Raw genomic sequence first — 288,358 nt, 5'->3', positions numbered from 1 at the left:
TGACACCTCTGACATGATGCCCAGCTCAGGAAAAGGGAATATTGTAAGTCGTCAGGCTTCGATAACCTCAGGCTAGAATATGAGGATGCCATAATGACACGACACCCTCAAGGACGACGGGGAGCCAGAGGATATGTGGCTTACCTCCAAGTTCCCCACACACAAAAACACAAGAGCAGATACGATCGATACCAAATGGAGCTCGGAGCTAAAAATACGTGCGGCCGGGCGGCCGGGCGGCCGCGAGGTGAAACATGAGCGCTGGAAATTAGAAAGGGGACAACAATAAAGGTAGCATTTAGTGATCTGACAGCGCCGGCTCACGTTACTGACAAACCGGGGCTCCATTTACATCTTGACATCCACATGCAGCACATGAAAGCGCTCCATGCACCACTGAAATAAGAAACTCAAATTTCCTTACTAATAATAATACCGTGTCAGATGAAACGAACTGGCACACATAGACTGTTATTATGAATCTGCTGTTATAATGAGTACTTTATGAGACTGTGAAATGTCTGATGCTGTAACGCTAACAAACATACTTGCAATAGACTCCGAGTTTACTTAGAAAAATGAATTCAAATCCGTCTATTTAAATGTAATTGGAGAAGTAAATCTGTCTCAGCTTTGCAAGGATTTCATAAAAAATAAGCTTCCCTCATTAATGTGGAACCATCTCTTATATCTCGTGTGCTGTCACACATTTATTACTAAAATAGTCTAGATGAGTGTCATATTAGAGCAAGCAGATTGAATTTCGATCTGCTATTACACCTCAGCCAATACATAGAATAATAACATCAATCGATGCACATTGGACCTTGGACATTGGACACATTGTTCTACATAGGGCTGTCAATCAATTCAATTATTTAATCAGGATTAACTGCATGATTGTCCATAGTTAATCACGATTAATCGCACATTTTTTCTGTTCAAAATGTACTTTAAAGGGAGAATTGTCAAGTATTTAACACTCTTATCAACATGGGGCTGGTCAAATATGCTGCTTTATGCAAATGTATGTATATATTTATTATTGTAAATCAATTAACAACACAAAACAATGACAGATATTGTCCAGAAACCCTCACAGGTACTGCATTTAGCATAAAACAATATGCTCTAATCATAACATGGCAAACTGCAGCCCAACAGGCAACAACAGCTGTCAGTGTGTCAGTGTGCTGACTTGACTATGACTTGCCCCAAACTGCATGTGATTATCATATAGTGGGCATGTCTGTAAAGGGGAGACTCGTGGGTACCCATAGAACCCATTTACATTCACTGATCTGGAGGTCAGAGGTCAAGGGACCTCTTTGAAAATGGACATGACATTTTTTCCCCGACAAAATGTAGCTTAAGTTTGGAGCGTTATTTAGCCTCCTTCACTACAAGCTTGTATGACATGGTTGGTACCACGTGATTCATCAGGTTTTGTAGTTTCATATGATACCAGTATCTTCACTCTAGCTTTAAAACCTTTGAGCCCGCTACAACCAAACAAATGTGCTTTAACGCGTTATTATGCCGTTAACTTTGACAGCTCTAGCTCTACAGCTTTATTTGTCACCTTATTAATATTGGATTGCTGACATTGTTCAGTGTGGCTTTTTCTTGCTTATGATTATTCCCAGATGGATCAGTCGTCAGTGACACTGGTTTCCATCGAATTATTTAAAATAATGGTATTTAGTGCAAACTGAGATCTGCTCTAATGAGTACATTTTGAGTCCCGTCTTAAGTTGATGAAGTAGTTGTTTCCTAAAATGTTTCCTTAAAAAGACACAATTCCTTTTTCAGACACAATCCTGCGAGCTTGAACTCAACTTTACTCAGTCATGCTGTTTTCCATCAATGATGCTGTCCACCCGCTCTTTTATTCCTCCGGTCCCTGCAGAGTATTGCCTTCAGCTCATCCAGGCTGCTGCAGCCATGTGTTGTTACCCTCCAGTTTGCAGGATGGAGTGGTCCCTTCTGCACTTCATCCTGGACTGCTGCTCATCCCAGACTCATAAACCCGGAGCACAGAGCTGCTGAGGGAGGTTCATTCCCAGACAATCCCTCTGCTCCACCTTAAAGCCCGGTCCTCTCAGGCACTAACTTCATCCTTCCTTTGGGGGGTTACCTGATGAGCTATAACTCCATAAAATGGTATTTTCTTTCTACTGGCTCCGCTAGAGTACAAATCACTGGGTTCAAATTTGATGCAGTGTGGATCGATATAGCACCGACACAAGGTCACACAGTACCAATGGGTTGTTTTGACCCTGTGTTAGTGTTGGAACACTTATAACACTCGTGTTAGACTAACCTGCAACATAATATTGAGGTGTTTTGCTAATATTCTCACCTCAAATAAATTCTGCACCAAAGCTTATCAACGATTGGTCTAACTTCCCATTCATATCTGTTAACAGTGGGGGTTTTTTAACATCCTGATAGAAAACACACAAATAAACAAACAACAAGGTGAAAACATTGACTTTTTTCGGACACTTTTTAACTTTTTCGGATATTTTCAGACTTTTTTTGATATTTTTTCGGACTTTTTTCAGACTTTGTTTCGGGCATTTTTTGGATATTTTCCAGACATTTTTTTTTTACTTTTTTTCGGACATTTTTCAGACATTTTGGGGACTTTTTCTGACTTTTTGTTTTGTTTTTTTGGACTTTTTTCTGACTTTTTTATTTTTTTATTTTTTTTCAACATTTTTCTGACTTTTTTCTGACTTTTTCCGGACACTTTTTTGTTTAGACATTTATGGATATTTTTCTGGCCTTTTTTTACTTTTTTTTCTGACATTTTTCAGACTTATTTTTTTCCGACATTTTTCTGACTTTTTTCTGACTTTTTTGGATATTTTTCAGACTATTTTCGAACTTTTTTCAGTCTTTTTTGTTTTGTTTTTTCTGACTTTTTTCTGACTTTTTTTAATATATATTTTTCTGACTTTTTTTTCGGACATTTTTCAGACTTTTTCTGACTTTTCTTTCGACAAAAAATTTCCGGCACTTCTTGACTTTTTTTCCGACATTTGTTTAGACATTTATGGATTTCTTTCGGACTTTTTTCGGACTTTTTAAAATATATTTTTCTGAAATTTTTTGACATTTTTTCTGACATTTTTCAGATATTTTACAGACTTTTTTTTTAACTTTTTAAAATATATTTTTCTGAAATTTTTTGACTTTTTTTCTGACATTTTTCAGATATTTTACAGACTTTTTTTTTTAACTTTTTTAAATATATTTTTTGACATTTTTTTCGGACATTTTTCTGACATTTTTGGATTTTTTCTGACTTTTTTTGTTTTGTTTTTTTGGAAATTTTTCTGACTTTTTTAAATATATTTTTCGGACACTTTTTGACCTTTTTCCGACATTTGTTTAGACATTTATGGATATTTTTCGGACTTTTTTCGGACTTTTTTGGAAATATTTGGAAAAAAAAATTTTGTGACATTTCTTGACTTTGATTCTTTGATTTTTCAGACATTTTGGCAAAAACAAATCCATTAAGTTCTTCGGGGAAGTAATGAAAGAAAAAAGTAAAAAAGTCATTGTGTGTGTTCGTCATCATGAACGACCCCTGATCCACCAACAACGCATTAGCCAGGTTTCCATCCACACGTTTTAATTGCTAATTCTCCAGTTGGACACCTTTTAAACCAGAGGAAGAAAAGGACACAACCTGTTTCCTAATCTGCACTTTGTTGCATTTTGCTTTTATTATTGTTTTTTTTAAACACCAACTTTTCCCCCTCAGCCAATGAGGAAAATCTTTCTCTGTTATTTTTTTGCAAAATCTTTAGCATTTACACTGTTCTCATGCACAAATGTGCATAATACAGGTGGATGGAAATGCAACCTAATGTTCATCTCAGTTGAAGGGTTTCTGTTATATACTGTACATAAAACAGTGCCAGCATAATCCTGCAAAAAACTGTAATTGCAATGTCAGATTTGAGTAAAGAAATCTAAAATTTCCATCTCAATTTGAAGATAAGTTACCAATTAATTTGCACAAATAATGTTCTTTTCTGAGTGGCATTAGCTTTTGATAGTCACGGCCTGTAAACATACTGTGAAATATGAAAGAAAAACAACTTTTAAATTAATCAAGTTGAAGAGACATCGCTGTTGGAGACGCACCACGGTCTGATTTGCATTCTGGTGAAAGGAAGAGACTGTCGGTAACACTTACGGTTGCCTCGGTTACGGCCACGGGATTCATGTTACCTTGTGGAGGGTCACATCAAACAAATATGTTTCCATAGTGCTTACATTTTCATCAGTTGAATGGTTGGGATGAACGTCACAGACATGCTTCACTCTCTCAGCAACAGGCTTGAGCAGAAATAATTCATCCAGATCCTGATTGAAGAAATCCTCATTCTCTGTCAGATTTGTCTTCATGTTTCTCGTGGTGCTAAAGATTTTAGGGATTTAAAAGCTACATATTTTACAGCGCTGTCTCTGAAGGACAACATCCTCCCCAGTGTTCTTTTGTTAAAAGAGCCACCAAATGTCAACCTACATTTCCAACAGCTGCCTTTGAGCCAATTCAATTCATCTCTTTATACAAACACAAACGCCAAATGATGGAAGTGTGAGCCGATGAAAGCGATGTTTGATGACGTTCAACACCAACGCCGCGGCGTCCTTGGGAGGGAGGATACTTGGGAGTCCAAAATAATCTGCCCTGTGGTGTAGCATCATGGCTTCCCAATGTCATTCATCCTGGAGATTATTTCATTTACCGCCTCGGCCCGGCCGGATCACTTATTACATCACAGTCCACCTTGTCTCCAAGGACACGCTAACGACCCCATTAAAAATGGATGAGAAATCCGGCGGTGTGTCGCTGCTGCTGCTGCCAGCTCCCAAGTGTGTTTCATTACTCCGTGTGCACGTGTGCGCCCGCATGAGTATTTCCATTGCCCTGCAAGATACACAAAGTGACTTCCACACCGGTGCTTACAGACATTATTACACTTTTCTATCATCTCTGCACTAGAAAATGTATCTTCTATTTACTTTGTTCGCTCAGTGAGTGAACAGCAGCAGCGTCAACAACCTCTGTGCCGAGCAATGATGATGTGGCTGTAGCACATTGTACTGTGACGAGGCCTGCGTCATCACGATGGCAAATTAAAAAACCTACATTAAGTGTATAAAGGACAAATGGCAACCCTCCAATCGACAAGGCTGCAAATGTCAATTTAGTCTATCAATACATAGTTATTCAGGGCCATTTCAACAGAAAAATAAAAAATGGGACATTTTTCTGACTTTTGTTTAAACTTTTTTCTGACTTTTTTTTCTGACATTTTCCGATATTGTTCTGACTTTTTTTCAGAATTTTTTTGGCTATTTTTCAGACTTTTTTTGGATTTTTTTTTTACTTTTTTTGGACATTTTTTGATATTTTTTGATATTTTCAGACATTTTTGGGATATTTTCCGGACATTTTGTGACTTTTTTAAAAATATTTTTCAGACTTTTTTTGGACATTTTTCAGACTTTTTTTCTGACATTTTTTGGATATTTTCCGGATATTTTTTTATTTTTTTTCGGAAATTTTTTGAACACTTTTTTTTTGGATATTTTCAGACATTTTTGGGATATTTTCTGGACATTTTGTGACTTTTTTTAAAAAAAATTTCAGAATTTTTTTTGGATATTTTTCAGACTTTTTGGGGATATTTTCTGGATATTTTCCGGATATTTTTTTCGGAAATGTTTTTGACACTTTTTGACTTTTTTCGGAAAAAATTTCGGATATTTTTCAGACTTTTTTTTTTATATTTTCAGACATTTTTTGGATATTTTCCGGACATTTTGTGACTTTTTAAAAAATATTTTTCAGACTTTTTTTGGATATTTTTCAGACTTTTTTTGACTTTTTTTTCGGACAAATTTAAAATAAACCTACAGTGAGTGTATGAAAGAGAAATGGCTACCCTCCAATCCATAAGGCTGTACACCTCAACATAGTCTATTAACGCGTAGTTATTCAGTGCCGTTTCCTCCACATACTGTATAAAGGTTGTGTGACAGGACAGCATGGTCACGGCACAGAAGCAGAAAGGGAGATGGTCCAACATGGCCGGTGGATGTGAGTGAAACGCTGAGTCATTGTTGTCCCCCAGCCAGGAATTGTGAACATATAATCAATACCTCAGGGCACTGGAGGCATCAGACAGCACACTGCAATCGGAGGCCATTTTCTTGCTTTGTTAAAGTGCCAACAAGGCACGGCACCTGAGGAGTGTTTTCAATTGTGACCCCGCTGTGCCACAGTTTCTCAAGCGGTGCCGCTGCCATGCACTTCTTGTTTTGGTCGATGTGAAAGAGGAAAGAGGCAGAAAAAAGTATTCTGGCAATTTGGTGTTGCAGCATCATCTTTTACAAACCATGTAATCAAAATGTAAACTGAGGGAATGAGTCATTTTTCATTAGCACAGCCTGTCTAATGATGTGGCATTTTTGGGGGGTTTGGATGCTGTTCTGATTACATTGGACTGCCATGGCCTCATAACAAGCTCAAAGGAAGATTTAATCAACACGTCTGGTTACATAAACCACAGAGACGTTGTGCAGAAACACCGAATAGTAAATGAGGTTGTGCTTGCATAAGCAGCCAAAAATCCTTTCTCCTCTCCCTGTAATGAACACAGGCATTCACCATCTTCAATGACACCGGTCCTTTCAGTTGAATTCTGGTCATCATGTCGTCATGCTTCTATTCAGGCAAATGCATTGTAGAGAGACTCCCACTCAAATCAGCTAGCGCTGTACACACTGTGTTTTTCAATGTCACAGAGAAGAGCTCCTGTCACACAATCAAATAGATATATAACATGAAAATACAATACAGATGTTAAAACCCTCGGGTGACATCACTGAATTAATTTATGATGGGGCATTATTCAATCATTTTTCAGATATATTTTTAATTCTTTTTCAGACACTTGTCAGACATTTTTTAGACTTTTTTTCAGACATTTGTTGGACATTTTTCAGACATTTTTCAGATATTTTTCTTTTTTTTATATATATATTTTCTGGACATTTTTGACTTTTTCGGACATATTTTGGATATTTTCCAGCCATTTTTTAAATATTTTCCCGAAATTTTTCGGACACTTTTTAATATTTTTGGGACATTTTTTTAATATTTTTCGGATTTTTTGGGACTTTTTTTTAAATATTTTTCTCAAGCGTTTTTTCTGTGGACAGAATTCCTTCATTTGTTAACACAAGGCTTTTATTCTGAAATATGAGCAGTCACTGCTGTGGAACATGCAGTGACTTAGAGAGCTCCATGAATCGATTAAGTATGGGGTTTAAATCAACACTTCCTGCTTTCATTTCGAAAGCGTTTTTTCTGTAGACAGAATTCCTTCATTTGTAATCACAAGGCTTTTATTCTGAAATATGTGCCGGACAGTGTTCTAGAACATAGAGGGACTTGGAGAACTCCATGATTGAATATAGTACGGAGTTTTAATTGTGGACTATTATTTACAAATTACTACACGTTTCTTAACCTTTCTCGGTCTAAAATAAATATAAATTATATTTATAATGAAATGAAATGGCCATTAAAAGGCAAACCTATGTAGAAAGAAAGGGCTGACAGCAGCAGCTGCAGCTGCAGCAGCAGAAATGCAGCAGACAAGCAGCTGAAATGCAGCTGATGTGAACACCCGACGCGTGAATCACGCAGCCGCAACGCGCTCCTGACGTTCCTGGTGTGTCCGAGGCATCACCCTTACTCTTATCTTTTAATGGTTAGTAATGACTGATAACAAAGAAGATGACCCATGTTAAGGAAACACCAAATCAGCCTCATTCTTAATGCCAGTTATCTCCGGTCTTCTTCTAAGTGCACATTTTAACGGTGAACTGGTGCAGGCACAAATCAAGGACACGTCTGTATCTGTGCTGGGAGGCATTTTAGGAAGTGACCCTCCGCCACACATCCTGTCTACTGAAATATTCTGTGTGTGGAGGATAGAGCCGAAGCTCAGGCCTACGCTGTGTTTGTATAAGGAGGAAAAAGCCGCCGGCCTCCACATTCACACAATAGAGTCTTTGAATTCATGAAAACACCTCAGACAGGGTGGGACCTGTTTTTATTACTGAAGTTATGTAGCTTCGATTTCCATCCTCACAACCTGATTAGGAGCTGCACTCGTTATATTTAGCCGGCGTCTGACAGAGTCAAACTTTTTATTCCTATATAAATAATTGGATGACACAAGCGTTCTCATTTCCATAAATTAAGGCACAGAGCTCTACGAGACTCCTCGCCACTCAGTCAGCGTTGGAGCATTTTCAAGCAATGTTGTGGTCCAATTAATGTGGGGCTGCGCACAGTGCTGCTACTGGAAGCCCTGAGGCGCCAATCTGAATGATATCTTAGCTTATTTCTCAAACACAGTCTGTCTGCCTGTCTGTCTGTCTGTCTGTCTGTCTGTCTGTCTGTGCTTCTTTCTGACCAGCCAGACTACAGCCTGCAGCTGCTCTGCTCTTCTGCAGTCAGTTGATGAGTTCTTGTACTCTCTAACACTCGTATCCTGGGACTTGACTAAATAATCAAAGGCTACAGCAACACATTTCACTCTGGTCTGAAAATGTTGGTGATAAAATGACTCCTCTGGCAGCATTTCTCCTACATTTGGAAATGTCCAATTACCCCGGCCTGCTCATATCACAGCTAACTCCACTGTGGGCCTGAGGAGGCTCACGTGCCTCCTCAAAATACTGAGGGAGTCGCCAGACAATGGTTAGTTTTACCAGATAGGTGGAGACGGCATCAGCATCAGAGCCTCAAAACAATATACACCAATCAGCCATAACATTATGACCACCTGCCTAATATTGAGTAGGTCCCCCTTTTGTCGCAAAAACAGCCCTGACCCGTCGAGGCATGGACTCCACTAGACCTCTGAAGGTCTGCTGTGGTATCTGGCACCAAGCCGTCAGTAGCAGATCCTTTAAGTCCTGTAAGTTGCGAGGTGGGGCCTCTGTGGATCGGACTTGTTTGTCCAGCTCATCCCACAGATGCTCCATTGGATTGAGATCTGGAGAATTTGGAGGCCGAGTCAACACCTCCAACTCGTTGCCGTCCGCATTATGTAAAAGAAAATTCATCAGAACGGGCCACCTTCTTCCATCGCTCCGTGGTCTAGTTCTGATGCTCATAGGCGCTTTTGGCGGTGGACACGGGTCAACATGGGCAAACTGACCAGTCTGCGGCTACGCAGCCCCATACGCAACAAACTGCTCCTCACTGTGTGTTCTGAGTCCTTTCTATCGGAACCAGCATTAACTTTTTCAGCAGTTTGAGCTCCGGTAGCTCTTCTATTGGATCAGACAACACGGGCCAGCCTTCGCTCCCCATGTGCATCAATGAGCCTCGGGTCTGACCCTGTCGCCGGTTCACCGGTTTTCCTTCCTTGGACCACTTTTGGTGGTTCAAGGAAGGAACCAGGAACATCCCACAAGAGCTTTAGTTCTGGAGATGCTCTGACCCGGTCGTTTAGCCAGCACTATTTGGCCCTTGTTGTCAAAGTCTTTCACATCCTTACGCTGGCCCATTTTTTCTGCTTCCAACACAAAGTTCAAAGTTCAAAATGTTCACTTGCTGTCTAATATATCCCCCCACACACACACACTGCCAGGTGCCATGGTAACAAGATAATCCATGTTATTCACTTCACCTGTCAGTGGTCTTCATGTTATGGCTGATCATTGTATATTGACGTTCAAGTGACAAAGCCCTCTAGTGGCCGTCGTAATTATGACAAGAGCATCGCGTCAGATCAGAAAACGCATCTAGAACGACACGTTCTGTAGTGCATGGACCAACTTTGTTTTCTAATTTGGAGGACTTGTCGGGAGAACCAAACTTACTGTGTGCATGCAAAAACAGTTACATGCAGCAACTAGGACATTGGTGAATGTTTTGCACCAATGCAAAGCATTGCATCGCTAACCAAATGTGCCGAGTCACTTAAAGTATCTTGATGGGATCAGACTGTGAAATTCAACGTAAGCAGGATTGACTGTACGGATCAAAGGTACGTCCATCAGCCTCCAAAGTTTTTGTTCCCCACTGAAGTCCTGTGAGGTATTTATTATCCCGCTCTGTCCTTTTCTTGGATTGTATCTGCTCCAGCAGAGTGCACCTAAGTATCATTGATTGATGTAGTGGTTACTGTGCGAGGGTGCTGGCATTTCTGCTGAGACGACGAAGTGTAAAGCGTTACCTTTGCAGCTGAATTAAAACAAACCTGAATACCGACGTGCTGCAAATGTTCTGCAGGTTCTATTTAGGCTAATGATACAAAAAAAACTTGCTGTTGATGAAGTGTGATTGCATTGCTCAGAATTACGCAATAGCCTGAAAGGTAGAAGAAAAAAAACACAATTTGCAAAATGTATAATGTGTCGTCGTGTATATTCTGAGTGTGTGCTCAGCAATCTCAGTTATTGCATGAATTGGTAATGTCACCGCTGTCACCCTCGCTCAGTGATTTACAGTTTCAGCATTAAGAGAGGTGTCAACACCAAAAACAAATGGTCCAGGAGTTAATATGCTGGCGTGCACTACATACGAGCTGTATTTTCAAGGACAAAGTGTTCTGCATGCATTAAAACCCCTTTTTATAATGGCAGAATGTCTCTCAGACAGTGAGCGCAGTGGGGAGAAGTTCAGAGTTATAATTGAAACCCCCGAAGCAGTCACAAGATTGTACCAAAGGGTGACTTTTGATAAGGGATGTGAAGGAAGAGCAGGTGGCGAAAGCAAACAGAAAGTTATTTCTACATTTCGACACCTTCTGTTTGAGCATACGTGTGCAGTAGTCGGGCAGACGAACACACCCACATTTGATTTGCAGTCAAGCACACACACTCTGAGATCTCTCCTTGTCTTGACTCCGGCTGCAGTTCCTTTGGCAGTAACAAAGGTTGAGGAGTGTTAATGTTTCACTCACTCTGCCAGTCCATCTGCCAAGTTCCTAAAAATGCACTGTAGGGCCTCCTGGAGAGAAAAAAACTGCTTGTGCAAACACAACCTCTCTCTCTCCCTCCCCTCTTTTCCTTCCTGACACTTTCAATAACTGTCCCTCATGTAGCTGCAATATGTACTTTTGCTGCCTCATTTTCCTCCTGCTTTCCCCTCTTTGCTGTGTCAACACAGCTAACGCAAAAACACACATCAGCTCGATTGAAGCCTGATTCCGCGACTACTTTCATACACTAATGCTCCAATCAAAAGCATTTTTACAGATTCGTGGAGAAAGTCCTTCTTAAACGTGGCAGCATTCAACACATCCAATGACTTATACGTGGTGAGACGGGGCCAAGCTGAGTTCCTCTCAGGCCTCAGGCTTGTTCCGCCCAGCCCACCTGAGTCCCTCTGGGTCTGTTGCCGGGTAGAAGCACATCTCCACCCCTCGCCGCGATTGGTGGATGCCGTCTCGTCGGTGGGCCCGCCTCTTGGAACGCTGGTGTCCTCTCTGAGCACAGCCTGCCTGTCACACAAACCCTAACAACTGCTCCGCCGCCAGGTATTTGTGATCTGCTTGGCTGCTAAAGTTAGATGACACGTAGTTAGGTAATCTGATCCAACATCTGTCAGTTAACTCAACTAAATATCAAACCGACTCTGTAGAAGTAAACAGTTCTCTTCCCTTCTGCTCCATCTCTCTCTCCTCCCGTAGACTGTATATAAAGATTTATATTTAAAGATATAAAAGATTTGTATTCTTTATATGCAGTCTATTGTTCCTCCTCTGAGGACACACACTTGTATTTAGCCAGCTACACAGACAACGTGACCCTCACACTAAAAGGCATCTGACAGTGAGGGAGTGAACACGGTGTTGTCAGGGGAGTTAATCATCCATGGCCTCTCAGATATCTCTCAATATGTTCGTTTAGCTTTTGCTCCCTCAGGGCTCTCTCACGGAGAGAGGAGGCAGTGTGGTTGGACGGTTAATTTTGACTTTCTACATCATCTCCCCCTCTCCTCCTCCCTTGCCTGCTATATGGAATAAAGATTAATAAGATTGACAAAATTAAAATGATGACTAACGATGTAGTGACACACACACTCAGACGAAAGTGAAAGTCTGACATTGGTATTGTGGCGGAGGATAGATTTTAACGCGTGTCACTATTGACGCCTTCCATTACTGGTGATTAAGTGAAGGAGACTAATCCAGCGTGAGAAATGTTGTACCAGCTGCCACAAACCAAACCGGGCTCGTCCTCAGCTGCCGAGCGAACTCGGTTGGTACAGAAACGACAGAGTGGCTGCTGGGATGTTGAGGAGTCAAAGACTTACGCTGAAGGAGACGGTGATCGCAAACTTGAATTGTGAAAAAAAAGGTATATACGGGGATATCCAGGTTTCTTATACAGGGATTAAGATGTCTTCAGATTCTTTACTTAAAGTGGCAGTAGGCGAGATTGGAGCAAATATGATTAAAGAAAGTTATTTTTATAAAACGGTCATATCGTGACAGTAGTGCATGAGACAGGTAACCTGAAAAAAAATCATGTGCCTCTCTGTCCTGCGGTGTCCTCCGGTGTCCTCCGGTGTCCTCCGGTGCTCCTAACGGCATCTGTAAGATTTCACAGTTTTGGAAAGGGAAGAGTGAACAGAGGGATACTCAGTTTATTTGCAATCTGCAACCACACCACTAGATGTCGCCTAATCCTACACGCTGTACCTTTAAGGGTAAATAACTGCATCATGTTTTATAAGCTCCTCATTTATTGTGCACGTAAAATCTTAATCAGAAACGAAAGCTGTCAGATAAATGTGGTGAAAAGCACAATACTTCTCTCTGAAATGTACTGAAGTAGAAGTATAGAAGTAGCATAAACAAGAAAAGTAGTACTTCAAAATTACAATTAAAAAGACTGACACAAATGCATTCGTTTATTACAATGACACATTCAGCATATTGGTTATTTACAGAGAGCGTAGCCGGTGTAGTTTCTTCCGAAATAACTCGACTGCCATTTCTGATCTCTGGAGAGTAATCAGTGTCAGGCGAGAATTACTATGCATGCTCGGGGGCATGGTCATGTGTGTATGCTGCTTTGATATGTTAATAAACGGAGAGGAAACAGCCGCTCATGAGAGCAACGCCGACCTTTAAATAAACCTTTCCATAGCAGGAAAAAAAAGCACAAGTGTAACTAATTACATCAGCGACGGCTCTGTTCCGCTTTGGTGCTAGTATCCTCCGCCATGACCCGGCGTGTACAATACGGCTCTGGCACTTGCACAGCTAATTGGAATGCGGGCGTTATTAATGGTATTAGTTACAGCACCGGTGTTTGACGGCTCAAAATGTGTATTACTCGACAAAAAACTCTGAGATGTGGGCGGTGATTCCCGGCCTATTCTACTGCTCTGATGTTCACCATCAGCAGTACGAGGCTTTTTGACCTGGCGTGCACCCAGGTGTGAGATTGCATAATGTAATCCTCCCTCAAACTGCACTTCTACTGCTGTTGCTTCTTTCAGAGAGACACATTTCTGTGAAAGAGGAGATGTTCCTGTTGTAAATCTTGTCCTCTTCTCAGCTTATGCCATCTGTCCCCCCCATCTCACCTCAAATACTCTTTCTTTCATCCTAATCCCTCGTTCTCTATTTCTAATTAGTTGGCCTGACTATCCCGGCAATCTGCGTCGTATCGCAGACGGAAAACGGAGGCTGTATGTTTTTTCTAATCTCTTAAAAATCAGGGCAGTGTTGATTCAAACAACTGATAATCATGTTACATCATAAATGGATGCACCTCGTCTTCCACGTAAAACCTCTTCCCACAAATAGAAATGTAATCATTTTTTGGAACAAATGCTTTATTAGTTGGATAACCTCTCCGACGCTTTTATTGCTTTTTTTGCTTTTTGTTTTTCCTGTTGGTGTTGCCCCTCCAGGATGCAGTTTGTTTACTGACTATGTTTAATACATGCTGGCTCAGGTCAGCACAGAACATGACTTTTAACTCCACGTCTAAAAGCAAAAAGGACGAACACTGAATGGAAAGTGACAGTGCTATCTTTGTTTGTCCTCAGGGAGGTTTTTGTATCAGGAGACAGAAAAACAGGGACAGGCCCCCCCACATACCGTCCAGTCTCTTTTAGAAAAACAAACGTCTTCATCTCCAGCAGGTAAGCTTTCAATCCTCATATAGTTGTTAGATGTATTTGTTTCATGCATTAACACATTGTTAAAGTCCTGAGAACAAATTGTGGATACACTTCATGAACGCAGCAGCTCTGTGAATACTGAATCTGAAAATCAAACATTTGAAATAACATGCAGGGAGGGAAGCCTGATCTGACAAACACACAGTGAGGGAGAAGCTGTTTGGAACACATGTTGTCACAAAGGATGAATTAAATAACACTCACATCTCAGCATATTCTGCACAGTGCATGTGTACATGTTGTTTAGCCTTTAAACCTAAAAATCCCACATAGTCCCAGCACTGTGTGTCAAGTTGTTCTAGTCATAAATCAGGAATAAACACAAATTAATTAATTAACTAAATACATTGTAAAAGTGTATAAGGGCTTTAAACATGATGATAGAAGTATATGATGGTCATCCCCATGCTCTATTATGTCTCATAAGTTGTTGCAGCAGTTTTTGGGTTGATACCATTTGTTACACAGATTTGGTGCGAAATTTAACAATTTTTTTATCACTGGAGAATTGATAAAAATGATCAATAATCCCTCCAAAATACCACATTAAGACACCAAGACCATGAGGAACACCATAGAAAAAGCCATGCTGGGATTTGGGATCAAAACCTTTTGATATTTTGGAGATTTCTGCAAGAATTGCATTTTTTCGGTGATTGGATGGCGAGCACTTCTGTTGTGTAAAACTGCTCAGAAATCCCCTTATTGTCAATCTAGCTAGGAAAGCCATCCATCCTCTGAATGCTCTAGGTCTCTAGTTTGATCCATCCATCCATCCTCTGAATGCTCTAGGTCTCTAGTTTGATCCATCCATCCTCTGAATGCTCTAGGTCTCTAGTTTGATCCATCCATCCTCTGAATGCTCTAGGTCTCTAGTTTGATCCATCCATCCTCTGAATGCTCTAGGTCTCTAGTTTGATCCATCCATCCTCTGAATGCTCTAGGTCTCTAGTTTGATCCATCCATCCTCTGAATGCTCTAGGTCTCTACTTTGATCCATCCATCATCTAAATGCTCTAGGTCTCTAGTTTGATCCATCCATCCTCTGAATGCTCTAGGTCTCTTGTTTGATCCATCCATCCTCTGAATGCTCTAGGTCTCTAGTTTGATCCATCCATCCTCTGAATGCTCTAGGTCTCTAGTTTGTGTCTGTAAAGTTTCATGAGGCTGTGATTATCCTAGAGGTCAACACAGGTCATTCTATACTGAGGTCAAGTTTTAAAAAAATGGTCTCACTACAATGAAATGTCTCCTATGGGGACTAACATCATCACACATGAATACAGTTGGGCTCATTGGATCCACAAGAGTCTCAGCTTTACAGTGAGACCCAATTTATGTAATTCAAGACTGTTTAGGGACCCCAGAATGCAGAAATATTCAAATACACCATTTTAGAATAGGAGAAAATAACACATTTATACTGCATTCAAAAAAACTGTTTTGCCCGAAACTGCATGTGATTATCATAAAGTGGGCATGTCTGTAAAGGGGAGACTCGTGGGTACCCATAAAACCCATTTTCATTCCCATATCTTGAGGTCAGAGGTCAAGGGACCCCTTTGAAAATGGCTAGGCCAGTTTTTTTCTCGCCAAAATTTAGCCCAACTTTGGAGCGTTATTTAACCTCCTTCCTAACAAGCTCACATGACATGGTTGGTACCAATGGATTCATTAGGTTTTGTAGTTTTATATGATGCCACATTCAGCTCTAAAACTGAACCTGGTACAGCCTCTGAAAGACAGTAAAGTCGGTGATCCCACGGGTCAATGGGGAACTAACAGTGACGTAAGAGAAAGTTGGAATTAACTATGTGAGCTTTTTAAATGACTCGTCTGTGACACTCTTTAACGGTAATCAAATGTTAATCTTGTCATGTTTACATTAGCAGTCTTGGTATAGATAAAATCCTCATCATTTTACCTTTATGTAAATAACAGCAAGTGCCCCGGTTGGCTAAAACAAGTCCATGTAAGTAGAAGTTGTTCCCTGCTGAGACGCGTTCTGCCTCCCTCCTTCTTAATGGGCATGCTTCCAAAGGGCACTGCATCACTTGGCATTGCATGGTCTTTCCTGTTAACTAACACACACACACACACACACACACACACACACACACACACACACACACACAGAGAAAGAGGCTGCCAGAGTCCTGTAGCGAGGGTTGACAGTGCGAAAGAGGGAGGAGCTGCACCGCCAGGTTGTTCACAATTGGCAGCGAGTTATCCGCCGGCCTTCCTCACCACCTCCTCCCAGCATGACAACCTGGTAAATAAACTCCCCTGGAAAACGACCTTCCTACAAGCACTAAGTGTAACCCCTTATATGAAGTATGATCACTGTAACCTGGAAGAGATCTTGTGCAAGAAAGGGTTAATAATGCAAACGGGAGTCGACAGATATTACGTGCGTGGGTGTGTGTCAGCATGACATCACATAGATGTCCTTCCAGAGATTGCAGCTGATCCCAACAAGAGGAAAGGAGAGGAGAGGGGAGGGGAGGGGACAGTGGACGGTGGTAGACCAGACTAAATACCTTCATGTTTAATGTAAACTGTGCATTACATTGTAAAGCGTTTGATCTTTGGACGACAGCATTCAGAATTGGCTGTGACATCCCTCTCATGTTTTATTCATCGTGGCGCACGCCGTTGCTTTATTAGATGAGACAAGGGAGCGTGTTGTAACAAGGAACTCTTAAATCATCTGAGCACTTCGCTATGAGAAACAGCTGCCCTTTCTTCTGATGGTAGCTCTTTAAGATTAGGAACAAATCAAATTTAAGAGCGTAATGAGGGGAAAAAGGACAAGCGTGGGAAAACATCAGGTGATTTCTAAGCCGTCCAAACGCAAAGCAAGGTCAAAGATCTGGAAAAATCCACGTGATTTTCCAGGGCGGCTCCGGGAAGGGGTCACCGCTGTCTTATCGCAGGTCGGAGCAGACTGCACCGCTGTGCCGTGACCGCAGGAGTACACTTTGGCTTCTCCTCTCTCTCTCTCCCTCCCTCCCTCCCTCCATCCATCTCTCTTTCCCTCCCTCCCTCTATCGCTTGACCACCTGGCACCAGACAGCGTGCTCCCTTTCCATCTGCTCTTATTCTCAAGCTGAGGAAACGCTGGGGGACCAGATGGATGGATGAAGGGGTTGGAAAAATAGGAGAAGGAAAAGTAAACAGTTGGGTCAGCAGCGAAAGCAGCTGAGTATCTTTTATCAGCTTTAGATTAACAGAAAGCCTGAGCGCTACATGTGATAAAAAAAATCAGTTATTAACTTTTGTGCTGAGGGAGGGGAGAAATAATCATCTCCAGGTTGTCATTTGTATTGCAACAGCATTGCTCTTTATGTCCAAATGAGACCGACCTGAATACCATTATAATTAATGTTATTAGAGAATCTCCTGCATACATGAGAGAATGTCAAAAGCGCATGTTGGAAGTGTGCAGTCACAGCCCGCCAACATATCGATCGCCCGTGGCTTTTTATATTGATTCAGATTAAAGCACCGTTCCTATCTGAATGCCATCTGTCATTTTTTTTTTATGATTCAATCTACGAAAGTGGCTTTTCATTTTAATATGTCGAAGGTCTCGACCGGCATGTTTTTGCGTCGCCCGGCTTAATGAAGTGGATAGATAGAGCGTGTTGATGGGTTACTGCGTTGCTGTGATTGAAAATCATATATATAAGCTCAACGTAAGACATGCGATCAATTTGTGTTTTTGTGTGTTTGTATTATGTTTCATCTCATCTCATCTCATCTCATCTCATCTCATCTTCAACCTCTTATCCGGGGTCAGGTCACGGGGGCAACAGCTCCAACAGGGGACCCCAAACTCCCCTTTCCTGGGCCACATTAACCAGCTCAGTCCCAGCTCAGTCCCAGGCCAGTGTGGAGATATAATCTCTCCACCTAGTCCTGGATCTTCCCCTTGGCCTCCTCCCAGCTGGTCGTGCCTGGAACACCTCCATAGGATGCCCGAAGCACCTCAGCTGGCTCCTTTCAACGCAAAGGAGTAGCGGCTGTACTCCGAGTCCCTCACGGATGACTGAGCTTCTCACCCTATCTCTAAGGGAGACGCCAGCCACCCTCCTGAGGAAACCCATTCAGGCTGCTTGTACCGCGATCTCGTTCTTTGGGTCATGAACCCAGCCCTCACGACCATAGGTGAGAGTAGGAACGAAGACTGACCGGTAGATCGAGAGTTCTGTCTTTCGGCTCAGCTCTCTTTTCATCACAACGGTGCGGTAAAGCGAATGCAATACCACCCCCACCCCCCCGCTGCTCCGATTCTCCGGCCAATCTCACGTTCCATAGTCCCCTCACTCGCAAACAAGACCCCGAGGTACTGGGTAGTGCAGTACAAGAAGCTGAACTAACGACCTTTTGAAGGGCGCAACAATTGTTTGCTGTAATCATTCAGTGTGTGTCAATCAAATGGCAATTTTTGATCTCCGAGACACAACCTGGCAGTTTAATATCTCAATTAATATGTGGAGTTCAAGAGATCTGAGCAGGAACACTGCGCTGCGGTGGTTTTCTTGCCCCTCGCTTTCATATTCCCCCAGCAGCCATAGAAATGTAAATCAGTTTAGTTGTAAATACATACACAGGCCGCAACATCAAGGGGGGGTTTATAATTCACATCTTTGAATGGATTGTCAGCGGTTCAATTTGCCACGTTTTGTAGGGTGATCAAAAGATAACAAGATCCGTGGAGGAAAAAGAGCCTTTCCAACTTTGTTTTTGCATAATGAATTGATTTAGTGCAGCTTGTTGTTTGGCTTCACCTATACAAGCCTCGGTGGTGGCGTAGCGCTCTAATTGAGTGCAGAGGATAGACGGCAGGTCAGGCCATTTGAGCTTACTGCTGAGGACACGCATGCACTGGCTACAATTCAGATGAAGCTCATATATTATCCCCATCAAAGTCTCACGAATCTGTATGCTACCTTCTCTTCAGTATTGTTGCTGTTGTATTGGTGCTCCAGCAATTCATAAAGGCAGAAGTGACTCCTCTTGCCTCCTGCCTCTTTGGTCTCTAGATTGTCTGGTGAAGTTTTCTATTTCTAGTTTTGCAAAGCCAGATGTGACGGTGCATCTTCTTATTGTCATGATCATTGATGGGGAAGAAATGCAAAGCTAACAAATCTATATGCAGAGGCTTTGTAATGTTTGAACTTGATTTAAGTTTCCTTGTTCTCATCCACATTTAAGCCAAAACAATAAAGTTGTCCCATGACATATATACAGTATGCTGTATGCAATTAATCGTGATCAATTGCAAATGAATTGCACATTTTTTATCTGTTCAAAATGAACCTTAAAGGGAGATTTGTAGAGTATTTAATCCTCTTATCAACATGGGAGTGGGCAAATATGCTGCTTTATGCAAATGTATGTATATATTTATTATTGGAAATCAACTAAACAACACAAATCAATGACTGATATTGTCCAGAAACCCTCACAGGTACTGCATTTAGCATTAAACAATATATACATAACATGCAGCCCAACAGGCAACAACAGCTGTCAGTGTGTCAGTGTGCTGACTTGACTATGACTTGCCCCAAACTGCATGTGATTATCATAAACACATTATTATTGCGTTAACTTTGACAGCCCTATAGATGAGCAAAATCAAGTGTTTTAAAGGAGCAGTGTGTAGGATCTGGCGGAAACCGGCAGTGAGGTTGCAGCTTCTTCCGTGTGTCAAGCATGAAGGATTGGTATTGCGAAAACGCGAAAGTCCCTCTCTAGAGCCAGCATAGAGTGTGTTTGTGTATGTGGGAAGTGAGTGGTGAAGCAAGAGAGAGAGGGCGGCATCGACGGTAGCAACTAAAGTTATCAACTCCGTCCCAAGCAGGAAAAGTTAACAGTGTTTGGTTTGTCCGTTCTGGGCTACTGTAGAACACAGTGGTGCAACATGACAGACTCAGGGAGTGGGTCCTGTTCACTATGTAGACATAAACGGCTCATTCTAAGATAGCAAAAACACAATGATTCTTATTTTCAGGAGATTATACACTAAAGAAAACATACTTATTAATATTATATTCCATTTCTACCATTAAATCCCCCTAAATGTTACACACTGGTCCTTTAATGTGTGTGTGAGTGTGTTATCTTTGTTTTGTTTTATTGGTTTGTTTGCTTTGGTCTTCGTGACATCGTTGGTGATATGCGGTCATCGCTGTGGTGCTCTGGGCAGCATCTCCCAGTGATCGCTTGGCAACAGTGTTACCACGGCGTTGTTTTGATTCACTGAACTGACAGCAGCTCCCCGAACCCCCAAACAAACAGCGTGCATTGTTTTACCGAGGCTGATAACACCACAATAAATAATGGAACACCGAAACACTGCAGAATAAAGTAATACCTGCACAGTCCAAATAAATCAAAAACATTTGTGCTTGAGAACAGTTTTATTACCTATAGTTTACAGTTTTAGTGGCTAAAACCAAATCTCACTTCAACTGATAATAGCATTATATCGGCTCATCGCAGTAATTCTCAACCATGGTTATTTAAATCAGGGACAGGAGAACTACTAGGTGGAAACTATGCTAAACTCAACTCAATTTAAAAAAGAGAAATTGTGATTTTATTTTATAGAATATATATCCATATTTGTTGAGGGAAATAAACAAACAAATAGGATTCAATTGGTGTGCTGCTGATCTAGTTATTTAAGCAGCAGCTGCCCATCAACCAGTCAGTTCTTACCACATGTTGCAGTTGACTGTGTGAAAACTACCTAGTTAGCAAACGAGCAGTTTAAATGCTAGTCTATAGCCTAAATGTAATTAGTTAAAATGTTAAGTCATAAATGAACAGTTGAAATGGTTAAAAGTAAGTTGAAATCAAAAGTGCTGAAATAGTAAGCTACAGTAAAAGCAGAGGTGTGGACTTGACATGACTTGGACTTGAGTCAGACTCGAGTCCCAAATTTGATTTTAACTTTAAACTCGAAAAATAACTGCAACTCGATTTGGACTTTAACACCAATGACTTGTGACTTTGTTTAAAAATACTTGATATCTTACCCCAAAGATGAAATAGTGTGTTATTTATTTATCTAGTCTGGTTTCTAGTGTTGGTTGTCTTTATTATTATTATTTTTATTATTATTTTATTTTTTTTAAAAATTTTTATTATTATTATTTTTTTTATTTTATGATTGTTGTTTTTTTTTTGGGGGGGGGGTTATGGGGTTGGTATGTTTGTGAGTCTGTCTGTAGATGTTATTTTTTTTGTTTGTGATGAAAATAAATTTACAAAAAAATAGTGTGTTATTTAAAAAGTATGCAACGAATCAATGTACTTCCCTTCACTTCCTGACTGAACCCAGCAAATCGACAGTAATATCCCCAGATCTTTTTTTTTTTATGATTAAGTTCAGTCGCACTTGTTTTAACAAATAAATATTATTTATCTTATTTTTTTGTAAATTTAATATATTATTACTCGGGTGTTAAAATGTCATTACATTTGGTGAAGAGCGCATTATGATTATATAAAGTTTAGGGCTTGTCAGTCTTGACTTGGGACTTTATTGCAGAGACTTATGACTTGCAAAACAATGACTTGTTCCCACCTCTAGCTAAACGTAAGGGATAAACAGTTGAAATAGTTTGCTAAAAACAATGGGTAAACGGTTGAATGGGTGCATCATCTGATAGGGCTGAGGGTAGCCTATCAGACAATAAAGGTTGGGGCCCACTGGTATACAGCTGGAGTGCTTTCTTGCAGACTAAAAGATTTGAGTAAATTATTGCCAGAAGATGAAAAACGAGCGTCAGAAGGGAAGCAGATGGGGATTGGAAGAAGCATCCAAAAACCAGAAAGCTGTTGCTTTATCAATTAGAGCTTTCATCATCAGTCAAATCAAACACACATGCAGGAGCCTGTTTTAGTTAATTTCACAGTCAGTAAGAGGATGCTGGAGAAGAAGCATTGGACCCTTTCCTAAATAACCCTCAAGACGACTGATCCTGGGGTGACTTAATAAATGATTTCCCTATGACTCTCCTGTAGCATTTAAGCGATTGTCACAGTGACATAATACGTCATCATCTGCAAACAAATCATGGTAAAACTAATATTTTTTTTGCTATTGTAAATTACAGTAGGAGCTAAAAGCAGATGCAACACGGAGAACTAACTGGCTTTCCAAGTGCTCAACGTCGGTGACAGAAAACTGAAATTGCGTCATGGAGCTACAGTACATCACTTAAATAGGATTTCTCATTTATGAAGTTATACGTGTCTAGATTCAATTATAATTCTATGAAGTATAAGATCATTAGGGGGGTCTAAAGTCGCTATATGTTTAATCCCTATACGGTTTTACCACCCATAAACTCCGATAGGAACCTGATGGGATGGCTATAGGAGAGAGCCAGTGGACATATATTACACTCCCTATGTTCTCTGCACTCCGACTCTGATTCATATTAGTGCCATAAAGCACAGGGCCGGGGCACTTTTAGACAGCGGTGGTATAAATCCAGCAGAACAGAGCTGATGAAAAAAAAAAAAATGACTCAAACACAATCCATTTCTAAACACTGTGCTCCTAACAGGTTCCTTTTCTGTTGTTTATCTCTGAGCTACAACAGCGAGTAAAGTTTCAGGCGCTGCTCGTTGTTGTCTGTAACAGTAAATATAGAGTACATGCAGCCGGGGTAGAGTCTGATGACACAAAGCATGGTGACCTTCATGGTATTAAGGCGTGTCCATCCAATCTTTCAGAGGCCGTCATAAAGCACACGCTGCTCTGACACCTCAGGGTGCGAGGTGTAGGGGGCGAGAGTTATGATGTGCTGTAAAAAGACATGACTGACTGTACACTGAGCGGTGTGTTTATGTTCTATTACACACAGGCTTCACCCTCAGTGCTCTATAGTCTCCAGCCACTGACGACGACACATCTGCGTGGGCTGAAATTTACACTGAGATGGACACACTCGACCGATCCTGAGGCCATTTCTACCCACTGCTGCTTTAACGCGATGACAACACGTTAACGCAAATTTGTTTTATCACAACTTGCGATTTTTAGGTTGTAGTGAGCTCAGTTTTAAAGCTATGAGTGAAGATACTGTCACGCTACACTTCACGCTAAATGTTGGCGAGGAAAATCCAGATCAGTGAATGTAAATGGGTTCTATGGGTAGCCACGAGTCTCCCCTTCACAGACATGCCCACTTTATGATAATCACATGCAGTTTGGGGCAAGTCATAGTCAAGTCAGCACACTGACACACTGACAGCTGTTGTTGTCTGTTGGGCTGCAGTTTGCCATGTTATGATTGGAGCATATTGTTTTATGCTAAATGCAGTACCTGTGAGGGTTTCTGGACAATATCTGTCATTGTTTTGTGTTGTTAATTGATTTACAATAATAAATATATACATACATTTCCATTAAAGCAGCATATTTGCCCACTCCCATGTTGACTAAGGTACATTTTGAACGGATAAAAAATGTGAGATTAATTTGCGTTAACTACTTTTAATCATTTGACAGCCCTATAGTTGCAGTTTATCAGAATAAGACACTCATTAGCATCCAATTATTCAAAATAATGGCCCCTGTGCATCTACCTCTTTCATTATTGTCATATCTTAGTACACCTGTTTTTGCAGTATCTCCAGCAGTAATGTACGACGAGCCATTTCTTAAGTCAAACATGTTTGAGGGAGAATAAAAGAGGACCTACTTTCTCTGTCAAGATATCTAACAAATGTTTACCCAGTAAAAGCCAGTCAAATTTTAATCAGTTCTGCTAATGTTTGCACTCCGCTCAGCGTCAGTCAGACGGCATAAAACGACCCGTGTTCAGATTGGAGGGGGGGGGACGTCAGCAAAGTGGTGAAACCTGAGATCAGATATAGCATCACATACATTATTAGTTTGTTAATATAGTATTTTTTCTCAGCCTCAAATGTGGCCTATTTGGAAATCCATGTAGCTCTGTTTCTGAATGTTGCTGAATATCAATAATGCATGAATGTTTCCGGGCACTGTGTTCTCCCAAAGACAGACATAATATGATTCGTTTTTTGTTTTTTTTAAGTCCTGCTTTGCTTTTCACCTTCAGTATTCCTATATATTTCCTCCTGGCTATTTAGGGCATGAAGTTACACACAAGGAGAAAGGTGTGGGCTTATTCTGGATCAGTGCTGAGTTTCTTAAGCACCAGTAAACATGCAGAATTACAGCTAAAATGGGCTGAATTAAGAGTGCGACCCGGTCGTGGCATTTACTGATGCGGTGAACAGCCTCCCCCTCATGTTTTCCTTGTCAACACGGTGCATATAACTGCAGACAGTCTGCAGGAGAGAAAATAAGTCAACGGGGCTGCAGAAGCAAATGTTCTTTATGGTGATTAATCCACAGTCAAAATGTCAAATGGGTACAGTATTTTTCTGCGGATGGTTGACTTTTTGCAGCATTTGTTTTTCACACTTGGAATGGCGTTTCACAAATTTGTTCATTGCTGCTAAAATGATCCCGAGCATTATTTTCCCGTCACCGCTCTGAACTGTAAAAGATGTCCTCACAGATTAAACTGTGATAAAGAGGAACAGAGAGAGAGAGAGTGTTACTCAGTCAAAGTGTGTCCCGTTCTCCTTCTGCATTCCTCAACTTCACTTCCGTGGCGTGAATATTTGCTTTCTTTGAGAGCCAAGGCAGGGAAATAAAAGGAAATGAGAAGAGGATGAGGAGTGAAGGGGATAACAGGAAAAAAGAGAATCTACTGTGTGCATGAGAAAGAGATCTGTTGAGGGAAATAACAACGGAAATCAGAAAGGTATGATGCTGAAGAGAGGGGATTGGGCCGAAGGGAAAAAGAAAGATAGAAGCCAAGAGAGCTGTCAGAGAGAAAGTCACCACTCTCTCTGCTGTTGATTATCTCTTGAGCACCCTGCCACGCTGCTAATCTGAGCACGGATGGAGCTTAGTTAGTCGTTAATAGCTCTGCTGACGCCTCCCAGTGTGTAGCGACCCGGCACGCTCGCAGGTCAAACTATCGGCCAACAACCGGCATCGCTGTCCTCACAAATTAACTTGTTATTATATGAGCAATAATATTTCTGCAATCATGCCTGACCTGCAATCTTCTGCAGCAGTAGGGGGTGGACATTGCACTGGTTGAATATGAATTATAGAGAGTGAATGAGTTAGAGACAGAGCAAAGCTAGCAGGAGATATATACCCGTCTCCATAGTAAACTTTTTCTTCTGTTTTTTTTTTTTTTTACTCCCTCCCATCCTCTTCCACTCGCTGTCATTTCAATTCAGGTCATATCTCATATCCATGCACAGCCTCACAAGTAGAAGCAGACAGATTTTTGCCTAAAGGTGCCTCCCGTTAAAACTTTTACAGCATTTCATGTTTCGCAAAAATTCGCTGGACATGAATTGATAAAGCTGCGGGCGGCGAATGTTGTGGGGTTGAATCACGTGCGCTTCTGATTTGAATGAATTTCTGCAGGGTTCATTAGGATGGTGCTCATTTCGGCTGCTCTGTGACCTACACACCCGAACCCTTCATGAATTTTAACACCCCTTTTGCGTATCAGAAATATTGACGAGGGAGAGTCGATAGAGAATGAAAGATGTATGGACAGTGAGGCGCAGCGCCCTCGTATCAGGTGCAGAATGACAGGATTCAATTAGGACCAGCATGTTTCTCAAGTTGGGAGGTGATCATCGAAGGTCAGACGCTGTTAAGATTTCTTCGATCCCGATGGACGTGAGCGCCGCTGCGTAATGATTTTCTTACTGCTGGTATTGATATTCAGTACCGGTTCATCAAGAGAGAGACTATTCAGTTTGTAGGATCATATTTTGTGCAGCCTGAAACTGGAGCCTTTTTAATGCAAGAGGCCACCAAATTCATGTACTTTGGCAAAAATAAAACAAAACATGATGTTCACTGTGAAGCAACGTTCGAATATATGCAAGGTGCCTCTCAGGAATGTAAACCATTAAGCAAAAATCTAAATTGCCGTGGTATCCTAGTTAGCATTATGTAAAATAATTCATAATAAATGAGGTGAAATGTGCCAGAACAGGCTCGCTCTAAGTGGGAGGAATGCTTGTCTGCAAAAAACAAGCATTGTGAAAGACAATATGACCTCAGTGAGTCCAACCACTGCCTATACAGAACACCGCCTATACATTATTAATATACAGCACTGCTGTGTGTCTTTATGCACAGGCAGAGGAAACAATTACAGCAGGGCAATGTTGTCGATACTAATCCAGTCGATGTTGTTCCTAGCCCCAAGTTCTCTGTTACACTTTCTATAAGCTCACACTAATTGAACAACTTTCTCTCCCACCCGTTCCTTTACACCTCGTAGCCTACACACACTGAAATAACTCCTTATTCTCCTCCTATAAGCTCGAGCGCCTAGCTGACCTCAATCCCCTCCCACTGTGGGTCACCGTCCTGCCCGGCAGAGCAAGCTCTCTGGCTGTCACACGAAGCACCGATCCGGCATGTTCTTAACCCCCACAGCTAGCTGCTTCCCATGGCCCGGAGCGATTAGCCTCGCTATTCATACCCAACCAAAGCTACTCTCTCAAGCTCCCTGTCTCCTCAGCCGCTCTCCTCAAGGATGCGACTGGTCAAACACTCTGGACAGCAGATCCACCTCGGCTCAGCAGCTGATTAACACGGTTCTGTCTGAAGAGTGTTTGTGTGCGAGTGTCGTCCCTACGCATGTGCACATGTGCAACATAACGGAAATCAAGAGTCAGTGTCCACCCAGCATGCACACAGAGAGGAGGGCTGTAGTGGACAAGTCTTTTTCTCTTAGGAAGGTTCCTAACGGAGTGAAATGACCCGGAAGTATCTCAGTATCTCAAGTTTGAATCCTCTAAACATTAAAGGCAGGGTTGACGATGTTCTCCAGTATTCACTATTTGTTATATTGGTTGAAATGGTCTTTACACCCCGACAGCAATCCATCACTGATGAGCTCTGAAAAAGGACCGTAAAAGAACCGTCATCTGTAGCTGCTGTAATCCTGTAAAAACGTCTACCAATCACTGCCTCGCGGTCCGCTTGGAAAGAACCAATCAGACGCCTCCCTGCTCGCACTCTACCCTTGGCGTGCACCGGCCTGAACTCAAAGTGCGTCGCCGCCACACGTTTCCTGGAGAATGGAAGAGTAAACTCAGCCCTGCAGTAGCACTGCCGCGGTTACTGGTCATGAGGTAGCGTTGTTGAGTTGAGGTCCTCTCTCCGCTCTGTGTTGGTGAAGTAGTTACGATGCGGCGGTGCTACTGCATGTGTGTGTCTTTCTTATCTCCTTTAGCAGAGGATACACTGGAGCATCCTTTACCAAAGGAAAGGAGATAATACCGCCCCAAAATTCCTTGCGGCCGCAACATTTAAAGCGAATCACCATTCTACTGTTTATGAAAACAAACAAGATGCTTATCATGCATATTATTTTCATACTGTCATATACTAATTGGGATTCATGTTGATAAATAATAAAAAATCAAAACAAGAATAACAAAGAAAATGAACAGTAAACATATAGCAAACAAATCAAATCAACATAAATAAATATTATGTTCCAAAAAGAGTAGGAAGAAATTTACATTTAATGGTTCTACTCTTTCACCAGAACTCAAAACATAACTCAATATTCATCATAGAAACGTTTGTGGTAGCCTGTAGGTTATTCCTTTAAGGTAGTTTATTTCAAATCCATCCTTGGTAATGAAGTGATATTTTTCGGTGGTTGTCCACGTAAGGTCAGATAATCCTTTGTTAAAGTGTTCCAGCAGCAGAAGGACCTGCGGTATCTCTCTTTCAGCAGTCTGTCACTGAAGGAGATATTTAAGAACGCACAGGGGGGAAGCAGCACCTTTTGTAGTCCATCTTCAGAACATCGTAGTTTCACCACGGCAGAATAACACCCGCCGCCGTCGCATCATAATTACGGAGTCTAGTGAAGTGCAGTCTGATTCTCTGAACACCACGGTTACCTTTTCCTAAGTCCTTCTGAATTCATCTTTCCTTGACCTCATGACGTTTCCCATCAAGGTCAATGAAAAGTTGTTAGGAAAAGACATTAAGACGCAGTTGTTTGACTTTTCGACCGCAGCCTGGATATAAACTCTCAGCAACATCACACTTTGACTTTCCTGCACTTTCCCAATGAGTGAGGTGTTTCACTCCATTTCTTCAACAAACACTTCCACCCACAGATCTGGTATTTAAAATTCAGATAGCTCAACATCCCTCTCTCTCTCCCCTTCTTGATACTTTACAGCATCAGCCGCTGCCTGAGTGTGAGCAGTCTTTTACCATGGGAATTAATTAAGACGGTCTAAATGTAGACTACAGAGGGCTTTAAAACATACAGAACTGGCAAAGAGGCATGGATGAGTTTGGAAGTATGTGAGTATATTCAAAGACACTCAGACTTAGAAAAAACAGAGTGGGAAGTAAATAGAATTTCCTCAGGTGTTTAACAAAATCCATTTTTTTCATAAATGTTTTTTAACATTATTAAGCTCATTCAAAGGTCCCGATCACCAACAGACAATGAAAGAGATAGAAAAACAGACGGATGGGGACCAGTGGTGGAAAGTAACTAAGTACACTAAGTACAGTTACTGAGGTACTTGTTGTGCTTAACTTGAGTGTATTTATTTTATGATACTTTCTACTTTGTCTCCACTACATTCGGAGGGAAATGTTGTACTTTTTAAAGGGATAGTTTGGGTGTTTTGAAGTGGGGTTGTATGAGGTTCTTATCCATAGTAGGAGTATTACCTACAGTAGGTGTATTACCTACAGTATGTGTATTACCTACAGTAGGAGTATTACCTGCAGTAGGTGTATTACCTACAGTAGGTGTATTACCTACAGTAGATGACAGTCGGCGCGCCCCCAGCATCAAGTTACAGACAAGAGCACCGACACCATATCAAAGCAATACAGTGCTGTAGATGGGGACGGCAGAAAAAACTATTTTAGCCACCTAAAAGAAAGGCTCACCTAAAAGAAATTAATATCAGTTTAAGTGAACGCTATATTCAGAATATTTTCACCTTTCACCTTTCATCTTGCCGTCAGACGGGGAACTGAAAGTTAAACCTATTTATAATCTCTGCAAAGCCAGCAGGCTCAGATGACAAAAACAGTATAGATGTTTCACTTTCAGTTCAGGTTGCCATTAGAAAATATTGTAAATATAGCGTACACTTAAATGGATATAAACTTTTTTTAGGTGAGTCTTTCTTTTAGGTGTCTAAAATATGTTTTGCTGCCGGCTCCGTCCACAGCAGAGTATTGCCTTGCTCCGGTGTCGGCGCTCCTGTCTGTACCTCATACAACCCCACTTTAAAACACCCAAACTATCTCTTTAACCCCAGTACCTTTTTCTGAGAGCTGAAGTTTTTACATTAAAAACAAAGCCTATAAAATACAAGGCATTGTTAAAGATAAAACCAGTGGTTGCCTTTTTGGCTTCTGACCATTTACAAAAAAAAAATAACTGTCTAGTTGGAGCCTCTTTTCATGTTTCAGATGTCTATGAGTTGTTCCTCCAAAAAGAGAGAGCAAAGATTAAAGAACATTCTGAAAAATCAATACAAATTAATATAGCAAAACTTTAATTTTTCCTATTCTCATGGTACTTCAGATTTATCTTGTGACTCTTAGAAGGGGCCTGAACCCTTGGTTGGGAGCCACTGCAGTACTAAAACAGAAAATGCTCCTTACACACTATTGCATTGGTATTAACAATCTAATAATGCCGTATACAGTAGGTTATAATCATATTATTTAGAGTATAGGATCACTGTATTGGTACTAAAGGATCTGAGTATTGATGTCCTGTATCTGTATTGGTACTTCTTCACTCATTGTCGGGAACATTGATGATCGTGAGGTTTGAGAGAAAGAGTTGTCAAAAATGCTCCGTTTGTTTCTTAGCTGGCTTCACAGGAAATCTTTTCTTTCCATAACAAAACAAGTTTGTACAACCACGTAGTGATAAGGCCTACGGCGGTGGTAGAGACAAGCATAGTGACATAACCAGCCTGCGGTGATCGCCTAGAAACAGATCCAAGCACACACACACACAGGTCTCCACACAACGTCGGCCTACGTAAAGGTCGCGCCTCATCCCTTGATTGATAATGTGATATCAGCTTTGATATCATCACGCCGGTTCTCAATCAAGGTGGCATTCATTGAGCCAGAAACTGAAGCACTATAATGCACCAAACCAATCCTGTGAAGTCCAAGAGAAAAGTGCTGTTCTAAAACTAAAAAATCCCTGGTTCAGCATTGTGAGGAGCAGTCACATTCGAAGCTCAGAAAAGGTTAGAAATGTGTGAATGGTGCCCACATTCCTAGAGAGGTAGAATATCCCTCAGGGTTGGCAGTGTCCCCTACACCTCAGTGCACAAGGAGTTTCACAAACACTGGCATTCTCACACCCAACCAGCTTCTCCTTCACTAAAAGGGCATTGTGCTGAACAGCATGCCGGCAGGACACAGGAGGAATGGGCAAACAGCTGAAACTCCTACAGAGAGAAATGAGGGACAAAACACTGCGATGTCTCCACCGTAAAACAAAACAGTCACGTAAAAGGAGGCCAGTGAAAGCCACCATTTGAAATACTTAAAGGGGACATATCATGCTTATTTTTCAGGTTCATAAAAACATGTTTACATGCTTTAGTGAAACGACACACACGAGACTGAGCGTGATTGACGGGCATCGTGTTGATTAACGTTAGCAACATTAGCAGCTAAAAACACAATATCACTATATATATCTCACATGCTCAGCAGTAATGTTAGCTCACCAAACAAAGGTCCCTCCGTGAATCAAAGGCCCGGTTGATGTCGACGGATACACTCAATTATAAATCTACTCTTTAGCAGTGCCATGAACTTTTGTACAGACAGTCATAGTCCCCAGAGTGTGACTTTTCCTCTAGCACCACCATGAGGTTGACATTTGTGTTTTTTTAATTTTAACTATTGGATGGATTGCCACAGATTTTGGTCTTCCCCTTTAGGATTAATCAGAATAACTTTGACTTGTCATATGTCAGCACACATATGGACACACATAGTGGTGACCTACTGGTCATTTAAAGCTACTTAAAACTTGGTTTCACATCTTAAATTCTATATATTCAAGGCAAAATAAGCAAAAGTTAAAGTTAAGAAAATAAATAATTCCATAGGTATTATTATTCATCCGACGTCGGCTTCACTAGATATGACTTTCATTTTTTTTTTGTGCTTCAGTGGTGTTTGTGTTGGAGTCTGAGTTGTTTGTGGGAACTGGTCGTTTGTTGCCGTTAGCGGACTCTATTTCTAACCGAACATCAGCTGTCGTTGCACACTGAAGGCATTCCTGAGCGCGCATGACATAACATCCGTTGGATTTTCCCCGGAAAAAAACAGCCCACATTCTCCACATTAAAAGCAGTCTACAGGCTGATCGAGGAAACCCACATTAGATTAGGTTACAACCTGTTCACACATTGGCAATGAAAAACAATTTAAAAATGTTTATATGTGTAAAAACATACTGTCCCTTTAAGACTCGAAAAAAGCCCAGTCTGCTCTGATTGGCTTGCGAGAAAAATATGGTGCACTTTCGCACCGGGAGGGTGAAAAGAGAAGATGTCACGTGCATCATCGTCATCAACACATGTGCACTAAAATCTGGTAGGCCCAAATTGAGCCAATAGCAACGCACAACCACAGCTCCAGTTACACTGCACATGTGTCTTACCCCATAGCTCAAGACCGTGTCCCAGCCTCTTTCAATACGCCTTGCCTTTGCAAAGGTATTTCTCAAGCCGTGGGTTATATATGCTAATGAGCCTGCATGTGACATAGGAAGGGGAGCCACATCTGACTGGCTTGTTGAATCACATGTTATCTGATCTAGACAACCCACAAAAAGAACTGACTGGGTCGTCTCATTTCACAGTTTGTAGGTTGGTAGACACTCCAGATACCCAAATATATGTGCACAAGCACTGAAAAATTTAGTTTTTCATGATATGTCCCCTTTAAGGTTTGTAATATGGTTATGAAAATGAGATTTGATCAGACTAAATAGATGTTAGAAGCATCATAATCTGTGATAACCTCCCATTTTGATTCTGAATCTGACTATTCTCAGCTCCAAACACCCTAACACCAGATCTGACACCGTAATGTATTGATTTCCAATCTATCATCAATCCGTTCCTCGCAATCCTATTATGTTCACTCTCCACCCTCGTAAAAGTCCAAGGTACTATGTCACATAAAAATAGGGGATGCCGGCGCGCTCTGAACTGCTGTTCTCCCCTTTGGCCAAGATGTACCAGTTCTTCACCTCAACCTGTCATGAAAGAGAATGATGCTCCTGCGAGGCGTCCCAGAGGTCAGGCAGCTGTGTTCCACCACTGCATCCCCAACCTTGGCAGATACATTAGTAAATGTAATTCCCCTCTGCCCTGCTGTATGTCTTTTAGTTGTGCAGTTGTGTGTGCAGCGTCCAGTAAAAGCCAAGAAGCCGTCGTTACTTGAAGCTGTATTTCATATGTGCCAGAGAGAGAAAGAGGCAGAGATTCATTTAGTTTGACATGTTTGAAATACAGGTTCACATCCCTGAAGGGGAAGGTTTATAAATTGGAGTTTCAGCGAGATTGTATCTCGAAATTACAGCTCTGAAGATGTACTTGGTCTTGCAAAAGTTGTATGTAAAAGAAAACAAACTTGGAGGTGTTTTTTTTGGGAAACTGAATGTCAAAGAACGTCAACAACAGATATGAAAAAAATATTTGTGCTTTGATGAGAGGTGTAAAAGATAGAGGAAGGGGAAGACTGAAAACAACTCCCACAGTGAAGGAGAAAATGACCAAAAAGAAAGCTGGGGAGATAGGCAGGAGGTGGTGCAGGAGTACACTGTGAGTGAATACTTCAGGCCACGAGCTGACAGGTGCCAGAAACGTGTCACAAGATGATTTATTTCACAAGAGGAGGCAGTATCGCTGACCTACTTTCCAGCTCTTTTCATAACTATTTAAAGATAATGATCTCAAGGAGTGGTTATATGAATCATTTTTACATCATCAGTTAAGTTTTCATCCCCATCCACTGTGTTAAATGTTACTATTGTGACTTCTCGAGGAAATTCTTGTAGCATGGCAACACTTGTAGAAGTCCTTCACCGCTGAGCAGGACGTGACGCAAATAACAACACAAACACATCCAGCCTGATCTGTCAGTGTGCTACAACTTCCTGGGTGTGTGCAAGTGTGTGTGCTTGTTTCCATAAATGTAAATGCATCCGTGATGTATTTCCTATTTATGTGAGGATATGAAAAGAACGTCTTGGGGTGTTAGGAAAGATTAGAAAAGTTGCACATGAAGAAAAAAATGCATTCATGAAAGTATATTTATATGCATGTGTGCATTTCTAACTCGCCGATAAAACTCTACACTGGCCGTATCAACGCTCACCTTTCACCTCTCTACGTTTTTCTGTGCTTCATTTGAAATTGCTTCCACCCACATCAACTGTCTATTTCTCTCTCTCTCTCTTTCAGACACACACACTTGGATATACCCTGACACTTCATGTTACTATTGCTGGATGGAGGTTGTCATGGGAACACATCTTTGACAGTTTCCTCTGCTCACTCGCAGCGAAAAAACACAGAAACTCACTCAGGAGGCAGAGGAAGTGCAGGCGTTAGCAGGACGTAAAAGGGGCAACAAGAATCATCAGGAGGCATCAGTGAGGGACAGTTGAATGCATCCATACGGTGGCTAGGTGTATATTTTAGACTGTTGTCAAATTATCATCGTCAGTTACCGCCTACAGAGTTTCAATTTACCTGATTTCATAGATCCCTGAATGAAAACAACAACGTCATATGCACTTTTCAAATGACATGCTTCAGTAGTTTTATGGTTTATGGTGTATCGTAAATGTAGCTGGAGTCAGGAGCTGGATAACTTAACTCAACAAAGACTGGAAACTTGTGGAAACAGCTTGTCTGGCTTTGTCCAAAGGTAGCATATTATTTCTATCTATTTCTTTTGCTGGGACCAGTTGCCAGGCAACCAGAGGAGACTCCTGGAAGTTGCTGGTGTTGGCCAAGAAAAAGTCTGGCACCAAAACCCCTCGTGAAACGATGAATTGTGTGAATTAAACAAACAAGATATAACATGCTAATTAACGAGCTTTAGAGGTCCTGGTAAGCATATTTTGTTAACTTCGGACAGAGCCAGGCTAGCTGTTTCCCCCTGTTTCCAGTCTTTGTGATGAGCAACGCTAGTCAGCTGCTTTTCCAAAAATGTCAAACTATTCCTTTAAGTTTGAAAAAGAAATCAAAATGTTAACGCTCCAACTCTAAGTCTATTTTTATAGTTTCATTGGTTTGATGAAAAACTAGGTTCATAAAAGGTTGTTTGAACTTGCAGAGTTCTCGTCCAACAGTGTGTACCAATGGTGTAATCTACATACGTGTTTACATTCATGATCGACTTTGCTGAGTTGTACTGCGAAGTGAGAATGCCGGATCGCCCCAGCACCAGAGACATGTGGTGCTCTTACAGATAATGAATTGCAGACTCAGTCTCTCTGCTCCCATCTGTCTGGTTGTCTGTCTCCCTGTCAGAGATTTAGGACTCTGTCTCAACATTAAGCCTGCCACTACCCCCAAAAAGATGCTCAATAATCACATCATGAGTGCAACAGAAAAACATTTGCATGCATGTGTGTGGTCATAGTCATAGTATAGTATGTTGAAAGATTATATGAAAAAAGTCATTGTATAGTATGTCGAAAAATTTAATGGAAAAAGTCAAAGTAAAGTATGTCATACATTTTTTGGAAAAAAAGTCATTGTATAGTATGTCGAAAGATTTAATGAAAAATAGGCATAGTATAGCCTGTTGAAAAAAATTATAAAAAATAGTCATGGTATAGCATGTCGAAAAATTATATGAAAAAAAGTCATAGTTTAGTATGTCGAAAAATTATATGAAAAAAAGTCATAATATAGTATGTTGAAAAATTTCATGAAAAAAAGTCATAATATATTAAGTCGAAAAATTTCATGAAAAAAGTCATAATATATTATGTCGAAAAATGTTATGAAAAAAAAGTCATAGTTTAGTATGTCGAAAAATTATATGAAAAAAAGTCATAATATATTATGTCGAAGAATTTCATGAAAAATAGGCGTAGTATAGCCTGTTGAAAAAAATTATACAAAATAGTCATGGTATAGCATGTCGAAAAATGTTATGAAAAAAAGTCATAGTTTAGTATGTCAAAAAATTATATGAAAGAAAGTAATAATATATTATGTCGAAAATTTCATGAAAAAAAGTCATAATATATTATGTCGAAAAATGTTATGAAAAAAAAGTCATAGTTTAGTATGTCGAAAAATTATATGAAAAAAAGTCATATTATAGTATGTTGAAAAATTAGATGAAAAAAAGTAATAATATATTATGTCGAAAAATTTCATGAAAAATAGGCATAGTATAGCCTGTTGAAAAAAATTATAAAAAATAGTCATGGTATAGCATGTCGAAAAATTTTATGAAAAAAAGTCATAATATATTATGTCGAAAAATTTCATGAAAAAAAGTCATAGTTTAGTATGTTGAAAAATTATATGAAAAAAAGTCATATTGTAGTATGTTGAAAAATTCTATGAAAAAAAGTCATAATATATTATGTTGAAAAATTTCATGAAAAAAAGTCATGGTATAGCATGTCGAAAAATTCTATGAAAAAAAGTCATAGTTTAGTATGTCGAAAAATTATATGAAAAAAAGTCATATTGTAGTATGTTGAAAAATTATATGAAAAAAAAGTCATAATATATTATGTCGAAAAATTTCATGAAAAATAGGCATAGTATAGCTTGTTGAAAAAAAATATAAAAAATAGTCATAGTATAGCATGTCGAAAAATGTCATGAAAAATAGTCATATTACTGTATGTCGAAAAATTATATGAAAAAAAGTCATATTATAGTATGTTGAAAAATTATATGAAAAAAAGTCATAATATATTATGTCGAAAAATTTTATGAAAAAAAAGTCATAGTTTAGTATGTCGAAAAATTATATGAAAAAAAATCATATTATAGTATGTTGAAAAATTATATGAAAAAAAGTCATAATATATTATGTCGAAAAATTTCATGAAAAAAGTCATAATATATTATGTCGAAAAATGTTATGAAAAAAAAGTCATAGTTTAGTATGTCGAAAAATTTCATGAAAAATAGGCGTAGTATAGCCTGTTGAAAAAAATTATAAAAAATAGTCATGGTATAGCATGTCGAAAAATTATATGAAAAAAAGTAATAATATATTATGTCGAAAATTTCATGAAAAAAAGTCATATTATAGTATGTCAAAAAATTTCATGAAAAATAGGCGTAGTATAGCCTGTTGAAAAAAATTATAAAAAATAGTCATGGTATAGCATGTCGAAAAATTCATGAAAAAAAGTCATGATATATTATGTCGAAAAATTTTATGAAAAAAGTCATATTATAGTATAATTTGAAAAATTATAGGAAAAAAGTCATAATATATTATGTCGAAAAATTTTATGAAAAAAGTCATATTATAGTATAATTTGAAAAATTATAGGAAAAAAGTCATAATATATTATGTCGAAAAATTTTATGAAAAAAAAGTCATAGTTTAGTATGTCAAAAAATTATATGAAAAAAAGTCATAATATATTATGTCGAAAAATTTCATGAAAAAAGTCATATTATAGTATGTTGAAAAATTATAGGAAAAAAAGTCATAATATATTATGTCGAAAAATTATATGAAAAAAGTCATAATGTATTATGTCGAAAAATGTCATGAAAAAAAGTCATAATATATTATGTTGAAAAATTTTATGAAAAAAGTCATAGTTTAGTATGTCGAAAAATTATATGAAAAAAGTCATAATGTATTATGTCGAAAAATGTCATGAAAAAAAGTCATAATATATTATGTTGAAAAATTTTATGAAAAAAGTCAGTTTAGTATGTCGAAAAATTATATGAAAAAAGTCATAATGTATTATGTCGAAAAATGTCATGAAAAAAAGTCATAATATATTATGTCGAAAAATTTTATGAAAAAAAAGTCATAATATATTATGTCGAAAAATTTCGTGAAAAAAGTCATAATATATTATGTCGAAAAATTTTATGAAAAAAAGTCATAATATATTATCTTGAAAAATTATATGAAAAAAAGTCATAATATATTATGTCGAAAAATTTCATGAAAAAAAGTCATAATATATTATGTCGAAAAATTTCATGAAAAAAGTCATAATATATCATGTCGAAAAATTATATGAAAAAAAAGTCATATATTATTTCGAAAAATTTCATGAAAAATAGGCGTAGTATAGCCTGTTGAAAAAAATTATAAAAAATAGTCATGGTATAGCATGTCGAAAAATTATATGAAAAATAGTCATGGTATAGCATGTCGAAAATTTCATGAAAAAAAGTCATAAAATATGTCGAAAAATTTTATGAAAAAGTCAGTTTAGTATGTCGAAAAATTATATGAAAAAAAGTCATATTATAGTATGTTGAAAAATTATATGAAAAAATGCCATAATATATTATGTCGAAAAATTTCATGAAAAAAAGTCATAATATATTATGTCGAAAAATTTCATGAAAAAAGTCATAGTATAGTATTTCGAAAAATTTGTCGAAAAAAAGTCATAGTAAAATATGTCGAAAAATTTCCTGAAAAAATTCATAGTAAAGTATGTCGAAACATTTCATGAAAAAAAAAGTACTAGTATAGCATGTTGAAAGATTTTATGAAAAAAAGTCATAGTATAGTGTCGAAAAATTATATGAAAAAAAGTCATAGTATAGTGTGTCGAAAAATTTCATGAAAAATAGTCACAGTATAGTATGTCGAAAAATTTTATGAAAAAAAGGTCATAGTTTAGTATGTCGAAAAACTATATGAAAAAAAGTCATAATATAGTATGTCGAAAAAAATTCATGAGAAATAGGCATAGTATAGTATGTTGAAGAATTTCATGAAAAAAAGTCACCGTATAGTATGTCGAAAAATTTCATGAAAAAAAGTCATAATATATTATGTTGAAAAATTTCATGGAATAAAGACATAATATATCATGTCGAAACATTTCATGAAAAAAAGTACTAGTATAGCATGTTGAAAGATTTTATGAAAAAAGTCATAGTAAAGTATGTCGAAAAATTCCATGAAAAAAAGACATTGTATAGTATGTCGAAAAATTCCATGAAAAAAAGAATTGTTGAATAATAAGTCATACTATAGTATTTCAAAAAACTTATTTTCATCACTTTTTTCGACATGCTATTCTATGACTTTTTTCAACATACTATACTTTGACTTTTTTGTACTCTTTTTTTTAACATGCTATATAATTACTTGTGAAATAGCTCAGTGTGGTAGTTAACTGGTTAGAATACTGGAGGTTGTGTGTTCAACCCTTATGGGACACACTGAGTTTTGAGGTCTTAATGAAGAAGTCAAATACAAAAACAAACAATACATCAGTGTACCCGTTCAGATAGCTCAGTGGTAGATATCTGGTTGGAATACTGGAGGCCGGAGTTCGATCCTTATGTGGTACAGACCATTTTCAGGTCTAACTTCTAATGACGAAGTCAAATATACCAAGAGAACAGTCCCGAGTGCGTGTAGCATTGGTGGCTTGGTTGCTAAGTTCCCGGTTCTGGCTGCGGCAAAGTGGGGTTCGATCCCCACCCTTACATCGATGCTTGGTGCCCGACAGTGGAGTGAGACGAGCGTCTCCTCCCAGGGTTTACCAGAGATACAACTGGGGGGTTATGCAAATTATACTGACTTGTTACAAATTATACAATATATATATATATATATATATATATATATATATTGTTACAAATTATACAATATATATATATATATATATATATATATATATATTGTTACAAATTATACAATATATATATATATATATATATTGTTACAAATTATACAATATATATATATATATATATATATATTGTTACAAATTATACAATATATATATATATATATTGTATAATTTGTAACAAGTCAGTATAATTTGCATAACCCCCCAGTTGTATCTCTGGTAAACCCTGGGAGGAGACGCTCGTCTCACTCCACTGTCGGGCACCAAGCATATATATATATATATATATATATATATATATATATATATATAACCCAAACCCCGACCTGTGACCTATGACTTTTTTATCATGAAATCTTTAGACATACCATGACGTTTTTTCATTTTGAATAATGTTCATAATAAAGTAATTTTCGATACATTTTGAGGTAAATATTGGGGTAATTTGGCAGTAAATCCAAAGAAATTTTAAATAGGTTTCTTGCTAATTATCACCTAATTACCATGAAATTAGCAGACCTGTAAAATGAAGTGTTACCAAAAAACTATATATTTTATGTTACAAATATGAAAAACAAAAAAAAATGCCCTTTCACCCAGAGTTAATAGCTTAACACACACACACACACACACACACACACACACACACACACACACACACACACACACACACACACACACAAAGGAGAAATTAGGCTGTTCTGTTCAGTCCCAAATGAAAGAAAATGAATGGCAGTATAAACAAGGATAAAAACAACACAACGAAATGACAAGGAAAGCCTGACTATACATCAATTACACACACAGAACCTGCACAAAGAAAGATGTCATTTGCTTTTGATGATAGAAAATGTCAATATTTCCCCGTGCCTCTCCCCAGGGGTCTTCATAAGAGCGTGACATGGGAGGGCCCATGGGAAAGGTCAATACGGCTCAGAGCCCCGGTGGATTCTCATCAGATACAACACAGAGGGATCAAAAGCTAGGATGTAGCCCACCAGTGAGACCTCGCAGTGGGGCATCAAGGAGGTCGGATCCCGGAGAGGTGGAGGAGATGGATGATGAGGAGAGACGACAGGGAGATGGGAAAAAAGGGAGGCAAATGGAGCGTTCAGACGGAGGGTGAAAATATGAGAAAAATAAAGTGTGTTTTGAACATTAAAGCATGTAAACATGTTCTAGTATAAACCCCAAATACAAGAATGCACCTGAAAAAAAAGCCTAATAGGTCCTCTTTAATATCATGGTAACTTCACATTAGAGTTGTTGGTTGGGTGGATTTTGTCATCTTTGGACAGCGCTAGACTAACGTCCCCCCTGTTTCCAGTCTTTGTGCTAAGCTAAGCTAAGCTAACAGACTCATGAATGTAGCGTCACGTTTATCGTAATAAATATGAGTGAATATGAGTACTATATTTCATGGCAATCCATCCAGTAATTGTTGAGTCATTTTAGTTTAGAGCAAAGTGGTAGACCGACCGACCGACCGACCGACCAACAATGATCCTTTAGAGCCGTATATGCCACTAGCATGGCTAAAAATACATAGAAGAACAAAGTCTTGTGGAACCGAGGTGAACGAAAAGAAGAAGGGCAGGGCTAATACATTACTAAATCCTTCACAGAGTAACATACAAATCCGGTTCCCAAGCAAATCAAAGTGAATTTCAAAGTCTGTTTGCTTTCCATTTGGTTAAGAATTAATAGTCCTAGGTTGGACTCAGTGTTCCCTCAAATTTACTTGTCAGAAAAAAAACACAATGATGATGCAATCTTTTTTATTCTCATTAATGTTTGGTAAATTAACAAGTGCATCGTTCATGCAGCATTTAGGGATGAAAATCACTTGATTTTTGTGAATCATGAGGCAGGCACAGCCTTATTAACCAAGACTGTCTCACTAGAAGCAGCGACTTAGCTCTCTTGTTTACATGCGTGCATGATTACAGAAAGCTGAATCGCAGAAGTAGGATGATTGTCAGAAAGAGTACCGAGTGGCTGACAGCTTAAAGTGCCTCTTCAGACAGAAAAAAACCCCACTGCCAGCCCTGGCCGTGAATCATTAAATTCAAAAGAGAAAAAGGAGAGTGACTCATGAGACTAAAATCCTCCAGTTGCTGCTGCCTGCATGCAAAAAAACACAATAGTGCAAAAAGAAATGACAGAGAGAAAGAGGGAGGAGGAGAACAGCAGTACGTCTACGTCATCGATGAAAGAGTAACCGGACCCTTGGGGTGGAGGGGATAAATAAAGGAGCGAGGAGCTGCTTGTGGCCGCCTGTCATGCTCTGCTGGGCAGTGATGTCACTCACAAACACAAACACACACAGAGAGTATATCAAGAACTGCACACACATGCTGCAGATGCTTAATTATTAAACACGCCAGATACATATTTATCCACACACTCGCACGTGATTCTTCATCGATATCTATGTGGTCAATAATTCATAGTGCGCTCGCAATGCAGCTTTCACATAAACTGGATATCCTAAGGGAAACTCAAACTGCCCCCATATATGTTTTTGTTCTTCTCCTGCATTTGTTATCCACAAAGTTACAAACGCTGTGAAAAATAAGCTTTTCTAACATTTAGTCAGCACATAGAGAGAGAGAGAGAAAGAGAGAGAGAGAGAGAGAGAGAGAGAGGGCAGCAGGGTGGATAGAAGATTCACATTTCCTCCTATTCCGCAAACACGATTAAACTGCACACTTGTGTACTTCAAAAGCTCTACCTAAATATAGGAAAGGAGGCGAGAGAGAGAGACGGAGAGACGACGAGGATCTAACTGGTTTGCACCCATATATAACCTCTGCCTCACTGCTAGCCAGCACATGGTGTCACACTAAACTGTGTCCCCACTTTCAACCCTGCGTGGTTCAGTCCCCTCAGCACTTCAGACATTTGCTATAAATAGGCAGGCACACACACACACACACACACACACCACAGCCCCTCCAGCCCTATTTGCCTGTCTACTTGTATTTTTCAGCTTTTCCAGCATCACCTGCAGGCTAGTGATGCGTTGGTGGCGTGCACGATGGCACGCTCTAAGAAATGCCGTGTTGCTTTGCTGTATTGGCTCAGAAAATGCTTAGCCCGGCCCATCACGGTGAAATACTGCGCACCTCCACGGGAGGCCAAGGGCACTCTCACCGGGGCCGAGAGAGGCTTTTAAATCACATGCTATCACAGGTGCACATGCACACGCACACACGCACACACACACACAGAGAAAGACAGAAGCAAACACATATGGACAACTCTTCTGGTCTCTTCTAAAAGGACAGCTCCTAGCATCCAGGACACTGTGGCTCAGTATTAGAGTTAGCAGCCATTTCTAACTCCCTTTCAGTCCACATATTAAACATTATTAACGCCTGATATGATGTCCTGGATTAACCCTCTGAGGCCCACAATAGACCCGTTTCTGTCTTTTTTAGGTGGATACAGGGGGTGTTTTGGGGGAGAAAGCAGGTCAACAGTAGATGTCACATAGAAGTGGTGTACATCATGTCTATCCCCATGCTCTATTATGTCTCATATGTTGTTGCAGCAATTTCTGGGTTGATACCATTTGTTACACAGATTTGGTGCTAAATTTAACCATTTTTTACCACTGGAGAATTGATAAAAATGATCAATAATCCCTCCAAAATACCACATTAAGACACCAAGACCTTGAGGAACACCATAGAAAAAGCCATGCTGTGATTTGGGATCAAACACTTTTGACATTTTGGAGATTACTGCAAGAATTGCATTTTTGAAAATGGCCATGATCAACTTTGGAGCGTTATTTAGCCTTAACATAATACTACGACATAATTGGTACCAATGGATTTTCTAGTTTCATGATATCTGTGTCTTCATTCTAGCCCTAAAACTGAACCTACTAGAGCCTCTGAAAGGCAGTAAAGTAAGTCTGGGATCGCGGGTCTCAGCGGGTTAAGAACCAATGCGATTATGCAACATGCAATATGAGAGTCAGTCCCAGGGAACGAGGCCGGTGTTGTCAGTTGACTCATTTGGAATGAACAGAAGAAGATCCTGTAGGTAAAATGACAAAAGTGTCACGATGGCTTAACAGATGAAACAAGAGCAGTGGTACCAACAAGCACTCAAAATCCAGGCAGATGTCACAGAGCCCTGACAATTAGTGCACACAGAGGTCTGATAGAAACCCCAAAGCACTGACTGCTAATATTTATTTCAATATTTGAGTACTCGTACCGTCTCTCTCCACAAGCCCTGAGAAAATCATGCTTTGGAATCTGGGAATTAAAACGTAAAAATATAAAAACTACTCCCTCACGCACACGGAAAAGTGTGCTGATGCAGACACACATGCACACCTGTTCTTGTTTACCAAGCCTTTCAGCTGCACTACCTGCATCACCACTGACATATGTTTCACTCCAGTGTCATCTGGTGGGCTTCTCCTCTTCCCTCTTCCCTCTCGGTTTTTCTAGATTTGGATTTCTCACCTTCCTCCTTTTGCTGTCATCCAGCCCCTCTTCACCACTAGCTAAGAAGCCAACAAGACTCTAATTTTGAAGCGTCTCCTAAATAAATCAACACACCGCTCCACCGCTATGTTGACATACCACAGGCATCCTCATGAAAGCTTCCATAAGGATGCATTACATGGTGTTATGAAGCTGTTAAACAGAATAGAAAGTGTCTTGTTCTCTTCCTTTCTTCCTTGATATCACAGCGTGATCACATTATTGATCTGGCAGCCTGTTTTGCACGTCACTGCTGTGTACCAGAACAGCAAAAAACACAAGCACGCTTCATCAAACGAAGGAAGAACACAAAAGGGAGCTCCTAGCTTCAAGTGAAGAACGGATTTGCTGGAATCACGATAACTAACAGAGAGCAAAGCGGCTGGCCGATTAGACTGTTGTCAGGCTATTAAATAGGCGTTATCAGTTGCTATAAGCCCCATAGATGTGGGTCAGTAGGGGCCTACTACACCCACTAGTAGGATTTATCTTCTATTCACATGGTAGATCATTGAAAGAAGGTATAAAAGAACACGACAGCGACCTCTAGCGACCGTAGTATCTATGACGGGAAGCAGAAGTCAGGCGCTGTAGTATAGACACTGTTAAACTCCATATGGGGGTGGAGATTGGGGACGATGGATGGGACACAAAACACAGGACTTTGACCCAGGAGACCGTAGTTTGCATCCCGTGTGAGTTATTATTTTCTTTAATTTTTATTATATTTATTTGTATAGTTATTTTAACACAAAACATGTTTCTTCCTAAACTTAACTTAGTGTTTATTGTTGCCTAAACCTAAAGAAGTTGTAGTTTTGTCGCCTAAACCTAAAGAAGTTGTAGTTTTATTGCCTAAACCTAAAGAAGTTGTAGTTTTATTGTCTAAACCTAAAGAAGTTGTAGTTTTGTTGCCTAAACCTAAAGAAGTTGTAGTTTTATTGCCTAAACCTAAAGAAGTTGTAGTTTTGTTGCCTAAACCTAAAGAAGTTGTAGTTTTATTGCCTAAACTTAAAGAAGTTGTAGTTTTGTTGCCTAAACCTAAAGAAGTTGTAGTTTTGTTGCCTAAACCTAAATAAGTTGTAGTTTTATTGCCTAAACCTAAAGAAGTTGTAGTTTTGTCGCCTAAACCTAAAGAAGTTGTAGTTTTATTGCCTAAACTTAAAGAAGTTGTAGTTTTATTGCCTAAACCTAAAGAAGTTGTAGTTTTATTGCCTAAACCTAAAGAAGTTGTAGTTTTATTGCCTAAACCTAAAGAAGTTGTAGTTTTATTGCCTAAACTTAAAGAAGTTGTAGTTTTATTGCCTAAACCTAAAGAAGTTGTAGTTTTATTGCCTAAACTTAAAGAAGTTGTAGTTTTATTTCCTAAACCTAAAGAAGTTGTAGTTTTATTGCCTAAACCTAAAGAAGTTGTAGTTTTGCTGCCTAAACTTAAAGAAGTTGTAGTTTTATTGCCCACATCTATGATGCTTATAGCGACTGATAACACTAATTCAATGGCCTGGTAACAGTCGAATGGGGTGAATCGTCTTTCATAAGATTTGACCTTTGACGGGGGATTGACTTGCAGTGAAGCAGAGAAGGACAGAGAGACACAGAGAAGGCACCAGGAGATGGTATGTAACAGTTGAACTCTGCCTCCACATATTGGGTTTCTTTTACTGCCATCTACGTATATCCCAGCAAAGCTCCACACTAAACAGTGAGCCTAGTGAGCGCAACACAGCAACCTAAACCTCCCGTTCTTTCCCTGCTGGATGAAGGTAAATCATCCATCAGAGTTGAAATCCCTCTGTCTTCTAAACTGTGGGATTCTGTCTTTGAATCAGAGGAAAGCAACATCGGCCTTGCAGCTCCTGTTCAAAACGAACATCTGTAAGTGAAAGTACATTTTGTCCCCATCCGCTGGATACAGCTCTGACACAGGAAGTTGGGCTCAGTTCCTCTTTTCCAGCATCCCTGCTATAATGCAGCACAATCCTGGCCATGTTACAGTCTCAAGAATCCCCCGTCTGGGCTACAACACACTCCCGTGACGTCAGACAGCTCTTTGTATGTGTGTGTGCAGGCCTCGCCGTCAGCCCCCGCATGGCTTACGACAACGAGTAGGAGGAGGAGGAGTGGATGATGTGGGACGGAGGGACAAAAGAGAGAGAGAGACGGAGGTGGGAGGTGGGCTTTACGCTGTGATGTAATTTCATGGAAACTGTTATGTGCAGTGATGCTGCATCCTACAGAAACACTGAGCAGCACGTCCTCCTACTGGCTGAGGAAAAGATCACATGAACACAACACCAATGTTTGGGTTGCCACCTTAAATTTAGCAGCAGTGTTTCCTCATCCTGAGCATCAACGTGCTTGTTGTTCTTTGAGCAAATGATATAAGCTATACTGGAGCCTGAGGATATAATTTGAACATATAGTTATACAAATTCTCCGATGTTCTCCGACCTAAAAGCCAAAGTTTGCATGAGCTGGAAGCAGGATGATGGAAAAATAAAGCTGGGTCTTCAATGAAGCCTCTGACATTATACAAAAAGCATCATATCTTTAATTACCAAAGATGAAAGTCATATTTGAATGTGACCACTGTGGGACTGAGAGGACACCTCAGCCTATTTTGGAAAATAGACATAGAGCACCATCTGGTGGCAATAAGGTTAAATTATTTATGGTTTTAAAATTGTAAGCATTAAATTGTCACTCTTTGGTTGGTAAACTTGAATATCTAAATTGAGTATTTGTCATTTTGACCTTGTTAATGGATGCAGTAAGTAATGGGAGGTATTTCAGTTACTGCATCATAGAAATATTTCTGCAGACGAGCACCTGAGATACAGTAAAGTGATGTATGCATGTAGTTACAGACGCTGCAGTGAATAAAGCATCATGATTACATGTCATCAGCGTACTGTAGGATTATATTTTTTGTCAATTAAAGGACCTTAAAACTTGGCTTCAGATCTTCAAGTATTTATTTATAATATTTAATATTCCGAATTAAATAGGCAACAACCAAAGTTGCAAAAAACGTCTTTTAAAGAGTTTAAAGAGGACCTATTATGCTTTTGTGCTTTTTCCCTTTCCTCTAGTTTGTTATATACGCCAAAGGGAGTTACCCTCCCCCACGGAAACACTGCTCCTGAACTGCCTGAAATGCCTCGCTTCAAGTCCCTCCTTTTCTTCCGTAACGTGGTGATGTCACCAAGTAACACATTTGTTATATATATATATATATATATATTTTGTATTGAACAAAGGTTTTATCTAATCTTTTATACTGTATGTTATGTGTGATTGCACCATCAATGTGACCATTAACCAAGAAGTCCTAAACATTGAGTATTTTATCTTTTTTTTTGGAGGATGCAATGTTTTCAAATGGAAAGTGCTTTTAGTTTTGTATGATGCAATATGCATTCTCTGTACAGCTGTCTGAATTTTAACACTTACCATATAACTCTTCTATGGATTTTCCTGCACAGGGGACTGCTGATGAAATGCAGCTATGCAGCTTACTCCGGGACATTCAATGACCAAACAAATAAATAAATAGATAAGGGTGAAAAGAGGCGCTGCGCACAGCCGGTATGACAAAAGTGTGTTTTGAATATTAAAGCATGTAAACATGTTCTAGTACAGCTATTCTCAATCAATGGAGTGGGCCTCGGAGCGCCATCCAGGGGGCCGCGGAGGTACTTCAAATGGTTATATTAATATCTTCTAAATCTGACAGCCGCTATTCTGTCTTTCAGAGGTTGTAGCGGGCTCAGTTTTAAAGCTATAGTTAAGATACTGGTATCATGTGAAACTAGAAAACCTAAGAAATCCATTAATAACCATGTCTGCTAGCTTGTCGGGAAAAGCTTGAAAATAACGCTCCAAAGTTACGCAAAATTTTGGTAAAGAAAAACTGGCATTGCCATTTTTCAAAGGGCTCCCTTGACCTCTGACCTCAATATATGTGAATGAAAATGGGTTCTATGCGTACCCACGAGTCTCCCCTTTACAGACATAACGTTCTCGGATGCAGTGACACAAAATGGAATGTTTTTTAACTAAAAAGTGATGTTGGAGACAACCCTGCTCTAGTAGACTCCACAGCGTGTGGTGAGGAGATATGACCCTGAATACTTTGGATTCATAATGGCAGGCAGTGATGGTTGAGGATAAACTGAATATGTATGTGGGTCATTACACCTGACGGTGGCATAACACATGTTTATAGCCCAGTTTGTCATTTATTTGCGAAGGTTGTCCTCGGAAATTAGAAGTGGGCCTCAAGATACAAAAGGTTGAGAACTCCTCTAGTGGAAACCTACACTCACCGGCCACTTTATTAGGCACACCAGTCCAATTGCTTGTTAACACAAATAGCTAATCAGCCAATCACATGGCAGCAACTCAATGCATTACGTCATCTAGAGGTGGTGAAGAAAGGGGATTTAAGTGACTTTGAACGTGGCATGGTTGTTGGTGCCAGACGGGCTGGTCTGAGTATTAAACTGCTGATCTACTGGGATTTTCACGCACAACCATCTCTAGGGTTTACAGAGAATGGTCCCAACAAGAGAACAGATCCAGTGAGCGGCAGTTGTGTGGACGAAAATGCCTTGTTGATGTCAGAGGTCAGAGGAGAATGGGCAGAGTGGTTGGAGATGATAGAAAGGCAACAGTAACTCAAATAACCACTCGTTACAACCAAGGTATGCAGAATACCATCTCTGAACGCACAACACGTCCAACCTTGAAGCAGATGAAGACCACCCGGTACTAGCAAGGTGTACCTAATAAAGTGGCCGGTGAGTGTATATCCTCTTTAATACTCACATGACATCATCTTTTCCCAGTGGTGCCCCGCCCACTTCAAACCTGTGAAAATAGCACTGAAAAGAACAAACAACCAAAACTGTTCCAATGTTGTCAGAACATATTGAGTTCATGTAGGACCTCATTACTCACAGCAACAAGCTGAGTGAGAGAAACAGGCATCCAGATCCTTTAAATGCCACATCTTTCAGCGGGACAATGAGACACATGAAAAACAGAAACGTCTCCATGAAACTGAGTTTAATAAGATTGTTAAAAATAAGGCTATAATGTTGTTTTAGCAAACACTGACCAGGAGGAACCACCGACCAGAGGAGCCCAGAGCAACAGGTAAATGTGACCAGTCTCTGGGGTATTACAGATGGACACACAGTGAGCACACATACACACACACAATGACAAATGTGCGTTCAAACTCCTACATGTACACATACTGTACACACACATCAACACGCACACACACACACATAGACATCCACCCCACCCAAAACGGTGGCAATAAACAGAGATTTAGCTGAAAACATAGCAGTCCTCTTTAAAAAAAACATGCATAGCTTAGTACATGAATGTGTTGTTCATAAACCATTGTTGTTATTACTGTTTGCACACTTTGATCACATGGTTTGTCAAAAATTCCATAACATGATAACATTAATTCCTTTTATTTGATCATTATTAACAATCACGTAAACTCATCGGACTATTTTGTTGACAATAGCCTCCCCTTTATATTTTTGTAGAAAGTTACATTCTGAACCGCGATAGGCTCGATAACAAAGGAAATAAATACTGGAATGGCAAAAACATAGTAGAAAGTTACTATTTTGAAATGGACTGATGACCAATCTTGGCCCAACTTTTCAGATATAAAAACAAATTAAAAACACCTGCTTAATGTTGGTATCCTGCTAGTCATCAAGATATTCAATAAAAGTGTCTCACGCATGAATACAAAAACAAACAACGCCCCAAAAAAAACAAAAAAAAAGACAATAATTGCCTACCTGGCCTCCAAATGTATTTGTAACTACAAAACAAGAAATAATGAAGCCATCAGGAAAGACTCCCTTTAGTGCCGTGTGCACGTCCGTTAGAAGGTGCCACACAAAAAATGTTATTTTAAGTCAGATTCAAGCTTCTCAACAAGACGACGCCCTGAAAACACACATGTATACCCTCAAAATTATTAGACTCACGACACGTTTTAAGTTGGAAAAGGAAGGAAAATAATGAAATAGTCAGTTTCACGGTGCTTCTTCTTTCGTCCTTTGGTTACCGGGGCGACGCCTCGCTACAAATATCTCTACATTTTGTTCCATTCACACCACATAGTCAGCCGATTAGACTGTTGTCAGGCTATTAAATAGGCGTTAACAGTCACCATAAGCACCATCGATGTGTAGGTTTTATCATCTATTCACATGGTAGATCGCCGAAAGAAGGTATAAAAGAACACGACAGTGATCTCTAGCGGCCGTAGTAATTATGACAGGAGCTGATGTGGCAGTCAGGCGCTGTAGTATAGACAGAGTTAAACTCAGGGGTGATGGATGGGACACAAAACACAGGGTTTTCACCAAGGAGACCTGAGTTTGCATCTCATGTTAAACCAACAATGTGTAGCTGTCTTTGTGGTCGTAGTTATTTTAATCCAAAACACAATGCTTTTCCTTAAACGTAACTGTGTTTTTTGCCTAAACCTAAAGAAGTTGAAGTTTTATTGCCAAACCTAACTGTTTTTTTTCTTTTTACTAAACCTAAAGAAGTTGTAGTTTTGTTGCCTAAACCTAAAGAAGTTGTAGTTTTGTTGCCCAAACCTAAAGAAGTTGTAGTTTTATTGCCTAAACCCAAAGAAGTTGTAGTTTTATTGCCTAAACCTAACTCGTTATTTTTACTAAACCTAAAGAAGTTGTAGATTTGTTGCCCAAACCTAAAGAAGTTGTAGTGTTATTGCCTAAACCCAAAGAAGTTGTAGTTTTATTGCCTAAACCCAAAGAAGTTGTAGTTTTATTGCCTAAACCCAAAGAAGTTGTAGTTTTATTGCCTAAACCTAACTCGTTATTTTTACTAAACCTAAAGAAGTTGTAGATTTGTTGCCCAAACCTAAAGAAGTTGTAGTGTTATTGCCTAAACCCAAAGAAGTTGTAGTTTTATTGCCTAAACCCAAAGAAGTTGTAGTTTTATTGCCTAAACCCAAAGAAGTTGTAGTTTTATTGCCTAAACCTAACTCGTTATTTTTACTAAACCTACTGAAGTTGTAGTTTTATTGTCTAAACCTAAAGAAGTTGTAGTTTTGTTGCCTAAACCTAAAAAAGTTGCAGTTTTATTGCCTAAACCTAACTGTTTTTTTTTTTTTACAAAACCTAATGAAGTTGTAGTTTTGTTGCCTAAACCTAAAGGAGTCTTTTTGTTTGTATTCAAAACGTATGTGTTGAACGTAATGTTAGAACGTGTTGCTTTTTAAGTTTCATTTTCACTTTTAAAACGTAGTAGGCATAGTAGGCCCCTAATGACCCACATCTATGGTGCTTATAACGACTGACAACGCCTCTTTAATGGCTTGATAACAGTCGGGGCGACATACTAGTCATGTGTACGTCACTACACTACGGGTGTTCTTCCAAACTTCAAGCGACTAACATCTAACATTTTAAAGTGCCAATGAGCTGAAGCAAACAGGAAGCACTGAGCTGATGGCACAGGCAGATTTTCCTCAGACGATGGTTTAGCTTTAAAACGTCCGAGCAGGCTCACACTCACACACACACACACACACACACACACACACACACACACACACACACACACACACACACACACACACACACACACACACACACACACACACACACACACACACACACACACACACACACACACACACACACTTGGACGAGGAGACAGGATTTCCCCATGCAGGCTAACGCTAACCTACAGTACAGTAAGCTGGTTCTTCTATTCAGTAGCCGAGACATTATTCATGTCGCAAAAACATAAACCTGTGGCAAACAGGGCTCGGTGTCATTCAATAATATTTGTGTTTTATACAACTTTTGCTGAATAAAAGCACATTTAATTTACCACTGGTACGTGCAAGCTGTTTTTCTAAAAACCAGACCATATGGGAGAGTGATTAGCCTCAGATAACACGCTCAAAGAATTGAACCTTTTTGAAATTTGGACTAGTAGGGAACATATTTTGAGACCCAGCCCGAATGGGTAAGATACTGCTCAGTGAATGCACACACACACCTGACGCTCACACATGTACAGCCATGTGGTTTACAAATGTAAAAGTCTTATGCGTGTTTAATATAAAATATACTTCAGTTCAACTTTCTGCTCCCTTTTTTTAATGACTTACTTCTTCAAGTGCTTTTCCCTTTTTATCTTTCACGTCCACTAAACCACCAACAACTTCCACACATTACCTGATCAAACTGTGCCCACAACCTTAGTTACGTTGCCCTTTTTCCCAGCGTGCAACCAGCTTTTCCAACATGCAACCCAGCGGAAAGGGGAACACTTGGACCCTGGACGTATTCTTTAAGTTAACATAATCCTTACCTAATTCAAAATTCATAAAGAATAAACTGTACAAAACATGGACTAAAAATAATTGTTGTTTTTTTACAAAGTAGTCAACTATTCAGGCATTAAGAACAATCAGTAATATCAAATTAAAAACTTGGAGGAGGACATGCGGGGGGGTTTGGTGGGTGGCCCACGAGTTGGACGAGACAGTCTGTGATTTTTTTTTTCTTTTGTTTTCAATCATGAGAGGTCGTGACCTGCCAGACGACGAGGTGGCTCTGCTCGGCCTTGGTAGGCGGTGACTGCTGGCTGGCTGTTGGCTCTGATAAACCGTCCAACTCACCGCCTTCATCACCTGAGGAGGAGGACGATGAGTCAAAACAAACAGCGTACCAGGTGTGGAGACCGTGGAGACATCGGGCACCAGTTTAAACAACTTCTCTATACGATATTCAGAGCATTAATATAACAGCAAACAACTACCTGCTGATGTGAAGATATAGAGGAGTAATGTCTACCTGAGCAGAGAATGAAGTCACTCTCCCTCTGTATGGGAGCTTCTCTGTGTTTTGTTTACGTAGCCAGACCGGCTGCGCATGCTTTTAGTGTTCGTGCATGTGAGCGTGCCCCACTAGCTCGCTCACGGCCGCCGCTCTGCAATGCTCTGCACTGCTCTGCACTGCTCTGCAATGCTCTGCACTGCTCTGCACTGCTCTGCACTGCTCTCATACGGCGCTTACAGCTGATAACGCCACTGATAATGACGACATTGTCGCATAAGCGTAGCGCTCTTAGCACCGTTAGCGCTCTTAGCGTCGTCGGCTCAGCATGTTGAGAGCCGTGTGGAGGCAATTGACCTTTTCATTGTGTTGCTAAGGCAACAACTTTGGTCCAAGTTTACTTCCTGTCAGCTACTGCATTAACAAACATTGCAACAGGAAATGCAAAGGCGCCCATTTAGAATGTTTATGTTGTCAAGTTTGAATAGGTTTAAAGATATGCTCTGAATTTCAAATTAGTATAGTAAACATATAAACACAATATTTTGCATTTCACTACAGGGAAAAATAAATGCTACTTGTTGGCTCCACCTAAGGTAAAACACTTTGTAATACATCTGTGTTTTGTTAAAGGTGCCAGTGGTGTGACATACTCACCCATTCTGAAGTCGATGTAGCCTTCACCTCCACTCATGACTAGGTGGGTTTTGGGCTCAGAGTTTGCTGAGTCAGAGGATTCAGATGGAGGGTCATCAGAGCCTGAATCTGCGCTGCCTGGAGGGGGCATCGCCTGACCTGAGGCAAAAAGTCAAACGGCCGAGTCTCAACATTTTTTTTTTCAAATTCTGCTGCAGGAGGGCTGACTAAAACCAAAAGGAGAGCACACATTACGCCTATTTTAAAGTCTTTACACTGGTTACCTGTAAGTTTTCGTTTTGATTTTAAAATTCTTTTATTAATTTATAAGGCACTACATGACCTTGCACCAGACTACCTTCAGAAATGCCCCTCCGATCCTCCGGTTCTTCTCTTTTAGTTGTTCCACAAAGCAGAAAAAAAATATTTGGTGATGCTGCTTTCAGCGGCTGGAACAACCTTCCAGAGGACCTAAAACCCCATTTATTTAGTCTGGCTTTAATGTAGTGTTTTATAATTTTATGTTTTTTATTGTTACACTTATTTTATTTATCATCATCATTATAGTGTTTTTTTTACTCCATTTTATTTAATCAACATTTTATTGCTGATCATTATTATCTCTTTTATTCTATTTTATTAAAATTGTATTATTTTAATACAATCTGCTTATTTTGTGTAGTTTCATACTTTTTATTTATTTATTTTTATTTCCTGGTATTTTATTTATCTTTTATTATCTTAAATACCCATCTCTTATTGCTTTCTTATTCAGTGAACTTTTATCTTAGTTGTTTTGGTGTGCATTAGTCTCTAAATCCATTTTTAACACTATATTTTTGTCAATCTTCTCAATTGCATTTGACTTGTTTGAAAGGTGCTCTATAAATAAAGTTTGATTGATTGATTTATTTTCGATCAAAACAAAATCACAAAATTGTGCATAATAATGCATAAATGCTGGGCTGCAACTAACAATTGTCTTCATTATCAATAAATATGCAGATTATTTTCTTGAATAATTGTTTAGTCTATGAAATGTCAAAAAGTAGTAAAAAAAAAAACACTCGCCAAGGTCTTTAAATGTCTTGTTTTGTCTGACCAACAGTACAAAACTCAAATATATTGTATTTAAAACAATATAAAACGCAGGAAATGGTCACATTTGAAACGTTGCAACCGACGCATCTTTGGCTTTGTTTTGCTTGAAAAATGACAAAACAATTAATTATTAAAATAGTTTCTGATAATTTTTTTTTTTTTTTAAATATATTATTGCAGCTCTACATAAATGCCACAAATATATATGGTGGCACTGCCTATTGGTTTGTGATAGCTTATACATTTGACCCATACACGTGGCTGGCTATCTTCATTGGTTAATGGTTATTAATGTGGCAGCATTTGTCACCGTTTCTGCCACTTGATTCTAAAGCTGTGGCTTACCTGGCACGGTGACAAAAAACTTGACGGCATCTCGATGTCCGTGGAAACACAGCTGGGCGTGGGCCATGGAGCAGTATGGCACAAAGCTGCCCTGCACGGAGCCGTCTGAACCGTCATCACCGTAAACCCGGACAGCGCTGCCGGGCCGATTTGGCACTATTCCGGTTGTCTTGTTGGCTGCAGAATCAGAAAGACATTAATATAAAAGCTATTGACGTCACAATATGCATATCATCTGGGTTCTGCACCAGAAGGCCGGCGGCGGGCGAAGGGAGCTCTGCGAAAGACAAAAAGGTGAGACGATCACATCTCAGTCTCCGACAAAAGGTTGAGAGAAAGAACTGTATCAAAGATCATCAGTGTTAACGGCTCACTGAGCCACAAGACAAAGCAGGTTATGAGCAGAGGCGGCCTTCAGTCTTTCAGACAGACAGCAGAGAGGTCTGTGAGTTCATGTCTGTTTGCTCTCATTGTTGTTGAAAGCATAAACAAAGTGAGACACACATGCAAAAGGAGAGATCGATGCTTCGGACCACCGATTAGGAGAGAAGTTAGAAGTTAAACAAAAAGAGGACCTACAGTAGCTCTGCAACACTTTCTCACATATTCACACTCACATGTCAGGAGCAAGGTCAAGATGGAAAACAAGAAGCGAGTGATGCACAGAATAGAAAAAAAGGAAGAATATGGAGACGTGCGAGCTACACAGTGACACAGTGAGACCTGTATCCATGGCAACCCGGTTGTCTTTTATTCAACGAGTAGCGTCTGGTTGGAAACAATTGCTGCATTGTCTGAAGGTGCTTTGAGAGAAATCTAGGACGTAAATACACAGCGAGATGCAGAGAGGATGTCTGGCAGCCAGGATTTAAAGAGAGGTTAAAAAGGTTTGGTTTGAACATCATGCCAAAGTGAGCATTTATTTTAAAGGAATAGTTCCTCATTCGGGGAAATATGCATATTTGCTTTCTTGTTAAGAGTTTATATGGTATATATCGAGTTTATTTAATCCGTACACATACTAAAGCGTAACAAAACAACAAGTTGTGGTTTTACAGGGGTGGGGGTTATGTGCCGGACTACTTCTTTGTTGGGCGCAGTGACTTCCTGGAGTCTCTGCTGGTTCAGAAAGCTTCATATATATCATAAAGATATAAAGACTGGTCCTAATCTTCTCATCTAACTCGGTGAGAAAGTGTATTTTTTTCTAAAATGTGACTTATTTCTTTAAGCCACACACAATTCATTCATGAAAATGATGGGTTTTGTTTCAAAACATCCAAGAAAAACATAATTTGGAAGAGCAAAGTCCAGTCAGAAATGTGCTTTTCAGTAAAAACACGTTCCTATATGAACACTTATGCTGTTACACAGCCTCATGAAAACAAAAGGGAATGTCAGGAGACTGTTGTACTGTATGGGAGGGGGGGTGTGTGCGATACCTTCAGACAGCGGGATGGAGATGATGACGCCGTTTCCTGTCCCCACCCAGAGTCGGCTGCAGGACACCACCAGAGCCGTGATTCTCACAAAGGAGAAGCCCAGTTTACCGGTACCTGCAACACACACAACACACACTTGTTTGATGTTTTCAATCCATGTGCAAAAGATCAGGAGGAGTTCAGGATCTACCTGAAATATACAGATGCTGCACTCAAAATAACTCAAAACAACAAAACAATGGTCAGATGACCGTCAGAAGAGATTTCTGAGAGAAATGACTAGTCGGTAGTTCAGAGAAGAGGACGGTTACCCAGCATCTTGCTGACGTAGGGCTCGATGTCCACATCTTGGAGGTGCTGGTAGGTGTGGGCGTGAAACAAGCGTAGAGTTGAATCCAGTCGGATGGACACCCAGATACCGTCTCCGACCCAGGCCAGCTGCCGCACCTGACTCTCCTTGCGAGGGTGAGCGTCGAACGACTTCTGCTCAGACACGACAGATTGAGATGATGCGACTTTAGAATCTTGTATGGTTATGCAATAACTAAATATAGTGACAGCTGTACCTCTATCCTCATGGCCTTTGGCTGGATGACGTAGATCTTGTTCCTGTAGCCGCACCACACCTTGTCATGGACGACTGTCATACAGCGGATAGAGTGGTGAGGCCGGCCCAGGTCCAACAGGTGGTAGTTGGTTAAATCCCACTGACCGTCTGTTCGGGAGAAACAAACAGACTTGAGAAACGATGATCTTTGTGGCATAAGACGGCCATTAGAGGTTTTTGCAAAAAAGCGCTAACACACAGACTCACCGATGCTTCTGTGGAAAATTGCTAAAGTCCCATCAGCCAACGCTACCAGCACTCTCCCTTTAACGTGCCTGGAACAAGAGATGAACACACTCTCTTTACACATTTATTCCTGTAGGTATAAATCTATATTTGGTGTGTGCGTGTGTGTGTGTGTGTGTGTGTGTGTGTGTGTGTGTGTGTGTGTGTGTGTGTGTGTGTGTGTGTGTCCGTGAATAACGACACAACAGACTTTGTACTCACACTATGCTGAGGATGGAGTCTTTCAGCTTGATGGCGTGGAGACACTTCCTCCATCGAGCCACAGACGAGTGCACGTACAGACTAGAGAGACAGAAACAGAGAGAAGAAGGAAGGCTGGTCAGAGTGCAGCACTGTCTCATGATGAGTGGATCAATTAGCTCATAATGAAAGTTGTGTGATAAAATAAACGGACAAAAACAATCATTATTGGATTGGTTTGATCTTTACATAATAAAAAAAGGACAGTAAATGCTCATGCCAGCTCTTATAGTTTGCTGCTGCTGCCCTCTAGTGGCTGTCGCCCTGCTCACCATCCATTCTGAGCTCCGAGCCACATGGTGGGGTGAGCGCTGCTCATCCTCAGGACCTCCCCGTCAGATGGGTCCGAGTCTTCTGGGAAGAGAGCCTCGCCATCGTGTCCGCAGCCCCTGGATCACAGGAGGTAGAAGATTTACAGCTTTTTCCAAATACACCCTTCGTACAAAACACACTGATAAGTGCATTAAATATAATTAATATATCAATGGTTTTCTTATTTTGTAAGGCCTTCCAGGGAAAGAAACACTACACATACTTGTTTAGTTTGTTTAACAGTTGACTATCCACGGTTTCTATGGTTCAGACACATCGGCTCTTTTTAGAAGCTAAAATGTTGATATGTTGAAAAAGAAAAACTTTGTTTTATGTATTAGGTGTAGTCTGAAGTTATGTCAAACAGCATTATTAGGCTATCTTGGCTCAATTGTTGATCCCATAGATATCCAGGAATTGAGCAAAACTAAGCCAGTAAACTAAGAAGCGGTGAAGGAGCACCTTCCTCCAAGCTTTGTTAGTCTCAGACTCTGAAAAGCCCGGATCTAGAGCACCACTGCTCACCTCTGTGCGTCAGCAGAAGGGGAGTCGGTGGGTCCGACCCCCAGCGGGTCGGTGAACACGTGCTCCGTGTACATTCCTGGCTGGTTTTGATCCGCTCCCTGGTCCTCCTCTCCTTCTTCGCCCACGCCGGCGTTAGCCTCCGTTGCTTCTGTCGCCTCTTCCGCCGTAGGGACGCCGTCTTCTGCTGGACTGGTCTCTCTGGACAGCTCGACTGTGGGCATCGAGGAGAGTTAATGAGAGGGTGAATGAACGATACAGGAAGGTTTGGGTGGATAACCGGTATGATAAAGATACAGCCTAGTGGTTGTTGTAGTTAGATGTAGCTAGTGAACCCCGCTGTGTTTGATGCTAGCAGTAAAACAAATAAAACATTGTATTCAGCAGAGAACTACTGCACCTGAGCTCGAGATGCCGCTGTGCTCAGCCGGCTGGTCGGTGATGCCTGCGCCGGCCGTCTGGGGGACGGCGGTGGTCCCCTCTGCTGCCATGGCGCCATCGCTGCCCGCTGAGCCCACGCTGGCCACGCTGCCGGCCAGAGACACCCCGTCACCTTGGCCAGCCTCCGGGTCTTGGGGTACCTCCTCACCTGCCAAATAATCAGTCTCCAACACACCTGTAAAAACAAAACCTGTCAAAACTCAGTGCTGATTGAGTAGAAAAGAACTTATGCAGTCATGGAGGACAAAAGCAAAGAACCGACCTGGAACGCTGGCTATGCAGACGACGTGGGTGTTGCAGGCGTAGAAGCTGTCGAGCAGGTCCGAGGGCTGACTGGCGTCCAGCACCATGACCTTGGTAGAGGAGTGGGTGCTGGTGCACACCCACACCCTGCTGGACGTCTCGTCCTGAACGACCAGCTCCTTCTCCGGCTCCCCTTTCTCCTGATCCTTACGGACAAACACTAAATCAGCAAACAGCCTCCACAGAATTTAAACCAAAGTTTGAAACCAAACGTTCTGGATTTACAGAGTGAGATACCTCCTCCTTGGATCACTTACCTTACTCTCTTGCTCCAACTGGTCCAGGCTACTCTGAGAACCCTTCGTCTGCTTCGTGACCTCCGGTAGTGTCCTCCCCCCAGACAGGTTGACCCCTGCAGCGCACCACAGCTGAGCGAACACAGAGAAACTTTAAAGAAATGTACAACAAGGCACACGGTATGCTGCTTTTGTCTAGTTCAGGGGTCAGCGACCTTTACTATGAAAAGAGACATTTTAGGCAAAAAAAAAATAATCTGTCTGGAGCCGCAAAACATGTGATCATTGTGATGAAGGTAACACAGTTTATAGTCTAAGTATATAGTATATAAGTCTGATGCAGTGAGGGCCAAAGGGACAATGTACTACGGAGTATTAGGGCCACACTGAGGGAAAACACATCTGAGATTTACACAATAAAGTCAGAATATTATGAGAAAAAAAAGTTGTAATATTACAAGAAAAAAGTCATAACTTTACAAGAAAAAAAGTCGGAATATTACGAGAATAAAGTCATAACTTTACGAGAAAAAAAATAAATAACACGTAAAATTACTACTTCGTAATATTATGAATTTATTCTCATAATATTATGACTTTATTCTCGAAATCTCCGATTTATTTTTTTTCCTCAATGTGGCCCTGATACTCGTCGTACCGTCGTGCCATAGACCTACAATAATGATAAATAAAAATGAAAATGTAAACAAAGAACAGTTTTTTAAAAACCACAGGGAGCCACTGGAGAGGGCTAAAGAGCTGCAGGTTGCTGACCCCTGGTCTAAGTGTTATCTGGTTGTTGACTCACGTACCTTCATAGAAGCATCTTTCTGATCCAGAGGTCTCAAGTATACTGGCACAGGTAAGTTCATTTTATTCTCCACCTGTCCACCATTTGCCACCTGTCGGGGTAGAACCAACACATGCAAAGGACACAGGCTTTTAAAACAGATGTACTGTACACCCACATTTAGACAAAAAAGCAACATAATCAATACATCTGTCCGTAACTATGTATTCTGCACGCAGCTACCATCTGCAGGAGTGATAGGGTCGACAGAAAACATCTTGGAGTTGTGAAAAATCCTTCGGAAGGCCGACATCAATTTAAATTGGCCGTTGCAAAACATGGAAATTGCCCCTGCTAGCAAAGCTACTGGGCATATGCTTGATTTCAATGCTTAATGTGCTGCTTTGTGTGACAAATTATGTGTTTTTAATTAACATGTTTTACAGATACTAGGTTAAAAAAAATAACCATCCATTTCTATTTCTTCTTCAGCTCTTATATATTTGACTTTAGTCTGTATCTAACTGTGAAGCAGGAGAATTGAAGGGGAGAGACGTGAAGCGTGAGCTGAGCTCGGTCTCTGAATCATAACTCAATATAACTGAAATCTAAACACACAGACATCATACACATGGTTTTTAGATTCAGCATGACTCACACTTCCTAACATCGGGAATTATGAGTCACTTCCTTGTTTGCAATTGTCTCGATTTTGTCGTCTGAGGGCGGTCCCACAGTGGAAGACTTTGAAAACACCCATGTGCACCTACAGTATGTCTGTGTGCAATGCATAAGTAAATAAGTAAGTAAATTACATTTTCTTCAATGAACATGAACAGAGAGCTCATAAAGGCACAGAAGAAAGAAATGAGTAAATGAAACTGCATTCTGTCACTGGTACCTCGATGTAATCTACTGAGGTTGAGCTCCATCTGCTGGACAATCTAAATAAATGTTGTCTTTACAAGAGCGAGGCAAAGTTAACTGAACCAAACCAAAAACACACAGTCTGGATCATTATCACTGAGCTACAGCCATATGTCCTCCTACTCCTCCCTCTATTCAATCCTTCATCTCCTACCTTGTATTTGCTGGGCAGGCTCCAGCCGTGTGCAGTGACTCGTCCATCCTCCTTCTGCATGTGGGCCTTCACCTGTCTGTACTGGGCTCGCTTCTGCTCTTTACGCGACGGCGAGCTGCACTGATCCTTCCTACAAGACGAGCAAAGAGAGAGAAACGTCATCAGCTTAAATATACGTTATATATACATGCACATTACAGCAGGATGTTTACTGACTTAACTCAACTGTGCAGTGATTTGTGCAATAACTGTGCAATACCCTGGCATTAATACTGAATTTATACTTTACATTTCAATAAATATTATTATTTAATTCATATCTATACTATAATTACACACTTAACAGATCCCACTTCTCAGCATTATGTATTTATTTATTTGCACTCTGGTTATAGGTTATATATTGTATGTCTTTAATGCACATAACATATTCTCATTTGTATTATTTACTTATATTACTCTACATATATTGCGTTATATATTGTAGCATTATGTACATAATTTATATGTTACTTACTCTCTTTAATTCTATATTCTTATATTTCTTTATGTTTTTATAAGAGCAACTGTAACGTCCCAATTTCCCCCTCAGGGGATCAATAAAGTATTTCTGATTCTGAAAATAATATTCCCTCATAAATCTTGGGAATGAGTCACGATGGACATCAAACCCAAATTGCTCGCAATGCAATGTTTATTGTATTCTAGGAAAATAATTAAAATTGAATTATTAAATGTAATCATTGATAATAGGCATATGTTTCTAGGGTTTTTGGGATTTGTATCAATATCCGTTTAACATTTTGAGCCTTTTTCTGAATTTCCCTCAACACGTCCACCTCGATAAAACACACCAAGTCACTCGGCTACGTTACTCACTCTTCATTGAGGAAGTCGAAGGTCTTGGACTTCTCCGTGGGGAACTGGGAGAAGGTGCTGCTCCTCTTCACCATGCCGCCGGGGGCGTTGTACTTGATGTTGGACTGGGACTCCACCTTCTTCATAGTGGGGGAACTGGCGGAGGAGCTAAACAGTCTGCTGAAGCTGCAGGTGGCAAAGTTACAGAAAGCCAAGAGGAGAAACAGAGCAGACAGGAGAGAGCAGGGAAAAAGCAAGGTAAGGAAGGGGGGTCACCAACCAACCAAAACAACCAAGGAACGGACACCCACATTCACGTAAAGCATGCTGGGAGTCGTGGAACAGCTGACTGTGGATGTATTGAACATCAACACTTTTTAAGCACTAAACAAATTGTGTCTTTAGCACCAAGCATCTAAGTGTCAAGTTAGATGGTTTTACACTTACTGTATGTATAGGTCAGGGGTCAGCAACCTTTACTATCAAACAATCTGTCTGGAGCCGCAAAACATGTGATCATTGTGATGAAGGTAACACAGTTTATAGTCTAAGTATATAGTATATAAGTCTAATGCAGTGAGGGCCAAAGAGACAATGTACTACGAAGTATTAGGGCCACATTGAGGGAAAAAACATCTGAGATTTCCAGAATAAAGTCAGAATATTACGAGAAAAAAATGAAATAGCACGTAAAATTTGTACTTTATAATATTATGACTTTATTCTGGAAATCTCAGATTGATTTTCTTTCCTCAATGTGGCCCTAATACTCCGTCATACCGTCGTACCATAGACCTACAACAATGATAAATAAAAATGAAAATGTAAACAAAAAAACAGTTATTGATTTCCACTAATGTTTTTAAAAGCTCCACAGGGAGCCACTGGAGAGGAGCTAAAGAGCCGCATGTGGCTCCGGAGCCGCAGGTTGCTGACCCCTGGTTTAGGTTAACCATTTAGCAAATGTAAATAAAAGGTAGAATAAACAGATTAAAAACTTCACAGTTCCAGAAAGGCAAATTAAATATCTTAATGTCTAATTCATTATTTCAAAATAATGTTCCAATCATACTCAACTACACAATGCAGAAAAAAGATGGGGAAAACATTGTTAGAATATATAAACATATTGAGTTAAATTCACAGCAGACTGAACACTGATTTATGAGTTATCATGTCCCACCGCTGACTGGAGGTATTAGCTTATGCATGTTTGTCAATATTTTCTTGATATGTACTTAAATAAGCCGTATAAAACAAAGAGAACATATCTACTAAATCTATTATAATAAAAGATTAGGGCTGTTCTCGACCAAAGAAATTACTTTTTGTCGACTATTCGATCAGTCGATTTAATCAACTGATCTGTAAATCTGAGTTTCTCCACAAAGAATCACACAAAAGCACCACTTTAAATCTGCTGTTTACCAGAGATGTGCTCATAAGTTAGATAGAGTTAGAAATAAGTCATTCAGCACAACAAAAAAAAGCATAAAAAACGAGTAACTGACTAAAGAAATCTTAGTCGGCGAAGACCAAAAGGACCGATTAGTCGACTAATGGACTAAGAGGGGACAGTCCTAAAAGAGAAAGCATCCTGATCTGTAGGTATAACCTCACTTAAGACAGAACATGTACATGTATTTAGGCTGCGGGGGGGAACTCGGTCCCTCTTTAGCTCCTTTAAGCAAACAGAGTTGGAAAACATAAAAAACGGCACACAGCAGGCAGGAGACAGGAGACAAGGAGACAAGGAGTCAAGGAGAGTTCATGTCTGAGCAGTTAGTGATAACAACATTTGATGCACTGCACGGAGAGAGAGAGAGAGAGAGTAAAGAGTGATGGATAAAGACACATCAGAGTTTGGATCCGTTTGTAATGGAGGAGCAGTTCTGTGTCAACGGAGGGAAAGAGAGAGAGGTTTGGCTGGGTGGAGGTTTATTAAACCATCTTTACCTAATGCTGCCAATTCAACCGCACATCCCAGGAGAAGAGGAGAAAACATGTATTTGAATAGTTGAGAGAAAACGTCACAGGAGGAGTTGACCTCTACAGAGAGCATAAGTCCCGCCCCTTCAGGTGGAACCCAGGGGACCTTATCTCAGAACAAATATGAACATCAGTCAACGGAGACAAATATTCTTTTGATCCTGTTTGAATCACACAGAGGATGTTTGTCCATTTAAGTCAAGAAAGTCTCAGTTTGTCGTAGTATCATTTAGTTTAGTGTGAAACCGCTCAGCGAACTACATCTCTCGTCTCGGACAGTATATGTCACCAATGCTGGCGAGCTCGCTAACGTATTTATGTTCCACGCACAAATGCAGGGGTCAGAAACCTGCGGCTCTTCAGCTCCTCTCCAGTGGCTCCCTGTGGATCTTTAAAACAATTAGTGGAAATGAATAACTGTTTTTTGATACGTTTCAATTTTTATTTATCATTGTTGTAGGTCTATGGTACGACGGAGTATTAGGGCCACATTGAGGGAAAAAAATAAATCTGAGATTTCGAGAATAAAGTCATAAAATTATAAAGTAGTAATTTAACGTGTTATTTAATTTTTTTTTTCGTAAAGTTATGACTTTTTTCTCATAATATTCTGACTTTATTGTGTAAATCTCAGATGTTTTTTCCCTCAATGTGGCCCTAATACTCCGTAGTACATTGTCTCTTTGGCCCTCACTGCATTAGACTTATATACTATATACTTAGACTATAAACTGTGTTACCTTCATCACAATGATCACATGTTTTGCAGCTCCAGACAGATTTCTTTTTTTTCTCTTTTGCCTAAAATGTCTCTTTTGATAGTAAAGGTTGCCGACCCCTGGTCTAATGAACCGTTATCGGACCTGATGTGTTTTATCCAGAGACTCCTGGTCTTTTTATCAGCCGGGAAGAGAAAGAAGGATCAGATAGTTGTTGCTGTGTGTGAGTTCATCCCAGTAGGAAACACATCGTAGCTTCAGAGAGAGAGACGTCACTTACACACTTCTGTGTGTCGTCTTTCTAATGACGTATTTTCAGTCTGATACTTCAACAGTTTTACAACAAACTGAGACTTTCTCGACTTGCAAAATTGTCTTTTAAATTGACAAACATCATCTGTGTGATTCATGGAGGAATTCAAACTACAAAAAAATATTTGTCTCTCTCCGTTGACTACCATTCATATGTTTTTCCGAAAATAAGGTCCAATGGTGATCCACCGGAAGGGGCGGGACTTAGGCTCTCTATAGGCTGTTCAAATCAACGCCCTGACAAAGGTAGTTAAAAAAAGAACGGAACAGTAAATTGAGGACTTACAACTGCCAGATGCTGGATTTCTTCTTCTCTGTGAGTGTTGGGTTTTCTCTCGAGGCCCTAAAGACGACAAGATGACATCATGTTACCTGTTGTCAGTTTGAAGACACACACGGGTTGAGGATGTCCTTCTGCCTTTTACACATAAAGATGAAATCCCTTGTTTAGTTGTTATGTCATTAATGTATTCCGTCTGTTTTGTGGAAGTCGTTTCGACAGCAGCAACACCATCTAACTCATAAAAATATCATGTTACACGGTCATTGCGTCGTTTTAAACAGTGATGTTTTCACCGGTGGGTAAAGTTATAGGTTTCAGCTTTAAGTTAAGAAAACAATCACAGAACAATCAGACACTGGGATTAAGTTAGTATGAGTTAGACTTTACCACTGTCTGGTACGATTAGTGACAACCAATAAGACACTCCAATAATAACCTTGATGTAAACAATAATGTGATTACGTATGTACATGTGTACGTTTGCAGCCGTTTGTTCTGTACCTGATCATCTCTGTCCACCGCACGGCTTCCTGCAGCTCCATCAGTCTCTCTTTGTACTGGTTCCTCTCCATCAGCACTCTGGCCATTTCCACTCTGGTGAAGCGCTTCCTCTGGGCCGTAGGTACGTCGCTCTGTGGTAGCACACGATCAAACCCACACGTGACCACGCAGAAATACATTTATCATTATGGGAATGAGCTACACCTCGACAGAAACAGGGCAGACATGTTGTATGCTGTATTAGGGATGTCACCGAGAAGAGGAACCGATTTAGTCGATGCCAAAATCCTGAAAACGTGACAATACTCGTTTTTTCTACAGTACCACAGGTACCGGGGGGGCTCGAGACTAACGGCGTCTAAAATCCGGACACGCTGATAATGCTACAGACCCAAGTTAACATTAGCTGTTAGCAGCCGGTGGGCAGCACAGCAACAGCTAATTGTTAACGGAGGCTGCATTGAGTTTCATTATGATGCGTTCAAGCTCTATTCAGATTCAGCTCTATTCTAAAAAAAAATTGTATTAGGCGAAGGTGAATTCTTATCTTGATGAGTTCAAATGTAAAATGTAGTTTTTGGCGAGAACTTGAATAACTACAGTTGTTTAAAGATGTTTTCACAGCAATATAAAATAGATAATAGAGAGGGGATTATGACTTGTTTAACATCCTATCACTAGCTCTAAACAGATTATAACATATAATTAAAACTACTAAAGCCAAGATTTATTTTTTTAATCAAAGCAAATATTTAAATAAAAATACAATCATTAATTTCCTAATCATTTGAATTGTGTGTTTTTATGTAAATAACCACTAGAGATGACAATAGCAAAGTAAAAGGATAACATATAGAATTTTTGACGGTTGTAATTTAGCACAACATGGAAGAGAAAGCTCTGTTTATATACTGGAAATGTGAAACTGCAATAAAATATTTTGTCCCTAAAAATCTATGGATAATGGTGATCTCAATATTGATCAAAACAATCATTTTGGCCATAATCGTGCAGCCCTACTTTATGTTTATATTAGACATACAGTATGTCTATAGCATCAGACGTTGTTGTGCAAAATACTCACATCTTCGTCTTCTTTAGTTTTGTGTTTCACTTCCTCCATCTCCACTCGCACTCTGCAAAATATACATAGGATAGAAATGTAATTTAATAATGTTTTATTATTACAACGAACATGATACCTGCTACCTGCTGTGACTCTCGACCTACTTTTTGAGTTCCTCCTCCATCTCTCTGGCCTTGTCCTCCAGCTTGGTCTTGGCCTGCAGCACAGCCTCCATCTCTCCCTGCAGCATCTCCTTCTCACAGGTCAACTCGTCCACCTTCAATATCAAGTCTTTATTCACCACGTTCAGAGCGTTCCTGGACACACGGGGAACATTTGAGTTAAATACTGTCGGATTTAAGAAGATATCACATCATCAACGTCATGACACATTATGAACTTACTTTGTCTCGAGCAGCTGTGAATTCTCCTGAATGAGATTTTCAACTTCCCGGCCCATTCCTGAACAGAGTCGATGATGAAATTAGAGTTTTATTACATTAAAAAAAGCAGTTTGACAACAAGCCGGAGCGGTGACTACTGTACATAAGCACTACAGATTAAGATGCAGTACTCTAGATTATTCTTACGGGGGTAAAATCAAACAAAGGCACTACGTACAGTAGGATGTGAAATATCTCAGAGTGAGATATTTGTCGCTATAGGTTTCACATTACAAGAAACTAGCACAAAACACACAAACCCACGGCACACGTCACATGACGGACAGGAGAAGGATGGATAGAGTGGGTGGGGTCTTACCAATCAAACTAAGGTCTGAGAAAACCATGCAATCCAAGTCAGGCGGAAAGAACAAGGAAGAGAGAGAGAGAGAGAAATGCGGATATAGTTTGAGACAGTGGAATGACCAAAACGATGACGGAGCCAGAGCTAAACGCCTAGCTGTTGACTCCACAAGCAAAAAGATGCTGTTGGGTCTCTAAAGCTTTAAGTTACAATCGCAGCGGTACAGAGGAGGGCAAAAAAAGAAACTGTAAAAAGAACAGTTAGGCCAACAAAGGAAGCATTGAACTCCATCATACATGCATTGAACTTTGTCAGTAGTCATGAGTAGACTGTTGCATTACTGAACCAACTGTTATCAAACACAATGAAGAAGAAGAAGCGGTGAGCGGTAACGATGGCAGAAAGTGACTAATGAGTAGAGGTCAAAGGGGACATATCACAGAAGAGTGTTTAACTAAGAGGAACGGTTTAAGGTCATACACACCAGAGTACTCCACTGGGATTATGGACAAAAGCCAGAGGATGAGATACGGGAGAGAGAGAGGTGATGTTAACATGGGTGGATGGCTAACACTGCGTACTGTATAACAGCTGGACCAAAGCAGGTGGTGTAGCATCGCAGCAAACAGCAGGTGTTGGGAGTTACAATGAGTTTAAACACTAGTATAATATCAGTAGAGCATCGGCTGCTAGCCAGACACAGCAGGCAGTAGAGAGACGTTAAAACCCAGAAAAGCAGTGATTACAGATGTAAGAAATGTTCATCAGTATGTATGCAACACATTTCACTAAATCATTTTAAATAATTCTCTGATGTCACAATCTTAAACGTTGGCAAAGAAACACATCATGAAGTGATAAGGTCACATTTGCTCTACAGAGTCTATTATTTATCATCAGGACACCTCAAAGCAACTTATTTAGTGAATTATTATTATTATACCATGGCCACTTACAAAATAAGAAACGAATAGGCCGTCACCTATTTTTAAATGTTTAAATATCTTAAAGGCAGGGTTGACGATGTTATCCAGTATGCACTATTTGTTCTATTGGTTGAAATGGTCAGCGATCCATTACTGATGAGCTCTGAAAAAGGACCGGAAAAGAGCCGTCATCTGTAGCTGCTGTAATCCTGTAAAAACGTCTACCAATCACTGCCTCGCGGCCCGCTTGGAAAGAACCAATCAGACTCCTCCCTGCTCGTACTCTACCCTTGGCGTGCATCAGCCTGAACTTAAAGCGCGTCGCCGAGGCAAGTTTACTGGAGAATAGAGGAGAAAACTCAGCCCTGCAGTAGCACTGCCGCGGTTACTTGTCATGAGGTAGCGTTGTTGCTGTCGTTGTTAAGTGTCCAGAAGCTGCACTCTATACACCTACCAGCAAATTACAAACCAGTATTTTCCATGGCCATGGTATAATTGTCACAAATAACATTTACATGCAAAACATTGTAAACTGAGCTCTTACACAACAACCCATTGTGTATTGTAAATTCAGAAAAATCATTCAGTCAATTCGATGAATAAAGACATTTTATAGTGACTATCCAACACAACGCAGATGAACTGCATTCAGAGGATTTCTGCTACGTTATTCCATTTCAGTGCTGCTTCGCTCCAACGAAGATAAAGTTTTAACTCACCCAGCAGGTCGGCTCCTTCATCCACGTCCCCGATGAGCCCGGTGCCCGCAGACGACAGCTCCTCAAACAGAGAGTCTGTGTTTCGGTCAAATGCCAGATTCTCGATGCCTTTAGTCGGAGTACTAGAGGAGAGGAATGAGAGCAGGGAGGGGATGTTTTACGCTACCTGGTGAAACTTTAGTTTTAAAACTGGCCTGACTGGCCGTGTTCTCTGTGATACCTGGAGGGTTTGTATCCGATGGCATCCATGTCCAGCTCCGGGGTGGACTCGATGATGTCCTTCACATCTGAGCTGTCCTCATTCTCAGGCAAACCTGTGTGAGACACAGCAGAGAGGACATCCAGAAATACCAAAGAGAAGGAAGGAAACTGCATGTGAGTGAAAATCTACTACATTTTGTATCAGACAAGGATGTTTTTAAAAAAGAGTAAGGCCACACATTGTGCAGTTTCATGATGTTTGACCGTACCCACTGATATGGACCTGGTTCCCGGTGCAGCCTGCACCTCCGTGCTCTTACTGTTCCCGTCTCCCTTCTCCGTGTCCGAGGCCGTGGTGGACTTGGAGCCGGAGAAGTCCGACAGCTCATCCTGTAATGAAAAGAAGCTCAATTAACAGCAATGTTACAGAGAGACACTCCAAAAACAGGGGCCAAAATGAGAACAAAACATACGAAACACAAAGACAACAACAGCAGAACAACACAGTTTCTAATCTACCAGGTTAACAAGGCTGAACAGGTTGAAGCACTAATCACAAACTAGAGAGGGTCACTACATACGCTACACATGCACTATAACAGAAGACACAAGAGTCCAATTTCTCTCAGCACTTACTAGATCTACAACAATTAATCGACTAATCAATTAGTTGTCAACTATTAAATTAATCGCCAGCTATTTTGATAATCGCTTTGAGTAATTATTTAAGAAAAAAAGTCTAAATTCTCTGATTGCAGCTTCTTAAATGTGAATATTTTCTGGTTTCTTTCCTCCTCTATGACGGTAAACTGAATATCTTTGAGTTGTGGACATTTGAGGACGTCATCTTGGGCTTTGGAAAACACTGATCGACATTTTTCACCATTTTCTGACTTTTTATAGACCAAACAACTAATAGAGAAAATAACTGACAAATTATTAAACAATGAAAATAATGTTAGCTGCAGCCGTAACTCTTCCATTGTGTAGAGCGTGAGCATCGTAATTATCTTAAAGTGAAAATCTACCTCTACAGTAAATCCCTACAACAATTTGAAATACTATTCTACAATGTAAATCTTTATTCTGCACTTTAATCTCATTTTTTTTTTAAAACTCTCTAGCTCAGTTCTTATCCCGCATTATATTCCATATTTGGCATTTCTTAATCCCCTGGTCTCTATATCTCCTATATTTTATTATCAAGCACTATAATCACTTTTTGCACTATATTCATTTTTAACAGTTTTCTTCATCTCCTGGTATATTTTTCTTTTATATATAATATAATATATATATATATATATATATATATATAATATATATAATATATATATATATTATATATATTATATATATATAATATATATATTATATATAATTATATATATATTATATATTATATATATGCACTTTGTACTACTTACTTGTGCCTTTTTACTAATATGTTTGCACTATGGAACTGTGATGCTGGAAACTTCAATTTCCCTCGGGATCAATAAAGTTACTATCTCTATCTATCTATCTATCTATCTATCTATCTATCTATCTATTTATCTATCTATCTATCTATCTATCCATCTATCCATCTATCTAAACTACAGCAAATGATTTTGTTTTTGTGAAATTGGAACTCTTGAAAACATTGGGGAAAATCTATACTATAAATTAACATAAAAAAAGAAGCTAAACAACGCTGTGGACGGACTGAGGATATCTTTCCAATCAGATGCAGAGAGAAAACATGAGCGACACAGAGCTAGCACACACAACACAGACAAGGAAGTCCACACAGAGCGACACGGATAGCTGGGAGTGGGGGGGGCTTCACACAACATCAACTGGAATTAAACATCGGCCACAATGGGAGCTGCCATTCTACCGCTAGAACACAACACAACACAACATAAACCCAGAGACAATATTCAGAAACTAAAAACAGGGACGAAGAGACTGAACAGAGACTGAAAGTATAAATCTACCAATCCATCTAAAAGACAGATTTGAATGTATGATGCTATGTTACTGTACAATGAAATGTTACTGTTGAATGAAGCAAAAATACAAAGAAGCATGTGAAATACAAAAGTCATGCATTCGAACTTAAAAGGAAAAAGAGGCCAGATGCAACCACGCTGTTATTGGTTTTAATAATAAGATTCTTAATTCCCTCCGTGGCACAGATGATTGTTGTGTGCACGTTTTTTAAAAGACCCCAATGTAGCCGTCTCACAGGACATGGTTGCATGTGGCACGATCTAGCGCAGGTGGTCTGTGAAGTGAGGGTCTATAAATGCACAAAGTGAGAGGCGCGACGCTTTTGAAATGATGAAACAGCATAGTGGGGGAGACTACTGAAGCCCACACACACACACGCAAACACAAACAGTGTGCTGCAGGCGTGCCGCTGCCGCTGATGCTGATGCTGCTGCCGGCACAGCCGCCGCCGGCCGCCACTCATCCAACTACCTTGCAGTCGTCTGCCAGTGAATTCCCCCAAGTAGAGTCCTGCGCACTCTTACCCTCCCTTTCCTTTGGGGGGTCGACAAAGTCCAACTGCTTGGGGGGGAGGGGGGGAGGGGAGAGTAAGAATGAAGCTCACATGTGCAGAAGCAGTTCAGCAGAAATGCAAACACCTCAAAGTGTGCATGTCTGTGACGGGAATGGAACAAAGTGTGTGGATACAGGTAAAGCAGGTGTGGCTCGTTCAGAGTGTAGACCGTCTAGTTTAGACTACAAGCAATAGATCTTCAATCAAGTTAATTCATCCATCTGTGTATAATGTACCTATTAGGTTTTAAAATAGTGACTAATGCTCATAATTGCAGAGCTGAAACAGTTAGTTCAACGTTAACTGCAACGACGTTGATAATAACGATGTTGTTATAGTTTCAGTCATTTTTCAAGCACAGTTCTCCAGTTCATTAATTTACTGCTTGTCTTTGTCCTATGAGATAGTAAACTGAATACGTTTACGGTTTTAGACTGCTGGTCACAAAGAGCAAGACATCTGCTGACGATAGATTAGGCTGTCAGGAGCTGTGATGGATGTTTTGACAGTAATCAGGAGTCGCTGACTCGCTGCCCGGACCACATGTTGTCTTTAGTCTAACCCAGTGGTGGTTCGAGGACACTATGACAGAATGTATGACTACTTTGGATGGGTTTCATACACTTTCTGTAATTACACATCTAAAAGCAAAACATGGCACAAATGCATCCTATCAGATGGGGGACCCTGGGACAAAATCTTATCAAAAGGGGGTCCAGTTTGTGTCAGTTTAGGGGTCCTTAAAGTGAAAACGTTTTTAATATGAACTGGAGAAATCCGAGCTAATGTTAGCATTTGTAAACTTCAGCCAAATGTTTTGGCATTTTCACTTAATAAACAAGTAAACGGTTAATTAAATTTAACATTTAATAAATACCTAAAATGCTTTCAAAACCATAAACTTTCTGTGAAATATTAACATCTACTTTGATTAGTTTAAAAGAGTACTCCACCGATTTAGCATTGCTCTCTTATAAATTTGTCACTTTTAAAAAGAGTCAAAATCAATATCAAAATCCACGCAGCAGAACCCGAATTATAGTCTTTTATTCCATGCATTTATCCCGTGCCTACATTACCCACAATGCAACTCGACTGCTGACAGTTCGGCCGGAGATTCAGGTGTGTTATGCTAGTGGCGGTTAATGTAGTTTCGAGCAGCTAGCCTGCAGCAGAGATGAGGACGTAAGGTCACTTCCTTCTGACTCCGCAACCCCTGGATTTAGTTTCCATTTTCAGACTCATAGTCTTCAGCACCAACTGACGTTTATCAGATTTTGTGCAGCAGACTTCATACCACTTTTGTGATACAGGCAAACAACAGAGTTGGATGTGTAAAGTTCCCCTTTAATCGCTTCGTAAAGGTGCCTCTGAATTAAAACTAAAGGAAGTGATTTAGAAAACAGAATTATTCCAGCTTTAAGGACAATGAGATGGTCTTATTGTGGATGGAGATTACATCATGGCTGGCATGCGACGTGTCGTTCCTCTTCGTTTTGAAGCGCCATCCACTCCCGTAAAGTAAATATGACGTGTGTGTTTAACTCTAAGAGCCTCACGTCAAAGCAACTCGTGTTCAAAAGGTCCGCGGCTCAATAATAACCGTCCTGATTACATAAAGAACTAATCACATCCCGAGCTCGCCTCTTTCCTCCCTCAGTGACTGGCTGCGAGCCATACAGCGGCATCGCTCCCATCATGCACCGCGCCGCAGAGCTGATGTCCCAGTTTCAACAAAGACGCAGCAGTGGGATGAATTAACATTGTCATCCTGCAGGTCCTGACTGCCACAGACGCAAACATAACCCACACACACCAGGAACATTCGGAGTACCAGTCACTGTGTTGCAAGAGAACCATAATAACATCAGTGTCAGAAGAATGACGTCCCAGTAGTATTTAAAGCAGTTTAACATGAACTGAAATCACTGAAAATGAACATCACATGATTAGATGAAGCTCAGTATTATAATTTGCGCCTGCATCAAACGATCTATTCTGATCCACTTTAATGATCTCCGCTGACTGCTGCAGCGGGAGAACAGACACGTTTGCATATTCATCAACAGCTAAAGAGGAGGATGTCTGAAAACAGAGGTGGCCTTGTCAGACGCCTGCTAAAATACGCTTAAGCACGCCCGAGCCGTATCAAAGCCAAAACTCCTCTATCTATCTATCTACCGAGCTCTGACAGGAGGGCTGCAAACGCTCAGCCGAGAAAAGGGATTATAGCGATCAGATCATTCTCTGTATTTTATGTATTTTGTGCACGTTCTGTATACGGTTGATCAAACAGCTATAACGGTGCGAGCATTCAGGTACATGTAGTGTTTAATATTCAGGTATGAATGGAATAAAATGTATCATTTAAGACCATCATAAATCAGGGTCGACAATCAGAACCAACATCATCAGATAGGATGCACGACTAACACTGTGGGACAAAGATAATAGACTAAATTAGGATTAGTAGAAAAGTGTGCCTTGTTGGGTTTTTGTGTCGTCTGACTCTGAACCAGACATGAATTTATTCCCTGGAGAAAAAAAAACATTCTGGAATAAATCATTATTTTCCACCTATTGTGATTAAAGCTCACATGGAGGCGCCATCACACCTACCTTGAGGCTAGTGTTGGACCGCGCTGGGTCGGTGAATCTCCAGCCCTCCGTGCCCGGCGTCTCCGCCCTGGTCTGGGGGTCGGGGATGATCGGAGACGCTCCACCAGCTGATGGGAAGATCCCCAAAGAAAGAGGCCGCTCTCTCCTGGAGGGACAAGAAAACAATCTGATTGGTTCTTTCCAAGCGGACCGCGAGGCAGTGATTGGTAGACGTTTTTACAGGATTACAGCAGCTACAGATGACGGCTCTTTTCAGAGCTCATCAGTAATGGATCGCTGTCGGGGTGTAAAGACTATTTCAACCAATATAACAGATAGTGTAGACTGGAGAACATCGTCTAGCCTGCCTTTAAGTACGTTAAGTCTAATGCTACAGTGATGTCCATATAAAAAATGAAATAAATTAAACTAAAACACGACCAGCTCTGTGATCATACAACCGTCTTGGTGATGTGAACGCTTGTAAGCTGTTAACGTGTGAGTCTTACCAAACTCTGCCATTCATCCCATACGACGTGAACGCAGCATTAATACAAACTTAAAGTATCTGTTGTGGTCTTACCTGATTCGGCCGACGGCGCTCGACTCTGAAGTCTCACTGATCTGCTGCAATTTGATCCTCTCTACATGCTCCATGTAGTTATGGATCATCTGCAGAAGACAACCCAGAGATCCAGAGGAAACTAGTCATCAATGAGGTTAATGATTACAACGTTTCCTTCCTTGCTTCCTTCCTTCCTTCCTTCCTTCCTTACCTCTGAGTGCCGCTGATGGAGGGAGTTGTATTCTTTCTTGAGCTCCAGTTCTCGTTCTTCTAGCCTGCCAACTGAAACAGAACAAACGCTGCTCAGTTTAAGGTCGTCAACTTACAACACAAGGATCATACTTTGTTTAACTACTTGAAAAATGATAATAGAAAATAATAATAAGTGATATCTTGTTTGTAAAAAAACACAATGTGTAAAATCATCTGTTTTGCAGCAGGTTATGTTCCAGAGTATTTCTTAGCGGGGCTCAGTAACTTCCTGGAGTCGCCGCTGGTTAGAACTGCTCAGAAACAAGATATAGTCGAGCACAAAACATCCCCTCAAACAGCAGATCATCTTTATCACACTTTGGTTTTTGTGCAGATTAAACAAACGAGATATAACGTTTATGCTACGGGGTGGGAATCACCAGAGGCCCGATACGATATTATCACAATACTTAAGTCATGATACGATCTTATATTGTGATTTTAAACATTTTGCGATATCCTGAGTATTGCGATAACATATATTGCGATTTATTACCTTTTTTCAGCTGCAAACGATGCAGTTTATCAACATCTGTTTATCTAATAAGATACAGGTTTCACTCCGTTCATCTCAGAGTTTTCATTCACATATTTTGAGGTCAAAGGAACCCTTTGAAAATGGCCATTACAGTTTTTTCCTCGCCAAAATGTAGCGTAATTTTGGAGCATTATTTAGCGTTCTTCCCGACAAGCTAACACGATATGATTGGTACCGATTGATTCCTTAGGTTTTCTAGTTTCATATGATAGCAGCATAGCTTTAAAACTGCGCCCGCTACAGTCTCTAAAAGAAAGAATAGCGTTGGATTATTAAAAGGTTAATAGTTTATATAATAAAATATTGATATTTGACGTCTGTGTATCGATCGTGAAACTATGCTGTATCAGTTTTTCCCCCAACCCTAGTTTATACACGTCAAATAATACGCTTTAGAGTTGCTGGTTTCCCCCGTGTGTCCAGTCTTTACGCTATGCTAAGCTACCCAACTGCTGGCGGTGCTTCATATCTACTGTACAGACGTGAGAGTGGTAATGATCTTTTCAACTCTCCACCAGGAAGTAATAACACTTCACGAAATGTCAAACTATTCCTTTAAATCTTCAGACCTTTATCGTACCTCACTGTAGTACAAACAAAAAGAAGTGTGCATAGCCCACTCGCATTACTTTGCTCTCCCAGGCAGGCACTGGGACTAGGCACTGGGACTAGGCACTGGGACTAGGCAGTGGGGGGGTAATCTCACTCAAACGGGTTTCAATGTTGGGCCGATTTACGAAGTGACAAAAACACTTAATCCCGTATTAGTGCATCAGGTCTAGCCCAACTAAGCCACACAGAGAGCTACTACGACAGACGGATACACGGTAGAAAGGCTGGAGAGACTATCAATTACAGCAGCTCAAGCTTCTGCATGTAGTGTGATGATGTCTTGTGTGTGTGTGTGTCTGTCTGTGTGTGTGTGTGTGTGTGTGTGTGTGTGTGTGTGTGTGTGTGTGTGTCTGTCTGTGTGTGTGTGTGTGTGTGTGTGTGTGTGTGTATTCTGGCATTACCGGGTGGATGGAGACATGTAATGCAGTGAAGTGAGAAGGCTAAACACAGGGGAGACAGCTGAAGTACAGTAATCCCTCCTGTGTGTTCGTATTAGTGCAAGTTTAGCAAATCACTGTGAGGAGAAGCTGGATGTGCAGCTGAACAGTAAAGCAATGATATTGATTGAATTAATAATTTATTTGATCTAAAAAGGCGTTTAAAAACGACAACATTTCTCTCTGTAACAGGAACAGTGTGATTTCTCTGATCTGTGTGGGAGCTGCGTAATAACCCCGTTAAAGTCCAGTTAATAAACTGTCATACATCCTCTGGGAAGCCAGGAGGGTGAGATGTGTTTCTATGTATAAATCTTCATCATCACATTGTTGGTTGTGGGATGCCTTTTGCTTGGCCAGTGCCGTGTGAATAAACAGTAGCAGGGTCTGAAATAACTTTTTTTTTCACCGTCTGCCGCTCAGAAAGTTTATCTGACACTTCTGAAATCTCTGCGCTAAATGAAGGAATAACATTTTAGATCTGATGTCATTCAATGTTTGATATCATTTACATAAAAACATTATATACATGGTAAATTACAGTGTTTGAATTACACCGTAGCTTCAGGGTGAGCCCTATTTTTCGGGCTAGGGAGGGTACTGTACACAGTACTGTACTGTACTTTGTTATTGTCATCTATAGTGGTTATTTGCATAAAAACACACAATTCAAAGAATTATGATTATTTAAATATTTGCTTTGATTAAAAGAAATCTTGGCAAGCTGCTTAGAGTTAGTATTAGGAAGTTAAACAGGTCATAATTCCCTCTCTGATATCTATTATATATTGCTGTGAAAACATCTCCTTCAAACTGGATTTATTCATTCTCGCCAAAAACTTCTACGATGATAACGTTGTAATTTACCTTCGCCCAATAGTCATTATACTGAGCAGAGCTTGAACGCCTCATAATTGTAACTCAGTGGCACCTCCGTTAATGTTAGTAGTTCTGTTATTTAGCCAAGCAGGACTGTGCTGCCCACCGGCTGCTAACAGCTAATCATGCATGCGTAACTGTCGGAAAGCATCAATACAGACGAGGCACGGAGGCACGAGATGCCAAGGAATCGAACAACTAGGAACCAACGAGAACCGGTTCTCAATTCCCATCACTAGCATTTTTCCCTGCTAAAGTGGCGGATGTCCTGATGATTTCACCCGCCACTGCCAACAATTTACACGCATTTGGCGGGTGTCGGGTGCTAATTTCAGACCCTGAACAGTAGAACTGGATGTATCTTTTCGGACACACTGAGCAGTAATTTATGTCGTCGCTTCCTGAGAGCCTCGATCCCAATTGGGAGACGCGTAACCATGGTAACCCGTGCAGCTGAATTTGTGAGAATCATAAAGTCTGAACTAATTTTAATAATATAATTAAGCATCCTTGGGTTTCATGAAAGGCGCTATATAAATCCAAGCTATTATTATTATTATTATTATTATTATTAATATGTTTACGTCCAGCAAAGTGAAATCTAATACTGACACTTAAATTGAAGTGAAGTTAAATTGAAGAGGAACGTCTGTTATGAACGTCACTAACGCATTGCATTGTGGGATATTTATGCTGCCGTACTGTCCAGCGTTGCATACTTTAATATTTCACCTGAAATAGTATGCAATTCGCGAACTATTGGTTTCATACTTACTAAAAAAATCTCACACTGTTTTGGCGTACTAAAAAACATGTTAGTGTGGAACTCAACCAAGAAAAGGTCTCACTGAGATTTAAATTCTCTTTTAAAGGGAGCGTCCCATATCTCAAAATCACTCGTGAAAATCAGCCTGGATCTGTGATGTGATGGTACGGAAGAATGAATAGAAATTATATTTTCAAAGTCCCTAATGGGAGTGCAGAACGGCGAGAAACAAAACTACACAACCAACAAACTAAACTGATAAATTATTGGTCCCTTCAGTGCCAGGCAAGTTACAATAAAGCCAAGACCAAAGCAGGTCTGTTGTTGCCCGTCATCGGCTGTGGACTCTGTCCTCGATGCCTCGGGACACAATCAGCTCAGGTGCTGCAACACGCGGTAATGAATGAATGATTTACCATCTCTGGGAGCGGCAGCGGGTTGATTGAACCTATTGACTAGATGCATGAAGCGAATATACTCAAGGATTTCTATGTAAAATAAAATATGTTGTGTTATATATGTAATATGTTATGTTAGCTTTATTAATGCTTCAGCTGAACATTAGATATGGAACAAATTCACGTTGGCGTTTTCTTCCCCCTCGCAGCTTTGTGTGAATGAATGACTCACTTTAACCAGCTGTGTATTGCCATTGGACAAGTCGGTGTTAATTCACTATTTCCAACCAGACAGAATGTAAGAGCCAATCACTTTCCTCCCCTCCATTCCTTAATCCACCAATAAGACAGGCGGTAAAGCAATGGCGCATTAGGAGGACGTGAATAACAGAAATCCTATAATCCAATTAGTGTTCCCCCCCGCAAAGAGGGAGTAAGAGAGTGTGAGTGTGCAGGGAGAGAAAGTAGTCATAAGAAGCCGTGAGAAAGACTTCACACTAGTGAGGAAGATTATGAAGAGAGTATAAAAAAGGGGAGATCAGAAAAGCTTCGTACATGTGAACAGATAACAGATAAATAAAATACTGGGACGTCAGTGAGTTTTCATATCGATGAATGGATGTTTGTTGGTCAGAGATTGTGAGAAGAGTGACATGGTATATAATAAATCATCAGATGTGTGCATGTGAATGTAAGGGTGTTTTCACAGTTGGGTTAATTTGGTCCGGACCAAACGGGGAAAAATGTATGCATTTGGTGCATTTTAGTTTTGTCCGATTCCTGTTCACACTGACTCTTTACAAACGAACCAGAGGAGTACACATGAAGTTCTACAGACTGACAGGAAACTCACTGATCGTCATCCTTCATCATCAGGACCCACGTGGGGAAATCTAATTCTGCTGAGTGACAGAAGTTTATGCAGCACTTTAATGCTTCTGATGTGTATATTTATGTACTTTGATTAATAACTGATTATAAGCGTTATTAGTATTATTAGACTGCAAATCGACCGCATGTTATGATGAATAACGGCAGAGACAGGACTGTACAAAAGCCCATTTGCGCGCTCCCAGAGGACTGGTGCGAACGCATAGTGCGAACGTCGGGGAGCGCACGGAGGACACGCGCATGAGGCGTATTACTGTGGGATTGCCGTCGTACGCTATTTAATGGAGTTAATGAACTGAAAAAGTACACAGAGTGGATATAAGTACAGCAGTTTTAACAGCTTTTCACGTGTTTAATCAGGGAAAATATATACATGACCTTAAATACAGAGTGTTCGAATGAGCTTCCACACCAGCCCAAAGGAACCGTACTAACCGGGCAAACGGACCTGACTTTGTTTTTCCTGAACCAAACAGGTAAGGTGTGAAAGCAACCTAAGTGTGTGTGGTGTGTGTGTGTGTGTGTGTGTGTGTGTGTGTGTGTGTGTGTGTGTGTGTGTGTGTGTATGTGTATGTGTGTGTTTGTGCTTACTCTGGTCTGCGTAGTTCTTGATCTTGAGTTCCAGTTGCCGCGAGTGGGACTCCATTCTGTCCACATGGTTCTGCAGGTCCTTCTTATCCTGTTCATGAGTGTCCTCAAACTCAATGAACTTCTACTCAGAAACACACAAACAAACAAACACACAGAGCTCGGTCAGACTCACTGGCACTTTTTTTCTCATTTCCATAAACATATTAATAAGAAAAAATAAGAACGTGAGCTCCCTAATGTCTCACCACAGTTACTAAGACGCTGTATCTAAACACATCAATGTGCTATTGGTGTTACTAAAGTCATGAAAACCTGAAACTAGAGCTGCAACTAGGGTGGATTGATCTGCAGATTATTTTATTGATTAATCGATTAGTCGTTTGGTTTATAAAATGTCAGAAAATGTTGAAAAAATGTCAATCAGTGTTTCCTAAAGCCCAAAACGACGTCCTCAAATGTCTTGTTGGAGAAAATATTCATATTTATGAACTTTTTTTTCTTAAAAAATTACTCAAACCGATTATTCGATTATCAAAGTAGTTGTCGATTAATTTAATAATTGACAACTAATCAATTAATTGATTAATCGTTGCAGCTCTACCTGAAAACATTAATGAATCAGCAACTTTTTGTATATTTGTATGCAACACATAAGAATTATTAGAATAATATATTTCATATTTAACACAGAGCTGAAATGATTAGTCAATCAACAGATAAAAAAGATCAGATCCTATTTTAATGATTGATTCATAGTTTTAGTTATTTTGAAGGCGAAATAACTGAAAATATGCCAAATATTCTCTGGTTGCAGCTTCTCAAACGAGAGGACGGACTGTTGGTCGGACAGAACAAGATGTTACCTCGGAATCTGGGAAGTTGTTAACAGCATTTTTTCACTACTTTTTGATATTTCATAGAAACGAATGCTGATGCATGATGCAGCCCTTCACACACACAGTGTATTATATAGTAACACAATAGACCACATGTGCCACTGTGACAACACAACGTGTACCATGACGATGTGGATGTAAATAATGTGTCTGAATCGGCATTAGACGGGCAGCATTTTGACTTAATGGCTCATCCGGAAATTCCAGTTGCTCCCAGTTTCCTTCTAGGCGGACCTCTGAGTAAGAGAGAGTGTGTGTGCATGTTGTCCACATCCTGTCCAGCTGAGCAAGCCAAGGCCCTAATGTGGCTGCCCTTCCTCCTCCGGACGCATGAGTCCTACTGTAGTCTGATGCACAAAGACATGTTTCAGCCTGATCGGCAGTACAGTATATACAGTATGACTATATAAGTGACTATATGACTGAAAAATACAAAGGTATTTTGTTCAGAATCTGTGACAAATTATCGCAAGATTAAATTAATGTAATGCATATTATGCTTGGTGCAGATTTGAAGTGGCCACTACAGGGTCTTCATTCAGGTTTGCAGAATTCATATGTTCAACACGTGCAAAATCACTGTAAAGCTGAGACTCTTGTGGATCCAATGAGTCCAACTGCATTCATGATAGATAGATAGATAGATAGATAGATAGATAGATAGATAGATAGATAGATAGATAGATAGATAGATAGATAGATAGATAGATAGATAGATAGATAGATAGTAACCGTATTTAACCGTAGGGAAATTCAAGTTCCCAGCATCACAGTTCCATAGTGCAAAAACATGTTAGTAAAAGGCAGTAAAAAAGTTAGTAGTTCAAAGTACAAAAAAATATACCAGATATAAAAATACAAGGAGATGAAGAAAACTGTTATAACTGAATATAGTGCAGGGTAACAGCTGTGATACACAACTATTACAAAAAGTGAATTTAGTGCAGAAGAGACTGTTAAAAGTGAGTATAGTGCCGGGTAACTCCAGTAGCTCAGTCTATGAACGTGCACTGTGTGCATTATTATCTGACCGTCCTCCTTTGTCCCCCCCCCCCTCCCTAGAGAGGTGTTGTACAGTTTGATGGTTCGGGGGACAAAGGATTTCCTGAGTCTGTCTGTGGAGGACTTGGGGAGCAGCAGCCTGTCGGGGAGACATTTCAGTGTATTGAAACCATTTTTTTTTTTTTTAATGTGACCTCACTGTATAAAATGACCTGTGGTGACCTCTAGGATAATCACAGCCTCATGAAACTTTACAGCCACAAACTAGAGACCTAGAGCATTCCTTTTCTAGTTCATATGATATATGTGTCTTCACTCTCGCCCTAAAACTGAATCTACTGTACTAGAGCCTCTGAAAGACAGTAAAGTCAGTCAGAATCGCCTGCGATCCCGCGGGTCTCTCAACAAATCTGTAAAAGGGAGTTCCTCCACAAAGACTCACACAAAAGCACCACTTTAAGTCTGGTGTTTACCAGAGATGTGCTCATATGAATGAATAAGTCATTCAGCATGAAAAAAGCATTAAAATATGACTAATAGACTGAAGAAATCTTAGTCGGCTAAGACCGAAACGATCAATCAGTCGAGTAAAGATGGACTTGAGGGAGCAGCCTTATGGTACGTGTCCACAGGGGCGTTTTTTATCGCGAGGGGACGCAACGCTTCCCAACATTGGACGCTTGGTGTGCTGTCCCAAACAAGGCACTCGGCTGCTGATTGGACGAACACTTTCCCGCCGTTGGCTGCTGCTCCCAGCTTTCAAACCGGAACCAGTATGGAGGCTCGTTTGGAAACTTTCTTCTCTTATTTCACGTAAATAGTTCACTGAGATGTGTTTCTGAAAACATTTGAGGCGAGAAATAATCCATGCAGTTGATGAATCTGTCTTCATTTTGGATCGACAACATTTAGTTTAAAAGATTATCGGGAGTTTCGAGAGGCGGCGAGTCGCGTCGGACGCCCGTGATTTGCATAAAGTAGCCGGGACCTCAACTTCATGCAAATAAGGAGCGGGCGTCGTGACGCCTAGTCTCTCGAATCGCGACGCCATGCTACCAGAATGCATTGCGCGGCTGCTTGCATAGACAATGAATGGGGAGCGTGGAAAGCACGGATCCTGTGGACACGTAGCGTTAGCCATAATGAAAGTTTTAATGATCTGAACAGGTGGCGAGATGCCTCCGATTTAATCAAAATATATGTGATGTCAATCAACATCAGAAGTAATTTGCACTGTTAAATTTCACTCCTATGTCTCCAAATTACCTTACAGAGATACGAGGAAACAGGGCTGCAACAATAACAGAGCGGGGAGGACGATGATACCATCGGTTATGTATCAGTGTGAAATCTATAAAGAGTTAAAAAAAAGCAATGAACGGTCAATCCAGTGAGGAAAAGCTCTATAAAAAATGTATTCATCTCATCTGTGGAGGCATCCTCCTAAAAAGAAATGTGACACCCTTCACTACTCTGGAGATGTGGGTGTAAGCGTGTGACACCAGAATCTGACACTTAAACCACGGCAATAAGGAAAAAAGGGAAAGGAAGCAAAAACTCAAACTGAGGGAAGTTCCCTTTCTGCTCGTTTCTGACAAAGGATCACATGACCTGGAAGTAATACCTCGCCTCTCCAACAGCGTACCCCTGCTCAGGGGAGTCTTTCCCAGGACAATCCCATCATAAACACTGAGCATTTATATTCAATATCACACTACAGCAATGAAGGATACACTAGTGTTGTCAGTGTGCCTGGCTGTCACACTGCTTCAGTGTCAATGTGTGTGTGTGCAGAGGGGGGCAACATGTCCAAAGCATACTGGACCAGTGTCCCCTGCTGTCATGACCGCCCTGAGTCAAAAATGCAAGCTGGGACAGAAGGTCTGAGTCACGTCACGTTGGCTGTCAATACAAAAGCTCAAGGCCTGGAGGAAACATCCCTGACACACATCAGGACAGGGGTCACGTTTGTTAGCGACGTCTGATCAAGTAATGAAATTTGGTTGCTACTTTAAACTTTGTGTGGCAGCAGATGCTGACTTGATTTCATATTTGTTCATTTAAAGCGGGGCCACTCCACTGATCTTACAACTCAAAATCAGTTTACTTGTCATGAGGAGCACTACTCAGTCTCTAATTAAATCAGCATGGGTTTACAATCTACACATTTATAAGAGAAACACTGATGGAGATTGAAAGATGCAGGCATTTACCAGTAGAGCTGGGACGATACACCTATCTCCCGATTCCATACCATCACGATACTCGGGTGCCGATTCAATATTACGATTATTTTTGTTAACTTTTTTAACACTAGACCATGGGGGAAAAGTTGAATCATTCACTTCTAGAGACTTTTACTTTGGAAAATGTCTAAATGAATGTTTGATTTTCAGCGTGTAGATAGTCAGAGATGTCATGAAGTCAAATATATCAGTCATTATTTATTAAAATGTTCCCAGCAACCCCAAAAATCAAAGGATAAAAACATTTCCCTCACAAATTAAACATCAAAATTTTAATAAATAATGACTGATATATTTGACTTCATGACATCTCTGACTACATACAAGCTGAAAATCAAACATTCATTTAGATATTTTTCAAAGTAAAAGTCACTAGAAGTGTATGATTCAACTTTTCCCCTCCATGGTCTAGTGTTAAAAAAGTTAACAAAAATCACAATATTGAATCGCAATACTTAAAAATCATATTGAATCAGCACCCGAGTATCGTGATAGTATGGAATCGGGAGACAGGTGTATCGTCCCAGCTGTAATATAAAGTAATATGATCATCATAAGGTAGTTTGGGTAAAGCTGTGATTGCATGCTTTGTGACATGTATTACTTTATGCATATTGTTGCCCTATTAAAATCAAATGTGTCATCCTTCTGACTTCTTGTCTGTCTCCATCCTCTCTTATTATACCTGTGTGCTTTTTTAACTGATGTCCCCAAATCGCTGAGTCACTTCACCTGCTGCTTCCTCAGTCAGGGTCTCAGACATGACTTTACTTATCTGATGCAACAGACTGAGCTGCAGATGGATGTGATAGTGATGTTGTTAGAAAAAGAAAAAGAAGATGTCAGTGCTCGTCCAAAGGTAATATACAAAGAAGAGAGAGAGGGCCATCTCAGCTGGATGTTAGCATGATGACACTGCCTTGTTTACATCCCAGATGAGCCTGGTGGCCACGTGTTACAGGTTAATTCATCCCACAGAGGATGCTGGGAGGAAGACAACACACCTGGAGCAGCCTTCACTCCTCCATCTCCATCTCTCCATCCCTCCATTTCCATCCCTCCATCTCCATCCCTCCATATCCATCTCCATCCCTCCATCTCTCCATCTCCATCCCTCCATCTCCATCCCTCCATCCCTCCATCCCTCCATCTCTCCATCTCCATCCCAGTGATGGGTTAGTCCTCCCTCTCCTCACCTCCTCTGCATGTTTCCTCAGTCAAAGGCAGTGTCATCACGCTAACAAAGGCTTGTGTTATAGGTTAATTCATCCCACAGAGGATGCTGGGAGGAAGAGAACACACCTGGAGGAAAATCAAACATTCATTTAGATATTTTTCAAAGTAAAAGTCCCTAGAAGTGTATGATTCAACTTTTTTCCCATGGTCTAAAAAGTTAACAAAAGTCGCAATATTGAATCGCAATACTTAAAAATCGTATCGAATCGGCACCCGAGTATCGTGATAGTATGGAATCGGGAGATGTCCCAGCTGTAATATAAAGTAATATGATCATCATAAGGTAGTTTGGGTAAAGCTGTGGTTGCATGCTTTGTGACATGTATTACAATTTATTACAGACTGAGCTGCAGATGGATGTAATAGTGATGTTGTTAATAAAAAAAAAAGCATCGTTGGTTTTATAGTGTCAGTGCTCATCCAAAGCTAATACACAAAGAAGAGAGAGAGGGCCATCTCAGCTGGATGTTAGCATGATGACACTGCCTTGTTTACATCCCAGATGAGCCTGGTGGCCACGTGTTACAGGTTAATTCATCCCACAGAGGATGCTGGGAGGAAGACAACACACCTGGAGGATAAAACACACCTGGAGGAGCCTTCATCTCTCCATCTCCATCCCTCCATCATAAACTACAACTTCTTTAGGTTTAGGCAAAAAACTACAGTTTTTATAGGTTTAGGCAACAAAACAACAACTTCACTTCTTTAGGTTTATGCAACAAATGACAGATGACACTGCCTTGTTTACATCCCAGGTGAGCCTGGTGGCCACGTGTTAGAGGTTAATTCATCCCACAGAGGATGCTGGGAGGAAGAGAACACACCTGGAGGAAGAGAACACACCTGGAGGAAGAGAACACACCTGGAGGAAGAGAACACACCTGGAGGAAGAGAACACACCTGGAGCAGCCTTCACTCCTCCATCAGCATCTCTCCATCTCCATCCCTCCCTCCCTCCTCCTCTCCTCCCCTCCTCCTCCTCTCCTCACCTCCTCTGCATGTTTCCTCAGCGCTTTCTCCCGCTCGTACTGAGTGATGAGCTGCTCGTTGTCCTCCTTCAGCAGCTCCAGCTCCACTTCGTGCTCCTGGTTCTCCGCGAACACCGAGTCCAGGTTCTCCAGCACGGCCACGACCAGCGGCATCAGCTCCTTCACCACGTCCTCGTCGTATTTACCGATGAGCCTCTCGAACTCCCGGTAGATGGAGTTGGCCAGGCCCGAGACGCGCTCAGACATCACCGCCGAGGTGCCCGGGTCGTCCTGGTACACCACTCCGTCTTCCAGCTCCATTTTCACTCCTTTTCTTCTCCCTTTTCAAGCTAAAACCGGACCAGGATGAGGGTCGTTAGCCCGCCACTACGGACCACCAATATCCGCTGAACTGAAAGCAGCGTTTACCTTCAGATAAACGGACACATTGAGGACATAACAACGGCTGGACAACTGCGACGCGAGACGAGACGAGCGGCTACGTGGATGTCTTCCTCTGTTTCCTCTCACTGTCCCATGCTGCCTTCACATGCTCCTCCAAAGCTAGTACTTCCCAGTTTCCCAGCTTCGCTGCAAGACTGAAATCACACAGTTTAGTCCGAAGACCCTGAAATATAAATATATATATATATATATATATATATATATATAAATATAAAAAAATGTATATATATATATATAAATATATATATATATATTAAGATATATATATATATATATTTTATATGTATATATATATATTTATATATATATATATATATATATATATATATATTTTATATATTTATATATATATATACATATATATTTTATATATATATATATATATACACATATATTATATATATATTTTTATATATATATAAATATATTTCTATATATATATATATATATAGAAATATATTTCAGGGTCATCGGACGAAACTGTGATTTCAGTCTTCCAGTGAAGCTGGGAAGTATATATATACATATATATATATATATATATATATATATATGTATATATATATATAAGTACGATTAAGATATAGATTTTTTGCACTCTTAATAATTAATTTAAGATTAAGTAGATTCTTGAATACCTAAAAAAAACAAGCATAGTATTTCCAGATACTATATACAAGTTACAATGTATTGTTTTTTAATAAAAAAAAAAATTAAGGTAGTAAATGTACAAATGTAGATGTGCAAAATTCAACATATGCAATATTATTACAGGACTAAAACAGAATGAAGTCTGGTTGAGACAGAAACTATAAAGCTGAGAGTTCTCTGTTAGACAGAGGTGAGGTGTTGTAAAGGGTTATTGCTTTAGGAAAATGCTTTTGTTATATTAATAAATGTAATAATACTTTTTAGACAGAATGTCATATGCATGACATCACTTGAGAGTTATAAAGAATCACGAGCTCTCCAGTCATATAGGTCACTTTGTTTTGTTTTTTTTCATCCAGGTGGCGTTGTAATTGCAACATGTCCGACGGTACTTGAAGCCACCATCACAACAGCTGAGTTGTTGACCAGATCACGTGATGACGTCACGTCATGCTAACAACGTAAGATTATTTGACAGTCATTACACCACAGAGTGTTTATTATGGACTTAGACAAGAGGCTTGTTTAAAACTTCATTTAGAGGAATAAGTCTCATTATTTAAAGATGTATTATTAAGATATAGTTTTTTGCATTCTTAATAATTCAAGTTGATTATTGAATACTTAAAAAAAAAGCATAGTATTTGGAATATTTTCCACAATTACCTGTTTGATCCAGTTGGTGGTATCAAATTTCTATTAAAATGTGACTTCTATGTTGATAAAATCCTGATTAAGTTTGCAAATTTTCATAGGCAAGCACTGACAGCATGGTTATTAGCTTACTAATAACTTTTCACCCCAGAAGGTATTTCATATGGAATAATAAAGACATTCAATATAAAAAAAATAGGACTTTTTTTCTATCACACATGGTTTAATAAATGAATATTGACAGTTGGTCAATTACTTAAAAAAAAGTGGTTATTTATTATCTTATAAAGAATTTCTTGATAAATTCAAAACGCCTGTTAAACCAAAAAGTGTCCTTATACTCCTACGAAACCCTGGTACTGTTAATCAACCTTTCAATTTAGAAGATTGTGTGGGAAATATTTATATTGGAGGTAGTAATATAGTGAAAGAGACTAACAAACACATTAGGAACACACTCAGTTATGTTTCTGTGCCTCCATCTGGATGTTTTTGGTCTTCCTTATTTGAGGATGTACAGTGGGAGAAAGCTTGGCGATAAATACTGCATCAATAACAAAGTTAAGGAAGTGTCTTTTAATAAATTACATAGAATTTACCAGATAAAACTTATATTAGAAAGATTCAAGCTGGATATTGATTATTAAGTGTGATTTATGTGGACTTGAAAAAGAGAGTATTTCCCATCTATTCTTTCTGTATACATACAACAATGTTCTGGATGGATGGAGCCAACTTTCTACCAAAGAAACTTAAGATGAAAGTTGAAATAAATATGTTTGATTTAATGATATATTTTAGTAAAGATACGATTGGTAATAACGTGCTGTATATAATAACATTATTTATTATTTTGGGAAAATGTCATATTCATAAGACAAAATGGTCAGGAACCAAGCCAACTTTCCTGCACTTTATTAATGAATTCAAACATTATCATAAACAATAAAAAAAACAAAAAAGACATTAAGACTTTTAAATTGTGAAATGATTATAATATGATGTATGAACTCTTGCATTCTGAAATGTATATGTAATTATTTTTGTTTTGTTGTATGTATCTGTTTGTACCTCTGTTAATGAGCATGAGTTCAATAAAGAAAGCATAAAATAAGCAAAATAGAGTGAAGAACTGACACACTTCAGAGAGCATTACAAAAAAATCACAATTTGGTCAATAAAAAAAAGATTGATTTAATGCGTAATCCCCAGCCCAGACTCAAATGGTGCACATTTACCTGAAGCTGAATTAACAAAGCTTTATTATTTATTTAATGTTCATTAACAAGCACCTCTAATTGCACTCTGCCACGCTCTCTGGTGGACAGAGGTGAAATTACTCCTTCAATAAATTAAATTTTTATTTGTCACCAAATTTTTGTCACCTCAGTTTAGTTTTGGGGTTTTCTTGAAAATATGTTATTGCATGACCACTGTATCCCATAATGTTGTATAATACTGCAGGAATCACAGTCTAGTGTATGGACTAGAAGGAATGAAGTAAAAGGAGACTAATGACAACTTTCATTATTTTTTGTTATTTATTGCGGTTTTACTTGAACAACAGTAACTGCAGCACACTGTTTCAATATATAGCAGGTACAAAATATAAAATACTGTTGGAACAACAGGTACAGCATATGCAATCAGTAGTCTAAAAAAGTTTCACTTTACAAACAAATTCACCCAATTTTATTATTTATTTGATCCGCTAATCACCAGATTCATGATTATTGAGAGACTACATTATAAATTACCACCTGAATAAACAAAGCACAACTAGCACATAACCTAATATTGTAGTGTTTCTCAGCGGGGATGGTACTGCCCCCCCCCCCATCTATTCACATGGTAGATCACCGAAAAAGGTAGATATAGAATAGAATAGAATTTCACCCAGGAGACCGGAGTTCACATCCTGTGTGAAACCAAAACCTAAAGAATTTGTAGTTTTGCTAAGAAGTCGAAGTTTTAAAGCCTAAACCTAAACAAGTTGTATTTTATTTTGCCTAAACATTAACAAGTTGTAGTTTTGTTGCATAAACCTAAAGAACTGAAGTTGTACTTTTGTTGCCTAAACTCGAAGAAGTTGTACTTTTATTGCCTAAACCTAAAGAAGTTGCATTTTCCTTGCATAAATCTAAAGTGAAGTGGTAGTTTTTTTTGCCTAAACCTGTTTTTTTTATTGCCTAAACATAAATAAGTTTTAGTTTTGTTACCTAAACCTAAAGAAGTTGTATTTTTGTTGCATACACCTAAAGAAGTTGTATTTATTTTGCCTAAAAATAAAGAAGTTGTAGTTTTGTTGCCTAAAAATAAAGAAGTTGTAGTTTTGTTGCCTAAACATAAAGAAGTTGTAGTTTTGTTGCCTAAACCTAAAGAAGCCTTTTTGTTTCTGTTCAAAACGTGACGTTTCATTTACTTTTACAACGTGTTAGAACGTGTTCCTTTTAAGAACACTTTTACTTTTACAACGTAGTAGGCATAGTAGGTCCCTAATGACCCACATCTATGGTGCTTATAGCGACTGATAACGCCTTTTTAATGGACTGATAACAGTCGAATTGGCTGCCTAGCCTCAAAGTGTCTTTCTGATTGGCAGCTGTTTGATAACAAATCTATATCACTGGCCCCAAAAAAGTTGAGAATCTCTGGAATAATGCATAAAAAATCAAATGCATAGAAAGAGTGATACAGCCTGTTCAGACTTACTTCAGCAAGGTAGAGGTATGATAATGTGTAGCAGATACTATATGCATTACATGCTTGCAAATGAAAACCTAAAAGCCATATTTCCCACCTCATGTGGACTTTTTTCACGATGTGATAAAGCAAGATGTAGACTACCACAGCAGTATGTAGGCCTAGATCTACTGGTTGTTGACAAAGTCTTCTCCATCAGCAATCATCCGTTTCAGTGCGCTCAGTATCAGTGTATCAGTGTCATCATTTGGGTCGATCTCTAAGTAGTAGTTCTTCACAGGAAAGATGCATTTTGGTGTAAAACTCAGCTCCATATTCAATTTGTCCATCTAAATTTGAACAATTTCACATTTAAGAAATGAAAGTGCTGATCAAAGGAGGTTTTGTGCTAAAATTTCAAAACGGAAAGCAAAAGTATACTCCAACTTGAAACACAACTCAATTACCAGACTTACCTTTTGCTTCAGGTACTTGCTCTTATACACGTTCCTTATATCGGTTTTGACCTCTGAACAGGCTTCATCAATTTGGGTGAGAATAGCCAGTTGGGGAATCCCTGTTGATTCAGAGCAGAATCTGATTCAATCAAAATAATGTTTGTCAGGTTATTTGATTCAAGTTATGAAACTCAGAAACTAACCCTTACCCATGTCTCTAGCTGCAAGTCTGACTTCTCTCGTCTTTTTCACAATCTCATCACTCAGCATATTTGATGTGTCGGCAGAGATGACATAAACCAGAACATGAACTTGGTCCTTCAGAGTGGGGGTTTTGTTGTAGTACTGACTATCCTCCGGTATTTTAGAGTAAGGATTGAACTGGAAAACAATGTAAATCAAAGAATAACTTTTTCATGTTAATAGTATCTTTATGAGAATACAATTATTTATGCAAAACAGATCACAAAGCTGGATTGTATTACTGAAATATATCCAACAAAGTTTAATAAATTCAGTAATTGTACTGTACAGTGTAGCCATCGTTTATGTGCCCCTGCATGGCCAGTTTGATGTCCTCCACACAAACTCCTCTGTTAGTTCCGTGCTCAAGGCCCATGATGTCAGTGAAGGCAAAAGGGTAAAATCTTCCTGGTTCTCCTTTCTCGAATTTGCAAGTTTTGTACTGTAAAACAAAAAAGTGCCGTTAAAATGACAATAGTGCCACCTACTGAATAATGTCTACAAAGCAGTTTGTCTGTATGAGGGGTGGAAGTAACACAAATTAATTGATAAAAATGCAGGTAATGAAGATGCATGTGAATTGAGAAATGCAGCCATAAAAATGGATATGAAATGACAAATGGAGTGATACGTTATTAAGTGATTTGATTAATTCAAAGCTGATTTGACTAAAACAGTCATGATATGATGAAAACAGACCCATGTTTCATTATTTTACACATCATACATTCATCATTCACAACACAAAATTGCCATTTATCATTTAAGGAAAGTGGTGTCAAAGGTGCAAGTAACAAAAAAGAATTGAAGAAAAGGGAAGAGATGAAAATGCGTATGAATTAATAATGGAAGGGATGACAATTTATGTGAATTGAAAAATAGAGTGATAAATTGTCAATTGATTGGATTAACTTGATTGACATTTACTAGTGTTGCTCTGATAATCAACTGTCGACCATTCATCATTCACAACACCCAAAAGATATTTATCGTTTATAGCACGCAATTGTTGTTACTTCTGCCCTATGAAAAAAGAACACGCGCTTCCGTGTAGTTTGTGTTGGAGTCTGAGTCTGAACAGCGTAGCCACAGGCGAGCACGCATGGAACACCGACCAGCAATGATTTATACGTGTAAGAAGTTACAAACAGTCCCTTTAAGTACACCTCGATCAAAGGATTAAGTACAAGTAGGCATATAAGCCAAGTATACTTAGACTTCTCTGTATACTTGTCAGTATAGGCCAAGTATACTTATGCATATTTTTGTTAAGTATATCTCTGATAAGTACGTAAAAAGTAAACTGAAAGTATACTCTCCTCTTTTAGGTTTAAAAGAAGTATACTAATAGCACACTTGAATAAACTTATTTTTCTAAGGGTCATACTTTTTTGGTGACGCTCTCTTCCATGGTTGCACCTTCCATAGCTCGACCAGTGATTCTGCCTCGTAAAACACTTTCGACTGAGTTGATGAAGGTGGACTTGCCAGAACCACAGGGTCCCCAAAGCAGAACTCTGAGCTGTTGGACCTCATCATTATGAGGTTGATACATTTTCAGAAACTGCAGATCTTTCTCGTTGTGTCTGTTCAATAAAGAAAGAGTTAGATTAGATTTTAGATTACTTGTCTAAAGCAGTTTTGTATATGATGAATGTATTCTGTGGTTGCTGCATAGTGTCACAAATAGCAGTGACATTGAACCACCATGTTACTGAAACTGACAGCAAACAGGAAATGGCATAACTAAAGGCAGTCTCAACAAAGGAGTGCGTGCAGTTCTGTAGTTTTGTTTTTAAATATGAGAAAAGCCTTTAAACACCAGAGGCACCACAAATTGAACACATCACTCACCCCCACGGTACGCTCCTCCATTCTTTAATCAAAGCTGACAAATAAAGTGCACATGTTGATTTAATACATGAGTCACATTTTAAGGAAATAACTTCAACAGAATTTCTTTTCAACTTTTGATCTCCTACGCACTTGTCTCGTGAAATAGATGTGCAAAGTGCTCTTCTAATCTGTATACGTTTAAACAATGTTCTGAAATATTTTGAGTATCTTACTCTCAGGTTCTGACGGTCCTCCGCCCATGGCTACAATAAGAAATGAAGGCAACATGTAAACAAGAAACATTATACACATTATTTATTAACTAAAACCAAACCAAATGACAACAGAATATTTGAAGCTTAATATTTCAGAATATGTATTTTTGTCAGTTCAGACATGTTACTGTTAAACTGACTCAAGTGTGCTGCACCAGCAAACTATTTATTCTTTATGAATTTGTTTAATTGTATTTAATTGAAATCACAGAAAATATACAATAACTTAAGTGTGTTGAAGAAGGGAGAGTGAAAGTACAAAGATAAACTAACAAGAAAATTATAAAGTTAAGATTTTTTTCATTTTCACTTGATCAAAAGAAGTATTAGGACAGAAGCAAAAAATAATTGTATCACTCCATGAATTTAATGCTACTGATGATAAGATGACTGCCCTCTCTAGTATCTCCATCCTAAGAACATTTTATCTAACATTTATCAGTATGAATAGAAAACAAATCTTACCTCAGCTGTTGTGCCTGCAGAAAGAAGTGGTGATGGTTTACTTCAAGTAATGACTCTGAAATTGAGAAAGTTGAGGAAGATTTTTAAACTGTATTCCAATTTTCTTGTTATCACTTTGACAAATTATGTGACCGTAGAACTTAACCACAGATTCTTGAGGACAAATTAAAGCAGATAATTATTAAGGAGTGAGTTATTTATGAGACATTCATGGTCAGTGTACCTAAGAGCGTAGTTGTTGGTTCCTGTTTGGGGTGATACAGTGGTGCATATCCTGTGAGGACACGCAGTTTTAAATGTTTTGGCATCCTTTCGGTTTCCTTTGGGTCATGTGATTTGAAAGAATTTACCTCTCACATACGTATGTAGAATACGTATTTAGAAACTAGCCACAAAGTGACTACAGTATACAAAGTCACAACTAAATGAATAAATTGATGATGTAGAGCAATAAATGCTATAATACACTTCCCTCCTACAATCAGGATAGCTTCATTTCCACTATATATGTAGATGACTTTGAGGCAGGACTGACAGCAGTGCTCTTCATCTTTACTGAACTAAATGCATTATAATATAACCATCCTAGACTAGACACACTGTAGAAGGATGGCAGTGACGGTCACATGATTTTGCACCATAACATCAGTGCAGCAACAAAATATAGATCAACAAATAATGCAAACCAATTGGATGTACAGTAATTGTTGAGCCATTTGATTCCATTAAAATGATAAATGCTGACCTCTGGTGGATATGTGAAGGCACATTCATGGAGAACACACAAAACATGTTCAAACTGAAAAATTCAGCGTATACACAATCCTGCTATCCTGTTACTGCAGACCTTCCACTCTGGACTGTCTTTACCAGAGGGCCAGGGGATCAAACATACTGACTGCCAGTGGCAGTCTCAGCCTGTCTGAGGGGCAGGGGCAAAAAAAAAAAATAAAGGGCACCATTTTAAAACCACCCTAGAGGGCACTTTATCTGGTTTTCTCCATTGAAAAAACACCCTAGCGTCTACTTTATCTTGTTTTCTCCACTAAAAGGACACCCTAGAGGGCCCTTTATCACATTTTCACCATTGAAAAAACACCCTAGTGTCTACTTTATCTTGTTTTCTCCACTAAAAGGACACCCTAGAGGGCCCTTTATCACATTTTCTCCACTGAAAGGGCACTTTATTATGTTTTATCTACCATAGGGGCATCCCAGAGGGCATTTTTGCTCCACTTTGTTCAAACATTTGTATGGCCACAACAATTACATACAATGTGTGCATTCTTGTGTCATTTCATTGAAAGTCTATGTGGGAAAACAAGTGAATGTCTATGGTTTCTTGAATACAAACTGAAGCCACACTAAATTTTGTATTTGTGACCATGTAGAAGCATAATAGGTTTGTTTAGTTGGAAATGCAGTCAGAGAAGAAATTATTTTATCACAGACAAAGACTTTGTGATAAGAAGTGGCATTAAGAAATAAAACAGTCATTGGGGAATAACAACATCATGAAATGAAAACAGACTTTGGAAAAATAGCATTTTGAAATCAAATCTGCTGGAATTAAACAAAAAATACTTTCAATAAACAGATATTTTAAAAAGTGCAGGATGAACTAATTGCACATTCAAATCTGTTGGATTATTTATTCATATGATAATTCATTTCCCAATGTCTTTCATTTAATGTTGAACACTACAAACAAGCATATTTGTTTTTGTAAATCCATGTATTGAACAGGTTTTTATTATTCCACAAAGCAAGTATAAAAGCTTTTTTTTCCAACTGTCTATGTTTCTGTTTGTACCTCTGTTAATGAGCATGAGTTCAATAAAGAAAGCATAACAAAATGACAGTCATAACTGAATTGTTTCAAAGCTTAATAAGACACAAAAAACACTCTGAAATAGAGTATGTGAAGAACCGACACACTTTAGAGAGCATAAAAAAAGAATTCACAATTTCATCATTACAAAAAAAACATTGATTTCATGCGTAATTCCCATTCCCAGCTTTTCACCCCAAAAGTATTTCATATGGATTAAAGAATTTCTTGATAAATTCAAAACGCCTGTTAAACCAGAAAGTGTCCTTATACTCCTACGAAACCCTGGTACTGTTGATCAACCTTTCAATTTAGAAGATTGTGTGGGAAATATTTATATTGGAGGTAGTAATATAGTGAAAGAGAAATCTAACAAACACATTAGGTGCCTTCATCTGGATGTTTTTGGTCTTCCTTATTTGAGGATGTGCAGTGGGAGAAAGCTTGGCGATAAATACTGCATCAATAACAAAGTTAAGGAAGTGTCTTTAAATATATTACATAAAATTTACCAGGTAAAACTTATATTAGAAAGATTCAAGCTGGATATTGATTATTAAGTGTGATTTACGTGGACTTGAAAAAGAGAGTATTTCCCATCTATTCTTTCTTTATACTTACAACAATGTTCTGGATGGATGGAGCCAACTTTCTACAAAATAAACTTAAGATGAAAGTTGATATAAATATGTTTGATGTAATGATATATTTTAGTAAAGATAACATTGGTAATAACATGCTGTATTTAATAGAATTATTTATCATTTTGGGAAAATTTCATATTCATAAGACAAAATGGTCAGGAACCAAGCCAACTTTCCTGCACTTTATTAATGAATTCAAACATTATCATAAACAATAAAAAAAACAAAAAAGACGTTAAGACTTTTAAATTGTGAAATGATTATAATATGATGTATGAACTCTTGCATTCTGAAATGTATATGTAATTATTTTTGTTTTGTTGTATGTATCTGTTTGTACCTCTGTTAATGAGCATGAGTTCAATAAAGAAAGCATAAAATAAGCAAAATAGAGTGAAGAACTGATACACTTCAGAGAGCATTAAAAAAATCACAATTTGGTCAATAAAAAAAACATTAATTTCATGCGTAATTCCCAGCCCAGACTCAAATGGTGCACATTTACCTGAAGCTGAATTAACAAATCTTTATTATTTATTTAATTTTCATTAACAAGCACCTCTAATTGTACTCTGCCACGCTCTCTGATGGACAGAGGTGAAATTACTCCTTCAATACATTTAATTTTTATTTGTCACCAAATTTTTATCACCTCAGTTTAGTTTTGGGGTTTTCTTGAAAATATGTTATTGCATGACCACTATATCCCATAATATGGTATAATACTGCAGGAATCACAGTCTAGTGTATGGACTAGAAGGAATGAAGTAAAAGGAGACTAATGACAACTTTCATTATTTTTTGTTATTTATTGTGGTTTTACTTGAACAACAGTAACTGTAGCACACTGTTTCAATATATAGCAGGTACAAAATATAAAATACTGTTGGAACAACAGGTATAGTATATGTAATCAGTAGTTTAAAAAAGTTTCACTTTTCAAACAAATTCACCCAATTATATTATTTATTTGATCTGCCAATCACCAGATTCATGATTCCTGAGAGACTATATCAGAAATTACCACCTGAATAAACAAAGCACAACTAGCACATAGCCTAATATTGTAGTAGTTCTCAGTGGGGACGGTACTATCCCCCCAAGGGCATGAAACCCAGCCGACTAGACCGTTATCCGGCTGATACAGTTTTATCATCTATTCACATTGTAGATCACCGAGAAAGCTAGGTATAGAATAGAATAGAATTTCACCCAGGAGACCGGAGTACACATCCTGTGTGAAACCAAAACTGTTTTGCCTAAACCTAACAAAGTTGTACTTTTGTTGCCTAAACCTGTTTGTTTACCAAAACCTAAAGAACTTGTAGTTTTGCTAAGAAGTTGAAGTTTTAAAGCCTAAACCTACAGAAGTTGTACTTTTGTTGCCTAAACTCAAAGAAGTTGTACTTTTGTTGCCTAAACTCAAAGAAGTTGTACTTTTATTGCCTAAACCTAAATACGTTGTACTTTTGTTGTCTAAACCTAATACAATTGTAGTTGCCTAAACCTAAAGAAGTTGTATTTTTCTTGCATAAATCTAAAAAAGTGAAGTTGTAGTTTTTTTTGCCTAAACCTGTTTTTTTTATTGCCTAAACCTAAATATGTTGTATTTATTTTACCTAAACCTAATGAAGTTGTAGTTTTTTGCCTAAACCTAAAGAAGTTGTATTTATTTTGCCTAAACATAAAGAAGTTATAGTTTTGTTATCTAAACCAAAAGAAGCGTTTTTGTTTCTGTTCAAAACGCGACGTTTCATTCAGTTTTACAACGTGTTAGAAAGTGTTCCTTTTAAGTTTCACTTTAACTTTTACAACATAGTAGGTGTAGTAGGTCCCTAATGACCCACATCTATGGTGCTTACAGCGAGTGATAACGCCTATTTAATGGACTGATAACAGTCGGATTGGCTGCCTAGCCTCAAAGTGTCTTTCTGATTGGCAGCTGTCTGTTATCAATTACGAGACCTAATTAAAGTTTGAATGTCAAATTACTAACTGTTCAATGACAAGCTTTTTAATGATATAATACAGAATAATGATCAATATTAATATGCAGGGGAGACAATTAACCTACATTTTAATTGATGGAGGGCACTAAGGGACCTGGTTAATAGATGGAGGTGTGGGGGGGGGCACTGAAAAAGGTTGAGAATCACTGGAATAATGCAAAAAAATCTAATGCATAAGAGTGATACAGCCTGTTCAGACTTTCTTCAGCAAGGTAGAGGTATGATAATGTGTAGCAGATATTATATGCATTACATGCTTGCAAATGAAAACCAGAAAGCCATATTTCCCACCTCATGTGGACTTTTTTCACGATGTGATAAAGCAAGATGTAGACTACCATAGCAGTATGTAGGCCTAGATCTACTGGCTGTTGACAAAGTCTTCTCCATCGGCAATTATTCGTCTCAGTGCGCTCAGTATCAGTGTATCAGTGTCATCATTTGTGTAGATCTCTGAGTAGTAGTTATTCACAGGAAAGATGCATTTTGGTGTAAAACCCATCGCCGCATTCACTTCGTCCATCTAAATTTGAACAATTTCACATTTAAGAAATTAAAGTGCTGATCAAAGGAAGTTTTGTGCTAAAATTTTAAAACGTAAAGCAAAAGTATACTCCAACTTGATTAACAACTCAATTACCAGACTTACCTGTTGCTTCAGGTACTTGCTCTTATACACGTTCCTTATATCTGTTTTGATCTCTGGACAGGCTGCATCAACTTTGGTGAGAATAGCCAGTTGGGGAATATCTGTTGATTCAGAGCAGAATCTGATTCAATCAAAATAATGTTTGTCAGGTTATTTGATTCAAGTTATGAAACTCAGAAACTAACCCTTACCCATGTCTCTAGCTGCAAGTCTGACTTCTCTCGTCTTTTTCACAGTCTCAGCACTCAGCATTCTTGTTGTGGTGGCAGAGATGACATAAACCAGAACATGAACTCGGTCCTCCAGAGTGGGGGTTTTGTTGTAGTATTGATTATCCTCTGATATTTTAGAGCAAGGATTGAACTGGAAAACAATGTAAATCAAAGAATAATTTTTCATGTAAATAGTATCTTTATGTGAATAAAATAATTTATGCAAAACAGATCACAAAGCTGGATTGTATTACTGAAATATATCCAACAAAATTTAGTAAATTCAGTAATTGTACTGTACAGTGTAGTCATCGTTTATGTGCCCCTCCATGGCCAGTTTGATGTCTTCCACACAAACTCCTCTGTTAGTTCCCACCTCAAGGCCCATGATGTCAGTGAAAGCAAAAGGGTAAAATGTCCCTGGTCGTCCTTTGTGGATTTTGTAAGTTTTGTACTGTAAAACAGAAAAGTGCAGTTATAACAACAATAGTACAACCTAGTGAATAATGGCTATGAAGTAGTTTGTCTGTATGAGCGGTCGAAGTAACAAATTAATTGATGCAGCCATAAAAATGGATGTGAAATGACAAATGGAGTGATAGAAGTGATGAAGTGATTTGATTAATTCAAAGCTGATTTGACTAAAACAGTCGTGATATGATGAAAACAGACCCATGTTTCATCATTAAATGTTGTTGTGAATGATGAACGGTCGACAGTTGATTATCAGAGCAACACTGTTTCAAATACAATATCAATCAAATTATCAAATCAATTGACAATTTATCGCACAATTCAAACTCATTTTCATTACTTCTCTTTTCTTCAATTATTTTTTGTTGAGGCCACTTTCCTTAAATGATAAATGGCAATTTTGTGTTTTGAATGATGAATGTAAGATGATGAAAATAATGAAACAAGGCTCTGTTTTCATCATATCATGACTGTTTTAGTCAAATCAGTTTTAAATTAATCAAATCACTTGATAACTTATCACTCCATTTTTCATGTCACATCCATTTTTATGGCTTCAATTTTCAATTCACATGCATCTTCATCACTTCCCTTTTCTTCAATTATTTTTTTTTCTTCCACCCCTCACCTCTTGCTCAATAGTTTCATCACAGCTAGTTGCTCAGCTGCTGCTCGCCTGATCTGTGTAAAGCAATCATCTTTGCAGGTGGACATTAAAATACTAGGTGGAAGAAAAGTTTTCCAGTGCATGAAATACATGACCTCAGATAAACAACACTGAAAAGTGATTCACTTTAACAGGCTACTCTATCAAAAAGTAAGCACAACTACAAGCCAAGTAAACCTTTCTGTAGGCCTATAAGACAAGAATACTTCATTATACTTTTCTTAAGTATATCTCGATCAAAAGATTAAGTACAAGTAGGCCTATAAACCAAGTACACTTAGATTTTTCTGTGTACTTGTCAGTATAAGCCAAGTATACTTATGTATAATTTTGTTAAAAGGACTGTTTGTAACTTTTTACACGTATAAATCTACCGGGTCGGTGTCCCATGCACGCTCGCACATGCGCGCTCGCGTGTGGCTACGCTGTACAGACCGCTCCGCTGCCTGCTTGTCTTCACTCACACAACGTGCGCGTTCTCGTTCCACCTCACGTTCATGCGCAAACACTGCACACTGCAGAAGAGTTAGTTTAGCTCTGAGAGTATCTCGTGAATGTACAGTGGACGTTTGTGCAGAAATAACTGCTGCAGCTCCTCCAGACCAACAGAGGTTTCCCGTGTCTTGTGAAGTGACGGAGCTCCGCAGCGAGAAACGTTATCGTCTCCCTGTTCACTCCGGCTGCGGTCGGGAGACGATAACGTTTCTCTTCCTGCTTCAGCCCCGCTAAGCCAACACTAGGATCAGCATTATTTCATGGAGAGACCTCCGTCTGGTCAGCTAACATTACTGCCAAGCAGCTGAAATATAGAGTGTTATTGTGCTTTTAGCTGACGTGTGTCACCTCACTGTGTTGAGCAATGCTCGTTCATGTCTATTTAGAGCGAGCAAGCGCGACCCTGACGCTGACTTTCGTTGACTTAACGGCCACAGGTGTCGCTGTTAACAAGCATTTCTGAAAGTTACAAATAGTCCCTTTAAGTACTCGTATTCTAAGTTTAAAAGAAGTATACTAATAGCACACTTGAATAAACTTATTTTTGGTAAGGGTCATACTTTTGTGGTGAAGCTCTCTCCAAAGGTTGCATCTTCCGAAGCTCGAACAGTGATTTTTCCTCGTAAAAGACTTTCTACAGAGTTGATGAAGCTGGACTTGGCAGAACCAATGGGTCCATAAAACAGAACTCTGAGCTGTTGGACCTCATCATTATGAGGTTGATAATCCTCCACAAACTGCTGTTCGCTCTTGTTGTGGCTGTTCAATAAAGAAAGAGTTAGATTAGATTTTAGATTTTCTTGTCTAAATCAGTTTTTTATATGGTGCACATATTCTGTGGTTGTTGCATAGTGTCACAAACAGCAGTGACATTGAACCACCATGTTACTGAAACTGACAACAAACAGGAAATGACATAACAAAAGGCAGTCTCAACAAAGGAGTGTGTGCAGTTCTGTAGTTTTGTTTTTAAAAATGAGAAAAGCCTTTAAACACCAGAGGCACCATCAATTGAACACATCACTCACCCCCACGGTACGCTCCTCCATTCTTTAATCAAAGCTGACAAATAAAGTGCACATGTTGATTTAATATATGAGTCACATTTTAAGGAAATAACTTCAACACAATTTTTTTCAACCTTTGCTCTCCTACGCACTTGTCTCGTGAAATACATGTGCAAAGTTCTCTTCTGATCTGTACACATTTAAACAATGTTCTGAAATATTTTGAGTATCTTACTCTCAGGAGGTGGTGTTGACTGTCCTCCGCCCATGGCTATAATAAGAAATTAAGGCAACATGTAAACAAGAAACATTATTACACATTATTTATTACCTAAAACAAAACCAAATGAGAACAGAATATTTGAGGCTTAATATTTCAGAATATTTATTTGTCAGTTCAGACATGTATCTGTTAAACTGACTCAAGTGTGCTGCAGCAGCAAACTATTTATTCTTTATGAAATTGTTTAATTCTATTTCATTGAAATCACAGAAAATATACAATAAATTAAGTGTGTTGAAGAAGGGAAAGTGAAAGTACAAAGGTAAACTAACAAGAAAATTATAAAATAACATTTTTTTCACTTTCACTTGATCAACAGAAGTATTAGGACAGAAGCAAAAAATAATTGCATCACTCCATGAATTTAATGATACTGATGATAAGATGACTGCCCTCTCTAGTATCTCCATCCTCAGAAAATTGTATCTAACATTTATCAGTATGAAAAGAAAAAAATTCTTACCTCAGCTGTTGTGCCCGCGGAAAGAAGTGGTGATGGTTTACTTCAAGTAATGACTCTGAAATTGAGAAAGATGAGGAAGTTTTTTAAACTGTATTCCAATTTTCTTTCTGTCACTTTGACAAATTATGTGACCATAGAACTTAACCACAGATTCTTGAGGACAAATTAAAGCAGATAATTATTTAGAAGTTTGTTATTTGTGAGACATTCATGTATACCTAAGAGCGTAGTTGTTGGCGCCTGTTTGGGGTGATACAGTGGTGCACATCCTGTGAGGACACGCAGTTTTAAATGTTTTGGCATCCTTTCGGTTTCCTTTGGGTCATGTGATTTGAAAGAATTTACCTCTCACATACGTATGTAGAATACGTATTTAGAAACTAGCCACAAAGTGACTACAGTATACTAAGTCACAACTAAAGGAGTGAATAGCTGCATGCACTGCTCAAAATATTTAGATTAGAATCAAAAGAATGATGTAGAGCAATAAATGCTATCATACATTTCCCTCCCACAATCAGGATAGTTTCATTTTCACTATATATGTAGATGACTTTGAGGCAGGACTGACAGCAGTGCTCTTCATCTTTACAGAACTAAATGCATTATAATGTAACCATCCTAGACTAGACACACTGTAGAAGGATGGCAGTGACGGTCACATGATTTTGCACCATAACATCAGTGCAGCAACAAAATATAGATCAACAAATAATGCAAACCAATTGGATGTACAGTACTTGTTGAGCCATGTGATTCCATTAAAATGATAAATGCTGACCTCTGGTGGATATGTGAAGGCACATTCATGGAAAACACACAAAACATGTTCAAACTGAAAAATTCAGCGTATACACAATCCTGCTATCCTGTTACTGCAGACCTTCCACTCTGGACTGTCTTTACCAGAGGGCCAGGGGATCAAACATACTGACTGCCAGTGGCAGTCTCAGTCTGTCTGAGGGGCAGGGGCAAAAAAAGTAAAAAGGGCACCAGCTGCTCGCGGTGGGGAACCAGAATGCAGAAAGTTTTCTAGCATGTCAGGCAGCCTTTATGGTATTGCATCATGGTTTCTCCATTTAAAGACCACCCTAGAGGGCACCTTTTCACATTTCTAGCCTGGAAGGGCACCCTAGCTGTCACTTTATCGAGTTTTCTTCATTTAACCAATGTGCTGGAAGGTGTGGTTCGCCTAGACAGACATACCCAAAATAAATCAAGAATAGCGCCACAACTTCCAGGTCTATATGCATGATCTTGATATCTATGGATATGTAAGACCTCAGATAATTCATACACAGTGTCAGTAACATTGTGACTGTTACTATGCCTGAGTAAATTGTGATAAACCAAAGGAATAAATTACATGTTTATCCTCGCCTAAAATATTTTCTAGATTAGACAGTGGATAACACCATTATAGCAATGATGCCATGCTCAGAGATGCCACTGAATTCATTCAGCAACTCCTCGACTACAGCTGAGCCAAAGCAGTTAAAAATAATACAAAGCACATAGATTCTACAAAGGTTTTAGTCAGGATAGGACCAGGTGGACTCTCCATTTGGCCACTTGGATACCCAAATTTGTGCCAAATGTGTTTTCTACCTCTTGAAAGGGAATCTGGCTATAACATACTACTGATATCCACTACAGGAGGCTATGTGCACACAATGGAGCCTTTGGCCATGACATTTACCCTGTGCATCATCACATTCTTCCATTGTGCTCAGTATAAATATCAATAAAAAAAACAACTAAATTGTATAATTTTGACTCCAAATGGAGTAGATTTATTATAATAATGAAACATGATCAAGTAAAACTTAGATAATAGCAAATAAGATCAATAACAATGTAAATAAGATAACAAGAAATAATCCAAAAGTCAAGTTTGTACATTCAATATAAAAACGGTAAAAATACAATTTCTTGTGCGTTGATTTTGTAACTAAAATATTGAAATCATTACCAAACTAACATTGTTTGGAAAAAAATACACTTGGAGTGATGTTTTAGTAGCATTAAGGCCTCGTCTTTTAGAAACTATTTGGGAAAAAGACCACCACAGCATTTTGTGAAGTTTTTAAAGGCAGTGTTTTAACACACAGCTCAGCAGAACCCACTACCGAGTATGTCGGGTATATCGGGTAAAAGAGGTTAAGGGTACCCTTTAGGGCACTTTATCTCATTTTCTCCATTAGAAGGGCAGCCTAGAGGGCATAGTTATTGCATTTCCCCAGTCTACTGTATGGCGGCCTCAACAATTACATACAGTGTGTGCATTCTTGAGTCATTTCATTATTGAAAGTCTATGATATGTGGGAAAACAAGTGAATGTCTATGGTTTCTTAAATACAAACTGAAACCACACTAAAGTTTGTATTTGTAACCATGGTGAAGCACCATTGGTTTGTTTAGTTGGAAATGCTGTGAGTTCAATAAAGAAAGCATAAAACAACTGACAGTCATTACTGAATTGTTACAAAGCTAAATAAGAGAAAAAATATATATACTCTAAAATAGAGCATGTGACACTTCAGGGAGCATAAAAAGAAAATTCACAATTTCGTCAGTACAAAACAAAAGATTGATTTCATGCGTAATTCCCACTCCAGACTCAAACGGTGCACATTTACCTGAAGCTGAATTAACATAGCTTTATTATTATATATTTAATTTTCATTGAAAAGCACCTCCAGCTGCACTCTGCCACGCTCTCTGGTGGACAGAGGTGAAATGAATTCTTCAATAAATTAGATTTCTATTTGTCACCAAATTTTTGTAACCCAGCCAATTAGACCGTTATCAGGCTTTTAAATAGGCGTTAGCATTCGCTATGAGCCCTATAGATGTGAGTCAATAGGGGTCTACAATGCCCACTAGTAGGTTTTTATCATCTATTCACATGGTAGATCACCAAAAGCAGGTAGAATAGAATAGAATAGAATTTCACCGAGGAGACCAGAATTCGCATCCTTTGTGAAACCAACAATGTGTAGTTGTCTTTGTGTTCATTAACCCAAAACACAGTGTTTTGCCCGAAACAGGTTTATTTTGCCTAAACATAAAGAAGTTTTAGTTTTGTTGTCTAAACATAAAGAAGTCTTTTTGTTTGTGTTCAAAACGTGACGTTTCATTTAGTTTTACAACGTGTTAGAAAGTGTTCCTTTTAAGTTTCACTTTCACTTTTACAACACAGTAGGCATAGTAGGTCCCTAATGACCCATATCTATGGTGCCTATAGCGACTAATAATTTAATGAGAATTAACTGATAATTTGTAGCAGATACTATATGCATTACATGCTTGCAACTGAAAACCAAAAAGCCATATTGCCCACCTCATGTGGACTTTTTTCACGATGTGATAAGGAAGATGTAGACTACTACAGCAGTATGTAGGCTTAGATCTACTGGCTGTTGACAAAGTCTTCTCCATAGGTAATCATCCGTCTCAGTGCGCTCAGTATCAGTGTATCAGTGTCATCATTTGGATCGATCTCTGAGTAGTAGTTCTTCACAGGAAAGATGCATTTCGGTGTAAAACCCAGCGCCACATTCAATTCGGCAATCTAAATTTAAACAATTTGACATTTAAGAAATGAAAGTGCTGATCAAAGGAGGTTTTTGTGGTAAAATTTTAAAACGTTATGCAAAAGTATACTCCAACTTGTATAACAACTCAATTACCAGACTTACCTTTTGCTTCAGGTACTTGCTCTTATACACGTTCCTTATATCTGTTTTGACCTCTGGACAGGCATCATCAATTTTGGTGAGAATAGCCAGTTGGGGAATCCCTGTTGATTCAGAGCAGAATCTGATTCAATCAAAATACAGTAATGTTTGTCAGGTTATTTGATTCAAGTTATGAAACTCAGAAACTAACCCTTACCCATGTCTCTAGCTGCAAGTCTGACTTCTCTCATCTTTCTCTCAGTTTCAGCACTCAGTATATTCACTGTGCTGGCAGGGATGACACAAACCAGAACATGAACTTGGTCCTTCAGAGTGGGGGTTTCGTTGTAGTATTGATTATCCTCTGGTATTTTAGAGCAAGGATTGAACTGGAAAACAATGTAAATCAAAGAATAACTTTTTCATGTAAATAGTATCTTTATGTGAATAAAATTATTTATGCAAATCAGATCACAAATCTGGATTATATTACTGAAATATATACAACAAAGTTTAATAAATTCAGTAATTGTACTGTACAGTGTAGCCATCTTTTATGTGCCCCTCCATGGCCAGTTTGATGTCTTCCACAGCAACTCCTTTATTAGTTCCCTGCTCAAGGCCCATGATGTCAGTGAAGGCAAAAGGGTAAAATGTTCCTGGTCGTCCTTTGTGGATTTTGTAAGTTCTGTACTGTAAAACAGAAAAGTGCAGTTATAATGACAATAGTGCCACCTATTGAATAATGTCTACAAAGCAGTTTGTCTGTATGAGGGGTGGAAGTAACAAAAATGTATTGATAAAAATGCAGGTAATGAAGATGCATGTGAATTGAAATATGCAGACATAAAAATGCATGCGAATTGAAAAATAGAGTGATAATTTATCAATTGATTTGATAAAGGTGATTGACATTTAACAGTTTTCTGTATACTTGTCAGAATAAGGCAAGTTTACTTAGACTTTTCTGTATACTTTTCAGTATGAGTCAAGTATACTCATGTATACTTTGTTAAGTATATCTCTGATAAGTACATAAAAAGCAAACTGAAAGTATACACTCGTATATTAAGTTTAAAACAATTATACTAATAGCACACTTGAATAAACTTATTTTTGGTAAGTGTCATACTTTTTGGGTGAAGCTCTTTCCAATTGTTGCATCTTCCAAAGCTTGACCAGTGATTCTGCCTCGTAAAACACTTTCGACAGAGTTGATGAAGCTGGACTTGCCAGAACCAGCGGGTCCATAAAGCAGAACTCTGAGCTGTTGGACATCATCATTATGAGGCTGATAATGCTCCACAAACAGCAGTTCTATCTCTTTATGGCTGTTCAATAAAGAGAGAGATAGATTAGATTTTAGATTACTTGTCTAAAGCAGTTTTGTATATGGTGCACATATTCAGTGGTTGCTGCAACACAAGTCACATTGAACCACCGTGCTACTGAAACTGACAACAAACAGGAAATGACATAACTAAAGGCAGTCTCAACAAAGGAGTGTGTGCAGTTCTGTAGTTTTGTTTTTAAATATGAGAAGAGCCTTTAAACACCAGAGTCAACATCAATTGAACACATCACTCACCCCCACGGTACGCTCCTCCATTCTTTAATCAAAGCTGAGAAATAAAGTGTACATGTTGATTTAATACATGAGTCACATTTTAAGGAAATAACTTCAACAGAATTTTTTTTTCAACTTTTGATCTCCTACGCATTTGTCTCGTGAAATAGATGTGCAAAGTGCTCTTCTGATCTGTAAATGTTTAAACGAGGTTCTGAAATATTTTGAGTATCTTACTCTCAGGTTCTGACGGTCCTCCGCCCATGGCTACAATAAGAAATTAAGGCAACATGTAAACAAGAAACATTATTACACATTATTTATTACCTAAAACCAAACCAAATGAGAACAGAATATTTTAAACTTAATATTTCAGAATATTTATTTGTCAGTTTAGACATGTTACTGTTAAACTGACTCAAGTACTAAAATCACTAAAAATATACAATAAATTAAGTGTGTTCAAGAAGGGAAAGTGAAAGAACAAAAGTAAACTAAAAAGACAATTATAAAGTTAACATTTATTTTACTTTCACTTGATGAAAAGAAGTATTAGGACAAAGGCAAAAAAATCACTTCATGAATTTAATGATACTGGTGATGACTGCCCTCAATATCTCCATCCTAAGAAACTTTTATCCAACATTTATCAGTATAAAAAGAAAAATAATTCTTACCTCAGCTGTTGTGCCCGCGGAAAGAAGTGGTGATGGTTTACTTCAAGTAATGACTCTGAAATTGAGAAAGTTGAGGAAGTTTTTATACTGTATTCAAATTTTCCTTTTATCACTTTGACAAATTATGTGACCATAGAACTTAACCCCAGTTTCTTGAGGAACAATTAAAGCAGTTATTTTGAAAAGAAGACATATTAAAGAGTTATTTATGAGACATTCATGGTCAGTATACCTAAGAGCGTAGTAGTTGTTGTTGCCGCCTGTTTGGGGTGATACAGTGATGCACATCCTGTGAGGACACGCAGCTTTAAATGTTTTGGCATCCTTTCGGTTTCCTTTGGGTCATGTGATTTGAAAGAATAACCTCTCACATGCGCACTGTATGTAGGAACTAACCATAAAGTGACTGCAGTATACTAAGTCACAACTAAATGAGTGAATAGCTGCATGAACTGCTCAAAATATTTAGATTAGAATCAAAAGAATGATGTAGAGCAAGAAATGCTATAATACATTTCCCTCCTACAATCAGGATAGCTTCATTTCCACTTGTATATGTAGATGACTTTGAGGCAGGACTGACAGCAGTGCTCTTCATCTTTACAGAACTAAATGCATTATTATATAACCATCCTAGATTAGACACACTCTGGGCTGTCAGAGGGCCAGGGGATCAAATATACTGACTGCCAGTGGCAGTCTCAGCCTGTCGGAGGGGCAGGAGCGAAAAAAATAATAAGGGCACCAGTTGCTCGCGGTGGGGCACCAGAATGCAGAAGGTGTTCTAGCATGTCGGGCAGCCTTTATGGTGTTGCATCATGCTTTCTCCATTTTAAGTCCACCCTAGAGGGCAATTTATCGCATTTCTACCCTGGAAGGGCACCCTAGCTCTCACTTTATTGAGTTTTCTTCATTTAACCATATGTCATATGTGCTGGAAGGTGTGGTTCACCTAGACAGACATACCCAAAATAAATCAAGAATAGCTCCACAACTACCAGGTCTATATGCATGATATTGATATCTATGGATAGATAAGACCTCAGAGAATTCATCCCCAGTGTCAGTAACACTGTGACTGTTACTATGCCTGAGTAAATTGTGATAAACCAAAGGAATAAATTACATTTTTATCCTGGCCTAAAATATTTTCTAGATTAGACAGTGGATAACACCATTATAGCAATGATGCCACTGAATTCATTCAGCAACTCCTCGACTACAACTGTGCCAAAGCAGTTAAAAATAATACAAAGCACATAGATTCTACAAAGGTTTTAGTCAGGATAGGACCAGGTGGACTCTCCATTTGGCCACTTGGATACCCAAATTTGTGCCAAATGTGTTTTCTACCTCTTGAAAGGGAATCTGGCTAAAACATACTACTGATATCCACTACAGGAGGCTATGTGCACACAATGGAGCCTTTGGCCATGACATTTACCCTGTGCATCATCACATTCTTCCATTGTGCTCAGTATAAATATCAATAAAAAAAAAAACTAAATTGTATAATTTTGACTCCAAATGGAGTAGATTTATTATAATAATGAAACATGATCAAGTAAAACTTAGATAATAACAAATAAGATCAATAACAATGTAAATAAGATAACAAAAAATAATCCAAAGTCAAGTTTGTACATTCAATATAAAAACGGTAAAAATACATTTTCTCATGCGTTGATTTTGTAACTAAAATATTGAAATCATTATCAAACAAACATTGTTTGGAAAACAATACACTTGGAGTTTTGTTTTAGTAGCATTAAGGCCTCGTCTTTTAGAAACTATTTGGAAAAAAGACCACCACAGCATTTTATGAAGTTTTAACACACAGCTCAGCCGAACCTGCTACCGGGTATGTCGGGTATGTCGGGTAAAAGAGGTTAAGGGTACCCTTTAGGGCGCTTTATCTAATTTTCTTGATTAGAAATGCACTCTAGAGGGCATAGTTATTGCATTTCCCCAGTCTACTGTATGGCTGCCTCAACGATTACATACAGTGTGTGCATTCTTGAGTCATTTCATTGTTGAAAGTCTATGATATGTGGGAAAACAAGTGAATGTCTATGGTTTCTTAAATACAAACTGAAGCCACACTAAAGTTTGTATTTGTAACCATGGTGAAGCATAATAGGTTTGTTTAGTTGAAAATGCAGTGAGTTCAATAGTAAAACTGACAGTCATTACTGAATTGTTTCAAAGCTAAATAAGAGAAACAAAAAATATACTTTGAAATGTATGTATGTGACACTTCAGAGAGCATAAAAAGAAAATTCACAATTTCGTCAGTACAAAAACAAAGCATTGATTTCATGCGTAATTCCCCCCCCCCCCCCCCCCCGCACCTCCAGCTGCACTCTGCCACGCTCTCTGGTGTACAGAGGTGAAATTAATTTTTCAATAAATTAAATTTGTATTTGTCACCAAATTTTTTAAACCCAGACAATTAGACCGTTATCAGGTTTTTAAATAGGAGTTATCAGTCGCTATAAGCCCTATAGATGTGAGTCAATAGGGGTCTACAATGACCACTAGTAGGTTTTATCATCTATTCACATGGTAGATCACCGAAAGCAGGTAGAATAGAATAGAATAGAATTTCACCCAGGAGACCAGAGTTTGCATCCTTTGTGAAACCAACAATGTGTAGTTGTCTTTGTGTTCATTAACCCAAAACACAGTGTTTTGCCCGAAACAGGTTTATGTTGCCTAAACATAAAGAAGTTGTATTTATTTTGCCTAAACATAAAGAAGTTTTAGTTTTGTTGCCTAAACCTATAGAAGCCTTTTTGTTTGTGTTCAAAACGTGACGTTTCATTTAGTTTTACAACGTGTTAGAAAGTGTTACTTTTATGTTTCACTTTCACAACATAGTAGACCCCTTTTGACCCACATCTATGGTGCTTATAGCGACTGATAACGCCTATTTAATGATCTGATAACAGTCGAATTGGCTGCCTAGCTTCAAAGTGTCTTTCTGATTGGCTACTGTTTGTTATCAATAACAAGACCTAATTAAAGTTTGATGTTAAATTACTAACTGTTCCATTTGTTTACTCTCATAAATATTATATATATTCACATAGCTTTTGGGCTCCCTGGGAAACCAATGATAATGATATTCCAGCTGTTCGGAGTAATCAAATCTGTTATTGGGCATTCAATGAGAAGCTTTTTAATGATATAATACAGAAAAATTATCAATATTAATATGCAGGGGAGACAATTAACCTACATTTTAATTGATGGCAAGGGACCTGGATAATAGATAGGGGGGGGGAGGTGCTTTGGCTCAAAAAAGGTTGATAACCACTGAACTAATGCAAAAAAATCAAATGCATAGAAAGGGTGATACAGCCTGTTCAGACTTTCATCAGCAAGGTAGAGATATGATAATGTGTAGCAGATATATGCATTACATGCTTGCAAATGAAAACAAAAAAAGCCACATTGCCCACCTCATGTGGACTTTTTTCACGATGTGATAAAGCAAGATGTAGACTACCACAGCAGTATGTAGGCCTAGATCTACTGGCTGTTGACAAAGTCTTCTCCATAGGTAATCATCCGTCTCAGTGCGCTCAGTATCAGTGCATCAGTGTCATCATTTGTATCGATCTCTGAGTAGTAGTTCTTCACAGGAAAGATGCAGTTCGGTGTAAAACCCATCGTCCCACTCAGTTCGTACGTCTAAATTTGAAAAATTTGACATTTAAGAAATGAAAGTGAATTAAAAGTTGAAGTGAAGTAACATCTTAAAACGTAAAGCAAAAATATACTCCAACATGAATAACAACTCAATTACCAGACTTACCTTTTCCTTCAGGTACTTGCTCTTAGACAGGTTCCTTATATCTGTGTTGACCTCTGGACAGGCTTCATCAATTTTGGTGAGAATAGCCAGTTGGGGAATCCCTGTTGATTCAGAGCAGAATCTGATTCAATCAAAATAATGTTTGTCAGGTTATTTGATTCAAGTTATGAAACTCAGAAACTAACTCTTACCCATGTCTGTAGCTGCAAGTCTGACTTCTCTCATCTTTGTTATAGTTTCAGTACTCAGCATATTAACTGTGCTGGCAGAGATGACACAAACCAGAACATGAACTCTGTCCTTCAGAGTAGGGTCTTTGTTGTAGTATTGATTATCCTCTGATATTTCAGAGCAAGGTTTGAACTGGAAAACAATGTAAATCAAAGAATAACTTTTTCATGTAAATAGCATCTTTATGTGAATAAAATAATTTATGCAAAACAGATCACAAAGCTGGATTGTATTACTGAAATATATCCAACAAAGTTTAATAAATTCAGTAATTGTACTGTACAGTGTAGCCATCTTTTATGTGCCCCTTCATGGCCAGTTTGATGTCTTCCAAGCCAACTCCACTATGAGTTCCCACCTCAAGGCCCATGATGTCAGTGAAGGCAAAAGGGTAAAATGTCCCTCTGTCTCCTTTCTGGATTTTGTAAGTTCTGTACTGTAAAACAGAAAACTGCAGTTATTACGACAATAGTGCCACCTACTGAATAATGTCTACAAAGCAGTCTGTCTGTATGAGGGGTGGAAGAAACAAAAATGAATTGATTAAAATAGAGGTGATGAAAATGCATGGGAATTGAAAAATGTAGTGATATAGTTATATAGTTATCTAGTGATTTGATTAGTTTAAAGCTAATTTGACTAAAACAGTCGTGATATGATGAAAACAAACAACGTGTTTCATTATTTTCCCCATCATACATTCATCATCATTCACAACACAAAATTGCCATTTATCATTTAATTTAAGTGGCCTCAAGGGTGGAAGTAACGAAAAATAATTGAAACAAAGGGAAGAGATGAAAATGCGTATGAATTACTAATGGTAGAGATGCAAATGTATATGAGTTGAACAATAGATTGATAAATGGCAATTGATTTAATAAACTTGATTGACGTTTACAAGTGTTGCTCTGATAATCAACTGTCGACCATTCATCATTCACAACACCCAAAAGACATTTATCGTTTATAGCACGCAATTGTTGTTACTTCTGCCCTATAAAAAAAGAACACGCCCACTCAGCGAACCGCTGGTTATTGATTGACATTTTGGGAGGAAGTAACAAAGATTGCAATAAATGTCAGTTGGGTGTTGTGAATTCAATTATTTTTTGTTACTTCCACCCCTCATATGTCTCTTGCTCAATAGTTTCATCACAACTAGTTGCTCAACTGCTGCTCGCCTGATCTGTGTAATGCAATCATCTTTGCAGGTGCACATTAAAATACTAGGTGGAAGAAAAGTTTTCCAGTGCATGAAATACATGACCTCAGATAAACCACACTGAAAAGTGATTCACTTTGTCAGGCTACTACATCAAAAAGTGAGCACAACTAAAAGCCAAGTAAACCTTTCCGTAGGCCTATAAGACAAGAATACTTCATTATACTTTTCTTAAGTTTATCTCGATCAAAAGATTAAGTACAAGTAGGCGTAAAAGCCAAGTATACTTAGCCTTTTCTTCATACTTGTCAGTATAAGCCAAGCATACTTAGACTTTTCTGTATACTTGTCAGTATGAGCCAAGTATACTTTTGTTAAGTATATCTTTGATAAGTACATAAAAAGCAAACTGAAAGTATACACTCGTATTTTAAGTTTAAAAGAAGTATACTAATACAGCACACTAGAATAAACTTCTTTTTGGTAAGGGTCATACTTTTGTGGTGAAGCTCTTTCCAATTGTTGCATCTTCCAAAGCTTGACCAGTGATTCTGCCTCGTAAAACACTTTCGACAGAGTTGATGAAGCTGGACTTGCCAGAACCAGTGAGTCCATAAAGCAGAACTCTGAGCTGTTGGACCTCATCATTATGAGGCTGAAAATCCTTCACAAACGTCAGGTCTATCTCTTTGTGGCTGTTCAATAAAGAAAGAGTTAGATTAGATTTTAGATTTACTTGTCTAAAGGAGTTTTGTATATGGTGCACTATATTCATTTTTAACAGTTTCTTCTGCACTATATTCACATTTTGAATAGTCCCGTATCTCAGTTGTTAACCTGCACTATATTCATTGTTAACAGGTTTCTTCACTTCCTGGTATTTTTATATCTAGTATATTTTTTATACTTTGTACTTTGTACTACTAACTTGTGCCTTTTTACTAACATGTTTGCACAATGGAACTGTGATGCTGGAAACTTGTATTTCCCTCGGGATCAATAAAGTTACTATCTATCTATCTATGTATCTATGTATCTATCTATCTATCTATCTATCTATCTATCTATCTATCTATCTATCTATGTATCTATCTATCTATCTATCTATCTATCTATGTATTCTGTGGTTGCTGCATAGTGTCACAAACAGCAGTGACATTGAACCACCATGTTACTGAAACTGACAACAAACAGGAAATGGCATAACAAAATGCAGTCTCAACAAAGGAGTGTGTGCAGTTCTGTAGTTGTGGTTTTAAAAATGAGAAGAGCCATTAAACACCAGAGGCACCATAAATTGAACACTTCACTCACCCCCACGGTACGCTCCTCCATTCTTTAATCAAAGCTGAGGAGTATAGTGCACATATTGATTTAATACATGAGTCAAAGTTTAATGAAATAACTTCAACACAAAGGAAGAATCTGCTGGATTTTGTTTACAACTTTTGATCTCTTATACACTTGTTGAGTGAAATAGATGTGCAAAGTGTTCTTCTGATCTATATATGTTTGAACAATGTTCTGAAATATTTTGAGTATCTTACTCTGAGGAAGGGGTTTTGTCCATATTTTGCCCATGGCTACAATGAGAAATTAAGGCAACATGTAAACAAGAAACATTATTACACATTATTTATTACCTAAAACCAAACCAAACGTCAACAGAATATTTGAAGCTTAATATTTCAGAATATTTATTTGTCAGTTCAGACATGTTACTGTTAAACTGACTCAAGTGTGCTGCACCAGCAAACTATTTATTCTTTATGAATTTGTTTAATTCTATTTAATTGAAATCACAGAAAATATACAATAAATTAAGTGTGTTGAAGAAGGGGAAGTGAAAGTACAAAGATAAACTAACTATAAAATTATAAAGTTAACATTTATTTCACTTTCACTTGATCAAAAGAAGTATTAGGACAGAAGCAAAAATGTAATTGTATCACTCCATGAATTTAATGATACTGATGATAAGATGACTGCCCTCTATAGTATTTCCATCCTAAGAAACTTTTATACAACATTTATCAGTATAAATATATATATATATATAAAAAAAATTCTTACCTCAGCTGTTGTGCCCGCTGAAAGAAGTGGTGATGGTTTACTTCAAGTAATGACTCTGAAATTGAGAAAGTTGAGGAATTGAGGAAGTTGTTTTATGCTGTATTCCAGTTTCCTTTTTATCACTTTGACAAATTATGTGACCATAGAACTTAACCACAGTTTCTTGAGAACAAGTTGAAGCAGATAATTATTAAGAAGTGAGTTATTTATGAGACATTCATGTATACCTAAGAGCGTAGTTGTTGCCGCCTGTTTGGGGTGATACAGTGATGCATATTGTGTGAGGCTACGCAGTTTTAAATGTTTTGGCATCCTTTCGGTTTCCTTTGGGTCATGTGATTTGAAAGAATTTACCGCTCACATACCGCACTGCATGTAGAAACTAGCCACCAAATAACTACAGTATACTAAGTCACAACTAAAGGAGTGAATAGCTGCATGCACTGCTCAGAATATTTAGATTAGAATCAAAAGACTGACTTAGAGCAATAAATGCTATAATACACTTCCCTCCCACAATCAGGATAGCTTCATTTCCACTACATACAGTATGTAGATGACTTTGAGGCAGGACTGACAGCAGTGCTCTTCATCTTTACAGAACTAAATGCATTATAATATAACCATCCTAGACTAGACACACTGTAGAAGGATGGCAGTGACGGTCACATGATTTTGATACAAAGCACATAGATTCTACAAAGGTTTTAGTCAGGATAGGACCAGGTGGACTCTCCATTTGGCCACTTGGATACCTAAAGTGGGTTTTCTACCTCTTGAAAGGGAATCTGGCTATAACATACTACTGATATCCACTACAGGAGGCTATGTGCACATGGAGCCTGTGGCCATGACATTTACCCTGTGCATCATCACATTCTTCCATTGTGCTCAGTATAAATATCAATAAAAAAAACAACTAAATTGTATAATTTTGACTCCAAATGGAGTAGTTTTATTATAATAATGAAACATGATCAAGTAAAACTTAGATAATAACAAATAAGATCAATAACAATGTAAATAAGATAACAAGAAATAATCCAAAAGTCAAGTTTGTACATTCAATATAAAAACGGTAAAAATACAATTTCTCGTGCGTTGATTTTGTAACTAAAATATTGAAATCATTACCAATCAAACATTGTTTGGAAAACAATACACTTGGAGTGTTGTTTTAGTAGCATTAAGGCCTCGTCTTTTAGAAACTATTTGGGAAAAAGACCACCACAGCATTTTGTGAAGTTTTTAAAGGCAGTGTTTTAACACACAGCTCAGCAGAACCCACTACCGAGTATGTCGGGTATATCGGGTAAAAGAGGTTAAGGGTACCCTTTAGGGCACTTTATCTAATTTTCTTGATTAGAAATGCACCCTAGAGGGCATAGTTATTGCATTTCCCCAGTCTACTGTATGGCGGCCTCAACAATTACATACCGTGTGTGCATTCTTGAGTCATTTCATTGAAAGTCTATGTGGGAAAACAAGTGAATGTATATGGTTTCTTAAAAACAAACTGAAACCACACTAAATTTTGTATTTGTAACCATGGTGAAGCATAATAGGTTTGTTTAGTTGGAAATGCAGTGAGTTCAATAAAGAAAGCATAAAACAACTGACAGTCATTACTGAATTGTTTCAAAGCTAAATAAGAGAAAAAAAATATATACTCTAAAATAGAGCATGTGACACTTCAGGGAGCATAAAAAGAAAATTCACAATTTCGTCAGTACAAAACAAAACATTGATTTCATGTGTAATTCCCAGCCCAGACTCAAATGGTGCACATTTACCTGAAGCTGAATTAACATAGCTTTATTATTGTATATTTAATTTTCATTGACAAGCACCTCCAGCTGCACTCTGCCACGCTCTCTGGTGGACAGAGGTGAAATGAATTCTTCAATAAATTAGATTTCTATTTGTCACCAAATTTTTGTAACCCAGCCAATTAGACCGTTATCAGGCTTTTAAATAGGCGTTAGCATTCGCTATGAGCCCTATAGATGTGAGTCAATAGGGGTCTACAATGCCCACTAGTAGGTTTTTATCATCTATTCACATGGTAGATCACCAAAAGCAGGTAGAATAGAATAGAATAGAATTTCACCGAGGAGACCAGAATTCGCATCCTTTGTGAAACCAACAATGTGTAGTTGTCTTTGTGTTCATTAACCCAAAACACAGTGTTTTGCCCGAAACAGGTTTATTTTGCCTAAACATAAAGAAGTTTTAGTTTTGTTGTCTAAACATAAAGAAGTCTTTTTGTTTGTGTTCAAAACGTGACGTTTCATTTAGTTTTACAACGTGTTAGAAAGTGTTCCTTTTAAGTTTCACTTTCACTTTTACAACATAGTAGGCATAGTAGGTCCCTAATGACCCATATCTATGGTGCCTATAGCGACTAATAATTTAATGAGAATTAACTGATAATTTGTAGCAGATACTATATGCATTACATGCTTGCAACTGAAAACCAAAAAGCCATATTGCCCACCTCATGTGGACTTTTTTCACGATGTGATAAGGAAGATGTAGACTACTACAGCAGTATGTAGGCTTAGATCTACTGGCTGTTGACAAAGTCTTCTCCATAGGTAATCATCCGTCTCAGTGCGCTCAGTATCAGTGTATCAGTGTCATCATTTGGATCGATCTCTGAGTAGTAGTTCTTCACAGGAAAGATGCATTTCGGTGTAAAACCCAGCGCCACATTCAATTCGGCAATCTAAATTTAAACAATTTGACATTTAAGAAATGAAAGTGCTGATCAAAGGAGGTTTTTGTGGTAAAATTTTAAAACGTTATGCAAAAGTATACTCCAACTTGTATAACAACTCAATTACCAGACTTACCTTTTGCTTCAGGTACTTGCTCTTATACACGTTCCTTATATCTGTTTTGACCTCTGGACAGGCATCATCAATTTTGGTGAGAATAGCCAGTTGGGGAATCCCTGTTGATTCAGAGCAGAATCTGATTCAATCAAAATACAGTAATGTTTGTCAGGTTATTTGATTCAAGTTATGAAACTCAGAAACTAACCCTTACCCATGTCTCTAGCTGCAAGTCTGACTTCTCTCATCTTTCTCTCAGTTTCAGCACTCAGTATATTCACTGTGCTGGCAGGGATGACACAAACCAGAACATGAACTTGGTCCTTCAGAGTGGGGGTTTCGTTGTAGTATTGATTATCCTCTGGTATTTTAGAGCAAGGATTGAACTGGAAAACAATGTAAATCAAAGAATAACTTTTGCATGTAAATAGTATCTTTATGTGAATAAAATTATTTATGCAAATCAGATCACAAATCTGGATTATATTACTGAAATATATACAACAAAGTTTAATAAATTCAGTAATTGTACTGTACAGTGTAGCCATCTTTTATGTGCCCCTCCATGGCCAGTTTGATGTCTTCCACAGCAACTCCTTTATTAGTTCCCTGCTCAAGGCCCATGATGTCAGAGAAGGCAAAAGGGTAAAATGTTCCTGGTCGTCCTTTGTGGATTTTGTAAGTTCTGTACTGTAAAACAGAAAAGTGCAGTTATAATGACAATAGTGCCACCTATTGAATAATGTCTACAAAGCAGTTTGTCTGTATGAGGGGTGGAAGTAACAAAAATGTATTGATAAAAATGCAGGTAATGAAGATGCATGTGAATTGAAATATGCAGACATAAAAATGCATGCGAATTGAAAAATAGAGTGATAATTTATCAATTGATTTGATAAAGGTGATTGACATTTAACAGTTTTCTGTATACTTGTCAGAATAAGGCAAGTTTACTTAGACTTTTCTGTATACTTTTCAGTATGAGTCAAGTATACTCATGTATACTTTGTTAAGTATATCTCTGATAAGTACATAAAAAGCAAACTGAAAGTATACACTCGTATATTAAGTTTAAAACAATTATACTAATAGCACACTTGAATAAACTTATTTTTGGTAAGTGTCATACTTTTTGGGTGAAGCTCTTTCCAATTGTTGCATCTTCCAAAGCTTGACCAGTGATTCTGTCTCGTAAAACACTTTCGACAGAGTTGATGAAGCTGGACTTGCCAGAACCAACGGGTCCATAAAGCAGAACTCTGAGCTGTTGGACCTCATCATTATGAGGCTGATAATGCTCCACAAACAGCAGTTCTATCTCTTTATGGCTGTTCAATAAAGAGAGAGATAGATTAGATTTTAGATTACTTGTCTAAAGCAGTTTTGTATATGGTGCACATATTCAGTGGTTGCTGCAACACAAGTCACATTGAACCACCGTGCTACTGAAACTGACAACAAACAGGAAATGACATAACTAAAGGCAGTCTCAACAAAGGAGTGTGTGCAGTTCTGTAGTTTTGTTTTTAAATATGAGAAGAGCCTTTAAACACCAGAGTCAACATCAATTGAACACATCACTCACCCCCACGGTACGCTCCTCCATTCTTTAATCAAAGCTGACAAATAAAGTGTACATGTTGATTTAATACATGAGTCACATTTTAAGGAAATAACTTCAACAGAATTTTTTTTTCAACTTTTGATCTCCTACGCATTTGTCTCGTGAAATAGATGTGCAAAGTGCTCTTCTGATCTGTAAATGTTTAAACGAGGTTCTGAAATATTTTGAGTATCTTACTCTCAGGTTCTGACGGTCCTCCGCCCATGGCTACAATAAGAAATTAAGGCAACATATAAACAAGAAACATTATTACACATTATTTATTACCTAAAACCAAACCAAATGACAACAGAATATTTTAAACTTAATATTTCAGAATATTTATTTGTCAGTTTAGACATATTACTGTTAAACTGACTCAAGTACTAAAATCACTAAAAATATACAATAAATTAAGTGTGTTCAAGAAGGGAAAGTGAAAGAACAAAAGTAAACTAAAAAGACAATTATAAAGTTAACATTTATTTTACTTTCACTTGATGAAAAGAAGTATTAGGACAAAGGCAAAAAAATCACTTCATGAATTTAATGATACTGATGATAAGATGACTGCCCTCAATATCTCCATCCTAAGAAACTTTTATCCAACATTTATCAGTATAAAAAGAAAAATAATTCTTACCTCAGCTGTTGTGCCCGCGGAAAGAAGTGGTGATGGTTTACTTCAAGTAATGACTCTGAAATTGAGAAAGTTGAGGAAGTTTTTATACTGTATTCAAATTTTCCTTTTATCACTTTGACAAATTATGTGACCATAGAACTTAACCCCAGTTTCTTGAGGAACAATTAAAGCAGTTATTTTGAAAAGAAGACATATTAAAGAGTTATTTATGAGACATTCATGGTCAGTATACCTAAGAGCGTAGTAGTTGTTGTTGCCGCCTGTTTGGGGTGATACAGTGGTGCACATCCTGTGAGGACACGCAGCTTTAAATGTTTTGGCATCCTTTCGGTTTCCTTTGGGTCATGTGATTTGAAAGAATAACCTCTCACATGCGCACTGTATGTAGGAACTAACCATAAAGTGACTGCAGTATACTAAGTCACAACTAAATGAGTGAATAGCTGCATGAACTGCTCAAAATATTTAGATTAGAATCAAAAGAATGATGTAGAGCAAGAAATGCTATAATACATTTCCCTCCTACAATCAGGATAGCTTCATTTTCACTTGTATATGTAGATGACTTTGAGGCAGGACTGACAGCAGTGCTCTTCATCTTTACAGAACTAAATGCATTATTATATAACCATCCTAGATTAGACACACTCTGGGCTGTCAGAGGGCCAGGGGATCAAATATACTGACTGCCAGTGGCAGTCTCAGCCTGTCGGAGGGGCAGGAGCGAAAAAAATAATAAGGGCACCAGTTGCTCGCGGTGGGGCACCAGAATGCAGAAGGTGTTCTAGCATGTCGGGCAGCCTTTATGGTGTTGCATCATGCTTTCTCCATTTTAAGTCCACCCTAGAGGGCAATTTATCGCATTTCTACCCTGGAAGGGCACCCTAGCTCTCACTTTATTGAGTTTTCTTCATTTAACCATATGTCATATGTGCTGGAAGGTGTGGTTCACCTAGACAGACATACCCAAAATAAATCAAGAATAGCTCCACAACTACCAGGTCTATATGCATGATCTTGGTCTCTATGGATATGTAAGACCTCAGAGAATTCATCCCCAGTGTCAGTAACACTGTGACTGTTACTATGCCTGAGTAAATTGTGATAAACCAAAGGAATAAATTACATTTTTATCCTGGCCTAAAATATTTTCTAGATTAGACAGTGGATAACACCATGATAGCAATGATGCCACTGAATTCATTCAGCAACTCCTCGACTACAACTGAGCCAAAGCAGTTAAAAATAACACAAAGCACATAGATTCTACAAAGGTTTTAGTCAGGATAGGACCAGGTGGACTCTCCATTTGGCCACTTGGATACCCAAATTTGTGCCAAATGTGTTTTCTACCTCTTGAAAGGGAATCTGGCTAAAACATACTACTGATATCCACTACAGGAGGCTATGTGCACATGGAGCCTGTGGCCATGACATTTACCCTGTGCATCATCACATTCTTCCATTGTGCTCAGTATAAATATCAATAAAAAAAACAACTAAATTGTTTAATTTTGACTCCAAATGGAGTAGATTTATTATAATAATGAAACATGATCAAGTAAAACTTAGATAATAGCAAATAAGATCAATAACAATGTAAATAAGATAACACAAATAATCCAAAGTCAAGTTTGTACATTCAATATAAAAACGGTAAAAATACATTTTCTCATGCGTTGATTTTGTAACTAAAATATTGAAATCATTACCAAACAAACATTGTTTGGAAAACAATACACTTGGAGTGTTGTTTTAGTAGCATTAAGGCCTCGTCTTTTAGAAACTATTTGGAAAAAAGACCACCACAGCATTTTATGAAGTTTTAACACACAGCTCAGCCAAACCCGCTACCGGGTATATCGGGTAGAAGACGTTAAGGGTACCCTTTAGGGCTCTTTATCTAATTTTCTCCATTAGAAGGGCAGCCTAGAGGGCATAGTTATTGCATTTCCCCAGTCTACTGTATGGCTGCCTCAACAATTACATACCGTTTGTGCATTCTTGAGTCATTTCATTATTGAAAGTCTATGATATGTGGGAAAACAAGTGAATGTCTATGGTTCCTTAAATACAAAACTGAAGCCACACTAAAGTTTGTATTTGTAACCATGGTGAAGCATAATAGGTTTGTTTAGTTGAAAATGCAGTGAGTTCAATAAAGAAAGCATAAAACAACTGACAGTCATTACTGAATTGTTTCAAAGCTAAATAAGAGAAACAAAAAACATACTCTGAAATAGAGTATGTGACACTTCAGAGAGCATAAAAAGAAAATTCACAATTTCGTCAGTACAAAAACAAAACATTGATTTCATGCGTAATTCCCCCCCCCCCCCCCCAGACTCAAACGGTGCACATTTACCTGAAGCTGAATTAACATAGCTTTATTATATATTTAATTTTCATTGAAAAGCACCTCCAATTGCACTCTGCCACGCTCTCTGGTGTACAGAGGTGAAATTAATTTTTCAATAAATTAAATTTGTATTTGTCACCAAATTTTTGAAACCCAGCCAATTAGACCTTTATCAGGCTTTAAATAGGAGTTATCAGTCGCTATGAGCCCTATAGATGTGAGTCAATAGGGGTCTACTACGCCCACTAGTAGGTTTTATCATCTATTCACATGGTAGATCACCAAAAGCAGGTAGAATAGAATAGAATAGAATTTCACCCAGGAGACCAGAGTTTGCATCCTTTGTGAAACCAACAATGTATAGTTGTCTTTGTGTTCATTAACCCAAAACACAGTGTTTTGCCCGAAACAGGTTTATGTTGCCTAAACCTAAAGAAGTTTTAGTTTTGTTGCCTAAACATAAAGAAGTTGTATTTATTTTGCCTAAACCTAAAGAAGTTGTAGTTTTGTTGCCTAAACCTAAAGAAGCCTTTTTGTTTGTGTTCAAAACGTGATGTTTCATTTAGTTTTACAACGTGTTAGAAAGTGTTACTTTTATGTTTCACTTTCACAACATAGTAGACCCCTTTTGACCCACATCTATGGTGCTTATAGCGACTGATAACGCCTATTTAATGATCTGATAACAGTCGAATTGGCTGCCTAGCTTCAAAGTGTCTTTCTGATTGGCTACTGTTTGTTATCAATAACAAGACCTAATTAAAGTTTGAATGTTAAATTACTAACTGTTCCATTTGTTTACTCTCATAAATATTATATATATTCACATAGCTTTTGGGCTCCTTGGGAAACTAATGTTATTGGGCATTCAATGAGAAGCTTTTTAATGATATAATACAGAAAAATTATCAATATTAATATGCAGGGGAGACAATTAACCTACAATTAACCTACAATTTAATTGATGGCAAGGGACCTGGATAATAGATAGCCAAAAAAAGCCATATTGCCAACATCATGTGGACTTTTTTCACGATGTGATAAAGCAAGATGTAGACTACCACAGCAGTATGTAGGCCTAGATCTACTGGTTGTTGACAAAGTCTTCTCCATAGGTAATCATCCGTCTCAGTGCGCTCAGTATCAGTGTATCAGTGTCATCATTTGGATCGATCTCTGAGTAGTAGTTCTTCACAGGAAAGATGCAGTTCGGTGTAAAACCCATCGTCCCACTCAGTTCGTCCGTCTAAATATGAAAAATTTGACATTTAAGAAATGAAAGTGAATTAAAAGTTGAAGTGAAGTAACATCTTAAAACGTAAAGCAAAAATATACTCCAACTACAATAACAACTCAATTACCAGACTTACCTTATCCCTCAGGTACTTGCTCTTAGACAGGTTCCTTATATCTGTTTTGACCTCTGGACAGGCTGCATCAATTTTGGTGAGAATAGCCAGTTGGAGAATCCCTGTTGATTCAGAGCAGAATCCGATTCAATCAAAATAATGTTTATCAGGTTATTTGATTCAAGTTATGAAACTCAGAAACTAACCCTTACCCATGTCTGTAGCTGCAAGTCTGACTTCTCTCATCCTTTTTATACTTTCATCACTCAGTATATTTGATGTGCTTGCAGAGATGACACAAACCAGAACATGAACTCGGTCCTTCAGAGTAGGGTCTTTGTTGTAGTATTGATTATCCTCTGATATTTTAGAGCAAGGATTGAACTGGAAAAAAAAAAATTAAATCAAAGAATAACTTTTTCATGTTAATAGTATCTTTATGAGAATAAAATTATATATGCAAAACAGATCACAAAGCTGGATTGTATTACTGAAATATATACAACAAAGTTTAATAAATTCAGTAATTGTACTGTACAGTGTAGCCATCGTTTATGTGCCCCTCCATGGCCAGTTTGATGTCTTCCAAGCAAACTCCACTATGAGTTCCCACCTCAAGGCCCATGATGTCAGTGAAGGCAAAAGGGTAAAATGTCCCTCTGTCTCCTTTCTGGATTTTGTAAGTTCTGTACTGTAAAACAGAAAACTGCAGTTATTACGACAATAGTGCCACCTATTGAATAATGGCTATGAAAAATGGAGTGATAAATTATCAAGTGATTTGATTAATTTAAGCTGATTTGACTAAAACAGTCGTGATATGATGAAAACAGACCCATGTTTCATTATTTTCCCCATCATACATTCATCATTCACAACACAAAATTGCCATTTATCATTTAAGGAAAGGATCAAGGGTGCAAGTAACAAAAAATAATTGAAGAAAAGTGAAGTAATACAAATGCGTATGAATTAATAATGGAAGAGATGAAAATGTTTGTGAACTGAAAAATAGAGTGATAAATTGTCAATTGATATGATAAACTTGATTGACATTTACTAGTGTTGCTGTGATAATCAACTGTCAACCATCATAATTCACAACACCCAAAAGACATTTATTGTTTATAGCACGCAATTGTTGTTACTTCTGCCCTATGAAAAAAGAACACGCCCACTCAGCGAACCGCTGGTTATTGATTGACATTTTGGGAGGAAGTAACAAAAATTGTTACTTCTTTATACTTTTCTTAAAGGGACTCTATGTAAGAATCAGAAATGTCTTGTTAACAGCGACACCTGTGGCCGTTAAATCAACGAAAGTCAGCGTCCTGTTGCTGGCGCTTGTGCTCGCTCTACATAGACATGAAGGAGCATCGCTCAACACAGTGAGGAGACACACGTCAGCTAAAACCACAACATCACTCTATATTTCAGCTGCTTGGCAGTAATGTTAGCTGACCAGACGAAGGTCTCTTCATGAATCAATGCTGATACTAGTGTTGGCTTTTCCTGCTTCAGCCTCCCGACCGCGGCCGGAGGGAACAGGGGAGACACCGGAGTTTTGGTCGGAGACGATAGCGTTTCTCGCTGCGGAGCCCCGTCACTTCACAAGACACGGGAAACCTCTGTTGGTCTGGAGGAGCTGCAGCAGTTATTTCTGCACAAATGTCCACTGTTCATTCACTAGATATTCTCACAGCTAAACTAACTCTTCTGCAGTGTGGAGCGTGCACGCATGCACGTGAGAGGTGGAGCGAGAGAGAGAGAACGAGCGCGGTGTGTGAGTGAAGGCAGGGTACAGCAAAGACTCCGGCACTGGAGACCAAAGCTACGGTCTCCCCCGTGTCCTCCGACCGCAGCCAGGGGGCCGAAGCAGGAAGAGCGAACACTGTTTAACAGACGAGCTTCACTAGATAGAACTTCGTGGTTTTGGTGCTTCCGTGTAGTTTGTGTTGGAGTCTGAGTCTGAACAGCGAGGCCACACGCGAGCACGCATGGAACACCGACCAGCAATGATTTATGCATTTAAGAAGTTACAAAGAGTCCCTTTGAGTACATCTCAATCAAAGGATTAAGTACAAGTAGGCATATAAGCCAAGTATACTTAGACTTTTTGGTAAACTTGTCAGTGTAAACCAAGTATACGTAGACGTTTCTGTATACTTGTCAGTATAGGCCAAGTATACTTAGACTTTTCTGTATACTTGTCAGAATAAACCAAGTATACTTAGACTTTTTGGTAAACTTGTCAGTGTAAACCAAGTATATGTAGACGTTTCTGTATACTTGTCAGTATAGGCCAAGTATACTTAGACTTTTCTGTATACTTGTCAGAATAAACCAAGTATACTTAGACTTTTTGGTAAACTTGTCAGTGTAAACCAAGTATACGTAGACGTTTCTGTATACTTGTTAGTATGAGCCAAGTACTTAGACTTTTCTGTATACTTGTCAGAATAAACCAAGCATACTTAGACTTTTCTGTATACTTGACAGTATAAGTCAAGTATACTTTGACTCTACTGTATACTTGTCAGTATAAGCCAAGTATACTTAGACTTTTCTGTATACTTGACAGTATAAGCCAAGTATAATTAGACTTTTCTGTATACCTGTGAGTATAAGTCAAGTATACTTTGACTTTTCTGTATACTTGTCAGTAAAAGCCAAGTATACTTAGACGTTTCTGTATACTTTTCAGTAAGAGCAGAGTATACATATGTATACTTTTGTTAAGTATATCTCTGATAACTACATAAAAAGCAAACTGACTATTTTAAGTTTAAAGAAGTATACTAATAGCACACTTGAATAAACTTATTTTTGGTAAGTGTCATACTTTTTGGGTGAAGCTCTTTCCAATTGTTGCATCTTCCAAAGCTCGACCACCGATTCTGCCTCGTAAAACACTTTCGACAGAGTTGATGAAGCTGGACTTGCCAGAACCAGTGAGTCCATAAAGCAGAACTCTGAGCTGTTGGACCTCATCATTATGAAGCTGAAAATCCTTCACAAACTGCAGGTCTCTCTCTTTGTGGCTTTTCAATAAAGAGAGAGTTAGATTAGATTTAGATTTTCTTGTCAAAATCAGTTTTGTATATGGTGCACATATTCTGTGGTTGCTGCAGAGTATCACAAACAGCAGTCACATTGAACCACCATTTTACTGAAACTTACAACAAACAGGAAATGGCATAATAAAAGGCAGTCTCAACAAAGGAGTGTGTGCAGTTCTGTAGTTTTGTTTTTAAATATGAGAAAAGCCTTTAAACACCAGAGGCACCACAAATTTAACACATCACTCACCCCCACGGTACGCTCCTCCATTCTTTAATCAAAGCTGAGAAATAATGTGCACATGTTGATTTAATACATGAGTCACATTTTAAGGAAATAACTTCAACACAAATGAAGAATCTGCTGGATTATTTTTACAACTTTTGATCTCCTATGCATTTGTCTCGTGAAATAGATGTGCAAAGTGCTCTTCTGATCTGTATATGTTTAAACAATGTTCTGAAATATTTTGAGTATCTTACTCTCAGGTTTTGACGGTCCTCTGCCCATGGCTACAATAAGAAATTAAGGCAACATGTAAACAAGAAACATTATTACACATTATTTATTACCTAAAAACAAACCAAATGTCAACAGAATATTTCAGGCTTAATATTTCAAAATATTTATTTGTCAGTTCAGACATGTATCTGTTAAACTGACTCAAGTGTGCTGCAACAGCAAACTATTTATTCTTTATGAAATTGTTTAATTCTATTTCATTGAAATCACAGAAAATATACAATAAATTAAGTGTGTTGAAGAAGGGAGAGTGAAAGTACAAAGATAAACTAACAAGAAAATTATAAAGTTAACATTTATTTCACTTTCACTTGATCAAAAGAAGTATTAGGACAGAAGCAAAGAATAATTGTATCACTCCATGAATTTAATGATACTGATGATAAGATGACTGCCCTCTATAGTATTTTCTTCTTCTTTGTTTAACTGCTCTATCCTAAGAAACTTTTATCCAACATTAATCAGTATGAATCGAAAAACATTTCTTACCTCAGCTGTTGTGCCCGCGGAAAGAAGTGGTGATGGTTTAACTCAAGTAATGACTCTGAAATTGAGAGAGTTGAGGAAATGAGGAAGTTTTTTAAACTGTATTCCATTTTTCTTTTTATCACTTTGACAAATTATGTGACCATAGAACTTAACCACAGATTCTTGAGGACAAATTAAAGCAGATATTTATTAATAAGTGAGTTATTTATGAGACATTCATGGTCAGTATACCTAAGAGCGTAGTTGTTGCCGCCTGTTTGGGGTGATACAGTGGTGCACATCCTGTGAGGCTACGCAGTTTTAAATGTTTTGGCATTCTTTCGGTTTCCTTTGGGTCATGTGATTTGAAAGAATTTACCTCTCACATGCGCACTGCATGTAGGAACTAACCACAAAGTGACTACAGTATACTAAGTCACAACTAAAGGAGTGAATAGCTGCATGAACTGCTCAAAATATTTAGATTAGAATCAAAAGAATAATGTAGAGCAATAAATGCTATAATATCCCCCCCCCCCCCCCCCGCCGTCCCTCATCAGGATAGCTTCATTTTCACTTGTATATGTAGATGACTTTGAGGCAGGACTGACAGCAGTGCTCTTCATCTTTACAGAACTAAATGCATTATAATATAACCATCCTAGACTAGACACACTGTAGAAGGATGAAGTTGCCTAAACATGAATGAGCTGTATTTTTGCCGCCCAAACTTAAAGAAGTTGTAGTTTTGTTGCCTGAACCTAAAGAAGTTGTAGTTTTGTTGCATAAACCTAAAGACGTGTTAGTTTTGTTGCATAAACCTAAATAAGTGAAGTTGCAGTTGTGTTGCCTAAACCTAAAGAAGTTGTAGTTTTTTTTGCCTAAACATAGAGAAGTTGTAGTGTTGTTGCAGAAACCTAAAATAAAGTTGTAGTTATTTTGACTAAACCTAATAAAGTTGTTGTTTTGTTGCCTAAACACAAAGAAGTTGTAGTTTTTTTTGCCTAAACATAAAGAAGTTGTAGTTTTGTTGCACAAACCTAAAATGAGAAGTTGTAGTTTTTTTGCCGTAACCTAAATTTGTAGTTTTGTTGCATAAATCTAAAGAAGTTGTAGTTTTGTTGCCTAAACCTAAATAAGTTGTAGTTTTGTTGCCTAAACCTAAAATGTGAAGTTTTACTTTTTTTTGCGTAAAGTTAAAGAAGATGTTGTTTTTTGCTTAAGCTAAAGAGGTTGTATATTTGTTGCATAAAACTAAAGAAGCAAAGTTGTAGTTTTGTTGCCTAAACCTAAAGAAGTTGTAGTTTTTTTTGCCAAAACCCAAAGAAGTTGTAGTTTTGTTGAATAAATATAAAGAACTTGTAGTTTTATTTTTTGCCTAAACCTAAATAAGTTGTCGTTTTGTTGCCTAAACATGAAGAAGTTGAAAGTTTTTTTTTGCTTAAACCTAAAGAAGTCTTAGTTTTGTTGCCTAAACTTAAAGAAGTTGTAGTTTTTTTTGCCTAAACATAAAGAAGTTGTATTTTTTTTTACTAATCCTAAATGAGTTTTCATTTTGTTGCCTAAACACAAAAAAGTTGTAGGTTTCTTTCCTAAACATAAAGAAGTTGTAGTTTGTTTTTTGCCTAAACCTAAATAAGCTTTCATGTTGTTGCCTAAACATAAAGAAGTTGTGGTTTTGTTTTGCCTTAACCAAAAGAAATTGTATTTCTTTGCCTAAACATAAAGAAGTTGTACTTTTGTTGCCTAAACCTAAATAAGTTGTAGTTTTGATGCCTTAACATAAAGAAGTTGTATTTATTTTGCATAAACCTAAAATGAGAAGTTGTAGTTTGTTTGTTTTTGCCTAAACCTAAATAAGCTGTTGTTTTGTTGCCTAAACACAAAGAAGTTGTAGTTTTTTGTTGCCTAAACATAAAAAAGTTGTAGTTTTGTTGCATAAACCTAAAGAAGTTTTACTGTTGTTGCCAAAGTTAAAGATGATGTTGTTTTTTGCTTAAGCTAAATAAGTTGTAGTTTTGTTTCATTAACATAAAGAGGTTGTATTTGTGTTCCATAAACCTACAGAAGTGAAGTTGTAATTTTGTTGCCTAAACCTAAAGAAGTTGCAGTTTTTTTTGCCTAAACATAAAGAAGTTAGAGTTTTTTTGCCTAAACATAAAAAAGTTATATTTTTTTTGCACAATCCTATATAAGTTGTCGTTTTGTTGCCTAAACACAAACAAGTTTTAGTTTTTTTTGCCTATACCTAAAGAAGTTGTAGTTTTGTTGCATAAACCCAAAATAAAGTTGTAAATCGTTTGCCTACACCTAAATACATTATCGTTTGTTTTGCTTAAACCTAAAGAAGTTGTATTTTTGTTACCTAATCTTAGAGAAGTTGTAGTTTTTTAGCCTAAACATAAAAAAGTTCTATTTTTTTTTGCACAATCCTAAATAAGTTGTTGTTTTGTTGCCTAAACACAAACAAGTTTTAGTTTTTTTTGCCTAAACCTAAAGAAGTTGTAGTTGGGGTTTTTTGCCGAAACATAAAGAAGTTGTATTTTTGTTGCATAAACCTAAAATGAGAAGTTTTAGTTTTTTGGTTAGTTTTAGTTTTCACTGGTCCAAAAAAGGTTGAGAACCACTGGAATAATGCAAAAAATCAAATGCATAGAAAGAGTGATACAGCCTATTCAGACTTTATTCAGCAAGGTAGAGGTATGATAATATGTAGCAGATACTATATGCATTACATGCTTGCAAATGAAAACCAAAAAGCCATATTGCCCACCTCATGTGGACTTTTTTCACGATGTGATAAAGCAAGATGTAGACTACCACAGCAGTATGTAGGCCTCGATCTACTGGTTGTTGACAAAGTCTTCTCCATAGGTAATCATCCGTTTCAGTGCGCTCAGTATCAGTGTATCAGTGTCATCATTTGGGTCGATCTCTGAGTAGTAGTTCTTCACAGGAAAGATGCAGTTTGGTGTAAAACCCAGCGCCGCACTCAATTCAGCAATCTGAATTTGAACAATTTGACATTTAAGAAATTAAAGTGCTGATCAAAGGAGTTTTTTGTGTTAACATTTTAAAACGTAAAGCAAAATTATACTCCAACTTGAATAACAACTCAATTACCAGACTTACCTTTTGCTTCAGGTACGTGCTCTTATACACGTTCCTTATATCTGTTTTGACCTCTGGACAGGCATCATCAACTTTGGTGAGAATAGCCAGTTGGGGAATCCCTGTTGATACAGAGCAGAATCTGATTCAATCAAAATACAGTAATGTTTGTCAGGTTATTTGATTCAAGTTATAATACCCAGAAACTAACCCTTACCCATGTCTCTAGCTGCAAGTCTGACTTCTCTCATCTTTCCCAAAGTTTCAGTACTCAGTATATTCACTGTGGTGGCAGAGATGACACAAACCAGAACATGAACTCGGTCCTTCAGAGTAGGGTTTTTGTTGTAGTACTGATTATCCGCTGATATTTTAGAGCCAGGTTTGAACTGGAAAACAATGTGAATCAAAGAATAACTTTTGCATGTAAATAGCATCTTTATGAGAATAAAATTATTCATGCAAAACAGATCACAAAGCTGGATTGTTTTACTGAAATTTATCCAACAAAGTTTAATAAATTCAGTAATTGTACTGTACAGTGTAGCCATCTTTTATGTGCCCCTCCATGGCCAGTTTGATGTCTTCCACACCAACTCCTTTATTATCTCCTTGCTCAAGGCCCATGATGTCAGAGAAAGCAAAAGGGTAAAATGTCCCTGGTCGTCCTTTCTGGATTTTGTAAGTTCTGTACTATAAAACACAAAAGTGCAGTTATAACAACAATAGTGCCACCTATTGAATAATGGCTACAAAGCAGTTTGTCTCTTTGAGGGGTGGAAGTAACAAAAATGAATTGATAAAAATGGAGGTGATGAAAATGCATGTGAATTGAAAAATGCAGTCATAACAATGGATGTGAAATAAAAAATGGAGTGATACGTTATCAAGTGATTTGATTAATTTAAAGCTGATTTGACTGAAACAGTTGTGAAATGATGAAAACAGACCCATGTTTCATAATTTTTCCCATCATACATTCATCATTCACAACACAACATTGCCATTTATAATTTAAGTAATGAAAATGTGTTTCAATTAATAATAGAAGAGATGAAAATGTATGTGAATTGAAGGATAGAGTTATAAATTATCAATTGTTTTGATAAACTAGATTGACATTTAACAGTGTTACTCTGATAATCAACTGTCTACCGTTCATCATTCACAACACCCAACTGATATTTATCATTTATACTTCTGCCCTATAAAAAAAGAACACGCCCCCTCAGCGAACCGCCGGTTATTGATTGACATTTTGGGCAAAAGTAACAAAAAATTGCGATAAATGTGAATTGGGTGTTGTGAATAATGAACTGCCGACAGTTGATTATCAGAGCAACACTGGTAAATGTAAATCAAGTTTATCAAATCAATTTGCAATTTATCACACAATTCAAATGCATTTTCATCACTTTCCTTTTCTTCAATTATTTTTTGTTACTTCCACCCCTCATATGTCTCTTGATCACTAATTTCATCGCAACTAGTTGTTCAACTGCTGCTCACCGGATCTGTGTAAAGCAATCATCTTTGCAGGTGCACATTAAAATACTAGCTGTAATAAAAGTTTTACAGTTCATGAAATACATGACCTCGGATAAACCACACTGAAAAGTGATTCACTTTAACAGGCTACTATATCAAAAAGTAAGCACAACTACAAGCCAAGTATACCTCTCCTATAAGGCAAGAATACTTAATTATACTTTTCTTAAGTAGATCTCGATCAAAAGATTAACTACAAGTAGGCCTATAAGCCAAGTATACTAAGACTTTTCTATACACTGGTCAGTATGAGCCAAGTGTACTTATGTATAATTTCATTAAGTATATCTCTGACAAGTACATAAAAAGCAAACTGAAAGTATACACTCGTATTTTAAGTTTAAAAGAAGTATACTAATAGCACACTTGAATAAACTTCTTTTTGGTAAGGGTCATACTTTTGTGGTGAAGCTCTCTTGAGAGATTGCATCTTCCAAAGCTCCAACAGTGATTCTGCCTTGTAAAACACTTTCGACAGAGTTGATGAAGCTGGACTTGCCAGAACCAGTGAGTCCATAAAGCAGAACTCTGAGCTGTTGGACCTCATCATTATGAGGTTGATACATTTTCAGAAACCGCAGATCTGTCTCTCTGTGGCTGTTCAACAAAGATAGAGTTAGATTAGATTTTAGATTACTTGTCTAAAGCAGTTTTGTATATGATGAATGTATTCTGTGGTTGCTGCATAGTGTCACAAACAGCAGTGACATTGAACCACCATGTTACTGAAACTGACAGCAAACAGGAAATGGCATAACTAAAGGCAGTCTCAACAAAGGAGTGTGTGCAGTTCTGTAGTTTTGTTTTTAAATATGAGAAAAGCCTTTAAACACCAGAGGCACCACAAATTGAACACATCACTCACCCCCACGGTACGCTCCTCCATTCTTCAGTCAAAGCTGACAAATAAAGTGCACATGTTGATTTAATACATGAGTCACATTTTAAGGAAATAACTTCAACACAAATGAAGAATCTTCTGGATTTTTTTTGCAACTTTTGATCTCCTATGCATTTGTCTCATGAAATAGATGTGCAGAGTGTTCTTCTGATCTGTATATGTTTAAACAATGTTCTGAAATATTTTGAGTATCTTACTCTCAGGTTTTGACGGTCCTCCGCCCATGGCTACAATAAGAAATTAAGGCAACATATAAACAAGAAACATTATTACACATTATTTATTACCTAAAACCAAACCAAATGACAACAGAATATTTGAAGCTTAATATTTCAGAATATGTATTTTTGTCAGTTCAGACATGTTACTGTTAAACTGACTCAAGTGTGCTGCACCAGCAAACTATTTATTCTTCATGAAATTGTTTAATTCTATTTCATTGAAATCACAGAAAATATACAATAAATTAAGTGTGTTGAAGAAGGGGAAGTGAAAGTACAAAGATAAGCTAACTATAAAATTATAAAGTTAACATTTATTTCACTTTCACTTGATCAACAGTAGTATTAGGACAGAAGCAAAAATTAAATTGTATCACTCCATGAATTTAATGATACTGATGATAAGATGACTGCCCTCTCTAGTATGTTCTTCTTCTTTGTTTAACTGCTCCATCCTAAGAAACTTTTATCCAACATTTATCAGTATAAATAGAAAAAAAAATTCTTACCTCAGCTGTTGTGCCCGCGGAAAGAAGTGGTGATGGTTTACCTCAAGTAATGACTCTGAAATTGAGAAAGTTGAGGAAGATTTTTGTACTGTATTCCAGTTTTCTTTTTATCACTTTGACAAATTATGTGACCATAGAACTTAACCACAGTTTCTTGAGGACAAACTAAAGCCGATAATTATTAAGAAGTGAGTTATTTATGAGACATTCATGGTCAGTATACCTAAGAGCGTAGTTGTTGCCGCCTGTTTGGGGTGATCTACAGTGGTGCATATCCTGTGAGGACACGCAGTTTTAAATGTTTTGGCATCCTTTCGGTTTCCTTTGGGTCATGTGATTTGAAAGAATTTACCTCTCACATGCGCACTGCATGTAGGAACTAACCACAAAGTTACTACACTATACTAAGTCACAACTAAATGAGTGAATAGCTGCATGAACTGCTCAAAATATTTAGATTAGAATCAAAAGAATGATGTAGAGCAATAAATGCTATAATTCACTTCCCTCCCACAATCAGGATAGTTTCATTTCCACTTGTATATGTAGATGACTTTGAGGCAGGACTGACAGCAGTGCTCTACATCTTTACTAAACTAAATGCATTATAATATAACCATCCTAGACTAGACACACTGTAGAAGGATGGCAGTGATGGTCACATGATTTTGCACCATAACGTCAGCGCAGCAACAAAATATAGTTTAACAAATAATGCAAACCAATTGGATGTACAGTACTTGTTGAGCCATTTGATTCCATTAGAATGACAAATGCTGACCTCTGGTGGATATGTGAAGGCACGTTCATGGAGAAAACACAAAACATGTTCAATTTGAAAAATTCAGCGTATACACAATCCTGCTATCCTGTTACTGCAGACCTTCCACTCTGGACTGTCTTTACCAGAGGGCCAGGGGATCAAATATACTGACTGCCAGTGGCAGTCTCAGTCTGTCTGAGGGGCAGGGGCGAAAAAAGTAAAAAGGGCACCAGCTGCTCGCGGTGGGGCACCAGAATGCAGAAAGTTTTCTAGCATGTCGGGCAGCCTTTATGGTATTGCATCATGCTTTCTCCATTTGAAGACCACCCTAGAGGGCACTTTATCACATTTACTTCACTGAAAGGACACCACTCTGAAATATAGTAGTGAAGAACTGACACACTTCAAAGGGCAGAAAAAAGAAATTCACAATTTGGTCATTACAAAAAAAACATTGATTTAATGTGTAATTCCCAGCACGACCTCAAATGGTGCACATTTACCTGAAGCTGAATTAACAAAGCTTTATTATTTATTTAATTTTCATTGACAAGCACCTCCAATTGTACTCTGGTGAAATTACTCCTTCAATAAATTACATTTTTATTTGTCACCAAATTTTTGTCACCTCAGTTTAGTTTTGGGGGTTTCTTGAAAAATATTATTACATTACCATTGTATCCCATAATATTGTATAATACTGCAGGAATCACAGTCTAGTGTATGGACTAGAAGGAATGAAGTAAAAGGAGACTAATGACAACTTTCATTTTTGTTTGTTATTTATTGTGGTTTTACTTGAACAACAGTAACTGTAGCACACTGTTTCAATATATAGCAGGTACAAAATATAAAATACTGTTGGAACAACAGGTATAGCATATGTAATCAGTAGTCTAAAAAAGTTTCACTTTACAAACAAATTCACCCAATTTTATTATTTATTTGATCGGCTAATCACCAGATTCATGATTACTGAGAGACTACATTAGAAATGACCACCTGAATAAACAAAGCACAACTAGCACATAACCTAATATTGTAGCATTTCTCAACAGGGATGGTACTGCCCCCCCCCCCCAGGGGCATGAAACCCAGACAATTAGACTGTTATCAGGCTTTTAAACAGGCGTTATCAGTCGCTATAAGCCCTATAGATGTGAGTCAATAGTGGCCTACTACGCCCACTAGTAGGTTTTAGCATCTATTCACATGGTAGATCACCGAAAAAGGTAGATATAGAATAGAATAGAATTTCACCCAGGAGACCGGAGTTCACATCCTATGTAAATCCAATTTGTTTTTTCCTAAACCTAAATAAGTTTTAGTTTTATTGCCTAAACCTAACGAAGTTGTAATTTTGTTGCCTAAACCTAAAGAAGTTGTATTTTGTTTTTGCCTAAACATAAACAAGTTGTAGTTTTGTTGCATTAACTCAAAGAAGTTGTACTTTTGTTGCCTAAACTCAAAGAAGTTGTAATTTTGTTACCTAAACCTAAATACGTTGTGGTTTTGTTGCCTAAACCTAAAGAAGTTGTAGTTTTGTTGCATAAATCTAAAGAAGTGAAGTTGTAGTTTTTTTGCCTAAACCTGTTTTTTTATTGCCTAAACCTAAAGAAGTTGTAGTTTTGTTGCATAAACATAAATAAGTTGTAATTTTTTTTGCATAAACCTAAAGAAGTTGTAGTTTTGTTACCTAAACCAAAAGAAGTTGTAGTTTTGTTGCCTAAACCACAAGAAGCCTTTTTGTTTGTGTTCAAAATGTGACGTTTCATTTAGTTTTACAACGTGTTAGAACGTGTTCCTTTTAAGTTTCACTTTCACTTTTACAACATAGTAGGTGTAGTAGGTCCCTAATGACCCACATCTATGGTGCTTATAGCGCCTGATAACGTCTATTTAATGGCCTGATAACAGTCAAATGGGCTGCCTAGCTTCAAAGTGTCTTTCTGATTGGCAGCTGTTTGTTATCAATAACGAGACCTACGAGAAGCTATTCACATAGCTTTTGGGCTCCCTGGGAAACTAATGATAATGATTGTCCAGCTGTTCAGAGTAATCAAATCTGTTATTGGGCATTAAATTACAAGATTTTAATGATATAATACAGGATAATAATCAATATTAATATTCAGGGGAGACAATTAACCTACATTTTAATTGATGGGGGGCAGTAAGGGACCTGGATAATAGATGGGGGGGCACTGAAAAAGGTTGAGAATCACTGGAATAATGCAAAAATATCAAATGCACAGAAAGAGTGATAAAGCCTATTCAGACTTTCTTCAGCAAGGTAGAGGTATGATAATTCGTAGCAGATACTCTATGCATTACATGCTTGGAAATGAAAAGCAAAAAGCCATATTGCCCACTTCATGTGGACTTTTTTCACGATGTGATAAAGCAAAATGTAGACTACCACAGCAGTATGTAGGCTTGGATCTATGGGTTGTTGACAAATTCTTCTCCTTCGGTAATTATCTGTGTCAGTGCACTCAGTAGCAGTGTATTAATGTCATCATTTGTCCTGTTCTCTGAGTGGTAGTTCTGCACAGGAAAGATGCTGTTCGGTGAAAAACCCAGCCTCGCACTCAATTCGTCCGTCTAAATTTGAACATTTGACATTTAAGAAATTAAAATGCTGATCAAAGGAGGTTTTGTGCTAAAATTTTAAAACGTAAAGCAAAATTATACTCCAACTTGAAAAACAACTCAATTACCAGACTTACCTGTTGCTTCAGGTACGTGCTCTTATACACGTTCCTTATATCTTTTTTGACCTCTGGACAGGCTACATCAATTTTGGTGAGAATAGCCAGTTGGGGAATCCCTGTTGATTCAGAGCAGAATCTGATTCAATCAAAATAATGTTTGTCAGGTTATTTGATTATGAAACTCAGAAACTAACCCTTACCCATGTCTCTAGCTGCAAGTCTGACTTCCCTCATCTTTCTCACAGTTTCATCACTCATTATGCTCACTGTGCTGGCAGAGATGACACAAACCAGAACATGAGCTTGGTCCTTCAGAGTGGGGGTTTTGTTGTAGTGCTGATTATCCTCTGGTATTTTATAGCAAGGATTGAACTGGAAAACAATGTAAATCAAAGAATAACTTTTTCATGTAAATAGTATCTTTATGTGAATAAAATGATTTATGTAAAACAAAACACAAAGCTGGATTGTATTACTGAAATATATCCAGCAAAGTTTAATAAATTCAGTAATTGTACTATACAGTGTAGCCATCGTTTATGTGCCCCTTCATGGCCAGTTTGATGTCTTCCACAGCAACTCCTCTGTTAGTTCCCACCTCAAGGCCCATGATGTCAGTGAAGGCAAAAGGGTAAAATGCCCCTGGTTCTCCTTTCCGGATTTTGTAAGTTCTGTACTGTAAAACAGAAAAGTGCAGTTATAATGACAATAGTGCCACCTACTGAATGATGTCTACAAAGCAGTTTGTCTGTGTGAGGGGTGGAAGTAACACAAACTAATTGATAAAAATAGAGGTGATGAAAATGCATGTGAATTGAAAAAGGGAGTGATATAGTTATATAGTTATCAAGTGATTTGATTAGTTGAAAGCTGATTTGACTAAAACATTTGTGGTATAATGAAAACAGACCCGTGTTTCATTATTTTCCCCATCATACATTCATCATCATTCACAACACAAAATGTAAGTGGATTTTTGATTGACATTTTGGGAGGAAGTAACAAAAAATCGCGATAAATGTCAGTGGGTGTTGTGATTTCAATTATGTTTTGTTACTTTCACCCCTCATCTCTTGCTCAGGCGCAGGCGCACATTAAAATACTAGGTGCAAGAAAAGTTTTACAGTGCATGAAATACATGACCTCGGTTTAACCACACTGAAAAGTGATTCACTTTAACAGGCTACTATATCAAAAAGTAAGCACAACTACAAGACAAGTATATCTTTCTGTAGGCCTATAAGGCAATAATACTTAATTATACTTTTCTTAAGTATATCTTGATCAAAAGATTAAGTACATGTAGGCCTGAGTACACTTAGACTTTTCTGTATACTTGTCCGTATGAGCCAAGTATACTTGTGTATACTTTTCTTAACTATATCTCTGATAACTACATAAAAAGCAAACTAAAAGTATACACTCACATTTAAAGTTTAAAAGAAGTATACTAATAGCACCCTTGAATAAACTTCTTTTTGGTAAGTGTCATACTTTTGTGGTGTAGCTCTCTCCAGTGGTTGCATCTTTCGGAGCTCGATCAGTGATTTTGCCTTTTAAAAGACTTTCGACAGAGTTGATGAAGGTGGACTTGCCAGAACCAACGGGTCCATAAAGCAGAACTCTGAGCTGTTGGACCTCATCATTATGAAGCGGATACTCTTTCACATACTCTAGGTCTCTCTCGTTGTGGCTGTTCAATAAAGAAAGAGTTAGATTAGATTTTAGATTTACTTGTTTAAAGCAGTTTTTTATATGATGCACATATTCTGTGGTTGCTGCAGAGTATCACAAACAGCAGTGACATTGAACCACCATGTTACTGAAACTGACAACAAACAGGAAATGGCATAACAAAAGGCAGTCTCAACAAAGGAGTGTGTGCAGTTCTGTAGTTTTGGTTTTAAATATGAGAAAAGCCTTTAAACACCAGAGGCACCACAAATTGAACACATCACTCACCCCCACGGTACGCTCCTCCATTCTTCAATCAAAGCTGAGAAATAAAGTGTACATGTTGATTTAATACATGAGTCACATTTTAAGGAAATAACTTCAACAGAATTATTTTTCAACTTTTGATCTCCTACACACTTGTCTCGTGAAATAGATGTGCAAAGTGTTCTTCTAATCTGTATACGTTTAAACAATGTTCTGAAATATTTTGAGTATCTTACTCTGAGGAAGGGGTTTTGACTGTCGTTTGCCCATGGCTAGAATAAGAAATTAAGGCAACATGTAAACAAGAAACATTATTACACATTATTTATTACCTAAAACCAAACCAAATGTCAACAGAATATTTGAAGCTTAATATTTCAGAATATTTATTTGTCAGTTCAGACATGTTACTGTTAAACTGACTCAAGTGTGCTGCACCAACCAAATTATTTATTCTTTATGAATTTGTTTAATTGTATTTAATTGAAATCACAGAAAATATACAATAACTTAAGTGTGTTGAAGAAGGGAGAGTGAAAGTACAAAGATAAACTAACAAGAAAATTATGAAGTTAAGATTTTTTTCACTTTCACTTGATCAAAAGAAGTATTAGGACAGAAGCAAAAAATAATTGCATCACTCCATGAATTTAATGCTACTGATGATAAGATGACTGCCCTCTCTAGTATCTCCATCCTAAGAAACTTTTATCTAACATTTATCAGTATGAATAGAAAACAAATCTTACCTTAGCTGTTGTGCCTGCAGAAAGAAGTGGTGATGGTTTACCTCAAGTAATGACTCTGAAATTGAGAAAGATGAGGACGTTTTTTAAACTGTATTCCAATTTTCTTTTTATCACTTTGACAAATTATGTGACCATAGAACTTAACCACAGATTCTTGAGGACAAATTAAAGCAGATAATCATTTAGAAGTGAGTTATTTATGAGACATTCATGGTCAGTATACCTAAGAGCGTAGTTGTTGGCGCCTGTTTGGGGTGATACAGTGGTGCACATCCTGTGAGGCTACGCAGTTTTAAATGTTTTGGCATCCTTTCGGTTTCCTTTGGGTCATGTGATTTGAAAGAATTTACCTCTCACAAGCGCACTGTATGTAGGAACTAACCACCAAATGACTACAGTATACTAAGTCACAACTAAATGAGTGAATAGCTGCATGCACTGCTTAGAATATTTAGATTAGAATCAAAAGAATGATGTAGAGCATTAAATGCTATAATACATTTCCCTCCCACAATCAGGATAGCTTCATTTTCACTTGTATATGTAGATGACTTTGAGGCAGGACTGACAGCAGTGCTCTTCATCTTTACAGAACTAAATGCATTATTATACAACCATCCGAGACTAGACACACTGTAGAAGGATGGCAGCGATAGTCACATGATTTTGCACCAAAACGTCAGTGTAGCAACAAAATATAGATTAACAAATAATGCAGCATTTATGGTATTGCATCATGCTTTTTCCATTTTAAGACCACCCTAGAGGGCACTTCCATTTTCTCCACTGGAAGAATACCCTAGAAAGCACTTTATCACATTTTATTCACTGAAAGGACACCCTAGAGGGCACTTTATCACATTTTCTCCACTGGAAGGGCACCCTAGATGGCACTTTATCACATTTTCTCCACTGAAAGGACACCCTAGAGGGCACTCTATCTTGTTTTCTCCACTGGAAGGACACACTAGAGGGCACTCTATCTTGTTTTCTCCACTGGAAGGACACACTAGAGGGCACTCTATCTTGTTTTTCTCCACTGGAAGGACACCCTATAAAGGGCACTTTATCTTGTTTTCTCCACTGGGAGGGCACCCTAGATGGCACTTTATCACATTTTCTCCACTGAAAGGACACCCTAGAGGGCACTCTATCTTGTTTTCTCCACTGAAAGGACACCCTAGAGGGCACTCTATCTTGTTTTCTCCACTGAAAGGACACACTAGAGGGCACTCTATCTTGTTTTCTCCACTGAAAGGACACACTAGAGGGCACTCTATCTTGTTTTCTCCACTGAAAGGACACACTAGAGGGCACTCTATCTTGTTTTCTCCACTGGAAGGACACACTAGAGGGCACTCTATCTTGTATTCTCCACTGAAAGGACACCCTAGAGGGCACTTTATCACATTTTCTCCACTGGAAGGACACCCTAGAGTTGGAAATGTTGTAAATGCAGTCAGAGAAGAGATTATTTAATCACAGACAAAGACTTTGTGATAAGAAGTAGCATTAGGAAACAAAACAGTCATTGGGGAATAAGAACATCGTGAAATGAAAACAGTTTGGAAAAATAACATTTTGAAATAAAATCTGCAGGAATTAAATAAAAAAAAAAACTTTCAATAAACACATATTTTGAAAAGTTTAGAATTAACTAATTGCACATTCAATCTGTTGGATTATTTATAATTTATTTCACAATGTTTTTCATTTAATCTTGCACACTACAGACAAGCATATTTTTTTTTATTATTCCACAAAGTAAAATAGAATTTTTTTTACTCAATTTCAAACTCAACTAAAAAGCATGTATTGATGCCTCACGTAATATAATAATGATATACATGATAATATATGAACAACCCTGTCTCCTAACAGTTACATTCCCATACAACGACACTGCCTTCGCGATTACATTTAGAGAGAAATGTATATTCTCCCAAAGTACGGTCACAGTTTTAAACGTGGTTAACGTTGTGAATTTAAACAAAAGTACTTGATAAGTTAAGTAAAAGATCAGGGTTTGGGTTAAAGGAACAGTGTGCAAGATTTAGTTGTATCTATTGGCAGAAATATAAGATTATATTATTGTTTTCTTTAGCATATAATCTCCTGAAAATAAGAATTGTTGTGTTTTCGATACCTTAGAATGAGCCGTTTATATCTACACATGGAGCGGGCCTTCTATCCAGAACGGAAAAAACACTGTGATCCGCAGTTAACGTCCGTCACTCCACTCAGCCGCCGGGAAACAGGACACAGGAAACCTCTGTTGGTCTTGAGGAGCTGCAGCATTTATTTCAGCACAAACTGCAACTACCACTGAACATTTACTTGATATTCTCAAAGCTGAACTAACTCTCTCCCTTCTTCACCACTGCATTCATTCGCCACCGTTGTCCCTCTCTTGCTTCACCACTCACACTCTACGCACTGACTCTGCTAGACTCCAAATGACCTACGCTACTCTTACAACAGCTCTAGATAGGGCCAATCGCATTTTCAGGTCAGCCAGCGTATTTCACCTACAAGCCTTGCACACGGGGGAGGGGGCAATCTGCAACCTCACCGCTAGATGCCACCAGATGTTACACACTGCTTTAAAATATGTTTGTTACGTAACAAACGTAGGTGACGTAAGTGTTTTCACACTGGACACAGCGGTCTCCTGGGTGAAAGTCCCGTGTTTGTTTGACCCATCCATCCGCCCCGAGTCCCGACCTCGTGAGTTTTGAAGTGGGGAGGCCAGCTTTGGACGATGTAGGCTAATACAGTGTTTCGCACAGGATTTTGAGAGACTGTGATGGGTGACCTCAGAACATTCCAGGGTCATGCTCACCCGGACGAACATTTTCAACATTTTAAAGTGAAATGCATCAATCCAGAGCACTTTGAGAGCAAAATGAAGAGGCTAGATCTCTGAAGAACTTGGTGCTCCAGTAAACAATTTAATCATAAAGGTTGTACGGTTATGAATGCTGATGGCAAAAACTCACACAGCATCAGCATGGTAAACGAGACGAGGTGCCGACATCACCGCAGACGTCTCGCACTAAGGACAGTCGCCAGGGGGAGAGGACGCACTGCACAGCGAGAACTCCATGGCTCCGGGAAGCGGCGAGGGTCTTTCAAAGCAGACCTCGGTCGCGGCGCACCGGACGACGCGCCCAGTGAGGGCCAGCCCTCCAGTTGTGAAGTGTAAAAATATTTTGGGTTCATTATGAAACTGTAGCGCGCTGGATCTCAGATCACTTTGAGTTCATTTGAATGAGGCTACAATGGTTGATTATGATTGGATAAAGATCCACCCTCTGGGCGCCTGGTTAGCTCAGTCGGTAGAGCGAGCGCCCATGTATCGCCAAGGCTCAGTCCTAGCAGCGGTGGACCTGGGTTCGAATCTGGCCTGTGGTCCTTTCCGCATGTCATTTCTCTCTCTCCCCCTTTCCAACACTCTATCCACTGTCCTATCAATAAAAAAAAAAAAAAAAAAAAAAAAAAGATCCACACTCTGCTTCGCCCGTTGCAAAATGTGGATAAATACATTATTCAGTGCTTTTTTTATCAAGCATCAACCTCATGTCGTAATCTCGTAAAAAAAAATTGACGTGAAGCGTAAATAAACACTTCACTTCAGGTTGCGGTTGCTGGTCACTGCTGGTTGCTGACCAGATTAAAATGAGAGAACATCTGTAGAGTAAAACACACTTCTGACACCTTCCAGTCTGGACACACACGGGGTGAACGGGAATGACTGAAATATCTTTTTTACAGTGAAAGTAGGACAGGGCTGTAAAGTGGGCCAATGGCCCCTTGGCCCCCCTCACTTCCGGCGCCCATGCTTGCTGCATCTGCAAAGGTCGCAAGTCTCCACACGGACAAAGTCGACACACCATCAGACACGGCCCTTCGCGGGGGGTTCCGTGCCAACATTTTATCTAACTATACGCGGACGTGGATGGGCGGAAAAAATTGAGAACTTTGAGCTGTTGGGAGAAACCCACATGGAGTGTAAAAGATGTAAACGTTAGCTCATGTGTGCGACCATCCTTGCGTAAATACAACCAAGGCCTTATACAAGTGTGATACGTCAAAAACAAATGTAATCTGGGAGAAAAGGCATTTCCTTCTAAATGTACTTGACAAGTGCATGCAGTGTCGTTGTGTGGAAATGTCATTTTTAGGAGACCAGTCTGGATATAAATACTGCAGTATATGAATAACATGCTTGAAAATGAACATAAAGATAACAAGCGCATTACTGCTTGTTTTCATGCTTTGATCATACAAGGTTTGCCTCAGCTGTATGTCGGTCTACAGGTTGTCGAGGAAGTCTTCTCCAAAGGTAATCATCTGTCTCAGTGCGCTCAGTATCAGCGCATCAGTGTCATTGTTCGTGTTGCTTTCTGACTCGTAGTTCTTCACAAGAAAGATGCAGTTGGGTGGAAGGCCTAGCAACATGCTGAATTGGTTGACCTAAGTAACAGCATGTCAGTTGATCAGTAAATTACAAAGCGGTGACCAAAATTTTACTTAAATTGCATTCCAAGAAAAAAAAAGACCCTACCATTTTCTTCAGGTACTTGTTCTTATAGACTTTGTCTATATTCTTTTTCCCCTTAGAAAACGCTTCATCAACTTTGGTGAGAATAGCCAGTTGAGGAATTCCTGTCAAGACAAAAACCTGATCAGTATTTTAAGCATTTGAGTACTACCTGGTTAAATAAAGGTTAAATAATTTGTCTTTTTAAATGTTATTTTGATTTATAAAACCCAATATGGCACCATAAGTTCACACTAGGGCTGTCAATGAATTAAAATATTAAAGCGTGACGATTAATCGCATGATTGTCCATAGTTAATCGCGATTAATCAAATTTTTTAACTGTTCGAAATGTACCTTAAAGGGAGATTTGTAGAGTATTTAATACTCTTATCAACATGGGAGTGGGCAAATATGCTGCTTTATGCAAATGTATGTATATATTTATATTTAACAACACAAAATAATGACAGATATTGTCCAGAAACCCTCACAGGTACTGCATTTAGCATAAAAAATATGCTCAAATCATAACATGGCAAACTGCAGCTCAACAGGCAACAACAGCTGTCAGTGTGTCAGTGTGCTGACTTGACTATGACTTGCCCCAAACTGCATGTGATTATCATAAAGTGGGCATGTCTGTAAAGGGGAGACTCGTGGGTACCCATAGAACCCATTTACATTCACATATCTGGAGGTCAGAGGTCAAGGGACCCCTTTGAAAATGGCCATGACAGTTTTTCCTCGCTTAAATTTAGTGCAAGTTTGGAGCGTTATTTAACATCATTCGCGACAAGCTAGTATGACATGGTGGGTACTAATGGATTCATTAGGTTTTCTAGTTTCATATGATGCCAGTATCTTCACTCTAGCTGTAAAACTGCAACCCAAAAAATCCCAATTCGCATTAACAAGTTATTATTCCGTTATCTTTGACAGCCCTAGTTCCCACAGATTGTGATATCTGCTCTTACCCATTTCACTGGCTGATAGTCTGATGTCTCTCATCTTCTTCACAACTTTGTCACTCATCAAAGATACTGAGTTAACAGGAATGACAGAAACCAGAACATGAACTCTGTCATCCAGAGTGGGAGATAACTTGTAGTCCTGATCAGTCTCCTTCAATTGGCCTCCAGAAATGAACTAGAAAACAATTTAAAATATTAACTATTTAATAGAGCAGTTAAACAATGGCATTGGACACTGGGCGTTAAGTAAATCCTTTTCTTTCAAAGGAAAAAGAAAAACAATTACAAAATAACAAGCACTGAAAGACAATACAAAATACAAGGCGGATGAAATAAACTTTTACTTTTTTATTGGTTTATATCCCTTGTGTAATAAATTAACTATTGTTCTATTCATATTATAGCGAAAGGAAAGAATTATGTTGTACTTAGTTAATCTTGATTTTACATACAAAAAAAGCATCCTTTTTGCAGATGATATACTGTAATATATGATACTGCATATAATGATTACACTGACAGGGGGTATTCTGCTGCATAGTGACTACATTTCATACTTTAAGTGCTTAAAGAAACCCACAAAAGATTCATTTGTATATCAATTACTCATGTAGCAGATGACAGAAAGATGAAGAATATTGAAACGTGCTGAGGCTGTTAATTTACAAGCGGCCTGGTTAAACTCACAGAGGAGAAACATAGTACCCATTCTGACCTCCGCCTCATTTTACGAATATCTATAATCGTTCTGAAAGAGCCACCAAATAACTACAGTATACTATGTCTACAACTGAACAAGTAAATAGCTGCATGCACTGCTCAACATGTCTAGATTAGAATCAAAGGAATGATGTAGAGCAATAAATGCTATAATACACTTCCCTCCCACAATCAGGATAGTTTCATTTTCACTTGTCCATGTAGATGACTTTGAGGCAGGACTGACAGCAGTGCTCTACATCTTTACAGAACTCAATGCATTATAATATAACCATCCTAGACTAGACACACGCCAGAAGGATGGCAGTGATGGTCACATGATTTTGCATCATAACGTCAGAGTTGCAACAGCTATTTGAAATTGTCATGTTTAAGGTAACCCCTTAATTGCAAAAACATGCAAAAACTCTCGAGAGACTCTCTGCCCGACGACCTATACAAACCTTTACCATTCAAGTTCAATTCCTAACCATGAATGTTTTTGGCAGCATTGCGCAAAAAAATCCATAATAACCTTTCAGCATATTGTAATTCAGGTGTTCTGAGATAAAACTAAACTTCTGCTCCTCATCGTGGCTCTGTTTTCAGGCTTTAGAAAATCTAGCCCGTGACGGGAGACTTTGACCAATCACAGGTCATTTCATGGTCAAGGTCATTTTCATGAGAAAGTTTGCTCCGGCTAGTGGGCGGTGCTACTATCACTGCCAGGTCACAAACTTTCTCATTTTACAGCTAAACAGTACACTACAAGATGATTCTGAAAGCATTTGAGGAGAGAAATAGGCATTACAGTAACAGAATATTGATTCATATTTGATCAGCGTGCCTAGTTTGATCGCTTGATCGGAGTTTGCGAGTGATTGACAGCTGCTCGGCAGACTTCAGCTCGGCTCTGATTGGTTGTTTTCTGTGAAATCTTGCAGATGCCATTAGGAGCACCGGAGGACACAGAGGCACATGATTCTTTTCAGATTACCTGTCTCATGCACTACTGTCAGGATACAGTGACCGTTTTATAAAAATAACTTTTTTTAATCATATTTGCTATGCGGCCATTATTAAAGCACTCCATGCATGCTGACAATGATGACAGGAGCAAAGGTTTTACCATAAAACCTTTAACCATGGACCGTTTTGTGAGTGTAACCACACAGAAACACCTTGTTTCCAAACCCGATGAGGGTTTTCTTTATCTGAATGAGCAGCCAATCACAGAAGTGGCTCTGCATTATGCACATACAAATGTGTTTAATTATTCACATTAACATGACCACATAACATTATTGTGTATTTATTCACACGATTATTTATTACACAATGTTTTTCATTTAATATTGCACACTACAAATTGCTTTTGCAAATCCAGGTTTTTTTTACAGGTTACTTATACTTTGTTCTACAAAGTAAAATAGAAAAAAAAAATCAAACTCAACTAAGACGCATGGAATGAAGCCTCACATTACATAATGATCAATTCTAAAGAAGCAATTTTTTCATGCTTTGATCATACGAGGTTTGACTCAGCTGTATGTCGGTCTACAGGTTGTTGAGGAAGTCTTCTCCAAAGTTAATCATCTGTCTCAGTGCGCACAGTATCAGCGCATTGATGTGATCATTTGTGTTGATTTCTGACTCGTAGTTCTTCACAAGAAAGATGCAGTTGGGTGGAAGGCCTAGCAGCACGCTGAATTGGTTGACCTAAGTAACAGCATTTCAGTTGATCAGTAAATTACAAAGTGGTGACCAAAATTTAACTTAAATTGCATTCCAAGATTTCAAATTTAACAAGAATTACAAAATCACCAATAAAAACCTACCTTTTCCTCCAGTTGCTTGTTCTTATAGACTGTCTTTATATTGTTTTTCACGCCAGGAATGGCCAAATCAACTTGGGTGAGAATAGCCAGTTGGGGAATTCCTGTCCAGACAGAAGCTTGATCAGTATTTTAAGCATTTGTTATTTTGATTCCTAAAACCCAATATGGCTCCTTCAGTCCACACAGACTGTGATGTCTGCTCTTACCCATTTCCCTGGCTGATAGTCTGATGTCTCTCATCTTCTCCAAATCTTCGTTCTTCATCATAGATACAATTTTGGCAGGAATGACAGAAACCAGAACGTGAACTCTGTCATCCAGAGTGGGAGATAACTTGTAGTCCCGATCAGTCTCCATCAATGGGCCTCCAGGAACGAACTAGAAAACAATTTAAAATATTAACTATTTAATAGAGCAGTTAAACAATAGCTTTTGGCATAATTCAATGTGATTTATAAGTGTTAAATACATTATATATACATACAGTATATAACTTAAATAATGTCAGAGTTTAAAGGGTTGTACCTTGTAACCCTCTTTCACATGTCCTCTCAGGGCCAGTTTGACGTCTTCCACAGGAACTCCACTGTCCGTCTCTTGCTCAAAGCCCATGATGTCATTGAAAATGAAAGAGTAAAAGCTCTCAGGGTCTTTGTGGATTTTAAAAGTTGTGTACTGTAAAGCAGAAGGTGTAGTTATTTGCATCATTTTTAGCAAATCCCAGATAAAATTGCAATTCTACACATCCCACCTCGTCACATACTGACGCTTTGTACACGAATCAATACATACAATTTTGTGACTATTTGACCCAAATATTTTACAGCTGCATCTTTAAACTGTCTGGTTACTAAATGTTAATCAACACCTTCCAACCAACCAGAGTCCAGAATTTTCAGTGGACCACGGTATAAAGCTAAATATTGGATTAGTGAACTGTAATTATCAGTGGAAATGCACTAATATGATCAGTTATCCCACAATTAACAGTTATTCATACGTTTTGGGTAAAGCTGCTTCCAGAGATTGCGTCTGTCAAAGCTCGAACGGTGACTCTGCCTTTTAAAACACTTTCAACAGAGTTGATGAAACTGGACTTGCCAGCACCGACTGGTCCATGAAGCAGAATTCTAAGATGTTTGACTTCTTTGTTTCGAGGCTGGTAGGATTTCACAAAATCAAGATCCTCCTGGTTGTCCCTTTTAATCAAAGAAAAAACATTAGAATAAAACCTATATTATTTTTATGATTGAACGCACAACATTGTGACAACTTATACTCACTTCGGCATAGCTCTCCATGGCTGACTGAAATATGCTAAAGAGAAAGATATTATGTTGACATACAGTGAGACAAAGCTGTATTTTATAACGTCATCCACATCATGCATTCTTTTTGGTGAATTTTAGCATTATTAAAAATGTTAATAACTTTGCAATATTTGGAACATCTTACGAGCTGAAATAGGAAACAGGTCAAAACTTACCTCCTCCCATCACTGCGCTGCAAAGTAAGACATTTACATGTAAATATGCATGAATTTAAATAAAAAGTTCTGGAGAAGGAATTTTCTTATTGTCTAAAATGTAAGACTCTTAGTGGAAAAAAAGGATAATAATTGCTAATGTTGATGTTTAAAGATTGTAAAAAGCTAAACAATACATTGCAAATAATTAATAAAAAAACATAAAACATGTTATGCAATCTGTGGTTGCAGTTAAAATGTGACAAAAGGATAAGAAGATAACAGGAGACATACAGTAGATACAACTATCAAGACAGTAGACCCAAATTTAACACAAATTGAAATAAGTCAAGACAATTTTTCCTTTCAAGTTCAGTAATTAATTAAAGAAGGAAAACTGAAGGCTCAACTCTGCAGTATATAAAATATAAAACAAAATGTGTTTCTGTATAGTTTACAAGTCATAAAGAGAAAGACATTAAAATAAACCAAATAAATAAAACAGGTGCTGTTTCAAGTTTAATTTCTTTTCATTTTCTAGCACTATCTAACACCTTAATACACTAAAATAACACGTATAATCAAAATCATCATAGCATAAGGAGAATTTACTTTGTTGGTAGACATAATAGAAAGTCCTTACCTTTACCTGTGTTGCTTTGGAGTGCAGAGTGCCAAGTCAAGTGATAATGTTGACAAGAACAGGTTTTATATTTTATGCGCTTGCTTTCGTTTTCTTTTTACAGTTTAAGTTTACAGCCAACCATGTGACTTAAAGGAATCCACCTTTTATATTTGGCCAGCCAACCCTCAAAGACCAAGAAAATCCCCTGGCAGCAAAGTACAGTAACTGAGCTCAGCATTATTGCAAAATGTGTGGTGGCACAGCCATGCAGTGGTTAAGACTGATGCCCCACAGCAAGAGTTGTTTTATCAACAGGATACCACATAATGTCAAGTTTTGGTCTCTGTTTAGTTCAGCTTTTACTTTACGCTTCCCCCTATCGGTATCAACAGGGAATAACTGCTGTGATGGACACTGGGGTCTTTCCCATTTGTGCTTTTATACGGCTTGATTCCTCTCCTCGACTCCTCTCCTCGCGTCTTAGACCCGCCCACGGGAGATGCGAGCGGAGGAGGCGAGGAAAAGACTCGGGGAGAGAGGAAACGAGGAAATATGTTTTTAGAGACATGAGACGTTGGCTGTTTTCGAAACCGCATACTATACTAGTAGTACGTACTGATTTGGCCAAAATGTAGTATGTAGTATGTAGTATGTGAACAAAAGCTAAATCTCCAGTATGCCAGAAATACCCGGATGACGTACTGATTTGGAAAAATTCTCCAGTATGCATCGGACCAGTCTATCTCGCCTACTGTATCCCACAATGCAAAGCGCCGGAACAGCCCAGGCTACGGGTATAAAAACAGCAGCCAAAAGCTGCTCTTTTTTTACGTTTTCTGTAGCCATTTCAACACTAAATTCACTTCTGAACGTTTTTGAGGCGAGAAATCAACTGTGTAGATTATTAATATCGGCAGTTTTACGAAGTTAGATGGCGAATCGAACATTTGTTCCACCGTTGTCGGAGTTTAGAAGCTCCACAGAATACCGTGACAGCCAGCGAGCGCCTGCCCGGGTCGCTGCCAGCAAGCCGGGTAGTCACGCTCAGAGACCGCTATGAGCTGCTGGAGCTCTCTAGAGACCGGTCTGTAGACGAGAGGCTTTGATTTCCTTGTTGACGGATAGTTTGTTTAAATATCACAACACAGATGTCCATTATAAATTAACAGGAACCTGTGTTTATCTGCCTTTTTTCGAGTTAAAAAGCTCCACAATCACCCGCGGGCGTAGCTCGCTGGAGAGCCGGCCAGTGACGCTCACAGAGCGGCTGCAGAGCAGCAGAGTGGCGAGGGAAGATGAGAGGAGAGGAAGAGGAGAGAGAAGAGGAGAGGAGAGAGAAGAGGAGAGGAGAGGAAGAGGAGAGAGAAGAGGAGAGGAGAGAGAAGAGGAGAGGGAAGATGAGAGGAGAGAGAAGAGGAGAGGAGAGGAAGAGGAGAGAGAAGAGGAGAGGAGAGAGAAGAGGAGAGGGAAGATGAGAGGAGAGAGAAGAGGAGAGGAGAGAGAAGAGGAGAGGGAAGATGAGAGGAGAGAGAAGAGGAGAGGAGAGAGAAGAGGAGAGGGAAGATGAGAGGAGAGAAGAGGAGAGGAGAGAGAAGAGGAGAGAGAAGAGGAGAGGAGAGAGAAGAGGAGAGGGAAGATGAGAGGAGAGAAGATGAGAGGAGAGGAAGAGGAGAGAGAAGAGGAGAGAGAAGAGGAGAGGAGAGAGAAGAGGAGAGGAGAGGAAGAGGAGAGAGAAGAGGAGAGGAGAGAGAAGAGGAGAGGGAAGATGAGAGGAGAGAGAAGAGGAGAGGAGAGAGAAGACTCCTCTGGCGCGGCAGGCTCTGACGAGGTTCCTGATGAGACACATGTCTTTATATCTGGAGGGAGATCAGTCCTTTTGCTGTAACTGAAAAAGCAGTTTGAGTAAAGTAAACGTTGTGGATGAATGTTTTATATTTCCCGTCTCTCCTCGTTGATGATCCTGTTTGTCGGACTTCTTTATGAGCTGTCAGAATAAATAGTTTAAACCTGCAGTATCTTATAAAGTAAACAAGCACAACATAAACAACAAAATCAAAGTTGTATTTTTTGATAATATTGTAATAGTGGTACAAGTTAGTTTTTTTGTCCTGTGCTTTAAGAGCTGGTTTGAAGGCTTAAGCCTCGTCTAGCATACTGCTAAATACATCACTTTAACTGTCACATACTGCATACTACTGAGGAACGCAGTATACAGTATGTACTGTATACTGCATACTGCGCTCCTCAGTAGTATGCAGTATGCGGTTTCGAAAACAGCCCCAGTTTCCTCTGACGCGTCACGTGAAGCGACGTCCGTTTCTGATGACAGCAGCAGCTGATCACAGCTGGATCAGCTGTCAGTCGGCTTCAACAGCCGTTTATGTCTGAACTGATCTAATACTAATAAAGAAACAGAGTTATCAGAGCAGCAGTGTTTCCTCTCTGTAGCCTGTTACCTGTTTAACAAACACCTGCACATGAATAACAGCTGCAGTCTGTATTTATACTGTGGACTGAGTCCTGCTTAGAGGACCAGGAACCATCTCTACTGTGGACTGAGTCCTGCTTAGAGGACCAGGAACCATCTCTACTGTGGACTGAGTCCTGCTTAGAGGACCAGGAACCATCTCTACTGGCACAATATCTTTATATTATTTATTCATTATTAGTGTCTGTAGTTATTGATATTCTGATAGTAGAAGTTATGTATTAGGCTGAATGTTTCAGGGAAAAGTGAAATGATGTAACTCATATCAAACCCGACACTCAGGAATTATCAGCCTCATGTGACTGAATGCAAATGAGGATAAATGATGTAAAAGGTATAAAAGACAAACCCTCCTTATCTCTCTGACTTTAACTGGATACTTAATAAAAGTTAATGAGTGAAATAACAGATCATCAAAAGAAAACTCTTTCTAATAAATGAAGAAAATTGATTAAGGTCTGTTCCTTGTCAGGTTTTATAAAACCCCTCTCAGTGTCAGACTCCTTCAGTGACGGTGTGTGAAGCAGAGATCCTGCAGGTCCTTCTGCTGCTGGAACACTTTACCATCAACATGGTCCATCTGCTGTTCACACCTACAATTAACACAGATTATAACTAGATGGTGAATCAGAAGACAACTAAACTATAAAACGTTTAATCTGTGATCTGTCTTCACTCCGGTATAAAACTAGTGATGTTGATGTATCAGATCAGTCTGATCGGGCGCAGCGTCCAATCAATAACTGATATCCAATAAAGGGGCGTGTCGGTCGGTGATAAACTTCCTTGGAGGAAACACTGGAGGAAACACTGGAGGATACACTGGTGTATCCTCAGTCATAGCTCCTCCAGCAAGCCTCCTCGATCCTCGCTCCTCGCTCCTCGCTCCTCGCTCCTCGATGCGCATTTTATGAATTGGGACGTCCTTCAAGATGGAGGACTGAGATCGATTTCCGGGTCACAGCTGGAGGATCGAGGAGCGAGGAGACGAGGAGGCGAAAAATTATGAAATGAGAAGCACCTTGGGCGTTAAGTAAATCCCTTTCTTTCAAAGGAAAAAGAAAAACAATTACAAAATAACAAGCACTGAAAGACAATACAAAATACAAGGCAGATGAAATAAACTTTTACTTTTTTATTGGTTTATATCCCTTGTGTAATAAATGAACTATTGTTCCATTGATTGCTAAATATCTCTCCACAGTTTGATGCCTCATCACATATATCATTAGAATTAATATTATAGCGAAAGGAAAGAATTATGTTGTACTCAGTTAATCTTGATTTTACATACAAAAAAAGCATCCTTTTTGCAGATGATATACTGTAATTTATGATACTGCATATAATGATTACACTGACAGGGGGTATTCTACTGCATAGTGACGACATTGCATACTTTAAGTGCTTAAAGAAATACTTCACCCACAAAAGATCCATTTGTATATCAATTACTCATGTAGCAGATGGTGACAGAAAGATGAAGACTATTGATAACACAAACAATGCTGAATCTATATCTTCTATATCTATATCAGGAGGAAATAACATTTCATAATACTGCATACTGACCCCTTCTACTGTAAATACAATACCTTTGTCCCTTCAATTTTTATTACATTGTAAATATATTTGTATAGTTGTTTAGCTGTTCTTTGCACAATCCTGTGAGCACTGCCACTTTACATTTCACTGCACATCCTTTATGAGTATGTGACAAATCAAACTCTTGAATCTTGAATCTTGAAAGTAAAATAGGAAAAAGAAAAAATCAAACTCAACTAAGACGCATATAATGAATCCTCACATTACATAATGATCAATTTTTAAAGAAGCCATTTTTTTTTCATGTTTTGATCATACAAGGTTTGAATCAGCTGTATGTAGGTCTACAGGTTGTTGAGGAAGTCTTCTCCAGAGTTAATCATCTGTCTCAGTGCACACAGTATCGGCGCATCAGTGGAAGCATTTGTGTTGATTTCGGACTCGTAGTTCTTCACCAGAAAGATGCAGTTCAGTGGAAGGCCTAGCAGCACGCTGAATTTGTCGACCTAAGTAACAACATTTCAGTTGATCAGTAAATTACAAAGCGGTGACCAAAATTTAACTTAAATTGCATTCCAAGATTTCAAATATAACAACAATTACAAAATCACCAATAAAAACCTACCTGTTCCTTCAGGTACTTGTTCCTATAGATTGTGCCTACATTTTCTTTCACCTTAGGACAGGCTTCATCAACTTTGGTGAGAATAGCCAGTTGAGGAATTCCTGTCAAGACGGAAACCTGATCAGTATTTTAAGCAGCTTTTCATCGTTCAATGACTCAGTGGATTTTTACAATAACACCTTGAGCAGCATTCTAAATTGTCACGCCCCTGTCAAAACTAGAACAGTCACCTTCTCCCGCTCAGCCCCCTGGTTCACCAGCGAGCTACAGAAAATGAAGGCAGCTGGGTGTACCCTAGAGCGGTGTTACAAAGCTTCAGGGGTCACTGTTCATAAGCTAGCCTCTGGGAACACCAAAAGGCCTACTCAAAGTCCCTTAAGCCGTAGGCACACTGCCCGCATGACGCTCGCGTGGCGTCTACGTCGCGTGGTGGCTGCGTGATGCAGGAATCTGGTGTTCACACTAGACGCCTGTCGGCTGCGTGTCAGCTACCTGTCAGCTGTATTTCTGCTGCTGCTGTCAGCCCTTTCTTTCTGCATAGAGTTTGCCTTTTAATGGCCATTTAACTTCATGATAAATATAATTTATATTTATTTTAGACAGAGAAAGGTTCAGAAACGTGTGGTAATTAGTAAATAATAGTAATAATCCACAATTAAAACTCCGTACTGTATTCATTTATGATGCTTTCCAAGTCACTGCTTGTTCCACATCACTGTCCGGCACATATTTCAGAATAAAAGCCTCGTGTTAACAAATGAAGGAATTCTGTGCAAAGAAAACCCGCTTTAGGGCTTTTATGTCGAAATGAAAGCAGGAAGTGTTGATTTAAACCCCAAACTTTATCAATTTTTTGAGCTCTCAAAGTGACTGCGTGTTCCACAGCACTGACTGCTCATATTTCAGAATAAAAGCCTTGTGTTAAAAAATTAAGGGATTCTGTCTATAGAAAAAACGCCTGAGGGCTTTTATTTTGAAATGAAAGCAGGAAGTGTTGATTTAAAAACAAGTTTACTTAACTTAACTTTTTTTCATCTCCGTAACATATTCTACAGATAAACCTCGAAACTGTAGTAAAGTCTTGCTGGTATGAAGTTAATATACTAGATCACTTTCACTGTCTGTGACATATTCTACAGATGTCTAGACATGTAAACTGTATTATGTAGCTGATATGATGTCCACATACTGTCAATAGATCACCTTCACTGTCTGTTGCTGCTGGGACACGCAGCTGAGACGCGAGCGGCTCGCGTGTAAAATAGGCGAGACTTCTATTCTATAAAATAGACGCGCATCTCATGCGGGCAGTGTGTCCACTCTAACCTGTTAACATGGACGCCGAAATAAAAAACAACACGCCACGCGAGCCTCATGCGAGCCTCATGCGGGCAGTTTGTCCACCACTTTAGAGAGGCACGGTCACAGTTCTACTCAAACGTCATCAAAAACAGTCCTGGAAATTCTAAGCAGCTGTTTTCCACTATCAATCATCCTCTTAAACCACAAACCCCTTCACTCACAGAAACTACAGAAGAGCACTGTAATAATTTCATGGCCTTCTTCAAAACAAAAATTGACTCAATCCGTTCTGTCCTCTCTGGTTCCTCCACCCTATCTGTCCCGACTGCCTACTCACAGTCTGAGATCTCCCAGCCTCTTAACTGTTTCCCAGAATCTTCATCCGTGGAGTGGACTCCAGTTTATGTGTTACAGAGGAACTTTTGGGAATTAAATCAATGCATAGTATCTAAATGTGTGAATGAAATGAAACTGCCCTGGGACCAACTGACGGGACTGACGACAGATGGAGGCGCCTGCTATGTGCGGTGAAAAGAAGGGATTAGCGGGGAAGATGTGGGAGAAGATGCAGCGGGAGAAATGTGCAGGTGAGATGACAGTGTATCACTGCATCACACACCAGGAAACTGCCGGTTTTTGGAAAGCAAAGGTAAAGACACCACAGAGCTCCGTGACGAAAAGTGGCGATGTGAGCTGGCCTTTTTTGTGCGACATAATGAAGCATCTCACTGCGCTAAACCAAGCTGCGCCTGTGGGAGACTCAGATGCAGCAAGGAAACTTGGGTCACTTTCCATGTTGCCAAGCACTGACAAACCATGTCTCCACAGCTGTGTTCCTGACTGCGCATTTTGCTGATAAACGGCGCACTTGGCACAGAGTTCACTCGGGGATTTGCAAACTTTGCAGCTCATAAATTTAAACTTGAACTGCCCAGCAATCCAAATGCAGTTGACGTGGAAAGAGCACCTGTGAACATCCAAATAGAGCTGATAGACCTCCAGTGTAATGACACACTCAAGGCAAAGTGTGACTCTGTGGGCATTGCACAGTTTCCAAGATTCATCACGGAACGATGCCTCAACTCCGCCTACATGTTTCTCAAATGCTCTGCATGTTTGGACGTACATACAGTACCTATGTGAGCATCTTTTCTCTGTGATGAAGATGAACAAAAACCCATACAGGAGTCGTCTCACTGATGCACACCTTCACTCCATCTTGAGGGGGTTCCAAGGCACAGAACTTAACCCCAAACGTTAATGAACTGGCAACAAGAAAAGATGCCAAACATCTGGCTCTGGCACATGTGCATAAAAGAAGAATGTAGCCTACCTAAATATGTTTTATTTTTGCACTTAATCCAATATCCTGTCTATCCTGTTTAATAAATGTTGACCCTGTTTGGCCCTCGACGTAGTCCCAGTTTTTAATTTTGGCCCTCTCTGTGATTGAGTTTGACACCCCTGTTCTACATGCTCCCCCTTGGCCATGTCATTAGTCGCTATGATATCGCATTTAATTGCTACGCTGATGACACGCAACTTTACGTGAACACTCGCACACGTTCCTCTACAGCTTTGCCATTGTCATCATCATCATCATCATCATCATCTGCCCAATCAACACTCATCGCCTGCCTGGAGGAGATAAAGGCGTGGATGAAACATAACTTTCTCCAGTTGAACAGTTCCAAAACTGAAACAATTTTTGTTGGCGCCCCTCACCAGATCCAGTCATCCTCCATAACCAGCATTACCTTCTCCGGTCACGAGATTCCCCTCTCCTCATCAGTCACCAACCTTGGTGTAAGATTTGACCCTCAACTCACCTTTTGAAGCCCATATCAAACACCTCAGCAAGATCTCCTTCCATCATCTCAGAAATATTGCCAAACTCCGCTCTACACTTGCCTTAAGTGATGCTGAAAAGCTAGTCCACACCTTTCTCTCCTCCAGACTGGACTACTGTAATGCACTTCTCATCGGGATCCCTAATAAGAGTCTTCAAAGACTACAGTATCTACAGAACAGCGATGAGAGTGCGAAAGTATGAACACATCACGCCCATTCTCCATTAACTTCACTGGCTTCCCGTCTCTGCAAGGATTGATTACAAGATCTCCCTCCTCACTCACCAGTGCATCTATGGCACTGCTCCCCCCACCCCCCATACCTGAAAGAACTAATCACCCCTCTAACCTCAACACGATCCCTCCGCTCTATAATCTAAAACCGCCTCCTCCCCCCAGGACTAAGCTCAGCATCACGAGTGATCGGACTTTCAGTTCCACCGCCCCTCGTCTATGGAACTTCCTCCCTGACCATCTGAGGGAACCACAGACTACAGAGAGTTTAAAAAAAGGACTTAAGACATTCCTTTTTAGCAGAACCTAGACTTTTAATTAACCTTGCTGGTTGCTGCTTTTATGCTCTTATTTTTATGATGTTAGCTCTTTATCTATTTTTTATATTGATGCTTTTACCTTGTAGCACTTTGAGATTTGTTTCAAATGTAAAGTGCGTTATACATTAAATGTATTATTATTTATTATTAATTTGTTATTTTGATTCATAAAACCCAATATGGCTCCTTTAGTCCACACAAGCTGTGATATCTGCTCTTACCCATTTCACTGGCTGCTTCTCTGACGTCTCTCATCTTCTTCACAACTTTGTCACTTATCAGAGATACTGTGCTGGCAGGAATGACAGAAACCAGAACGTGAACTCTGTCTTCCAGAGTGGGAGATGAGTTGTAGTCCGGATCAGTCTCCTTCAATTGGCTTTCAGGAATGAACTAGAAAACAATTTTTAAGTCTAGTTTTATAAGTGTTAAATGCAAAACAGTAAAAAAAGAAAAGTATGTAACTTAAATAATGTCAGAGTTTAAAGGGTTGTACCTTGTAACCCTCTTTCACATGTCCCCTCAGGGCCAGTTTGACGTCTTCCACAGGAACTCCACTGTCCATCCCTTGCTCAAAGCCCATGATGTCATTGAAAATGAAAGAGTAAAAGCTCTCAGGGTCTTTGTGGATTTTATAAGTTTTGTACTGTAAAGCAGAAGGTGTAGTTATTTGCATCATTTTAGCAAATCCCAGATAAAATTACAATATAACCAACCACAGTCTCATCCAAACTCGTCATGTGATGCTTTGTCAGACCCCTTGGCAACAATTTACGCTGCGCTTACTTTATTGGTAAAGCTGCTTCTAGAGATTGCATCTGTCAAAGCTCGACCAGTATTTTCGCCTTTTAAAACACTTTCAACAGAGTTGATGAAACTGGACTTGCCAGCACCGACCGGTCCATGAAGCAGAATTCTGAGATGTTTGACTTCTTTGTTTCGAGGTTGGTAGGATTTCATAAAATTACAATATAACCAACCACATTCTCATCCAAACTCGTCACGTGATGCTTTGTCAGACCCCTTAGCGACAATTTACGTTAACATTGTGAATTCAATTCAAATTTGCTTAGGTTTAGGCAACAAAACCACCTGTTAGGTTTAGGCAACAAAACCACCTGTTAGGTTTAGGAAAAAAAAAATGTTTGGGCTTAAAATTATTACGTTTGTAAAGTGAAAATGAAACTTAATGTTGTGATCACAGGACACAAACAGCGGTCTCCTGGATGAAAGCCCTGTGTCTGTAGCTGTAACATGGGAAGGATTTTGACCCGGCCGCCATGTTGAGAACAGTCCAGCCAAAACCAAGAACCGCCCACCGGTCAGAGCAAACTTTCTCATTTTACAGCTAATCAGTACATTCAAATATGTTTCTGAAAACATTTGAGGAGAGAAATGGGCATTACAGTAACAGAATATTGATTCATATTTGATCAGTACTGCCTATTTGACTAGGTAGAAGGTTCAGAATGCCAATGTGCTGGCTTAATCTTTAAAAAAATTAATTCATTCCGTCGTCTATCAAAATATTAAACAGCAAAAGTAGGGCTAGTATTATATGATCTAATTTTATTGATACCTAATCTATTGTAAATTGATCAGGTGAAAATAAACATCAGAGATGCTTTGCTACAAGCAGAAACTGCAGGAGCAACTTAGGACATGGTGTTGCACGTCCTCCTCTAAATAACATTCATTGGTGGCAAGGTGGTCAGAGCATTCACATTGATGGGAACCCTTCTGCATCTTCAGCAGGTATCTCAGGGTCATAAGCGTTTCGCCCCTTAGCCTGTACGCTTCACCAGAGTGGGGCAGTGGAGACTACATTAGCCTTCACCTGCAGAAGGGTTCCAACTGCGGGCTCTTGTCAACCAGAGCCACCTTGAGCTACTCTCGGCTACCGTGGCTATTTCTCCAGTGGCTTTCTTCAGTTGTTTGGGTTCTAAACCAATCTTCTGTAAGAAGTAGCGCACTGATGTTGCTGGGAAACCGCGGCAGCCAACTTCGATGGGGAATAAGGCTGCATACCAACCTTTGACTAGGGCCTCATCAATCAAATCCTGGTACTTGGCCTTTTTCAGTTGGTGAGAAATGGGTAGCCTGTCCTCCCAGGGCACTGTGAGTTCGGCTACCAAGATGGTTTTTGTGCTCCTTGATAAAAGAATCATGTCCGGTCGGAGTGAGGTTACCGCCACCTCTTCTGGAAAGACGAGCCTCTTCTTGAGATCCACTTGTATCTCCCAGTCAGAAGCTCGATGCAAAATGGATGGCGGGTTCTTGGCAGTTGTTCTTGTCTTAGTAACCTTATCTCCTTCTCTTTGCAAACCGATGACTCCGGGTGGTGGTGGTGCCTAGTGTGTGTTGGCTTTAACCCTCTGTAGGTCTGTCCATTTTGCAATTTCTGTAAGGACCTTATCGTGCCTCCACCTGTAACGGCCTTCACCCAGAGCTTTAGGACATCCAGTCAAGATGTGATTCAGGGTACAGAGGGTTGCTCCACACTGTTTGCAGGATGGGTCCTCTTCTTTGCCCCAGATCTTTAGGTTGTTTGGGGTTGGCAGGAGATCGGCCACAGCCCGCAGGAGGAAGGACAACTTGCCCTGGTCGGTACCCCAGAGTTCCTTCCAGGACAGCGAACGCTCGAGTGCCTGGTCCCACTGCGTCCACCGTCCTTGGGAGGCGAGCCCTACCACTTTTACGCGGCGGTTCATTTATTATCTCGTATGATTATACCTGGTCTTAGTATTTAAAACTATTGTCTTTTATTACCTTTTATTATTTTAAAGAACTACTGGTTTTAGTATTATAAACTATTGTCTTTTATTACTTTTTATTATTTTAATGAACTACTGTCTCACACTCAACATGTGAATTTAAGCACGTTCATGCGTGAGTGTATATATGGCCTAGAGCCCAAGACAAATGTCTTTATCTTATATTATCTTAGATTGACTGTTTAATCGGTTGTTTCCATCAGCCGGAGACATCTTGCAAATACCATTAGGAGCACAGGAGGACACACATTATTATCTGTCTCGTGCACTACTGTCAGGATATCGTGACTGTTTTATGAGAATAACTTTTTTTATCATATTTGCTCAAAGTTACCGACATCACCCAGATAGCATCCAGATGTGGGCCACTTCAGGCAATGATGCAACACTGCTGGCCTTCTTCTGGCCCGGACAAAATGGATGTGAGCCTGAAGTGGCCCACATGTACAATAGCAAACAATACCCCAAATATTCCAAACCAAATGTGGGCTTTTTTTCAGCAAAGATGTGGTGCTCTCTGCAATGTTTAATCTGGATGTGACCCTAAAGTGGCCCATGTGGTAAACGGAGAAAATGTCCACCTTTGACAAAGATGTGGCACAGTCGACAAAGGCTCATCTGGATGTAAACCAAAAGTGGCCGACATATGATGCAGCAAATGTGGCCCGATTATCTTAAAACATATCTCGGCCAGTTTTGGTAAATATATGGCACAGTATGCACTGGCTAACCTGGGTGTGAGCCTTATGTGACCCACATATGATATGGCAAATATGGCCCAAATATTTTACAGCTGCATCTTTAAACTGTCTGGTTACTAAATGTTAATCCACACCTTCCAACCAATCAGAATCCAGAATTTTCAGCGGACCACAGTATAAAGCTAAACTATAATTATCAGTGGAAATGCACTAATATGATCAGTTTTCCTTAATGCTTTTATACCCACTTCAGTTAAGGTTTTGATGAGTTATAAACGTGTTAAACTGTTCTTTAGAATCACCTAAATCAACAGTTATTCATACTTGTTTGGTAAAGCTGCTTCCAGAGGTTGCATCTGTCAAAGCTCGACGAGCAGCTCTGCCTCGGAAAACACCTTCAACAGAGTTGATGAAACTGGACTTGCCAGCACCGACTGGTCCATGAAGCAGAATTCTGAAACGTTTGACTTCTTTGTTTTGAGGCTGGTAGGATTTCACAAAATCGAGATCCTCCTGGTTGTCCCTTTTAATCAAAGAAAAAAACATTAGAATAAAATACTGTATTATTTTTTATGATTGAACGCACAACATTGTGACAACTTATACTCACTTCGGCATAGCTCTCCATGGCTGACTGAATAATGCTGAAGAGAAAGATATTATGTTGACATACAGTGAGACAAAGCTGTATTTTATAACATCATCCACATCATGCATCTTTTTTGTGAATGTTAGCATTATTAAAAATGTTAATAACGGTTGCAATATTTGGAACATCTTACGAGCTGAAATTGTGACAGGTGAAGACTTACCGCTTCCCATCACTGCGCTGCAGTGTAAGACAGTTACATGTAAATATGCATGAATTTAAATAAAAAGTTCAGGAGAAGTCATTTCCTTATTGTCTAAAATTAAATGTTAAAAGGGACTGTTTGTAACTTTTTAAGCGTATAAATGTAGCGGCAGCGTCGGCGTTAGGGACGGGCCTTGGGGGTCCAGGCCCGTCCAGAAAGGTCACTGTGCCCCCTCAGCTGAATTCTCTCCTGACAAAAAACTAAACTGAAATAACAGTTGAGCTATAAGTAAAATTAAGTCATACAGTTTGGTAATGGAAGGACTTAACACTGCAATGCAAAATAAAGCACAAAACAGGGATAGTTTTGCATTTTGGAAACAACTAGGACATGTACTTTGGCTTAATTACATTGTTTTTTATTGGAGTGTCCTAACTGGCCGCGAGCAACACGGTGCTGCACAGCGCGGCGCGACGTTTTGTCTGAACTTCTATCGTACACACGGTTCCTATTTTTTCCTGTCACTCATATTGAGAGGAAGGGCTGATTAGTTTAGATAAAATGAGCCGAGAAAACCGGGTCAGTTGTCCTGGATGTAAATGGAAATATTAACTTGATTACTGACACTTTTAGCACAGGCATTGACAATCGCAGTTATATGTAATAAAGTTCACTAGTGAAACTTTATTAAGAGCTACCTGTCAAAAAATATAACCGCCACCTCACTAATGGTTCAAATAAAACACGAACACACAACGCAAAGAGACAACTATGGAAACTATGAGCCGTCACTACAATATTTCAGTAAGAAGCCTCGTTTTGATCCGCTCCGTTTGCGTGTTGTTTTTTTTGTTTTGTTTTTTTAAATCTAGCTCAATAGAAAAAAATGAGAGAAAGTAGACCTACAAACCTGGTGCATTAAAGCACAATTAGGACCAAGAGAGTAAAAAGCATCCTGTGCTCCTCTCACATCTTACTTCTTCTACCTGTTTGGATTATTCTGTTCAGTATCGTGGAATAAAACAATGGACTAATGTTACACTCTACAGCAGGCTGAGCAGAGACAACAACTGATGAGTGAAACATCCACATTTAGTCTGACTGTTAGATTAATGTTTTGTTTAACTCCCTGTTAACTGTATCTCGGCACCCGTGTGTGTGCACATTTTGACGCAGGGCGTGCCTGAGGAGTTATCTGTGGCCTCCAGGACCTCCTCATTTCAAAACAGAAACCAAAATAAGGTGGCAGCTGGCTGGAGAAGAGGTGAAAAAAATGCCCCCCGTCAAAGCTGACGGCTGCGGTCGGGAGGCGATAACGTAACTCGTTGAGGAGCCCCGCTGCTGAAGCCTGCGCTGAGCAGGAAAAGCCAACACTAGGATCAGCACAGATTCGTGGAGAGACCTTCGTCTGGTCAGCTAACATTACTGCCAAGCAGCTGAAATATAGAGTGATATTGTGCTTTTAGCTGACGTGTGTCGCCTCACTGTTTTGAGCGATGCTCGTTCATGTCTATGTAGAGCGAGCAAGCGCGAGCCCAACGCTGACTTTCGTTGATTTCATGGCCACAGCTATCGCTGTTAAGCAGCATTTCTGATTCTTACAAATAGTCCCTTTAACTTAAATTGAAGACTCTTAGTGGAAAAAAGATAATAATTGCTAATGTTGATACTTGTGAAAAGATTGTGAAAAGCTAAACAATACAATGCAAATAATTAATAAAAAACATATAACATGTTATGCAATCTGTGTTAGCAGTTAAAATGTGACAAAGGGATAAGAAGATGGTAACAGGAGACAGATAAAATCATCAAGACAGTAAACCCAATTTAACAAAAATTTAAATGAAAGTCAAAACAATTTTTCCTTTCAAGTTCAGTAATTAATTAAAGAAGGAAAAGTGAAGGCTCAACTCTGCAGTACATAAAACATAAAATAAAATGTGTTTCTGTATAGTTTAAAAGTCATAAGGAGAAAGACATTAAAACAAACCAAATAAATAAAACAGAAACTGGAACCATGGAAGTTTCATTTCTTTTCATTTTCTAGCACTATCTAACACCATAATACACTAAAATAACACGTATAATTAAAATCATCATAGCATAAGGAGAATTCACTTTGTTTGTAGATATTATAGAAAGCCCTTACCTTTTCCTGTGTTGCTTTGGAGTGCAGAGTGCCAAGTCAAGTGTGTGACTTCAGGGAATCCACCCTTTTATATTTGGCCAACCTACCGTCGACACCAAGAAAACACCAGCTTTTACTTCCCCCTATCGGTATCAACAGGGGATAACTGCTGTGATGGACACTGGGCGTTTCATTTAGTCTTTTTTTTATCCTCTCCTAATAAAACAATATATAAGTATATTATTATTATTAATAAGTAAACAAGCACCATAGATGTGGGTCATTACGGGCCTACTACGTTGTAAAAGTTAAAGTGAAACTTAAAGGTATAACATTCTAACATGTTGTAAAACTGGATGAAACGTCACGTTTTGAACACAAACAAAAAGGCCTCTTTAGGTTTAGGCAACAAAACTACAACTTCTTTAGGTTTAGGCAACAAAACTACAACTTCTTTAGGTTTAGGCAACAAAACTACAACTTCTTTAAGTTTAGACAATAAAACTGAAACTTCTTTGGGTTTATGCAAAAAAAAAGTTAAGTTTAGGGAAAAACATTGTGTTTTGGGTTAAAATAACTACAAACACAAAGACAACTACACATTGTTGGTTTCACACGGGATCAAACTCCAGTTTTAGTGCCTGACTTCCTCCTCTGCTCCTGTCATAATTACTACTGTCACTAGAGGTCGCTGTTGGGTTCTTTTATACCTTCTTTTGCTGATCTACCATGTGAATAGATGATTAAACATAGTAGTGAGTGTAGTAGCCCACTATTGACCCACATCTATGTCAATTTAATAGCCTGACAACAGTCGGTTACATGTTTGCAATATCAAGTGACCCGAGTGTGGGAAAACAACAATATGGATGACACTAATTTGCCAATTGAGATATTCAAAGTCCCCAGAGGATCATCTGACTTTTCCTGTAGCGCCACCTGCAGGTCAGATCTCATCAGGTTGATTTTGACAGCCTCACAGAGCCGATAGCATTGCTGTAACAATGAGAAAAGATGGAAGAAAATACTGTAGGACTGGGAACCATCTGGTTTCACCCCTGGACAAACAGGGTGATTCATAACTACAGCAGACAGCTGGAAAAAAAAGTTTGTTTTTTAATTGCAATTTGTTGGTTTATAACCATTGTTTAATGAATTACAAATATTCTACTGATTGTATAATCATATAATAACTCCCCACAGTATAATGCATACATCATTAACATTCAACTTATAGCGTGAAAAAAATCTCAAAATGACAGTGTACAGAGTCAGTATACAGGATAAGTATAAGTGCATTTTGTATTATCATTTTGATCATTATCAAAAGAATGTTATAGAGCAAGCGAGGCTACATTATAAGCATCGAGGTCTTCTACCTCATTCACAGTCAGTTTCACATTCGCTTGTATATGTAGATGACATTGTGGCAGTTTGAACAGCGATGCTCCACATCTTGACAGGAATCAACGCAGAACGGGATAAAACAGCAACAAAAACACCTGTAGGAGGAAACAGAGTGAATTGTTAACTTTCCCATTTTGTTCCTGAAGTAATAATAGTTGGATTTTTTGTACTTTTTTTCTTTAAGATAGAAAATCATCAGAAATGAGACTTTCTACCAAAATAGTTGTTTTTACCCCAAGAGGGCGAGGCCACCACAGATGAGCCAGGTCATCAGGCCTGCTGTGTGCTGTGTGCTGGTGATCACTGTCTGCTGGCAGTGGGGACACCCAATCTGTCCTGGGACGTCACGTAGTGTAGGTGCTACAATCACGTGAGTCACTGAGGATGAGAAATACACATGAAATAAAGAATATGTCTCCATATTCACTTGTAGAAGCTTAAAACGAGTAGGGGAGAGCGGGGTCGGTTGAGACAGGGGGACAATAGGGACATTCCCTTTTTAGCAAGTTAGAAAGCAACAATGCCATTCGCCATGCTCATACTCATCCACATACTCTTCACACTCAACCTCAAAGTGGAGACCTTCTTTTGTTATTTTTCTTATGCCATACAGTTTTTAATTATACAACATACAAAACATATTGTTGAAAATATGCTAGTGTTAGCCGTCTGATTTTTTTGTTGGTAGCTAGCACAGGAGTCCAAAGTGTGCCTAGTCTCCCTGGGACAGTTGGGACAGGATGTTTAATGACTTCCGGGAGAGACAGAATATTCTTGTAATGGTGTTCAAGGATCTGGTGGAAAGCATCTTGTCCTTTAACATGGTCCCTTTGTATAGACATTTGAATCAAAAGTCAAATGTAAAGGGAAACTGTCAAGAGCGGTTAACACGGCCAGTAAAATCAGTATCAATATCTCAGTAAATGATATTTATTTAGTCCAGAAGAAAGTGTCCCAACTATTCCAAGGACGCAGAAATTTGTGCAAATGTACTCCTTATACATTTAACAAAATTGTGCCCTTCACGTTTGGATTGGGCTAAAAAAAAACTTGAGAAATTGTTACCAGACACCTGCATTTGTTCAGGGATCAAATTATTTGTATTACTGTTCAAGCAGTCTGTGAGTAATGAGAGGTTATTTGGTGTCGATACAAAAGTGTCGCGACCGACCCCGCTCTCCCCTACAATGCCTCGTTTCTCACTGCAGTATTTGATAACTGGAAGTCATTATTAGTCCTTTTTAATTTATAACACATCATTTATTAATATGTGTAAATGTTGTGGTCAGTTAGTCAGACATTTCTGTTGTTACTGTAGACTTTCTACTCCGTAGCGACGGCAGTTAAAGCATAACAATTGTGCATTTTGCGATAAAAGCAACACATTTGGCACAGATGTAGGTTTATATGTTATGAAAAGATATAGATATCGGGGCGCTCACAGGGACGTCCCACACCAACATACATGGACATGCTGAGGAGAGATGCTGGACAGTGCTGGCAAGCTAGCCATATGTATGGTGGACTGAGACAGCTGGAAGCTCCGCTTGAAAGTCCGTATTAGGATGACCCAATGATATCAATTCCGATAGTTGTAGTATCACTCTTTTACATCCACTTCTATTGGTTTCGTGTTATCAGTTCTACTTATTAGTTATTACAGCTGCTAGGCTATTATTGTGGCTGCTTCTCTCTCTCTCTCTCTCTCTCTCTCTATCCCCCCAGCCGGTCTCGGCAGATGGCCGCCCACCCTGAGCCCGGTTCTGCTCCAGGTTTCTTCCCAGTAATCGGGGAGTTTTTCCTGGCCACAGCGCGCTTGGTGGATCTTGTTGGGTCTCTAAACTATGGTGTACGGTCTAAGACCTGCTCTATATATAAAGCGTCTTGAGATAACTTCTGTTGTGATTTGACGCTATACAAAAATAAATTGAATTGAATTGAATTGATCAGGATCAAATTTCAAGTTTGATGCTCCTTTTTATAAAATCAGTTTTCTGCAGCATTTAGGAATATTAAGCGCCTATTAGGCGTGACCCACACGGCCCTCAGGGGCCAAATTTGCAGCTCCCCGATATCTATGTCTTTTAACAACATATAAACCTACATCTGTGCCAACTATGTTGCTTTTATCGCAAAATGCACGATTGTTATGAATATTTCAGCTTAGCTGCCCCACTATTGAAATGTCATTACAAAATTTCGGCATAAAATGTACTGACTGCACTGACTCAACAAGACCAGCAGAGGCTGCTGACAGTACAACAACTGTAATTTGATCCAGTGAGTTTCTGTTTTGTTTCTGTCTTCCTGTGGTCCCTGCCCTGTTATTGAGAAATCGAAACAGAGGGGTTCACAGTAAAAGTACAGATTGTTCTCATGGTATAAAGCTGTCATTGACAGAAGGGCAGTAACACAAAAAGAACCCTCACATTTTAAATGAATGCAAATGTGAGAACAGCAACACATCGTTCATGTGAGAAGCCCACATTTCATATGAGCTGTTTAGGTGTTTTTCCACATGTGGAGCCCACTAATATACCTGTGATAGGAATCCTTACTCATCTGTTAGAAGCAGTACTCAAAATGTGACTGCACACCACAAGAGGAAACAGTGAACAATAGCTGTTTGTGATGCACAGAGGCTACAAATGGGCTATTCTACAGATCACTTTGGCAGGAAAACCACAGACTTAACCCACTGACTTTGTGGTACCGCGCAGACGCAGCTCACACTCTCACTTCACAAACTGGAATTGAAACACTATCCGTGTCTTCGTTCACAGATATGTGTGTGCACAGGGTGTTCTGTAAAATGTTACATCTCTAAACAGTTTTTTGTCTTGGCTCAATTGCATTTGTCTCACCTGTTGTGACGGGTACAGCTGTGACCGGAACAAAAGGAACACCTGGCAGAGGAAACACAGTTCACCGAAGCAGGAGAGGACGGTTTAGAACATATATTTCCATAAATCACTTTGAATAAAATACATGTAAATGCAGTACAGTGTGGTTATGTTTCTAACTGGCTATACAAAGCATGACTTAAGAACAACGGTGTGAAATAGGAGTTGATTAGACTGTTGTCGGGCTATTAAATAGGCGTTATGGGTCGCTATAAGCACCATAGATGTGGGTCAATAGGGGCCTACTACACCCACTAGTAGGTTTTATCATCTAGTTACATGGTACATCACCGAAAGAAGGTACAAAAGAACACAATAGCGACCATAGTAATTATGAATTATGATTATAGAGTCAAAATCCATCTAGGAGTGAAGGTTGGGGAAAATGGATGTGAAACAAATCTCAGGTTTTTCACCAAGGAGACCGGATTTCACATCCCGTGTGAAACCAACAATGAGTAGTTGTATTTGTGTTCGTAGTTATTTTAACCCAAAACACAATGTTTTTCCTAAACTTAACAGTTTTTTTTGCCTTAACCTAAGGTATTGTAGTTGTGTTGCCTAAACCTAAATAATTTGTAGTTTTGTTGCTGAAAGCTAACTGTTTTTTGTGCCTACTCCTAAATAAGGTTTAGGTTTGTTGCTTAAACCTAAAGAAGTAGTTTTGTTGTCTAAACCTAAATAAGTAGTAGCCTTATTGCCTAAACCTAAAGAAGTTGTAGTTTTATTGTCTAAACCTAAATAAGTAGTAGTCTTATTGCCTAAACCTAAAGAAGTTGTAGTTTTGTTGTCTAAACCTAAATAAGTAGTAGTCTTATTGCCTAAACCTAAAGAAGTTGTAGTTTTGTTGTCTAAACCTAAATAAGTAGTAGTCTTATTGCCTAAACCTAAAGAAGTTGTAGTTTTATTGCTGAAACTTAACCGTTTGTTTGTTTTTGCCTAAACAAGTTGAAGTTTTGTTGCCTAAGCCTAAAGAAGCATTTTTGATTGTGTTCAAAGCGTATAATTCAGTTTTGCATGTTAGAACGTGTTGCTTATAAGCTTCACTTTCACGTTTACAAGTAGTAGGCGTAGTAGGCCCCTAATGACCCACATCTATGGTGCTTATAGCGACTGATAACGCCTATTTAATGACCTGATAACTGTCGAATCGGTTGCAAATAGTGTTGTCAGATGGGCAAATTCAATCAAAAGTAACAGTATCATCTCTTAACGCAGGCAGACACAGACCTCCTCCCTGGTATGCAGCAGGTGGCGGCGCTGCAGGGGAGAAGCCCGGCTGAGGGTACATCCCTGGCTGAGGGTACATCCCTGGCTGGGGTTGCATCCCTGGCTGGGGTTGCATCCCTGGCTGGGGTTGCATCCCTGGCTGATGTTGCATTTGGGCCCCATAGTTCAAAGGTGGCCCAGGGTATGGTGGAGCTGATTCATTTGGTGGGTATCCTTTTTCCATCTTCAGAAATATTTACTGCATATGAGAAATGTGTAATTTTATAAGTTGATCAAGAAGTGGCTTTCAATATAATAAGCAAAAGTATAAAGATAGTTATAAACTTAAGACATTGCATTCTACGGTTGCTACAAAAAAAAAACAGTACGTGAAACTGGTAATACCTGACAGACATTTACAGTGATTTTAAGAAATGATCAGATTAGAATGGTTTATTGAGCTCAGCTCAGATTTATTGTTTCAACACTAGCAGGAGGAACATGGGACAGCTTGACTTCTGTGTTCTGACATTTTCAGAGCAGGGTTCTAAACCACATGTTCCACTTCCTCTTTACAATCCACACTGTTTCCTGTGAATGTCAAATTAACTCCACCAACGCCTGAGGCTCTTTAGCTGCTAAATGTTACACTATTATGTTCACCAGCTAGTATCTAACTGTGTCTGTCTGCTGTTTGGTCCAGAGTAGGTAGTGTACGGTGGGCTTTTAGAGTCTTTATTTGACAAAAATGACTAATCAATGAGCTGAAACACGCTATAAAGCTCCATAAAGACATCCTTCAATATTGTCATTCAATACATTGATATTATAAGAATATACATTTTTTAATGGTCTTAAGTAGAAGTAATAATACCACACTGTACAAATACTCCATTACGAGTCCAGCATTGAAAATGATGAAGTATTATTGGCAAAATGTGCTTAAAGTATCAAAATTAAAATTAGTCAATGTATAAAAAAATATGTTACTGTTGCTTGTGCATTAAAGGAACAGTGTGTAACATTGCAGGGGATCTATAAGCAGAACTGGAATATAATATTCATAACTATGTTTTCATTAGTGTATAATCACCTGAAACTAAGAATCGTGTTTTCGTTAGCTTAGAATGAGCCCTTCATATCTAAACTGGAAAAAGAAAGTTTGGAAACTTGTGTTTGGTGGATTATTTCTCTGTTGTTCCAATGCTAATGGTCATTGTATTTTACATCGTTGGAAAACCTGTTTATTTACCTTCACAATGATGTCCAACTGGTAAGGATCATGCATTTGTGGGATGAGCAGCACAGCTGATTATGTGGGTAGCGCCCAAGAAAAATTTGCCAAAATGCTCCGTCAATGGTAAACAGTGTATTCTCCTGTTGGTGTTGACTCTTGTTTTGATTTGTTTAGTGGATTGGATGATTGAACTCTCCATCAGTAACAAGGCACAAACAAGACATATTGGCAATTTTCCCCTTTATTAATTTAATACACCGTCAGGAGCCTCAGTAGCAGTAGAAGATCCATACGCAGCCACAACAGCCTGGCACCTCCTCCTCATGCTGGTCACCAACCTGGTCACATGTTGCTGTGGGATGGCATTCCATTCCTCAACCAGGATGCAACTTGGTTTTGCGGAAAACCAGCTTCAACAGTGTATTATCCTGTTGGTATTGACTCTTGTTTTGAGCTCCAGGTGCTGCCAATTAGGTCTGGCCTGTTGGGTGCTGCGCGCTACTAAAGTGATCATTTGGTGTCTGCTACAAACATCGGCATGCCACGTTGATCTAATCTTGATAAGGCCCGTGCGATAAGGCAAGTTGAATTCTGGTTGAGGAATGGAACGCCATCCCACAGCAACGTGTGACCAGGTTGGTGACCAGCATGAGGAGGAGGTGCTAGGCTGTTGTGGCTGCGTATGGATCTTCCACCACTACTGAGGCTCCTGACGGTGTATTAAATTAATAAAGGGGAAAATTGCCAATATATCTTGTTTGTTCCTTGTTACTGATAGAGAGTTCAATCATCCAATCCACCAAACAACTCAAAACAAGAGTCATACCAACAGGAGAATACACTGTTTACCATTGACGGAGCATTTTGGCAAATTTTTCTTGGGCGCTCCCCACATAATCAGCTGTGCTGCTCATCCCACAAATGCATGATCCTTACAAGTTGGACATCATTGTGAAGGTAAATAAACAGGCTTTCCAACGATGTAAAATACAATGACCACTAGCATTGTAACAACAGAGAAATAATCAACCAAACACAAGTTTCCAAACTTTTTTTCCCCAGTATACATAGGGAGGGGATCCTCTCCATGGAGTCCGCCATGCTTCTACAGTAGCCCAGAACGGACAAACCAAACACTGACTCTGGAGAGAGCCTTTCACGTTTTTACGTTACCTGAAGGCCACCGTAGTTCTCCGACACGCTTGTGAAACTGCGGTAACGTGAGTTGCAGAGTGCTAAACCGTGGTACCGCCAGCCGCCGTCTGACTTCCGTTGCTCCCTAAAGTAGTGTTATTATGGTATAAGGATGACCTCTGATGAGCGAGGCGAACAGCGTTACCACGGTTTTACTCACGGTACCGCAGTCTTGGAAAGGGAGGAGTGAGCGGAGGGGTACTCAGTTAGTTGCAATCTGCAACCACACAACTAGATGCCGCCAAATCCGATGTCCGAAATCAGATGTTTCTGTATGTAATCTGTAAAATAACTCTTAAAGGAACAGTGTGTAGGTATCTAGTGGTAAGGTTGCAGATTACAACTTCTCCCGTGTGCCGAGCATGTAGGATTGTTATGGCGGCCGACACGAAAACGCAAATGGCCCTCTACGTGGGAAGTGAGTGGTGAAGCGAAAGAGAGAGCGAGAGCGAAAGGCAGCGACGGGAGCGAGTAACGTTATCGACTCCGGCCCAAGCAGGAAAAGTTAACCGAGTTTAGTTTGTCCGTTCTGTGCTACTGTAGAAACATGGTGGACTCCGTGGAGAGAGGACCCGCTCCATGTACATATTAAACGGCTCACTGTAAGGTAATGAAAACACAATAATACACTAAAGTAAACATACTTATTAATATTATATTCCATCTCTGCCAATAGATCCCCCTAAATGTTACACACTGTGTCCTTTAACTAAAATGTAGTGGAACTAAATGAACAATATCTGCCTCCTGTGGTAGAAGTAAATTGGAAAGTACATTACGAGCACCTCAAAAGTGTTCTGAAGTACAGTACTGGAATAAATGTACTTAGTTACTTCCCACCACTGGGGAGTATAACTTTAAAGACATGTCAAACAGTAGTATTACTACAGTATTTCTTGGTGCGTGGCAGGCGGATGGAAGCAGTGAGCAGTAATTTACCACATTTGCTTAGTGGGAGAGGCGTGGAAGGGGCAATAGAGCTCGTGTTTAAAAGCACTTTGCTCCCATAATATTGCTCCGTACTTTTCCAGATCCCTCAGAGCCTCTTTTAGTGCTGTATTTTGATGATAGCAGTTAATGTCGTGGTCAGTCTCGCTTATCGTGAACAGGCCCAGTCAGTCCCTACAGGACTTCCTGTGTCTCATCATAAATCCATCCTAAATCAATTACAGCAACATGAGCCACGCACATTGTACTCTTGCCTCGCCCCGTTTAGTTCGGACAGTGTGGCTGGATTAAGAGTTACTTCACCAATGTCTGAAAGTCACTACGTTCGTATTCTTTGCATGTGTCCTGTACAGTGGTGGAATAATAATATCAGCTAAATTCGGTCACACACAAACACAAAGCTGATCAATTTAAAAGGATGTCAACAGCAGCTGATTATCATTATATAACTACTAATAAGATTCACCTACCTGTTACTTTCCATCAAATTAAAAGAGAGAGTTACGCACCCTCTCTGTTGGAGCTGAGTGAGGCAGAGAGACCTTGAAGCTGCAGCAGAGCACTGATGGAAGACAGATAGAGGAAGGTATTTCCTGTTTTTCCTTCGATGTAATGGAGGGAATGTAGTCCTTCATGTTGCCTCCTCCCCCCTCCTTTCTCCTCCCTTTTACTCCATGTGACGGAAGGAGGTCCAGCGGGTCAGAGGAAAAATTAACAGAATAATACGACAGTTCAGTGTTTGTTCAGTGTTGTTCAAATAATGACCAGTATGGCGATAAGACTTATGAATACAGGAACTCAGCAATAAGAGAGGGACGGGTGTGTGTTTGCAAAGAACAAAGTATTCTTTGTTGGACAAACATAATGCGTCATATCATCGATCAGTCACTGTCTCAGTCTGCAATTCTGGAAAAATCCCATTAAAGAACACGCATGCATACATAAAGTACATTAGTTATACTAAACAGACCTCTTAAGGTCAAGAGACCAAGACAGCATTTCTTTAGATGAACAGAAAGAAATGTCAGTTTGTTTGTCTTTAAGACACAGAATATTAACCAACCTATTAAAAAGGGCTGCACGATTATAATAATCACAATTATTCATTGATTTTAGCGACAAAATATGTGGTAACACTACATACATTTTAACAGGCCAGCAAATTTCATGGTAATTAGGTGATAATTAGTAAGTAACCTATTTGAAATTTCTTTGGAATTACTGCAAAATAACCCCAATATTTACCTCCGAATGTATCGAAAATTACTTTATTATAAACATTATTTAACCATTATATGCTAAAATAGCATATAATGGTTAAAATAGGGCCCTTAGGCTTGAGAAGCGGCTGCTCTTCATCGGAGGTGGAAAACTAATAGAAGACACTTCTGATCAGGCACAAATCTCACCATTGTTTGACTTATTGTCTACACCAGGGGTCAGCAACCTTTACTATCAAAAGAGACATTTTAGGCAAAAAAGAATAAAAAAAAAAGAATCTGTCTGGAGCCGCAAAACATTTGAGCATTGAGGGCCAAAGTTCAAATGTACGGCGGAGTATTAGGGCCATATTGAGGGAAAAAACATCTGAGATTTACAGAATAAAGTCATAATATTATGAGAAAAAAGTCGTAATATTACGAGAATAAAGTCAGAACTTTACTAGAAAAAAGAAAATAACACGTAAAATTAGTACTTCATAAAATTACGACTTTATTCTCATATTATGACTTTATTCTCGAAATATTATGACTATTCTCGAAATATTATGACTTTATCATCATAATATTACGACTTTATTCTCAAAATATTATGACTTTACTCTCAAAATATTATGACTTCTCATAATATTATGACTTTATTCTCGTAATATGACTTTATTATCGTAATATTATGACTTTATTATCGTAATATTACGACTTTATTCTTGAAATCTCAGATTTATTTATTTTTCCTCAATGTGGCCCTAATACTCCGTCGTACCATCGTACCATAGACCTACAACTATGATACATAAAAATGAAAACGTAAACAAAAAAACAGTTATTCATTTCCATTTTTAAAAATCCTCAGGGAGCCACTGGAGAGGAGCTAAAGAGCCGCAGGTTGCTGACCCCTGGTCTACACAAATGTAACCTGGAGTTTTTAAGACATTTCAAAGAAGTTATTTTCTAATTATTATCTATTTATCAACAGACATGAAAATACAGCATATCAGTTAACTTTGTATTCTTTTCATGGTATTAAATTAATTACTAGCTATTGGGAAATAGCGTAATATAATTATTAAATAATGTTTATAATAAAGTAGTTTTTGATAATTTTGTAGGTAAATATTGGGGTTATTTGGCAGTAATTCCAAAGAAATGTCAAATAGGTTACTTGTTAATTATCACCTAATTACCATGAAATTTGCGGGCCTATAAAATGAAGTGTTACCAGATATTTGTATTGCACAGTCCACTGCTTTCACGTCCACGTTGCACTACATATTCCTGCTAATGTACAAATATTTGCATCAAAAATAGGTTCGTCCTTATTCACAGTCTTATCACCTAGAAGCAAATTCAAATTGTACCAACTTTTTTCACCCAAAGTTAAATCAACAGAGCGTTGCTTTCACTTTCACGTTGTGCTATACGTTCCTGCTAATTAACACATGTTTTTGCATCAAAATAAGACTTAAAAATAGTTTCTTCTTCACCTGAATTCAGTGCAATTTTGTTTTATTATTATTATTTGTATAATAATGCAGTATATTACTCTTCTACTCTGGACTGCAACATTCAGGAAAGTGGCTGGCTTTTAGTTTGGGAGCCGCTTGAGTTAATCAAAAATCTAAATTGTGATCGCGATTCATATTCGATTAACTATGCAGCCCTACAATCTATCACTGCCACAACATCTACTTGTCTTTCCCTGTCCTCTAGTTTCCTGGTCCAACACTATCTCAGGCTGACTCACTTAATGAGGACCATGTGAGAGTGTGTGGAGGAAAACTAAAACAAAAATCAGCCCCCACAAACATTCTTTCCACAAACATTTTCCACAACTTAGCGGTAACAATCCTATAAAAGGCCGTGTGTACAATCCAGCTGTCACGTTGTTTTTTTTAATTTTATGATAGCTTGATTCCTCACATCTTAGTAATGAATCAATAGGTAGCTCTCACACCAATGTTAGCTCTGTTCCCTCAGTTAGAGTGGACGACACAGCTTCTTTCAGGTGGTTTATCAGGCTGCTGCAATCCTAAATGTGGCTACGCCTTCTAGACGTATTATTCAACCCTGTCTACATTACATGTGGTCATTCGAGCCACGTTTAAAGCTGGGGTAGGCGGTGTATATTTGGCATTATTAGGCAAAGATAACATGTTAATCTTTCAGCATACTGTAATTCAAGTGCTCAGAGAAATAGACTTCTGCACCTCCTCTTGGCTCTGTTTATAGGCCTTAGAGAATCTAGCCCGTAACGAGAGTCTCAGGTCATTTCAGAGAGAAAGGGCGTTCCTATTAGCTGCTAAATAAACACAGATGTGTGTACACGTCCCTTCAGATGGGGAAAGCCTGAAAACCTCAAAGCCTGATTCAACAGCAGAGGGTTTCAGGTAGGGATGCACCGGTCCGACTTCTTCGATACCGATAGCGTACCTGGGCTTTGGGTATCGGCGGATACCGAGTACCGATCTGATACCAGTCTTGGATTTAATTAACTTTTTGGCAGCCTGCCACTGTGGCTGGTGCAAAATGTACCAGCCACTCAATAGATTACCATTGTGATTTTATTTGTCTGGTGAGTGAAGCAAATCTAGCAGCCACTTGCACATTTTGATGCTAATTTTCCGACCCGGTCCGACACCAGTGTTTGATTAATAAACTGCATGCCTCGCTGTGTGGAAGTGACTAGATCACGCTCGACTTAAACATTACTTTCCTAACTTTTTAAAACAAAATGTAACAAATAAATACAAGATTTTAATGAATTGCATTAAAATAATAAAATCATACAACAGCAACTTGGTAAAAAATCAACAGAAATAACATTTCAATTGTAAACCTTTGTAATATCGGTATCGGTGCATCCCTAGTTTCAAGATGGAGAGAAAATAAATAAAGTTTTAATTTGGCTGATGAGACGTTTGCTCAGGTACCGATACCGGATCAGATAGCAGGCCGATACTGACTCTGGATCGTGACAATGGGGCCGATCTATTACATTTTATTAGTTTGTAAACAATATACATTATATTATATACTATATATATTATTGCAGGTACAAATCAATAAAATGTATATCTATGAATTTATTTTTGACTTGTTTTACAAAGTTAGGAAAGCAATGTGTAGGTCAAGCCTGATCCAGTCACTTCCACATTTATTTATAAGAAGTAATAGAACTAATTCAGTTTCCAGGACGGCGGTCAGGACGGGGGAGGGGGCCGAGGATACTGAGAGGTCACAGGACTATCACAAGGACATTACACGCCACAACTGGAATGCACTGCACTACAGCCACGCTGATAGTTTACAGGCATTCATGGGGAAGGAAGTCCAGAGAAAATAACTGCATATTCATATGTGTCCACTAGAGGTCAGCAGAACATTATAATGTCTAACACTAGCTTTCCTTTCTTCTGCAGACAGGACGACACACACAGAGAGCGTCTCTCATGATGCATCCAAGAATTCAAGAGCATGCTGTCAACTCGTTGTTAATCATGATGTTCCTCTGGATCATTTACTGGCACATTTATTTGTGAATGCATCAGGTTGCATGGTTATTGAAGTATTAGAGGCAGATGTTTTTCCCCATGATTGATCCGATTAGTCTATTGTCAGGCCATTATAATCATTGTTATTATTATTATTGGCCTATAAGAGTATTCCTTGTTATGCTGTACCAATGTTAATTTAAATTAATAAAAAAGATATAATATAATATATAATATATATATATATTATAATATATATCATATATGTAATATATATATAATAAATATATAAATATAAATATATATAATATATTTATATATAATATAAATAGATATTTATAATATAAATATATAATTATTATTAAACAATATGAATATTATGCATGCTCTGCAAGAAGTACCATAGTATGTCTAAGAAAGTCATAAAAAAAGTCATAGTATATGTCGAAAATAATCTTACTATGGTTTCTTTTGATTGTTATATTTTGAGAGTTTTGATGGAAATTAAATGTATTAGTCTGGTATTGTGTCTGCTTCGACCCTATAGATGAAGTTGACAGGTGACAAGAGTGTTCGCTGCCATCCAGAGGTCACAGTGAGGAACTACAGCACCACATGAATTTGATGTCTGACTGACGGCTGGATTTGTGCAATTTTACCTCATAAAGAATTGTTGGATTTTCAGTACCTGGCTTCCAAAAATCATCTTTATCCAGCTGCCACACTTCACTCTGAGGAAGGCTGTGGAAAACATTGTTATAATCTTCAAACATGCTGCTTAAATTTGAAAAATAAAGACCACACATTTCAAAAAAAATATTGAACCTTATTAAAGCTGCTGTTTTCTTTTTTTTACAGCTAAACAGTACACTACAAGATGTTTCTGAAAACATTTGAGGAGAGAAATAGGCATTACAGTAACAGAATATGGATTCATATTTGATCAGCGCTGCCTAGTTTGACCGTTTGATCAGAGTTCACAAGTGATTGACAGCTGCCTCCGTTGAATGAACAGCCAATAGGAATGCTCTCTCTCTGAAATGACCTGTGATTGGCTAAAGTCTCTCGTCACAGGTTAGATTTTTTAAAGCCTGAAAACAGAGCCATGAGGAGGAGCAGAAGTCTAGTTTTCTCTCAGAACACTTGAATTACAATATGCTGAAAGGTTATTATGGAATGTTTGCCCAATGATGCCAAATGCCCTCTCTGCCTACTGCAGCTTTAAGATCAAGAAGCAGAGAGCATCATTAGTTCAATCCAATTCCAGATCATGGGAGAAAAAAAAGAATAAAATAGATATAATGAATGAAGCTTTTGATATTGCAGACAGCAAAAACATGTTTAAGTAATCATGTAGTTCATCTGACATGCAGGAATAAACAGACGAGCATGGACGTCATACTGCTACATACCATTAACAATGAGCAATACATGACTTTTGCATTCATTACAGGCACGCCCCAGACTTTCTCTCATCTTCTCTATTGATCTAACTGTGCTAATCTGTAGGTCAGTAAAGGGAGATTCAGTGTTGCAGCACAGTGTGGGATAAACTTACTGCCAGAGGGATATTGTGGCAGTGAACAGGATATATTCATACACAGCATTTGGACCCTGGAGGAGACGAGCCCATTGACTAACAGGGAAATGTCTTCAAGGACAGCCACACCCAAAAACATAGATTTTTCTTGGCTCTTTTATCTCTCGTCTTTTCGGTGAACTTTCTTTTGGAAACCAGACAAATAATCTTCTTACAGCATCATCGCTTCGCTTCCTCTCCTCTCCTCTCCTCTCCTCTCCTCTCCTTTAATGGCCGCTCTACCTCTCTCTCCACCTTGTCATTGGTTTCTTTGCGTCTTCAATCTTTCATTTCAGTTTCTATCTTACACAGAGATACCTTCCTTTTACGAGCATTGGTTAAATAAATGTGAAAGATAAGCGACCGCGAAGAAGGGACAAAGGCGGTACGGAGGCGGGGAGGAGGGCTGAGTATAGCAGGACCATCAATCAGTCGGAGGTTCAAACAGAGGAGACACAAATGGGAGTGGTTTTGTCAGTTTGACACTTTTTTCAAATCACTTTATGTTGGATGCAGATCTACAAAAGAAGGATGGTGTTAACGGTTAATGTGAAATAACGTCATCCACGGCGTCAGCATTTTTTTTTTCTATTGAAAAATCTGTAGACTCTATTAAGGTAAATGGTTGCAAAAAGTTTTAAACAGGAAACAGTGGTTTAAATGATGTTGACCATCAGTTTCTCACCTTGGATTTAGAGCAAAAACAGTTGATGTGCAGCAAAATTGATTCCCTGAATCCGGCCCCCACCACACCCCTTAAAGACTCCTGGAGCACGATCTGGGAACTGACATATCTGACATTATTGGTCTAGTGCATTCCTCATCTTTATGTGCCGGGCAAGGCCTGATGCAGTGTGTGGTGCTCCATAAAGCCCATTATACCAATGCTAAATTGGCAAAAATATACCGACAGAAGCGATGCCTGTAATAGATGCAAGTATTCCCCTGCTGACCATTTACATATGTTCTGGACTGCGGGACAGGGAGAGAGAGGAGAGGGATCTTCATTACTCCTTTCCTACGACCCTCTTTATTTTATTTTTATTATTTATTTATTTATTTATTTCCCCGTTGCGAGACCAAGACCAACATGGGCGGGGTTGGTCCTGGTTCTGTTTTTATTTCATGTCACGGACACTGAGTTATGTTCTACATGTGATAAGATGACCTTTACCATGTGTGCAAAAAAAAACAAAAAAGCAATTGTGGCTTCTTGGGTCAGCTATTTTATACATTTCTTCAGGTGTGTGGCATAAGCAGGTGCACATGTGAGGGTAACACAATGGTAAAACAATATGAGCTAACGGAGCAACAACCTGCTGAGGTTTTGTACTGCGATCCACAGGAGGAGCAAGAGAGCACAGAAAGGCTGCCAAACCCAAAGTGCTCCTCGAGCTTTCTAACTTTCCAACCTTTCCAACTGGATATTTAATGACTCTGTCCTTAATCAGCCCCAGGTCTGTTTTTACAGAAACATTAAGATTGGTCATGACACTGCATGCTATTTAGTGCTACTGTATGCATAGTAATCTGTTAATAATGACAATGGGAGCAACTTATCTTTCCCTTTGTGGTTGCAGTTTCATGCATAGAAAGCCTCTAATATCAGTGCGATAAGAATATTAATGATCTTAATATGTTTGACATTCTTCTGATTTTAATAAATATTTACAGGCTGTATAAGCTGTTTGTTCAGTCATTTAGTCATAAAGCATTTTTTTTATATACAGATGACGTGCAGAAACAGTGAGCATTGTACTGACACAGGAGGAACACCTGACGAAAAAAATCTCTGTGTAGGATTTGGCGGCACTTAGTGGTGTGGTTGCAGGTTGCAACCAACTGAGTACCCCTCCGCTCACTTCTCCCTTTCCAAGACTGCTGTAATGTCGAGCTACGGTCTCCCCCGCGTCCTCCGACCGCATCCTCCGACCGCATCCTCCGACCGCATCCTCCGACCGCAGCCAACACTGTTTAACAGACGGGCTTCACTAGATACAACCAAGAGGTTTTGGTGCTTCCGTGTAGTTTGTGTTGGAGTCTGAGTCTGAACAGCATAGCCACACGCGAGCGCACATGGAACACCGACCCGGATTGATTTACACGTGTAAGAAGTTACAAACAGTCCGTTTAACCAAGCATTTTTTTTGTGTGCAGGTAACTTTAACATTTTCAGGTGATTATACACTAATGAAAACAAAGATATGAATATTATATTCCATTTCTGCTAATAGATCCCCCAAAAAGCTCCACACTGTTCCTGTAATGTATTTATTTCCAGTTAGAAGTTAAATAGCAAATTCAAAGTTAGACAAGAAGACATTTTGAGATTAAATTGTAAAAGGTGCTTGTGTGTTTTTAATGTGGAACAGTATAGCCCTCATTACTTCAGTCTTAAAAAGCAAATCGTATAGCCTAAATCTTAGATATTGTTTCCTTTGCAGTATGTCACACCTACATTTCATACCCAGTGAAAGACAAATATTAGCTCCTACACTGTATATATATCTCACATCTTTCTATACTGCAGCGCTCTTAAGCCTCCTGTAACACATTGACAGATCTGAACTGTTGATGGGTGGACAAGCCGCTAAGATAGCAAACATGATGGATGAGGAATAGGAGAGGCTGGGTGCAGTTCCTGTTAAACACAACTGCTGTAAAATATCTGAATTATTTTATTGACCGTGCACATAACTGATAAGCACAAACAGTTCCCCCCCCCCCCACTACACAAACACTCCATATGAGTCACGTACCTGCGCATTAAACATTTGGTTACTGGCCATTTGAGGAAGAAGGTCTGAGGGAGCGGCCAAAGGTTCCACATTCACCTTCCTGTGTCCACCATGCAGGCAGCAAGAACAGGATGAGGGGCGAGGACTGACGAGAACCAACAAAGGAACACAAGAACAAAAATATTAAATCAACAAGGAGAGAGGAGACAAGCTGGTGAAGAGAGAGATTTATCTAGTTAAATATCTATCCAGAATATCCACAGGATTACAATCACCATGGTTACACTGGACTTCAGGACGATGACGGTGCCCGTGGGCATCGTGCGCATACTGGAGGTGATCTTCACCTGCATCTCCTTCAGCCTGGTGGCGTCAGCGGGCCACAGAACCGACTCCTTCTGGACGTGGTGCATGTTCACCTGGTGCTTCTGCTTCTGCGTCACCCTCCTTATCCTCTTCCTTGAGTTCACCAGCCTCGCCGCCAAGTTGCCCATCTCCTGGGATGACTTCACGTCCTCTTTTGCCATGTTGGCTACTCTAATGGTGTGTACCCTTTTTTACTCTCTTGTTATTTGTCTTTTTCTACAGATATTTTCAGGACAAACTTGTTGCAGGTTGATGGAGAAGTATATCAGTGACTGTTATGGTCACTGGGAATATTAAAGTCTACATTTTGCAAATACATTTTAAACTAATATCGTATGTGAACTATGTATATGTTGATTGTTGATGTAAAATGATGTAAAATTGTAAGAGGTTTCATTAGATCTAGAAATAGTGCACTTAGTGTAGATCTCCGCCAGGTGTGTCTGCAACAACCACTGCTGCAATGTTTGATTGAAATAATACAAACCACAATTGTCTAACCCCCGTCTAGACTGCAAGTGTATCAGACATATTTTTCACTTGTGCACAAAAGATACTCATTTTAATCTATGCAGGCATTTGTCTGCACCGGCTCTGTGCAGGCACGCATCTCAGCTCCGTCTCAGGGTTATAACTGCAGTTGATGCCCAATAAAAAGGCACGGAATAACTATATCTCTGGCCGCAGAGCAGCGGCTGCGCGATGGCGATGCAGTCCGCTGTGCGTGTAGCAAATAACGTATATTGTCAAGAAGTGAAAGTCAATTGTTCGTTCCTTTGCAACGTCAGCGCCCAGCCAGCAGCAAAGCTACGCTTACGCCTTTTTGGACTGAAAGCGAGTACCGGACGGCAGTAAAACGCCCACCTAAAAAGTGCCGTACGAAAGTAAAACAAAATGATTTCTATTCTATTGTCATATTCTACCGAAATGGCCCGTGTCGAAAACAATAAAATATTACAAATATAATAAGCGTTTTCAGTCCAAAATGGCGGCAGCAGCTGTTGTAGTTGCGTGTAGTTCCGTTAGCTGTAAGCTGATAGCCAAACACAGCGTCTAAACACAGCGTCTAAAACAATAAAGCTTAGCATGCCGTTTTGCCCTGCTGTGTCTCACTTGCGCCGCCTACCGGCCGGGGGCAGGTTGAGGGTAGTGAGTGAGGAGTCCGCAGTCAATCAATGTCGGTATCAAACAGGCAATAATAGTTGGGGTACTTTTTGGAGAAAGTGTGAGTCACTGCAACCACATGAGGTCCCAGAGCATGCAGCCATAAATGAGCACCCAAAATATGCTGCAGTTTGGTGCAGCAGTATGCGAGATTAGCCGTGGACAGACGCAGAGATGCACAAACATTTACGCACACGTCCCATCTCATTATCTCCTGGTGAAGATAATAAAGCTGTGTTTTCCACCGTAAACACTTCAACAGCATATTTTTTAATAACCACAACTCCCCAAAACAGATAATGATAATCACATGTTTCAAATCAGGCTATTGTAAATATGCATGTTTACTATTTACTGGTGCTAAAAGATTAACACAACACGATTCTCAATAGTACACATAATCAAAGTAAATTCAACTGCTAGAGAGTATCTTATTGAACGACTCATTTCACACTTATTTTCTCTCATACAGGTGCTGGCTGCATCCATCATCTATCCCGTCTTCTTCACTTGCTCTAGCTGCGGCAAACAGATCGGCGCCACCGTCATTTCCTGCCTGGCCTTCATCCTGTACGCCATCGAGGTCGGGCTGACGCGGGCTAAACCCGGCGAGATTAGTGGATTTCTGTCCACGGTCCCGGGCCTCCTCAAGGTTCTGGAGGCCTTCGTGGCCTGCATCATCTTCATCTGTTTGGACGACAGATGGTACTCGCGGTTTCCGGGTCTCCAGTGGTGCGTCGCCGTCTACTCCATTTGCTTCATCTTTGCCCTCCTCGTCATCATTTTTACCATCTGCCGCCTTCTGACCCTCTTCCCCGCACCGTTTGACAAAGTCCTGACGTGCTGCAACGTGTTGGCGGTGTTGATGTACATCACAGCTGTGGTCATCTGGCCGCTGTACAGCTTCAAGAACAATCCCAGGCCGAGCTTCTGCACGAAAGGGGTTAGATGTTCCTGGGATAATTTAGTGGTGATCACTTTCATGACCTGTTTCAACCTGGCTGCTTACATCGCTGATACTGTTTATTCTTTTAGGCTGGTGTTCTTCGTCAGCAGAACGTAGGTTGCAAATACGTCTCATATTTCAGGAGCAGGAGAATGTAAAGCATCTCTTGTGCGACTTTTGTTAAACATATGTTATTTCACTGTTGTTTTCATGATGATCCCAACACACTCGGGTTTGTTTGATCTGAATGAGGGTGTCTTTTACCTCTCATGATTCTCTGAGGACATGAGACAACAGTGGTTGTGTCTATTTTTTTATGTCAGAAAGATGTGAACCCGATCTCTTTTCTAATGCTTCCTCCTCCTCCGTGATCCTTATTAATTATCTCATTTTGATACAGCATTGATGTGACCACGTCCTTCTCAGTTATAAACTCATTAAGTGCATATATTTTTGTTGATTTCAGTGTGAAATATGAATAAAATGTCGTAAAAGTGTGGACTTATTGTGCATGCTTTTGTTGTTTCAGCACCTCAGTATTAGATTACAATCACAACTGCATGATTCATAAATGAGTAATGTGTTTAATGGTTAAATAATCAGTTTAATGGTTTAACAGGTACACTGGGACCTCTCCTATCCTTCTCAAAGGATGTTTGCAAAGGTGTGTCAAAGTGTGCATACCGTGAAACACACAGCAGCTACATGTATAGGTTTCAACCTCACAATTCCCCTCTCACTTTGCTGCTTTTAAACAAACCTCTTACTGTCACAAAATGTATTCACTCCTCCGCATTTAATGATGAAAGGAAAAACATAGAGAGTAGAGGCGGTTCACATATCTTACAATATAATAAAAACAAGTGAGTAATCGGTAGGGATTGAAGCCTTGCTTGCTTATCTTAATGATACTTTAGGAGGTTACATAACCTTTGACCAGTCCAGTCATTACTGCTCTCTACAAAGTCAAAATGGAGACTCAGGGGTAGATTCTGTATGTAGTGATCTCGTAAACACAAATAAAGAGATGAGAGAGAAAAATAACCTGAGGAAGGAAGGAAAGAAAGACAGAGAGGAGGATTTGTTTCAGAATGACAGTTCTGTTGTCATATACTGTAGGGGATTTTTTAAAAGCTTTTTTAAAACTCGTTGGTGCGATGTACAAAAAGGGAGTTTTCATAGTACATAGATGCTTTGCTTTTGATTGCAGGCAATGTAAGCAGTGATGTAATGAATCATAATGCTAAAGTTAATACACTAAAACATCATACTGTTGTCTGCTTGTTAGAAGGCTAAAGACCATCTTTCGATGGGATCACACCAGCCGTGACGCCAATTCAGACCAGTCAAAGGTGATGTCTTTTTTTCTCTGACCAAAAGTCCAAACCAGTGAGCAACCTTTGGTCTGAAAAGTGAAGCCAATGCTGAAGTGCCTTAAACCTGCATTCTCTCTAACAGCCAGCAGGGGGCGACTCCTGGCTGCTAAAAGAAGTCTGATTGTATAGAAGTCTATGAGAAGATGAGTCTACTCCTCTCTTGATTTATTACCTCAGTAAACATTGTAAACATGGGTTTATGGTCTCAATCGCTAGTTTCAAGTCTTCTCCAATACAGCATGATGTTCATTTAGTAAATTATGGTCCCATTTAGAGTCAAATAGACCATAAAGCAGGGGATGCTTTAGGGCGGGGCTACCTTGCGGTCGACAGGTCGCTACCACGGCGTTGTCCGGTCTGGGAGTTGTCCGTGTTTTCGTCTTACATCTTTAACCCTTTCACAGTGTGTGTTTTCAGGTCATGAAAGTTAATTGTAACATTTTTGGTCTCCTAAAATCGTCTTATTCAGCATTCAGCTTCACCCTCTGTGTCGCTTCTGGTTGCAAAAAAACAAGATGGAGACGGCCAAAATGCCGAACCCGAGGCTTCAAAACGGCAGTCCACAAAACCAACGGGTGACGTCATGATGACTACGTCCACTTCTTATATACAGTCTGTGGTCCAGGACCACATTTTGCCATGATGACTCACACAGACTCACAAGGTGAAAACAATACCAGCGTCGCTGTCGCGGCTGGTTCAAAAAGGCTCTATTAAAGAGATAAATGCTCGATATTCAACTTTTTATAGCAACCTGAAGTTTAATTGATTTAAAATCTATAAAATCCCTTCGCCAAACTCCCTTTTGTACCTCCCAGAGACAATAAATCAAGTGAACTCAAGGACAGGATAGGAGTGATTTTACGTAGGATGCGACCTACACACCTCATCATTGTGTTGGAGATTAGCCTCTGAACAGGTGAGGACCAGAGTCCAGTGTATGTGTGTCGGGAGGTGAACATGATAACATTCAACCAATCTGTGGAGTGAAACCGGGGCCATAAAGTGTGCAGATAAGCCCAGGATGCTCTGTTTAAATATACACCACCACCACCACCACACTGAGTTTCAGTTTCAGACGACACACCTGCTCGGGGCTCTGGTCTACATGGATTTCTTCAACAGGATCTGGTTTATTGGCCTTTCTGTACTGAGGGATGCACTGAGGAGAATCTACTGACTTTGGAAACAACAGACTCATCCGGTCCAGCCATGATCAGTGTGGACTTGCGGGCGCTCACCCAGCCTGTGGGCATCATGCGAATAATGGCGACCATCCTCACCGGTATGTGTTTTAGCCTGGTGGCGACGGTGGGATACGTCTCGTCTCCCTACTGGGCGTGGTGCATGTTCACCTGGTGCTTCTGCTTCTTCTTCACCCTCCTCATTCTCATCCTGGAGTTCACGACCGTCAACGCCAAATTGCCTTTCGCCTGGGACGACTTCACCGCCGCCTTCGCCATGCTGGCAAGCCTCATGTGCCTGTCTGCCTCCGTCATGTACCCCATCTTTTTCACCTGCAACATCTGCCACCGCCAGATCGGCGCCTCCGTGGTGTCCTGGGTCTGCTTCGGGGTGTACGCCGGCGTGGTGGCGTTAACTTTTCTTCGTCCGAGCGGGCAGAACAGCGGGTTCCTCTCCACAGTGCCAGGCATTATGAAGATGCTGGAGACGTTCCTCGCCTGTCTCATCTTCACGTCGCTGGATGAACTCCAGTACTCCGGCTCCCCGGAGCTGCAGTGGTGCGTGGCCGTGTACTCCTTGTGCTTCATCTTTGCCATCCTCATAACCCTGTTCTCCACCATACAGCTCACCTCGTTTTTACCGTTCTCCTTCGACAAGCTCGTGATCGTCTACAACGTTTTGGCAGCAGTGATGTACGTGACGGCTATGGTGATCTGGCCACTGTATAGTCTCCGCACCAGTAAGAGACCCAATAACTGTGGCCACCTCTGTGTCTGGGATAAACTGGTGGTGGTCACCTTCATGACGATCCTCAACGTTATCGTTTACACCCTGGACACCGTCTACTCTATACGCCTCGTGTTCTGTGTCAGTAACGAGTGAAGCTGCTGCTTATCAGAACTAACATGAACTGAAATGTGTACTGGGTTTGAATACATGGGAACAGAAACGATTGAGTTTTATACTGAAATGTTGGGTGCCCAGTGGGGAAAGAAGTAGAGTAAGTTAATGATTAAAACTGTAGTATCACTGTCGTAAAAATTAAAAATAGCCTGGTAGAACTTTGGATCCTGATACACAAAGAGTGGTCAAACAAGGTAACAATACTGAGCTCACATTTCACTTTATTACACTGTGTCACAGTCAAATTATGCCGCATTTGAATGTTTTCACTTCCACGCTCGTCATCTCATCATTTGTGGGGGCAGCAACTTTCTGATTAAAGGAATAGTTTGACATTTTGGGTAACAGACTTAATTTATTTCTTGCACAGAGTTAGATGAGAAGATTGAAACCATAGAAGATACAGCGTCTGGCCAAGAAATAGTCCGGCCCTGTAAAACCATCAGTTTCTTTGTATATACGGTTTAAACAAACAAGATATGACGGGTTCATTAGTGAGCTTTAGAGGTGTTGGCAGATCTTGTTGCCTTCTTACAGAGACAGGCTAGCTGTTTCCAGTCTTTATGCTAAGCTAATCTAACCGGCTGCAAGTGGTAGCTTTGTGTTTATTTGGGCTGTCAAAGTTAACGCCATAATAACACGTTCACGCAAATTTGTGTTAATGCCACTAATTTCTTTAACACATTAATGCAATCGATGTTTCGGAGGTTGTATTGGGCTCAGTTTGAAAGCTAGAGTGAAGCTGTTGTTGCCTGTTGGGCTGCAGTTTGCCATGTTATGATGTGAGCATATTATTTAAAGCTAAATGCAGTACCTGTGAGGGTTTCTGGATCAATATCTATCATTGTTTTGTGTTGTTAATTGATTTCCAATAATAAATATATACATACATTTGCATAAAGCAGCATATTTGACCACTCCCATGTTGATAAGAGTATTAAATACTTGACAAATCTCCCTTTAAGGTACATTTTGAACTGATATAAAATGTGCAATTAATTTGTGATTAATCGCGATTAACTATGTCAATCGATTGACAGCCCTATTTATAACACATTACAATGTAGTTGTAAGCAGATATAAGATGTGTTTTCATATGAGAACTTATAATTGCTGACATACGGTACATTATAAATACTTACAATGTCCTTATAGCTGGGTACAACTACATTATAGTGTGTTATAAACCATTTATTAAATGTTTGCATACTGCTTACAAATGCTAAATAGGGAGAATTAAATTATTTTTCAGTGTAAACTAGAACCAAATGTTTTGTTTCTACTGATGCTGATTGTTTTTGTCAACCAGTGTTTTACATTATACTCTCCTCAGATAACACTGTGAGAGGCTGAAGGAATGTCATTGATTTGATGAACATACAGCAGCTCTTTCCATAGACCTTCCCATTGTTAAGTCTTGGAGATCCTTTCTAAATTGGATATAAGCTAAGATTTCAGAAAGAAATGTCACTCTTCTGTAGCTGCAGCCCAGTTTGACACGGCACTATATGGACAACACAGTTCAGGTTCATATAGAATGTTTCACCTGCAGTGAGCCGATGTGAAGTTCACCCACTCTTTAATGTATTTCTGTCTCTTGTGTAATCCAAATCAAAACAGACTGTGCCGTACGCACTTCGCCGCCGCGTCTGACAGATATAGACTATATCGACTTAAACGCGCTCTGTCTTTTCTGACAGACTGACACGAGAAGAAAAGCTGAATTTCCACGCTTCAGTCGTTCCATTTGACTCCAGTTCACTCCCACAGATTGGTGTGCCAGGTAGCACAATAGCTGCAGGATTACAAGTGAGATCTGGGTGACGTCCCCTTTTAAATTTCCAATTGGTTAAAAAAAAGAAAAGACGTCATACTTTTATCTCGCTTTCCATCCCTGTCCGCCACATCACTGAGGAAGAAAAGAAGCTCGATAAGAAAAAAAGAAAGATGACACCTCGCAACAAATCCGACTCCATATGCTGCAGCTGCCTGTTGATTTAAAGGATTTTCTTTTTCACTTTTCCCACACGTTCTCCCAAAGTCTGGAAATCTCTCGCTGCCTCTACCTCTGTCTCATGATGTCTTCCTTCCATGTGTTTCTCATCTTCTTCGCAATGACTTTATCACATCATCAACATCAGACAGTGTTTTTCATGCCACTAGGATTAAAGTAAGGGTTTGACATTTTTGAAAATATTTATGAGATATGAGAAGATCAATACCATGTCTGTATGATAAACCTCCCCACATGAATGCCAAGATAATGCGCAAGGCGTGCAATAAGAACGCCTTTTTTGATTCTGATTTGTACGCCATGTATCCTGTATTGACCGCAATGTAAACGCATCTGTGTATAAATGCAACGGTAAGAGTTAGTGATGTAGTATAAAAAGCCAGAAAGACCGCTGATGGTGGGCGGGAGAGGTGGTGAATGTGTCCAACAAGCACCGGACTTTTAACCAGGAGACCCGTGTTTCCTTTAGTAAGTTGCGTCAGGGACGTTTGTTTTTTTAGTGACGTTTTTTTTCCTTTCCTTTCCTTTCTTAGTTTACGTACTTATTTTAAGGCCAACCATGAAGTTTTTTCGTTTGCATGGCGTACACATGACATGAAATACAAATAACATGCGAAAAGACTAACATGCGCACTCATGACATGCAGAATGTCTGTGTTCTGTCGTGCTATTTATACACCTTCCTGTGAGACCGGATTGGATAAACACTAGGGCTGTCAATCGATTAAAACATTTAATCAGGATTGATTGCATGATTGTCCATAGTTAATCGCAATTAATCGCAAATTAATGTCACATTTGGAGCGTTATTTAGCCTCCTAGTATGGTTGGTACCAATGGATTCCTTGTGTTTTCTAGTCTAGATACGAGTATCATCACTAGGTTTTCTAGTTTCATATGATATCTGTAGCTTCATTCTAGCCCTAAAACTGAACCTACTAACATGTCTGAAAGACAGCAAAGTCCGTCGTGATCGTGAAGGGGTTAATGCTCCATATTACCAAACAGCCTCTGACTCATTTTAAAATCTCCTCATGTTTCTGAAGAAAAGGGAGAATTTCATCCTCATGCTCCAAAAATAATGTGGCTGCCCCTTTGGGACAATCACTGACAAGATGCATCACGCCTCAGGTTCCAGCAAAATTGTGGTGCAGTAATTATGGTCTTTTAAAGTTACAAAATTAGACCTTCAGTCGTAGCAAACCCGTCAAGATGATTGGTGGAGGTTTTTAAAGCACCAGAGCACGACGCCAAAATGTATCATAAATTCTGTTAAAGCTGGCTGAGATATTGTAAAGTAGCTGGAAGTGAGCATTAGTTTTCATATGCATTGGATTGTAATTTATTATTTACTGAGTACGCAAACTGAACTGGAGCTTTAATTTTTCTAAGTGTATTTTTAATGACGCTGGCATAACTGTATGTGCATGTAATTATACAGTTCTGTATGTGTATGTGGGCAATCCACAGTTTAATGACACATGGCCCTGAAAGCAGTCCTTGTCTGGCTGCATGCTGTGATCCACTCACCATAGTTAGTAGATAACCATAGTTGTGAGCGTATGAGTCACTCAGACTCAGACCTACTCCGTTTCCCTTTTTTTTTTCTCTGTGCTCATTATCTCGTATTAAACTTCTCCCCTGATTAGTGGCCTTTGATTCAACTGAGCAGCAATCAGAGGAGGACTCAGAAGAGGAAATGAATCACCACCAATTAATTGGCTCTACTTCAAATGTGTCGGGGGAAAAAAAATCAATACACCTTATATTTGAAAAACGTGTGTGTGAGAATCTGCCTGCATGTTTTAACTGTACACTGTGCAATTATAATAACTGATGTTATTTGATAGGGACGATGCAATTTAAAATAGTTCCAATACAGGGCATGAAACTGATGAGCTATTGCTAATTATCACACACAGTTTTTATCAGTTCAAAATGCACCTTAAAGGGAGATTTGTCAAGTATTTAATACTCTTATCAACACGGGAGTGGAAAAATATGATTGCTTTATGTAAATGTATGTATATATTTATTATTGGAAATCAATTAACAACACAAAGAAATGACAAATATTGTCCAGAAACCCTCACAGGTACTGCATTTAGCATAAAGAAATCCACATATCTGGAGGTCAGAGGTCAAGGGACCCCTTTGAAAATGGCCATGACAGTTTTTCCTCACCAAAATTTAGCGTAACTTTTGAATGTTATTTAACCTCCCTCGCGACAAGCTAGTATGACATGGTTGGTACCAATTCCTTAGGTTTTTGTAGTTTCATATGATACCAGTATCTTCACTCATGATACCAGTATTGTTTAACGCTGACAAGATATTGTCCCAGAAATGATTGCGATTAACAATATTATTGTCGTTTTAAGATCATTTTATGCCACTGATATAAAGATAATATAATAATGCATGTACACCTTTTAAAATAGCTTTAAAATGAACTTTTAATTCTTAAAGATATTCAGACGTTGGAATTGGAATGTGAAAAAAAGATTATAATATCCTAAATAAATATAACATAGATAGATGATATAAAACCACACAACTAAAACAAAAATTGCGCTCTACGGTGCAACAAATATGTAATGTCTGCACCAAGTCTTACAATAGTAGGAGAAACCCTGCTGTCTACTCTGGCATCATGTTGGTTAAAATGATGTCTTATATAAACGAACACACATGTATACACAACGGGCAATATCGAGGGCAGCAAAAATGATTAGTCACGTCCATATATTGTACGATAAATCAATATAGTAATTATTGTGACTTTAGGTTTATAACTTCTTCTGAAACATTTGAAGACAGTCAGTATTTTACTCATCTCTGGGGACAAGTGTTTGTGTGTACAGAGGTGCCACTCTACTCTATATTTTCCGGCTAAGCTGGCGATTAATTTAACATGTTTCTCTCACATACACACCGAACGCCTGGAGAGGTTATTCTGAGCTTCCACTTTGTGCAGACGTGGGAGGGGGTTAAATGCAGGCTGACACTGTCACTTCCGTAAAAGCTTAATGTTGCCTAAATGCTTAATGATATGTCTTTTTTGGGAAATTCCTTCCCTCGCCCACCCAGTCCTGGCAAGTTATAATTATCAACTGGGTTTGCTTTAATAATAAAATATAGCCTTTCGGTCGTTCCTAATTAACCGCTCCGATTCGTCCCTCAGGGGGAAGTACAAGGGGGCTTTGTTAGCAGGAATATTAAGTAGTGTAATTTATTAGCATGAAAGAGAAACGGATGTGCCTTCAAACGCCTCAAACTGTGGATTTTTATAGCCTATAAAAGATTTCATGTTTGAGTGATGTTCAGTTTGGATTTTTTTGATTTTTTCTGAAACATTAGGAGAAATGTTTCCTGGAGAATATTTAATCCATATCGTCTTCAGCTTTTCCGATCCTTCAAACTGCTCTATCAGTTCCATTTATTTATTTATTAGGTATAATAAATAAAATCAGAGGGAGAAATTTGTAGTATTGCTTTGCCTTCACAGTTAAGCATGCGTTATTGAACTGGAAATGATGACCTAATTAGTAGAGTAAACCGGAAGCTGTACCGGACCGTTGTGGTGAAAAGGGAGCTGAGCCGGTCCATCTACGTTCCAACCCTCACCTCTGGTCATGAGCTTTGAGTAGTGACCGAAAGAATGAGATCGTGGATACAAGTGGCCGAAATGAGCTTCCTCCGCACTAAAGTTGTATCCATGATTGAGTTACCACTTTAAATCAGCAGCCCACCGTGTTTCAGTAGTAACTGATGGGAATAACGGTGGAGTCACATCGGAGAAAAAATAGATTATAGCCTTCAGGAAACCAGCACTTGAGCGCCGTACAAAAAAGTGATGTGTCACGTGTTATCTTGTAGCATGCTATTGGCACTATAGCAGCACAGTGATGATGCTGCCTCCCTGCATGTTAATGTCAGTTAACGGCTCCATCTGGAGTCTGTGAGCAGATAAACAGCTCCATTAACTGCCTGTAAAAAACTGAACCTTCATGACTTCCCTGATGATCATTTTAAGAATTTCTTTCTTAATTGACAATTGAAGCAGAAAATAAACAACACTAAGCAAATAAGTGGCCTCGTTGGTTGGCTCCATGAAGACAGACAGCCCAGTGCCTACATCACTAAATGGACTTAAAACGGCATTATGGATATACCACCAAACAGACCACAGGGAGACGATGCCCATGGTTGCTGCCGTGTGTCAACAAGGTTTTCCAAACGGCCGGCTCATCTCAACTAGAACACGATACGAGCAGCACAGAGAGCGATCGATTGAGCAATATATATATATATATATAAGATTATTTCATCTTCTGACCTCAACACACAGCGTCAGCCACAGAGTCGCCACTCTGGACATCATCTCATCCATCTCTTTCTCCTCCAATCAACCCTTCCCTCCACCCACCCACACACCGTTCTGTCTCCATCTTGGTGATCAGAGGTGGAGTATTGATTCAGCTCGGTTGAGAGCTCCTGTGGACCACAAACGCCACACACAGAAGTCGCACTCCTGTGGTGCTCCGAGATTGATCCCCGCCAGCTTTCTGTCATCAGCCGGACGGAGTTGTGACTGACACCGCTCTGATACGATCTCGCTGCACATGCCCAGAGACGGGAAGCTGGATACAGAAAGGCAGGAGGTGCATGCAGACTGCTCGAAGCCAGAGTGACTCATCTGAGCGAGAGAAAGCCAGAGAGGAGAAAGAACAGGACTAAAAAAAAACTATATTTATCTGTTATTTTCAATGTAATCCTGTAGAGCAGCGGTCACCACCTGTTTCTGAGTAGCTCGCTAAAGGATAAAAGAATATGTACCCCGCATATTGCATAAAATGAAAGCTTTACCATCAAACTGCACCTTACGCAATCAAAATGCATGAGGTACTTTTTTCCATATGGTTTGGGGGTGTCCAGGGGTTGCAGAGTTCTGGAAGAAGGTTGCAGAGATGCTATCAAACATATTGTCTAAAACAATTCCAAGTCCTGTTACTTAATGACAGCTCCAACCTGGACCTCTGTGTTAAGCAGAGACGCCTCTGGTTAGCCGGCCTTACAGCTGCAAAGCGACTAATAGCTTGCAGATGGAAAGATCCACATTCTGTCAATATACAAAGACGGCTTTTTGGCTTCATAGATAGAGCAGGTATGGAACACGGGGCTGCCAGCATGCACTTAGCAAAGAGAGAAAAAATATCACATTGGAAACAAGCAATCACTATAATTAAATCCTTCACATAGTTGTTGTCCGTGTCCCCGAGGTCTAGGGATGGGAGGGATTTCTTTTTCTGAAGCTGCTTGCCAATTTTGTATTGTTTAATACATGGACATTTGTGATTATATTCGTTTACTCTATTGGTGATCTATCAACTTGTAAACCCACCTTATATAATTATGCTTAAATACCAATAAAAAATGTATCACAAAAAAAAGAAGATGTACGTACATTTGATAAGACAAAGTCTCTTTGTAAACTTGTTTCGACCATTTGTGCACTCAACTGAAATTTTAAATTGATTTGGTTAAAATGTTCTCTTGGCTTGAAAATAATCTGAAATTTTTTTTAAAAATCGGTCAAACCGTTTGGCTGAAAAGGGAGTTTTTTCTTACTATAGTAGGGTTGGGGGAAAAAATCGATTCACCAATGTATCGCAATTTATTTATTTTTACAATTTTATTTTTTTTTAACTTAGTTTTTATTGCAGTTTCAGCAACTTATACAATCATAATCACATTCTATACCACTGTATTTTCATTTTTATAGCTGTCTCAGTTTTTACACAAAATCTTACAACTCAAAAAAAGGGGGGAGAGAGAAAACAAAAAAACGAAACAAGACTTAATCTTAAAATGTAATTTCAATTGGATTCAAAGAGAAAGGGAGGACACAGACTTAGACAATCCAAATAATTAAAATAAACTAAAGTAAAATGAATAAATAAATAGATTTAAATAAAGATAAATGTGGTAAGGGGTCGGAGGTCAGGGAATTTTTACAATTTGGAAAAAAAAAAAAGATTTTTTTATGCCAGAATCGATATATTCACTTATCTTTTTAAATCACTTTTAAAAACTCACTTTAATAGAATTGCTTGATATTTTATTTATGTTTCATGACATGTTAGTTGCTTTACCCTTACCCTGGGTTTTTGTGTGTTTAGTTATTGGCTTTTAGTATATTTGATTATCCTTGTGTTTTAAATGTGTTCCGTTTTTATTGTAAAGCGATTTGTAAATGTGTTTTGAAAGGTGCTATATATAAATAAAGATTATTATTAAGACAATTATTTTTTTGTATTACAAGTTTTGGGCATTACCTTATTAAATATGTGCTTATTTTCATACATTTCCAGAACAGAAATCTGAGCATCGGATATGGTTCAAAATTGTTGTTTCATTTTGTTGACATATTAGAGTCAAAGGGTTTTTACCGAGGAAATCTCTCTTTGTATTACTCCATAAAAACATCCATTTTTGCCATGTTTTTAGGAATAAAATGTTACATAAATCAGGCTATGAATGATATAAGAAACCCCTCTGTAAAAGCCTCTTGGGTCTGAATATACACCGATCAGCCATAACGTTAGGTCAGCACGGGCACCCTGACCGGTCTGCGGCTACGCAGCCCCATACGCAACAAACTGCTCCTCACTGTGTGTTCTGACTCCTTTCTATCAGAACCAGCATTAACTTTGTCATCAGTTTGAGCTCCAGTAGCTCTTCTATTGAATCGGACAACACGGGCCAGCCTTCGCTCCCCACGTCCATCAATGAGCCTCGGGTCTGACCCTGTCGCCGGTTCACCGGTTCTCCTTCCGTGGACCACTTTTGGTAGGTCCCGACCACTGCAGACCGGGAACATCCCACAAGAGCTGCAGTTCTGGAGACGCTCTGACCCGGTCGTCTAGCCAGTACTATTTGGCCCTTGTGAAAAGTCGCTCACATCCTTACACTGGCACATTTTTTCTGCTTCCAACACAAAGTTCAAAGTTCTAAATGTTCACCTGCTGATATCCCCCCCACCGCCATTGTAACGAGATAATCCATGTTATTCACTTCCCTTGTCAGTGGTCTTAATGTTATGGCTGATCAGTGTATATAATGCGAGTGGCTGATGAGGGAATGAGGTGCAGGTGGGGAGATGAGTGACATCTGGTGGACAGGTGAAGAATAACACTGAGGGGTCTTGGGAAAGTGTAAATGGCTGAAGAGTGGGACGGAGAGGCAGAATGAGCTGGAATATGCACAACTGAGGCGGACAACGTGACACTGGCAGCTGACTGTAATTCAGTAGCTCTCTTCTGCTTAGTTACTGTTCCCCTTTGGTCCGGTTTAACATGTTTACATTTTCTGTAATGCCAACAGCCTTTGTTGACCTCTACGGTTACAAAAATAAATTGTTTTACAATTTGGACAAATGGTCAAAAAGCATTTTTGTTAACGTTGTAACCTTGAAAATGAGAGCTGGCATCGCCCACAATGGAGAAAAACACATCGTAAATGAGTCCTATCATTAACCTGGCAGCAGTGCCACTACGCACCACTATCCTGTCCCCCACGCAGGGCAAGCCTCCATACACAGCTGTGTGACGGTGTTTACTCGTACACTAACCAGGCCTCATTCATCTGCCCGCTTGGTCTGGTTAGGACCGGTCACACTGGACCCATCAGGAATGAGACGTCATCAACTTCCTGCTGTCCCCTCTTAACCCGCTTCGATGCGTAAGACTAGTGATGGAAACTGCAGGAATGTGCACACTGTAAGCATGGACGCACACACACATGTTGGTGCATGGATTGCACACACACACACACACAAATGACAACAACATAAAGCTAATGGCCTAAGAGTTGGCAGCTTTCCCGGACAATTACCATCAAATCTCTCCTCATCCTCAGCCGAATTTCTCTCCCTCCATCTCAGGTGCCATGGCGAGCCGTTTCAACATTTAATAGCTAAGCTTGACTCTCCGGAATTAACATTAGAGATATCCACGATTGCATTTTGACTAGTCAGAATTCTTATTCTTATATCTATAACGTCATTATGATTAGTTAGAGTTGTTGTGCATGACGTTGCTCATCAAAGCTTCCCATTGGATGTCGGCCCAACAAAGCATCTGAACAGTGTCAGCAGAAGTTTTTGCTAACTTGAATAGTTCGGTAGAAAGGTGAAAGATATTCACAGATTCAAACTTCCCGGATCAATAACTCATAAGTTGTTAAAACACCAACGAGGGCTCTTTCTATCTGTTTAAGGTAGACGACGAGCTACACAACCTCATTTTAATCACCGCATTAACTGCGTATCGTAGTTTTATTGTCTCCAGACGCACTTTATAAACCCGTACGGCTGCAGTATACACAGTACATATTGGGAACGTCATATCACCTAGTCTAAACTTGAATTTAAAATAAAAATAATTTCTAAATAGGGGCGGCTGTAGCTCAGTGGGTGGAGCGGGTCGTCCTTTGACCACAAGGTTTGGGGTTTGATCCCTGTCTCCTACAGACTGCATGTCGAAGTGTCCTTGAGCGAAACACTAAACCCCAAGTTGCTCCCCGGGCGCTTTAACAGCAGCCCACTGCTCTTAAAATACTTAGGATGGGTTAAATGCAGAGGTCAAAATTTCATGCATGTACCTGTATGTATATGACAAATAAAAGGTTTCTTCTGCTAATTCTAGATATCTGTAACACGGCAAAAGTGAGCATGGCTCCACTTCTGTACGTCTGGGGGACGTGCAAGTTGGGTTCAATATTTGAAAGTCTGGTTAGGGGCCTTGTTGGACGTCTGTGGCCACGAAACTCAGGTTGATATCAATAGTTGAACGTTAAAAAGATGTATAAAAAAAGGACATCGCAAACTCTAACCATACACTTCCACGCAACACACACACTTATCTTTTTTGATATATTTAACGTATTGTTATTGTTGTTATTATATATATCTCGTTCTAATTGTTTGTTATCACTATTATGTAATCTATTATTTCTTTATATTAATCTCGTCTCTGGGTGGAGGCTTCAGATAAACCCCGGTGTTTTTTTGCCTCTTCCTGTATATTATTCATTTATTTTTTTGTTATGTTGTATAGTCTTAAATTGTGCAAAACAAATAAACAAATAAACAAAAGGCTTGCCATTCAGGTGCAGCCAGGCCACCATCAAGGTGATTTATTCCCCCAGGGTGCACCTGGGTACTGATCCATTCCTCTCTCACACACAGTAAGAAAATAAGTATCACTTTATGAGTGACTGGAAGAAAAGAAAAAGAGGGCTACTAATGTGTGTTTTTACATCATCAGCTGGTGTTGTGCTGGGAGCTGATGGGAGGGACTTTCACATCCACAAGGAGGAGTGACGTTTTTTCCCCACATAAATACTCAGTGCAGCGCGTCGAGGCGCTCTAAATGACCCTGTGACTCCTCATCAGCTTATTATAGGGATGAATGCGCAACGTTTCCTTCACACCTCCAACCAGTGAGGAAGATCCTAGAAGTCGCTTTCTGCGCATCTGGGAATGGAGATCTGATCGCTGCTGAAATCAAGAAAATGCCTCAAGATGAAAAAGTCAAGTGTGAGGTGGTTTCTCTTTCAAGCGACGAGGAGGGGAGTTGATTCTGACCTGAGAGAAAAGCTCCTGAACACCGCTGGAGACGCGCATCACAACACCGGATAGTGGAGAGGAAAAGACGCACTGGAGGAGCGCACCGGGTAGGTTGGATCACATCCACTAATGTCAAAATAAAACGGTGTGTTTATGACATTAAATATTAACTTTTGATTCTTTTTTTTATCCTAATTTAATTTAATAGTCATTTATTTCCCAACAGAGGACGTGAAACGGTGTTTGGAAAGCTGTTATGAGCCTTAAAGGGACTGTTTGTAACTTTAAGAAATGCTTGTTAACAACGACACCTCTTGTAAATTACACAACATTAATTATTTTATAATACACAATTATTATTATTATTATTATTTAATATGGAAGCTAGGCAATGAGGCAGGAAATAATCCAGTGAACTGGTAGTATTTAACCCAGCAATAAAGCTAATTCCACTCACTAGGTTGGGTAAAATTAAATAACCCAGCACATGTTCTGTTCCATAGAGGATCAGCAGTTGGGTTACGGTTGGGTTATTTTTTAAAGGGACTATTTGTAAGAATCAGAAATGCTTGTTTACAGCGTAACCTGTGGCTGTTAAATCAACGAAAGTCAGCATGCTGTTGCTCGCGCTTGTGCTCGCTCTACATAGACGTGAACGAGCACCGCTCAAAACAGTGAGGCGACACACGTCAGATAAAAGCACAATATCACTATATTTCAGCTGCTTGGCAGTAATGTTAGCTGACCAGACCAAGGTCTCTCCATGAATCAATGCTGATCCTAGTGTTGGCCTTTCAGCTGAAGCAGGAAGAGTAACATTATCGTCTCCCAACTGCGCCCGCAGGGAGACACCGGCACCCGGTCGGAGACGATAACATTTCTCGCTACTGAGCCCCGTCACTTCACAAGACACAGAAAATCTCTGTTGGTCTGGAGGAGCTGCAGCAGTTATTTCTGCACAAACGTACACTGTACATTCACTAGATATTCTCAGAGCTAAACTAACTCTTCTGCAGTGTGTTGTGAGTGCGCATGAACGTGTAGAGGTGGAACGACACAGCGAGAACACGGGCGGTGTGTGAGTGAAGGCAAGCAGGCAGAGGAGCAGAGACTCCGCCCACACGCAAGCGCGCATGGGATCCCGACCCTGTATATTTATACGTGTAAAAAGTTACAAACAGTCCCTTTAAATGTAAACTTTTGATTCCTTTTTTTATCGTAATTTAATTTAATAGTCATTTATTTCCCAACAGAGGACGTGAAACGGTGTTTGGAAAGCTGTTAATGAGCCTTAAAGGTTCATTTGTCCAACTCGGATTTAAACGAGCCAGACATCTCATGACTGAAGGCTACAGCTATTATAGTTTGGTGGACAATAATGTCCCGTCCCGTATGAAGCCTGGAGGGAGAACATGGGCTTGGAGTGTTTGTTGACTCAACAACACGCTGCGGGCTGCGCGTCACTCCCGTGTTTTTGAAGCGCGGTTCAGTGAATCTTCACGTCACACTGTTTATTTGTGCAACACGTTTTCACAGCCTCGGGACGCAACGTCTGACAACTGACTGTTATAAGGTTATTATTATTATTTTAGGTCACCCACAAAGGCACCAGGTAAGGGCATGTGGTAGATGCAGTCTCACAATGGCAGTATGAATATAATACGTAAATATTAATAACTCTTCAATCAATAGACAATTCATTGTTTTACAGTTTACATAAAATAAAAACGTTAAGATATCTTCATTAGGTAAGTCTCTTGAATTCACCAACATTAAGATGCATTATAATCAGTGGTGGAATGTAACTAAGTACATTTACTCAAGTACTACTTAAGTTTTAAAAAAGTACAATATTGCACTTTCTACTTCACTACATTTCAGAGCTGGAGTTACTAGTTAAAGTACTTTGCAGATTCATATTATTAATACAAAATATAAATCAACTAATCAATTGTGATATATTGTTATATACTACCCAGCAGTATATAATAGTAATTAAAATGAGCTCCACCATTACCAGTTATAGTATTAAAATTTCATTCATTCAACCTTTTTATTTAAATCTCGAGGAATCACGGAGGGCATGACCTCATTTTCAATGACGTTGAGAGTACAATAAAACAAAAATAAATATAAATATACACAGGACATAATTAACGAATCACAACAAGCAGTCATCCAGACAACAATGTTAAAAACAGTTACATTCAAGAGCGGAGTAGTTTGTAATCATGGATTTAAAATCACCAAGAGGTGCAATTGTGTTTAATTTGAATGTGTTTTATAAACTGTTCCAAGTTTTTGCAGCAAAAACACCAAAAACAGTTTCCCACAAATTTAGTGTTTGCACGAGGGAGTTCAAACTTTAGCTTATCACTTGAACGAGTTGATTAATGATTAAAGGACCAATTTAATAAGGACATGATGGGTGACGGCAAATTGCCATTAAGGGCTCCTAAATAAATAAAAACCTATCACGTCTTAAGTGATGAACACATTAATGCAACAATAATTATAATCCAGTAATATAACATTTATGATTCTGAAATTCTGCACGAGTACTTTTACTTTTTGTATATTTTCATGCAAATACTTTTGCACTTTTACTTAATTTGATGAAATGTAGAACTTTCATCCACCCCTGATTATAGTAGAAGACAAATATATAATATAATATTTCACTGCTGCAAAAACAATGAAAAAGTGTGAACAGCAGGGAGAGGATGCAGATCCAGAGGCATTTTATAGGCAAAGACATGTCGACTGTGAAATGTGCTGTTATACCCAAACTATGACTGCATGAATGCACAAGAGCAAAGTTACAGCAAACATTCATCCTGTCAATCAGTAAAGTCGTCCTTTGTGTCTCTGTGTAGCTCACCCTCCTCCGTTGAACCTTAATGCACAATGGGATGGAAATAGAAGTCCACCACTCGTGTTCCCAGTGTGGGAGACAAGTGACAAGAATTACTCTCTATATTGTGATTAAATAATTTCCAACTCAACATAAATATCATCACAGTTTTGAATGCTAGAATATAGTGCTACATACACTCAGTGGCCACTTTATTAGGTACACCTGTACAATCTAATGCAATCCAGTACAAATGTTCTGCCATTAATGCTACTTTTATGATGCTTATAATGTTCTTTCTGTTGGCACTGTCATAGAGGTGTTCATTCAATTACATATTTTAGCATTGATGTCATAGTTACAGGTAGTTTTGGTGTTTTACTGGACTGCATTATATTCAGAACTCTTTCTAATATAGAGTTTAATCGATCATCAATTTTAGTCGTCAACTTTTAAATTAACCGCCAACTATTTTGATAATCGATTCATCGGTTTGAGTCATTTTTAAGAAAAAAAAGAGAAAATTCTCTGATTCCAGCTTCTTAAATGTGAATATTTTCTGGTTTCTTTACTCCTCTATGACAGTAAACGTCATCTTGAGAAACAATGATCATAATTTTTCACCATTTTCTGACATTTTATAGAGCAAACAACTAATCGATTAATCAAGAAAATAGTTTTCAGATTAATCGACAATGAAAATAATCGTTAGTTGCAGCCCTATTGCATTTCGGACCAAAACCTGAACATTAAAATCTTCTATTGCCATGTTATGGCAGGGCTATTAAAATTGGATGGATTGCATTAGACTGTACAGGCGTACCTAATAAAGTGGCCACTGAGTGTATATATCGTTAAATGACAGAGGAGGGATTTCTCAAAACTAGTTAACTATTTGACAAAATCAATAACTTTAAACACTTCAATGTTGATGTATATTTATCACTGTGGCACACTGGCTCAGAAGTTCTCAATATTTTTTCAGCCAACAACCCCTGACATGATAGAGGATATACCAGGGACCCCCCTCACATTAATAGTTATATTAAAAGAACAACACAAGAGAAATGTACTAGACAGATTTTAGACATGTATTTAACATATTTTTAGTTTTAGATTTGTTAGATTAGAACGTAATTTATGAACTACTATAGATTTAAAAATCTAAATATTATTTGTTGAACTATGAAGCCTTTTGTAAAAAAAAAATATTTAAAATGTACTTGTCACTTGGCTTCAGGTTTTTGTTTCTGTTCCCGCATTGTGGACATCTAATCAAACTGCAGTGACTGCACTTGAAACCTACTTAACTAATGTCTCTTCTTCTAAAGTGCCACTTTCCATTAAGAGAAATGGCACGTTGGCCACCGGCCCAGACAATTCAGTGGAACGTTTGTCTCATCTCCGGGTAAATATGGGCTTCTTGCCCAGAGAGCCTCCTGTCCGTGTTGTTGTTGAGAGGTACAAAAGGTAGATATAACACGAATTCTCTGAAGCAGAAATTCACAGAGCCTTAGAACACCCACGGTATTAAACTACCACTACGTTTTTTTAACAGTCGTGGCCAGAGGCAATATGTTCTCGGGTTGTCCCTAGAACATATTGTCTCTAGAACGTGATATCTCAGGAACGCCTAGAGGGAACTTCTTCAAGTTTGGCACAAGCGTCCACTCGGACTCAAGGATGAACCGAGTTGATTTTGGTGGTCAATGGTCACTGTGACCTCACGTCCGTCCCATTCTCGTGAACAATATAGATATCTCAGAAGCGCCTAATCTCGGAAGCCATGGGCTTCTGTTCTGACGATGTATAACCCCTCTGGGGGCAAGGGGCTATATTTCTGGGGTTTGCTGGTGTAGCCAGCGGATATCCAGGCCAAGACTTCCTTTTCTTCGACTTCCGCGAGACTGGAGTTGGAGTTGGAAAGACGACATGTGCAACCGGATTGTTTCACAAGTAGCCGGTTTACACGATCATTTTAAACCATCATCATCAGACGATCGCCGTTGGGTTCCAAGATTACATTTCGTCCAATAAATTTGGCACGAACGTCCACTTGGACTCAAGGATGTACTGATGATTGTAATTTTGTATCTGTCTTTTCTCTCATGAGCTATTTCCGACTCTAATCCAAACAGACGCCAGCACTACCTCCTTCAACATGGAAGGTTACTACAATTTGTCGTCGACATCTGAGGAGGTCAGCGAGTCTTCCTCCCAGTCCTACCCCACCCACAACAACACCTCAGACTTTGGGCTGATGCCCTTCAACGTTGTCACCGCAGTCGTCTACTCCGTCGTCTTCATCATGGGTCTTCTGGGTAACACGCTGGTCATCTACGTGGTGGTGCGCTACACCAAGATGAAGACTGTGACCAACGTATACATCTTCAATTTAGCCTTGGCGGATGAACTCTACATCCTGGGAATCCCCTTCCTCGGCACCAACAGCGTGCTTTCCTACTGGCCGTACGGGGATTTCTTCTGCAAGGTGTGCATGACTGCTGACGCAATGAGCCAGTTCTCGTCCACCTTTTGCCTGACGGTGATGAGCATCGATCGCTACCTGGCCGTGGTTCATCCTATTCGCAGTGCCAAATGGCGGAAGCCACAGGTGGCCAAGGTTTTCAACGGCATGGTGTGGGTCGTGTCCTTTCTGATTGTGCTGCCGGTCACGATCTACTCGCATGTTCAGGAGGAGTTAAACACCTGCAACATAACCTGGCCTGAGCCGCGTGAGTTGTGGTCCATTGTCTTCATCCTCTACACGTCCATCCTGGGCTTCTTTGGTCCTCTGGTTGTCATCTGTCTCTGCTACCTGCTCATCGTCATCAAGGTAACGGGACACATAAAATTTGCAACATATTTTTGAACGTTAGTTTCTGCTCTCATAATCTAATGAAACCTTTTCAACCAACCATCTCAATTTCAGGTGAGGTCAGCAGGTGTGCGTGCGGGCCTGACTAAGCGGCGGAAGTCGGAGCGTAAGGTGACGCGCATGGTGGTGATCATCGTGTTGGTGTTTGTACTTTGCTGGCTGCCCTTCTTCACGACCAACATCGTCAACCTGATTCACATCATCCCCGAGAACAACACCACCGCTGCGGTCTACTTCTTCCTGGTCATCCTCACCTACGTCAACTCCTGCGCCAACCCGATCCTCTACGGCTTCCTCTCCGACAACTTCAGGCAGAGCTTCCAGAAGGTGCTCTGCGTCCACAAACCGAACGGCGTCGGCGCTACGGGCCAGATGGGAGGCAGACAGACCGTACCCAAGAATAACCACAATCCCATTTTCTCACCCAGAAATCAGAATGGGAAAATTCAGAACATCCAGGTATTGTGCTGACAGTATGAATGTGATCTATGCAGGTTTACTACAACTTAAAAAAAGAAGGTTGGAAACAGAGGGAGACATAATTATTGTGCTTTAAATCACTGGTTTCCAACCTGGGGGTCCCGACCCCCGCTAGGGGTCGCAAAAGCTTCAGAGGGGGTCACGAGACCTTCTTGATTTTAAGGGGTGTAAGGCAACCTTTTTAAAAAAGTATACCATTGACCGATATCTCAGCATTTTATTCATTTCTGTGAAGAAAACTAAATGAATTTGTTATTTTTAAAGTTTGGATTATTATTTAAAGATAGGGTCGACGATGTTGTAAAGCTAGCATAATTTGAAAGTAGCATCGCCTCAGGAGCTCCGTCTAAACCCCCCCCACCCTCCCCTCTGAGCTTCTTCCAAGGCAACGCCCCCCCGCACACACACACACACACACATGCACGAGCACCGCCGCATCGTAACTACTTCACAGACACAGAGCGGAGAGAGGACCTCAACACAACAATGCTACCTCATCACCAGTAACCGCGGCAGTGCTGCTGCAGGGCTGAGTTTACTCTTCCATTCTCCAGGAAACGTGCGGCGGCGACACGCTTTGAGTTCAGGCTGGTGCACGCCAAGGGTAGAGTACGAGCAGGGAGGCAGGGAGGCGTCTGATTGGTTCTTTCCATGCGTACCGCGAGGCAGTGATTGGTAGACGTTTTTACAGGATTACAGCAGCTACAGATGACGGCTCTTTTTTCCTTTTTCATCAGTAATGGCTCGCTGTCGGTGTGTAAAGACTATTTCAACCAATATAACAAATAGAGTAGACTGGAGAACATCGTCAACCCTGCCTTTAAGATATAAACAGGATAAGGGCACGGTGAAGACTTGAACACAAGCTACATTCACTGAACAGCCTCATCCTGCCTTAGAAAACTACGCAGTTAAAACAACCAAAGAGCTGATAGAAAAATCGCCAAGCGTCAGGAAGAAAAAAACACTGAATTTGTCAAAAGATAAGCCTATTAAGTAGGTATGATTTTTAAAAATAAAATAAATACAGACAGAGAATTGTATTGAAAGTTCCTAAAGATAACAGCATCTATGATGTAATATTCACAGAAAATAATCTGCTCAAAATTCATCCAAATCATTCATTTTACACAAACTTCGTGAAGTTATTGCGTTCACTGTTTAGGTTCATTGTACAGTTCCAGTCAGTTGTTCTGTATTATTGTTCTTATATAATATGAAATATCCATAAAATATGTAATTTAGTAAGGCGTTTTCAGTGTACTCAACGATAGAAAAGAGTCCCTTAAGGAAAAAGGTTGGGAACCAACTGCTTTAAACTGTATCATTGTAATCTTATTATTGAAAGTCATACTGTCTACTGTCAAAGTCTCCGTAACGTGTTCCTGTCCTCATGTTATGTAACAGACAGGAAAGAACTGAGCTCCAGGTTATAACTCCCAACAATAACATTAACAGGAATTCCTTCATTGACAACAAGAGCAACAGCTTCTGTCATCATTTTGTCTTTATTGTGTCCCTGATCTCTGTGTCTGTGGTGTTGTTTCAGCAGCCCGTCCAGGTGGAGGTCATTGGGAACTTTGACAGTGAGCCTTTAACTTCAAAAACAGAGGTGAACGGCCAGCCATCACAATGAGTTTTCAATAACATGGGACTTGGACGATTCACTCCTGGACCTTTTACTGATTGGTATTTCCTGTCGTTATTGCTGATCCTCTCTCTCTGACTGGGACATTTGAGGAGAGGACCAGAGGAGCAAAGTAGGAGAGAAAAGACAGCAGTTTGTTCTTCACGTCTTTGTACTGTAACTAGGTTGGCTGCATCGTACAAATCATCAGTTTATGTGAGGATGTAAGATCTCGGTAAATACATGAGTCATGAGACTCTGAAATGTCGTATTTACTTTAACTGCAGAGAAAACAAAGACTTTTATTTTCAAACAGGATTTCTCTAATTTCAGTTTTATATTTGATCATATTTTAGTAAGAAACTTTGTTTTCTGATGTGCTTTTGTTTCATTTGCTGCCGATGCTTTTCGCTATTAATGCAACACTTCATCTACGTTTACCTGTTATATCGATGAATTCGGCGTAATGTACATTTCACAGCACTAAGACACATCTGTGCAGGAAATGTTGCATCTATAGCTTCACACCGAATGACTGGAATAAATCAATAAGTGAGAACAGGATTTCTGTTAAATAGGATTTGGCGGCATCTAGTGGTGTGGTTGCAGATACAACCAACTGAGTAGCCCTCCACTCACTCCTCCCTTTCAAAGACTGCGGTAACGTTAGCCACCGAGTGCAAAACCATAGTAACGCCGTTCTCCTCGCTCAGAGGCCATCCTTACCATAATAACACTACTTTAGGAGAAACGGAAGTCAGACGGCAGCTGGCGGTACCACGGTATTGCACTCTGCAGCTCACGTTACCACAGTTTCACAAGCGTGTTGGAGAACTACGGCGGCCTTCAGGTAACGTAAAAACATGAAAGGCTTTCTCTAGAGTCAGTGTTTGGTTTGTTCTGGGCTACTGTAGAAACATGGCGGACTCGAGCCCCCAGGAAGAGCGCCAGTCATTGATGCCAATTTTCGTAGCGGCCAAACGGCGGTACTACAACTTCCGTGTTCGTCACGTGATGCCATTGGGCCCAAAAATACTTTTCCCCATAGACTTGAATTGGGAAAGAGACGTCTGGAACACAGCGGATAATTTTTTTTTTAGGTGAATCAACTTCCCAGTGTGAACACTCTAATAGTCCTTATTTAAATCATTAGGTCCTAAAAGTTGTAAAACGCACTAATAGCTGAATCCAGAGATATTTCCCTTCCTCCGTTCATGTGAATGAGAGACCCAGACCGAGGCTGGAGCGAGGGGCTGGGAGGCGGAGGAGGCAAGCCGTGACGACAGCGTGACAGCTGTGACCCTGTGACCGAGCGGACGCTACTGCGCCTGCTCCAATGGGTCCAATGGATGTAAAAGATCGCCGGAAGATCCGGGTACTTTTCCACTCGGAAGTCGAGCCATTTTGGCTTCATGCGCCACCGAGCAACTTTCATAGGAATGAACGGGGCCCCGCCTCCAACGCTGTATCTCTTTATACATCCATGGGCGGACTCCGTGAAGAGGACCCGCTCCCTATGTAGATCTGAAGATCTCATTCTAAGCTAACGAAAACACAACCATTCATAGTTTCAGGTGATTACACACTAATGAAAACATAGTTGTGAATATTATATTCCATTTCCGCTAACAATCCCCCGAAAATGTTTCACACTGTTCCTTTAAAGCAATAGTTCAACAGTTTGAGAAATTATTTGATGTTCCAATCAAATGTGATTTGGAGCAACAAGCTAACCGCGCGCCCGTTATATAAAACCGCACTAGCAGAGCATACGAACCTCCAACCAACTTCCGTTTCACTGTGACTTCAACGGACAGACGAGTGGTATTAACCCCTTCATCATCAACCACTCTCAGCTAGAAAGCAAACAAGTGTATTCCACAAAAAGTGGAACTGTTCCTTTAAGAGGAGAAACTCTGAAAATAGTGCGGGAGAAATGTGCGTTATGCTGAATTTATCATGTGAACCGTGATGATACAGGTAATTTCACCCTGCTCAATGAGGCCTTTGTGGGTCATCGGGCTATTTGAAACTCACTCAGCCTTTGTTGTTTCCCTAATTTGAAAATTTACAGTATTTAATGTGTGCCGCTTTAACTAGAGCGAGCGCCGTTCTGTTGGTTAATTGTAAAGCTGGTTGAAATATTTTGATGGTCATGACAATTATATTTTTGTTTTGGCCTTTAAGGCTTTTTGTGACATGTTGACTTCAATGTTACAAAGATGTGAAAAAATGCCTTGACGTAGCTCTCAGCCGAGTACTGTGGATTTATCTCTTCTCTCTTTCTAAAACAACATCTGCTGGAGTGGATGTCATGGTGAAGTAATGGACTATATGAGCTCTGACATGTGATGCCAACATTATTGGGAAGTTGCTGGACAACACTGTGGCATCTCCATAGATGTAACTTGAGCCAAGCAAGACCACGGTAACGTAAAAACTACTCGGTAAGATGGACATGTGACATCATCCTGTTAAAGAAGCCATCATGACTATTAATAAACAGGTCTGTTTTGCATGTTCAACCTGCATTAATGCTTCACAGTCCAACAACGTAGGGCTGCTGACATGTGCCTGCATGAAACAGTTGATGTTTATTGTCACTGTGATGTGTCAATATTATGGCAGGTTTATGTTTCAGACTGAAGCACTTTATCGTTATTTCCAGTCTAAACAGAACGGTGGCAGCTGTACACTTGAATGATGATGTCTCACAACATAAACCACTTCCATTTTTTGGATTCTGTGTAAAAGAAGTTAAAGTAGTTTTATGACAGTAAACAAGAAGAAGATATATTTTTTTCTCCCCAGGGCAGGTCATTGGAACAGATTTGGATGTATTACGACATTAGAACAATTGTTTGCCACAAAAATACAACATTTACATGAAAATCTGATGTCAGCAAAGTTCAAAGTTTCCCTGTGAGCTGATTTTGTATTTGTTGTTAATGGTGGTGGGGTTTGTTGGTTTGTTTTCCCCCAAAATGAATGATATAGCAACCCTTTCACTGTCTCTTTAATAAATGCAAACATAAAAACACAGAGTGGAGTGTAAAGTGTTTAAAGGTAAGATTTCGAGAGAAGTCTTTCTTAATATAAAGCCACGTTGTAAGAGTTATTTGTCACTGTAATCTTTATCCATCTCCACACTGGTTGTGAAGTGGTCCCATTGCTAATGAAACTACACTGTAAAAGATGGCAGACAAAATCCACAGTCCTCACTCAAACATACAAGTTAAATAAATACAAGACACAAATGAGCTGCTTTGCGTACAGCATAACCTTTTTTAAGTGCCAACATTTCAACTTTTAGGTTTAGGCCACAAAACTTCAACTTCTTTAGGTTTAGGCAACACAACTACAACTTTGTTAGGTTTAGGCAACAAAACTACAACTTCTTTAGGTTTAGACAACAAAACTACAACTTTTTTAGGTTTAGGCAAGAAAACTACAACTTCTTTAGGTTTAGGCAACAAAACTACAACTTCTTTGGGTTTAGGCAATAAAACTACAACTTCTTTAGGTTTAGGCAAAAAAAGAACTACAACTTCTTTAGCTTTAGGAAAAAAACTACAACTTGTTTAGCTTTAGGTAAAAAAGAACTACAACTTCTTTAGCTTTAGGTAAAAAAAACCTACAACTTATTTAGGTTTAGGCAACAAAACTACAAATTCTATAGGTTTAGGTAAAAAAAAGAACTACAACTTATTTTGGTTTAGTCGATAAAACTACAACTCCTTTAGGTTTAGGCAACAAAACTACAACTTCTTTAGGTTGAGGCAAAAAAAACTACAACTTCTTTTGGTTTAGGCAAAAAAATACATTTAGTTTAGTTCAGGGAAAAACATTGTGTTTGACTACGAACACAAAGACAACTACAAATTGTTGGTTTCACACAGGATGCGAACTCCAGTCTCCTGGGTGAAAGTAATTACTGCGGTTGCTAGAGGTCGCTGTTGTGTTCTTTTATACCTTCTTTCGGTGATCTACCATGTGAATAAATAAAACCTACTAGTGGTTGTAATAGGCCCCCATTGACCCACATCTATGGGGCTTATAGCGACTGATAAAGCCTATTTAATGGCCTGACAACAGTCTAATAGGCTGACTTGAACTGGCCTTTATGCCTCCCTCATTCCTCTATATACTGTACTTCTATACTGTAATTTCCCGACCCTTATTCTACGACTGTTTACTGACAACCTGTTTCTGCGGCTGGCTGTGGGGGTAGAAACACACTCTGGGGTAGAAACACTCTGCAGCCTTCTGCAGCTTCTGGTTACCTTGGTGTTTGAGGTCATGCTGCTTTTGTTCCATCGACCACAATGTCAAATGAAAGAATTATCATCAAGCAGAGGAAAGAGACACATTAGACTAGAAGATTTTGTTTTTGGCTCTCTGTAATTCTGAGAAGCCAAAAAAGTACATAATGAAAGGAAAATACACATTAATGTTTTGTTACTGAACGACATAATGAACACACCCACACAGCACATTTTTCTCGTTGACTCCCGTTGTGACTTGAATAAGACATTGGTCTAATTTACCAACAACCCTCAGAGGTGTTTATATATCTGGGCTGAATTAACACTGATTTGTCCGTCCCATTAACTTCTAATACTAAAAGAATTACACTGCAGCACAAATCTTCAATAAGTCCCATGTAGCCTCCTGTACCTGCTTGCTAATGCTTCGGGCAGTTTTTGACTTTGGTTTTAGAAGCTCTGTTGCAGTTTAGAGGCAACACAGTGGGTATATTCCATCTCTCATAATCCCTAAAGAGCGAGTTTATTTCTAGCCACATTAGTGGTTCTGAGGGAGACTGCAAGGTGAGGGTCACAGAGACAGAGGAAGGCATCACTAGGCTAGCTTTTGGTCACTGCCTATTTGTATTGTAGAAGAAGGTAAACAGTGAAGAAACATGCAACACAACTGTCCTTGGAAAACTCTCTAATGCAAACTGCAAACCTCTATTTAGTTTTGATAATATGTGATTTGAACAATGTAAAAACAATGATCATGAGAGGAACACACTAAAGACTTGTAGCAAGGTATTTCCTCCCAAAATAATATTATCCATTACGAATATTCAAACAACTTCTCTTGAAAACCAAATGGATCCAAAATCAAGTTACTTTTCTATTTCTTTTCAATTCTCCCTCAAATTCTGGCACATTATCCCGCTTATTACACGGCTACTTACTTAAGAAATCAATAACTTGACACAAAAAGCCAGAGTCCGACATTAGAGCTGCGTCCATGGCAACGGTCTGTTATACATAGCAACGGTCTCCTATATAAAGATATAATAGAGCGTACAATGCTGTAATTGACTAATCAGAATCGAGCATACAACAAAGCTGTGTAATAACCATAATTAACTTTGTGAAGCAAAATTAATCTTGCGAGTTAATTTCCGCATAAACCACATCTGGCTTCCATCATACTCACATCATATCAGCATATCATATTGCCCTTTTACTTGTTGAAAGTCAGGACACACACACACACACACACACACACACACAGATACTTATTATACAATCTGCTGTCATAACTCCCATTCAACACCGTCAGATTAAAAAGAAATCGTTAAATGTACATGATGCAGCGTGATTAAGGTTTTATTCTCATGAAAAAGACAATGTTGGAAGCACTTGTAGTTGATGCAGCTAAGATATATATTGTCTTTTATTATATCTTTATTCATCTTCCTTTTCTGTGAAACTAGCATATGAATTATTTCTAAAGAGTACAAGCAGTAAATAGACAAACATAGCCGTCAGAGAAACAAAGGATTGAAAGATAAAGGCAGCCCGAGGATATCAGTTTGAAAAACAGTCTCAATACCTCATGAGGCGGCTTCATATTAGATAATATCACATTCATGAATACTGATTTCATTATTTTTGAGCAGCTTTTATAAAGTGTTTGTGTTCATTTCCAGGAAATCAATCCGACACATCATCAATATTTAAGTGCTTTCTGGGAAGACATAAATCAGACACCAGGGAACTGACCACACATGGCTTTGTGGACACACAAGATGTGTTTGTTGACAGGTCATCGAGACGAGGAGGAGGAGGAGGAGGAGGAGGAGGAGGAGGATTTTGCCTCATGAAATAAACTACATGTCAGTCTATGTAGTGACGGAGCAGAAAGGAATTTAAACATTTATTTTGGTGGAGGTGAAAGAGAAACTAGAAGTCGCTGACATCTGAAAAGCACCGAGGCACATTTTGGAATTACAAAAGATCACTCTGTATTTACAAAAATACCTAGAGTATAATTAATTCCTCCTTTCTTTTAAAATAAGAGAAACTATAACCTTTAAGTATCTTACTAGTACCGGATTTATACAATGCGGCTGTATTACCAAAACTCTGTTCACATGTTTACAGCACTTCATTCGTGTGGAAGTATGTGGCCGCTATAAGTGATGCCATAATGTCACTGTTGTCTGGGTCAACAGGAACTGGAAAGAGAGCAGTGGACAGACTCAGGCTTTCTACTAAAATCCTAATAATCAGTATGAAATCCACACAAACCTGCCAACGTTTAATGTTTAACTTTTCCTCTCAGATCCTGTGCTGATAACAGCGAGTGTTGGGAGTGTCGGGGGTTTGATGACGTAATCACAAGATGTCCCACGTGATGCAAGAGCTGCTAGCATGGCTGTAGGCTGTATGCTTGTTTTGGTTAGTTGTTAGTGTTGCAAGTTGCTAAAAAATAAACAATGGGAAAAATAAACGAACAAAATAAGGATGGGGTTTGTTGCAACACATCTTAAACACACACTCCTGCTTTGAAATCCTCAGACGCATCCCACCCAGTGGAGCTACATCCAGGGCTGAGAAGTGAAGCCAATGCTGAAGTGTCTTAAACCTGCATTCTTTCTAACAGCCAGCAGGGGGCGACTCCTCTGGTTGCTAAAAGAAGTCTGATTGTATAGAAGTCTATGAGAAAATGAGCTTACTTCTCTCTTGATTTATTACCTCAGTAAACATTGTAAACAGTATATAAATGTTATATGATTTTGTAATTCGCTGCACATGAATGAAGACCGACAGAGACTGAAACGCATCGCCAACCACAAGTAAAGACAGTAATAACTGTTTTTAAAAAATATCCGGCATGGTGCAAAGCTTCGTCTTGTGATGTTCAACTCATCTGAGCAGCGCTGCGGCTTTATTCTTCATCTGTGTTGCACTGCAGCAAAACAACAAGCCGATCTCAGCTGAAACTGAAACCGTAGTTTTCAAGATTAAAATAAAAGCCAAGAATGAATTCTCTTGCCGTTTGTGGTGTGTTTTAGCTGCAAGTGTCGGCATGAAGAGGAGCACTGAGGGGATCAGAAGGAGGAGGAGGAGTGGGTTGCCCTGTGTGGTTAATTAAAGCTGAGAGCTGTGCCCTTCTCCACCCCACAGTGTCTTTTCCTCCCTCTGCCGGGGGGTGGGGGGTCGGGGGGGGAGACGCAGGACGCCTCTATCCATTTCAATAATATATAAGAGAAAGTTGCTTCGGTAAACCAAAGCCAAGATACATGCATGCTGCCACTCAGCACGTCTGACACAACATACTGCAACCGAGATGCTTTCTGTGTCGTTCATCATCACCTGACCACCACTCTCCCTGAATTTAGAAAAGGGTCAAAGTTTTGCAGATACCATCTTGCATTGCAATTGCATGCTGTGCCAAAAAGCCACAGCGACTTCACTTCCAGAGAATTCTCAGGATAAACAAACTTGAACAGAAGCTGCTGGAGTCCTTCTATCGCTCTGCGATCGAAAGCGTACTCACGTACTGCATCACGGCGTGGTACACCGGGAGCCCGGCTGCAGACAGAAGGGCTCTGCAGAGGGTCATAGACACGGCCCAGAGGATTATAGGCTGCCCTCTGCCCTCTCTGGAGGAGATCTCCAGCTCCCGCTGCCTCAGTAGGTCCACAACCATTCTCAGGGACTCCTCCCACCCAGCTCATCACCTGTTTGACCTGCTGCCCTCTGGCAAGAGCTACAGGTCAATGAAAGCACACACCTCCAGACTCACGAACCGTTTCTTTCCCTGGGCCATACAGACACTGAACAAACAATAAATCTGTGCAATATTAATACACTGAATGTGAATACCTCTATCTGTGCAATATATCCTTGATGCAATATACGTATACCGCAAATGCAACTTGTTTACATTTTATTTATTACATCTACACTATCCATTTTACAATTACCTCTGTTTACATACATCTATTTTTATATTTTATACTCTAGTGTATCACTTCTGTTTATACTGTGTGTTTTACCTGTTTTATGTTTTATCTGCCTCGTTTAGTCTTGTCAAGTATTTGTTTTAAAGCACTGACCAGATGTGGCAACTGTGAATCTCGTTGTATTTAATACAATGACAATAAAGCTTTCTATTCTATTCTATAATACGATCACAGCAGCCTGCAGTCTTTGGTCCGTGACACCAAAGTGGCATTTTCCTCACAGATTTCTTTCTCACCTGCACCCGACTAGACTCTAGAGTGGGAGAAGAGGCTCAGTAGGGAGCGCATCGGTGTGTCAGTAGCAATTAAACCGAGTCAAAACCATGTGGCAGAGAGCGCCTTTTTCCACACTTTTACCAAATGGTGCTCATAGAACAGTTTTTGTGGATGATGCATTGGACAAATTGACTTTAATACCACAGACTGTACATAAGAAGTGGACGTAGTCACCGTGACGCCACATACTGGTTTGTGGACTGTCGTTTTGAAGCCTTGAGTTCGGCATTTTGGCCGTCGCCATCTTGTTTTTTTGCAACCAGAAGTGACACGAGAGGGTGGAGCCAAGTACAACCGAACAGCTGAATAAGACATTTTTCATAATAATAAGACTGAATAAGACAACTCCCAGACCAGACAACGCCGTGGTAGTGACCTGTCAATCACAAGGTAGCCCCGCCCTAAAGCATCCCCTGCTTTATGGTCTATCTGACTCTAAATGGGACCATCATTTACTAAATGAACATCATGCTGTATTGAAGAAGAATCCCCGAGAGTTGATAGCAGTCAGAAAATGCTCATACTTAGCAGGTTATGTTTGTGGATGAACCAAACTTCACATATAGAAAAAGCTAATAATAATTCATTTACTTAGAAACTTCGACGATAGATAAATACAATAGACATCAGGGTGTAGAAAATGCCTAAAAAAAACCTGGAGCTTGCACGTAATGTTGTCTGTTGTGGACGTTGTGTGTGTCCTGTGTATTTGTTGACTCGTGGAGACATTTAAGTGAAGACTAAACTTGGACTTTCTCCCCACTGGGGATCCTCTCCTGTTGGCAGCCGCTGTCTTCTTTAATCTAAACACAGCGCAACTCAGCCAAACACCTCGCCGCCGCTGCTGTTAAACAAGCATTACAATGTGTGTGTGTGTGTGTGTGTGTGTGTGTGTGGGAGTAAGGTGCTGACAGACGACTGACAAACCAGAAGAAGGTCCCAGTATCACCACTTCTCACACTCCTCCATCTGTTTTTCTCTACATTTCACTAAACTCCCTCTCCAGAAGCTGTCAATCAATGAGCTCCAGCAGCTCCCCTCACAGCTCCCCCCAGCCCACTGTGGACCAATTTGAGGAGAAGCAGAGACGTGATAATGAAGCAGGAAACGAGAGCAAGAGAATGTGTAAAATCTATAAGACAGGATGATGATTATGCTGCACACTCTCTTTCTCTCAGGAGGAGAATGCAGCTGGAACTTTAGAGCTCGTTCAACACAATCAAGACTCGACAAACAAGATTAATGTGATTCTTACTATAATTGACATCTTTTCATCAATTAGCAGGCTTGTCTCTGTGTGAGTGAGTGCATCTTTTCATGCAAGTCTTTGTAATTGATATAAATCTTGTGCTCCAAATGTCAAGCTGCTACTTTGATTCTCCCTTTGTACACACAAAAATGCAAAAATGAACACGGAAAAGCAGCTTGAACAGCTTTACAAAAAATGTATCATGCCAGTGATTTTATGCCTTCTGGTCAGGGCTGCAACTATCGATTATTTTCATCATCAATTAATCTGCAAATTATTTCTCAAATAATGTGATTAGTCTATAAAATGCCAGAAAATAGTGAAAACAATTATATTTACAGTCTCCAAGAGCCCGTACTATAACATGTTCCATTCACAATCGTAGAAGACTGAAAACCTGCAAATACTTTTCTGTGATCAAAATTGCTGACAATTAATTTTCTAATTGATTCATCTTTGCAGCTCCACCGCTGGTAAATTCATCTATAGCAGTGGTTCTCAAACTTTTTACACCAAGTACCACCTCAGAAAATATTTGGCTCTCCAAGTACCACCATTATGACCGATGTTAAAATACAGTAGCGTAGGCCTACCCTAATCAGCAATGCACAGTTCAAACAGGAGGCAGATTTATTCCTAATAATAATATTAGTTATTGTTGGCTTTTGTCAGCCACAGCTGACAAAGAGGTAGAGCTGGCACTTAAACTCTGCCATAAAATTAAGAGTTCCCGTTTGGAGCAGACTGCAGTGTTTTTGAACCCTTCATCATTTAGCTACCTCCTACCGCTTACTATCTTGTCATCACAGTTTAGCTTGTAACTAATCGTGGATGTTTGCACGCACTACTACCCAACTATGTAGCTGCTACGTGGCGTGGGTAGTAGCGCGTGCATACGTTTTTTTTGTTTCAAAATAAAAAATATTACAGCAATGACAAAACTTATTTTAAATTCCATTTCAATGATCTCGTGTTACGGTGTTTTCATTTGTAGTAGTATTTTGATAGTATTATATATTTTTTAATTAATTTGATTTCATTTTTTAAAAATATTTCAGAGATTTCTCCACGTACCACTAGAGGGAGCACGCGTACCACCAGTGGTACATGTACCATAGTTTGAGAACCACTGATCTAGGGATTCATCATTTTACAAAAAAATCAACTGCGTTTGTCACATTTTCAGCAGAACAATGTGTTTGTTCCTCAGGACATGCAAACATCACTCATCACTCATTTACATAAAGTAAACCTCCAAGCAGAAACAGTAACGATATAAAAACACTGTTGCTGTCTCTGTGTTGTCTCTCTCTAAAGTCCCCCCTATGAAAAGGATGATCCTTCCTGGCCTGATGGACTGAAACCATGATGTACTAAATGGAACGGAAGTGAGTGAGCATCCGAGTAAAAACAAGTAGTGATCGAGTCGGTGCTCAGTGATTTGTTTGTGTTTGCTCCCCAGAGGAGCTGAGAGAGGAAGTGATGCTCGGAGCCAATGAGCTATTAATGAGGACGGGAAAATCTGATAGCATAATAATAAACTTTTGGCTGTTTGTTTTTCATTACGATAAAGCTGTTCTTTTTTTTTCTTTATAGGCACTGTACCTATTAAGATGGATGGATGGATTATATTGATTCCAAATTGGGGAAATTGTTGTGTTACAGCTGTTACAGTTATCCAAGCAATGTACAAGTAAATATACATATCAACACTAGAGATAATATCTATAGTATATGCAATATAAAGAATATATTAGAATACACTATAAATATACCAGACTACTACAACTAACCTAGAAAATAGAACATGAGAACATAGAATAACAATAACACACTATAAACATTAGCAAAGTGTGCAAGGTAGGCATTCAGTAGTGATGTCAGTACCGATGTAAATAATAACTGTATTCATTATATACACTTTGCAATCAACCGATAGCACACCATGCCATGCATTCCAAGAAATAAACTGCCTATGTGAAAGTTTGTAAACCCTCTTTATACCCCCTCTGATTACTTCCGGTGTACACCGTAAGATCATGTTATGGTTTAAGGTTTGACCGAAAGTGTCAGTAAGGTTTCTGCCTTGACGTTAGAGGAGTGGAAGTGTATATAATCCTGAGTGTTCACTGCTCTCCAGTGGTCACATGTAGATACTACGTCTCCATATTCTTCAGTGTTAATAATACAGCTGGAGAGAGAAATTACTGTTACTTTAAAGTAAGTGTACTGCAGTAAAGTTAAAGTACTTGTGTAAAACATTACTAAAAAGTAAAATAGTAAGACAATTAAAAATGTACTGTGCATGTTACTGTTACATTTTTAAAAGGGAAATTGGGGAGGGGAGTTATGATGATACAGATACTATTACTCACTCTAGTAGGTTCAGTCCCAGTCCCAGTTCAGACATTTCATTGTAGTGAGACAATTTATTTTTAAACTTGGACTCTCTGTAAAAAATGACCTGTGGTGACCTCTAGGTTTACAGCCACAAACTAGAGACCTAGAGCATTCAGAGGATGGATGGCTTTCCTAGCTAGATTGACAATAAGGGGGTTTCTGAGCAGTTTTACACAACAGAAGTGCTCGCCATCCAATCGCCGAAAAATGCAATTCTTGCAGAAATCTCCAAAATGTCAGAAGCGTTTGAACCCAAATCACAGCATGGCTTTTTCTATGGTGTTCCTCAAGGTCTTGGTGTCTTAGTGTGGAATTTTGGAGGGATTATTGATTATTTTTATCAATTCTTGACTTCTATCATAATGTTCTAAACCCTTATACAATTAATTTTAAATAATTAATAAATTAATGTTTATTTATGACTAGAACATCTTGACACACAGTGCTGAGCTGCATCTCAAATTAATCTTCAGGTTCCCAGCTTTCAGATGATGTTCACCACTTCTAGGTGACATCTACTGTTGACCTGCTATCTCCCCCTAAAAAAGACTAAAACGGCTCTATTGTTGGTCTCAAATCTTTAGGATGCAAAATAAATTGCGTGCATTAATCAGCAACACGTGCAAACCAACAGTAAATCCCTTCAGACTGTAGATGACGCTTTGCAGCCTGTTCATACAACTTGTTATCAATTATAAAGATATTCCTCTGTATAATGAACCAAAACAGAGACAAAACAACTGTGCACAGAAATAACCGACATAAACAAGCAACATTAAGTTACATGTGGCTCCACTAAATAACGTGACACTTAATCAACAGCAGAATAAAACATCAAGCTCCACAGCAGCTGCTGCAGCAAACACACAGCACAGCTAAAGGAGATGACTGCACAGCTTTTACACACTTTCTCATCTGCAGTGAGTTGAAGGAGTGTGTTGCTGTTGGACTCACCTGTCTGCATGTCTTCAGCACAGCAAAGTGTCCTCTTCATCCCATTCATCACAGTATAACCAGTCCTCTCTCTGTGTCTGTCTCCTCTAATCCACAGAGTTTAAACTGAACGAGGCTCTGCAGTCACATCCTGCAGCAGAGACCCAACACACCTCTGAACCACTGCAGCTAAAGAGACCCAACACACCTCAGTGCAGGTAGAGAGACCCAACACACCTCAGTGCAGGTAGGAGTCTCTCAGTGGATGCAGAAGTCACCTGGAGGATGAGCACTTTAGCATTTAGCATGATGTCAGCTGATCACAGTGTGCACCTGTGGAGGCTGTTCTCGTAATCCATCCATCCATCCATGGTGGAGGCTACCTGCTACCTGGTGGTGACGTCACATCTTGGGGTGTGTTTGATTTGGGTCACTGACCGTGCTGGCCGGGTGGAGCCAGTGGAGCATTAAATCAGTGATTCATTAAAGGGCCAGTGTGAAGGATTTCAGAGGATCTCGGCTATTAGTATTTTGGAATCTAATATTCATAACTATGTTTTCATAGAATCGTTGTGTTTTCGTAACTCCACAGGGAGCGGGTCATCTTCACGGAGTCATAGGCTAAGGTTGGCTGGGGGTTCACAAAGAAAATCTAGAGGGAATGTAATGAGTACAATGCAGAAGTGTAATGTATTGGGATGTGTGTAGCCTATGTAATATGTATGTGAATGTGTAATATGTAATAGAAAGTGCATATTTAACGATGTGTGGACAGAGTGTCCGATGTTATTAGGCTATAATTAAATAAAAATACCACAAATCTAGCTTCTTATCTTTTTCTTATTCTGTCAATATGAAGACACAACAAGGACGATATTATTCATCATTACAATGAATTATTAGTTATACGTTAAAAAGAAATATAGATGCATTTCTGGGGGGTTCAGTGAGGACCCTGAACCAACACAAACTGCGCCTGTGCATGAAGTCCGCCATGTTGCACCAGCTCGTTCTTAATCCCAGGGTGTCAAATACTAACACTTTGTCCCGGCCGTCATCGGTGTTAGAAACCGACGCACCCTTTAGCGTTGGCATGAGACGCACCGAGCTTCCCTTTAACTAACGGAGGATGCTGATTTGCATAAAGTAGCCTAAACCTAAATTTTATGCAAATGATGAGCAGCTGACGTGACGCCCCGTCCACAATTGCCAACCCTCCAGATTTTCCTGGGAGACTCCCGTTTTTCATTGCCCTCGCCGGGGTTTCCTCCCGGGGTCGCACTTCTCCCGTTTCCTCCTGATTTTCACATATTTTTTCCTTTTTGTCATCTCAACCTGTCTCTGGCACCGTACAGCGTTTATAAGCTCTACTGTTTCCACCTGGACAACAATACAGCTACGCCAAATGTCATTTCCTGGCGGAAGAGAGCTGCTCGCGACCATGGATGTACTGTATACGCTTGCGACTGACACAACACGGTTTGAGCTGCGGTCGCCACATATCACATCGTTCAGCGCCCAAAGTTGGGCTTTGCTAGATGCAGTGAAAAGCCGTCGTGATGCAGCACAACCCAAATGGAAATATCAGGTGTCAGAGCTCAGTGGTGCCGTTGTCACGTTGTGTGTGAAAGGACCTTCAGTGAGAGAGAGACGGAGAGAGAAATGGAGAGTAGGAGAAAGAAATAATAAAAACAGATAGTTTATACCAGAGATTCACACAAGTTCACACCAGAGAGGCCAATTATTCAGTTTTCTTTCGTGAGAATTAAAAGTAAAATTAAATGTAGGCCTATTTAACAAAAAAAATGTATTAACACATTTTTTTTTTTAAATCACCAGTGGCAGGAAACAAAGTTTCTGAAACTCACATTTCTCTGTGGGAGGATCCCCCCACACCCTCTCGCTTTGGTTTAAAAATCCTCCCTATTTTGTCCCAAGGTTGACCCCGTCTCCCGAATCACGCTGCCACGCTCCCCCTGTCCCTTCCTGTTATTGACAGTTATTGATCTGTCCTCAGAGCATGTCTAGAGCCAGCTATCAGACTCAACTTTGGTCAGTATTTGTCCCGTGTTGACATCCTTGAGTCTCCTTCTAGATTAGCCATGGGTTCATTTTCTGTGATCAGCGTTAGATATTAGACTACACATCAGGTTTCACCAGGCCCTGACTTTTTCCTTCAAGTACTGAGAAGCCACAAATTGCATTTTCTGGATGGCCAGCTGGGTGTCTTCGGGGGAAATCCCAAGATGCCACACAGCTCGGATCGAATTTGCAAAAAAAGGGATCATGCGAACTTGTACCCCCTGTCCCAGCGCCGCCACCTCTCCCTCGCCAACCTGAGCCATGTGGGCACAGAACTCAGAGGGGCATAAACCGGGCTGCATATGGAAACGCACGATGTTTGTCTCCACGGTGGCCATGTCGATACAGAAGATAGGAGGGTCGCAGTCGAGCAGAGCTGGGAGAAGTGAAGAAAAGAAAAGAAGTTACGAGGAGGCAGTTAAATGAAGTTTTATTACTAAGTTGGGGAACAAAGACCAGGCCTCATACACATCCCATTTCCTCAGCTTTCACATACCTCCCCCCAAACCCCTTTTTTCTTTTCTCTCACCCCTTTTTTCTCTCTTGTTTGATTACAGGAACCACTGGGGGCTCACAAAGAGACGGCTTCCCCAGACAGAGTCCCGACTCCCCCGGTTCCCTCCGCCTCCAGCCGACACCGATCCATCATCGCTCTTCTCCATCCATCCTTCTAGAACACCTCTAGCCCTCATCTTCCCACCTGCAACCCTTCATCCCTCAACCCTCATCCCTTCATCCTCCTTCCTAACCCTTTCCTCCCCTCCATCTCAATACATAATAAACTATTCCAAACCCATACCCTTATTGCTGTGGTCTTTGTTGGTGAGTTAATATTCATAGACAGAAATATGAGCTTCTCACCTTGAGCAAAGGTTCTTGCATTGCGGTGATCCTCCTCCAGTCTTCCCACCATCTCCAGTAAAGACAGTTTCCCAGCTGCCGCCAGCATAGCGGTCTTCAGCATGTGCCCACCGAGGGCTTTACGGCACCGCACCGCCTGGGCTATGAAGTCTCGGGGTCCAGCCAGCATGGTTCCCACCGGGGCACCCAAACCCTGTTACATTGGGAATTTCTTTTTTTTTAGTTTGTCTACAAATTCTCTTCCATTCTCTGTGTGTGTGTGTGTGTGTGTGTGTGTGTGTGTGTGTGTGTGTTTGTGTTTTGCAGTCTCACCTTGGAGAGGCACACGCTGACGGTGTGTGTGTGCTGCAGTATGGTGGGTAGAGGCACCCCAAGGGCCACGGCAGCGTTCATCACCCTGGCTCCGTCCATGAAAACCGATAGACCGTACCTATCCGCAAAAGCACGGACCTTATAGATAGAAAAGACAAACCTGTGAGAGCTGCTGCATTCTCCATTCTGTTGTAGTAAGGCAAGTATCACAGCTGCTTCCACATGTTGAAACTACGGCTGTCAATTAAAATATTTAATCGCAATTAATCACATGATTGTTAATTGCAAATTAATCACATTTGTTTTAACGCCACAAATTTCTTCAACGCAACTTGCGATTTTTAGGTTGTAGTGGGATCAGTTTTAAAGCCAGAGTGAAGATACTGGCATCATATCAAGCTAGAAAACCTAATGAATCCATCGGTACCAACCATGCCATACTAGCTTGTCGCAAAAGAGGCTAAATAATGCTCTAAACTTACGCTACATTTTGGCGAGGAGAAACTGGCAAGGCCATTTTCAAAGGGGTCCCTTGACCTCTGACCTCCAGATATGTGAATGTAAATGGGTTCTATGGGTACCCACGAGTCTCCCCTTTACAGACATGCCCACTTTATGATAATCACATGCAGTTAGTGCGTTAACTTTGACAGCCTTAGCTGAAATATAAAAGTTTTTCTATTGAAGAAGTACCACAAGATATGGTGCTCTCAACAACAACAAATCTCCACTCACCTCCTTCAGGAAGGTCAGAGGCAGCACACGGCCTCCCTGTATGTTGTGTGTGTTCTCCACACATATGAGGCGTGAGCGGGGGTAGTGGGATTTGGGGTAACCGTGGCGGATCTTCGATTCCAGCTGCTCCAAGTCAAATGTTCCGTTGGGGAGAGTGGTCACTGTGGTGGCGTGGACACCAGCCAGCTGTGTCAGCACACAAACACACACTGACTGAATGAATGAATGAAAGCACTGCAGATGAAGAGGAAAGAGGTGCAGAGGGCCTGACAGCCGGTGTCTGCTGCTCTGGTACACTCACCTGTGCGCTCCCTCCTTGCTCAAAGATATGTAAATGTGACAGATCGCCCACTATCATCTCGTCGCCCCGCTCCCTGCAGTGCGCCATTACTGCGTAATGAAATGTGAGCATGTTTATGACCATTCTGACCTCATAAACACTGATTCAGGTTCTGTCAATAAAAGCACAGCTCACCTGCGATGAGGTTACCCATGGTTGTAGAGGGGACGAACAGAGCATCCTCCATCTGAAACATATCAGCTGCAATTTTCTGCAACTCTGCAGAAAAAAAATGCAAGATTTAGGTTTTATTTCACACGTAAAGATGCAGGTGTCATGCATTATATATACAAAAACATATTATTATATTCTGGTTCTGAATAATTTAGGGATGCACCGATCCACAGATTCAGACTTTTTCGTACCAATAACGATACCTCGGCGTTGCGTATCGGCCGATACTGAGTACCGATCCGATACCAGTGTTTGATTAATAAGCTGTATGCCTCACTGTGTGGAAGTGGAAGGGATCATTATCATTTATGTGTAAGGAAACATCAGGCTTGACTTATTTTATTATTATTATTAAAATAATATACCGTACACCAAAAACGTGCCAAAAAAATCGTCAAAATTAACAGGAATTAAAATTCAAGTTCAAAAAAGTTTTAATGCAGCAACAAATTGGTCAAAACTTAAACAGGAATTAAAATTCCAGTATATAATGTATAAAGTAAATAAACATAGAATTGAATTGAATAGATCGTCCCCATCGTCACCGATATCCGATCCGGTATCGGTATTGGTGCATCCCTGGATTAATTATCGATCAAACTATTTCAATATTGATTGCCAGTCACAGCATGCAGGCGTGGCAGGCCACACTACGTGAAACAACCAGGAGGACGTACAAACCTCAGAGTCAGACGAAGACAACCAAAGACCACCTACAAGGAAAACCCTTAAAGGACGAGAAGAAGAAGAAGAAGAAAAAGAAAGAAAGAAAGAAAGAAGACATAGGCCCTGTTCACACCTGGTATTAACATGCGTCCTCAGTGATCACAAGTGGGAAGCTTTAAGTACAGGTGTGTCCTCCCGGCTCTCTGGAGCTCTGTATCCCTACAGGCTGTTGTTATTTTGATGTTAATACAATGTACCAGAATTCATGAATATGTAGGATATTACTACTGACATTCGTGTAATATAACGTCACAACATCTGCTGTATCAGCCGTGTGTTTACTGCGTGTTTATTTTCATATAGAGCGGGGAAGTGAGATCGGATCACAAGTGGCCACTGAAGACGCATGTGGAGACGCATTCCAACGCCAGGTGTGAACAGACGTACTTAAAGCGGTCCACTTGTTATCCGATCACTCAGGACGCGTGTTAATGCCAGGTGTGGACAGGGCCATACTTTATTGATCCATGAGGGGAACTTTTTTCACTGCTTCAAAGCCCAAAAAATGGTATTCAGGACAGCCCTATTACACACACACACACACACACACATCCTGAAATACTGTACATACACACATGCACAAACAGGACCTATACACATGATGGGGAGGAGCTGCCGATGGACAGGCACCCATGGGGTTCGGTGCACCTCTACAGCAACCAGTCCACATTATGTAATGGTACGTGCAGGGACTTGAACCGGCGAGCCTCCAGTTCAGGCCCTACAGACTGAGCTACTGCCGCCCCCAAAACACAGAAACACAAGACCCAGCTTGAATAGTTGGAAAATAAAAGAAAAGGTTATAGTTGTCAGTTTTGACTCTTGATTGTGCAACTGTCCCGTAACCAGTCCGACCAGCTGTAGCTGGATTAAAGATTACAGGCTGAGTCACGCCCTGAAGAGAATTGGAAAAACTCATGGCTGCAAGAATGCCAAAGGGTAAAATGTCAGAAAACATAAATAAAGATGTTATAATACTGTGAGAATTAAGGCAGCATCACTATATCCTCCTGAGACCCAGCCCATTTACACGTGTCCTCTGTAGTGGACATGTTGTCCACATGCATATCCTCGTGTATTGTAAAGAGGACATCCTAGGCTTTCCAGTGATATGGCATGTGTTTGTTTTTTTTTAATCAATTTGAATGTAGTCTTGGTTTAATATCACTCTACAGCCATAATCTGCTCATTTTTTCAGTCTTTTCACACTGAAATAGTCCTCTAGTCCACTACAGTGGACAATAAAAATACAGTTTAACAAGCCTAAATTGTTAAGATTTTCTTTTAACCTTAAATAGGAAGTGTAATGGCAATTTTCATATCTGCAGTTTAACACTGTACCTTTAGACAATCTCAGGGCCTCACATGTTCAACTTTGTCACCATAGGACAGTGACCTGACATTTTAGTTCTCTGTAACTGCAAACAACAGATTGCTGAAATACGTGTTATGTCTTGTGATGCTCTGTTGTCTGCTGTGTGCTGACGCATTGATACACTCTCTATCCTTCTCTTCTTTTCTTCTCTGCACTTATCTTCGTGTTATGCTTTAAATGTATAAATACTGACTACTCTTTGTATTCGGGGCTCACTTGCCACAGTCCACAACAGGTGGCTGTGCTCGTGAGTCCATCTGCAGATGCTTTACTTATTAATGTATGCCTTTTTATTAAATTCACTGAAAGACAAGTTGTTACCTTGGTTTGTGTCTTGTTTTAACAGAAACTGCCACCACAGAAGGAAATCACAAAAAAAAGTAATTGGAAGACACTTTTTGTTAACTCGGTTCCCAGGAGGTAGAGTTCACCCCTTAATGAATCAGGACCTTCTTTTGAATTATTCATGAATAAGTTATTTGCTTCGCTTCTTACCGTCAACAGTCGGGTCTGTTCTGGTTAACAGGTCGTCTCCGAGCTCACTTTCCGCCATGGCCTGCCTCATCGCCGGCCCGGGCTTGGTCATCGCGTCGCTGCGGAGGTCCAACACCCGGACTGGGGCCGCCCGCCCGCCCGGTCCCGGGTACCTGGGTCTCCACCCGGTGTTGAAACCCCGCGCGGCGACCACACCGTGGTTCAAAACTTTAAAGAAAACTCTGCTGCAGGAAAATGTGTTGAAAGACATGATGGAAGCATGAGATGATGAACCACCTCCACCGGCACCTTGGAAGGAATGACAACCTGGATGAGCAGGTCATGTAAAGGCACACCTGTCTGCACTGCCTGCAGCCATGGGCGTAGGAAATAGGCGGGCCAAACAACAGCAGCATTATGCAGGAGATTATGTCATACAACAGTAGTCATACTAGTAAGCCTAATGATTTCAATAATCATATTGTTTAAATTGAACAGTTTTCTGGCCTGTTAAAGATGCTGTCAATTGATGGTGCAGAAGTACATCCAAAATAAGAAAGACTGGACCTCAGGACCAGGACTAACTCCTATAATAAAATTCAGATAATAAGGTGTTAATGCAAATTCATTTTAACGCCACTAATTTCTTTAACGCATTAACGGAACTTGCGATTTTTAGGTTGTAGTTGGCTCAGTTTTAAAGCTAAATAAAGCTCAAAATTTACAGTAAATTTTGGCGAGGAAAAACTGGCATGACCATTTTCAGAGGGGTCCCTTGACCTCTGACCTCCAGGTATGTGAATGTAAATGGGTTCTATGGGTACCCACGAGTCTCCCCTTTACAGACATGCCCACTTTATGATAATCACATGCAGTTTGGGGCAAGTCATAGTCAAGTCAGCACACTGACACACTGACAGCTGTTGTTGCCTGTTGGGCTGCAGTTTGCCATGTTATGATTGGAGCATATTGTTTTATGCTAAATGTAGTACCTGTGAGGGTTTCTGGACAATATTTGTTTTGTGTTGTTAATTGATTTCCAGTAATAAATATATACATACATTTGCATAAACAGCATATTTGCCCACTCCCATGTTGATAAGAATAATAAATACTTGACAAATCTCCCTTTAAAGGTCCCATATTATGCTCATTTTCAGGTTCATACTTGTATTTTGTGTTTCTACTTTATATAGTACTTAAACCTGCTTTATAATATAAAAGACAGGAAAATCTCATCAGTTGTTCACAGACCATGTCCTGCCACCCAGAGGCAGTGTTGTATAACTTTGAATCCTCTGTCTCTGCCCTGAATATTTCACTTCCCTCAGAGAGACAAACAGGTAGCCTGGCCAGGGGGGGTGGTGCTATTAACCCTGCATGCATGCAAAAACTACAGTGGAACTGCGTGCATATCCTCGGACCAGTTGTTATGGATGAATGTGGACTTGGAGAGGTGATCTTTTCTGCAGCAACACCAGTGATGCTCTGCTGCTGGAGCTGGAGGCTCTGAAGTCTGTTGCGCGCTGCAGCAGACGGATCAGTTCTGGAGTCGCCAGCAGTGCGCTTCAGCTTCAGCTGGACACACGATCTGGAGGACTGCTCGCATCGTTTGCTCAAAGTTTGCTGCCCTTTTTGCATGTTTTTAACAGTGGGATTTCTTCTTCTTTTGAAGTGCACTTGGAGCTGTTTGTGTTTCTGTGATATGTGGAGAAGGCGTGCGTAAAGGGGAGATATGTTTTCGCTCCGTGGAAGTTTAGCCTCCTGAACTCTCATCCTTTTTTTTGTTTTTTGCATTTCAATTATTATACTTTAAAGTGAGGTTTTTAAAACGCCAGTGGGGGAAATGGCCAGCGAGCGGAAACCTCGTCTTTGTGTCATGGCCAAAGCGGAGAACGGGTATGGATTTCACTTGCATGGAGAGAAAGGGAAGAGCGGACAATACATCCGCAAAGTGGAGCCCGGATCTCCTGCAGAGGAGTCGGGGCTAAACGCAGGGGACCGGGTGGTGGCAGTGAATGGAGTCAACGTGGAGAAAGAGACACACCACCAGGCAAGTAGTGAATGTATGCATGCATGCATTCATCATATGTGTGGCTTTTACCTCATGTTACAGCATCAACAGGTCACACTGGCTGCAGCCAGATAGTGATGCATGGGATGGTTTCAGCCAGGCACACACACTCTCCTTCCTCCTGGCATGGTGGAGGGAAACAAAAACACTGTGAAACACTGAAACTTTTTAATACCTGACAGTGAAACATGTCTTTGCCATAGTTGCACTTTCACATGATCCATTTGACTAAGCTGCTCAGTGCCTTTGTTTGGAAAGCAGGTACAGGTATGCACTATATAACAAAAGATGCTGAGGAGACTGATTGTGTCTGGAGGTCAGATAGACAAACAGGCTCAGATAATCATTTTCCCAGTGTGCCATGGGATGGTTTCAGCCAGGTAAACACACTCTCCCTCCTCCTGGATGGTGGAGGGAAACAAAAACACTGTGAAACACTGAAACTTTTTAATACCTGACAGTGAAACATTATGTCTTTGCAATAGTTGCACTTTAACATGATCCCTTTTCCTGGAATACACTGCAAGCTAAGTTGAAACTGGGAAATCTGATTACTTTTGATGAATTCAAAACATTAAAGGGACTATTTGTAACTTTCAGAATGTCTTGTTAACAGCGACACCTTTGGCCGTTAAGTCAACGAAAGTCAGCGTCGGGCTCGCGCTTGTGCTCGCTCTGCATAGATATGAACGAGCATCGGTCAAAACTGTGAGGCGACACACGTCAGCTAAAAGCACATATCACTACTATATTTCACCTGCTTGGCAGTAATGTTAGCTGACCAGACGAAGGTCTCCATGATCAATGCTGATCCTACCAGGTACCAGTATGCACTATAACAAAAGAGGCTGAGGAGACTGATTGTGTCTGGAGGTCAGATAGACAAACAGGCTCAGATAATCATTTTCCCATCAAGCTCACAGACACAGAGGAGCACCAGCACCAACATCCTCTGTGTACAACAGGTTTCTCTGTTGCAGCTTCGATTAAAAAAACAAACCTGTTGATTGTGTTTGAAGCTGCCCTGGTGATTTTTAATTTAGGTTAACACAAAGGATCACAGCGCGTCCGTTGCTTCTTGTGTTGTCAGATAATGATGTTTGCCCACATCTTAATTGTCAGAGAGCCCAGTATGTTGAGGGATAACAGCCCATCATTGCATCAAATGTCTTGTTTTGTCGGACATCCAGAACCAAAGATATTACATTTTCTTTAATATTAAGACAAAGAAAAGCAACAAATCTCCACATTTGAGAGGCTGGAACCATCAAATGTTTGGCTTTTTGTTTGAAAAAATTACGAATTGTCATCTTACAGTAGGCTATACCTGCAGTCTACAGATATTTTGGTCAATATTTACATATTTCTGTCACCACTCTGTCAGGCACTGTACACCCACATGTCTAAGAGAAGTGTGAATGTGTTTGGAAAGATGCTGACTGGATGCTTTTAGAGAGACTGGTTAACCAGATGATGTTCTCTCTGATGTGACTGGACTATTCTTCTATAGCTGCAGCCAAATTGTGGAGCTTTTTTCCAAACATATCAGAGTCCTATCCCGTCTCCCTCAGGTGGTGCAGCGGATCAAAGCCGTGGACAACGAGACCAGGTTGCTGGTGGTGGACAACGAGACGCATGAAAGCCTGCGCAGCCTCCGCCTCACAGCCACGGAGGAGATGGCCGTCCTCGGTGTCGGGCCTGCTCCTGCTCCTGCTCCTGCTCCTGCTCCTGCTCCTCCTCCTCCTCCTTCCTCCTCCTCCTCTCCCCCAGCCTCCCCATCACCTCCCCCGTCCTCGGTCCCATCCACCCCCAGCAAGAAGAGGGAGAACGGCTCGGTGTCCAAGCAGCCGGTCACGCCGAGCAGCCAGGTTCAGAAGCCCACCAGGAGGTCTCCGTCAAAGGCTGCGAAGAAGGTAAGCTGGCCCTCCACCTCCTCCACAGCACACAGCAGGACACCAGGGAACAGTGTACAGTCTCTCATGTGATCCTCTGGGATGCTTTTGGTTCAACATTTGGACTTAATGGCGTGTGATTTCTAATGGCGTGTGCCCGTGACCCAGCCTCCTTTCCAGAGGCCTTGGAGTCCAGCAACCCCCCTGTAAAATCACAACGTGTCGCTTTTACACTTTGTTTTTTGTATGGATTAAACAAACAAGATATAAGATGTTAAAGGTGCTCGTAGGCAGAATGTTTTTAACTTTTGGACCGAGCCAGGCAAGCTGTTTCCCCCTGTTTCAATTTGTGCTAAACTAAGCCGCCCAGCTGCTGGCGTTAGCTTCACATTTAGCGTACAGAGATGAGAGTGGAATCTTCACATCTAGGTTCACACGAGGTTCTCGTGTTGTTAAAATTGAAGTCAGTCTTTTTTTATCAGTGTAAAGAAGACGATAAGGCCTCACACACACCAACAAATAACTACCTTCACCCTCCAAACACAAGTTTTCTCAAACACTCAAACAAAGCAGATTAGTCAACCTCCAAACACAAGAGTTAAAAATACGAAACGCATTAGCAGACAGATTGCAGATAGTGAGTCATCCCTTTGAACAGATTCTTCTCAGCTCAGACATGCTTTCACCCTGGACTCGTTCTCTCGCTGCTTTGCCAGTTTCAGATTAGATTAATAGATGTCATGCGAGTGAGTTTCCATCCTGTTCTGCAGCCCTCTATGCATGTTTGCCGTAAGTCTGTTCATGAATGTCCGGAGGGAAGACCAGCTGAAAGCGCTCCAGATGTTGTGTTAGAGGTCAAAGAGGGCACGAGAGGTCAGAGGGCGGGACCCGTCAGAAGTTAGGAATCTGGCAACGGACAACACAGTCACTCTGCAGAACAGGAAGTCCACAGAAATCGTAAAAGATATATGAATAAGGATTTTCTGAATGCCTTTCTTAGTATAGATATCGCATTTATTGCAAAATGAGAGGGAATGTTGTTTTACAGGCCATTCACATCTCATGTTCCAGTGTTTATTTACACATACTGGTTGTCACAGCTGGTTGCATAATGCTCAACAGTCATTCGATAAATTTTTTAGTTTTTATAATTCTCTGTTTGGTTATCCCATGTCCACATGGAAAACAGGATGTGTTTCCGTCCGCTCCGTCTCTGCTGGAACACAAAGATCTGATCGACTTTGGTTTCACGCGGCCGAGCTATCAGCTTCTGCTTTCTGCATTCACACAAACATGTGTTTTCACTTAGGTTTGCCCTGCCCGTATGTGAAAGGCACTATTGCTACAAGAGCGGTGACAGGGCCAATCAGTTCAATCTTAAACGTATGTGTGTGTGTGTGTGTGTGTCTTTGTTCAGCTCTGGCTTTGTGACCCGCGGGGAGAAATCCCAGTGCCTGGTGGGGTCGGATTGGCTGGCCGAGGCTCAGGAAACGCTTAGAGGTCTCTCGTTTCTCTCTTTCTCTTTAATGACTTTTAATGAAGGGACGGAAAGAAAGTTTAGCAGGATGAGCCAAAAGGCCTCAGCAGTGCAAATGAAAAGCAGGGACCATAATGTTTGACTGGATGTTGGAAGATTGATTTTAAACAACTTTATTTATAGAATTGTTCCGATATCGATACCGGTATCGGAAATGCTTCAACTGTGATGGTGTTTACCGTGTTCCGACAGTAACGTTAATATTGCCGTTGCTTAGCAGCGGTGTTCTCACGACTTAACTACTTGAACGCCAAGCATATCGTGTACATGACTTCCCATGTTGTAAACACAAGCTCACGAGTTTCATTTGAAGGCAGCGATCTGATACCGTAACTTATTGACCCATAAAAAAATCAACTTGTTCAACCGTAAATCAATTCTTCTTCTTCGCCGCTCCAAAGCAGCAGCCCTCACTGTGATGTCACCCTGGATGTATCATGGTTGCCACTGGCAACTACTGTTTTAGTGCAGCGAAGAAGAACTGATTGCAGGTAGTTTGTCACAGCTGTTAAATTCTAATAATAACTTTATTTTGTTTTTATCACGCTGGTATCGGAACGTTACTTGGTATCGGCCGATATCGTAAGTTCAGTGATGGGAATCGGTATCAGGAAGAAAAAAATTGTATCTGAACATCTCTATTTATTTACACTTCGACTGACCGTAAACTACTTCCCGTTGGAGCAGGAGCACTGGAACCTGCCTCCGACTGTCGCTCCATTGCAAAGAGTTGGACGTCTCTGTTTCCTGTGCCATCTCAAAGGAAGCCGTTCCACCACAGATATGCAGACTCAGTACTGACACTGCACGCTGATACAGCATATCACGTCTTGTTGTGTGTAGGAGTCATCCGTCCATGTGGCTGGCAAGGAGCTCTGGCAATCAGTGCAGTCAGTGTAATTACCAGCACAAAGGCAGAGGCTTAAACAGCAATGAAACCATTCATCACCACGTGAATAATCGTATAGCTAAAGACAATATAGATTCACTGCTCCTCCTGAGTCCTTGTCTGTCTTTCACGGCTGTAAAAGTTTGCTGTGAGTTGTTTCAGCAAGACTGCTGAGAGCAGCACATTTCTTTTTTATTTTCAAAGAAAAGGCAGGAGAGAAAGAATGAGTGAGAGATGGAGAGCAGACAGCTTTTGGATGGAGGGAACCCAAGAATGAGAGCAGCCAGTAACAACCTTGAAGATTTGTTGGAAGGACTTTCAGGAAGTCCCCCCCCCCATCCCCCCTCAGTGGGGCAGCGGAGTGGGGAAAGCAAAAGTTTGCAAAGAGAGGGGGAGAGTTGTTGAAGAGGTTTGATAGTACTTGGTAGGGCTGCATTAATCGAATGTGCGTTCTGCTCATAGAAAACTGCTGCATATCAAATCAAGCGCTTCCTAAACTAACAGCTAGCCACCAGCCGTCGATCGAGATGTATTGGCTTCACGTTTGGGTATAGATATTATCTATACATCCAGTGTGTTTATGATTTAAATTAAGAGCATAAAATTATTTATCTAGCTTCTTTAAGTGCACCAGATTGAAGCATTTAACTTTAAAATGTAGCTAACAAAAAGGGTAGGGTGAATATCCTGTATTTTTTTCTTGATTATCATTTTGGCCATAATCGTGCAGCCCTAATTGAGGTTTAAAATGCGTGCTCCGCTCACAGAAAACGCTGCTGCAAGCGCTTCCTAAACAACGTGATCTCACAGAAATGCGTGAAATGACCACGACCTCTTGACGGTGCGTTGGTGTGACTGGTGTGTGTGTGTTTGAGAGAGAGACAGATGAGAACGTGGACTATTGCACACTATGTTTCTGTAAGTTATTAATAACTTACTTGGAATGCTGCTTTGTCACTTTTTGACCAGTCTTATCGTAATGGAAATATTTGTACGTTAGCAGGAATGTAGCACAACATGGAAGTGAAAGAAGTGCTCTGGTTATTTATTTTTGTTTATTTAAAGGGACTGTTTGTAACTTTTTAAGCGTATAAATGTACCGGGTCGGGACACATGCGCGCTCGCGTATGCGCGCTCTCGTATGCGCGCTCTCGCGTGTGGCCGGCGTCCCCGCTCCTCTGCCTGCTTGCCTTCACTCAGACAACGCGCGCGTTCTCGCGTACTCGCTCCACCTCTAGACGTGAACGCGCGCTCACTACACACTGCAGAAGAGTTAGTTTAGCTCTGAGAATATCTAGTGAATGTACAGTGGACGTTTGTGCAGAAATAAATGCTGCAGCTCCTCCAGACCAACAGAGGTTTCCCGTGTCTTGTGAAGTGACGGGGCTCTGCAGAGAGAAACCTTGTCGTCTCGTTACCGACCGGGTGCCGGTGTCTCCCTGTTCACTCCGGCTGCGGGCAGAGGGAGACGAGTTTCTCGCTGCGGAGCCCCGCTGCCTCAGCCTGCGCTGAGGCAGGAGAAGCAAACACAGTATCAGCAGTGATTCATGGAGAGACCTTCGTCTGGTCAGCTAACATTACTGCCAAGCAGCTGAAATATAGAGTGATATTGTGCTTTTAGCTGACGTGTGTCACCTCACTGTTTTGACCGATGCTCGTTCATGTCTATTTAGAGCGAGCACAAGCACGAACCCTACGCTGACTTTCGTTGATTTCACGGCCACAGGTGTCGCTGTTAAGAAGCATTTATGAAAGTTACAAATAGTCCCTTTAACTGTGAAAGTGCAATAAAATTATTTTGTCCCTAAAATCAATAAATAATCCTGATCTCAATATTGATAAAAAAATAACTGTGATTATTATTTTTGGCATAATCATGCAGCCCTAGTACTTGGCACTGTGCATGTACCAGTATGTCAGTGATGGTGAGTGTGTACGTGCCTGTAGGTTTTCAGCACCTTGCCATCTGCTGAGGATTGTGAAATAGATTGTAAAAACATTCATCTACGAGGCTAACAGAGGACAAGGTTAACTGGGCTGTGGTTCATACTGTTTCATTTTGTTACGCTTTTGCTTCCATTTACAGTTAAAGGTGGGGCGCAGAGAGAGACGTTAGGCAAATATACTGCTTGATGTGAAAGAGACTGGTGCATCATAGAAAAACAACGATAACGCCAGAACTTGCCTGAGAATGTTTTTTAGTTTTCTTCAGGATCAAATCAATGCAGTGATAGCTGTCTGTACATCCATGGGTACACTGTAAACAAGAACTGCTAATAGCTCATTCTGCATACTTTTAAAGGGGAACGCCACCTAAATTAAGAATTCCAATATGTTATTTCCATGTCCTGGTAAAGTTCAATCAATATTTGTGAACATGAGCTACTCTCTCTTAAAGCCAGAAACCAGAAAAGTCTCAAACTTGTGATGTCATCGGGTATAAAGTCTGGAGCTGCTCCGTAGACAATGAATGAGGAGACTGATTTTGTGGACCCACAGAATGTTTGTTTTCTTTTTTATACCCAAATTAACTTTATTCTATTCTAGTATTGTCAATTGTGAAACAGAACATTTTCCCATATACTCATCTATAACATCTCTCCTCATTCATTGTCTATGCAGCAGCTCCACACTTTATACCCGATGACATCCCAAGTTGGAGTTTTAGCACTCTAGTTTTTGGATTTGGGAGAGAGTTGTTCATGTTTACTAATATTGTTTTGGACTGTCTTAGACCATAGGAATAACATGTATGAATTTTGAAAAGGGGTGTAGTTCCACTTTCAAGGTCAACAAAATGTAAACAACTGTATAGGCTAAAAAGCAAACAAGTTGTAACCCACAGCTAACTAACCGACTCAAGGTCAATGTTATAGTTCCTGTTCAACTGTATAGTTATATGAGGACTGTAGTTCCAAAACTTAGAGAGCATAGTTAAAGACTAAAAGCAAGTAGACTAAAGGTGTTCGGGAGGCACAGGGGAAAAAAACACAGTGCAAGAGGAAACATGAGGACTGTGTCAAAGTGAGTCAATGTCAAATTGGACCACCGACTCGAGAATTTTATTTCAGTCTATGGCAATAAAGGACTCACAGAAATATACATGGTCAGAGCAGAAACATGGGCAGCCATGGGCCTTTTCTTCATCTGTAATCACTTACACATTTGCCCTGTAAATTTACCCACTGGGGTTTTGTGTGTGTTCCCCAGGTTACATGACACCGCCTGTATTTTTCCTCTGTTTTATAGCCACTCATCCCCCCCCGGGTTTCTTTTTTGTTTGCTTCTGTGTCTCTGTGCGTACATTCTTTAGTCTACATACATGTATATGGACACGTAGGTTGTGTTTTTACCTCCTCCGTTCTATTACTGCATTTCTAACTCAATATCACAAACTATAAAACTCGAACAAAAAGTGATTTTGCTCATTTCTTCTTCTTCAAAGCTCTCCAGCACAACAGGATTACAGTTGAGTCATGTCGGGGCTGTTAGAAATCTAATGTTCGGGCCTTAATAGGCCATTGCCGACGGTGAATTACACAACCTTATATAAGCCTGGTCAGCGTAGGGGCTGGTGATAGCCAATAGCTGCTTTGATGTTGTTGTAGTTGGACCTGAAGGCGCTGGAGAGAAATGCAGCTGTAACTGAGCACATCACTCATTTCTTAACTACTTTTGACTCAGGCTAGGGCTGCACAATGAATCGAATATCAATCGCAATCACGATTTTGGCTTCCCACAATTAAATGAACATGATTGACTGTGATATTGATGTTTAAAATGCTCCGCTCATAGAAAACTCTGCTGCATAAATCAAGCACTTCCCAAACTAACAGCTAGAGATGCAGTGTCGATCAGCGGCCGATTGAAGACGGGCGATTTTCAGCAGTCTCATATATCCGTTTTTTCATACAGCTGCAATTTGTCACAATTGCAAGTCCAATGTTAGCCGTGGATGAACAACCTTAAAACATCTGGAGGTTAATCAGACACTTCATATGTTGTAATTCATCCCATGATGCTGCTCAGAGTAATCACAGTGCTCGTCTGCCGACAGCACGGCACTAAATAGCACCGTTAACGGAGGTTTCATTGTGTTACACTATGAGGCGTTCAAGCTCTGCTTAGTAAAAATGAGTATTGGGCGATGGTAAATTATAACGCTGTCAAGATGCGTTCAAATGTAATCTTGTAAAATGTATTTTTTGGCGAGAAACTTGAATAAGTCCAGTTGTTTGAAGGAGATGTTTTCACTGCAATATAAAATATATATTAGAGGGGAAATTATGACCTGTTTAACTTCCTAACACTACCTCTAAGCAGATTATAATATATGATTAGAACTACCAATACTATTTTTTTTTTTTTTTTTAAATCAAAGCAAATATTTACAGAAGAATAATCATTAACATCATCATCTAATCATTTGAATTGTGTGTTTTTATTCTAATAACCACTATAGATGATATTAGGATAACGTTTAGATGTTTTGACGGTAATAATTTAGCACAACATGGCAGCGAAAGCAGTTTATTTAAATATGTATTTGAAAATATTTTGTCCCTAAAAATCTATGAATAATCGTGATAAATAATTGTGCTTATCATTTTGGCCATAATCGCTCAACATCAAGTCTGCTCACCAAACCCCTTTGTATAGGCCGCCCATTCTCTGGTGCTTGCTGTCATTTACCTTTTCCCAGGTGTTTTTTTGGTTGAATTGCTGAGTGATTAGAGGATTATTCAGTTCACCTGTTGCGCAGGGTGTGGGGACTGGCTCTTAAATGATAGTTGAGAGCAGCTTGGTGCATTCCCCTCTTGGCCAGTCAGGGTGTAATGATGCCCTTTGTGTAGGGCTTAAAAGGGGAGAGAAACTGCACACCTAGCGTCATAAAGATCTCTCCTTCACTACATACAACATACTGTATGTTATCAGCCAAACCAGAAACTCCGGTCTGTTTTAGGCCCTTTTGAGATTCTGTGCTCTTTGTGTTTTGCATATTGAGCGTGTTGTCCATTGTAGTTGGGGAAACAAAATAAATACCATTCTATTAGGTTACCTGCACTAGGACGTTTAGGTGCTATTTGTGCAAGAATCTGGCCTGCCTCACGATAGCCTAACGCCTGCAGGCTGTATTTTGTTATTCTATTCATTTGTTGATTTTCACTGAAACCCTTTATACACATTTCTTTTAGTCTATTTCATTTGGGGAAACTTTAAAGGAGGGTAAAAGGAAAAATAAAAACAATATTTTAGTTTCCTTAATTGTTTATCGAAGAGGCATTTGTTCATTATCGAAGAGGCATTTGTTCATTATTATCGTTATTATTATTAAGGAGTCATTTTATTTTATATTATTATGCGGATGAGAACTGGTTTTCAGTCTTCTGCCTGATCAACTAAAGTCTGGCGGAATCAGTACTGTACGCCTTTTTAGTTTAAAGTTACATCAAATATCTGCCTGGCTGTCTCATCTAACCAAATGAATTATCAATGGCATTAATCAACATCCCTTTTGTTCATTTTGTGCAATATATGAAGTTAATATAAGTGAATTGCTGGACAAGCAGCATGTCAATTTGTGCACTTTCACCTTGAAAATACTTGTGTGTATAGACAATATGCATTGTGTGTCTTTCACATGACATCACATTAGCGTCTATCACATTTAAATATTGAAATTGAAATTGAAAGCCAAGTAAAATGAAGTGGGCTCTGTACAACAGACGTAAAAAAAAAAACACTTTAAAGACATCTTGTTCTCATTCCATCTCAGAGGAAATTATAGGCAAAAGCTCACTTCACTTTCCTCGCTATCATCTCTCAAACTATTTTCTGTTCACTTTCTCGCTCAATCATCTGCAATCGAACACATTTAACAGAAACGGCGACGGATGCTCGAGTCTGCCTTTTGCCCGTTCCAGGGAGAAAGGAAGAAGATGTTTCAAGGACAAGAACATTACGAGTCGGGTTTGAGATGTATCGTCTTACCTTAACACACACCTGAGGTGTCAGCGCTCTGTCTCCGAGCTGGTCTTTCTCCCCTGTGTGCACAAACACACACACACATACACATACATGCTCAGGTGTGTTATGTGGGTGTGTCGGTAAAGCTCAAGCTCAAGATGAAGTGTCAGGTGTCACTTTCTCACCAGATCTCCTTTTAATGCACAAGCGCACACACATGCACAGAAAATTTATATATTTTCATAATCAAAAGTTCTCACGTGGGAATTTGCCGTTTTTCTTGGTCTCACATTATAAAAAAATAAAGCGTAATAAATGTAAAATTTTTGGGGTTTGGACCATAGTAATATAAGAAGTGGACGTAGTCGCTGTGACGTCACCCATTGGTTTGTGGACTGCCGTTTTGAAGCCTCCAGTTTGGCATTTTGGCCGTCGCCATCTTGGTTTCTTGGAACCAGAAGTGACACGAGAGGGTGGAGCTAAGCACGACCGAACGCTGAATACAGGTGCCCTCAAACGAACCTCGTGAGTTTGTGTTTACAACATTGGAAGTCGTGTAAACGATATGCTCGGCGTTTAAGTCGTGAGAACACCGATGCTAAGCAATATTAACGTCACCGTCGGTGTCTAGAAGCCACAGAGGCTAACAATTTAGCAAGCTAGCAAGCGGGTAACATAATGCAGGAAATGCAAAGGCATAATGACAGAGGGAAAAGATGAGGCTGTTGGGAATATCAACATTTTCTATTATTATAAATATACAAAGAAAAGCAATATACGACTAATATTACAATATATTCACTTATTATGTACCAAAAACGTAACTTCCGTGCCTCCGCCATATCTGACAACGTCAACAAAAACACGTCACAACTCATGAACTCGTAACTTTCAGAAACCTTCCACTTACGAGGTTGTGAAAACCACAAGAGGGGGGCGTTCATATGGACTCTTTTCATAAACACGGTAAACACCACCCCATTTGAAGGCACCATAAGACATTTAAATTTAAAGTTGTAAGAAGACAACGCCGTGGTAGAGACCTGTCAATCACAAGGTAGCCCCGCCCTAAAGCATCCCCTGCTTTATGGTCTATCTGACTCTAAATGGGACCATCATTTACTAAATGAACATCATGCTGTATTGAAGAAGACTTGAAACTAGAGATTGAGACCATAAACTCATGTTTACAATGTTTACTGAGGTAATAAATCAAGTGAGAAGTAGGCTCATTTTCTCATAGACTTCTATACAATCAGACTTCTTTTAGCAACCAGAGGAGTCGCCCCCTGCTGGCTGTTAGAAAGAATGGAAGTTGAAGGCACTTCAGCATTGGCTTCACTTTTCAGACCCCGGAGCTGCCCACTGGTTTGGACTTTAGGTCAGAGAAAACAAGACTTTGATTCTCAGATATTGTGGCAGACGGGATAAATATACAGTATCAGAAGTCATCATGAGGCTTGTTCTACAGCCACAAAGAGCTCGTTTACGGAAGTTGACGCATTGTGGGCGAGATATTGTTTCTCTGGTGCCTGAAGTATTTTCCCTCTCGGCTGGTTGTGAGGCCTCCACCACACGTACAAACATACTGTGGTCTTTTCCTGTTGTTCTTTCCAGTCCCGCTGCACTTCTGGTTGGTGTAACACACCGCGCTCGTGTTAGGAAAGTACATGGAAAGTCGTTGCTACGGTAACAGTCGGCATCTGGATTAGTGCGATGGAAAGATAGCACATTTATAGGGAAATAAAGGATCGAATATAAAGTGTGTGAGAAAGGGAAAGAGAAAAGGGAGGAGATGGAGAGACATGCGTATACAAACCTTTGTCTCTCTTTGATAAGTCCATTATGAATTTGACCTTTAATACGTTTATTTCCACGAGCTTTGAAACATAATAATATAATGGTTCGGCTCTGTAGGACACACAAATCAGTATGCAGGAGTCCAGATGAGCGACCCAGCTGCTACTGTATAGCACACAGACTAACATGTGAACAGCACTTTGTGTCGTAATAAAGTTCACTACAACATGTGTAGGATTTGCCTGTTAGAGATCATCTGCTCCCAATAGAGCGCACACACATCTGTTAAAACATTTAGAGTGAGAGGAGGGGGGGGGAGGTTGTCTTTGTGTGTGCACACGTGTGTCAAGAATGTAATACCGCTTTGTGTGACAACTTATTATGTTTTATTCTGTGGGTGTTCTCACATTAAGTTTATTTGTTCATCAGCTGTGGGAGGACGCATGTGTGTCACAGGTTGTGAAGACTTAACAAACTCCATGTAAACACCAGCAGAGACTAAACAAGTCCAACATGGAGACGTAGTACACAAAATCCTCCTACAGAAAACTTCTAGATACTCTGAACATGTGCATCTTTGCAGTAGCGGAGTGAAAGAGATCTGTGTGGGAAAACCACAGACGGAGAGCACCGTTTTTAAGGGTCAGGGCTCGAGGTCATGAGGTCAGAATTGAATAAACACAAGAGAGATGTCTTTGATGACAAGACAAGGTTAGAAACACGGCTCTCTACGATGATTTCCAGCAGTAAATACATCCACAACTGCAGTAAACATCTTTTCTCATCTTTTCTCTGTCTCAATGTTTTCCTCTTTGCAGATAAAAGTTGTAAAGATGTTGACTGTCATGACGAGACAAGCTGTTCTCATTTCTCGTTTCGCACATTATTCTTTAAATGTCTCTGTGGCCCTGATATCAAAACTAGGGCTGTCAAAGTTAACGTGATAACAACGCAAACTTGTTTTAACACCACTAATTTATTTAACGCATTAATGCAACGATCTTTCAGAGGTTGTAGTGGGCTCAGTTTAAAGCTAGATTGAAGATACTGGTATCATATGAAACTAGAAAACTTTTGTGAATCCATACTCAAAGTCAAAAAGTCTACAAAGTGGGCGCCTGGGTTAGCTCAGTTGGTAGAGCGGGCGTCCATGTAACAAGGTTTGGTCCTGACTGCGGCGGCCTGGGTTCGAATCCGGCCTGTGGCCCTTTCCGCATCCACTCTCTCTCTCTCTCCCCCCCCTTTCAAGACTCTATCCACTGTCCTGTCATAAAAATGGAAAATGCCCCCAAAAAATAACTTTAAAAAAAAAAAAAGTCTACAAAGTCCTACTAGCGCTCAAAACGTACGCTAAATTTTGGCGATGAAAAACGGAAGTTTGCCATGTTATGATTTGAGCATATTTGTTATGCTAAATGCAGTACCTGTGAGGGTTTCTGGATCAATATCTGTCATTGTTTTGTGTTGTTGATTGATTTAAATAATAAATAAATACATATATTTGCATAAAACAGCATATTTGCCGACTGCAATGTTGATAAGGGTATTAAATACTTGACAAATCTCCCTTTAAGGGACATTTTGACCAGATAGAAAAATGTGCGATTAACCGCGATGAAATATTTTAATCGATTGACTAATCAAAACATGATCATCTCTGGCCATTAGTTTATAATGACAACACAAAACTAGATGATGGCTCAGGTCAGGCTCCCTGACATCTCTCCCTTGTCCTGTTCCCTGACTCATTTTGCCCCGGATAATGGGGAAAAGATGTTGCCTGTCGGCTCTAATCTAACAGCACACAGCACAGGTCTTGTCTGGAGGCAGTCAGCACTTTAGCCTGTGTGGTCATCTGTGCTCAATTTCTGCCCGCCAGCCACCCAGACGTGTACTGCGAGGGGCCAAGACAAAAACGTTTGAGGTTGTGTACAGTATGACGCTTTGAGGGCCGAGCAGTACAGTTGATGTGCAGGAGCATGGAAACAATGTAAAAATCATCTTTAAGTCTTCCTTTTTAATGAAGAGGAGGCATTTAAAGCAGCAGTGTTTAGAAATATCATTAAAAAAAGTTATTTTTATAAACTATCACTATATCCTGACAGTAGTGCATGACCCAGGTAATCTGAAATAAATCATGTGCCTCTGTGTCCTCCGGTGCTCCTAATGGCATCTGCAAGATTTCATAGACCGGAGGAAAACAACCAATCAGATCCGAGCTGGAGCCTTGCCGTCCCTGAGCAGCTGTCAATCAAATCGCAAACTCCGATCAAACGGTCAAGCTAGGCAGCGTTGATCAAATATGAATCAATATTCTGTTACTGTAATGCCTATTTCTCTCCTCAAATGTTTTCAGAAACATCTTGTAGTGTACTGTCTAGCTGGAAAATGAGAAAGTTTGTGACCCAGCAGCCATGTTGAGATCAGTTGAGGAAATACCAAGCACCGCCCACCAGCCAATAGGAACCCTCTCTCTCTCTGAAATGACCTGTGATTGGTCAAAGTCTCCTGTCGTGGGGCTAGATTTTTTTAAAGCCTGAAAACAGAGCCATGAGGAGGAGCAGAAGTCTCTCAGAACACTTGATTTACAATATGCTTAAAGGTTATTATGGATTTTTTTGCCCGATGATGGCAAAAACGTTCTGCCTACTGCAGCTTTAATTAGTTTAGCCGTTATTTAACCTGGCATGACAACTAACAAAACTTTTCCTATTTACTTGAAGTGAATAATTTATTTCATCTTTTTCTTAAGATATCAGATGAAATATGAAGTTACATACATGTGATTTTTAAGTGACTGTACATTGGTGAGAGTAAGTGAGCACTTTTTAATAACATCTGGAGCTGATGTTTAAGACCTCCTCCACCACCCCACCCCACCCCCCTCCTTTGAATACCAACTGTGTTACATCAAGATGCAGGGGTCCAGACTCTGGGTGTGTGTGTGTGTTTGAGAGAGAGTAAACCAAATTCCTGGAGTAAAAACATGGCCTGTAGGATGTGGAAGGGTCACGGCGAGTGGGGAAAGCGGGCGCGTGCCTGGGGAATTAAGGAACAGAAAGTGTGGAATTAGTAAGGTGGGTAATGTAGGCGAGACTTGAACAACTGACTGAGCGTATTGTATTAAATGTGTGTGAGTGGGTGTGTGAGTGAACACAGCTGTGCGTCTGCATGCATTATCTCCCCATGCAGAGCTGATAATATATTCAAATGTTGCCTTTGTTAACCCAGAAGACATTGACCTGACTTTCCCTCTGCAGACTCCAGCAAAAATAGTTATTTGACTTCTACAGGAAATGTCTTGCAGATGCAGTGATTACATAACTTGATATATAAAGTGATAAAGAAAACCTCCTTATCCATGATCTCAAGTTTCTATCTGGCAAAACACTGCTCTACTAAAGGTGACAATAATCCTGTCCTTGGTAGTGATGCAGGCGAAGGGTCAGTCCAGATTTTACTTGAATTAAGATCTGCATTTAATACAATAGTTAGTAGATCTTAATATCTAAATTTTATCGTCTCGGAGACAGAGTAGGAACTGTGGAGTATCTCAAGGCTCTGTCCTGGGTCCCCTTAAATGTTTGACTTACATGCTTCCACTTGGCTGAATAATAAGTAATCATAACACTTATATTCATTGCTACGCCGATGACACACAACTTTATGTGTCTGTAAAATCGTCTGACGTCCCTAAAAACACTGTCTATTATCTTCCTTCAACTCAATGAAGAAGAATCTGAAATAATCCTGTTTGGGTCATTAAATAGACGGAGGCAACAGTTATCTTTTCCTAGAAGGTTCAAAGAGCAAGAAATCAGTGATAGTAGGAAAATAAATTATGCCAATGGGCTAGATCCAGAAAATAGTGTATTCACTTCCTTACATTTGTTATGCAAACTATGAATACAGCTAACAAGAGTGCAAAAAAAAATAATTATTAGCCTGCAATTGCATTGTTATTCTGAAACTATTCTTCCAACGTTTGCCGTATAACCTAAATATCTGATGAAGCAGACATGGATGGTTGATGTTTTGTTGCCTGCAGCTCAACTGTCAGGCTGACTGGAAAGCTGTAAAACTCCTGTCATATTGTAAAGTATCGTAGCTGGAGGCTAATCTGTCACTGATTGCAGATGAGATCAGGACGGACATGAAGGCCCCTCGGCTTGACTTATACTGTATGAATAATTAGCACAGACTTTGCCTCCCCACAACCCTCCAAAGTGTCACTTCATGTTGTAATGAATATATTAAAGCAAATAACTGCTTTTCTCCCAATTGTCCAACATGTGTGATGTAAAAACACTGAGCCTTGGCGATGCCAAAAAAAACACACATTTCATTCACTAAGCAGGTTGTTGTCCTTAGAGAAAATTATAAAAGTCACAACGGACATTGCATCCCTCGTACTGCGCACATTAAAATGTCACGACTTATCTGTCCCCTCGAGGGTCTCTGACTGAGTTTAACATCACTGCAGGAAAACAAAGTACAAAAATAAAAAATGACATATGAAGTGACATAAGAGTGTGTCAGCAATTACATTTTTAAAAACATACAGCATGTGTGTGCAAAGAAGTTGCTGTTTCCCTTCAGTCGACTATGTCTCTGTGTTGCTTTTCTTGGCTCTGGCTTTTCTCAGGTCAGCTGTGGCTCTGAACAGGCTGTGTGTGGAATTAGTGAGACGGGAAAAAAAGTGTTACTACTACAACATACTGCCTCAAAATGAGTCCAAAGTTTTTGTAAAATTCTTATGATCTATAAAAAAAACAATAACACAGCCTATCAATAGCCTTAGCTGACTGCTTGAGTTTAAACCGGGAGCATCAATATCTAAGAGTAAATAGGACCATACTTCAGCTAGTTTTTCCATCATAAGGCTTCTGAGACTCTTGATGCCATGAGTGCTTTGGCAACATGACGAGTGTGCGTTCATGTCATGCTGATAACAGCCTCTCCGTGAGACAGAGTGCGGCTTTAGTTTCCATGAGAACCTGCTGTATGAAGATGATTGGATTTTCATGGACCTGTTTCATGCTCCAATAGCTTGTGGACACTGTAGAAGGAGAAGGATCAAAAGCACTGATGTAGAGACACAAACCGTCCAAAATGACACTCAATGACTACATTTACATGCAGAACAAAAGACGATATTCCTACTAAGTTGTTTACAAGGCTAATTTCCATGCAGCCGTGCGTACTCGAATAACGTAACCGGCGGCGGATTTGTTCGACCTTGCGAACACAGCCTGCCTCTTTCATTCCTTCAGCCACCTCCTTGAAAAGGTTGGCGTTGCGATATTTGCACATATCCAAAAACATGTTGATATCCAAGACTTTCATAATGTTTAAAAGTAGGTGTACTGTATTTCTTCTTCTGATGAGAGCTTTTCTTTTAGGCATGCATCTCAACAAACTGTTGGCTAGTTGGTTTGTGTACAACGCACAGAGCTGGCTGTAAACAGGCAAGAGGCCGCAAACTGCCGTAAAAACCCCAAATGAGATGCATATTCCAAACGTATACATGTCCAAAGAATGCTCCTAAAACCTGAATAATATTAGCGTATCCCACATGGGACATAGGGTAGTCAATCTTAGGCCTGGTTTATGCTCGCCGCAAGGTGCACGAACCAAAAATGACCTCATCGTTTACTGTGCGTAAAGCGCGAAGGCTCCGCGAGTTGTTGCAGCGCTTGGTCGTGCTCCTCTGAATTTATGTAGCTAGGCGCCTGCTGTGCACGCATGACACATGCCAGAATAAGATAGAAGCAAATAACTTAAATTAAGAAGTGAAATAATGAATTATAAAAGACGGACAATTAGTTTTTAAATGTTTTAAAAGCAGGAGATCATAGAAATCTACATTTGGGTAAAAAGATTTACCACCTGATCACATTTTTTACAGGATATTAAACCTTTCTGCCTTTAATTATGATTGATTGTATAAAGGCGATAAAGTATGTCCATGAATATAAGATATGAGTTTACAGTTAATTCTTTAATTATCTTAATTCCTCCCCGGCATTGAGGGGTTTATGGTGTCGGTCACACTCGTTGACGTCTTGCTTCTTCACAGAACATTTTGTATGTCTCTACCTCTGGCGTTTTGGAGAATACTGCAATAAACAACGCATTGAGCGCAAACGCCGTTGTGCGTGCTCGTAGCTCGCCCGCCATCTGTGGAGGCCCCCACGCCACGGTGCCTTGCGTGAGTATAAACAAAGCTTTAGTGTCCAGATCACTAACCTACATCGAAACTGGCTCTCCGCGCTGCGAATCGAAGCTTCGAATACCTTTCTAATATTACTCACCGAGGTTTCGAAGCCCAAAAAATGGTATTAGGGACGACCCGACTTCAGTTTCATTTTCACGTTCAGAGCATATCACAAGGAGGCTACAACAGGTGGTTTACACCCCTCTCTACATTTCCTCCATCTGTCTCTCGCTATCTTTCTACACTCCATTCTTCCTTCATCTCATATTTACTTTCACCCCTCCGTGTCATGGTATTTCATGTCTTCTTTCAGTCCAAATTCTTATATCTGAGTACTGACACATGCAGTGAAGTGCCTGCAGAATACAACGTTTCTGCCTATTTACATTTAAATGTCAAGTTAAATTGTGTGGGCTGCTGGCGAGGCCGATGTATTCAGCAGTTATGTGCTGCTATGTGTGTTTGTCAGATGAGGGAGTGAGTTTTCTCCTCTTCTCTTATTCTCTGGTTGTTTCAGTCTATCATTAGATCCATTTTTTTCCATCTACCTCTGTTTTTAACACGTGTGACAGGACAGCAGTTGCTGTTGGTGATGTAATGAGTGTGCGTGTGTGTGTCCACACCCCTGTTATCAGTGTGTGGCAGATATCGCTCGTCCCGTGGGTTAGCACGTAAGAGTAAAAGAGAGAGAGAGAGAGAGAGAGGAGTGTGATAGAGGCAGAGAATTTTCATGTTTTTGAATGTTTTTGAAAGATCCACTACAGAAACTGTGATTTAACATTTTTCCCAATTTTCTGACGTTTTACAAACCAAACAACTATTTGATTGATCATGAAAACAGTCAGCAGATTAATAGAAAATTAAAATAATCATTAGTTGGCGCCAGTGTGCAGTCTGAGAAGTGAAGCCAATATGGAAGTACCTTAAAGTACTGTTATTGTAAAAAGTGAGATTTACATGTCTTTTATATCATAAAGCCGGTTTAAGTGATATATAAATACTGTGAAAGAATCAAAAACACTCAATCCATCCATGGGGAAATACATACAGCCCACATTCAGAAACTGTGCGTTTGAAACAAGCCGTTAGGATTTCTGTCCATTTGTGATGTCACAAATCTACAATATATTTAGACCATTTCACAGTTTTAAATGTAAACATACTAAATATGTCCCAGTTTATTTCCTGTTGCAGTGTATGTGAATGACATCAGCTGACAGGATGGAAACATGGACCAAAGCTGTTGCCTAGCAACGCAATTCCGTTGCCATTCCGTTGAAATGCGCTAAAACGGAGCGTTTCAGACAGAGCGTGAATACAGGTATATTCAGACAGTATGAGAAAAATAATGATGATCATTTTTTTAACATTAAAGCATGTAAACATGTTCTAGTAGAAACCCAAAATCTAAGCATGAACCTGAAAATGAGCATGATATGTCCCCATTAAACCTGCATTCTTTCTAACAGCCAGCAGGGGGCGACTCCTCTGGTTGCTAAAAGAAGTTTGATTGTATAGAAGTCTATGAGACAATGAGCCTACTTCTCTCTTGATTTATGACCTCAGTAAACATTGTAAACATGAGTTTATGGTCTCAATCTCTAGTTTCAAGTCTTCTTCAATACAGCATGATGTTCATTTAGTAAATTATGGTCCCATTTAGAGTCGAGCCTTTTGTAACCAGCATATCCTCCGTAAAGCTGAATGCCGTTATGGTTTTACCGGTTTGTAAAACTAACCGCTATTTTAAATCGTTTATCCCCTCTGCAATCAGATTATTGAATGCTCCTTAGATTTTGCATTTGTTATGGACTTTTATCCTTTTACCATCACAGATCCTTTTATCCCTTATTATGTTTTTTATTATTTATTATTATTTATTATTATTTATTATTTATTATTTATCTCGTGTCACTTCCGGTTCCAAAAAACCAAGATCGCGACGGCAAAAATGGCTTCAAAACCGCAGTCCACAAACCAATGGATGACGTCAAGGTGACCTCTGAGCGATGAAGAGGCACTGTACGGTATAGATATGACATCATAGAAACACAAACATGCTCTGTGGGGGAGGCCTCGCAGATGACATCAGGCCAAAGATTTATGTGTGAGCTCCGTGTGTGTGTGTCTGCAAGAGACAGCAGATAGATATAAATTTCCCTCGTCCACTTTCCAAAACATAATGAATCAATTAGAGGGGATTCCTGACGCTCTCACAAAGCACGCTAACCTCACAAAAACTAAACCTTCCCCTCTTGGTTTTTGCAATAGAATTCCCAGTTGATCCACGCGGATACGAAGCCTCCTCTCTTGTTCCCATCACATCTATCGACTCCCACAAACAGTGTGTGTGTGAACACTGCGTGGATCGATGTGTGGGAATGTATGCCGGCTCACAGCTGTGAGGGCAGCAGATGCAAACTGAACATGTGAAGGGACTGAACATGAACGAGCTGTGAAGCAGCACAGTTGTGACAACAGGCTGAAGTCTTGTTTGTGCGCTCACCAAATCATTAACACACAACGATAGCAGCACACAAGGTGCAAAGCTCTATTCACTGCCTTTCAATGACTTCTCCATCAGCAACAATGAGGTATAGCGATGATGAATTCTCCTTCTCTACATTGTTTGTTTCTCTTTTTCTCTCTCTGGTATTTGTTGGCGTTGCTGTTGTGTGGGCAGCTCAGCGATCGATCCTCGGCCCGGCTACAGCCGACCTTCTCTCCACTGATATTCCCACATGATCCAACAACTGATAGTTCAGAGATGAGATTAAGAAAATGGAGATAGAGAAGCAGTAGTGTGAGTGCATGTTTACAAAACTGACATGATTTGTTAGGATATAAGGTTCTATAGGAACTGACCACATACAAGTGTTTGTTTCAAAAAGGAGATTTCAGAGATCAGTCCCAGATGATCCAGAGATGACAGGAGATGGCAGGCCTGTTTTCCCATATTCTGACCCAGTAAGGGCTATACTAAAGTAGTGCAATCTATAAATAATGCTGACGATTTTAGGTCAAGTGTCTCAGTTACAGCTACAGATAGGAGGAGTTCAGTAAAGAAATGTTACAGCTTCATGATCCGTGTAATCGTGGTTTGGGTGATAACAATATTAATAAACTTTATTTGTAGAGCACTTTACAAAACTAATATACGAAATGCAGAAAAGCAAGTTTATAGAAATCAGTTTTTAGTAGAAGTTTATAGGATGTCACTGAAGACAAATTTCAGCATTTTAAGTCTGCATTAGGTGATTGCTAGCAGCAGTTTTGTTGAGTTTAGGTACATATCGGCTCAAAAGCTCACAAATGTATGCTGGAGCGAGACCACGGAGTGCTTTAACACCTTAAAATCAACTTGAATTAACTGAAAGCCAATGCAAAGAGGCTAAAATGTTAGTTATGTGATCTCTATTTCTTACTGTTAACGGTCTAGATGTATAGTACTCTGTATATATAACTTGAAGTGTGAGCAGGCTTTGCCACACTAATCTCTTCTGGAAAAGACGAGCGCACGAATAACCATCTCCAAGTTAGGGATGCACCGATACCGGATGATAACAGTTTTCCAGTCTGATCATGTTGCTCTTGGCTACTTTACCTTTTTATGTCTCCACGCTGACGACAGCTGTTGACGGAGGCATTATGTTTTCGGTTTGCGCGTACAGTACGTACGTCTGGCCCATTTTTGTCAACGCGATATCTCAGGAACACCAGGAGGGAATCTTTTCAAATTTGGCACAAACGTCCACCTGGACTCAAAGATGAACTGATTAGATGTTGATGGTAAAAAGGTCAAGGTCACTGTGACCTCACGTCTGTCCCATTCTCGTGAACACTATAGGCTTGTCGTGGCCGGTGTTACGCGGTGGTCGGGCACACACCGATTACATTACACCGTCGTGTGGGAACCACAACGTTAATGAGGTAATTGCCGCGAGGAGGACGGATCAGTCATAGCCGCTGCGCATGGCGTAGACTCCAGGTGGAAACCTGCAGTCTCGCAGCAAAAGCTGGACCGGAGAGGTCAGACACACCGCCACCCGACCGTAAAGATCAAAGTAAGCGCTCTGCACGTATTGACCGTCATCTTTTCCTGTAACATGCCCAAGTTTATTAACTGGTGGGAAAATTTCCCCACTGTCACATCCCTAGTGAACATGATATCTCAGGAACACTGAGGGAATTTCTTCAAATTTGGCACGAACATCCACCTGGACTCAAGGATGAACTTATTGGAGGTCAAAGGTCAAGGTCACTGTGACTTCACAAAAATCGTTTTTTACAGCTCATTATGCTAATAATGAATATTTCACACCAATGTCTAACAGGATAAAATGATGTAGTGATGACGTTTTGGACAGGCATGGATGTAAACTGCAACTTGACGGGTTGGCGGAGGCGTACAACAACCTTGAGGCGGTATTTCTAGTTTTCAAGGAGATGCATTCACTGTTGTTTTTTTACACATTCCACCTCAACGCTCTTCTCTCTCTCTCTCTCACTCCTGAGTTATGATCTCAGGAAACACTTAAACAGCAGGTACCACACACACACACACACACACACACACACTGCAGCAGAGCAGGAGACTTTGTAAACAGATCTCAGCAGGTCAGTCCTGGTAGAGCAGCGCTGGACACACAAACGCTCACAGCTATAGCCTTCGTATCACAGAGCTCTTACGCAACAACACCAGTGGGAAAAAACTGTTGGTTATCTCTCTCTCTGGCCTGTCCTCGTGTTCTCTCTGCTCTCTCCGGTGCTGCCTTTTCTTGCCTGTCCTCCACATGCATCATCTCCCTCTCTGCCTGCCCTATTTCTCTCTATCTTCTCTCTTTTCGTTGCTCCCTCCTGTCACTTTTTCTCCTTCGTTTAAATTTTTTACAAGCTCCAAATCCCTCTCCGGTTTTCTCCAGCTGCCGGTCATTTCCTTTCCCTCTTGTTCCCTTCCCACTCCTCTCTCTCTCTCTCTCTCTCTCTCTCTTTGTCGCCCACTGAGAACTGGCCAGATCTGCTCTTTTCCTCTCTGATTGAGTAACACTTGAAGCAGCTGCAGACACACACACGCACACACGTATACACATTAATAATCTGAGGGTAGAGCTGTCATGGCCAGAATTTGTGAGACACAGCAATTTTCTTAATTTGGTAAAGCCCTTTTTAAATGATCCTCATATGGGCTTTGTTAACACTTATGAGAAGCTGAGCTTGTGCATCGTGCTGTCACGCAGACACAGAGCAACGTGAGTACACACAACACTCTTCAGATCTCCATTAAATCTGTAGAAAAGGTATTCTCAAATTGAAAGTTAGCCCTCTGCGTTGCAGCGACACCTCTTCTCTCTGACAGATGGAACTGGCTCTACTGGTTCCACTGCTGTCTCCATGACAACCGGTTGTCAACCAGCAAAAGTCCCACGTGCTGCTGTTGTTTGTACTTCACCGGCGTCATGCTACATCAGCAGCGTTTCCATTCAGTGCTGCATTTCTAATTAGATTTTGTACGGATCATAGATAGATAAACTCTGGCTTCAGGCCGACAGCCACCAGGCTCCTCTGCTGCTTCCAGGAAAACGTCCCTTTGTGGACATTTCAATCATCTTGTCGAGCTAAACGCAGAGATGTAATCTTTTTTTTTTTTTATCAACCCTGCAGCGTGTAAATCTAAATAAATAATGATGTGTCTGATGTGCCGCCTTCAAAACTTAAAAATATGGAGATTTCAATATTTACATATAATATCAACGAGCATGTAACATATGGAATAAAACAAGCACGTATTGGTGTGTCAAACAAGGACAGTTTTAAGCTAAATCACCGCAACTCCATCGTCATCGCAGCACGCAGGTTTTGGTTGCTTAGTAACAGCATCTTTTGCACGCTCAAATACAATGCTGTCTATGTAGACGGGCGGCAGACGCACTCAAACGCGGGAGCGACGCGCAAGCGTTTCCAAGCACCTACTTTTGTCGTATGGTGAGTTTTCAGAGGGTTGACCCAATCGCAGAGTGACAGGCAGGACAGGTAGTTTTGAACATAAAGCGAGCTTTAGTAGAGCTGAACAAATCCAAAAACACAAAAGGCAGGGAGGGGAACCGAGTACTAAACAACAAATAGAAACAAACAACAAAAACCATGACAGAGGACCAAAACCAACAATCACATACCAGGGAAAACACGAGGAACACCAGGATTAGAGCAGGAGGAAACAAGGAACACGGAGGACAAGGTAGACGGGGCTGGAGAAACAAACGAACCGACAAGGACAGAGGGGAACACACAGGCTTAAATACAGGACATGATACACACAGGTGAAACAAATCAGGGCGGGGCAGACAATCAACAAAAGGCGGGAAAACACACAAAGGAGGGAAGTAAAAACCAGACAAGACACAGGAGGAGTGAATCACCAAAATAAAACAGGAAACACCGGAATAATATATAAGAAACCAAATCCAAAATCACAACCGTTCATAATAATAAGCTGGCACAGCCAGAACATGACAACTTTGTTTAAACTTTTTTTTTAATTAAAAAAATTCTGTTAATTTCGACGATTTTTTACCAAGTTGCTGGTGTACAATTTATTATTTTAATGATAAAGAACAATTAAATACATTTATATCTATGTATTTATTGGTCACATTTTGTTTTACAAAGTTAGGAAAGCGATGTTAAAGTCCAGCCTGATGTTTCTTTACACATACAAGAATGATCCCAGTCTCTTCCACACAGTGAGGCATACAGCTTATTAATTAAACACTGGTATCGGATCGGTACTCGGTATCGGCCGATGCCCAAAGCCCGGGTATTGTTATCGGTACCGGGGTTGGAAAAAGTCTGATGGTTGTATCTCTAAATATATGGAGGAGAAGTTAACCACTTTAGGGCTCCCCAGAGCTTTACATCTGTCCCACAGACTGTTTTACTTGCTTGCATTTATCTTTACTTTGTTTAGTTTAGTCAATGAGGCTTTTACTGCTAAATTACTGCAACGTCATCATCGTCATTGCAGCACGCAGGTTTTGGTTGCTTAGTAACGGCAGGCGTGACAGTAGCGCGACCTCCGAAGCACCTTGGATAAAAGGATGAAAATGGCACGGCTGGTGTTTTCCATGCGTTTTTAGACACGTGGCACATGAGCGACCGCTTAAAGTTAGAAGCTTGCTCATATCAGCAAATTGACTGTTCACTAAGCCCCGTCCCCCCTCCCTTAGTTACTGTTGCTACGCCATGTCAACAGTAACTAAAGGAGGGCGGGGCTTACAGAAGTAAACAAAAGATGGCTTCTCATCCCACACTGGATTTTATCAGCTGTAGCTACTTTGTCTCCCCTCGACTTTATAGTGTTTCCAGCTGATTTCTTGGTGTAGGGTCTTAAATATGCACCTGATGGCCACATCCATGAAACATGCTTAAAGCTCGAGGCTAAAGCTGCTCCTTCCGGGCAAAAAGTCAACAACCTCACCAGCTGATGATCCACAGAATATGTGGAAATAAAGCTTTTTGTGTGTTGCAGAGTAGAGCTAGTTAGCCCTAGAATTAATGTACAGCATTATTAAGTGCAAACAGAATGTTATTTAATCTAACACAACGCTTGAGAAGCATAGAGGAATACACTAGAATGTATCCTCCAACGTGATTGACATTTTATTGCAGCAGAAGTCAATGTTTTCTGCTGTTTTGACGGTGATTCCTACGTAGCCAGCCCAGCTGGAAAACAGGCAGGCTGTCCACTCCAGTAGAATTTTTCCAAGCTGAGAAACAACATTAACAAACTGGGATTTTTTAGGTTATGGAAAAACTTTGGTGGAGTTGTGGAAAGTCATTAAAATATTACATTATAGCTCCATGGAACATAAACGGATGAATGCACTTTTTGGTTTTACTGCAGATTCAATTTTCCCTCAAAATGGTTCAACACAAAGCTTTCTTGTTTTGTTTGACCTGCCTGTCCATTGATTGATCAGTCGCTGTATATGTTATAAGGTTTTCTTTGGCTTTACCGACTTCTGCATTCAGTAAATGCACTCATTATTGTCGTGTTTTGGGTGAATAAATAGGTCATTTATCCACAATGGTGAGTGTGTTTGCAGTATGCACAACTGAAAATAGTTGCTATGCTGTCACTCTAAGTCCTTGCCACATCTGTCTTAAACAAACCAAACCCAGCAGGAAAAACGGCATACTTTTGACTCCGGGCTCAACGGAAACTTGACCTCCTGATTTATTAGAACGGGGATATTAAGTTTACGTTAATCCCCTTTTGGGAAGCGTGCAAGTGAGAGCATTGTTGACAAAATGCTTTGCAATGCATGCATACACACACACACTGGATTTAAAGTTTCTTTGTAGCAACTCAAAGACACGTATAACAACACACACACACACACACTTCATTGTGTTGTGGGCCAACAGTGAGCAAATGATCCTTGGCTGTGAAAGGGTTAACAGCGGTCATGATCCATCCATCGCAGTAGGCCGCCGCTCAATTATTCAACAAGCTGCGATCTAGTTTCATCAACTGCCAACGCCACTGCCAGCGGTCGCATGCAGAGGGAAAAATACACACAGATAGACACACATTAAACGTGGTGTTGTTGTTAAATGTACATTCATGGTTGCTAGTGACAAATCAGCTTCGTACACCAGAAAAAAACAACAACATTAAAGCATGTCCTGAACTGTATCATCTCACCATATTAAAGGGACAGTTTGTGGATCAAATAAAAGGGTCATCCAATCACCAAAATATAAAACACAGCAGATAGAACAGGCCTGTTTTGTTTTTTGTTTTTTTAGATAAACTTTTCAATTGACTTTTGATTGTGAAGCTAACTGTAGCTTATTACATTTGATTGTACCTCATTTACCTCGCTTTGAACAAAAGTGTCTGCCAGTGTCTGACTGATTAAAGCAGCCTAATAATCTCATTGGAAACTGTTTGGAAAAGGGCAGGCACTTTAAAAAATATATATATTTGCAGGTGATTGGATGAACCATCCGTCAATCAAACTACACTATGGTCTCACCGGGTCTCAAGTCTCAGACACCTAAACCACGCCCGTAGCTGCAGTGGCTCTTCACAGGACGCTGATTGGTTTCGTTGTCTGGTGAGCCTGAAACAAACGCGTTACTCGAAGCCTGCCGAGATGGATTTTCATGTGACATTTTGATCCCGCGATTCTTGCGTGATTTTGTGACAATGCAAGAATCCAACTGCCGATCTCTGGGTATGAGATAAAAAAAAACTGCAATATACTGCTTTAGGTGCAGCCAAAGAGAACTAATTCTTTGAGATTGTAACTTTAAGATCTCTATTATAAGATTCGAGAAATGTTAAAGTCAGCTGGAGACGGCTTTTTCAACCAACTCATGAAGCTAACATTAGTTTAGCTGTAGTTGATCAAATGTGGTGGTGACAGTTGTCAATTGTGTGAAAACTGAGAGCTTGATAGTAACAGTAACTAAGGAGGGTGGCGTTTAGTGAACAGTGAATCATGCGTGTGAATTTGGCTCAAATTTATATTTAAACTTTAAAGTCCCCTGTCAAAAGCTTCTAACCTTGTGTGCAGTTATGCCCCCCCCCCAAAGAATAGTCTAATTTCTAAAGTAGTGAGAATTGCGTAACCCAACAACCACAGAGTCAAACACAAGTCTGGTGTGTACACTGTACTCTCCCACACGTGTACTCACAGAGACTGACAGAAACAAAGGCTGATTGTGACAGGAAGCTAAAGGAATTCATGCGATGGCACTTGTCCCATTGACAGCACATCCTCTCAGCGTGTGTGTGTGTGTGTGTGTGTGTGTGTGTGTGTGTGTGTGTGTGTGTGTGTGTGTGTGTGTGTGTGTGTGCGTGTGTGTGTTTGTGTGTGTGTGTTTGTGTGTTCTGTGCTGTGGGCGTGAAATATTCCATATTATTTTTCTTATAGAAAAGCACTCTGATTTATTGCAGAATTTTCCATGTGAGTCTGGATAAAAACATGGACACTAGATGTGTGTTTTCCCATCAGTTCCTAATGCGTCTCCTCCCAATGGGACTGACAGATGCTGATAACAAGCCTCTTTCCTGATGACAGGCTGGTTTGCTGACAAAGGGGGAAAATATTACATCTCTCTTTTCTCTCTCTGCCATCAAAATATTTTTCACAAAAAAAAAAAAACGTGAGGTTTTCAACGCCCACAGTTCAAACAAACACGGTGACCGCACTTCATTCGATGGCCTCTCGGTTTTGGAGAGGTTGTACAGTAACTTCAGGCCCTCCGAGCCTCGTTGGCTGACACTCTTAAATCAAACCAGGAGTCTCTGTCCTTTTATCAAATAGGCGTTATCAGTCGCTATAAGCACCATAGATGTGGGTCAGTAGGGGCCTACTACACCCAATAGTAGGTTTTATCATCTATTCACATGGTACATCACCAAAAGAAGTTATAAAAGAAGACGACAGCAACCTCTAGCGACCGTAGTAATTAATGACAGGAGGTCAGGCGCTGTAGTAAAGAGAGCCTGAGACTCCATATGTGCTGGAGGTTGGGGGCGATGGATGGAACACAAAATATGGGTTTCACTCAGGAGGCTGGGGTTCACATCTAGTGTGAAACCAACAACGTGTATCTTTGTGTTCACATGTGTCAAGTTTCACTTTCACTTTTCAAGCGTAGTTATATATAAGCCAAAACACAATGCTTTTCCCTAAACCTAACTGAGTGTTTTTGTTGCCTAAACCTAAAGAAGTTGTAGTTTTGTTGCCCGAACCTAAAGAAGTTGTTGTTTTGTTGCCTAAACCTAAAGAAGTTGTAGTTTTGTTGCCCGAACCTAAAGAAGTTGTTTTGTTGCCCAAACCTAAAGAAGTTGTTGTTTTGTTGACTAAACCTAAAGAAGTTGGAGTTTGGTTGCTTAAACTGAACTGTTTTTGTTGCCTAACCCTTTAGAAGTTTGAGTTTTGTTGCCTAAACAAGTGTTTTTGTTGCCTAAATCTAAGGTTGTAGTTTTGTTACCTAAACCTAAAGAAGTTGCAATTTTGTTGCCTAAACCTAAATAAGTTCTAGTTTTGTTACCTAAACCTAAATAAGTTGTAGTTTTGTTGCCTTAACCTAAAGAAGCCTTTTTGTTTGTGTTCAAAACGTGACGTTTCATTCAGTTTTACATGTTAGAACTTGTTGTTTTTAAGTTTTGCTTTCACTATTACAGTGAAGTAGGCGTAGTAGGCCCCTAATGACCCACATCTATGGTGCTTATAGCGACTGATAACGCCTATTTAATGGCCTGATAACAGTCGGATCGGGTGGTCCTTTACACTTTTACCCACAAGTCAAACATCTGCATCCATCCACAATCGGTGAAGAGCAGAGAACACACACAGTCGTGTTGTCACCCTCACCATCACTGACACAAACGTACACACTTTAAGCTGGTACAGATCAAACCCACAGACCAAATCAAAAGCGTCCACACAACCGTCAGAGGCTTCAAGAGATGGCACAGGCCCCGGGGGGTGATTAGTGGGGTGCGGAGAGGCTTCGAGAGGCAGTACGAGACGTTAGATTGGCAAACACTTGCGTCTCCCCCACATAATGACTCCCAGCTGTGCTCCTCTCACTGTTTATGTTAGAGGAGTTCCACAGCAAACCCTTCTCCTCCCCACGGTCGCTAACTGGAAACTTGTGTCATCTTGATTTTTCTGCACCGCTCTGTGTTTATCTGTCTGCTGCGTTTCTCTGCATGCTCTTAACTCCGCTGTTTCTTTTCTTGAACTCTCCTTCTCAATCCTCTCGCTGCATCTATAATTTTCTATCCCTCCCACGCGCTCTCTCCCTCCTTGCTTCTTCCTCTCCCTCTTTCTGCCATTTTTTTTTTTCTCCTTTGCATATCGATCCCAGGGTGCTAATACATTTGATTTTAAATACATTTTCCTCCCCCTTTGGAAGATCTAACCCAGCTGTTTAACCCCGGCACTTCCTCTCCAGCCAGGAAAAGGAGGATCTTGAGGGATTCATGAGAGTTGTGGTTACTGTTTCTCTCCCTCCTTCTTTCTAAGGGCAAGCTGCCGAGATCACCGCTAAGAGTTCCTAAAGAATCCAGTTCTTGAAATAAAATGATATGTTGCCATCTGTGTTATTTTTTTAAACAGTCGAGTGGTAGATGTGCAGGCGGTGTTGTGGTGATCGAGGGTCAGCCACGATTCCTAACATGCATTTGCAATAATCACGCAGGAATGTTAAAGGTTAGATAGAGTTCGGAGAAATTAATAAGTCAAAACCATCTTTCTTTCTGTCAGAATAAATCTCCTCTCTACACACTACACCACCTTTCTCTCTCTCTCTCCCTCACCATGCCCACATACTCCATATGTATTTTTAGCAGGCACAAGCTGGATCATGATAATAGCTTCACATACAGTGAAAACAATTCTCATGTTGCACAACACGATAGCAAATCTGTCCCATGCACGTAATATGTGCACCGTATGTAGACTCATATTTGGACATTCGCCCAACACCCATTCTAGTCTGTTAACCTCACAGCTAATATCAGCTGTAAGGTTACAGAGCTGTGGCCACCAGCTATCATCCCTCTCACTGCACATTTATTCTTCCCGGTGTGTAGGTGGTAAATCAGTGTGATCACGTTGTAGAGCTCGAGGCACAATTATACAGGTTCTATAAATGTCTTCACCCAGGCTGCTGGAGGAGCTTTATAAGACTGAATGACAGCGCTAAATGAAAGGAGACTAAATCTGTTATCAACAAAATGTGTCATTTTGTCTCATTCACAATGTGATTTGTTAAAATTATATTCATTTACAATCATAGACTGCTTTTAAGAAGGGGACGTTGTGACCAAGCCCCCAGGAAGAGCGCTGAGGCTGTGAAGCAAATTTCCGTAGTGGCCAAACGGCGGTACTACAACTTCTGTGTCTGTCACGTGATGCCATTGGGCCCAAAAAGACTTTTTCCCATAGACTTGAATTGGGAAAGAAACGTCTGTAACTCAGCGGATAATTTGATTTGAGTTGAATCAACTTCCCAGTATGAACACGTGAGTAGCCCTTGTTTAAAGGGACTGTTTGTAAGAATCAGAAATGTCTTGTTAACAGCGACACCTGTGGCCGTTAAATCAACGAAAGTCAGCATCCTGTTGCTCGCGCTTGTGCTCGCTCTACATAGACATGAACGAGCATCGCTCAAAACAGTGAGGCGACACACGTCAGCTAAAAGCACAATATCACTCTATATTTCAGCTGCTTGGCAGTAATGTTAGCTGACCAGACGAAGGTCTCTCCATGAATCAATGCTGATCCTAGTGTTGGCTTTTCCTGCCTCAGCCTCCTGGCTTCATGCGCCACTGAGTAACACTCACAGGAATGAACAGGCGCTCGTCTCCAACGCTGTATCCCGTTCTCTTTATACGTTCATGGTTGTGACATCACGCATTGGTTTATGGACTGACGCCATGTTGATTTTGCAACCAGAAGTGACAGCTTGAGCTCAGTGCAACCGAACGCTGAATAAGACGTTCTGGCGACCAAAATCTTACAATTAACTTTCATGAAGTGAAAACACACTGAAAGGGTTAAAGCTGTTAGACGAAAACACGAACAACTTAGCATGCCCTGCTTAATGGTCTATCTGACTCTAAATGGGACCATAATTTACTAAATGAACATCATGCTGTATTGAAGAAGACTTGAAACTAGTGATTGAGACCATAAACTCATGATTACAATGTTTACTGAGGTAATAAATCAAGAGAGAAGTAGGCTCATTTTCTCATAGACTTCTATACAATCAGACTTCTTTTTGCAACCAGAGGAGTCGCCCCCTGCTGGCTGGTAGAAAGAATGCAAGTTTAAGGCACTTCAGCATTGGCGTCACTTTTCAGAACCGGAGGTTGGCGTCTGATTAGTGCCTTGAAGTGCCACATTTCTTTGGTATGAAACAGTCACCCTATAGGCTTGGAAGGTGGTTGTTCTAAATGAGTAAAGTGACTCATCTGTGAGTTTTAGTCACCTGCTGTGTTCACATGCCCTGCAAATAGCAGAATGCCACTCTCCCTTACCCACTCCTTCTACATGCTGCACTATTTAAACGCCTTTATAGGCTTTTAAGTAACGTAGATACCAATGTTGAATGATCCCATTTCTCCATGGCGCTTTTCTGGTTTCTTCTTCACATTTTTATCATCATGATCTAATGGATTTGCATTTATATTTTTGTATATTTTACCTGCATGAAACACAAGTACACACTATTGTCATTCTCCTCCAGGAGGCTCTTGCCCAGGCTGAAGCCCAGGCCCAGGCCCAATCCCAGTCACGGCTCCAAGTCGACCCGACCGAGATCACCCCACGTCTCTGCCACCTGATGCGGACTGACACGGGCTACGGCTTCAACCTCCACAGCGATCGATCTAAGCCCGGACAGTACATCCGCTCCCTGGACCCAGGATCGCCCGCTGACCACGCCGGGCTCCGGCCACAAGACAGGCTGATTGAGGTAGGAGGACGGAGGAGCGTGGATGGAGTGTCTGACCAGATAATGCAATCTTAAAGGGAGATTTGTCAAGTATTTAATACTCTTATCAACATGGGAGTGGACAAATGTGCATAAGTTTATTAAGTTATTTAACCTTCGTGACATGCTAGTATGACTTGGTTGGTACCGATGGATCCATTAGGTTTTTTTAGTTTCATATGATGCCAGTATCTTCACTCTGGCTTTAAAACTGCCAACCTCCGAAAGATCGATTGCGTTAACGCGTTATTATCGCGTTAACTTTGACAGCCCTAATAAGAAGTTAATGGGGTGAGGTGGAACTTCCACAACAGCGGTGATAACCTGGAAGAATATTAAGTGTTTTCATGCATATACACACATGTAGAGACACAGCAGACCCGGGCGGATGAATGAGGAGATCATGAAAAACGTACAAACACTAACGAGGTGATTATTGATAAATGATTCTGGTTCATGTCAGAGAATAATCTGATTTACTGGGTGTGAGGAAACCCCTCGAGTGGCCTCTTGTAGCCCTTCATCTTGCCACTTTGGAGAAGCGTGGTTTCTTTGTAGGTGTGTTTGAACTGTATACGCTGTGAGCCTACACTCCCGATTTTGCACGTGCCCACATTTCCACACAACCATCCAATCCTTTACCTCCACATAGATCTACATGCATGCTTGGATGACTTTCTTCTCTTGAGATTTTACTCCACGACACACCAACACACACACACACACAGCACCGCCTGCGCTTTTCCAGGGAAAGTAGCTCTCGGCTGCTCAGAACACCACTAGAAGTCGACAGACGTCTTTGCACAGTGTTTGCGTAGGAACTATTATGTATTTGTGTTTTTTTTGTATGTAAGATAGAGGGAGAACACCTGAATGCACCAGCTTATTGGAGACTACAACAATAGCACGAATAGAAGTCAGTCATCTGTGGACGATTCTTAACATATTCAACTTTACAGAGTGTTTTATCACTGGTCCAAATAAAAATCTGTCTGGAGCCGCAAAACATTATACAGCTTATACACAGTTTATAGTCTAAGTATATAGTATATAAGTCTAATGCAGTGAGGGCCAAAGTGCAAATGTACTACGGAGTATTAGGGCCACACTGGGGGGAAATAAATCGGAGATTTCCAGAATAAAGTCATAATATTACGAGAAAAAAGTCATAACTTTACGAGAAAAAATTTCGTAATATAACGAGAATAAAGTCATAACTTTACGAGAAAAAATGTCGTAATATTACGAAAATAAAGTCATAACTTTACGAGAAAATAACACGTAAAATTACTACTTTATAATATTATGACTTTTTTTCTCATAAACTTTTGACTTTAATCTCGTAATATTACGACTTTATTCTCGAAATCTCAGATTTATTTTTTTTCCTCAATGTGGCCCTAATACTCCGTCATACCGTCGTACCATAGACCTACAACTATGATAAATAAAAATAAAAATGTAAACAAAAAACAGTTCTTCATTTCCATTTGGGAAAATCCACAGGGAGCCACTGGAGAGGAGCTAAAGAGCTGCAGGTTGCTGACCCCTGAGCTAGACTTATCATTAATTATAGTTTGTTGATATTTTAGAACAAAGCTGCAAGGAGAGTCTAAAAACTTACAGAAAAGTTTTCGATTGAATGCAGATGTGACCCCGTCTACATATACTGTCACAGCTGCAATTAAAATGGCAGGAGTCACACTTGCGTCTGCTGCCAGGCCCCCGTTTCTAAAGATAACAGGAGCTGAAGCCTGGACTCAGTCTTGACTGTGTGTCAGAGAAGAGGCCGGTCATTGGGGGAGTTATTAATCCGTCTGATCGCTGGGGCTGACAGGGGGAGAGACATGGGGGAGGAGTGTGTTTGTCTCTTATAAAACGTGGAGAGAAGTGGAGGCAGACGGTGCGTCTCAGATAAGAGAGGGGCGGGAAAAAAGGTAGCTGAGAGCAAAGATGTAAGGACAAAAATGAAGGGAGTGTCCTTAACGAAAGATAACAGAGAGAGGCAGTAAACTGTATAAAAAAGTATGACAAAGTTTCTGTCAAAGTTAAAGGTCATGTATTCAAATACTCCAGAGGAGGAAATGGGTGACAAAGATCATGGGTGTTCGGTCAACTTTGCCCCGTTGAATGCTGGCAGTAACATCATCATTTTCATTATAAGCCGTTTTTCATCTGAGGGTTCACACACACAACATTCACCCTTCATTCCCATGACCTTTGCCCTCGCTGGCCGTACATCAGGGTCCAGACCAGGCTGCAGACCAACAGCCCAACAGCACTCCAGTATAGGGTCTGATAGTGAGGTCAAACAGAGTTCATTTAGGATCTCCCAAAATGTAAAGCAACATATACTCGTTTTTTTTTGCACGTTTTAGACAATTTTCCCATCAAGTTTTTTGGTTAATTTCTTAATTTCCAGGCAGTTATTTGTTCCATTTGATGGTAGTTCATGACTAAATGTCCTAAAATCAGCCTCCAGAGACTTGAAATTTGCTCGACACAACAACAAGATAACGTTTTTTTTTTCCTAAAGATGAATTTAGTGTTGCGTAATAATGCAGTTGAGAGCAGGGCCTGTTTTCAAAATGCTTCCTGATGAATACATGTATGTAGCTGGAGCCAGCAGCCGGTTAGCTTAGCTTAGCACAAAGACTGGAAACAGGGGGAAACAGCTAGCCTGGCACTGCCCAAAGTTAATAAAAAAAACTCACTATTTAAAGAGGACCTATTGTGCTGATTTTCAGGTGCATACTTGTATTTTGTTTACATGCTTTTATGTTTCTACTAGAACATGTTTACACGCTTTATTTTTCTCATACCAGCTGTGCAAATAGCTACTAGGCTGCTATTATGCAAATGTTACTTTGTGATGTCACCACGTTACAGAAGAGAAGGCAGGGCTTTAAGCGAGGTGTTAGAGGCAGTTCAGGAGCAGTGTTTCTGCGGTGGAGAGTAACTCCCTTTGGCGTGGACTTTGGGCTTTGTAACTTTGCAGACCTTTTACATGCATAAAAAAACTATATAATATACTAAAGGAAAGGGAAAAAGCACAAAAGCATATATGTCTTCTTTAACACTTTATATCTTGTTTTGTTGAATCCATACAGAAACCAAGGTGTAATAACAACAATTAGGCTAGCTTTTACCATACAAAAGCGGTATTAATCTTCTTCACCTAAGAAGATTCACCAGTCTTGTTCAGGTTCAGGTTCAGGTGACTTTATTTGTACCCGTAGGTAGATTTGTTTTGCAGCAAAAATAGAGGATGACATCCGTATTGACAATGAGGTAGAGCACAGACAAGAGACAGACATACCAGTTGGAGTTTCTAGAGACAATGGTGACAAATTACAAAGGTGATGAAATGTTTTGCGAGATGGTTGACAGTAATATAAACTGTAGACAATATGTAGTCCGATAACTTTGATGAGGACCACCAACCGGAGCTGCAGCTTTTGGTCAAAGTAAAGTCTGTGAAAGGCAAAATGTTGCTGTTGTTGTCAGTGTCTGTAGTCTTGGCATTAGAAAGTACTGGTGATGTACTGATGCTCCGCTGGAACATTAGACAGCTGATGAGATTGTGTGGGAACATCCTGTAGCAGGTCACTAATGACGGTCCGCCACCTCCCCACATCTCTCCATGGACACATCAATTGAGGATCACATTGACTTGCGCACACACAAATGAAGTTAGTAGGTACTAAAGACGCCGTCATGCCAAATTCAGCTCAACTAAAGGAGCTTTATTTGCATGATGCACATGTGTACGCGTTGCTAAAGCAAAGATTTTGAATATGAATTACATAGAAATAGAATAAGATGTCCGATAATATCTGCTTCATTTTTCAAGCATTAAAAAAACAAACATTTCTTCAATGTGAGGACTTGCTGCCTTTATCTGTTTAATATCATTGCAAAATGAATATCTTTGGATTTTAAACTGTTTCTCAGACAAAATAAGACATTTGACAACTTATCGAAAGGGTGATTTCCCAGAGTTTTTACTACTTATATTTTTTACGTGCATGTTTAGCCTACTGTTTGCATAAAGCTTTGGACTGTGTTTGTATTGCAATTATCTAACATTTCCTGTGCGACACTGCAGGTCAACTTTATGAGACTTTAAGTGTTCTGGTAAATATTTGATTTCACTCCAATTTAATAACTTAATCCCGGTGTTTTAGTTTATTTTGGACCGAAAAATCTGAGCCCCTGTTGAGTTAGTTGGCTGATGTGTGTGTGTGTGTGTGTGTGTGTGTGTGTGTGTGTGTGTGTGTGTGTCTGTGTGTGTGTGTGTGTGTGTGTGTGTGTGTGTGTGTGTGTGTGTGTGTGTGTCCACGCGCTGATGACAGCAACCGTCTCTGACCATGCGTCAAGACGGCGCTTGTGTTATCTGTCAGCAGCCTGTTAGAGAGGTGAACGACCATGACAGATCTCTCTCTCCGTCTCTCGCCGTCTCTTTTCTCTCACCACGCCCCATTACACTGGAGGTGTATCAGCAGCAGCAAGCGCTGTAGAGGCGACGATGATGAGAGCTCAGCTTTCTGCCGATGTTTGGCAGAAGCGGTGACACCAGTGAACGCCTCATCAGTCTCTCTGCTCGGCCTGCGCTCAACAGTGCGTACTCTGGACCTCTCACAGACTTGAGGGTGTCACAAAAGAACAAACACCTTCACTCACAGCAGCACCCATACTGTACATACTTGGGGTTAAATTCATGATAGGCCAGTCTAATGACCTTACTGATCCCCTGCAGTTTACCCTCAGTCACCAGCTGGTCTCATTATTTACTTATCCAGTATAGGGAGGGGGGCATCTACATGTTAGCATTATCATTGTCACTCGATAACATTCTGACGTTAGCATTTAGCTCAGCCTACAGCCTCATGGTGGGGTGTTTTATATCACGAGGGATCACCTCGCTTCGCAGCATTGGACGCTTGATGGCCTACCACTAGACACAAGGCACCTGATTGGACGAATGTTTTTCCTCGTGGGATGCAGCTCCCAGGTTTCAAACCGGAACCAACATGGCAGCTCGTTTGGAAACGTTATTCTCTTATTTCACAAAAATAGTTCACCGAAATGTGTTTCTGAAAACATTTTATGTGAGAAATAAGCCGTGCAGATGCTGAATCTGTCTTTATTTTGGATCGACAACGCTTAGTTTGAAAGTTTCTCGGGAGTTTCCGGAGGTGGCGAGTCGCGTCGCACGAGCCTAGACGTCAACGTTATGCAAATGAGGAGTGACCAACGTGACAATCCGTCTCGCGAATCGCGCCGCCACGCTACCAGAATGCATTGCCCGGCTGCTTACATAGACAATGAATGGGAAGCGTGGAAAAGACGGATCCTGTGGACACGTACCTTCACAGAGCTGCTAGCATGGCGAGCTATGGGCGCGGAGCCTTGCAGAGGCAAAGACCAGCGCAGGTATTCACCGATCAGCCATAACATTAGGGTCAGCACAGGCATCCTGACCGGTCTGCGGCTACGCAGCCCCATACGCAACAAACTGCTCCTCACTGTGTGTTCTGACTCCTTTCTATCGGAACCAGCATTAACCTTTTTCAGCAGTTTGAACTCCAGTAGCTCTTCTATTGGATCGGACAACACGGGCCAGCATTCGCTCCCCACATGCATCAATGAGCTTCGGGTCTGTCGCCGGTTCAGCAGTTTTCCTTCCTTGGACCACGTTTGGTAGATCCTGACCACTGCAGACCGGGAACATCACACAACCCAGTCGTCTAGCCATCACAGTTTGGCCCTTGTCAAAGTGTTTCATTACGCTGGCCCATTTTTTCTGCTTCCAACACAAAGTTCAAAGTTCAAAATGTTCACTTGCTGTCTAATATACCCCCCCACTGCCAGGTGCCATTGCAACAAGATAATCAATGTTATTCACTTCATCTCTCAGCTCTCGCTTTGAAAGGTCAGCGGCAACCAAGGTCAAGGCCTTTGGCCTTGGCGGAGGTAACAACGTCACAGACAGTGCAGAGTGATTTCACCTCTTCACCTCATGTGTGGGCAGCTTCAGACAAAACACGACAACGGCACCACTGCGCTCTGTAACCCATCAGTATCTCCAACGACTTGCGTATGTGATGTGTGCCGAACCCAGCGGAGAACGCACCTCTAACCACGTTCTGTCTGAAAGGGTCATGAGTCTTATTCTAGCTGTGGTAAACGATCAACAGGCATTTAATTTAGGCGCATAGACAATGAGCAAGGATTATTTTTGCAAGAGCCTCTATCCATCATTTCAATCAACAAATTGTGTTCTCGCCGCTGAGACGTCACCCTGAAATCAGCTGTTGCGGGAACATTAAATATCCACTCATTTATTACCAAAATCAGTTTCTGAATTCATTTGAAGCCACAAATAGGCCGTGCAGTTGCTGAATCATTCATTATCTATAACAGCTTGTTTAACAATGTCCTAGAGGCTTTGATTCCTGTCAACATCTAAATCATCTCTCAGAGTTTGCTGCACGGTCACTGTGAAAACTGACTTTATGAGATGAGACTCTTAGTCTAGACCAAAGAGTTCAAAGTTACACATGATGCGTCACACACACACATGATGTGCAGATGCATTTGAAATAGTTAGTTTTGATCAATCCAAGGTTAGTCTGCTCTTACACACAGTCAGGTGGCTGGACTCTCCATGACTCTGATGAGACATGCACTTAAACACACACACACACACACACACACAGTATCAAGAGGTTCCCTGAGGAATAATCCCATGAGAAATAAGCGTCTGTACTGTTCCTACAGCGTGTATCAATTAGCCCAATGGGCAGAGAGCAGAGTGTATTGTCTTGTGTGAGATGGACTGTTGATGAAGGGCTGTGAAACATGACACAACACCTGTTGTTTGGCCGAATACAAAGATGCTTGTTCTCTCTCTCTATCAAACTGTCTGTCTGTGTCCCCGGCTGACTGGAGATGTCTGTTTTTACGTCTGTCGAGAAGATTTTTTTATTTGAAAGAGAGGATTTCCATCTGTTGATTCCTTCTTTGTGTTATCTTCCTTCCACTCTCTTTGCTGATCTTGTTTCCCTTTTCCTTTCTTCCCTGACAGACCCATAAAGTCTGTCTCATTGCACCTGTAGTACTATTTCAGCCCGTTTTCCTCTCCTACAAAGCTCATTTTAAGAGTTTCTTTTCCTCCGCTTTACTACATTACGTCCCATCTTGTCATAAGCGGTGAATTTTAAACAAATTTCCCCTCAGGACTCGGACACCTGAAACCCGCACCATAGCCGGAGCCCAGGAGGAGAGCCATCAATAATTGATTGTGCACCAACACTGACTTGGCGTGGTGCGAAGCTACCTGCCTCAGAGAGGCCGAGGTCTAGACAAAGCAGGCCTCCAAATGCACGCAGCATCTAGATAAGAGCGAGCAATCACAGGCTATTGTGTTATTGTCACATAGATGGTCGGTCACGTGCATCCATATTCATTCTGCCCCTCTGTTGGGCTGTTTCTGGCCCTAATGTTTCCTGAAATTCTTCTTTTATTGTGGTGAATCAGAACTGAACAGCTGTCCCTAAACACTTTCCTGAACTGCTGTTGCAAGAATTCATAATTCCTAACTTTGGCTGGAGAGGTGCAGGCCTCTGAGAGTCATGTTGAACAGTGTGTATATAATCAGTATGTTGTCCCACGGCGCTACCTACTGGAGGAACGAGGTAGCACAGGCTCTCAGTGTGGGGAACAGTATGTCAACATGAAAAAAATGCTATATTCAAAATAAAGATGAATCTCAACCAATCCACTGACCTGGAGAGATTTGCGTTGGAAAAAAGAAAGTAGGATGTTAAATGTCAAGTATACTGGGTCATATTTTGGAGATATGTCTAAAAAGCTTTGTAATATATCATGAAGATCTATATGGCTGCAAATGAAATGATAAAATACAGAGAATTACACCAGAAATGCACCACAGAACAGGAGGTCTTTCTGCAGGAAGGACAGCTGAAAACACCGGGACACTGAGAACAAAAAATAATATCAATATCATGTGCAACACTACTTTTTTCTATTCTCATGTGCAATATCCCTGTTCATTGTGTGCAATATCAATGTCCATCATGTGCAATGTTGGACATCTTCACATACTGTCAACTATCTCCTGGTCCTGTTTTTGTTCTACATCTCATGCTCACTGCAAAATAAAAGTAGTTTTCTTTAAAAAGAGCTATAACAGTCAACCTGCAAAACCATTAAAAAGTCGTCTTCCTGTGTCCTGCAGGTGAATGGTGTGAACATCGAGGGCATGCGGCATGCAGAGGTGGTGGCCTTCATAAAGAAAGGGGGTGATGAGACCTGGCTGCTGGTGGTGGACACCGACACGGACGAACACTTCAAGAGGAGGGGGGTCGTCCCCACGGTCAGCCATCTCAGAGGTAAGTCTGCTCGGCTTTGTGTTACTGTATGTATAAACTTTAACTTTCAGCAGGATGCAACATCGTCACGTACAGTAGGTTATGGTCATGTCGTGTGCAGAGATGAGGTTGTTCAGCTGATTAAAATATTAGAGGTTAAACAATCAATAGGAAGTAAATCGATTCAACACTGTCTCGGTGCAGTGTGTAGGATCTGACGGCATCTAACGGTTTGGTTGCAGATTGCAACCACCTTAAAGTTCTCCAGTGTGTCAACCATGTAGGAGAACTATGGTGGCCGACGCGATAATGAGAAAACGCTAATGGCTCTCTCTAGATCCAGTGTTTGGTTTGTCCGTTCTGGGCTACTGTAGAAACATGGCAGGCGGCTCCGTGAAGAGGACCTGTACTGTAGATATAAACGGCTCATTCTAAGCTAACAAAAACACAACTATTCTTATTTTCAGGTGATTATACACTAAAGAAAACATACTTATTACTAGAATGGCACTTGGAGAGCGCAGACCTCCGCCAACGCATGACTTTCACAGCTCACAGCTGGCGGTACCTTGAGGTGGTCGGCTTGTTATTAACACGGTGTGTTTCCGTGTAACGTATCGGCGGATGCCTCTCTCATTCAGCAGCCTTGTTATGTCTGTATAACGTTACACTACGTTGTCTCTCATCCCGTCATCTACCGCTTTGTTCTTTCTCACCGCGGACGGCCAGCAGCTCCCACACACACATCCACACACGTCTCTCTGCTCGAAGAAGGAGGCGGTGTCACGCGTCCTCAACGCGTCATCAGTTACACTGCGCATGTGTTATACCCTGTGGTCTTAATGCTCAGGCTGATCGGAATCCTTAAAAATATTCCTGAATCCGGATCATCACCAAAATCTAATGGATTGTTCATTATGCCACACCCCACCCGTCCACAAAATGTCATTCAAATCCATTGCGGACTTTTGGAGTAATCCTTCTAACGGACAAACAAACAAACCAACTGCTGGTGAAAACATAACCTCCTTCCTAGGCCTTTGGCCTTGGCGGAGGTAAATATTATATTCCATATCTGCTAATAGATCCTCCTAAATGCTGCACACGGGTCCTTTAAGATACATTACAACAACCTTTAAGACTTCCATTTGTCGACTGAGATCCCATTCTTTTGAATATGAACAACACTAGAGCGTAAAACAACAATCTGTGGGCTTGTTTGTTCGTTTTCAGACTATGACGGTCCGTCCATATCCAACGGCTCCCCCAACCCTCAGATCAACGGCAGCTCCACCACACAGTCCTTCAGGTCCACACACTCCGACCTCAGCAGCCAGGGCAACAGCACACAGGTGGGTGGGGAGCATTCACGAACGGGGCTGTGTTTGGCCTTTCACATGAAAGTCAGCACCCTCAACCTTTCTGTCTGTCTATCTCTCGTTCTAGCTGGCGGATGATGACGGCGGCCGGCTGATGGACCCCTTCGCCGAGATGGGCCTGACTCTGAGCGCTACGGCAGCAGAGGAAAAGATGAAGGTCCACTCCAAAGAAAAGAAGAAGGCGCCACAGATGGACTGGATGAAGAAATACGAGCTGTTCAGCAACTTCTGAGGCTTTCCACTACAAAAACACCAGAGATACGAGCTCTCTGCTGTCCTCTGCGTGGACAAGAAGGATCCCCCATACAACAGATTTTGCTCCTGGAATTAAATGTGACAAAAGGAAAAAAGTTGCACTGCGGATTTGACTTTTTAAGCCACTTCAGAGACCCTTTAACAGCTTCTTTTCCCCTCTTCAAAGTAGAAGTACAACATGAAGAAAGTGACTGCAAAACTGTGTTTAAAATCACAGAAGGAAGAGCAGCAAGTTTTCACAAATTTACCTAAATCCCCATCACTTTTTCTCTGCTTTAATCCCCCCCGTTCTCCCCTCTCCTGTAGAGACTAATTTCAAACAAATGAAGGGGACACTTATTTTTATATTTAAAAAAGTATAAACAGCTTTTAAAAAAAAAAAATGTATCCCATCATCATGGACTGCATTTTAAAGAGTTTTATGGACACTGTGACGATAATGATTGTGGACATTGTGGGAGTCAGAGGAAGCCCAAAGCTGGCAGAAGATCACTGTGAAAGAGTTGAGACCCTCCCCCCCTTGCATATGTTTTATAATAATCCCTCACAGAGAAAAAGGACAGCCGTGTGTTTACTGGTTGTGTGTTACAGTACGTCTCCTACATGTATTTTGTACTTTTACATAGAGCTCATTAACAAATGTTATTTAGCACTCAGTCTTAATAATGTATCACCACTAACCTCTTTTTTCCCCCAAAGTGCTCCAGTGCAGATGTGCATAACAAAGGGAAGCACCACTAACATTCAATGTATTGATAAAGTAAACATAGACCAGGGGTCAGCAACCTTTACTATCAAAAGAGACATTTTAGATAAAAAAATAAATAATAATAATCTGTCTGGAGCCGCAAAACATTTGAGCATTGTGATGAAGGTAACACAGTTTATAGTCTAAGTATATAGTATATAAGTCTAATGCAGTGAGGGCCAAAGAGACAATGTACTACGGAGTATTAGGGCCACATTGAGGGAACAAACATCTGAGATTTCCAGAATAAAGTCGTAAAATTACGAGAAGAAAGTCGTAATATTATGAGAATAAAGTCGTAATATTACGAGAATAAAGTCATAACTTTATGAGAAAAAAGTTTTAATATTACGAGAATGAAGTCGTAATATTACGAGAATAAAGTCATAACTTTATGAGAAAAAAGTTGCAATATTACGAGAATAAAGTCATAACTTTACCAGAAAAAAGTCGTAATATTACGAGAATAAAGTCGTAATATTACGAGAATAAAGTCGTGATATTACGAGAATAAAGTCGTAATATTACGAGAATAAAGTCATAACTTTACCAGAAAAAAGTCGTAATATTACGAGAATAAAGTCGTAATATTACGAGAATAAAGTCGTAATATTACGAGAATAAAGTCATAACTTTACCAGAAAAAAGTCGTAATATTACGAGAATAAAGTCGTAATATTACGAGAATAAAGTCATAATATTACGAGAATAAAGTCATAACTTTATGAGAACATAGTCATAACTTTACGAGAATAAAGTCATAACTTTACGAGAAAAAAAAGAAAATAACACGTAAAATTATGACTTTATAATTTTATGACTTTATTCTCATAATACAACGACTATTTTCTCTTGTAAGCTTCTGACTTTTTTCTCGTAATATTATGACTTTTTTCTCGAAATCTCCGATTTTTTTTTTTTCCTCAATGTGGCCCTAATACTCCGTCGTACCGTCGTACCGTCGTACCGTCGTACCGTCGTACCATAGACCTACAACTATGATAAATAAAAATGAAAATGAAACAAAAAACAGTTATTCATTTCCATTTTTAAAAATCCACAGGGAGCCACTGGAGAGGAGCCAAAGAGCTGCATGTGGCTCCGGAGCCGCAGGTTGCTGACCCCTGGTATACTGTAGACGAAAGGAAGGTTTCTCTGGGCAAATGGCACGATGAATGAGTTTATCATGGAGGATGCTTGATGTGTACAGCAGAGGGCGAACTTGCACCACAAATAGAGGCACTTAAACTACGCAGAGGAGATGTTTATCCTGGCTGTTTTATTGGAGTTATGTCAGACTTTTTCTCAGTTATAGGAGCAGTGACTTCCTGGAGTCTACCCCTGGTTGCCCGGCAACAGCTCAAGGCCAAGTAACAGTCCGGCACAAAACTGCAAGTTGTTGTTTTTACACTTTTTGTGCAGAGATATAACATGTTAAATAGTGAGCTTTAGAGGTGCCAGGCTAGCTGTTTCCCCCTGTTTCCAGTCTTTATGCTAAACTAAGCTAACTGGACACTCGTACTGAATGTCATAGTATTCCTTTAACCCTTTGAGACCCACAATAGACCCCTTTATAGGGTGTTACAGGGGGTCTTTAGGGGAGATAGCAGGTCAACAGTAGATGTCACACAGAAGTGGTGTACGTCATCTGAAAGCTGGGAACCTGAAGATTAATTTGAGATGTGTGCACTGTGTGTCAAGTTCTTCTAATCTAGTTGTTCATATATTGTTGCAGCAGTTTTTGGATTGATACCATTTATTACACAGATTTGCTGCTAAATTTAACCATTTTTTTACAACTTGAGAATTGATAAAAATGATCAGTAATCCCTCCAAAATACCACATTAAGACACCAAGATATTGAGGAACACCATAGAAAAAGCCATGCTGTGATTTGGTATCAAAAACTTTTGAGATTTCTTCAAGAATTGCATTTTTTTTTTTTTCGCCGAATGGATGGCGAGCACTTCTGTTTGTGTAAACTGCTCAGAAACCCCCTTATTGTCAATCTACCTAGGAAAGCTATCCATCCTCTGAATGCTCTAGGTCTCTAGTTTGTGGCTGTAAAGTTTCATGAGGCTGTGATTATCCTAGAGGTCACCACAGGTCATTTTATACAGGGAGGTCAAGTTTCAGAAATATGGTCTCACTACAATTAAAACGGCTGCTATGGGGACTAACATCATCACACATGAATACAGTTGGGCTCATTGGATCCACAAGAGTCTCAGCTTTACAGTGATACCCAATTCATGTAATTCAAGACTGTTTAGGGACCCCAGTATGCAGAAATATTCAAACACACCATTTTAGAATAGGAGAAAATAACACATTTATACTGCATGTGATTATCATAAAGTGGGCATGTCTGTAAAGGGGAGACTCGTGGGTACCCATAGAACCCATTTTCAGCCACATATCTTGAGGTCAGAGGTCAAGGGACCCCTTTGAAAATGGCCATGCCAGTTGTTCCTCGCTAAAATTGAGCCCAGCTTTGGAGCGTTATTTAACCTACTTCCCGACATGGTAGCATGATGTGGTTGGTACCGATGGATTCCTTAAGTTTCCTGAACCTACTAGAGCCTCTGAAAGACAGTAAAGTCAGTCGGGTCTCAGGGGGTTATGGAAAAAAAAGGGGGGATTAATGCTCAAAAGTGCAACTAGCAGAAGCAGAGAGTACGTTGGAGTGAAAGGATGTAAATGAGCTCCACTATGAGCGGAGTGTGAGCAGGTTGTGGTGGCGGAGGGAGTGTTGGAGAGGCTTCACAGTGAGGTCAGAGATGCTCTGGAGGATCTAGTGAAAGAGACGGTGGGAGCCATGGAGCTTACTGAGGATTATTACACACACAGGGACAGCTGTCATACACACATTTGGAGCACAACGTGTGTGTGTGTGTGTGTGTGTGTGTGTGTGTGTGTGTGTGTGTGTGTGCGGAGAAGGTATACATGCCGCAATCCAAGTGTTGATACGATGTGTTATAACAAGTGAGACTGGACATCTTGTCTTTGTTTTTACACCCAGCCTTATAGTGTCCTGATTCATCTCTGTGCATCAGTCTGTGTGTGCAGGAGGGGTTAACTCTGTATGTTCTGACAGTCACAGTGAAAAAACTCTATGATACCACGGCTGATGTATGTACAGTTAAAGCATACAGTATATATATGGCAGGTTGCATTTTTTCAATAAAGTGTGACAATGGCGTTTTTGAATATTTTAAATTGTTGTCATCATGTCTCGTGCCTTCTCTAGTCCGTCCTCTGTCTCTTGAATTTTGTTTTCCATCACTACTCTCGTACTTTGTTTTGAACCTCTTCGTGCGACTGAAACTCTCTCACATTCTTCCTTTTTATTGGTCTCTCTGTTACTACAGTCTCTCTCTCCCGTCTCCTCTCTCTCTTTCCCCTCTCAACCCCTCCGTCTCTCTCGCTGAGGATTACGCCGGCGTACAGTTTCAGTTTCAGCCTGTTCTCACAATTCACCACCATCAGCCAGCTGCTGTGAAGCTTTCAGGCCGTGCAAAGGTTAAACAGAGGTCAAACGTGTGTTGAACACATGTGTGTGTGTGTGTGTGTGTGTGTGTGTGTGTGTGTGTGTGTGTTTTGATGAGGATGATGGCAAGAAGTGTGTGTGTACTTTTGTGTATCTACGTTGTCTGTCGAGATGTACAGTATCAGTATGTGGCTGCGTCTTCATCCTGTCGGTGTGTGGGTGTGAAGACGTACTCAAAGTGCTGATAGAACAGTGTAAACATGACTCCATTAGACACTTAAGACAAGTAAAAGTTCTTCATTTAACATTTTAAATACTTCCGTAAAAGTTCAGAAGTTTTATTAATGAAGTGTACTTAATGTTCCAAAAGTAAAATAACTTTTTGTTCAGTAAAATGGCCCCTTTACTAATGTATTATATAGAGTTAGAGTATTCGATTTTAATACTGATGCATTAATGCGTAAGCAGCATTTTACTGTTGTAGCTGTATATACAGTTTGCAGAGGTGAATATTAGATTATTATCTATAATATTATACTCCAGTAAAAGTGAAAGTACAAGTGTAAAAATAAAAGTAAAAAGTGGGTCAGTTAAAATGTTCTCTGAGTAAACGTTACTGCGTGTTTTACGATAATCTCAAACAATAAACCTAATTCCTATGGAAGCCTATATACATGTATAACTGATTATTAATATACAGCCACCTTCCTCAGCGTAGCCTCACTAGAATTAACCAGGAAAGAGACAAAACTCAGACACTTACAATATATAAGTCTATCGACACCACGGCGGGTGCAACAAATATTATTAGACTACACAAATGAAATAGCCGGCCACGTCTTATAGAATCAACAGCAAAATAAAACATCAGTAAAGCAACACAGAGATAAACAATACAAACTCCACAACAGCTGCAGCCAAGAACACACATATTATAGCAAAGGAGAGACTCGTACACAGTGTGACTCAATAAGTCGGAGGAGTCCTGAAGTGATTAATGAGCTAGAAAACAAGAAAAGGAAGGAAGTTCAGCTATTTGTGTTTGTACTTTTCTCTAATCTTAGTTATATTTGTGAGATATTTGTGACCTCTTTGGGCCTCAACAGTTGTATTTAAATGAAATTAATGTGAGAAGTTTTACCCAATTGAGCCCACAAGTGATTTTTTTTATTTCTTTTGGTGGAAGTGATCTCTGAGTTTTTCTTATCGTATTATATCTAGTCTTTGGGCACATGGGGCTGCTGTTTTTGCGACAGACTCCATTATATTTTAGGAAAAAACAGTATAGTCCCATGCGCCCAAATACTAGATATAGTATGATAAGAAAATGTCTTTATCTCAGAAACTACAAGGAGCACCATCAAGTATCTGTACAGATATGCACACATAAACAGTGTGTAAAAGTGTGATCTAAACATTTTTAGTTTTACCGCTTGCCCAAAGTATGTCCGCACCAAATTTCAAGACCTTTGACCAATCAGAACAAATGTTCTGGCATCTTTCCTTAGCATAGCCGACTAAATAATAGTCTTTGGGCACATATGAGTCAGAGGGGAAATGTCTGTTTGTTGTTGGAGCCGGTAACAACTAGACATGTGAAACATAGGGGTGAGCAGATCCCAAAAAAAACAAATGTGGGACAAAGAGTTTGTGTTGGTTAATGTGGGACACGCTACCAATAATGAGAGGCGGTCTACAGTTTTGATATAATGTCTATCTAACTTAAATAATAAACATTTCTATTCTGCCCCTTATCTTGTAACATCTCTATGCTTTGCCCAAATGCATCCGTAGATCGGCACGTCTCTTTTTGAGTTTCTTCTGAGACTCACATGAACTGTGTCGCTTCATGTCGTCGTGTGAAATTGAAAAATAACTTTCACAAAAAACTCTGAGAATCGCCTTCCACCGGCTTATAAATACTTATAAGTAGTTTCACAGTCTTTGTTGTTGCTGCTCTTCATTTTCTTTGTACTAGTTTCCATCATATTCTGTTTAAATCTGCAGAGCTTGTGATTTAACGGTGACTCACAATTTTCCTCCGTTGGGCGTAGCGTAGCTAAGACGGTGAAATGTTAACCTGCACTTGACCCACGTGTGCACAGTTTGACAGCAAACATGATGACAGCCTTCCCTGCTTTCTTCACAGCTACTGGATAAAAGCCAGATTTTAAAAAAAGCTCCTGTCCTGCAACGGTTTGACTTTTGAAAACTAGAGCCAATGAAAATGTGGGACATCGTCTCAGTATGTGGGACACCTGATCACCCTAGTGAAACGTGTCTATGATCAGTTGGTCAGTCAGAGTCAGTGGCCAGGAACACTAACTACCATTATGACATTATAATCCAAAAATGGATATCTCAGGAAGAAACAAAAAATATATATAAATCCGCTCTGTCCACTTGGTGGCGCACCACCAGCATTTAACATCCAGGAAGTAAGACAAACCCTGGTAGCGTGAGGCTGTGAGTGCATCCAGTGCCCTACCTGATCTTTGTCGAAATGTAATGCCACACGTGGGCACATTATCAAGCTCCCCGGAGGTTATGACAAGGCCAAGTAGTGACGCCAGCACTTCAAAGCAACAGGCCCGGTTCAAAGCAGTCTGCAATTTCAGAGCAGTAAAAAAGCAGAGGAGGACAGAGGCAGAGAATAGAGCCACAGGTGGGCTCTTTCTGTTTTCGCCTGTCTCGGCCAATACAGGCATTTCTACTTTCTATTGCTGATAGATGATTGTTTGTCTGGCTCACCCTAGGTTTCTGTCCTGCCGGACTTTAATTTAAGATTTCCGTATAAACAATTTATTCACCAGTTTTCACATTTACTTCTGTTTTTTTTCCTCTTTTTTCCCGTCTCATCACCACCACCACCACCACCTCCACCATCCCACCCATGTAACCGTGCCAGGGCTGCCTGGGATGCAGCGGTGCCCACAAGGAGGGAGAAACCAGAGACTGATAGGGAGGGGGAGACAGAGAGAGGGATGGGGAGATGGAGTGGGAGGGGGGGGGGAGTGTGTCGCCATGGCAACGGTGTGTTTTTGTTAGCGCTCGTGAGTCAGACAAGCAGTGACTCACAGTCAGGAGGAAACACACACACACACACACACACACATACACACAGTCACATTCACACTCACACTCCCACTCACTCAAAGGGAAGCCAAATAAGGACAGCTACACCAACACGCACGGAGAGGCAGAGAGAGAGAGAGAGAGAGAGAGAGAGAGAGAGAGAGAGAGAGAGAGAGAGAGAGAGAGGCAGGGGGAAAAAAAAGAGAGAGTCGGATGATTTGTGTGCTAATCCCCAAAAAATCAAAAAATACAAAAAGGGAAAAAGTTGCAAGATGAAAAGCTGGGATGGGGAGCGTGCACGTGTGCTAAAAAATGGAGGGAAGCCGAAGCACCAGAGGGCACGAGCGCGAGCACATACCATCTCCCGAGAGCACCCTCCACATGGGTGGGGGTAGCGGAAACACACACACACACACACACACACACAGGCAGGCACACCCAGTGTGTGCACACCTTGGCTTAACTTGCTAAACCACTCATTTATTATCTGACGCCTACATATTTAGGGAGGACACCTGGTTGTGCACAACAGGCTTTGCGTTTATTTGATTGTGCAAATCTTTTTTTTTTTGGTTACAAACAGGAAAAAGTAGTTTTACAGAGCTGTAAAATTGGGTAGTTTTACCTCTTTGGGCCTCGAACATGTTATTTAAAGTAGGCAAGATTGGAGCAAATATGATCAAAAAAAGTTATTTTTATAAAACGGTAGCTATATCCTGACAGAAATGCATTAAACAGGTAACCTGAAAAAAAATCATGTTCCTCTGTGTGCTCCTAATGTCATCTGCAAGATTTCACAGACCCGAGGAAAACAACCAATCAGAGCTGATCTGGAGCCTTGCCGTCTCTGAGCAGCTGTCAATCACTCGCAAACTCCGACCAAATGGTCAAACTAGGCAGCGCTGATCAAATATGAATCAATATTATGTTACTGTAATGCCTATTTTGCCTTTTTCTGCCTACAGCCACTTTAAATGAAATAAATGTGAGAAGTTTTCCCCATTTGGGCCCGCAACTGAACTTTTGTTTATTCCCTTTGGTGGAAGTGTTCTCTGGGCCTCGGCACTAATGTGAAGAAACTTTCATTGGTCAAACCATGTGGCTGAAATTGTCATTATCATATTATATCTAGTCTTTGGGCACTGCTGTTTTTGCGATAGACTCCATTATGTTTTAGGAAAAAACAGTAGTCCCATGTGCCCAAATATTAGATATAGTATGATGAGAAATTGTCTGTATCTCAGAAACTACAAGGAGCACAATCAAGTATCTGTGATCTATGAACTCATAACAAGTTGAATATCAAAGATATGCACACATAAACAGTGTGTAAAAGTGTGATTTTTCATGTGATCTAAACATTTCAAGTTTTACTGCTTGCCCAAAGTATGTCCGTACCAAATTTCAAGACTTTTGACCAATCAGAACAAAGCTGAAACTACAGAGCAGGAAACGTTTTTGCATTGTGAACATGACTAGTTTCTGGACTGATGGGTTTATTTTCCCATGACCTGTTGTTTCAGCGGAGGAGTCCTTTAGGTGGTGACGGAGATGACTAACTGTATTTACACTGAGGAGTCTGCAGATTTATGTGAGTGTCAGGCTGTGATTTACACCCGGTAACAGACCGTGGCTCATCCCACGCTGACTGTGTGCTTTGGCTACTGTTGACCCCGACAGAGAGGGGCTGGAAATAGACCACAGCTCAGACCCCTTTAGTCTCCCTGCAAAGATCATGTATCTGTGTATGTTTTTACAGTATCATAAAAGTTGATGTACTGCAAGTTCTCACCGCTCCACTTCACAGAGCTGACTACTAACTTCCACTCAGTGGCTTTATGACTCTCTCTCTTTCTCTTTCCATCTTTTTCTTGTCCTCTTTATTCAGTTCAATTCAGTGAGCTTTAAAGCAGCAGTGGGTAGAAATGGAGCAAAAAAAATGAGTCATTATATCCTGACAGTAGTGCATGAGACAATCATGTCCCTCTGTGTCCTCCGGTGCTCCTAACGGCATCTGCAAGATTTCACAGACCGGAGGAAAACAACCAATCAGAGCCGAGCTGGAGCCTTGCCTTCTGAGCAGCTGTCAATCACTTGCGAACTCCGATCAAACGGTCAAACTAGGCAGCGCTGATCAAATATGAATCAATATTCTGTTACTGTAATGCCTATTTCTCTCCTCAAATGTTTCCAGAAACATCTTGTAGTGCACTGTTTAGCTGTAAAATGAGAAAGTTTGCAGCCATGTTGAGATCAAGTTGAAGAAATACCAAGCACCGCCCACCAGCCGGAGCACAGCCAATAGGAACGCTCTCTCTCTCTAAAATGACCTCTGATTGGCCAGAGTCTCCCGTCACGGGCTAGATTTTTTAAAGCCTGAAAACAGAGCCATGAGGAGGTGCAGAAGTCTAGTTTTCTCTCAGAACACTTGAATTACAATATGCTGAAAGGTTATTATGGAATTTTTTGCCCAATGATGCCAAAAACATTCTGCCTACTGCAGCTTTAATGGCATGATATATTGCCAAAGCTTTGGTACTAAACACTGTACGAAGTAATATTTAAAATGTACAGTAACATAATCACCAATATCCATAAAGTCTTCCAAAATCTAAAACAAATCAAATAAATAAGTTTCTTTGTGTGCAACTTTCCCCTACTTTCGCTCTCTCCAGTGTTCAAAAGTTCAGCTCAGAACAGCCAATCAGAGGTCGGTGTTGATAATCCGTCTTGTCAGGTTTATCTCCGGAGAGATAACACGCTAAAGGTATCACCTGTCCTCCAACGGCTGTTTCTTGTTTGACTTTTATTTTTTTGTTCTTCTTTTCACAACACGAGTGCAGGAAAGCCAAAGTACACACTTCAACTTTGAACAAAGCTCTAGTTAAAAAACAAGATGCCTTTCCCAGGTTTCCCGGTAGAGTCTTCTTCCCGTTGAAGGGGAGTTTTTCCTCGGTTCCTCGTGGGCGAATGTTGTGTCTCTGTACATAAACTTGACTTGATAAAGATCTGTTTAAAGACAGATCCTCCCTTGTCTGATCCCTCACGCAGCAGGTGAGCAGCAGGTGGAGAAAGCATGGCGTTGAGGTTGGAGGTTTTATGAGGGGGAGAAAGAGAGGGGGGGGGTCAAAGGTCACCGCTAAGTGGGCAGGCCAGCTGGGAAAGAGCGTTGGAGGCTGATGTTAGAGCCGGGAAGCTAACGAGGGGAGGGCGGAATGTGGTGGTGAGCTGTAAAAGGGTACAGGAATTGGGGGGGGGAGTGCGCGCGGCTGTTAACACACAAGTGATTAATGAGACGGAGGAAGTCACCCGGCCGTGTGTCACTCCAGATGATGTCAGCGGTTGAACGGAGGAACAGAAACACCATATGGCCACAGATAGGCTTCCTCTCTCGGTGACCACCGCAAAAACAAAGACAAAAAAATCTTACGTGTACAGTACGTTACTTTTAATCACTTCCTCAAACCGAAAAGGATAAACATATCCAACTGGCCGGTTGCACAACGGCATTTCATTCTCACAACATTTACTTCATTTTCGTGTTCCTCTTTTAATCACCAGCATCCAATTCACAAAATGTACTGCGATTTAAATCTTTATCCTCCCGCTGACAGAGATAAATAGAAGACGCTGTGATGATACTTTAGCATCAGAGGATGTTTTATTATTATGTCTTTGGATATGTTTCTCATTTCCTGTCTTACCTAATTGTCTTTAATGTATGTGGAATGTTTTTTATGGATGCAGCATGGCTGGAAGCCCGATCCAGATTTCCCAGAATGCGGGACAATAAAGTGAATCTTGACATATGTTTTTAATCTTCCCATCTCTCTCCTTGATTTGCTCTCTCACTGCTCGCTCCCATGCCACGAGCTGACTTCAAGAAGATCCACCCCTCTCCTGTGTTTGTGTGTCCAGAGAACTCATCTGTTCACCGGGTTTCACCACCAGCACAAGACCCCGATAGCTGGAGCTGGCGCTCCTCATCTGGCCAGCTGGCCGGCTGGGTGGTCAGCTGGTTGGCTGGATGGATGTCTGATTGGCTGCCTTGATGGAAGGATGGAATAATGGGTGGATGGGTGGCTGGCTGTGTCAGCAGAAATGGCAAGCAGCCTTGAGGGATTGGAAGAAGACGGCGCTATCAGGAGAGCGATAGAGGGAGGAGGTGGACGCAGAAAAGGGAGTTAAAGTAAGTAGGAAAAAAGCAAAAGAAAAGGAGTCACATCCAAGCCCCCCAGGAAGAGCGCCGGTCGTTGATGCCAATTTTCGTAGTGGCCAAACGACAGTACTATAACTTCCGTGTCCGTCAGGTGATGCCATTGGGCCTTATAGACTTACATTGGGAAAGAGACGTCTGTAACTCAGCAGATACTTTTTTTTGAGACCGAGCTGGAGCGAGGGCTGGGAGGCGGAGTTAGCAAGCCGTGACGACAGTGGGATGGCTGTGACTCCGTGATCGAGCGGACGCTACTGCGCTTGCTCCGTGGACCCAACGGACGCGGAAGATCACCGGAAGATCCGGGTACTTCTCCACTCGGAAGTGGAGCCATTTTAGCTTCATGCGCCGACTGAGCAACTTTCAAAGGAATGATTGGGAGCCCCGCCTCCAACGCTGTATCCACTTCTCTTAATACATCCATGGTCACATCACATGAAAGAGTGAGGAGTCGTGTAAGATAATAAGCTGGCGTTGAGTGCGAACAAGTGAGAGGGGCAGCAGTCAAATGAATGAGGGGGAGTGAAAGACAGAAAGAAAAGCGAGCGAGAGGGGGGGGGTGTAAAGGTGGTCTTGGCTGGATATTTTTAGCATGTGTGAGTGGGAGAGGGCGGTATCTTCTCAAGGGGTTTTTCCAGAGGAGTATATTTAGAGCGGGGATGTGTAAAAAAGACAGAGGGAGAACAGGAGGGATGTGTACTGTACACTAATGCCAGTCTGATGAAAGAGTCTGCAATAGGACCACACACATTCCTCCTATTCTCTCCGTGGCACTACCCTCCCTATATATATATATATGTGTATATATCTGCCTCTTACTTCACCTGTTGACTCACTCCATCATATACAAAGGACACAAAGTACATGGGCGTTTTTCACCCATCTGCTCTCACAAACTTCAAAAACATTCTTGACCCCGTTTTGAAACAGCTTCTCGACAGTGAACGCCCCGCAGACAGGTCGAACATTTAGAAAAACGGTCGACAGCTTTTCAGCACATCGACTAACACCAGGCATTCCAGACACCGCAAATCAGACAGAGATTTTCCAGCTAATGTGGTATAAAGCTGAAGAAAGAGAAAGAGAGAGAAGCACACAGCTGAAAAAGCAATGCTAATAATAATGAGAGAAATGAGAGAGAACAGAGAGAAGGAGAGAGCAGTGTGGTCTCCATATAGCTTGCTAAGGATAATAGCATGCAACGCTGCTGGCCGAGACAGAGAGAGAGAGGGGAGAGAGCGAGCGCAAGAGCCGCAGTGACGCCATTGTGGTTCCGCAGCACTTCCTGTCTACCGCCACAGTGTTTGTGTGTCTTGTCTCCACGGCAACTGCCAACACATAAATACCAGAGAGGTAGGAGAGAGAGAGAGAGAGAGAGAGAGAGAGAGAGAGAGAAAAAAAATAAGGACAGAGCAGTCAAAGTCAAGTGGATCCATTCGGAGCCTCTGAGCTGAGCTCGGTTTGAGCTCGGTTAAGACGTCCTGGTCTTTTGTTGGACTTTTAATGATCGAGTTCTGGACTGGTTTCCAGTGACATGGTCCAGCATGGATGAGGTGTAGAAAAGTTATGACTTTAAATGTCCCGGGAGTGGGTCAAAAGCGGGGGGGAGAAGTGCCCGAGGCTGCTAGTTCAGGGTGGAGGAGGAGGAGAAGGATGAAGGTTGATTCGGGAGGCCACCTACTAGCTGGTTCAGTCCTCTTCAGCAACACTACACAATACTGCTGTCAGGGCCAATACCCCTGCTCAAGATACACAGTTTATATACACGTCAGCACATTATAGAGAGCGGAA

General features: G+C 40.0%; 13 protein-coding genes across 51 annotated transcripts; 4 read left to right on the top strand and 9 right to left on the bottom strand.

Annotated features, from left to right (window-relative positions):
• Window positions 1–48,812: 48,812 nt before the first annotated feature.
• On the bottom strand, window positions 48,813–87,212 carry spag9a (sperm associated antigen 9a). Of its 12 annotated transcripts, none has more exons than XR_012596815.1 (32): window positions 86,695–87,211; window positions 80,323–80,443; window positions 75,170–75,240; window positions 74,977–75,065; window positions 74,415–74,559; window positions 71,714–71,803; window positions 69,514–69,634; window positions 69,264–69,357; window positions 69,044–69,165; window positions 67,414–67,428; window positions 67,056–67,113; window positions 66,816–66,968; window positions 66,670–66,721; window positions 65,586–65,716; window positions 65,088–65,144; window positions 61,803–61,967; window positions 60,924–61,053; window positions 59,865–59,954; window positions 59,074–59,184; window positions 58,776–58,962; window positions 58,473–58,688; window positions 58,076–58,286; window positions 57,511–57,627; window positions 57,200–57,280; window positions 56,960–57,027; window positions 56,712–56,860; window positions 56,457–56,628; window positions 56,146–56,259; window positions 54,704–54,880; window positions 53,279–53,416; window positions 50,518–52,476; window positions 48,813–50,464 (listed from the first exon to the last, which is right to left on the bottom strand). XR_012596815.1 is itself a non-coding variant. In XM_074656950.1 (31 exons), exons 1-31 carry the CDS (start codon window positions 86,992–86,994, stop codon window positions 52,358–52,360), a joined length of 3,858 nt encoding a protein of 1,285 aa, XP_074513051.1. In that variant the 5' UTR covers window positions 86,995–87,212; the 3' UTR covers window positions 48,813–52,357. The 12 variants fall into 12 exon arrangements, 9 of the variants coding, with proteins under 9 accessions (XP_074513051.1, XP_074513049.1, XP_074513050.1 ...); XR_012596816.1 differs by having other exon boundaries at window positions 50,548–52,476; XR_012596817.1 differs by lacking the exon at window positions 67,414–67,428 and having other exon boundaries at window positions 48,813–51,342; window positions 51,456–52,476; window positions 71,714–71,800.
• Window positions 87,213–89,973: 2,761 nt separating this feature from the next.
• On the bottom strand, window positions 89,974–116,565 carry LOC141781315 (interferon-induced protein 44-like). 7 transcript variants are annotated; one of them, XM_074656980.1, is made up of 9 exons: window positions 107,034–107,119; window positions 103,137–103,191; window positions 102,626–102,661; window positions 102,412–102,445; window positions 101,944–102,142; window positions 92,116–92,268; window positions 91,793–91,964; window positions 91,602–91,702; window positions 89,974–91,475 (listed from the first exon to the last, which is right to left on the bottom strand). In XM_074656980.1, the coding sequence occupies exons 3-9, from the start codon at window positions 102,657–102,659 to the stop codon at window positions 91,314–91,316; spliced, it is 855 nt and encodes a 284-aa protein (XP_074513081.1). In that variant the 5' UTR covers window positions 102,660–102,661; window positions 103,137–103,191; window positions 107,034–107,119; the 3' UTR covers window positions 89,974–91,313. The 7 variants fall into 7 exon arrangements, with proteins under 7 accessions (XP_074513081.1, XP_074513082.1, XP_074513083.1 ...); XM_074656981.1 differs by lacking the exons at window positions 101,944–102,142; window positions 102,412–102,445; window positions 102,626–102,661; window positions 107,034–107,119 and adding exons at window positions 93,214–93,412; window positions 93,681–93,714; window positions 93,896–93,925; window positions 103,355–103,426; XM_074656982.1 differs by lacking the exons at window positions 101,944–102,142; window positions 102,412–102,445; window positions 102,626–102,661; window positions 107,034–107,119 and adding exons at window positions 93,214–93,412; window positions 93,681–93,714; window positions 93,896–93,925; window positions 103,282–103,302.
• On the bottom strand, window positions 107,077–115,318 carry LOC141781314 (interferon-induced protein 44-like). Its single transcript, XM_074656975.1, has 8 exons — window positions 114,773–115,318; window positions 113,395–113,547; window positions 113,072–113,243; window positions 112,881–112,981; window positions 112,525–112,756; window positions 109,061–109,115; window positions 107,352–107,509; window positions 107,077–107,205 (listed from the first exon to the last, which is right to left on the bottom strand). Exons 1-5 carry the CDS (start codon window positions 115,049–115,051, stop codon window positions 112,595–112,597), a joined length of 867 nt encoding a protein of 288 aa, XP_074513076.1. The 5' UTR covers window positions 115,052–115,318; the 3' UTR covers window positions 107,077–107,205; window positions 107,352–107,509; window positions 109,061–109,115; window positions 112,525–112,594.
• Window positions 116,566–118,764: 2,199 nt separating the features above from the next.
• Window positions 118,765–135,815, bottom strand: LOC141781316 (interferon-induced protein 44-like). 8 transcript variants are annotated; one of them, XM_074656983.1, is made up of 9 exons: window positions 135,704–135,815; window positions 135,481–135,535; window positions 134,948–134,977; window positions 134,715–134,748; window positions 134,248–134,446; window positions 132,842–132,994; window positions 119,401–119,572; window positions 119,205–119,305; window positions 118,765–119,077 (listed from the first exon to the last, which is right to left on the bottom strand). In XM_074656983.1, exons 3-9 carry the CDS (start codon window positions 134,973–134,975, stop codon window positions 118,916–118,918), a joined length of 849 nt encoding a protein of 282 aa, XP_074513084.1. In that variant the 5' UTR covers window positions 134,976–134,977; window positions 135,481–135,535; window positions 135,704–135,815; the 3' UTR covers window positions 118,765–118,915. The 8 variants fall into 8 exon arrangements, with proteins under 8 accessions (XP_074513084.1, XP_074513088.1, XP_074513091.1 ...); XM_074656987.1 differs by lacking the exons at window positions 132,842–132,994; window positions 134,248–134,446; window positions 134,715–134,748 and adding exons at window positions 119,724–119,876; window positions 120,316–120,514; window positions 128,450–128,483 and having other exon boundaries at window positions 118,766–119,077; window positions 135,704–135,813; XM_074656984.1 differs by lacking the exons at window positions 132,842–132,994; window positions 134,248–134,446 and adding exons at window positions 119,724–119,876; window positions 127,983–128,181 and having other exon boundaries at window positions 118,768–119,077; window positions 135,704–135,809.
• Window positions 131,774–142,084, bottom strand: LOC141781313 (interferon-induced protein 44-like). 6 transcript variants are annotated; one of them, XR_012596821.1, is made up of 10 exons: window positions 141,871–141,939; window positions 141,648–141,702; window positions 141,135–141,170; window positions 140,920–140,953; window positions 140,452–140,650; window positions 139,481–139,633; window positions 139,158–139,329; window positions 138,973–139,073; window positions 137,679–138,847; window positions 137,013–137,616 (listed from the first exon to the last, which is right to left on the bottom strand). XR_012596821.1 is itself a non-coding variant. In XM_074656974.1 (9 exons), the coding sequence occupies exons 3-9, from the start codon at window positions 141,166–141,168 to the stop codon at window positions 138,686–138,688; spliced, it is 855 nt and encodes a 284-aa protein (XP_074513075.1). In that variant the 5' UTR covers window positions 141,169–141,170; window positions 141,648–141,702; window positions 141,871–141,939; the 3' UTR covers window positions 137,013–138,685. The 6 variants fall into 6 exon arrangements, 4 of the variants coding, with proteins under 4 accessions (XP_074513072.1, XP_074513075.1, XP_074513071.1 ...); XR_012596820.1 differs by lacking the exon at window positions 140,920–140,953 and having other exon boundaries at window positions 137,649–138,847; window positions 141,871–142,084; XM_074656974.1 differs by having other exon boundaries at window positions 137,013–138,847.
• Window positions 142,085–145,151: 3,067 nt separating this feature from the next.
• On the bottom strand, window positions 145,152–167,542 carry LOC141781298 (interferon-induced protein 44-like). 2 transcript variants are annotated; one of them, XM_074656939.1, is made up of 9 exons: window positions 166,637–167,542; window positions 151,810–151,952; window positions 151,188–151,204; window positions 150,985–151,018; window positions 150,702–150,900; window positions 150,227–150,376; window positions 147,168–147,339; window positions 146,215–146,315; window positions 145,152–146,123 (listed from the first exon to the last, which is right to left on the bottom strand). In XM_074656939.1, exons 3-9 carry the CDS (start codon window positions 151,195–151,197, stop codon window positions 145,962–145,964), a joined length of 828 nt encoding a protein of 275 aa, XP_074513040.1. In that variant the 5' UTR covers window positions 151,198–151,204; window positions 151,810–151,952; window positions 166,637–167,542; the 3' UTR covers window positions 145,152–145,961. The 2 variants fall into 2 exon arrangements, with proteins under 2 accessions (XP_074513040.1, XP_074513041.1); XM_074656940.1 differs by lacking the exons at window positions 145,152–146,123; window positions 146,215–146,315; window positions 147,168–147,339 and adding exons at window positions 149,397–149,582; window positions 149,702–149,802; window positions 149,908–150,079.
• LOC141781296 (interferon-induced protein 44-like) lies at window positions 155,400–166,610 on the bottom strand. Of its 3 annotated transcripts, XM_074656935.1 has the most exons (8): window positions 166,574–166,610; window positions 164,443–164,459; window positions 164,241–164,274; window positions 163,955–164,153; window positions 160,652–160,801; window positions 160,377–160,548; window positions 156,450–156,550; window positions 155,400–156,330 (listed from the first exon to the last, which is right to left on the bottom strand). In XM_074656935.1, exons 2-8 carry the CDS (start codon window positions 164,450–164,452, stop codon window positions 156,169–156,171), a joined length of 828 nt encoding a protein of 275 aa, XP_074513036.1. In that variant the 5' UTR covers window positions 164,453–164,459; window positions 166,574–166,610; the 3' UTR covers window positions 155,400–156,168. The 3 variants fall into 3 exon arrangements, with proteins under 3 accessions (XP_074513036.1, XP_074513035.1, XP_074513037.1); XM_074656934.1 differs by lacking the exon at window positions 166,574–166,610 and having other exon boundaries at window positions 164,241–165,631; XM_074656936.1 differs by lacking the exons at window positions 163,955–164,153; window positions 164,241–164,274; window positions 164,443–164,459; window positions 166,574–166,610 and adding an exon at window positions 160,942–161,255.
• A 136-nt stretch (window positions 167,543–167,678) lies between the features above and the next one.
• Window positions 167,679–172,324, bottom strand: LOC141781299 (lipopolysaccharide-induced tumor necrosis factor-alpha factor homolog). Of its 5 annotated transcripts, none has more exons than XM_074656942.1 (5): window positions 172,199–172,324; window positions 172,093–172,162; window positions 170,824–170,865; window positions 168,193–168,337; window positions 167,679–168,054 (listed from the first exon to the last, which is right to left on the bottom strand). In XM_074656942.1, exons 1-5 carry the CDS (start codon window positions 172,313–172,315, stop codon window positions 167,949–167,951), a joined length of 480 nt encoding a protein of 159 aa, XP_074513043.1. In that variant the 5' UTR covers window positions 172,316–172,324; the 3' UTR covers window positions 167,679–167,948. The 5 variants fall into 5 exon arrangements, with proteins under 5 accessions (XP_074513043.1, XP_074513046.1, XP_074513045.1 ...); XM_074656945.1 differs by having other exon boundaries at window positions 172,217–172,324; XM_074656944.1 differs by having other exon boundaries at window positions 172,093–172,207; window positions 172,244–172,324.
• Window positions 172,325–184,504: 12,180 nt separating this feature from the next.
• Window positions 184,505–187,453, top strand: LOC141781297 (myeloid-associated differentiation marker homolog). Its single transcript, XM_074656937.1, has 2 exons — window positions 184,505–185,021; window positions 186,481–187,453. Exons 1-2 carry the CDS (start codon window positions 184,755–184,757, stop codon window positions 187,069–187,071), a joined length of 858 nt encoding a protein of 285 aa, XP_074513038.1. The 5' UTR covers window positions 184,505–184,754; the 3' UTR covers window positions 187,072–187,453.
• A 1,572-nt stretch (window positions 187,454–189,025) lies between these two features.
• LOC141781292 (myeloid-associated differentiation marker homolog) lies at window positions 189,026–191,319 on the top strand. Its single transcript, XM_074656930.1, has one exon. It carries the CDS (start codon window positions 189,543–189,545, stop codon window positions 190,395–190,397), a length of 855 nt encoding a protein of 284 aa, XP_074513031.1. The 5' UTR covers window positions 189,026–189,542; the 3' UTR covers window positions 190,398–191,319.
• A 15,741-nt stretch (window positions 191,320–207,060) lies between these two features.
• On the top strand, window positions 207,061–212,977 carry LOC141781291 (somatostatin receptor type 5-like). Of its 2 annotated transcripts, none has more exons than XM_074656929.1 (3): window positions 207,061–207,753; window positions 207,850–208,254; window positions 209,828–212,977. In XM_074656929.1, the coding sequence occupies exons 1-3, from the start codon at window positions 207,079–207,081 to the stop codon at window positions 209,909–209,911; spliced, it is 1,164 nt and encodes a 387-aa protein (XP_074513030.1). In that variant the 5' UTR covers window positions 207,061–207,078; the 3' UTR covers window positions 209,912–212,977. The 2 variants fall into 2 exon arrangements, with proteins under 2 accessions (XP_074513030.1, XP_074513029.1); XM_074656928.1 differs by having other exon boundaries at window positions 209,825–212,977.
• Window positions 212,978–225,004: 12,027 nt separating this feature from the next.
• On the bottom strand, window positions 225,005–230,627 carry LOC141781289 (uncharacterized). Its single transcript, XM_074656925.1, has 7 exons — window positions 230,130–230,627; window positions 227,495–227,578; window positions 227,321–227,409; window positions 227,020–227,205; window positions 226,285–226,422; window positions 225,973–226,165; window positions 225,005–225,487 (listed from the first exon to the last, which is right to left on the bottom strand). Exons 1-7 carry the CDS (start codon window positions 230,377–230,379, stop codon window positions 225,183–225,185), a joined length of 1,245 nt encoding a protein of 414 aa, XP_074513026.1. The 5' UTR covers window positions 230,380–230,627; the 3' UTR covers window positions 225,005–225,182.
• A 789-nt stretch (window positions 230,628–231,416) lies between these two features.
• Window positions 231,417–279,005, top strand: LOC141781290 (Na(+)/H(+) exchange regulatory cofactor NHE-RF2). Of its 2 annotated transcripts, XM_074656927.1 has the most exons (8): window positions 231,417–232,161; window positions 233,754–234,095; window positions 264,762–264,989; window positions 273,271–273,424; window positions 274,637–274,755; window positions 274,850–276,083; window positions 276,478–278,212; window positions 278,403–279,005. In XM_074656927.1, exons 1-6 carry the CDS (start codon window positions 231,955–231,957, stop codon window positions 275,012–275,014), a joined length of 1,215 nt encoding a protein of 404 aa, XP_074513028.1. In that variant the 5' UTR covers window positions 231,417–231,954; the 3' UTR covers window positions 275,015–276,083; window positions 276,478–278,212; window positions 278,403–279,005. The 2 variants fall into 2 exon arrangements, with proteins under 2 accessions (XP_074513028.1, XP_074513027.1); XM_074656926.1 differs by having other exon boundaries at window positions 274,850–278,212.
• The last annotated feature ends 9,353 nt before the right edge of the window (window positions 279,006–288,358 follow it).

The sequence above is a fragment of the Sebastes fasciatus genome, chromosome 13 (genome assembly GCF_043250625.1).
Source record: "Sebastes fasciatus isolate fSebFas1 chromosome 13, fSebFas1.pri, whole genome shotgun sequence".
NCBI classification, from domain to species: Eukaryota; Metazoa; Chordata; class Actinopteri; order Perciformes; family Sebastidae; genus Sebastes; species Sebastes fasciatus.
This window is presented reverse-complemented; position numbering and strand designations above follow the sequence as displayed.

What these genes read in the sequence shown, in the direction of transcription:
- LOC141781298 (XM_074656939.1), bottom strand. An exon ending in GAAGCAGCTTTACCCAAAAC is followed by an intron (nt 150,377 to 150,701) that starts GTATGAATAACT and finishes TCTGCTTTACAG; the next exon opens with TACACAACTTTTAAAATCCA. An exon ending in ATGTGAAAGAGGGTTACAAG is followed by an intron (nt 147,340 to 150,226) that starts GTACAACCCTTT and finishes ATTGTTTTCTAG; the next exon opens with TTCATTTCTGGAGGCCAATT.
- LOC141781313 (XM_074656970.1), bottom strand. Translation starts at nt 141,955, where the DNA reads ATGCCAAAACATTTAAAACTGCGTAGCCTCACAGGATGTGCACCACTG. An exon ending in GTCAAAACCCCTTCCTCAGA is followed by an intron (nt 140,651 to 141,134) that starts GTAAGATACTCA and finishes TTTATTGAACAG; the next exon opens with CCACAACGAGAGAGACCTAG. An exon ending in GAGAGAGCTACACCACAAAA is followed by an intron (nt 139,634 to 140,451) that starts GTATGACACTTA and finishes TCTGTTTTACAG; the next exon opens with TACAGAACTTACAAAATCCG.
- LOC141781297 (XM_074656937.1), top strand. Translation starts at nt 184,755, where the DNA reads ATGGTTACACTGGACTTCAGGACGATGACGGTGCCCGTGGGCATCGTG. An exon ending in CCATGTTGGCTACTCTAATG is followed by an intron (nt 185,022 to 186,480) that starts GTGTGTACCCTT and finishes TCTCTCATACAG; the next exon opens with GTGCTGGCTGCATCCATCAT.
- LOC141781291 (XM_074656928.1), top strand. Translation starts at nt 207,079, where the DNA reads ATGGAAGGTTACTACAATTTGTCGTCGACATCTGAGGAGGTCAGCGAG. An exon ending in ACCTGCTCATCGTCATCAAG is followed by an intron (nt 207,754 to 207,849) that starts GTAACGGGACAC and finishes TCTCAATTTCAG; the next exon opens with GTGAGGTCAGCAGGTGTGCG. An exon ending in GGAAAATTCAGAACATCCAG is followed by an intron (nt 208,255 to 209,824) that starts GTATTGTGCTGA and finishes GTGTTGTTTCAG; the next exon opens with CAGCCCGTCCAGGTGGAGGT.
- LOC141781315 (XM_074656979.1), bottom strand. Translation starts at nt 102,659, where the DNA reads ATGGGCGGAGGACAGTCAACACCACCTCCTGAGA. An exon ending in GTCAACACCACCTCCTGAGA is followed by an intron (nt 102,446 to 102,625) that starts GTAAGATACTCA and finishes TTTATTTGTCAG; the next exon opens with CTTTGATTAAAGAATGGAGG. An exon ending in TGGAGGAGCGTACCGTGGGG is followed by an intron (nt 102,143 to 102,411) that starts GTGAGTGATGTG and finishes TTTATTGAACAG; the next exon opens with CCACAACAAGAGCGAACAGC.
- LOC141781314 (XM_074656975.1), bottom strand. Translation starts at nt 115,051, where the DNA reads ATGAATATAGTGCACCATATACAAAACTCCTTTAGACAAGTAAATCTA. An exon ending in ACTTGCAGCTACAGACATGG is followed by an intron (nt 112,982 to 113,071) that starts GTAAGAGTTAGT and finishes CTGAATCAACAG; the next exon opens with GGATTCCCCAACTGGCTATT. An exon ending in GCAAGTACCTGAAGGAAAAG is followed by an intron (nt 112,757 to 112,880) that starts GTAAGTCTGGTA and finishes TTTCAAATTTAG; the next exon opens with ACGTACGAACTGAGTGGGAC.
- LOC141781290 (XM_074656927.1), top strand. Translation starts at nt 231,955, where the DNA reads ATGGCCAGCGAGCGGAAACCTCGTCTTTGTGTCATGGCCAAAGCGGAG. An exon ending in CGTCAAAGGCTGCGAAGAAG is followed by an intron (nt 234,096 to 264,761) that starts GTAAGCTGGCCC and finishes ATTCTCCTCCAG; the next exon opens with GAGGCTCTTGCCCAGGCTGA. An exon ending in CACAAGACAGGCTGATTGAG is followed by an intron (nt 264,990 to 273,270) that starts GTAGGAGGACGG and finishes TGTGTCCTGCAG; the next exon opens with GTGAATGGTGTGAACATCGA.
- spag9a (XM_074656948.1), bottom strand. Translation starts at nt 86,994, where the DNA reads ATGGAGCTGGAAGACGGAGTGGTGTACCAGGACGACCCGGGCACCTCG. An exon ending in CACTGGCAGACGACTGCAAG is followed by an intron (nt 69,635 to 71,713) that starts GTAGTTGGATGA and finishes TTTTCATTACAG; the next exon opens with GATGAGCTGTCGGACTTCTC. An exon ending in ATGGAGGAGGAACTCAAAAA is followed by an intron (nt 66,722 to 66,815) that starts GTAGGTCGAGAG and finishes TATATTTTGCAG; the next exon opens with AGTGCGAGTGGAGATGGAGG.
- LOC141781292 (XM_074656930.1), top strand. Translation starts at nt 189,543, where the DNA reads ATGATCAGTGTGGACTTGCGGGCGCTCACCCAGCCTGTGGGCATCATG.
- LOC141781316 (XM_074656983.1), bottom strand. Translation starts at nt 134,975, where the DNA reads ATGGGCGGAGGACCGTCAAAACCTGAGA. An exon ending in TGGAGGAGCGTACCGTGGGG is followed by an intron (nt 134,447 to 134,714) that starts GTGAGTGATGTG and finishes TTTGTTGAACAG; the next exon opens with CCACAGAGAGACAGATCTGC. An exon ending in ACTTGCAGCTAGAGACATGG is followed by an intron (nt 119,306 to 119,400) that starts GTAAGGGTTAGT and finishes CTGAATCAACAG; the next exon opens with GGATTCCCCAACTGGCTATT.
- LOC141781299 (XM_074656941.1), bottom strand. Translation starts at nt 172,315, where the DNA reads ATGGAAAAAGGATACCCACCAAATGAATCAGCTCCACCATACCCTGGG. An exon ending in TGCTGCATACCAGGGAGGAG is followed by an intron (nt 170,866 to 172,092) that starts GTCTGTGTCTGC and finishes TTCCTCTGCCAG; the next exon opens with GTGTTCCTTTTGTTCCGGTC. An exon ending in AGCTGTACCCGTCACAACAG is followed by an intron (nt 168,338 to 170,823) that starts GTGAGACAAATG and finishes TCTCATCCTCAG; the next exon opens with TGACTCACGTGATTGTAGCA.
- LOC141781289 (XM_074656925.1), bottom strand. Translation starts at nt 230,379, where the DNA reads ATGTCTTTCAACACATTTTCCTGCAGCAGAGTTTTCTTTAAAGTTTTG. An exon ending in CATGGGTAACCTCATCGCAG is followed by an intron (nt 227,410 to 227,494) that starts GTGAGCTGTGCT and finishes TTCATTACGCAG; the next exon opens with TAATGGCGCACTGCAGGGAG. An exon ending in CTCTGACCTTCCTGAAGGAG is followed by an intron (nt 226,423 to 227,019) that starts GTGAGTGGAGAT and finishes TCTATCTATAAG; the next exon opens with GTCCGTGCTTTTGCGGATAG.
- LOC141781296 (XM_074656934.1), bottom strand. Translation starts at nt 164,452, where the DNA reads ATGGGAAGCGGTAAGTCTTCACCTGTCACAATTTCAGCTCGTAAGATG. An exon ending in GAAGCAGCTTTACCAAACAA is followed by an intron (nt 160,802 to 163,954) that starts GTATGAATAACT and finishes TCTGCTTTACAG; the next exon opens with TACAAAACTTATAAAATCCA. An exon ending in ATGTGAAAGAGGGTTACAAG is followed by an intron (nt 160,549 to 160,651) that starts GTACAACCCTTT and finishes ATTGTTTTCTAG; the next exon opens with TTCATTCCTGAAAGCCAATT.